Source organism: Acomys minous (assembly GCF_964271855.1).
Source record: "Acomys minous genome assembly, chromosome: 4".
In the NCBI taxonomy this organism is placed as follows: Eukaryota; Metazoa; Chordata; class Mammalia; order Rodentia; family Muridae; genus Acomys; species Acomys minous.
The window spans coordinates 2,996,530-3,284,887 of NC_140486.1; the positions used below are offsets into that span (position 1 = coordinate 2,996,530).

Here is a 288,358-nt window from a genome sequence, read left to right on the forward strand (position 1 = left end):
CTCGGTGAGTATTTTTTTCACAAACTTTTGCTTGTTGCAATTGTCAGTGGTTACTTATGAGGCTTCTTCCTGCCTCCAGGAGAGAGTATTTCATGATACAGGCCAAGCTCTGCATGTGTGTGTCTGTGTGTGTGTGTGTGTGTGTGTGTGTGTGTGTGTGTGTGTGTGTGTGCGCGCGCGCGCGCGCGCGCCCGCATGTGATCTATACATGCTAAGGGGTGCTAAGCGGTGGTTTTTTTTGGGGGGGGCTTTCTAGGTTTTGTATGATACCCTATCTATAAATAGGGATGATTTGACATTTCCTTTTCCTATTTATGTCCCTTATATTTTTTCTTCTGGCTTTACTCATCTTAAATTTAAAGACAGAATATCACATAAAATTGCAGAGTATAAATAACCTTGTCACAACAAAACTTTTCTTTACAGGCTATGTGATGAAGATGTAACCATCACAAGGTCATTGTGCAGCCATACTTATGGAAGCCAGCCCAGCAGCCATGGTGGAGTAGTTATAGCAGTGGCATAAGTAGGTGGCCAATGCACTTTCAGAAAAATGAGCATGGAAATTTCTGCTCAAATGAGAGGCAAACAGATCCCTGAAATAAGTGGGCCAACTGTCTTGGCGATTACCAACCTTACCATTGTGGTTCCTGCAACTCTCTTTTAACCAGCTGTATACCCGTCACTGACCAGAACTGGCTTATTGACCACACTCAGCTGGAAAAATGATGCTCTACTGAGTGTTCTGAAATTCTGAACACAATTTAGATTTTCACTGTAAAGAAGAAATGGGAGCTCCACCAATGTCAGTGGACTCTTGTAGCCTTTGAAATGATATTTTTCTTTATTGTTTTTTTACCTTGATAAGAACAGTAGTGCGCATAATTGAGTTTATCATCTCATTCTGAATATTAACAATCTCCTCAATGATCCAGCTAGCCGTTTCATAGAGTTCCCGTACACCGGACTTTCCTGGCCTATTGAATGCTATCCAAATAGACCTCAGGCTTTCAGCAAGGAGTATAAAATAACAGAGTGTTTATAGACACTGCTGCATTAATTAGAGCCCATCTGGCTTCAGCAAAGGGCTGCATGCCGGAAAAGGATGTGTTTCATCTGCCATGACAATAGCAACACCTGAGGCCCCATGCTAGTGGATTTGATAATGAGGATGGCAAGGTGGCTGAGCACAAATTTCCTCTAGGCTCCCCAAGCTTTGTGCATACTGTGTATCTGCAGAAATCATTAACGTCTGTAACACTGGAAGGAGATCTATTCTCAAGAAATCTGTATTTTTAATTAGTTAGTAATGAATAATGTGCACTCTTAGAATTAGAGTCACCTTTGCAGTTGTATCGGGACATATACTGACTTGTTTACATAGTTCAGTTGGCAGATTTCCTGAAGACTTTCTTTAAAAAGCGTTTATGTGACAGTTAAAAGAATGAAAATAGTATCTTGTGTGGTGTCGTGTGACCTCAGAACCTGCTGAGTCTAAGGCAAGTAGCTTCATGAGTTTCAGGTCAGTTGAGAATCAGTTCAAGAATCACAAAGCAATAGGAGAAGGAGGAAGCACAAGGAAGGAGCAAGGCAGCCAGAAGAAGGAAGAAGGAAGAGGAAGAAGGAAGAGGGGAAGAAAATAAGCAGAAGTTGGGAAGGCAGAGGAAGAGGAGCAGGAGAGTGAGACTGTGAGGAAGGGGAACGCCGTTTAATCCCTAGTTTTCAAACCACGAAGCCAGGAGTTTTGCATGCATGACTCTCAGATGATAGTAAAGTCAGATATTTCCTCTATTTGGTTAAGACCAAGACCACACCATTTAAAATGCCAATCTTCATGCTCTGCTGTCTTTTCTAATTAAGGAGCAAGCGGTTGTTCCTTCCTTCTAAGCAGTCCTGGTGAAGACTGTGGAGGTAAGGAGACCTCAGCTAGGACCTGAGGTCAAACACAGGATTGGGGTGTGGTCCTGCGTGTGGTCCTGGTGTTACCAGTTGCCCTGTCACTCACAGTGATTCCATATTTTATGTTTCAGTTTTCATGATTAGATAACCCTAGTGATTTATAAATTATGTATAAGTAATTATTTGCTTATATTAAAGGATATAAATGCACTATATTAAAATGAAGTAAATAGAAATACTATAAAAGGTAATTGTAGCAACCAATATGGTAACTTAGAAAATAATGAATTGATGACTGGAAAAGAGAGCTCTGGGGAAAGAGACAAAAAGCACATTGATGTGGTAAAAGTAAAAATAAAAAATTTGCAAAATAAAAAAATGAAAAATATGAATGTGCTTAAAATAAATAATGCAAAACATTGTTAAATGTAACCATTGCCTTTAAAATTAACTGTTAAATTCTAACAACAGAATATTATATCTTAATAGATAGGTGTAAGGGTTTATTAGACTCTGCCAAAAAGGACATTACTGAATTGAAGGAGAGATAAACCTTTTTTCCAAGTGTGGCATGGTGAAGGGTCTTGTGAGAGAACAGGTGAGGTTAATCCACTAGAAGACCAACCACCCTGTGTGGGAGCTTGATTGTTGTCAGCTGAAAAGATCCCCTGAACAGACTCTGGGAGGTGGGGCCTTTTGGTGACTTGGGATAGTTTCTGCTGTTCATTGCTCCACTTCCAGAGGCTCCTAGAGAGAACCACTCGAGGGAAGGCTTCGGGGCTCCGGCTCTTGCTGAGGTTCCGGGTTCTGGTTACCCCACGTTCCAGCAGAAGAAATCATGCTGATTACACCAGGAGAAGTTTTCCTTGGAACTGATATCCTTTTGGTTTTGTTATTGTGTTCTTTAAACCTCTTTTCCTACTGTCTTGGTTAGTTGGGTTATAAGTGATGTACGCTCGGTTAATAAGTTGTAATAAAATATATTGGTTAAGGAAATTGAGCCGACACTGAATCCTTATATAAAAGTAAGAAAGAAAACTCAGGATTGAAAAGGATGAGGGACCAGTTCAAAGGAACGTACAGATATAAGGGGAAGAAAGATGAGGCCACAGGAAAAGGTAACACCCACCATTACTATATAAACAAAATAAGTCAATCCACTTAAGAAAGATGTATTGTGAATACCCAGCAAGAGAGAAGCAAAAACAGCTAAGGCAGAACATCATTGCAACAGGCAAAATTAAAATGATCTGAAGATATGATAACTTAAATGTAAAGGTAGAAGAATTACATTAATCATTAGTTTTACTATGTTAAAATGACAAATGGATCAAGAGACAAATAAAAAAACAACACCTTTCAATAGCCACACGAATGATAAAATATCTTGAGGTAAATTTAAGCAAAAGAAAGACTTATATAATAAAAGCTTTAAAACATTGAAAAAAAATAAATGGAAGAAGTGTTCAGGAGATGGAAAATTTTCCCAAGCACATGGATCAGTAGAATTAATATAGTAAAAAATACCATCCTCCCTAAAGTAGTCCACAGGTTCAAAGTGATAACTTCAAAATTATAACATAATTCTCGACAGAACATAAGAGGACATTTTTAACTTCATATGAAAACAGAAAAAAACCTTGGAGGCTAAGCCTAAGAACCACAGTAGGTATCACCAATCCTGACCCCAAAGTGTGTTACTGTGCAAGGTAATCAAAACAGCATGTAATGGTACAAAAATACACACACTGCTCAATGGAACAGAACTGAAGAACCCAGTCAGTCCATATGTGCATCAGTATCTGATTTTTTAAAATGTAGAAACCAGCAGTACACACTAGGGTAAAAAGCATCTTCAACAAATGGTGCTGGTCAAATTGGATGGTTGCAGGTAGAAAAATCTGAATAGATCCATACTTCTTGCTCTGCAGAAATTACAACTCTAAATAGATCAAAGACCTCAACATAAGACCAATTACAATGAACCAAATAAAAGAGAAAGTGGGAAAGAGCCTTGAACTCATTGTCAAAGGAAACAATTTTCTGAACACAACACAATTATCAAAGGAACAAAGAGCAAAGTTAATAAATGGGCCCATGTGAAATTGAGAAGATTCTGCACAGTGAAGGACACAATAATTCAGACAAAGTGGCAGCCAACAGGTGGGAAAAGATTTTTAACCAACTACACATCAAATAAATAGAGGGATAATATCCAAACTATACAGAGAACTAAAAAAAAATGGGCATCAGGAAAAAATTTTAAAAATTGATGAAAGTGGTCCCATGAGAACTCCCAAACACTCCAGGCAAGACCAAAGGCCACTGTTGCTCTCCGGTCCTGACCGCCGGCTCTATTGCTGCAGACCACACCTGCACAGCTCATGGAATAAACAGAAGCTGAGCTGGTTCCTGTCTAGACCCTGCACCCCTGTGGTCTAGGAACTGGGAAGACTTGGCAGGGGAGAAACTGGAAACAGTCTGTTTTGTATGGGAAAAATTCTATTTTAATCACAGACAAAGAAAATGGGAGTATGATTAGAGACCACAGCGTATGGATCTGATCCTCTCTTCACTGACTCTAGGAAGTGAATCTCTAATTTGGCATCATTAGTACCTGGTTCACTCGCATGGAAACTATGGTAATACAGCCTTTAGAAGTACAGGCCGGTTAAATGCACACAATGTGTGACAAACAATATTTTTCAAAAATGAGTCTTACTTTAGGGTGAATTGTCACCTTCATCATGAATATATAGTCCCCTTCAGAACTTAGATATCTAGAGTTTCTCTTTTGGAAAATTCGGGGTTTTGAATTACTTACCTCTGGAGAAATTATGGGTCCACAGAAGGAAACTACAATGTAATATTTTTCCTAAAGGTATTTTCTGTGGTAACAGCAGTGCTTTGAAATAAGCTTCTGAAATGTATTCTTGAAGTCACTTGAAGCGTATTCCAGAAAGTGACAGACTCAGCTCTCCATTTACAGTTTATACAGAATTTCAAGAAAACACAGTAGCATCTGAAAAAATACACAGGCTTATTGGTTCAGTTTAGCTATGCAAGCCTCTATGAGGATGTAAATCTCTGTTGTTTTACTCATTAAGTCTTTCAATCACAAGTATATGAAAGATTGAAAAATCACACAATTAAACACACACACACACACACACACACACACACACACACACCCTTCTCCTCCCCCCCCCCCCCGAAAAAAAAACAAACAAACTGAACTGAACAAGGGAGGAAGAGCCAGCAAGCTAGCTCTTTGCAGACACTCTGCCTGGCTGCACCCTGTGGGGGACTAAGATGAATTCTGTGACACATGTTACCAGTGAGGGCCATGCAGGTGTCCATTGGCCATGCTGCTGCTGAGGACCACACTGATCTGAAAGGCCTGTGTTGCCACCTGAGGTCACAGTGATGTCCAGTCCTGTACTTCTGCCAAGGACCATATCTGGGTTCAAGGTCCTACTGCAGCCAGGGTCTGTGTTGAAGTCTGTGGTCTGAGTTACAACCAAAGGCTATGTGGTTGTCCATAGTTTGTGCTGCCATGTTGATGTCACTGGGCTACGTGGCTGTCATGGGGCCATACTTATCTGTGTGGCCTAGGCTGCCACCTTAGGCCACGATGATGTTCACTGTCTGGGAAACCCACAAGGCCTTGTCTAAGTCCGTGGACCACTGCACCAAGGCCCATGTTCATGGTTTGTGCTGTCACTGCAAGTCTTGTGGACAGTTGTTGTTAATCCCCTCATACATATTGCATCTGCCTCAGATTCTAATTACTGTTGAAGATGAACAGTGATTCTTGGTGTGGAATTTTTATGTACCCATCTTTATTTCCTCACTGTACATTAGCAGTTTTCCCAGTAGTGAGTCCTCTAACAGGTTTTTACTCAACAAAATCTGTTCATGGTGCATCCCGTACAGACTTGCAACAGTGGTATTCTAAGGATACAGAAAACATCTCCCACATGGACTTCAATTCTCCTCCCAGCAACATATCACAATCGTGACAATAAAACCACAGCTTCACCATCACTGTCCTGGACCACTGCATTAACCTTATGATTGACTTGGATGACATTTTTCTGACATATTGACTATGCTCAACTAAGCAGACACTAGCAAGAACATAGTGCTCTGCTTAAGCCCGGCAGTGGCTTCCCACTTCAGTCAGAAGAAAACTATCTTTTAAAGCAATATATATACACCCCACATGACTCCATCCCACTCACAGGTTACTGTCCCCCCCTCCCATAATCGTTCTCGTAGCCTGTTCCTAACATCTGGCTTCCTTAGAAATATATGAAGCCTGGTGCTTTTCTTAGGAAATTTCTTAGATCTTCATGTCTCACCATGTTAATTTACTGACAGTTTTGTTGAAACTTCACACCCATAGACATATTCTGACTCCTTCAATTCTCTAACATGCTTTTTTTTTTAATAAACCAAGACACAGTAACAGCATGACATATTTTTGTTATTTTTCTGTTGGTTTATTCTTTATTTGGTTTCTTTCAGACAGATTACATTAACTAAAAACATTTTTCTTATGATCAAAATGACTTTATCTAACTAGTTCAACCTATGCAGTAAATATTTATTGAATGGGTTGCTGTTTTTCTATTAACAATTTTGGAGATGAATTTACCATGCTGATATAAGCACCAAGAGAAACCAACGAGAGGAACTTGTAGAGTCTTCACTGAATGTCTTAGAATTCCAAGACATTTTCACTGTTGGAAAATTACTGATTAAGTAATAAGAGCCATACTCCTCCAATAGGTTTACTCAGATCATATATCTTACATAAGGCCAAAAATTAGCACTGATTGACAAACCATGGAAGATGCCCAGGAGGTGTGAGGGAGTGTGGGGCTTCTGGGTTGCCCTGGTTCCATCCGTCTTCCCTGTTACTTGAGGCAGGTGTGATAAATACAAAGTACCATTTACCCAAGAGGAAATATTTCAGCTATACTGACAATGTTAAATATTCTCACTTCTGTTGAGAGACTGACTGTGGCGTTCCATTTTGGCATAAACTGTAAATGCACTTAGCATAACTAACCTATATGGATCAAGTATATCATACTAAAAGTATTTATTATGATACTATGGGGAATTTTTATTAGTGTTTTTTTTTTTAATATCAGTCTTCATTTGGTTTCTCATCACACCTGTTTCTCTCACTTAGGGCAGTCAGATAAATTTTGGCTTCTCTCCAATTCTAACTGATGAATAGAAGTGCAAAGAGAAACAATTCAGTCACTGTGAAGTCTCATTTTCGATATCCACATGGTGCCCTGGTTTGATGACTTCCCCTTGGTGAGGATGCCTAGCCGGCACACAGAGGAAGGGGAAGCAGGCTGTCCAGATGAGACCTGATAGGCTGCGTCATATGGCAGGGGAGGAGGTCCCCTTCTGTCAGAGGTCTAGGGGAGGGGAATAGGGTGGAAGAGGGAGGGAGAGTGAGAACAGGCAGATACAAGAGAGGGGATAACAATAGGGATGTAATCTGAATAAATTATAATATTTAAAAAACATAGTTTTCCAATAAAATAAAAAAAGACAGTATTTGAAATTGAAAAAAAAAAGTTCAAGTCCAGACTTAGGATTTATGAAATCTGTGACACTGGGAGGGTTATTAAACTGTTTCAGGCTTCAGTTTATCACTTGTAAATAAAGCTTATGACTGAGAAAAAAACAAGATACCTGTAACCTACCTGTGCATAATGCAGACATAACATTTAATTTATTTACCAATGCAGGACTATTTGTTTATTGCCTATAATGTGAAAGCAATGGTTATTTGTTCCCTTTTTCTGCCTGCATAATTAGATAAATTTATTATGAGAATTTACTATGGGAATTATATACATGCTGAAGCTTATAAATATTTACCTTTTAGAAATGCTGAGAATATTTTGTGTAAAATACATTTGATGAAAGGAAGCTACGTTGTTTTGTTTTATTTTGTTTCTAATTAAGCTAAAAAAAAGTTAATCTTTCCTCATATATTCTCAGGCTGTGGGGAATCACAGTTTTAAAGAGACCACAAACAGAGTTAAAAATCACTCAATTCTATCAGCCTCATCCAGTTGCCTGTTTGCCTGAGATAAAAGTTCAGTGGTGATTGACTATACATATATTAAAATGCTTATCACTGGGTGATTAGACTTAAGGTTGGTTTCCGTGAAAAACTGAGGTTATGCATTTTTAAGCTTCTCAACCTCTGCAGTTGGTTAGTTAAAGTCAAAGATATTAATCCTCTCAGGAAATGCTTTACTTCTCACCAGTCAGGAGAGCCTCACTAGATGACCCTTGAAGGCAACTGCAGGCTCCTACTGGGCAACAATTTTAAAGTGAACTTTATTTGTAGAGAAGAGTAAAACTGAACCAGAATACTTCGGTACAGCACAGAACAGCATCATTTGAGTGAAGAGACAGCCCGCTGAATGAATTACCAGCCATACGTCTCACAGAGAGTTAGTATCTAGAATAACAAAGAACTCAAAACACTAAACACTGATAAAGGAAACAACTCAATTAGAAATTGGAGCAGAGGACTAGACAGAATTCACAGAAGAAAAATAGCCAAGGAGTATTTAAACTTTTTTCAACATCCTCAGCCATCATGGAAACATAAACTAGAACTTCAGTTTCACTTTACCTCACTCAAAATGGGTAAAAATAAAAATACAAATAAATATTGTACAAGTGCTGGCCTGGCCTTGGAAGAGCACCAAACTGATATAACCGTTATGGAAATCAGTATACAGGTCCCTCAAAGTGCTAGAAATAGATGTGCCATTTGATATTGCTACACCACTCTGGTGAAAATGTCTAAAAAGCTCTATATTTATTAGAGAGACAGCCTCTCATCCATCTTCAGTATTTCTCAATTCTTAATAGTCAGGGAATAGAAACACTCTAAATGTTCATTAGCTTTTGGTGGATAATAATGTGTGACATAGAGTATTCAGCTGTAAAAATTGCAAATCACAGGTAAATGGATATAGGTGGAAATAATCATTCTGAGTGAGCCACCCACGTCCCCAAAGACAAATGTCACATGTTTTCTCTCAAATATGAATGCTGTAAAGAAAGTTCTCTCTCTTTTCTTTCTTTCTTTTTTTATTTTATTTTTTATTTTTATTTTATTTTTTTGGTTTTTCAAGACAGGGTTTCTCTGTGTCTTGACTATCCTGGACTGGCTTTGTAGGCCAGGCTGGTCTCAAACTCACAGTGATCTACCTGCCTCTGCCTCCTGATTATCCAAAAGCAAATGGCTGTTTCTGAAACATACATTCAACATTATATACTGAGCAGGTTATGTTTTGGAATTTATATGCATAGATACATATACACATATGCATGTAACAACAATTAACTTATAAATAGCCAATGAAATTGAAAAATAACAGGGAGTATATGGAAGCAAGGAGGAAAAGGAAGGGAAATAATGTAAATTATGTTGTAATCTCAAAAAAAAAAAAAAGAAAGAAAGAAAAAGAAAAATGTGAAAGCTAGCTTTAAATCGTTAGCCATGTGTGTCTAAGTAGAAATGCCCATAGAAGGTGAGAAATTAGTAAGGGGAGCATGGGTGTTAGTTTCAAGGGAAGAAGAACAGAATGTAAGTGGTAGAACAGGAGAAAGGAGAATAATTGAACAAAGTTCAGTGGGATGGGCAGCGGGAGGGCTCTGTAGGAAAAAGAGCAAGAGGACAGCCAACTTAACACTAGAGACCTTAGAAAAAGCTGCATGGAGACTTGCTGTTATAAATGCTTCCTAAAATGTGTACATATACATATGAAAAGGGAGTTTAAATGGTGTTACTCTGCCATGGGGTCTCCAGGCATCAAGGGATACCAATTAAATATCCAGTGCCAGATACAAGTTACCTGCTTACAAGTCACTTGTCAGTGAGGGCCCAAAGAACACTGCCACCCCAGAACAAAGATTATCAGCTGTGACAATTGCGCTTGGCTCCTCTTCTGATCTTGACAGTAAAGTCTATGCATATAGTACCGGGGTGAAAAAATCAATAGTCACACCCAGCTGGGCACCTTGAAAGATGAGCTGGAAAGATAAGTACCCCAGTGTGATAATAGTAAGAGTGTTTTAAGTAAAAGCAACTACTTTTTGATTGTATTTAAGGTATGTTTCACAGGGTGAATTTTGTGCCTGGTGCTGTTACTGGGCCTAAACCTAATGGCTTGTTAAGTTGTAGGCCCTAGGGGGAGGGGGTATGGATTAGCATCCTTATTCTGTTAAATGGACATAGTAAACCAACCCCTAAGTTCTTACCTTCATACGTATAGATTAGTATGTCCTTAAAGCCCTCACCAGGGAAACTTGCTTTTGCAGTAGTTGGTCCATATAGAGACTCACAACTAGCCAACATACAAAGACTAAGAGACTATAGAGGCCTCAGCACTAAATGGAGCATTGGTATCACACTTTCTCCTATCAAAGCTAAGGACTCATCATGGAAGACAGAGTAGAACGATTGTAAGAGAAGAGGTGGTGGGTGTGTGCAGAAGAGCAGTATTTGCCGAACATTGCAGGGCCCTGTTTACATTTCACACTAAGTGTGATTGCCCGCACAAGACCCGCAAGACCAAGCCAATCAATATTCAGCATGGGTGGAGGAAGCGCTCTCATGTCTTACTCCTAGCTAATCAGTGCGGCAGTTGATGAGAGCTGCGCGAGGAAGATTCAGCTTCCTTAAAGCACGTGACCCCTGAGAGGCTATCCATACTGCAGTAGACAGTCCTACACTCATGTGTATACAGGTAGCACTAAGCAGACTAAATGGGTTGATAAATAGAACATGTAAAACTGGACAGGAAGTGACTGGTGTAGAAGAAATTGAAGGTGAAGGACAGGGGGTATATTAGTTCAAAACACTTGTGAATGTATGAAATTCTTAAGCAATTAAAAATCCACTGTGACTACGGTACATCTACACAATGGACCACTACTACTCAGCTATTAAAAAGGACATGAAATTTGCAAGCAAATGGATGAAGCTGGAAAGGTCATCCTGAGTGAAGTAACCTAGACCCAGAAGGACACACATGGTATATATTCATTTAAAACCAGATATTAGCCACATAACACAGGATAGCCACACTACAATACCCAGACCTAAAGAGGCTAAATAACAAGGAGGACCCTAGGGAGGATGCTTAATTATTATTCAGAAAGGCAGATAGAATAAACACTGGAAGCAGCTGAAGAGAGGGAACTGTACAGAAGCCTACCATAGAGGTCCTCTGAAAGCCTCCACCCAGCAGCGGGTGGAAACAGATGCTGAGGCTCACAGACATGCTTTGGGAGGACTGCATGGAGGATTATGGAAGAATGGGGGGATGGAAGGACCTGGAGGGGACAGGAGCTCCTCAGGAGGACCAACAAAGCCAACAAATCTAGGCCCAGAGGCCATGTGGAGATTAATTCACCAAACAAGGACAAGGCATGGAGAGAACATGGGCTTCCTGCTCAGATGTGGCCAATGGGAAGCTCAGCCTCCATGTGGTCCCCTAGTAAAGGGAGCAGGAGCTGTCTGTGCCGTGGACTCTGTTGGTCACTTCCTAGCAGGGTGTTTTCCCACAGATGAGGAGGATGCAGGCAGTCCTGACGAGACTTGGTAGGCTGGAGTCAGCTGGTGGGGGAGGAGGGCTCCGTCTCTCAGGGGACTAGGGGAGGGGCATGGGGGGAGAGAGGAAGGAAGGATGGGACTGGGAAGCAATGAAGGAGAGGGCTGCAATTGGAATGTATAATAAATACATCTTGAAAAATTGAATTTAAAAATCCACTGTGGCCCACACATGTGAGTTAATAAGATCTTAAGCAGACTGTAAATGATTGCAATGGAGATGACCCTCTTCCATAGAGGTGTCATTTCAGTAGAAATGATTTGTGCCTAAAAACTACACAACCATTAATTTACCTGTAGGAAGAAGTTGTGTATTGATTATAGACATATGTAAAGCATCAATAAAAACTAACATTTCATGGTACATGGTAATGTCCCATAAGTAATCCTGTCAAATACTTCATTCCTGTAGGCAGTTCATCTAGCCAAAGTTGTCATAAACTAAGCAACATTATCTCAAGAATTTCAAAATTCCATCAGGAAGAGAAAAGGAAATCAATTAAAATTCACTGTTGCTTCCATGTTCTTTAAGGTGTAAAGCACATCAAATGTGCCAAGAGACTAGTAGAACCAATTGTGTAGGTTGAATGGGAAAACCAAACAGGAGGTTTGATTGTCATGAGATAGTTGTCAGTTTCCTTCCATGTCTCCTACACTTGAGGGAACAAGCAGGGCGAGAATGGCTCTCTCAGAACCTATGAGCCTTGAAAGGGGCCTCACATACTGCTCCTAGGAGGGCACTCAACCTGAGACTCATGCTGAAGAGTAGCCAGGAGCAATATGCAGGGGCAGAGATGAAGTGAACATGGAACCAGGCAGCAAACAGTCTTTGATGTTCTCCAGTATCTCTCATATCCATTTCCTGACCTCTGACTGAAGATCCTAAAGTGAGCTTTCCATGGGTCAGCTGATCTAAGCTGGTCAGCTGGGAGGGGAAAATGCCTGGCAGAGTCCTAGCGATTCAACGCAGGGGACTTTGAAGGTGAGTTTTGTATGTGGCCACATAGAACAAACCTTTAAAAAGTGATTCATATAAACAAGAGACTGCACAATGAACGTGCGATCTGTTGTATATAAAACATATAACCTATTGGGATCACAGAAGAAAGACACTTGTTTTGGTCAGTAATGACTCATTCACAGAGCTACAAAAGTCTCCTATGGAACATATGTTTTCTACCACTGTAGAGAACAGACTGGAAGAATAAATCGATAAGGGTATCAGAGAATTTTGTTTTCTGATGCCTGTGATCGCATGTATTTTTACTTATTCACTCATGCCTTTGGCTGCTTTCATGAGCACTTCCTTTCACAGCTTTATCCTTTTCTGTGTCTCAAGGTGAAACTGAGAAGTTTGCAAGGACATTTTAAAAAACACACGTACTAAGAGCTGCAACTGAAGTTTGAACTATTGGAAAAATTACTGGCAGTGTAGCAACTTTAATATCATAAATATGCTTGTGAGGTTGAACTTACCTTCCTAACTATCTATTTGTCTGTAGATATCGAACCACTTTTCCATGGTTGAAGGTAAGATTTCCCCTTCACATCATTCTGTCCTGGTGCACAAGTTACAGCTAGGTCACTGGGGTTGCTGCTGAGCACTGGCATGCTTCTACTCACGCTCATTAGTGATAAAGCACACTTCGATGTGATGGTACCAAGAAAGATGCCCTGGGGGAATGACATCCAAAAGATAGCAGGCTCAGTGGCTTCTTCTGGAAGTCATGCCTTGTATCCAGAGAAGAGCATCTTTTCAGTGCTCTTCTTACAGATGTGTAGGCAACAGGTTAATTGTAAAAGGAAGCTTACACACAATTTAGGAAAATGGTTTATTTTTTTTACAATGCATCATAGAATATAAAAAAATATCTTTCAGCACATCATCATTTGGTCTTCACACTTTCATGTGAAAAGAATCATTTATAACACACATTTTACAGATAAGCAAACACAAAATTATGGGGTATTATGATATGGTTCAACTTCTCTTGATGGAGTACACTACTTAACACACTTTATATTTGCACGTTGGTGAACAACACTTCAGCCTTTAGTCAGCTTGGAATGAGAAATGAGCTCATCACTCTCACAAGGACTTACAAAAGTTATAAACCACTTCAGTTTCCTTGACTACACAAAAGCTAACAACATAGCTTGCAGTAGTTTTATTCACAGAATCACATTTCTTGTGACCAAGGAAAAGATTCCATGTGAATCACTCAGAATGGGTTTCATCATGTGATCCTCAGTTATGTTTTCTCATTAACCATAAGCATTAAAATAACATATTGTAGAAAATAAATAGGACACCAAAACATACTCCTACCTCCTGAACAGTCTGTTACCTTTAAGGTCTTATTCTCTATTGTACTAATTGACTTTCCTATGTGCCATTCTCTATTCCACTTAGTAAACATACTGTATTCAGAGAAGTATCCATTCATACTTTCCCAAAATATTCTCAGGGCAAATTTCGACGAAGGGCAAATTCTTGGGTAAGCACATAATGTGCTCAGAAACACAGCGTCAACTCCAACTACTCGCTGAACTACATTTTCTGTAACCCTTCATTACTTACCATTCAACTCAAGTATAAACGCCCCTCGAGGTGGTATAGGACTTAGTTGCCCTAAACACAAATGTCGCCATGCACTTTGGGCAACGGTCTTCTCCCTGCCTCCTTAGGAAGCCTACACTTCACAGGGCTCTTCTGGTGCCTCATACTTCAGCTTCTCCCTTACTCATTTTGCAATGTGATCTGTACTGTGTTTGCCCAACAGCCAATTAACTTTTGTATTCTATGGGTGATAGGGACCCAGGGAAATCTAATTGGTGTTTCAAGATGGACCACATGGTAAAAAACATGAGAGTAGAAATGTCTTCTTAGGCTCTAAGCATCATTCCTCCACCGATCTCCACCATTATCTCCATTCCCAAATGTACTGAAGAAGAGGTTTTGGCATACACATGGCACAGACCAAATAAATAAATAATAAATAAGTAAGTAAGTAAATAAATAATCTAGCAATGCTGATATAAAGTTTAACTCAAAGGAAAGTGAATAAAGAGTCCAAGTTTAATAACGTGGTATCAAGGAATAGTTTTATTTTAAATAACTTACACATCATACCTCCTGGTCAGCTGTAATTTTTGTCTGAGTATAAGTGACTATTAAGAGACACCCTCAAACAATTTTCAATGAATGACTGGAAAATAGCATGGCTCAGCAGTTGAAGAGAAAAAGATGGTGGGGACAAAGAATGTTCTGGATGCACGTTTACTACGATTACTAAAGAGATTGTATGATCACTCTGGTTCACATGAATAAGGGATCCTGTAAATTCTCCAAGCAAATGGCAGAAGCATGACGAAGGTTGCATTTGTTTATGTTTCTTAATGTGAGGAAACGAAGCTGTGTTGGAAAAAGTATTTCCCTCTCTAGGAAAACAACAGAGAGCACATAAGCTGGTGCCCCGAGGTAAGAAGTGAGTTCTGTGTTTGTCACTAGTTACTTAGTTTCTTGCCTTTGGAACTCTGTTGGATTTAGATTTTACAAAATGAATAGTTATAACTCTTAATTAAAAGTTGTGCAGATTTATTGAGCTGAATAAGTGCTGGATAGCACATCTTTTTTATTTTTGTCATGTAGTGTTCTTTCTTCAATATTTAAAGGTGATCTAGGGCATGTTAACTTAAAGAGATAGGAAGTTTTGATCAACTAATGTTCCATTTATTTTTTTTTATGTATCTAATTATTTCTTGTCTGATCTTTCTTACCATGCTGTGATAAATAAAAGTTGTTTATTGGAGGAATGTACGCACAACTCCTCTCCCTTATGCTCATTAGACACTGTTTATATCATATCCATTTAAGATATAGATGAAATTTAAATAATTCATTTACTTTATTTCCCTCCAGAGCAGAGAGCCACCGTCATCTAGATTAGATGGCATCATTTTTCTCATGACCAAACACTGTTGTGTTGTTTGTTGTTGCTTTCCAAAGGCGATGGGACTCAGAATGAAATTATTCACTTCATTTTAGTATCATGAGTTCAGGGAAATCCATTTTTAATTTAAAAACAAAAGAAGAAAGACCTGTAACATGTGAGGAAATCTTGACTTCCTGTTGGGATGTAGAGAAGTAGCTAATGCAAAGCCTAAGAGAATATTCACATGATGCCAAAGGCCAAACTTAAAACATTGGGACACAAAATCTTTAGTCCAGTTAATGCTCTGAGATATTTTTAGTAGGTCAAAAGTGAGGGAAAAGAATTCACATCTCTAGGACAGGGTTGATTCTCATTTCAGGACCTTGTGACCATGATCTCCAATTGTGTCTATAGCACATTTTAATTATCTGACTAAAATGAACTATGAAAAATCAAATATCATATCTATTTTGTGCAATCATGCATAAAAACCTGTGTGTGTATAAAAACAGGTGCAGAAAAATTCAGATTTCGAAGTGAGAACATCAGCGTTGTGCTAAGCAGCTGCACTGCCTTTGGACTGAAGTACAAATCTGACCTCAGGTTGCCATGAGTAGTTCATGAAAACGAGGGAGGCCACCAAGCTTCTAAAAGCTGAATCCAAACACATAGCCAAAGCCATCAGTGTCGCCAAACTTACATAGTGATGCATTTGAAGACACCTCGGTGAATCAATACAGCTTTTATGCTAGTTTGTGTTAATGAACTTTGTGAATAAAATATCATTAACTATTAAACTTGTCTTATAGGTTGAAACACTCCTTCCTTCTACTACAAGTGCCATCCCGTTTCTGAAGATTGCCCAGGGGTCGATAGTAAAGTCATAAATTCTGATGTAGTTACTTATTAGGTGTTGTTTATATTGACAAATCTCACTCTTGGCTGTTATGAAGGCAGCTGTATGGGGCTCCAAAAGATACGCAATTGCTTGGCTGGACTCTCACACTACAAGATTCAGGACTTGACTTAACATCTCTAATAGGGTGAGCCACAGGCATCCAGGACTCTGAACAGGAATGGTCATGTCTCCTGGCTTGACCAGTCAATACCTGTAGGTTAAATATTCACAACCCATCCTCTTGGGTTGAGGAGGTCCATCCTCTAAGAGAGATTTTCTTTCCACAGAGTAAATATATATCAAATATATGTGAATCATCCATCCTTATATTTATACTTAATTCAGTTTGGTGTTTAAAAAAAAAAAGCTGTCTGCTCAGTGTATTTGGGGTAGAAGTGCCTTTAAAGGGAGAATTGTCAGGTTAGTAGTGTTTTATAGATCTGGAAAGAACTGGAAAAATCATGAGAGGTGCATGGTGACTTATGCATCTAATTTGTCTTCTTGTCCTCATTGTTGTATAATGAAACACACTGTGACATTGAGATTATTCATTCAAGGATAATAATGTCCGGTGAGGATTCTTAAAGAGATGAAATAATACAAAATTGTGGAACTAATTTACATGATAATTCTGGAGTGTTGACTTTGAATTAATGGGCACAAAATTACATGTGGCAACAAATAATATGTCTAGCCAAACATAAAAAGGTGAATTTTATCATAAGTGATATGTATAAAATATCTATCATGCTAAAGAAATATAGTACTCATTATATCAGTACACTGCTTATCGGACAATTTGCCAAACCAATTCAAATAAATCATTCTTTTTAAATTTTTCCTTTTTATGCACATGTATCTTGGTGTGGTGTCCTTCTCTGTCTTCAGGGAGCTAGGATTACAGTTAGGCCACCTGGCACTTAAGTCTTTGTGCCAAAAGTACTCTAAAAGACAAGTTGATTATATTCCCAATATTCAAGAATTGTGGGGCTGGAGAGATGGCTCAGAGGTTAGGAGGTTGCTCTTCCAAATATCCTGAGTTCTATTCTCAGTCAGCAACCACACGCTCACAACCATCTATCGTGAGAGTTGACAGCCTCTTCTGGCCTGCTGGTGCATATGCAAGCAGAATACTGTATATGTATAAACAATACATATATCTTTTTTTTTTTAAAAAGGACAGTTGTCCTCTGAGAGACTCCATGCAACTTGAGATCAGGGCAGATGCTGAAACGCGCTGCTGGACTCTGGGAAGAGCTCTGAGAGTGGTATGGAAGAATGGGGAGGTGGGATGTCCCACAGAAAGACAATCAAGGCTGGCAGACACAGGCCCAGAGGGGCCTGCAGAAAACTCATGCACCAACCAAGGACAATGCATGCAGTGAACCTAGACCCCCTGTTCAGATCTAGCCAATGGACAGCTTATTCTTCAAGGTTGTAGCAGGAGCAGGGACTGCCTCTGACATGAACTCTGGTGCCCCGATATGATCACTTCACCTTGGTGGGGAGACCCAGGGGGCCCACAGAGGAAGGGGAAGCAGGCTATCCAGATGAGACCTCATAGTCTGCAATCATGTGGTTGGGGAAGAGGTCCCATTTTGTCAGAGGTCTAGGGGAGGGGAATAGGGCAGAAGATGGAGGGAGGGTTGGAACAGGGAGATACAAGCGAGGGAATAACAATTGGAATGTAATCTGAATAAATTATGATAAATTAAAATTTTAAAATAATTGTGAATTCTTTAGTTAATTTTCTATTACAATTCACTTTAATTCCATTTTTGTTGTTGTTGTTGTTGTTTTAATTTATATTTTAACACATACCAGGTTGGCCTCCTATTAAGGACATATGAAAAAAATATCCATTTAGATTGTAAAGGCTGCTTGCAAAATGTAGTAAAGCAGATTTCTTTGCTATTTGAAGGTCAGATTTATTATTTTATTCTTGAGAATCTGACTATCTGAAGACGGTAGGCAGATATATTGTAGTTCTGAAAATAAATTTTCTAAGTACACAAATTATTATTGGAAAAGTTTTCCATTCAGTCCTTACAGTATGCATATGTGTCAACAGAACTTCTGTGTGATATATGGGTTTAAATGTTTTTTTAATGAAACATCATAACCACTAAGCATTTAGGGGTGTGTGTGTGTGTGTGTGTGTGTGTGTGTGTGTGTGTGTGTAAGGCAGTAACTCTGAATCGGTCTATGATTGTGAAGACTATTTAAATGTAAGAGGAGAAAATAATGATAAGATGTTAGAAGTAAATATTTAGGGAAGTGAACCTCAATATTAAAAGACACTCTGTAACCCTGAATAAGGGAGTTTATAAGTCAATGTACTCACATCCCTCTGCTTTTTATCACATTAGAAGAAAACATTTCTCTTAACTCAAATTAGGAAATTATTATACACTTTATATATTTTTTATATAAAAGTTACAAGTAGCAAGCATATGACACAAAGAAATGGAGGAGTAACAGCAATATTTGGGAATGCATGCTTTTTACAATGTGTCTAATAAAGAGGGCATTTTCCAACCTAAATATCCAGTACGGACATGCAGGGTATTTTCTCAAACTGTCAATTCAGTCATATTGCTAAGTGCTTAATCAAACAAAATTCTGTTGTAGAGTTTAAATGGTAAAATACCTGATTTCAAAAAAGCCATTTATGAAACTCGGTATGTTCCCTTGAAAAAAAAAAAACACAAAGGAAATCAGGGGTCCGTAGAAACAATAAGGACAGAGACAAAGAGAGAAAGACAGAGTTGGGGCAAATATTTGTCTTATTGCAATCTAGATTTTACTCATTTTTTTTTTTTACTGAATTTCATTATAGTAAAACAACAGGTGTGTACAGCAGTCCATTAGGCTCCAGCTGATGTTTCCATGGCCCACTTTTCCATCGCCACTTGTTCAAATTCACACAGGGATCACTATTGCCAAGCAGTCTATATGACGAGAACAACGTAAATGTAACACAAGGTTTACCCAAAGTTGTGTCCCCCCCACCCACACACAGACCACACAGGTACAGTCATGTAACAAACACACAAACAACATAGAAACAAAGGGTTAAACTGACAGTAAAAGTAAAGCTGGGGAAGTCTTAATCAGGAACTAACTTCTTCTTCAAGTTTCCGTGAATCTTAGAATATATTTAAAACCTAAGGAGCACTTGGTGATCAGCAACCGAATCAGGGAATGGACGCGTCATTGCGCGGCAGCAGGGGTGTCTTGCCAGAGGAACAACACATGTCTGGAACTGGTACGTTTGGATAGAGGCAGTGGGATGAATTTAGAAATGTGTCCACTTTTCATATGTCACTACAGAATTTTCTTTTTCGCAGTCCCCATGTTTGTATAAATAGTTCTTCTCTGAAAATAAAGCACAGTTAAAACATCCTCTCCCAACGGAAATAAAAATGCAACGAACACCAACTTATTAAGGTCCTACAGAGCATGGATCGCGGTCTCCTAATTCAAGAACAGTTGGTAGGCTTGAGGAGTTTTGAGGAGATTAGCTGTGAAGCAAAGTTAATTAGAGATGAGTTAGACTAAAATAAATGTAGATTATCAAGTAATTTCATGACAAATAGATGCACATATAGACAACTGAAGGTTATGAGAATTTGAAAGCGTGAAACATTCAAATTTTATTTCATAATATTTGATCTACATGCCACACTTAATTTTAATGAGATAAGCTATTTGTCCATGCAAAACTAAGGCCACGCAAATTGTATGAATACTACCAAATGCTTATTGTTGCCTTTTAAAAGAATATAGTCAAATGATATCAGTAATTGACGGTCTAATATGTTTACTTCAGTTGCTTTAAGAGTGAATAATATTTTATTTTATTTTTCAAAAGCCTGAGTTTCTAATTCTAGTCTTTAGATGTAAGTTCACTGCTTTTGTTATCTTTGCTTACAATTGAAATATCAGCATATTCTATTATTAAACAAAGCATGTGTTATAAAGCTATGTATCCTAAGAACAATCACTCCACTACCATTGTGTCCACTACACTTATAAATATAAAATGCCACGAGACACGTAGATTAAGAGATAATGAATAAAAACCACATTTCTTGAAATTCTATAAGATAATTACAATGGAACAAAGCAAAATAAGATATGACAAAGAGAAGAAAGTACCAAGGGTGTTTGCTTACCTTGAATTTTCGTTTTAGACCCTAGTTGTGTTGTATTCAGATTCATGTTTGCTTAGAGACCCAATGAGGCAGAACCTGGAATGTTATGGCTATTTCATTCAACAAAGTAATATTTGCACAAAATATAAACACATATATTTACTTAAAAATCATTCCTAAATTTAATGAAGCAATGACAATGGTGCCATTTCATCAGCATGCAAAATATATTAAATCAACTTAGATATTATTGAAATCATGACTAAACTCTATAAATCTAGATAATTAGGTAAAGTATAGTAAGCATGCAGCACAGCATAATTCAACTAGATGTATGTTGGAATTTCCAAGTAATCCATTATTAATTTCAAATTTTCTGTCCAAATATTTTTACTCATTTTAGGAACATTGACATATTACAAATGGCATGTTATGTGTGTAAAAATGAGAAATAAATAGATATTTCTCCCAACTTCTATATTTAAATATAAATTTTTAGTGGTTTTAGCATTCAATATTATAAAATATAATTTTCAATATAAATATGTTATGTGGGAAAATATACATTTATTTTCTTACCAAAATAGATTCTATTGCAAAATATTTTGAATTAAAAATATTCAATAATATGATATATCTATGTTTGTATAAGGCAACCACTTCAGAAAACAATTTTATGTCCTAAAATATATAAGTACTGAAGAGAGTAACAACTGTGGACTATGTGGAGGCAAATTCGTTGCATAAATTTCTACTGTTAAAGACGTGCCCTATTTTCATAGAAATACTTTTTTTGTATATAAAGAAACAAAGAGAATGTCTTTGGTCTGTGTGCCCACGTGTCATCACACTCACGTGCATTTCATGCACATGTATGGGATGTAAAAAGAGCAGGCTAGCACTGGGAAGAGAAAGAACGGGATGGGGAGGTGGCACTCCGTGGCTTAAAGCTCTCATTCTTTCCCAGGGCAGGAATCGTGAAGACGAGACTATGGCACAATGCTGCGGGAGCATTTCCGTCTTCAGTATTAGCTGCCATCAAATATCTATGGATACTGACCGCTGGACGGACTTCTCGTGCCTGGAGAGCCTGTGGCTCGTGGTGGGCACCTCCTCGATCTCGTCGATGTCACAGGCGTCGGCGGCATCTTGTGAGTAGTTGTGTTTCATGACCAGGATGTTCCTTCTGTTCACGGGTGGAATGAGGGGCTTGACTGGCTGCGTGGTGGGTATCTCCGCCAGGAGGGAAGCGTCCCTTGTGCTGAGGTTACTGCGGCTGCCTTTTGCGCTGGACAGCTGGGATCCACAGTGGTGGTCATGGATGCATTTGGAGGACGATCTCCGCAGTTTGTGGTAATTTTCAAAGTCTTCTGCCACATCTGCAAAGTCGGCGGTTGCCCCGGTTCCTCTGAGTGAGCATAACTCATAGTGAGGAGGCTCAAACACCTCCTGGAAAACGGTCTGGTCAAAGTCTGACTTCCTTTGGACGTATTTTTTACGAGGCTGTTTGATCTGTACAATGACAGAAATGATAATAAGGATGATCACAATGCAGGAAGTCACGCCAATGACCGTCCCACTGGTGTTGGTCAGCTGATCCAGCAGGCCCGTTTTCCTCTTTTCTGCAGGTAGGAGAGAGTGAAAAACAACAGACAGACAAGAGGAGAAACAACCCACCGTGCGTTAATATCACCTTCAAAGTGCAAATGCAAAACTCTAAAACAAAACAGGCTGCACATACGGCTTTCACGGCCTTAAGTTACACAGTTCTTCAAAATAAAACTTTTATTTTTCACAGGGGCTCTATGCTCCGTCCTTAAACGTAACCATCTCATTGCTCATGTCCCTACTTTAAATACATAGACATGTACATGTGTGTATGTTTCTGCGTATGCATACACATGTTAAAATTTATATAAGACATAGAATGTGGCATTTTTGAATGATGTGGTAATTTCCTGAGCTGTAATTTTGTTTTCTTAGAAGAAGATGTCTAAAATTCTGAACCAGGAAAGGATATACCTGTCTCTTTCTCTCTCTACTTTTGCTTGACAGGGAAAACTGGAGTTATAGGAACCACTGCGTTCTGATACCAAGAATAATTCAATACAAAACCACAGCAGACATTTTTGAATGGTAGCAAGAGAATTTGCACATATTTCACCAAAGAAAAAATTATTACAAAAGCTGGTTTCTAAAATTCTGCTATAATGACAGTATGGATTTTTTTTTCTATTAGTGGATAGCAAGTGAGCAATATGGTAAAAGATCACAGAGACACAGGAAAATGTGCTCAAGAGAAAATATCTGCAAGTGCAGAAGCTTGAAATAACAAATTATAAATAGTTATTATTACTAAAGCATTAAAGGAATTAATCCATTTCATGAGATTACAATAAAGTAAAACAAACTATGTGAGAGTTTACTAGGAAAAGCGAGCATCTGTGGCGTGTGGGAAATGATGGCCTCCCGTTGTCAATCAGTATTTCAGAGAGGCTGCAGGCAAAACCACAAGTCTCCGTGTGGAGGAATAAATGATATGGGGAAAATAATGCAGAAAAGTGAACAGAGTGCCAGAAAAATGTATATGTCAAGTAATCAAACAAATGCACATAAGGAGAAAAGAGAAAAATTAGAATATTTTTAACTAAAGGTTGAAAACTCACCCATGTTAATTATAAAATGTATATCTGAGTTAGAAAAAATAAAGCCCAAGTGGAATAAATAAAAAAGACCTACCCAGACTTACACTACATAGCAAGGAGGACCCTAGGGAGGACGCTTACTTCTCATTCAGAAGGGCAAATAGAACAGACACCAGAGGAGGTTGAAGAGAAGGAACAGGCTGGAGCCCCACCGTAGAGGTGCTCTGAAAGACTCCGCTCAGCGGGGGATGGAAGCAGATTCCTAGAGAGACTGACAGACAAACTTGGAAGTGGCACACAGAGAGTCTTACAGAAGAGTTGCGAGGTAAAAAGACCTGGAGGGGACAGGCACTCCACAAGGAGACCGATGGAGCCAACAAATAAAGGCCTGTGAGACATGTTACAGAGACTGATGTGCCAACCAAGGACCATGCATGGTGAGGACCTAGACCCTCTGCTCAGATGTAGTCTATAGGCAGCTCAGTTTCCTTGCGGGCCCCACAATACGGGGAGAAGGGATGACTTCTGACATGGACTCTGGCTCCCACATGTTGATCATTTTCTCCTGGCAGGGAAGCCTTGCTAGGCCACAGAGGAAGAGGATACAGCTAGTCCAGGTGAGACTTGATAGGCTGAGGTCAGATGATAGGAGAGGAGGGCTCCCACTTTCTGAGGTCTAGGGGAGGGGAGCAGGGGAGTAGGGCAGATGAGGGAGGAAGCATGTGACCCAGAGGCAATGGCGGTGGGGGGTATGAGGGAGGATGGGGGTATGAGGGGGGATGGGGGTATGAGGGGGGATGGGGGTATGAGGGAGGATGGGGGTATGAGGGAGGATGGGGATATGAGGGAGGATGGGGGTATGAGGGGGGATGGGGGTATGAGGGGGGATGGGGGTATGAGGGGGGATGGGGGTATGAGGGGGGATGGGGGTATGAGGGAGGATGGGGGTATGAGGGAGGATGGGGGTATGAGGGAGGATGGGGGTATGAGGGAGGATGGGGGTAGGTGGTGGGTGGGATGGGGGTATGAGGGGGGATGGGGGTATGAGGGAGGATGGGGGTATGAGGGAGGATGGGGGTATGAGGGGGGATGGGGGTATGAGGGGGGATGGGGGTATGAGGGGGGATGGGGGTATGAGGGGGGATGGGGGTATGAGGGGGGATGGGGGTATGAGGGAGGATGGGGGTATGAGGGGGGATGGGGGTATGAGGGGGGATGGGGGTATGAGGGGGGATGGGGGTATGAGGGGGGATGGGGGTATGAGGGAGGATGGGGGTATGAGGGGGATGGGGGTATGAGGGGGGATGGGAGTATGAGGGGGGATGGGGGTATGAGGGGGGATGGGGGTATGAGGGGGGATGGGGGTATGAGGGGGGATGGGGGTATGAGGGGGGATGGGGGTATGAGGGGGGATGGGGGTATGAGGGGGGATGGGGGTATGAGGGAGGATGGGGGTATGAGGGAGGATGGGGGTATGAGGGGGGATGGGGGTATGAGGGGGGATGGGGGTATGAGGGGGGATGAAGGTATGAGGGGGGATGGGGGTATGAGGGGGGATGGGGGTATGAGGGGGGATGGGGGTATGAGGGAGGATGGGGGTATGAGGGGGGATGGGGGTATGAGGGGGATGGGGGTATGAGGGGGGATGGGGGTATGAGGGGGGATGGGAGTATGAGGGGGGATGGGGGTATGAGGGGGGATGGGGGTATGAGGGGGATGGGGGTATGAGGGGGGATGGGAGTATGTGGGGGGATGGGGGTATGAGGGGGGATGGGGGTATGAGGGGGGATGGGGGTATGAGGGAGGATGGGGGTATGAGGGGGGATGGGGGTATGAGGGGGGGATGGGGGTATGAGGGGGGGGGTGAGGGGATGGGGGTTGAGGGGGTGGGGGTGGGGGGGTGGGGGTGGGGGTGGGGGGATGGGGGATGGGGGTAGAGGGAGGATGGGGGTATGAGGAGGGATGGGGGTGGGGTATGGGGGGGATGGGGGTATGAGGGGGGATGGGGGGTATGAGGGGGGTGGGGGTATGAGGGGGATGGGGGTATGAGGAGGGGGGTATGAGGGGGGATGGGGGTGGAGGAGGGGGGTGGGAGGGTGGGTGGGGGGTGGGGGTATGAGGGGGATGGGGGTGTGGAGGGGGTGGGGGTGGGGGGGGTGGGGGTGGGGGGGGTAGGGGGGATGGGGGTATGGGGATGGGGGGTGGGAGGAGGGGGTGGGAAGGAGGGAGGATGGAGGGATGGGGGGATGGGGGGGGGGGATGGGGGGGTGGGGGGGTGGGGATGGGGATGGGGGGGGGGATGGGGGGGATGGGGGTAGGTGGGGGTGGGATGGGGGTATGAGGGGGGATGGGGGTATGAGGGGGGTGGGGGTATGAGGGGGGGGATGGGTATGAGGGGGGATGGGAGTATGAGGGGGGATGGGGGTTGAGGGAGATGGGGGATGGTGGTGGATGTAAAGTGAACAAATTAAAAATAAAATAGAGGAATATAAAAAAATACAGAGAAAAAAAAATAAAGAAGTCAGCCTGTGGGAAGTGATACTTCCAGGGAAAGGATCTGTACAGATTATCATGTGGCTCATAAAAGTAAGTTCTGCTATCAGAGGAAAATTAATTAAGATTTTGAAGATGGTTTAACTCTTTGAGAAAGAGGTGGTATGCTTTTATAATGAACTTTAAGCATGTTTTCTTGACTGCTGTTTTCATTTTGTCCCCTAGTCTTACACGCAACAGACTGAGGTTGATGGCTACTTGCTAACACTATGATGTGTGGATGAGTCAGAAAGCATCTAATTACTTATCTACTCCCAGTGGTTCTTTAGACAGATGTCGTGACTAACACTCATCAAAATAGTTTCCATTTGACAAATTTTCTAACTGACTCTGTGGGTTAATGGGCACTGGGTGGGTTTTTTCTCTGCTTCTCTTTGCAGGAAGTATGTTGATAGATCATCCTAAAATTTAAGTGGGAAAGGGTTCCTTGTTTATCTTTCTTTGTAGAGGGTTTAACATCCAGTCTCAATAGTGAATTTTTAAAAAAAAAATGTTAACTAAAATGTACCATAACCCAACCAATGATTCCTATCTAAATTACCAGCACTTTGGTTTTTAGCTGCCCCACAGGGCAAGGACACTGGGAACTGTTCCATAGGAGATGAAAAAAGTACTTTGTTAACAATAGGAGTGGCTTTAATTGAAAACAGAAATTATCTTTCCAAATATTTTATCTCTAGACCCTGTGCAAAATGTGAGTTGGAAAAATCTAGAAAAAAAGACAAGAAAAATGGAAGAAGGTAAAATGATGTTATAGAGAAGGGAGGCTCTCCATGGCTACCTACTGTTTTCCCCATGTGGCTCTGCACATCCTCATGAGGTACATTTAGCTAGAGTTCCTGAATGTAAAGAGGCCAGTGTCTGTATAAATGAGGAGATCTCCAGGCACACGGAGATATGACAAGGGAAACTGTTTGCAAACTTACTATGAGACAAATGCAGGGGTGCAGAGGTGGTTTAGCAGTCTGCTCTTCCAGGGGACCTGGGTTCAATTCCCAGCACCCACAGGGCAGCTCAAAACTGTCTGTAATCTCTGTTCCAGGGGATCTACCACCCTCATGCATATATACATGCAGGCAAAACACCAATGTACATAAATAATAAAAGTAAATTATTAAAAAGATATGCAGACAAATAAAGCCACATGCTCTGCTTCTCAAGACTGATGCAGATACAGTCTATTTCCACTCTACAGCTCTGAGTCCATTACCTTTACAGTGATTTTCATCCCAGGGATACACACAGTTCTGGAGCCCATTGCAGACAAGTGTGTTGTTAATACACATGTTACTGTGGCAGAAGAATGTGTTGCCTTCACAAGGAGCTAAAGGAAAAAACAGAGAGAGAGAGAGAAAGAGAGAGCATGACAAAGGAAGAAAGCCATATTCAGCGCCCTACCGCACATTACAGTCACTGAAAGTCTGAACATGACAGAAATCAGGATAAGCCATCAACAAGACATATCGCTTGCTTCTCAGAAAAGTTGCCACAATAATCATTACTCCTGGTGACTGGTATTCCACAGGTGCTCAGATTACTGGAAGGTGTTTACACCCACATCAGTACATGCAATTCAGCAAACTTTTGTAATAGTATGTGCTATGCTCTACACTGAAAGCCTATATACATAAACTTAGATCGACTGTACAAGAGCATTAATCAAAGGGGTTATATTTTAAAAATATGCCTGAAAAGTACTATTGAGAGAAAAACATATTAGCCAAAACACCATAACACTTTAGAATATGTAAAATAAAAGCTGTAGAAATCCAGAAACAATAATCTTCAACAACCGCAAAAAATAAAAAAAAATTATATTCTGCTTATCCTCTTACGAGAGAGAGAGAGAGAGAGAGAGAGAGAGAGAGAGAGAGAGAGAGAGAGAGAGATGAGAGGGAGGGAGGGAGGGAGGGAGGGAGGGAGGGAGGGAAGAAGGGGTGAGAGAGAGGGAGGGAGGGAAGGAGGGGTGAGAGAGAGGGAGGGAGGGAGGGAGGGAAGGAGGGGCGAGAGAGAAGGAGGGAGGGAGGGGTGAAAGAGAGGGAGGGAGGGAGGGAGAGAGAGAGAGAGAGAGAGAGAGAGAGAGTGAGAGAGAGAGAGAGAGAGAGAGAGAGAGAGAGCACAGCCAACTCCTGCTCTGGCCTTCTCAGTAAGTGGTGTTTACTTCTCACAGTTGACATCTGCTTGTATCATTATTAAAATACAACAAATAAAATGTTGTCTGGAAAAGCTATAAAAAGCAGAGAATCCATGGCAGTCATTTGAAAGTATCATGCTTAACACTTTGTTAGATTAGGGAATTGTTAAGATGTGTGTAAATCCGTTATAATATAAAATTTAATGATTTGATACATTGTTACAAAAATTTGTCTTTTAATATGGAACTAAATTTGAGTTTCTGTAGCCAACCATAGTGACTTTGCAGAACTGAAATGGTCTGCCACACAGATAATGAATGCTGACAAAATTTGTACACAAGATATAAAGGCATTTTCTGCAAACAGATTAGAGTGATTTTAAAATGTTTATGTGTAAAACAGTACTGATAAATTGCTCTGGATTGCAGTTATCTATGAGGTAAAGAATGCTTTTAAGATACTTGGCTGTTTTTGTCCTTCCACAATGCCTTACAGATATTATAATTGATATATTAGATAAATCAGTTTAAAAAGTTAAATTTATGAATCAGTGGATCATATTACCTTGGACATAGTAATAGTGTGCCACTAAGAATGTTGAGATTTATATTTCAAGTAGTAAAGATGTGATTTTTTTCCTACTGCTTCCTGATTGAAAGCTATTAATCAACATGTTGTTATCAATTATTATATGGGTTGCAGTTTTAGTGAGAACACAATAAATACAGAAATGTCAAAACATTTTAACCGACCGTTAAATCATTAAGCAGTGAGAATCACCATCACTTACCTACTTACCTTGAGTAATATTCTAGGTAATGAAAGCTCTGTATATATTTTTCTCTTATTTTCAGTGATATATATACATATATATAATAAATTATATATTATATATGTGTAATTATTTTATCTCAAACATACAAACAGAAAAAGTACAAAAACAGCCCACAAGTGTTGTCATGGCTATAAAGCAAATCTATAACATGTTAGTACACAACTAAATTTTGTAAGTATGGAAAAACGACATTGTTCTATAAGGATGCACCAGGCTAGGACTGAGTGTGTCAACAGGAGGAGCTTTGCTTTGGTCTGTAAGAGCTGATGATTTCTCTGGCCATGAGAAGGTTGACTATGAATTGTAGGGCACACTGAGCGTCGTTGGCATTAGAGCCTGGCAGGCCTTTCCCATGCTCCCAGCACACAGCTCTCAAACGTTTTGTTATGGAGCTGGCCACAGGTCAGTGACTCTGCTTTACTTTCTATAAAATGGGTTGAATAGTGATTCTACCATGACAATTATCTCTCTAAACCTTTAAATGCTGTAAAACTGATACTGTGTGTCCCATGGGGGCAAATGGTAAATACATGCCAGCTGTCTTACTAAATACTGCACTGAGATAATTATGAAAAACGAGCTAAGAGCTTTCAGAGCTAAGGGTGTAAGGCAAGTCTTTAAACACTGCAATGGAGAAACAGTAAGAGTAGGTTCAGGAGGCCAAGACGTCCTTGGCAACATGATAAGTAACATATCAGAAATCAATACAACAGAAACAATCTTGCAACAATGAGGAGACACACAAGGTAATGTAAAGTAGCTAAAATTATCCTTCACTTGTTAACTTGTAAAGTAAATATTTTTGTTTTTCTGTTTGCTTTTTTGTGTTGTGTTGTGGTTTTTTTTTTTTTTTTGAGATATCACTGATCACTGCCTTGCACTAAGTGAGAATGCATATTGGACTATCTTGAAAATGAGATTTCCAGTTATTTTTGTATCTTGAATATAGTGCCACATTTTAAAATACTATGCTCCAAATCTAGAAAAAACAACAGCAAAAATAGAGCTTATACATATTAAATATCAAGACAAATGTAAGTTTTTAGCATATATGTATGAATAAGAATACAGAGTTTAAAAGACCATAGCTTAAGTATACATATTTACTTCTGATATTCTGGTTTTACACTTTAACAAGACCAATTAAAATAACATGCATTTTTGTTATTAAATTGTAACTACAGATATTTGGCTACATCTTTAAAAGACAATATTAGCTAATTTAGAAAATATTTTATCTTGTTTTTAACCTCAGTATATATATTTGTAAACTATTGGGCTCTTATGGAATTGAGTATTGATCAAAGCGACAATGTTGCCATTTAATTGTGATAAAAAGCATTCAAAAATTCAGAAAAATAAAGAATATATCTGTACTGTGACTTATTTATAGGTACCTTCAATGCAGTCTAAATTTTATTCACTGAATATTCATCCAAATACTTCAAGATAAGTTATGTAGAAGCAGAAAATCGCACCCAGCCTTCTCACTTAAGAAACAGAAGAGCACTGTGAGCTACAGGGCAGAGGTGAGTAACTCAGGGCTCCCGAGATGCTCAGTGTCAAGTAGGAGCCAAATCCAGAGAAGGTTCATTGGCAAGAACCTACTCGCTTTTTTTACTTTAAATAATTGCAGTTATCATTTAAAGGGCAAAGAAGAGTTATGTCCTTAGTGTTAAAACTTCATTATATAGGCCACACAGTCTTAATGCCTAAGGAAATACAGATTAGTTGTAAATGTATCTATGCGGACACATTTTTTTCCAAATAATAAAATCATTACACCAAAACACTATGGAAAATGTACTGGAAATATGTAAGTAAAATGTGAATTATTTCTGGGTTATTTCTAAAGGTCATTTTTAGGATTTACTGAGATTATAGTCTGTTTATCTCCTTTGGAGAAAATTTCAATATTTTATATACATATATATGTACATATACTTTTGGAAGAAAACTATTTGGAAGAAAATTAATTTTTCATTAAAAATATAAAGTATTACAGCCGGGTGTAATGGCACATGCCTTTAATCCAAGCACTCAAGAGGCAGAGGCAAGTGGATCGCTGTGAGTTCGAGGCCAGCCTGATTTACAAAGCAAGTCCAGGACAGTCAAGGCTAACACAGAGAAAGCCTGTCTCAAAAAACCTAAATAAACAAATAAATAATAAAAATAAAATATTGATCATAAAAGTCAATTTCCATCTCTGTTTTTGTGCTACCAAAAAGGCAGTTCTCATAGGACCTCTATAGTTACAATTAAGAATAATTGATGAACATGAAATATATTTACTGACAAGTGCTTTGTGTGAATTCTCATGTGTGTACACTGCATCCACAAGGTGGCAGGCCTCTACCAGACTTCAAACTTAGGCAGGGCCATTAAGTGCCCTGCTGAGGCAGCAGGCAACACTCATCCACCTCAAGACTACTGACTCTTCAGAGATAAAGGAACAAGGGCCATAGCAACGCTGTTCTGCCTCCTTAGAAGAGAGAGGGTGACAGGATGATGCAGAGCCTAAGCAATAATACTGCTTACTTATTCTAAAATTCCTATCTTAAAATATCAGAGTTCTAATCAGACTGGTGTGTGTGCGTGCATGTGTGTTTATGTGGGAGTGTGCATGCATGTGTGTGTGTGTTTGTGTTTGTGTGTGCACATGCGTGTGTCTCCTATGTCCAAGAACACAGTTTCAGTTCCACACGTAGGAGGTTTTCGATTTATAGCTACTATTTTAATGGTGAATTCTGTAACTGCTCGATCATATTCTTAAGGTCTTTTCTTTCTTCAAAAACACAAAAATTCAGTAAATAGTAAATCAAATGTTAAATAAAACATTTCTTTCTGAGATGCTAATATTTCAACTACATGCATTTCAGAGGTAATAAATCTACCACTGTAGGTAAAGCCAGTCACCCAGCCATCGTGCCACAATGAGAAAAGGAAAGAAAGGAGCGCATGTCTGCAAACAAGGGCTTCAGACAGTACTCAGGATGTGACTGTGGCTGCAGTATTGTCATCTCCTCATGTTTACCTTCCTTCTTGTTTCCTTCAAATTGCTTTCTAAGTGATTCAACCTCTGCTAACTCCAGAGCTCACCCGGCATGGTGACACACACACACACTCACACACTCGCATGCACAGCACACTTCTGATTTGTCCAGTTCTGCTTTGCCGTGTCCTCTGTCTCTAAGTCCAGGGAAGTTCCTGCAGACCTGTGAGAGAAAAGAGGAGGAGGAGAAGGAGGGGTGTGTGGGGTTGAGTAGGAGGAAATGCCCTGAGAACTTTTGAATTTCCTCTTTATTTCTTGGGTCAAATGGCTATGAGCCTTGATTAGAGTGGTTTTTTAAAACTTCCCTTAGAGATTAGGGCTTATTAAGACTTCCTGATCTTCAAGGTGATTTGGAAGCTCTTTGACTGTTGTTTTGGATGAAAAATGGGAAAAGTTCCACACAGTTATAAACATGTATATGTGATATGTATCTACATTTGACAAACAGACTCACGGTGAGTTCGTAGTGCATGGGAAGGCTTGAATAATTGAACACTCAGTTGTTTCACTCAGTAACCATCAGGCTCAGTTTTGTTGAGAGCATCATCTCCTATCCTCTTCCAAGCCCTACACCAGGCCCGAGAAGACTCTATGCTTAGATGCTCAGGCCTTTTTCCTCTATGTCCTTTTTACCTAGACATACTGTTTACAAAGACCCCGTTAATTTGTACTGAGTCTGAGCCTAAGCCATAGACTCACAACTCACTCTGGGCTCTGGAAATTGAGAAGTAGCCTTGCTTTGAGCATTCAATTCCTACATAGCTTCTCTGCTTGGAATTCTAATTAGCATCCTAATTGAATATGGCTGTAGTCATGGAAATGGACTTTCACCCTTCTAAGGAGCACTAGCACCCTTTAAGCTTCTCTCTCTCCTCTCTCTTTCTCTCCCTCTCCTCTCCTCTCCTCTCCTCTCCTCTCCTCTCCTCTTCTCTCTCTCTCTCTCTCTCTCTCTCTCTCTCTCTCTCTCTCTCTCTCTCCTCTCTTCTCTCTCTTCCCTCTTCCTCCCTCTCTCTCTCCTCTCTTCTCTCTCTCCTCCCTTCTCTCTCTCCTCCCTCTCTCCCTCCCTTTCTCTCTCTCTCTCTCTCTCTCTCTCTCTCTCTCTCTCTCTCTCCTCTCTCCTCTCTCTCCTCCCTTCTCTCTCCTCCCTTCTCTCTCTCTCCTCTCTCTCTCTCTCTCTCTCTCTCTCTCTCTCTCTCTCTCTCTCTCCCATTTTACCATTGCCTAATTGATTGGTACTTACTTGTAGCATAGTGTTTGGGCTCATAATAACAATGATGCACCAGTTGAAGTACATATCACACTGTGACTGTACCCATGCTTTAATCCTGCCTGTGCCCTATCTATGTTCTTGATAATCCTCTTTAAAATTTGGGGAATTATTAGAACACATTTTATAAAATATATTTTAATAAATTTGAAAATGTAAAAGCAACAAATAAAATTTTAGACACAGATGATCCACCAAAAATAAATGAAGAAGATATAAACAAACTAGACAGATCATTAACAAGCCACTGAAAGAGCTAGGCAGGCACACACACACACACACACACACACACACACAGAGAGAGAGAGAGAGAGAGAGAGAGAGAGAGAGAGAGAGACCAATTTCTCTTGCTGAACAGGATGAGATTAAAAAAAAAAAACAAATCTCTAGAAATACTTGCAAACAGAATTGAACAACACATCAAAAATCAAACAGCATGAACAATACCGCTTCATTCCAGGACACAAGAATGGATTAATATATGCAATTCAATAAATGTAATTAGCACAAAACAGACTTAAAGAAATAAATAACACAATAATGTTAACTGATGTAGAAAAGGCCTTTGACACAGTCCAACATCCCTTCATGATAAAATCCCAGAATAAACTATGAGTAGAAGGACTGTATATCAACATAATAAGGTATGAATATGAAAAACCTAAAGAGTGGAAAAATAGCACTCTAACATGAGAATCCGGAAGGATACGCTCCACTTACATCTTTTTCATTACAGTGCTTGAGGTTTTAGCCAGAATAATCAAGCAAGAGAGAGACAAAATAATAATAATAATAATAATAATAATAATAATAATAATAATAATATAGGAAAAGAAAGCAGTCATTCCTATTTGCATATGGCTTGACCCTACATTCAATCCTATACTTAACATTGTAAACTACACCAGAAAACTCATAGAAATAATTTTTTTTAATTCAGAAAACTAACAAGATTAATCACCACCAAAAATCAGCAGCTTCTCAATTACACTATTGATGATCATGCTCAAAAAGCTAAGTCAACAACACACTCAAAACAGCCTCAGAAACAACACCCACCTCTGTGTTCCTGCCACTGATAAGAGACGCTCTGGTCCCTGAGCCTTTCAGCCTAAACTCTCTGAAGTGACTCGAGTCAGCCTTGTATCCATGGACTTCTGCAACTTGTGTTTGTGGGGTGTGTGTGTGTGTGTGTGTGTGTGTGTGTGTGTGTGTCTGTATGCCTATATGTCTGTGGATGTGTGGACATGGGTGTTCATGTCTGTGTATCTGTGTATCGTGTGTGTGTGTGTCTGTATGTCTATATGTCTGTGGATGTGTGGACATGGGTGTTAATGTCTGTGTATCTGTGTATCATGTGTGTGTGTGTGTGTGTGTGTGTGTGTGTGTGTGTGTGTGTGTCTGTATGCCTATATGTCTGTGGATGTGTGGACATGGGTGTTCATGTCTGTGTATCTGTGTATCGTGTGTGTGTGTGTGTGTCTGTATGTCTATATGTCTGTGGATGTGTGGACATGGGTGTTAATGTCTGTGTATCTGTGTATCGTGTGTATGTGTGTGTGTGTGTGTGTGTGTGTGTGTGTGTGTGTGTGTGCTTTCCCTGCCTCCATGCCTGCAAATGCAGAGGGCAGGAGAGGATGTTAGATGGATTCTTCTGTTCTCTCCATCTAACTTTGGGGACGCGGTCTCACACTGAACCTGAAGCTCATCATTTGTCCAGGCTATCTGGGCAGCCGAATCCCCAGGACCTGCCTGACAATGCTGGGATTACAGATGCTCATATCTACACCTGACTTACATTGCGTGCTGGGGAGTTGAACTCTAAGCTAGTCCTCAGGCACAACAGGTACCACTTTCTGTGTGCTTCACGTGTGATAATTTGCAGACCACACAGAGTAGAACTCGCTCCGGCAGGACAGTGGGGATGAGGTACCAAATCCTCGCTAAGGCGTGACAATGGTTCTGTTCTAGTGAGCTTCCCTCTTAGTAGTAATAATGGGGGTTAATAGTAGATCATCAAAAACAGCTATAAGCCATAGCAAAGTATGCACTTAGATCTCAGAATCAGATTTAAAATGTATCATTTAATACTGCTGGTGTCATGGTGTTATTGTAATTGTCGAGTAGGAATGGTAAAAATGATAAAATAAAGGTGTGGAGGAATGACTCAGTAATGAAGGACTCAGGCTGGGCAGAATGAGGACCAGAGCTAGGACCCCAGCATCTGCGAAACCAGCTGCACATCCCTGAAACTCCTGTAACACCAGCTATTAGGCACCTGGCCCATTCTTCTGGGCTCTGTACTACCTCAGGAATGTACACACCTACACATGCATGGTTGACTCATGCTTAATCAAACATAAACACATCAAGACATCAATATCGCTGCCACAATTTCCCCCTCAAATAGATTTTTTCTGCTATCATATTGTACACTAAAAATGACTCTTAGATTTTGTAGTTAGAATTAATGACATTTTACTGAAAAATGTTGACCAAACTAATTCCAGATAGATATTTGTGCATCTCTTCTTTTTATAATCTTTCTATTTGTCTTGAAAAAAATCAATGTTTCCAAAATTCTCCATTCCTGACATGATTTTTTTTTTTACAAAGCATGGTCATAGAAAAGAAATATATTTCTAAATTACTTTATGTAAAACCCCAAATTCTGCTTGTAAACATTAATTTAATCTCACAGAATTATTAGATTCCTCCCAAAACTTGTGATAAAACTGTCACATTTCACTGTTAAAGATTGTATTGACGAATGAAATAATAACTTCATGTATGCATTTTCTCCATAGGCAGAGAGAAGTTCTTTCCTCTCTTATGATGTGAAGCACATCACAAGACAGCTACTCCAGTTTTCACTCCAACGAGTCATTGTAGACTTTTATGCCATCATCATATCTGCTTTGACTCAGCTGCATGATGATTTATTCATTCTGTGCAATTAGACATCACAATTATAATGAGGAGGATGTTGGATCGCTCTGCACTGGAGTTATTATTAGGCCCTGCACATTTGGTACAGAGCTTGTTTTGTGACCGATTTATACGTGTCTGCAGCCACTGGTTAGTTTAAACACACTGTTCTTACAAAGGTACAATATTTGGCTTTGCTGCTGAACATTCCAGTTCCAACAGAAGAACCAACAGTAAACAAAGACTGTGCCAAACATTACCAGGCCACATTGCCTAGAGACTTTGACTGGACCTCCTCAAAGGCTGACAGTACAAGACAGCAATCTTCTTTCTCCATATGGAAGCAAACAATATGCATTTTAATTGAAAAATGTCAACTAAAATGGCTGCAAAACCAAAATCAGATCTGTCTATCATCTATCTATCTATCTATCTATCTATCTATCTATCTATCTATCTATCTATCTAATCTAATTACCAAAGAGTCTAAAAGCCCAGTGACTTTGCTGCTGTACCTCTCATCCACAGACTCCTGCTCTTCACTGGTCTACATTACTCTAAAATATGTTAAGGGAGATCGTCCATGAATACAAATTGAAGCTAAGTTGCTTTAAATTAAAGCAGTTGTTTTGGCCTCAAAATCTGAAGGAGCAGATTCATATGTATTATTATTCTATGGACTTAGTGTATACAGAACCTTTCTAGTGATTTGAGTTAAATGACTGAGTCAGTAATAAGAGCCCATTAAAAACAAATCTCAGATATTAAAGAGTTTTGTCTATTATTTTCTCTATGGTACAACTGAAGTCAAGAAAAGGTTGAAAAGAAACAAAGGAGTAAGGAAGTCGAAGGGACTATTGAGGGAAAGGTGGAGATTGCCAATTACGTAATCTTATATAATTTTCCTTGACTCCCTACATTTGGACAAAACACATTTAAGCCTTTCGCCTGCTCTACAGTATTGCTTTCATTTTCTGGAAAGGGGCCTGTGGACAAGGCTAGTCATTCCTTACAACAAAGCGGTAAATTTAGCCAGTTCATGTCAAGATACTATATTAAATATTCATTATTCTATTACAGCTCTTGTTTAACAGCAAACCTTTTGTAATTGGCTAGCTTGGGATGTTTTTTCTGAAACTGTCTCACATTAATTTTGATATTATAAACACATACCCATTTGCCAAAATAATATCCATTTGATGATGCTTTGCTGTTGTTTTGCAATAATGAAATCTACTAATTTAAATGTTTCTTTATACAGACAAGGAACTACATGTTTTTTATAATTTATAAATTTATTTATAATTTATAAAATTTGGGCCTGTGTTTAGATACATCCCAGTTAATTGACATTGAACACATGCAGCCTTCAAGCCATTTCAACTGTCAATTTCATACTTTCATCAAAGAACTCCTCAGTTATATAACTATCTGAACAGAAATAAGTCAATTGTAGTAATATATATATATATATATATATATATATACATATATATATATATATATATATATATCTCAACATCCCACCAAGCTACATCTTTATTCACCAATAATAATCATAGAAAAAGAGGCCATCAACTTGACAGAGATTGGAGGTGGGGTGAGAGGAGTTGGAGGGAAAAAAAGATAACAGGAAAACTGATTTTAATTAAAATAAAAAATATTATATTACATAAAAATAGTTTCTGCATTTGTCCATGTGATAATCACCAGACCTTGTGAATGTTATTTTGCAGGTCAAAAGGGAATTCACAAGTGTCATGAGATTAGAAATTACAAGAAAAGGGTGCGGTCCTAGATTATCTGGGTGGGGCGACCTTGAGAGGGCAAAGAGGCAGCAAGGCAGAGGGCGTGGCGTGGCAGCCTGCTGCTGGTTTTGAACAACATCTGAGAAGTACAGCAGACAGACTAGAAATGAGGAGGAGAAATACACCCACCAAGAGCCAGTCAGGAGCCAGGGACTGACCACAATGCACTGTAGTTTAGCACAGCCAAGCCTTCACTAAATTTCTGACATCAGAAATACAACACAATAAGTTTGTTAGTTTGAAGGGATGGAATTTTTGTCACAGCAGCAACAGGAAGCTCATACACAAGATAAAGTGGACAGCTTTCAGCTAGGTTAACCTGATCATCACGTGTCAGCATTTGCCGTCAAATGCGCCAAGACTAATTTATTTTTAATTTTTTTTCTGTCTATGAAAATATTAAAGTGAACTCAACAGTATAATCCCATGAGGAAACTGCCAATGTTTTATTGGAGGGGCTGTTTTAATTTGATTTCTTTGCTGCTGCGGTAAACACAGGACTGGAAGCAAGCTAGGGAGGAAAACATTTGTTTGGCTGTCCTGTCCCTATCAGGTTGACCGATGAGGAGTCAGACAGGAGCTTGAGGCAGGATCCTGGCCTCAGGAACTGAAGCGGAGGCCATGGAGGGCCCTGCACACTCACTGGCCTGCTCAACTGGCTTCCGCTTTACTCACAGCCTCCTGCTGGCCAACAGGTAGCACTAAGTTCTGTAGACTAGGGCTGCCCACATCAATCATTAGTTAAGAGACCCCCGGGGCTGGAGAGATGGCTCAGAGGTTAAGAGCACTGACTGTTCTTCCAGAGGTCCTGAGCTCAATTCCCAGCAACCACATGGTGGCTCACAACCTTCTATGATGTAACCTGATGCCCTCCTCTGGCCTGAGGTGTACATGTAGACCACTGTATAAATAATCAATAAATATTAAAAAGAAAAGATAAGAAAAGAAACCCCCCTCCCTGCCCCAGACTTGCCTGCAGGCCAGCTGATGGAGGAAATTAGGCAATTACTTTTCCTTTCCCCCAGGTGACTCCAGTTTCATGTCAACTTGACAAAAAAATAAATAAATAAATAACAATAGCAAAAACATTACCTTGCTCAAGGACATTGTGAAAATGAGGATTTACCCATTAAAAATTTTAACAAAATATCAGTCAATAGCTGAGAAGTACTGGGTGGAGAGATTCTGGTTCCGTGAATTTATAGTAACTACACCTGAGTCGTAGTATAGCCAAGGGTTATCTTTAAAGCAGTGGCATGTGCCATATTGATTAACGATTGTCTGATATCATAAACAGATGGTAATTATACATGTTTATTTTTATTTTTAATTGTGTGTGTATCTGTGTCTGTGTGTGCATCTGTGTCTGTGCATCTGTGTCTGTGTGTGCATGCATGCCCCTGTGAGTGCAGGTGCCCGTGGCCTGTGGCATTCATAAGGAGGTGCTGGACTTCTCAGGGCTTGGCGCTTCACACAGCTGTGATCCTCCTGGTGTGGGTGTCGGGAATGGAGGCACCTGAGTCCTCAGCCATAGCAACATGAGCTCTTAGCCACTGAGACATCTCTCCACTCCAGTCTTTGTTGCTTTAAACATATGATTTGCTAGTGTATATACTAGTTAACATTAAATGGTATTTTTAAATGTGAGGGTGCATGTTTTATCACGTGGTGTTGGATTTCCCCTCAGTCAGCTTGTTGTCTTAGCAGAAGCACAAAAATTTTCATCTCACTTTGCCATCTCCAAACTGTGTCCTTTATTTTCTAAATTAATCTGATGGTTGACAAGCAGATGTAACTGAATGTACACGCTTCTGTTGCTGCTACACGTAGGCTCATGTCCCACACAGAAGGCCACTAACACTATGGTTAACTGTTTATTCATCTTTCCCCCTTTTGAATACAGTCAACATTGTTTTATTACTGCCTTCTTCAATTACTGCTTCCTATAGGGTTAAAAACAAGAATTATCTTGCAAACTGTTCACTCATTCATCTTTCCCCTTGCATTTTAGCCATAACGTTTTATCAATATGAGTATTAAATATTATAATATATATACAGTGATTTTTTTATTATCCGCATTGTGTTTCGTATCTACTTTAGGAAGACTTGCCAAAATATGACATATATTCAGTAATTTTCTCAGCATATTTGCGTGGTGTTGATATTTAAATCCACACCATCTGGTATTTATATTACTATATGAAATACACAAGTAAATATTTCCTACATTAATAAAGTACTCTCAATCTACTTTAAACATGGCAACTTATATCTGTGAGGTGAAGATATCAACTTATGCTTTAGAATAATCATAGCTCATGACATTTCTTTTCCTACAACACAAAAGTGACTTGGTAAAACACAGATCCATCCAAGGTTGATCATTGTATCTGACCTTATCTTTCCAGAAAAAAGTTATTATTTATTAAATATCATAATGATATTATATACCAGTATAATTTATAACTACAATTTAAATATTTATCTTATATCTAGAGATAAATGTAGTTGACACCCCTCATCAAAGAGGCATCTTTTTGCAGCACGTGGAAACCACAGAAGCTGAAAATCCAGAGAATAACTGACCCCACTGATAAGTCTACAACACAACTCCTGTGCCTCAGGCCAGAGGACTAGAATGCCACTGTGACAGGAAGCTGTCCCCACTAGATATCAATAAAATAGGACCTGCAGAGTGACAAGACCAGTTAACAGATCACTAGAATCTCTAAACACCATCCAGTTATTTTCATTTCATCTCTCTGAGTTAGAAACCACACATAGGATCACCATACACACTGCAGTGATGACATCATCTGGACCTATGAACACAGAAGATCACCATACAAGCTGCACTGCAGAGATCAAGCCAACATCATCTGTACCTATGAACACAGAGGATCACCATACAAGCTGCGGTGATGACATCATCTGGACCTGTGAACACAGAGGATCACCATACAAGCTGCGGTGATGACATCATCTGGACCTGTGAACACAGAGGATCACCATACAAGCTGCGGTGATGACATCATCTGGACCTGTGAACACAGAGGATCACCATACAAGCTGCGGTGATGACATCATCTGGACCTGTGAACACAGAGGATCACCATACAAGCTGCGGTGATGACATCATCTGGACCTGTGAACACAGAGGATCACCATACAAGCTGTGGTGATGACATCATCTGGACCTGTGAACACAGAGGATCACCATACAAGCTGCGGCGATGACATCATCTGGACCTGTGAACACAGAGGATCACCATACAAGCTGCGGCGATGACATCATCTGGACCTGTGAACACAGAGGATCACCATACAAGCTGCGGTGATGACATCATCTGGACCTATGAACACAGAGGATCACCATACAAGCTGCGGTGATGACATCATCTGGACCTGTGAACACAGAGGATCACCATACAAGCTGCGGTGATGACATCAGCTGGACCTGTGAACACAGAGAATCACCATACAAGCTGCGGTGATGACATCATCTGGACCTATGAACACAGAGGATCACCATACAAGCTGCAGTGATGACATCATCTGGACCTGTGAACACAGAAGATCACCATACAAGCTGCGGTGATGACATCATCTGGACCTATGATCCTTAACTTTGTGCCAACAGTCCTCTTCTCCTATTTTTAGAATAGATGTAATTTGGGGTCTTAGAGTTTTCTGACTCAGTTTCTCATCTTGCTTCTTGTTGGTGGTCAGAAACTCTTTGATCTGCAGTGTCTGGTGCCCCAGGAAGCAGCCAGTCCAATTGGCTCCTCTAGTGCCAGCTGTGTTATCTGGACTAAGTTTCATTTTCATTAGTTAACCGCTTAGGTCAGGTCTCCCAAAGTGGTTTTCCCTCTTCGTTACCCATAATGGTTTGATTAAGATTACACATTCTGAGGGAAAATGATGCCATAGAACACAAATTTAGGACCAATCATATCAGAAGCTGTGTGTAGTTGCTGCTGTGTCATGGGTATATAGATTGTTTTCACAATATGAGAATTTTTACCTCACCTAAGAATGGCTATTCTCACTTCCCTTGAAATAAAAATGGTATTCTTTGTAAATTTTTTATCATAAAAAAATCTACTACTTTGATTTGTCTTTATAAGTTGACATGAAACTACATGTAGTATATTATTTGAGCAAACTATTGTAAAAATTATTGTAGGACGTTAAAGTGTTCAGTATTTTATAATGCCTTTTACTTGCTTATCTATCTATAATGCACATTTTCTTTGCATCGATCAAGACCTGGTAGTTCACTGTGCAAAAGCTGTGCATGAGAGCAGAACAGTAGACAGCTCCCGAGAAGCGGGAAGTACACCTGGCCTATGGGATGCACCCATCCCCAGTACTGAATTTATGCATGAATCTCCAGGGCAACAGTGGCTTTGAAAAGGCAGCAGGTGACTCACCTGGACAGGTGAGATTCACCAGGGTTCCCAGCTTTCCCATATAGACACGCAGTTACTGTTACATAAGTACTTCTGCCATAATTGGATGGGAATAAATGTACTCAAAGACAACTTGTACTAAATGTAACCTTTTTTATGGGACAGTTCTTCAGGACAGACTCAGTGACTATGGAAAATGATGTAAATATTCTAAGCTGTATTATCAGAAAAACTATGACATAAGTCAGTAAGATAAAACTCAATCTATCATTAATTTTATTTAAGAATGACTCAGCATTATTTCTCTGGTAGTATAGATGTACTTTTTCTTCCTGTCTAATCCCTGGACTTGGGGGCTGCTGAACAGTTTTCACTCTTGGAAGTTCTTCTCAACAAAGCCATCACTTGTCACACACAGAAGCACATGCCACAATTCTGGTGACATCTCTGGTGACAGTGAAAGGGATTGGAGAGGAAAATGTTTTCTCTGCCCCATGAAGCCAGCTGCAGAGGGTCACCTCCCAAACTGCAGTGTGCGGAAATCCTTTTCTATTTCTGGAGTCTTGGGTCTTCTGCTAACTAGTATTACTGCTCTGGCAGATATACTAGTTATCTGCAACACAGGCTTTGTGATACATTTCTAAAGGGCTCGTGCAAAGTAAACATCTGCCAGTGAAACAGTGAACCCATGAACTCTTGCTAAACTCATTTTTCCATTGACCACAACTAATTCAGATGTGAAAAGATAAAAGCTTAATTATTTGAAAATATATATTGGTATTTATTAGTTATAATGTTGGTATATTCTATAGAATGTGTTCACTTTAATTTTATTTATGTCTGACAATATAGTGATAGTGACATGCTGTGCTCTCAGATTTGCACATGTGAGTGTGCTGTGCAGCTGGAATTTATACCACATGATGGGGTCAAAGCATCAAATCAGGTTTGAAATTCATGTAGAATTCTGCTTACCACACCTAAGTGCTAACCTCTTTTCATCTTTGCTCTCTTTAGAAAAAGAGTTTTAACCAAGAATGCCGAAAAGTGACATTAAGATTCGGGTGTTCAGTTCTTGCCTCAGTTCAATTAACATGTTACCAAGACTGTGCACAGAAGAGTAATTTCTCTGAGCTTATAAAATGTGAAGATTTGGAATAGATGATTTCTAAATCCTGCTTTTAACTCGGTAAAGCATTTTACTTTCTTCACATAGGTGTATCTGAAGTCACTCTATCTTAGTCCATTTGGGAACCTTAAAAACAAAACACCATCTTCTGGGAGTTCTATGGGCAACACAAATGTAGATCTCACAGGTCTGGATCAGGGAAACATCAAGACATCAGAAAAGTTGTTGTCTGGGAGGGTCCAGTTGCTCAGATTCAACGTCTTCGTGGTCCAGCGATGTGGAGCACAGACAGACTGGGGATTCTGATTAAGAAGAGCCATATAAGTCATTTATGCCCCACAATGTCTAATATGACCCATAATAATCCCTTCACTCTATCATTCTGGTGATGGCAGTCTCAATGTATCTGCCTTTGAGGAGACAAAACCAATATTATATATTAAATATGTTGTCATTAAGTATACATTTGCTTAGACATAGAGTTACACTACGTGTTTTGTGATTTAAAAAAAACTAATCTGTATACCCATGGATGTTGTTTGAATATTATTTGTCTCTATGGTGCAGTAGTCAGAAGATGAGTATTTATGTATTCTGGCTGGTTGTAGGAATAGCATCTTTGGGAGGTGACTGTAATATAACCATCAGTATGGCGGCCCATCATTGACTCCTGGAGTCTCCGTATAAAACAAGAGTCACACAAATCATGTCACATACATATACATATGTGTCCACATGTGTGTGTGGACACTCACACCTGCAGGTACACATGCGATATTATTCAGCACTATGTGAGGCTTTGTGCTAGTGTTGGACACTGAGAGAAAATCATCCATCACCAGAACAGGCATAAACTCAGGACATTCCTTACTCTAAACCTTACATTTGCCTCTTTTATTTATGACACATCCAGCCCACACATATTGTGAAAACAGAATGATATGCTCTACACACACACACACACACACACACACACACACACAGAGTCATCACCAGTGCTCACAATGCAAGTCCAAGTGTGCTTCCAATACTAGTGTTGCATAAAGCCATGCTCAGGGAGGACATGAGGTTTCTTCAATGAGTCACCTTAATGCATATATATATATATATATATATGGACCCATCAAAATTATTCTAAATAACCCACCTATTTCAAACTAAATCCCACTTTGTATATTCTTATAGTTCCCACATCTTGTCTAGGAGAGCTTAGTTCCAACGAATAAAGCGGTGCACACCCCCAGCTCATAGCAGAAGCAGTTCCCTCATCAGTACACAAACCGAATTCCCAACAGCAATGGACAATGAAGGGAAGCAAAGCACCACGATAAAATATTTAGGGACATTTGATCTACACATGATGTTATAGTAACTAGGTTACTATAGCAACTGCATTACAAGCAAGGGTCATTAGTTTTTGCAGAGTTCTAGAATCCAGAAGCTCCATGACTGTAAGTGGACGCTTCCAGTTGCTTGGTAGGTAAAGCTCTCGTTTCCCCACTATGTCCTCCCGTGATGGTAGAAAGGGTAGAGCCACTTTCTGAGAACACTGCCTGTGGAGCCCAAGCCCATCCATGGCTGTATGAAGTCTAATCGTTTGCAGTGGCCCCACATCTTAAATGATTCACGTTGGCCAGAGGGTTCTTTTCAAACACGTGGAATTGGAAGATTTTATAGAAAGCACACAACTTCTCATTGACAAACTGAGCATATTTTGTGCAAGAACAGATAAAACCCAGCACAACATGAAGTAAAACCCAGACCGCACGCCAAGACTTTATAAAAACCTTGCTGCGAATGTGTGTTAACAATCTCAGGAACTGTTATTAAAACACTCATCATTCCAAGACTGTGGAAGACGGTGGGTTGGGTGGGATTTCCTTTGCATTCTGAAGGAGAGTTCTGTATCCTATGGGCTGTTAATTGATATAGATACTAACTAAATGACTTCAGTAGCTCATACAATCATAGGTACTGAAATACTTTATTTTCTCTTGACTATACTTGTGGGATATGTGCACAGAATGACACAATGTACCATGCATTCATAGAATCCATGTATAGAATCCATTTTAGAGGTAAAAGAGGCTTAGGATTCAGCTGCAATTCCTTGCTCTCTCACTCACAAGATTTCCAATGGATTATTTTTCATACATAAACACCAAAGGTTTAACTACGAAGTTCTCAGTTTGACCAGCACAGCATCTCATGTGCCTGATATCTTACCCCTCACCCTCTAACTAAACAGGTCAAGGCGTTTCCCTCATAAAACGCTGCACGTGAGTAAAATAAAACCTTGAGCCATAGTGGATGTTTTAAATTTAGCAATACGTGTTTTCATTTACCAGCATTAAATTTTACAGGGGCCATAGATAAAAATTGCAGATTTTTCATGATATTTAAGAGATCCCATAGTTGTTTGCTATTCTGTATTTTTTGACAGTTAAATTACGTAGGGGGAACTCAGTAGGTCATGATTCCAAATTGAAAAGAATATTTGAAAAAAAGAAAACACACCGGGGGCAGGTAAGAGGCTGAGCATCAGAAATGTCACACAAGCCTGGTGGTCTATCTGTGTTTGATTCCTGTGGGTCCTGTAAGGAAAGAACAAACTCCACACTGTTGTCCTCTGGTTGCCAATATGTGCTATGGAGACATTACCACAATTCATGCACACATGTCACACAAACTTTAACAGTAATAGAAAAATATAAAATTTTCACACACAGTGTCATGGTTAATTTTAGCCCGTCGATATGGATACTGCCCTGAAAGTTTCTTTCTACATTGAGAACACTTACTATTCCTTCCTCAGGGTTCGACAAGAGAACAGATCATGCCTGACTTGGTGCAAGAGCTCTGCAACGCATACAAACGTCAGAATACCGTGTACCACATGGCAAATGTGTAATGTGTTATCTAAATAAAATGTAGTAAATAAAACGTTTATGATAAAATAACCAAAATGACAGATCACATATTAACTATGTCTCACAACACACACAAATTGTAATTGGTACTTTTAAAATGCAGACTCTAGAAGCCCCTTATCAAAGGCACACCTCACTAAATGTAGCTGAACTATAAGGCATAAACCACCAAAAAGTCCGCTAAAATTTTCTTTGTATTTTAATCTAGGAAATACAAGGTTTTTCTCCTCAAATACCTTAAGGCAGTAAAGATCCAAGACCTCCAGCATTTTAAGGAGGCTCTGAGCTAGGCCTGGAATCCCACATGTGTAAGCAATCCACAGCCGGGCAGGACCTCTGCCTCACCGAAAGTCCATGGTTCTATTCAGAAAGAGCAAGTGGCACTCAAGAACTCTGGGGCCACAGAATACCCCCAGCTGGGTATAGAGAGAGGAATTTAAAGGCAGAAGCATTTGTGTGTTTTATAAAATAATATCTAAGATTTTTAACACCTGTGAACTTAGAAATCCTGGGCCTTGTGCTGTTTACAGTAGGAGCTGTCTTAGAAGGCTTAAATACCCTTTTGCGGGTTTTTTTTTTCTATTTAAACAAAAATACATATCTTTAAATATAAAGCTCTTGCCCTTTAAAGTTGAGTTCCTTGGGGTTTTATTTGCTTATTTTTGTGAGCCATGAAATGGCCAAGTTTCCTTAAGGATGTCCTAATACATCTGTTTAAACAGCTCATTACTTATTAAGCTGCAATTTCCATTGTGGGGGAAAAACTGTACTTTGCAGGAACTTTAAATATCATGTCACTTAGATGTCTTCTGAATTTTTCCCTAATTCTCTGTCTTCCCACACTCCTCTCTCTCCTTACTTTAGCTGTGGCTGTGCATTTGCAAGCTTGTTCAGATTACATCGGAATGCAAGAGATGCTTACTGAAGCCAACATATCGTACATTTTATGCAGTTGTAAAAAAAATGATATTTAAGCTCAAGCTTTATCAAAAACTGCAGCACCACCTCCATATACTTGGGAAGAGCTAAACTGAAGACGAGCAAAATCCATCATTTCCCAGTGGAGAGCATACACGTAATTAAGAAAGGCTACGATGCATATATAGAAGGACTCAGGCTGTAATATATGACTCTTCACTTGTCAGTGCATCAAAATGAGAGAAGAGGGGCCTCAGCTGTGTTAAGAACTTATTTGGGAACACCCTGCTGTGCCCAAGCTGCGTGAAGAAAACCCCCCCAATGGCTGAGGCGTTCTGCAGCTCAGGACACTTCTGAAGGACAGACAGTCAAGTAAGGGAACCTTACGTTCTTGAAAGGATGTGAAGAGCATCTGAAACCTGCTGTTCCGGCTGCCCTCGTCCGCCCACATGCGGATCACCCCCAGGCCCGTGCGCAGCATCACGTCATTAGCCACGGTGCTGCAGAACTTGGCCTTCAAGTCCTCCACCGAGCTGCTCCCATCATACACCGCTACGAAGTTCCTTTTGCATTCATTTGAGTTCTGCATCTCATAGTCCAAGAAACGTAAGTAAATCTGTAAAACAAAGACATAACAGACTGTTTATTTCAGAAATGTAGAGGAGAGCTAGGGCTTCCTTTTTTTTTTCTTCAGTCTCACAAGACAGCCTTGATTGCAATCAGCCGTATTATTCCCCTTGTGGACTGCAGGCAGACAAACTAGTGCAAAGCAAATTATCTTTAATATTTTTTTCAAGTCTTATTATGCTGTTTAAAAAAAAAAAAGAACTTAAATGCACCATTTCCTTCAGCTAAGTATTTTTTTTTTCTCAAACGGTCCTGGTGCCATCCCCGTGATCTATCTAAAATCAGCTTTTAGCTTTCAAAACTTACACAACACTGCTTGCCTTGGTTAGGGAAGTGGCTTTAAGTACTTCCTATTATCATTCTAGTGCCCTGGAAAGAACGTATGCAGAGGAATAATTTACATTGAGACTAAAGGAAAACAAAACTGACAGTGAAAGACCACTTCTGATGATGTCAATCGGTTCAGATCGCACTGACCAAAAGGTGGAGCCTATCAAAACATTCGTAAAGGCCAAGCTATCCGTTTTTAGGGTACTTAAAATCAGGCCACGTAGCGAAATCTACACAAACAAAAGTTAAATTAGCATTTTATGAATACAATGTGTAGCGACAGCAATTCACCTTTAAACACTCCCAAGAGCTTTGTGACCCCTGTGCCTACCTACTCAGATACGACAACTTAGCCTCCCAGAGTATAAGCTGCAGGTGAGACTTGGGGCTTCTGACGCCCTAAGGGACACGCTGCATCTAACACACATTATCTGACTCTCCCCCAGTGTGTGTTCAGAACCAAACCTAACCGATTCCAGGAGGAATCAGACCACGGAGAACTTGATTGTTCATTCATCCATCCATCCAGCAACATCTTCAGCCTGGCCTCTTAGTTGGCCACCGGCACAATTCTAGGCATTGGGCAAACAGTAGTAAGTGTAAGACCCCCTCCCCTGTGCACCCGCCATAGCAAGCATAGCAGCAGTAACGCTATCTTGCAAGGCAAGACTAGAATAATAGGTTCCCGGGATAAGATGAGGCCTGGGGCCCAGAGGAAAAAGATAAAAGCATGCCGAGATAACAGAAACAGTTTGTCCTTGTCAAACAAGATATTTATGGTCGGCCACCTGGACCAGAGAACGGGTAAACTCCCCTGTTCCTAGAGCCCATCTGATGACCGGGCCATAACCTCGCCTCATTTAAATTTACCAATCAGAGCCCTGTAACTATGCTTCTCGCTTCTGTACCCGCGCTTCCCGCTAAAATCCCTATAAAAGGCCCCCGAAAGACTCGCTTGGAGCGCCAGCCTCTCCAGAGACTGAGACGCCCGGGTACCCATCCCCCTAATAAAGCCTCTTGCGTGTTGCAACCGAAACCTTGGTCTCGCTGGTTCTTGGTGGGGGTCTCCACGTTAAGACCGCCGTGCTGGGGGTCTTACAGTAAGCAGCCGGAAGGAAGCTTTGGAAGCACGTGCTAATTGAATCGAGACCACACCAGCGTAGAGTGTGACACTAGAGGGGTTGTACAAAGTAGAAGCAGGTGAAACAAATCGATGAAGGTGCAGCAAAAACGGTATCTGAGTCTCAGCATCTGACTCTATCAGCTGCTGGGTAGAGGCTCTCGGAGGGCGGTTGTGCTAGGCTCCTGGCTGTAAACACGGCAGTATCCTTAACAGTGGCATGGGTTGGCTCTCGGGGTTGCCTGTGAAAGTGTGTGTGTGTGTGTGTGTGTGTGTGTGTGTGTGTGTGTGTGTGTGTTGGAGGGTGGATAAAAGGACCCAGAGGGTACAAGAACTCCACAAAAAGTCTAATAGAGTCAACTAACCTAGGCCTACAGGAGCTTACAGAGATGGAAGCACCAACCAAAGTGTAAACGTGGACTGGACCTAGGTCCCCTACACATATGTAACCAATGGGAAACTTGATTTCCTCTAGTAAGTTAGTCAGGTGCTGTCTATGACATAGACACTGCTGCCTGCTCCTGATCACGTCACCCTAACTGGGCTGCCTTACCTGGCCTCAGTGAGGATTAGCTCTGTCCTGTTGGTACTTGAGGTGCTGGGGTGAATTGTTAGAGGGACTCCCCTTTTCAGAGGAGAAGTGGGGGGAGGCTAGGGGGAAGAGGTCAGGAGGGAGGGACTGTGAGTAGAGGAGGGAGGAGGCTATGATCAGGATTTAAAATAAATATATATATATTAAAAATTAAAAATAAAATTCCTAAAAAACGATATCTGGATAAATCTGTCCTCCTTTGAAAATATCAATGGTTTATTTACATTTTATTTTATTTTATTTTACATACACATTTATATTATTACACATATATACAATAGATTACCTATAGCAAGAAGAACCATGACGCAATCTGGAATTACATAAATCTTAATGTTTTTGCTATTTGTATTTGACAGCTTTGAAGAAAACACCTTTCCTCTCTTGGTGCATCTAAAATTCTGAATGTAAGTTTTACAATGAAGTTTAGTTGTCTAGGGGTTAAGATGTTTTTAAGTCTGGATAGAGGTTTTAAGCTGATGAAGACAATATGTGATGGTGATTGATTTATATTTTAATTTTCAATATTGAATATCTATGGGATATTTTCTTAAAATTTGTTTTACTTCATCTACCATGAAAACAAGCTAAAGTTATATATATATTTTAGGTTTATATTCACCTTTGTATATTCTTTTGTTGTTGTTGTTATTTCAAAAATTATAATGTTTATGAGAAACTTTCCCCCCAGATTTAGAAATCTCTGTTCTAAGTTTAAAATTCCATCTAATAGAAATGTGTTAATTTACTTCAATGCTATTATAAAATAGGCATTGGTCCTTAAAGTTTCTTTCACAAATAGATTGTATGCAGTATCCCCTGAAACAGGATATTTTAATAATCTCCTAAACAGCCTGTGTGTCTGTCAGGTTCAGTTTCTGCAGTGTGGTTCATGTCCCAGCTCAGCCACACTTAGCATCTGTAAGTACAAACTCAGTGATCCCGGGCCTTCACCTGGAACGCTCACTAAAGGCCTCACAAAGTTCTTCCATCTTCCCTTACAGAACCATGTTCCCACTCCCCCAACACTCCAAGCTTTATGCTCCTGGAGTAGGCTTCGACTCGGTAGAATTGGACCCTACCATTTGTTGCAACTTCCTCCAGATGTGTCAAAGTTCAGTTCACTTGCTACATTCCCAGTTGGCTGACTCCCTAAGTACTGGCAGAATTTTCTCTTATAGACCCCATCTCAGTTAGAACTGAGCACATTTTAAGCTGTAGTTCTGTGGTGCTCTCTTGACTCACCTAACTATAACTCCCATTTTTGTTATTAACCTCATGTTCTCTATGTTCATCATACATGTGTTGGCTCTCTATAAATTGATATTGTGTTAAGGGCTATAAGTAATCATTCACAAATTCTACTGCCACCGGGAAAAGTTATTTAAAATAACTCTCAAAACAAATAATAGCCTAGCCCTAAAGCACCTAAAGTATATAAAATGATATGACAATATACTGTAGACCTGTGTGAGCTGCGGATGAGCTGTGATGGCACAACCAGGTCATTATGCCGTAATTTTTAGAAGGAGCAACAGCAGAGAGAAATACGAGGAAACGGATGAGACTGAGCAGCTATAAAGAACTGGAGTTTTACTCTGATTTTCATGCAACAAAGTAGATTGTTGAGGCTCCCACCCTTGGCCAAAGAAGCTTCTTGTTGCTGTGGGCCATTGAAAAGCCCAGGACACACTGCCGTACACAGTGCAAGCACTCAGTCCCTGCAAGCACTCAGTCACTGATAGGACATTGATCTATCCTGCTCCAGGCTCAGGAGGCACCGCAGAACAGGGGACAGAATGAGCATCGGTGTGAAGGACTGATGTGAAATGCTGTTCGCTGCACATGCCATGCACACTGTCTACAGGCACGCAGGGCAGCGGTGGTTGCCGATATACGCTCTATGCAGGATTGAGTCAGGTAAGAAAATTCAGTATGGATGTGGCAAGGTGGGACTCTCAAGACTCTGCCCCAGCCGAAGTGCTGTTGCTGGCCTCTGGGGAAGAAACAGTCATCTCTACATATTTAACAATTGAGCCCTGCTGCACCTCAGTGGGTGGCCCAATGCCCATTCACATATACACAACCCTGACTGGACTCAGAAGAAACAAACAAACTACAAGGAAGGCAGGAAGCTGGGAGCATGTGGTAGAGGTTTCTGGGGGGGGGGGGGGAAATTAGAGTAAGTAAGTGAGGGGAAGATGTGATCAAATTATATCTATACCTTTATGAAAATTTGAAACAATCAATAAAATTAGTAAAACTCCCATAAATATGAAAAAAACGTTAAAATTTCCAAATGTTTGCTCTATACTATACTGCACCTATTACATACTCACTTGAAATCCTTTTTAAAAGAACACATTTTCCAGGTGATCTTTACCAGAAAGCTGTAGCAAAAAATAAAATAAAATAAAATAAAAATAAAAGCATAACTTGGCTAAGGAAAACAATGAAATCAACGTGAGTACCTGAAATAGATTGACCAGATAGTTTGGTCTTACATTGAACCTTAGCTGTTAAGGGGTTAAGACGCTTTTAGGTCTAGATAGACCTTTTGAGTTGACAGAGATGAGATATGATAGATATTGATTCTCATGCAGAATTTTAGAATCACCAAGATAGGAAAGATGGTTTCTACAAGGTTGCCAGATAAAATTAGCCGAAACACCATGAATGTAACATTTATATATCTGATTGTTTCGTGGTTCTTCTTGATGTATGTAATTTTTTATTTATGTATAATAATATAAATGCATATGCCAAAAGGTAAAATAAAATCTTTAGAAGAAAAAAAAAAGAATCTTAAGCTACACTTTTTAGATTCTTTACACCATGTTACTTTGCTGTCTCCTGAATAATAGTCAGCAATCCGAAAATGCTATGCAAACTAAGCTGGAATCTGCAGATTTTTGTAAGATAACAAATAATGTTAGATACAGTTAAAAGGTCAAGATACACATATGTTCTAAATTATTCCACAATAACCCCAGCATAGCTGATTGTCTCTCAAAAAGACACGTGAACTCATGGAGAAATGCACAGTTTGACCAGCAAGGAAAACATTCAGCAGAGTAGGTGACACAGCACCGCCCACTTTTTGAAACACAACACAAAACGATGATGGATATCAGTTATCTTTACAAAGCTTAACAAAAAAATCTATATTCACGGGAGTAAATATACTGAATGAAAATATTAATCAAGTCAAGCAGAAAAATTTTTTTCATTTGACGCTTTCAAACCCAAATACTTCAGTGTTATAACACGCCTGAGCACCTTTATAGTTTTTTATACTGCAATTAGAAACAGGTTGAAATAGTGATTTATTATTATTAGAAAGGAATCTGTGTGGTGTATTGGCAATTGCTTGACCCCAAATTAGTTCTTTTTTTTTTTTTTTTTTTTTTTTTTTTTGCAGGTCCCTACACAATAACCTATTAGTGAAATAACTGCTTTAAAAAAAAAAAAGAGCTTGGGCTGGAGAGATGGCTCAGTGGTTAAGGGCTGGAGAGATGGCTCAGTGGTTAAGAGCACCACCTGCTCTTCCAAAGGTCCTGAGTTCAAGTCCCAGCAACCACATGGTGGTTCACAACCATCTGTAAAGTGACCCCTCTTCTGTCATACAGGTGTATATGTGGGCAGAATACTGTATATAATAATAATAAATAAATAAATAATTCAAAAATAAAAGGAAAAGATGTGGTGGTGCACACCTTAAAAAAAAAAAAAGATCTGGGATTTAGAAAAGCCAAGTCATTTTTTGAAGGATTTTAACATTGCACAGGTTTGGACTTTGGATCTGCCTGGCACCAACCTTACTGCCCATCTTTAGTGCAACCTATGCAGTCTTATGGTAATTTTAGAAAATTTTTCATATGTCATATATTCCAGAGGTAAAGTTATAACTTGAATAAACATAACTTTAACAAAATGAAAAATAACTGGAAACCATCGGAAAGTCAACTATTCGCATTTTCCTAAAGAGGCTCTGAAATATGTTGATGAGGAAATCAATGGAATTCAGATACTGAAGTGCATTTTGAAATAATTGAGTGTCTCAACAACACTTTAAAGCTAGGGCTACTTAACTTTAAAGGGTGCTATATTTAGGAAATCAGCTTTCACACTTGGCTCAAGCTTTGACCTTTGACCCTCTGCACTCTGCACGTGTCTGCATTATCCACACTGTCACTGACTGACAAGCATTTGATGAGCGATGGTGAACAGTGTCTGCCATCTCCTTTGCTTCTGCATCTCAAAGACTTTGACCCCACATACCTCTCCTTATGGAGAAAGTAAACAACTGCCTTCACTGGGTTTTGAATGAACACATAAGACACATTTATGATTATTTTGAACTTCAATTTTTGTACTTAATAAGTAAATAAGGTATTGGAGTGAGACATTTGCTTAGCAAGAATAAGAGATGTTAATACATAAGCTAAATTTCTTTCAGAAAAAAAATCTGATCACTGTATTTCTCATTAGCTACAGTATCTGCCATATAAAATCTCTCCTTGAAGATTTTAAGAAATAGCTTCCTGGTGTTGGAGGGCAACTGTGAACAGCCTCCCGCAAACGAAACTATACTATAGCTCATTGTCATTTTGTGTATTTTCCTGAAATTAAACTTAGCTATTTGTTTATTCAGGAGAAGTAGTAAATAATTAATTTAATTATATAAATAATGCATGAGGCTTTTTAACTCAGCAGACATCTAAAAGTTTTAAGTGTTTATCTTAAGTACAATATGGTAGACATTTTATATAACTATATTTCCTTAGAAAAGTAATCTGATATCTGAAAAAATGATTTAGTGGTTAAAAGCACTCACTAATCTTACTGAAGGCTCAAATTCAGTTCCCAGGACTCACCACTGGTGGCTCATAACCACATGTATCTCCACTTCTGAGCAGCATAATTCCCTCTTCTGGCTTCTGAGAGCACCTGGACTCATGTGAGGACACAGACACACACACACACAGACACACACACACGCACACACACACTCACAAATACATAATTAAAAATAAAATAAATATCCATAAAAATATCAAACCAAGAAACAATGACCATCCACTGTATCTATGCAATCAATTATGTAAAAAGAAAAAGAAAAACAAATCAAAACAAAACAAAAAAACTTTCACTTTATACAAGCTTGGGATTAGGCAAAACCATACCAACATCTTAGTATGAAGTGGTCCCATTTTAAAGGGTTTTTAAGAAAGTTATTATGACTGGAATCAATGTATAAGATTTGTGACACAAAGACTTGTTTCAGGTAGCAAATGAATAAGAAAGAACTTCTCTGCTCCGTCTGTGAAGGCAAAGCGAAAGCGATGAACAGAATAATATATAACTCTAGCGAAACAGTCAGATCCAAATCTCTTCTCAGTGAATCATTTTGATGCATTCTCCTTTTTAATCAATCACAAAGGGTGGGGAATGACAGAATGATTTATTGCCCAAGACACGGGAAGCCAGAACATATAAACCATTTCTGCTAGTGTCTGTTTTCAAATTGCGTTAATATGGAAGGCAGTGCCATGTTTATATGCAAAGCAAGTAAATTTAGCTGGGCCTTCTGAGTAATGCATTACAAAGAAATGTTAACACATGCACCTCAGAAGCTCCTCCCCCCATGCCATAGGATGTGAAAAAGTAAGTACTGGGGCAGCTATGTGAGTGTCAAAAGAAAGCTTTATTCACAACAAATAAAAGTCGAGTCATCTATGAACGGACCTATGTTATTCACGGACTCAAGGCCACTGGACATCTTGATATTTGAACCACAGTCTAATAGCATGTAGCCAGGGATGTGTGGTTGCTGCTTGTGACTGGAAAGGTTAGGATATTATCAGGGATAACATTACATGGATTTGTAAGGTTGGAAATTCTCCCTTGGAAATATAAATAATACTATGTTCTGAAGTGTTAAAATACTCACCCTCAAAATCAGATCTTGGTATGAAAATATTAAAGCAATTCTATGTGCAACATTTGCACAGCCTTCTATAATCTCACTCTCTAATATTTCATTTTAAAAGTTGTCCTATAACTCTCATTGGCTATGACTTACTACATTAAATTTTTTGTTTTCATTTTTCTCGTATTTTGAGATAATTAAGGCAGATTTGATTCCTAAAGCCATTGATAATTTTTCTTATTTTTTAACTCAAATCATTACCCAAAGTGTATTGGATTTACTTTCTATTGTTATATAAGAAATAACCTTAAAATTATTAGATATGTTTATTATTGCACAAATCCAGGTTAGAGAACTCTATATTTAGATTTAACTGTCTTTTCGTAGCCTGAACTTCCACAGTCTTGGACTTCCTTGGCACATGTTTGGTGAGTCTTTGATCCTATCTCCTATTTCCTTGGGTGAATTTGCTCATTTTCCTGAACGTAGTGGCTGTGAGATATGAGACTGGGCCAGGAGTTCTGAGACACTGTCTTTGCCCCAGCCCTACATCTAGTTAGCCAAATGTCTGAGCTACTTTCAGAACTCATATTCTGATTTGGGTTTTAACAGGACTTTCATATGATGTTGGCTTAAAAGCATTTTTTAATCATTATGCAAGACTCCTGCCAAATTCTATTCTCATTCCTCCCCTGAAATATCATTTGATCTCCATCACAGAACCCTTAGTATATTGAATTAAAAGCTCTTTATTTCTCATTTCATATAGACAAAATATAGTTCCTAAAGAATGTAGAGTAAGGAGCTTGCTCTTATTCTCTTTCTTTCTGTATATAGTTAAAATTGAATTTTACATGAGTTTCCTAAATTCTATTTGTAATAATTTCAATTGTCAAATATTTATAGATATATAATGTATTGTGCCTGTATTCATCTCTTCATTTATCTCTTCTCTGCTATCCCCTTCTTCATTTTACTGGCTTTTTCTCAAGTCGTCCATTTTTTTAAAGCACAGAGTTTAGTTACAGTTGCTTGCAGGAACAGGTTGTGGGCTGTTTCACCAGAGCGTGATCAGCGTAGGAACAGCTGCACCAGGAGAAAGACGCACACCCTCCTCACACCCTCCTCTGGCCTCCATTAACTGCCAGTAGCTCCTCAGGAAGCCTAGGGCCTCATGAGCTCATTCTCCAGGCAGAGCTGAATGAGCAGTGGTCCCATTTTGTGAAGGTGCTGCATTCCACGTCAAGTGGTTATCTACAAATACCCAAGGTTCGGCCCTCCTGGCATTCAGGTTGGATTCCTTACCACGGTTTGGTCTTCCACTATCCCCAACTGGTGATAAAATCTACAACTGGACACATTAGTACCTTTTCTGTCCTCTTTCTCTAGAATCTCCATGCACACAGTCTACTCACAGAAGTGTGTTTCTACACTCTCCATAAACTCAGAAAGGGCTCCACCATTCCAACTCTGCTTACAATTTGTAAGCCCCGTCATGAATGCATTTCCAAAGTTATTTCTTCTCTGGCTTTCCTTGGGAAGTCTGATTGATAATTTTCTAACTAAAGGGGTCATCTATATTAATAAACGGTATATTGGTACATTTCTATTTGTCAGATGCTAAGAAAAAGCACACAGGGTGTATGATTTTAATCCTAACAAGTAAAGTCTTTAGCACCTTCATTGTGAACTACAGTAGGGTCAGGAAATTCCATCCAAATATTGGCTGTGACCCATTTCAAGCCTGACTTATGCTTTGATAGCTTATTCTCATAAATCACTAGGAAAGCAACAAGAACAGGAAGCCCACATGGGCAGTGGATCTTGTTTCCTGGTTTTCTCCACAGCATTCAATCCCACTTCCTGTCTTCTCAACCTTTAATTGAACAGAAGAAGGCTGTCACAATAGAGCCATCTTGGATTCATCTCTGCAGGAAGCAGCCTTTTTGGGTCACAGGCTGCTGGAGTCTGTGACAGGCAGGTGCACTAGGCACTGTTGTTCTGGGGCTACAGAAACGTCAGCCTATTTGCCAGCTGGAAGAAGGGGGCGTGTGTTTACACTCCACTTTACCACTGAAGTGACAAGGTGCTGCTCAAGACAGCAAGGTGCTTTGCCTACAGTTCCTGTTTATAAAAGTTGCCTTAAAAAAAAAGATTTTCATTCATAAAGGTGGAAAAAAAAAACAAGAACTTTATTGAGAATCCACACATTGTATATAGGACAGATTTAGCTCTCTGATCATCCAGTGACTATTTCTGATTTCATATTACAAATACCATTTATTTCTTTAAAATTCCTTTTAGGATAGAGGTTAGAACCCAGGCCTTCCCACAGGATGGCAAGTGTTTTATGGCCAACCTGTGTTCACAGCCCTCTTCCCCTTCTCGTGTTGAGAGAGGGTCTCACTAACTTGTCCAGTCTAGGTGTGTAAACTCAATTTATATTTTCGAGTGTGGAAAGACCAAAGTACTTCTTGAATGGGCAACTCCCTCCAAAATTTTAAAAACTGGCATAATTTTTGCTCAGCCTGAATATCCTGGCACCAAATTCTTTGGTTTCTTTTCTGGCACTGGGATCTAAATTCCAGAAAGGCAGATTTGCTTCCGGGTCTCTTGTTCTTTGTCCACCCTGCTGAACTGTAGCTCATACTGGAAAGCTAGGTTAGACTGGTGGACAGAAGTCTCATTCCCAAACGAAGGGACGTCTAGCTCATGGTGCATTTAACGCTTGCCCCTGTGCTACCGGATGATGTGAAAACTAGACGTGGGTGTGGGTTTCACCTTGAGGACTGACCTTGGATCGCGGTGGGGCCCGAATGTACCACTTGCAATCCACGGCTTCGCTGGCAGATGCTTTGCCTTCCTTCATAATCTGAACGGACTCCACAATTCCTTCAGGGCCGCCCATCTCAAACTCACACACTAGACAGCAAGAGGCCAAACACACAGAGATGGACCTTGAGTAATAAACCCAGAGTATACTTAACTGCAGAAAACAATGACCTCTGCACATTACTAAATTTCTCTCTTACCAACCTGGCAATGGTTTCAAAACTCCAAGGTCCTTAAAGTCGGGATCTTAAAAATTGAGAAAAACAAACAAACAGTTAGTCCTTTTCCGCATACATGCCCTACAATGACATTGATTAATATTCCATCATATTATACAAGAAGTAGCCTATACACACACACACCACACACACACACACACACACACACACATTTAAGAGAATTTAAGTGATAAAATAAAAAGTACATAATAATATTAAGTCATAAATTTCAAAAATATGTCAATATAACCATATATTGCTACTGGCTTTTTCTCACTGCAAAAGGAGCTGTTTGAAACCTTCAGCACCATTGCCGTATGTTATACTCAGACTCATAATATGGTTTTGTACAGAATGTTCACAGATAAGTCATGGTCTGAGTCACTTTTACTGGTGTACTTTGTGTTCTAGCTCAAAGGATTCTGCAAAGTGTTGAAGCACATTCTTGCCTTGGGGAAAGGGGTTAGCAGCCTGGTGTTCACGTGTCCAAGTGAAAACTACCCTTCCCTTCTAGTTGAGAAGGCTGCCCTGCCGTCCTGCCATCTCTGGTCCATACCGTTCTGGCTTTAGAGTTGTCCCTCGATTCCTTACTTTGTAAACTTAACAGCGCCCCCCCCTCCCTTTTCCTATCTTGTTCTCTGTGAACCTAGTCTTACAAACCACCCCCCTTTTGCACGACTGCATGCTTGATGGGAATTTTCACTCATCGTAGGTTTTGTAAGTGTCCTTGTTAAAAGCCAGAGATGATGCCCTCAGTTTGATTTCCTGAGTTTTGTCCTACAGTAGGAGCACAGCCCCATGCTGTGAGCCTGTAGGGGGCATCTGAGAACGTTGTGCCCATGAATACACAATGCACTTGTACTTTTTCTTGGTACACTGCAGATCTTCTGAAATCATGTGCAGTGGACCACTTCATTGTTGAGAGGCCCTACATTCGAGCACACCAGTTCCGATGGCAAGCTGAATGAAACACAACCCATAGGAAGAACATTTCTCTGATTTGAAACAATATATGTCCACAGAGCCTGGCCAGTTTGAATCTAATTTTTTCTTACCCATTGTAAAGTTACCAATGGCTATGATATATGATCAGAGACATTGTGTGAGTAATTTAAAGTGAACTGTGGAACTTAGAATATTTTTTTCTATAGTAAAACTAGTACTGGATAAAAATCTTTCAGTTTGAAATGTTATGTGTGTGTGTGTGTGTGTGTGTGTGTGTGTGTGAAGAATGAACTTGAATTGCAATATGAAAAGTCATTGTTCATTATGGAAAGAATTAGGTGTACATACTAAGACCATGTGAGTTTATATGACATCTGTATCTGGAGTACCATATCCTGTGCCCTTGTGGGTGAGCATGGTAAACATTCCTGTGCAGGCTTGTGTTGGTGGCTTTCATTGTTTGCTTTCTTTCCATTAAATATTTATGTGAACTGGTCTGTTGACAGTGAGATATGTAGTATTAACCATGGCATTTCCCTAATGCATCAACTATTTTCACTCACTTTACTATAAAATACTACTAGAATTTATGTTGCTCACTGAATCAAGGGGAAAAAAAAAACGTTTTAACCAATAGACTGTTGTTTTTACAACTACTTGAAAGTAGTTCTTTTAATGCTATGGGACAAAACGATGCATGTGTATAATTTCCTCGAGAACTCCAGGAAATAGGGCATGTACATCATTTACATAAAACTGTTTACCGGTAGGATTTTTTTTCCTTTTGTCAGCATCAATAGACATCTCATTAGTCTTCCAATAAATATGTATTAAATGCCTGTGATGTGTAATAAAAGCCTACATTTTATGTAACATTACTCATGTTTTCACCATTAAGCAGTCCACTTGTATAGAGAGGAGTCAATCATGTTTTCTGGAAAAACCAAGCTTTGGAATAGGCTGAGGTTGTAGACAACTGTAAGCTAACACTCCAGAGTCCGAGGCTGGAGTCACTCCGAGGTCAAGGACACCTTGGTGTGTACAGCCTCTAGGGCTATACAGTGAGGCTTTGTTTCCAAAAGTTAATAAGCTAGCATAACAGTACTGTTTACATGGTGCAGCTCAGTTGAAGAACATTTGTTTGGTTTGGGTAAAGCCATGGGCTTAATTCTCATCAATACCATCAACAATTATTTACATCCCAAACTAGGACTTGCCACCTCACGTATGTACATTTTTCTTATTTGCTTTGCTCTCTTTACTATTTGGCCTCTTCTTAAAAATATCTCTTTATCAATGCACATGACCACCTTTGTAATGAGAAAAGTTTCAGCTGCTCATGGCTATAATTTTGAGGGGGAGGGAGTTAAGCTAATGTTCTATCTTCCAGTTTGAAGGGAAACATCAGTCATTTTTATAACCCACGCCACATCACGTTGATACGAATGCCAGTATTGGGAAATAAAAACTTATTTTGTCTTTGTATTAATAATGATCATAATTATGGCTTAAATACTCTGAAAAATATGCCATTGTGCTTCTGTTTGAAATACCATAATTATAAATTCTTCAGGTGTCTGCAACCAAACAATTAAAAGCATATTGGAAACAGCCTACAATGGATTTAAGTGCATAAAGTTTGATTGACTGTTCAAGGTTGTTTGGGGCAATGACACAAGTTATTGTGTAGATGCACAGTAATGTTGAACATAACAACCAGCCCTCTATTCTCTCAAATGTCTCTCAGTGTTCCCCACAAAGCAACCCTGATTTAATTTTAAACACGTAAATGAATTTGTGAGAGTTGCTCAGCTTCCCGCTGTCCTCTGGATCTGATCACAACAGCCCCTCATCTGTTCTTCCTCTGGACGCAGAGCCCACGGCTGGCCCTGCTCTCCCCCACACGCCTGCTTTTTCTGATAGTCTCAGAGAACTTTCCCAGACATCCAAGCCTAAAGGAGCATTACCATTTTCTTTCCTCCCTTGTTGTTCTCATTACAGTTTGCAGTCACTTTTCTCTGTGCTTATGTTTTTACTAACAACTTATTGCCCCCCCCCACGAGCCCATGACAACTTAGTCTCCATGACATAACATGTTTATGTAAGACCCAGAACATTGCACACGGTCAATAACATTAAGGAATTAAACACAATTCTATATAAAGAAATATGTAGCATTTTATTCATGATTCATTGTTCTGTATATATGTATGTTTGCAAAATTTTAATACTTTAACTTTTTCTATCCATGTATAGGCTCTGGTTCATAAATTTCCACTGTAAACACACCAGTGTAGATGCTCTGAAATAGATCATTTTGTTCTGACACTTGCTGGTTGGGCATGCAGCTGTGTCTTGTTCACTCAGCCTTTCACAAGTGCAGGTTGTCAGGCCAGACAGGACAGTGGTGGTGTATGATGTTAATCCGAGCACTTGGGAGGCAGAGGCAGGCAGATCGCTGTGAGTTTGAGGCCAGCCTGGTCTACAAAGCGAGTCCAGGATAGTCAAGGCTACACAGAGAGACCCTGTCTCAAAAAACCAACAAAACAAAACAAAACAAAACAAAACAAAACAAAACAAGTGCAGGTTGTCATGTAACAACTCTGGCCCAAAACTTGACAAGGAAGATGTAACTTAATGAGGTGGCTTATAATATCTTTCTAAGAAATTCTCCAGATTCTTTTCTTACCATGGTCAGTCCTGAATCATCACCTACTTAACATTTTTAACTCTGTCAGCTTCTTTTCCAATGTGCGTTTGTGCCGTACATATATGCAGACACAAACATCCAGAATCAATGAATGCAACAAAAGGATGCCTGACCTGTCACGAACATCGAATTCCATATGATGATGTAAATGTGCTTATAAAAACCAAATCATTTGTTGGTGTTTCCAGAGATACCCTAAGGTGGAGCACTGTTGGTTACAAACATACGCATGTTTGGGCACTCTCTCCCTTCACTCAGTGGTGCTAGAAGACACTTGCTGTTTTCGGTTTTGTCTTTGTCACAACTGTGGTATCACAACACACACTAGGCACCGCTGTGCTGTGCTGAACTGTGAGATTTGCTCTTGCATTCACATGAAGAACAGCGAGTGCTAAGAGTCCCTGCCCATACTTCAAGTCTGTCTTCCCATCCACATGTTTATCTACTACATAGTTTGAAACTTTTTACATATGCTTACATTTTTAAGTCCCAATATTAGAAGACTTAGTTGCATTCTTTGCCTTAAAACAAAAGAAAATGTTTCTATTACATCTCTCCTCCAGTGAAAACAGATATTACCTTGGAAAAATGAAAATAAAAGACTCACTGCCTCTTCTACATCTACACAATTTTCTCAAAGGGAAAAATAATGAAGAAATATCATTTTGAACAGTTTTCTTACTTGTGGAAGAGATGAAAACTACATGAAAAATGAAGTTGAAACAAAATTCATATCAGTTTTATAGATGCTACAAGTGTATTTCATGGGGATTTAGACAAATACTGTAGGATAATTTTATTATACAGTTTGATAACAGTACTAGTTTGAGCCAGATACTTAAGAATTCTGGAAAACAGTCCTAGATATTTACATATAGACACTATAACTTCTTCAAAAGCCAAATATTACTGAACAAATCACAAATGGGGAAGTCACTGAAGCATCTTATAGGGTAAGCAATTGTGCTCCTAGAGAAACACGCACACACACACACACACACACACACACACACACACACACACACACGGCTCAAAGACCGATGGAGCCTCAGAAACCGAGTTTGCTGAATGCATGCTGGATGGAGATCAGTGAGCGAAAGCAGGACACTGCCACCTCTACACATTTATAGTCACAGCAATCTCTGGACTAAAGCATTTAACTCAGACAATAAGGCAGAGCTCACATTACTGATGCAGTGTTATTCTTGTGTGTTCCAGAGTTGGACAGAAGTGGCTGTTCATATTCAATTTTACCAGAATTTGACCAGTATTAACTATGAATGAATCAGCAAAAATAGTCTTTTATTTGAATGCTTGGTTATAAGTGCAAGCTACATTACAATGCTGAAATTGTCATTTAATTTCAGAGCTTATATAGTGTACAGCTTGTACTAAAAAGGTCTATTTGTATCCACTTTGTAAAAGCAATGGTGTTTCAAACAATTGATGCTTAGGGAGGAACCAAGACTACAGCACAAGCCACAGCAGCTAGTGCCCGTTGTACAAACATTTTAGAGGTAAAAATTTACTTAATATTCCTGATGAATCACAGATACATGTCTGCATTGAATGCATGAACCCTAAAAGAAGTGTCTTAATAATCCCATCTGTGAAATACAAACTGTCAATAAGGCGTTTTTGCTTTAAATTGTCATGTCTGGGTGTTTTCTTTTGAAAACCATTTCCACAGTTGTTTATGCTATGAGCTGATGTGTGTTTTAAGTCATGGAACATCATTTCTGCTTGAAAGATAAATTGTAATTATTCAAATTTAGATACTTGCCAGACTTTTTCTTGAAAACGAACAAAATGAATCTGTTGACTTAGAGAAAACAACTGACAGTGTTGCCAATGATGAAATCTAAGTTTCTAGTAAGGAGACCACATTTGTCATTGTGTGCCTGACAGCTTCCCAATATTTGGAGACTTTTAAAGTAAGGTAATTACTGATATGAGAAAATATGATTTCTGATATTTCATAAGTAATTGTGTCAACATTTGTTAGATCTGCAGAGTAATAATAGTAACTTGTAGACTACCTATCAGACCTTGAATAGCTCTTAATGCACCTACAAGGGTCTGCATAGGTACATGGCCTATTTAAGAAGAAAATACATGAATGCAGTTAATGTATTAGAATATGAAATAGTCATTGATGTAGCCTCATCGTACTTATCATGATTAACCATTTTAAAACTGACACCAGATGAAGCTTCATGTGGCTTTAAACAATAACTACTATTATTTGAAAACACTTTTGAAATATTTTCCTTTTATCCACCACACATCTCTATGAAGTTGTATTTTCTCTAGGACTACTCTGAACAAAGCACACCATTATGTAGCTGTAAAAATCTAACATTATTTGAGAGTTGGAGGATTACATTTGTAAAAATATAAAAACAGTGACTTTTTCACTAATATGTCAATGGTCTCTTAATGTATGCTTTGCTTTTTATATTCATAATTGGCTTACTAGAGTAATATTTTCATAATTTATAAGTAGATTTTTAAAAATAGTCTCAATTTAATTGGATAATTTGTCAAACACTGAATGACCCAGCCATTGCTGCATACTCTGAGGTTTTGTAATTTATCAAAGAGGAATGGCCATCAGTCTCTAGAACTCTTGCCCTCGCCAAACCTATCACCGTAGCATGGTCATCTCTTACCAAAGAATCCAAGATTGCAACTGAATGCAGAAAAGCTGGAAATAGGCTCCTGATGCTATCTCAAGAAGTTTCTTGTTTTTAATAGCTGACTAGTATTCCATTGTGTAAATGTCCCTAATCAGCCAGAAGAAATCTTAAGAGAATAATGCCCTATTTCCTTTAAGGGGCATCAGGTAGGGTTTTTTTTTGGTTGCTTTCTTGGGCTTCCTAGAAACCTACAAGAAGAACATCATGACTGGTGGATGTGGGCCCAGGGGAGTTTGCTCAAACTACTGCACCAACAAAGGACAATACAAGAAGTAAATATTGAACCCCTACTCTGATCTAGTTAATAGACAGTACATTCTCCACAGTTATGTGGAGTGTGGGGATTGACTCTGACATGAACTCTGGTGCCCCATATTTGACCACCTCCCCTTGGTGGGGAGGCCTGATGGTACACAAAGAAAAAATAAGCAGGCTACCAAGATGAGACTTGATAGCCTGTGACCATATGGTTGGTGAGGAGGTCCCCCTCAGTCTTAGACCTAGGGGAGAGGAATAGGGTGAAAGAAGGACAGAGGGAGGAATGGAAGGATACAAGTGATGAGATAACAACTGAGTTGTAATCTGAATAAATTAATAAAATTAAAATTAAAAATTCTAGATACAGTGGTATAGAATTCAAAGGTAAGTTTATTCTTCACATACATTTTATATGTTTTTTCTAGTCTAATATGAGGTATTGTACACATAAAACTCAATTATAATACAAGGTTTACTTCAAATACTTTGAAAGTGTTATTGCAGGCTGTTTAGGATAAATAAGTCTTACAAGTTGATAATTAGCTGCTCAGATCATGGTCATGTCAATTGCTGGTCTACTTTTATCACAAGAATATACATCTTAGATTCAGCAGATAGATATGATTCTATAGAAAGATAAAGTATGATAGTTAGATAAGGTCTTCAAAAACCTTAGAGACATACAGAATATGGCATTTAAATTGTTTTTATTATTTTAAAAATTCACTGACAATGAGACAGGTTAGCTCCTAGCAAAACCCAGCTTACTTCAAAGAGGATGATGAGCATCAAAGAACCTCCTTATGGAGATGGCTTCAAATGTGACAAACAAGCCAATGGGAAAAATGTCCTCGATTCTACCACAGACAGAATTCTGCCTAACAATGGGCAAGCTTGGATGGAGGCAGAGTCGACGGCCAAATTCTGCCAAGACAAGGTAAGCAAGTCCTCAATAGTTGCTGCCTCACAAATATGTTTGTCAAATATATTGGGCCAGAAGTCTGAAGAAGATGCTCCAATATAATAGAGAGCTTTGGGTGACTATTTAGGTAGCAAACTGTCTCTGTCATCTCATTTGGGAAACTGCTAACCTGAACTCCTGGTATATTCAGATAATCAAGTTTATTCCTTCTTAAGTCTCAGATGGGGTTGAAGACCAGGTAGCTTAGTTTTACAATGAAGCTTAGTTGTTTAGGGGTTAAGATGTTTTTAGTTCTAGATTGATCTTTTAAGTTGATAATGATAAGATATGATAGATATTGATTTACATTCAGAATTTTAGACTCAGCAAGATAAGAAAGATATTTTCTTCAAGGTTGTCAAATAAAAATAGCAAAGACAATAAGAGTGTAACATTTATATAATTCCTGATTGTGTCATGGTTCTTCTTGCTATAAGTAGTTTATTGTATTTATGTGTAATAATATAAATGTATATGTAAAAATGTTTTAAGAAAAAGAAGTTTCTAGTGTCTGAGCAACCTACCGCAAATTGCTCTTCAAGTGAATGACTAGGAATGGGCATGTCACAGGCTTTTTCTCTAAGTTTTATTTGACAACTTCACAAAAAAATATGATTATAATGGACCGAAGCCTTAAGCAATTCAATGTTTTCTTTTGAATTTTGAAGAAAGCCCCGATATTTCTAGGAGTGGTTCCCTATCATAATAGGAGTCTTCTTGGTGTGACTTGTACAACTCACATGTGCCAGTCTACCACAGCACTCAACACTGTTGCCAGAAGACAGCAGTTCATGAGAAAACATGGCTAACTGACCAGGCTGCATGGAGTACTCAGTGGAGAGGATTCAACAGGGCATGGGTACAGAAGATAAGTCAATAGGGAGCAGGCATGAGAAGCCGCACGGAAGCCCACTTCCTCACAACTTACAAGTGGAGAGATGTGGAGCTCATGAGAAATAAGTGAAGAGAGGGGGTCCTGATGGCTAAAGGGTTAATGAGGGATGGGCCTGGGACTAAGGAACCTTCTGTGCCCCAGTGTGTGAGTTAGCCAGAAGCATGGGTCTAGGAGGAGACAGTCGTGGAATCCCACCAGTTAGTGGGCTAATTTAAAATAAAACTGTAAGAGCTTAAATTGAAATGCCGTGGGAGGGTGGAAAGTATCACTCACTCTCAGAAGCCTTGGGCTCTTGAAGGAAAACGGCACACTACACCATGATATGCCTCCCTGAAGTTATTGGCCAAGGAGGCCCCAGAGGTTTCCAAAGCGACATGGTCTTCTACCTCTGACTTGGTTGCCAACTACAACTCGCCGGGTCAGACACATTTCCTCGAGATACTTCACACTTTGTCTTCAGGACATAAAAATTTAATCTGAAGCTGACTAGGAACCGTCCTTCCTGTTGGCAGGGTTTCAGAGTGCTGCAAGATGCTTTGCAGGCTGCTGTGACCTCACGCTGAAACCTGCGTACTCCAATAGCAACCAGCCAGGTAAGATAAGTGCCCACTGCTGCAAAAGCTTCAGGAGTGTCATAGGTGACTACCTGCTTCCTGATTGGATCTGAGGCCCACTCCACAGGAGGGAATTTCATGCCAGACACCATGATCCCGGTCAAAAGCCCATGGCAGGGAAGTCAGAGAACAGTCTTAGAGGGAGTGAGTAAATCCTGGCTCCAGTTTCCGTCGTTGTTGACAGTTTGAATCCAGCCTTCTATCATCATTATTTTCCTCTTCCTAAAAACCAGTGAATGGACCCCTGAACCGAGTCTTTATTATTTCCAGAGTTACCCAACAAGCTCTGCTATTCACATCAGATTATAGAAAACAGGCTTTTCAAATGGCCTTCAACCTGTTACTTCTTTATCAAATGGATAAGAAATCAAATATGAGAACAACAAAAACATGAGAGTGTTAATTGCAATTTCCTATGAAATAGTTTGAATTAATATAGCATAGATATTTAAATGTAAAATATATTGGCCATAGGAAAACACAATATTTTGGCAGAAAATGTTGTTTATGATTCAAAGGAACATGCAGGACATAGAATTAATTTAATTTTAAACATTTCACAAATTTCTGGATCTACAATTTTCTGGATTTTAAATAAAGTAGAAATAGCATTATAGATTTTTGTGAGTTAGAGTTTCATTAATGTTTATAGGAATGATAAGGCTTTAATTTTTTTAAATGTATGTACCTAACTGAAACAAAGATTGTTTTATCATTTAAGCATTCCTAGCTAAGAGCTGTTCATTGCTGCTAGCTTCTGAGGGCTGAGGGAGGAGAGACGGGTTTCTCCATGTGTGTGGCCCTTGTTAAGCTGCCTATGCTCGAGCGGATGGCTGTATGCCATGGCCATATGGCAACACTAATTAGACTCTGCAGATTATTGAAAAAAATAATAAAGGAGATGACATAAAATCAGAGGGGGCAGTCTGCAAGGATAAAAGATAAAGAATAGATATGATCAAAATGTACTCTATATGTATGGAAGACTCAAAAATAAGTTTTTTAGCATATCAAAATATTATCTTAATTTAGTTGTGTTGTTAAAGAGCCAACAAATGCCTAATAATATCTACCAGACATTATTTTATTGACTTAATAAGTTAATCAATCCTTTGCACTCCAACAATGTAACCTGAGATACATAATAATATCACCTGCATCGTAGCTTAAAGAAGCAGACACAAAGAAATCAAGTAACTCACCTACCAACACACTCTAAGTAGTAAATCTTGGGATCAGAATTAAGCATCTAGTTTCACAATTACATAGTCTTATTTTCTAGTCAGATTCGTAAGGATATTTCATTATTTTGGATACTCACAAGAGAATAGTATTAATCTGGGGGAAACAATTGTGCCATAAATAATTAAAAGTTGGGGATAAGGAAAAAAATTAACAGAAGATCATAATGGAAAGAAACAGAAGGATAAAGACAAAAACATGGACAGTTGTTTATTTGAGGCAGCTATTATAGAACATCTCTGTCTTGTGTCTTTCATCCTTCCTTCCTTCTTTCTTACCTTCCTTCCTTCCTTCCATTCTCTCTGTCTTTTTCTCCCTTCTTCCGTGCCACTCCCCCTCTCTCACTCTTTGCTTCCATATCTATTTGTTTTTCTCTGTCTCTCCATCCCTGCCTCCCTTTCTGGCCTCCCTCAAGGGCATCCACAGAGATCTGGCTTTGGTAAGCTTTCCTCCTCAGGTCTGTCACAGCAGTCTCATGCATTGCCTGAACTAAACAAGACAAGAGACAGGTCGTTCTAGCCTGGAAATCACTGAGCCCGTTGTACAGAACTAGTTAAGTGGAACATATCTTGCTGGGACGGAGGCTATAAATAAAACACCTACACTGATCTTTGTCTATTGATTTCTGGGTACTCAATCCTCATCCTTGTACTTTTTAAAAAGATTTATTTATTATGTACACAGTGTGCATCAGATCACGTTATAGATGGTTGTGAGCCACCATGTGGTTGCTGAGAATTGAACTCAGGGCCTCTGGAAAAGCAGTCAGTGCTCTTAACTACTGAGCCATCTCTCCAGCCCCCTTGTACTTTTAGTGATATGAACAGAAAATCTTCTGTGAAGAGTATGAGGAAGTGAAAGCTGATGTGGTAACAGTGGTGTGAAATGAGCTATGTTCTATTGAAGGAGGACACAGCCTTCAATAGTGAGTCTGAGAGTTTAGAAGCCACAGAATATGCTTTTGGAGTTGGGTTCATAAAATAGCACAAGCTGTGAAAGGGGAGAGAATGTCCTGGTTCCTCACACGTAGTACCAAAAAGCTTAAGATGGTAGGGCTCTGTAGATCAGTGTGTATGTGACAAAATAGGATTACTCTTACACTGCATCCTACTTGTATCAATCTTAAATAAATGAGTCACATCAGTTAAAATATAGTTATTAAACTATTGTTTTCTCAATAGTATTTAGTACAGCCACAAAGGAGCTTTCCATATTAGAGCTCAATAAATACACTAATAGGAAAAAATAAAGATGTATAAGTTATGAAAATAGAGCTTGAAGACCTATTCTGATTGCAGTAAATTTGAAGTGCTTCAGTCTCTTCTAAATAGAGTTGGAACCACTTATTGGAACCACTGGGAGAGTCCTCTGTTAGCGCCTTTGGCAAAGGTACCAGAGCTACTATGCCAGGAACCGGACGTGCACAGGGGCAGGTGGAGCCATCACAGATCTGGAAGGGAAGAGCAAGTGGAGAATGCCAAAAGCTGCCACTGCCAACAGACTGGCATGGGACCTAGCAGGAGGAACCTCTTGACAAAACCATGAAGCAGCTCAAGGAATGCTTTGAAGAGCAACTGTTTCTGCCAATCCAAATGATAAGCTGAAGAGGTCGCATTTTATCTCTAACTCACTGTGTCCTGGCTTTTCAGTCTTTGATGCTGGAGGTTAAGTACTTGTGCTATCACTGAGCAACATCAATGGGTCTGTAAGGTTCCTAATTGAAAGTATTCTACCTTCTAATGTCTGAATTATTTCTCTATGAAAAGTTTATAATAAAAATATAATTGATGTGTTGTTAAGCCAAATACTTGCATTATTTGTTTAGTATACAAATGATGTTAGATCTTTCTAAATACACAAGTATTCACTCTTTAACATATGGCATCACAACGTAGGTATAAAATCTCTCTTAGAACTACAAGTGATGTCAGATACTTATTAAATACACAATTATTCACTCTTCTTTAGCATATGGCATCACATCCTAGGTATAAAATCTCTCTTAGAACTATTTGGTCCAAAATTTGTGACCACAATGTAATTAGTACCAACACCAAGCTAATCAAGACAGTTGAAAATCAATTGAAACAGTGTATCTGATGTCATATTTCAAGTTTAGGTGATTCTTCTTAGACATATACAATCATAAGGGAACTTGCCTGGCTTGCTTGTGCTCCAACATTAAATAATATTTTAGGTAGTGTGACAGTGATTTTCACTATCATCTCCTGAATTTTAGAATCATCTAGAAGAAACACTCCTGGGTGTATCTATGAGGATGTTTCATGGGGTGTTTAATGAGAAGGGAATGCCCACCCTAAATGTGCTGTCTTCTGTCCCATGCACTTGTTCAAACAAAAGGGAAAATAGAGGAAGCCAGGTGACTTCCATCACCCTGTTCTCTGTTTTCTGATCTACAAGGATGTGAGGAGTCACAGCTATATATTTCAAGTATATCTGCCATGCCTCCACCACCATGATGGCCTGTGCCCCCTCAAATGGTGTCATAAAACAAAGCCTTTATTAATCTGATTTTTTTGCAGCAAAAAGAAAAGTAAAACTGCAAATAATAATGGAAGTAAAAAATTATCCAAAACCTCCTGCTTTTTTCACTTACAGTCTATGATTTCATTCTCCCAGACACATTCATGCTTACTTATTACAAGGCTGCAGAAGGTGTGAGTGGGTGCAGGAAGTTGGGATATTTTTATGGGTGGACCACTGTAGAACAGGTGTGATACATCTTGTATTAACAAAGGACCTTCTGCTGGTAAAGTTTCAGTTTTAAAAAGTGTAGATTCCACCTGGGAGACTGGGTATATCCAACCTGAAGCTGCAAACAGAACTGCATCTCCAGAGCAGTCAACTTCTTCTCCACTCTGTCATCTCTTAAGGACTGAAAAAAAAGCAAGCACATTTCCCACCTATATCCAAATTCAACTGTAAAGGTGCACTGAAACTGAAGCCTTAGGATATTTAAATAGTTAGAACTTGGCAACAATGTCTTTTCATTGGCATCTATACTATGCAGTGATTTTTTTTCTTCTCAAATGTGTTTCATGTGTACTCAATTTGATTTATTATTTTTGTAGTGGAATGTGTCCTAATTGTAAACAATAAACAATACTTGAACTAAGGTCTACCTACCTATCTATCTATCTATCTATCTATCTATCTATCTATCTTAACTATTTAGTGTGTGTGTGTGTGTGTGTGTGTGTGTGTGTGTGTGTGCATACACACATTTATGTATGATGCTGCAATATGGACTTCTCCTTTCATCATGTGACCTAGGTCATGAACTCGGGTAACCAGGCTTGGTGCTGGATGCCTTCTGAAAAGGCTTTGATTGACTCATTAAACCCTGGATAGTAATTTAATGCACAACAACTTTTCAGATGTTTACCAAATCTGTGGACCTATACATTTCTGTGACTTAACACAAATAGTATAGGATATTTGATTGCATTGTGATCAAATATTGTGATCACAATCCCGGGACTGTGAACTGAAGAAACCTGTTTCCAATGGTGGTGTGGCCCAATCTTTGATCCTAGAGCTTTCTATTTACTGTAAACAAATACTTTAGTGTGGCTTAACCCTAGCACACACCTTTAAGGCAAGACCTTTCTATAAACAGAATTAAATATAGTTAACCCTATGTCAGGAGGAGGAGCAAGGAAACAGATAACAGAGAGTAAAAAGAAAGGAGGCACATTGAACTGGAGAGTATTTATGATGGCACGGAGACGGAGCTTTTCCTCTTGGGACATCAGCAAACAGGAAAATCAGCTGGGTTCTTTCTGTGCCTCTCTGAGCTAGCAGGTTCTCACCCCAGCATCTGGATCCAGAGTATTTATCGGTAAAATCAAAGAGTTGCAATTTTGTTTTCAGAACAACACACAAAAGCACCAAAGACAATCTGAATGTGAGGAGTAAAATAATTCAGGACTGGGCAGAGCTGCGGCCCAAAGCAAAGGTAAATAGCATTTCAGGCTTAGGTTCTGCTAATCTGTTACAAATGGTGATGGGACACCTTATACTTCACCCCCTTAGAAGTTCACTTATTTAATTTTTATCAGTCATTAGCTTCTCCTGAACAACTGAGTTGGAAACTCACCAGCAGACTGCCTTCGCTTGTTCTGTTTCAGTGGACACTAGTCTCATTTATAAAGTCTGAACACTCATTCACTCATTTCTTTTCTCTGTATTGTTATATTTTCCAAGAATAATATCACCACATTTAGAAACTCTTTTTTTCCCCCCCTCATACCAAAGGAAACTCCTTAGCCATGCCACATTCTGGAAGAGTCTAACTTTACATTTGTCAGCCCAAGCTCTTTGCTCTTTTTTCCATACTTTTTTAAAAATCACAATCCACCTTTAATTATCTCCCTAAATTAAACTGTTGGAAAACAGAAGGTGAAAAATAATGCAACATGAATTTAAAATTTTTATTAATAAAGACATGAATTTGAGTCCTGTTTTTTTTCTTTTTCTTTTTCTTTTTATTTTCTTTCTTTCTTTCTTTCTTTTTTTTTTTTTTTTTTTTTTTTTTTTTTTTTTTTTTTGGTTATGGGTGACCTTTCACTTGGATGTCTCATTGACTGCCACACTTTTGAAAAAAATGGATGATTCCCACTTCAACAGTGTGTGGGAACTAGGCAAGCAGACCTGGACATGCAGTTATTATTGATATAATTGCTTTTCCCAAGGTGGCTGCGTCCTTACAACTATAACCATATCTGCTATTCTAACATTGTTGTTGTGGAAATATAGTTAGTAGAAAAAGACCAAATGATTAGTACAGTCTTCAGGCAGTAAGTTTACTATAGACAAACACATGATGATTCTTACTGAGTACAAGATAGGAAATTTTTTTAAAAAAATGACAAATTCATATAAAGCCGGAAAGTCTGTAAGAAGATCTGATATCAGAGCCTTCTTTGCTTGATTGCACAGCTGTTCTCTGTCATAAGTAACCCGGGGCCATGTAACGAGGTGTCCAACGAGGGTGTCACCTTTCTAGTAAGCCCGCCCACCTCACCTAGTGACGTGACGGCAAGTGTGAAAGCACATGCTTGTGATTCCAGCACTCTGCTCACGAGGTCGAGGCAGAGCGATTATGAGATCGAGGGAGCAGCCTGGGATTTATAGAAAGAGCCCATCTTAAAAGACATAATAGCTACTGTTCAAAGAGGCAAATTGTGAATTATAAAACAGAGGCCACTCTACTATTTTAAACTAACCCATAAGAAAGATATTAAGAATAAGGAATTTAATTTAAAAAAAAAACTAAAAAGCCAGGCACAGGGGCACACGCCTTTAATCCTAGCACTCAAGATGAAGAGGCAGGCGGATCTCTGTCAGTTTGAGACCATGCTGGTCTACAAAGTGAGTCCAGGAATACCACACCTACACAGAGAAACCCTGCCTATAAAACACAAACAAACAAACAAACAAATCCTTAAAAAAAAAACCTACTAGATGATCGGAATTCTCAAATTTGAGTGCATGTGTAACTTCAAGTTTCAGTGGATGTGTTACAATCACAAAGTTCTCTTTTCAGTGGTGGTGGACTTAGGTGACGTATTGACATGCAATCCCTAGATGTAAAATCTAGCAACATTCCAATTAAATTATAATGTCCATAGAAATTGTATGAGCCACCAAAGGCTCACGAGCTGGAACCGTTGTCACCACAAGGTGGAGCTAGTGAGAAGTAACAATAAAATAACAGCCCTGGCTGCATTGTTAGGTTAAGTGGTCATCTCCTCATAGCTGGAGCTATTACAGACTCAGGCCCAGCTGAAGAACTGAGCCATTCTGGGCACTGTCTGAAGGCTTGCCTTGTCTCCAGAGCTCTTCTTGTTCACCCCTCAATTCTCATCTCTTTGTTTGTTTGTTTCTGTGCCCCTCTACTCTACACAGCGTCTTCCATGAGGTGGCCATCATTACTTCATCACAAGGCTTCCAAGCTGGTGCTCTGCCTTAACCACGTCATGGTTCAGAAGAAAGGCAATAAAGAGACCATGACTGAATACCCTGAAACTATGGGCCAAAAATAATCTTTTCTTTCCTTAAGTGGTTTTCTTACTTGTTCTGTCATAGAAAAGCTAATGTACTATCACTGTTTATTAATTAGCAATTTTATCTAAATATGCTCAAAGAACTTCAAAGAAATAGAAATGTTAAGTCACCTAGTATCATTTGTTTATTAATAACTTTTCTATCTGTGAGAAAGCACTAAGTGTCCAAGGCAACATATAAAAGAAAACATTTAGGTTAGATCTACGGTTTTACAGAGTTAGAATGCGTGATGAGAGAGCAATGGCATGATGGTAGAAATAGCTAAGAGCTGAGAGGCAGAGAGCACCCTGGGAATGGAAGGAGACTTTTGAAACCCCTAACCTGACCCCATTGGCATTCCTTCTAGCGAGGCCACACCGCCTAATCCTTCCTAAACAGCTCCACCAAGTGGGCACTAAGCACTCAAAGCTCTGAGCCTATGGGAGACATTCTCATTCAGACCACAACAACAGGTGTAACAGGAAGCTGTAAAGTCTAGAACAGTAGAAAAGATTTTTTTTTCCATCTCTCCTTACTTTGTACTATTCACCATGTACCTGTCGTATAGACATCTAGAAGCCTGAGATTTCTTTTCTTTCTTCTTTCCTTTCCTTTTTTTCTTCTTTCTTCTTTTCTTTTCTTTTATTTTTATTATTACTATTTTTTTGGTTATATTGAAACACTCTGAGGTCATTGTGAAGAATAAATCCTCAAGACAATGTTTCTGGGGTTGGCCTACTATTTCACCTTTTCCAGATCCAGCCTCTGAGACCTCAGAAAGTTACTTAATCCTACTTAAGCACTATTCATTCATCACAAAATGATTGACAACTATACTTCTGAGGTAGTATTTCTGGGGATTCAATATATGAATATTTATAGCAAAGACATTAGAAATAAAACTCAAATATATATATATATATATATATATATATATAATATTAAAAACAAGCAAGCAAACAAAAACAAAAATGTGTTTATCCAGGTAACAAATTAGCTATGTGTAATTTCTTAATTGGTATGAATACTCTTAGCTACTATATAACTAAACTCGTTAAGAAATTGCCTATAAATTTAATACATCCTTACAAATAAACTGACACTAGTCTACAGTACTTATCAAAACACAAAGAATAAAAATGTTAATTGAAGTCAATATCCCTAGTAACAGGAAAATGCTAATCAAAACTACTTTGAGATTTCATTTTGTACCAGTTAAAATGGTCAAGGCCAAGATCAATAAAACAAATGACAACTCATGCTAGTGAGAATGTTGGGTAAGGTGAAAATTCCTGTTACTGTACGACTTCAGAATTGTACATATACTATGGAAATCAGTGAGGCAGTTCCTCAAGAATCTGGAAATAGATCTATCTCAAAATCCAGCTGTACCACCCCTGGAATTAGACACAAAGAACTTTACATCTTATTACAAAGACATTTTCTTAAACATGTTCATAATGCCCTTATTCCTAATAGCCAGAAATTAGAAAGACCTTAGATGCCAATCAAGGGATGAATGGATAAAGAAAGTGTGGTAGATTTACCCAACAGAATATTACTCAGATGTTCAAAAACAATGGAACATAAATGGGTGTAGCCAGACATACACACACAGACATCAAGATTTTACGTATGGTCTGAGGTTAGGTATAGAGTAAGTAACTGTGGGTGATGGCTAAAGAAAAACAGAACAGACAGTTGTGGATGGTTTCGTGTTGGGATCTGGAAACTGAGGATCCAATTGGGAGGGGTGGGAAGAGGAGGTGAAGGGACAGGTAAAGCTAAGGCTAATTTAAGGAACTGTATAGAAGCATAACACAATAGAAGCTTCTTAGAATATATTTATAGGTGGAAGAAAACTAAACAAAAACCACCAAATGACAGGAGAGATAAAGCCCCAACAGGACATCCCCTGCCACCATATGACGTTTCCATTATGAGGAAGGGGCTACATCTCACTGAGTTGTTGGGCAAAGGAGCCCTCATGGAAACCTCCAAACAATAATACAGGTTAGTGTCACAGTTATTGGTTGCTCTTCACAAACTGATGGTAAGGCTGTATTGCTGAAGACAACACGATATTACTCGCTGATCATGGAAAAGTTGAGCTCGTGTGTACCTAGAGTCTTCACCCATACTGAATAGTGTTCATTTCATTAAAAGGTGCTCTGCACACTATGAAAAGGAAGATACCAACCCAGCTAAAAATTCTGTGCTCTACAAGGGTGACTTGCCTGTACATAACAATAAAATGACTTCTGAGAATATTCTGCTATACTCATAGATCAGTGTCTCACCCCACCATCATCAGAGAAGTGTCCTCCTGCAGTGTATAGGAACTGATTCAGAGAACCATAACTGGACAGTTTGCAGGCAGTGAGAGACTATAGGGAACCCAGTCCTATATGGGATATCTCCATCAATCCCTCCCCTTAGGGCCCAGGGAGCTCTGCAGAGGAAGAGATAGAAAGATTGTAAGAGCCAGTGGGGCTGTAAAGCAGCAAGACAACAGTGCCTTCCTGACACAACAGGACCGATGCACACATGAACTCAGAGACTGTGGGAACATGCACAGGACATGCACAGGTCTAAGCCAGACAAGGTCCCAGAGCTAAGAGGGGAAGCAGACACAACCCCCATCTCTAGCCCAGAAGCAACCTCCAACTGACAACCACTCAGGAAGGAAATAATTAGTTTTCTCCAATGGAGTCTATCTGGGTGTATGAGTCATGCTTAAGGGAAAGTCCCATGCCCAGCAGTAGATGGACAACACAAAAGGATCTCAATTGAATTTTGAAGATGCTTTGTCTCATGATCCTTTGTTTGTCTTTTGCCTATTATGGTTTCCAACTTAGTGGTGTTTGGCCTTTGTGTGTGTGTGTATACGTGTGCGTGTGCGTGTGCGTGTGCGTGTGCGTGTGCGTGCGTGTGTGTGTGTGTGTGTGTGTGTGTTTAAGTGTTTCATGTGTTTTTTTTGTTTTTGTTGCCTTTGTTTTACTCTGGTTTGTTTGAGTTTTTATTGTCCTGGTTTTTTGTATGTTTTTCTATAAAGAGAATGAAAGAAAGCATAGAGTAGGAAAGCAGAGGCTTTCGGGAAGAGGAAATCTAGACCAAGGAAAAGAAACCCATGATCAGAATATACAATATAAAAAATGAAAATATATCTAATATCCAATCAAAACAAAGAATTACAAAGCTTCATGGAGCTAAGAGTTTCACAGAGCTTAAAGGAGAATTTGTGCATTGTGATCTTCAAAGCCACATCTGCAACTTAGCTGCAAATGTAGAAATAATGTCTGTTACTTATGAAATAGAATTCATCCCAGCAATGTATTGAGAATCTCAAGAAACAGGTCTTACACATAATTTCTCCTTTCAAAATGCTCTCAAAATATAGAAATTGGTCCTACACATTCAAAGTAAAAATGCTATGAGTACATCTCCATAACTGTTAAAAATATAGTAATAGCTATATATGAAAATATATATTATATATATATATCATCTATCTATCATCTATCATACATCTATCAGTATACAATAGTGAAGCTCAGGCTTTTTTTTTTGTTAATGTATAATGAAATTAAATTCTAGTGCAAATTAAAATAACCAAAGTGAAATAATAAGATATCAAATTCTAAACTGAAAAATAAAACATAAAATCCACTATTTATAATGATAAACATAACAAATATTAACTTCATTAGAATTTAATAAGAATAATTTGGATTTGATGGCTAAATAAATATTTATCAATGCACATTTAATTCTTTTCATTTAAAACAGAAAAGCAAAGGCATATTTTTTTTAAATGTGTGCAGTATATACCTTCATGTTAAACTTCCCAGTAGTCTGTCTGAAGCAGTTCCTTCCCTCAAATTAACCAGGCTGTTTTATAGCTCGGATAAAGGGAACCCTGAACTTGTAGGTAGGCCAGAAGGTGAGCAGCATAACACAAGGGCATGTGGAAGATTCACGAGCCACTCACTTCCCATCCATTCTGGTGGATCTGTACCTCGGTTTGACTTAAATCAATGTTTTACACTCTAAGTCAGTCCCCTGTCTCCAACAAAGGCATAGAATTTGTACTCTACCACACCATGTATCACTAAGAAGGCTGTAGAACAAAGCATCTGTCTTTCTTTTACTTACTGACTCAAATCTAGGCCCCCGCTTGCTGTTTGGTTAGCATACTAAGTTAAAGGAACTTAAAAATATATACATTACAAAAATAGCAACACAAACAAATGTGAGGGGATATTTATAACAATGTACATAATAGAATAACTGAGTATGTAGGAAATAGGGATGGAAATATCAGTGAAGTTAATGATGAAATATAGTAAGTAAGGTATTTGTGTGAGTGAGGGTTCTACTTGGGGGATAAGAACAGTGAACAAAAGTGACTTGAGGAAGAAAGAGTTTATTTGGCATACCCCTTCTGTTCAGAACCCGCAATGGAGAAAGCCAGGACGGGAATGCTGAAGCAGGAGCTGGACCACAGGTGATGGAAGACTGTTACCTGCTTCTCTTATACCCACCCGCAGCACTAACTTCCCTGTGGCACAGCCCACAGCTCTCTGGATCCTCCCTGTCAAGCACTAAGAAAGAAAATGGCAACAAAAACATCCAGCGACCAATGCGAAGGGGGCATTTTTCTCAGTTGCTATTCCCTCTTTTCTGGTGACTCAACTTTATGATTAATTGACAAATACCAACTGGTACAGCTTTGAATTATAATTGTTAAAACATAAGGACAATATGAGTCTGGAAAAGTGGAAGATAGAAGTACTGCTGGTGGAAGGTCAACACAAGAAATATGTACATAATTTTTATTTTCACTAAAAACATAAAATAAAAATATACCAATCCTGATCAACAGATAAAGACACTTTACTAATTTACAGGCTACCATATCCATCTTCCCTAAAACATGGGGGCTGGGGTTTGTTAAATAAAACAAAACCAAGCATTGGATATGAACAATCACCTGATAAAATATGTTTTTCTACTAAGATCATCTCCCTAAACAACATATTAAGTTTAAATGAAAGATTCTTAAGTTTGGAGTATGTTCTCAAAAGTACAGATTCACATTCCACCAATTGAAAGTCTAGAAATTTCATTACAAAATGCTTTTCTTCAACATATTACCTAAATGTTCTTTCTTACTAAAATCTTGGTCTTTATTTTGCCAAAGCCACAGGGACATTCAATTAGGAAATGTGTATGTGTGTGCTTTCAAAAGTAGGAATATATATGTGTATATATATGTATATATATATATTAATAAATTTAGCTTTAAGACATTTAACTGATTATCTAATGTGCAAAAAAATATCTGACTTGAAGGTATTAGTCACGATAAGACAAAGGTGACCCTGAGCTTTCTCCCAGTCAGCGTGCTTTAGGAAAGGCAGGCGTCAGCCTGGTACGTAAAGCACACACTAAATCCACGTAGCTCTAATTCAATATAAGTGGGGAAAATGAACATTATCATATGTTTATAAAACAAAGAATTTCTCTACACGAGGCATCATTTGAGCTTATGTGTACATATACTCTATTATAAAAATAAACAAAATGTTTGAAAAAAATTGTAAATTGCCCTGGTCTTGTTGATTATCATGTGACTTTTTAATATATTTTTATAAGAACCATTTAATTCTATTTTGCGTATCAAATTAACAACTGAGATTTAAAAAAAGACCACCAAGAATTAGAAATAGGAAAATAAGTTTGCTATAAACTTGGAAGAAGCAACAACTGATATTTGCCCTCTGTTAAATGGACCAGGAACCGAGTGTGCTGGTCACCCATCCAAAACAATTCAGTTTCCGTAGCTGTGTCTAAGTAAAGACATGACAGGCATCTGATGGCCTGCATATTCTTCATAATTCTTGGTTTTATGGGACCACATTTCATGTGTCATAAGATGAAGTCTATGTTCTAAGTGAGGTTGAGAATCTGAAGAGAGAAACAATGTCCATGAATATGAAAATGTACAACACACAGTCTCAGATGTGATTATGCAAGGATCTCTTTGCCACTCTAATTTCACCTCTTACCTCTTGAAGAGAAGTGGGGAACTCATATGAACAAGAAGGAAAATAAAATATTACTGTTAAAAATGTTACTGGTAAAAAGTGAGAAAATTGTAGAAGAAGAAGAACTTTCAAAATCACATTTATCCTATTGTATATTTTCAGGAGAGAGAGAGAGAGAGAGAGAGAGAGAGAGAGAGAGAGAGAGAGAGAGAAGAGAAGAGAAGAGAAGAGAAGAGAAGAGAGAGGGAGATTAGAAAAATATATTTGTCCATGTTACAATTCCATGCGTCATAAATGAATAGAATGTCAGGCCAAAGCAAAACAACTACTTTCTATCAGTGTTACTCCATCCAAGGTCCCCAACAATCGCTAAAAATACGTTTTCAAAAAGGTGCTCTATCTTTTATGAACTGTTAAGCACAGAAGTATCAAAGTCAAGGGAGAGGCTGAAGAAACAGATCACAAAAACTGATGGTAAAGATGCCTAGGAATAGAAAGATCATACGTAGGTTATGAAACAACTATGAATATCTTAACACATTTAGAGACATTACAAGTACAATACCAGCAGGAAGGTTCTTCTATATTTGAGAAATCACAAAATTCAATATGGAAAAATCCTTAACGTAATTGAGCAACTCATTGCACAGATTTTGCAGCTGCTTACAATTCATGCTCTGGAAGAGGCCTTAAGAAATTCTTCAGAGCAGAGCATACTCTGAAGTGTATAGCGAGAGAATGAGGGGAAATGTAAGAGAAACCAAAAAACAGGGCAGCGGTAAAGAAAAATTTCTACAGAGTTGTCAAGGACGAATTATAAAAGTCTTAGTTAGTGAAGGTTGTCTAATGTTGAAAAAGGGGGGAGTCCGTAAGATCCAGAGAGGAAGAAGGTCTCTTTCCTCTCGGGCAGAATTAAGGAACACTCAGGTGTTAGATTGCGTTGCCTGGAAGAAAGTAAGTAACAGCCTGGGCTCCAACACCTCAGCCAAATCCTTTCAAGGATGAGAGCAAAACAAAGGCAGTTTCAGTCAGAGCTTGGATTGTTTTTCAAAATCTATTTTCGCTTAATAAATTTCTGAAAGGTGTAGCTGACCCGTAGGTGAGTGACACTTGGAATTGGGTGGCCACGTGGGAGGGAGGAGGAAGGACAATGTATGAGAAAGCACAGGTGCATCCAGCCTGGGTGACACACTGAGAGCTGGACGAAAGCAGCATGGCTGCCGGCATGATAACGTGAGGTGCGAAATTCCACAATGTACATGTGGCAATCACGGTGAGTATATGAGAAAAGGATGATTTGTTTTCAAAACTCAATAAGACGTAAGGGAGAAAGAGATACAAAGGCTGAGACAGTGTGATTCACCTAATTCAATTATACAAGTTTAAATGAAATAAATAGTCCATTGAGGAACAGACTGCATAGGGACACAGGTATAACACAATGCTTTTCTCAAGGGTCATCTACAAAAACGGAACTCACAGAAGCTCATAGTTTCCTCTAGTATAATCACACAAATCCACACCCAAGCCTATTGTAGCTGTTTTATATGGTGAAGGGTGTCTGTGTGTTATTGCCGGGATGAGTCAGAAGGAAGCCCTCAATGATCTTGAACATCTTACTAAGGGCTTTCAGAATGCCTAGTGATTTCTTTTAGATACTTATGAGAACCCACAGGGAGAAATAAAGCACAGAAGTTTTAGTCACATCCTGAAAAACTTCCCCAAATCAGGGCTCATGGGAAGGAGAACCACTTCTTGGCTCTGATCATCCAGGCGTGAAGGAGTTCCCAAATACCATTACAGCACTTCCTGCAGAATGCTCAGTGAGGAAAACTGTGGTGGGATCCAAGCAAGTCACCAAATTCTGAGGACTTTTCTGCTACCTTTTAGTTCCAAGAGTCAGACATTCAAATGATAAAGGCATACATTTGTTTTTCCATCAAAACCCAGAAATCATGTCTTATGCTAAATTTATGAACTGCTATGGAGTCATAGTAGATGTCTTTTGCTATAAGCATGAGCCTTTAGTTTCCATATATAGGCATTTAAACAAGGGTAAGTGGTCTTTACTGTGCTTTAAGAAAAACAGTGGCCTTCATGAAGATAAGCACATTTCTAAAGTCTTAACTTATTACAATAGACCTCATGTTTGAGTGATTAAATGATATTTACATGTTGGGAATGTCTTAGGTATACAGACCTGTGCTCTGCTTTTTATTAACCATGTGGTGGAATTCTATCTCCCTCCACCCTAGCCCACTCACACTCCTATCTCTTATCAAATGCCACTTCTTTCGCAAGTGTCTGAGCTGTTTGTCACGGTTCTGCAGCGCCTAGGATGGTAAGGCATCTCATTTCACACACCAATGTGGCTCGACCAGTGGGGTGCCCCATAACACATGCTCACCTGCATGGGTGAACCTCAGCCAATCAATGGCAGATGCAAGCAGAGAAACTTACTAAGAAGCGGATCCCTCTGTCCTGATGCATGAGCATGGACACCAGTCCTTTGTCTGTAGACCCAAATGGAAAACTACGTCTCCTTTTGTCTTAAACCCAGCCGTGTTTACACTAAAATAGACTGCTAGCCCTTGCAAGGTCACAGCTTTATGGTTCCATACCTTGAAATGTATCAGCTCTTATAACCTTGAGATGTAGTTGTGTGAGCCAGTTCTGATAAGTCTCCTTATAGATGGACAAATAGTTGGTCCCCCATTCAAGACACCAAAAAATATGAATGGTAAAGTGGCTTTTGTCGTCTATCCTGTTCATCACTTTGCACATCTGCTTGGAAGCAACTTCAGCTTTCTGAGCTGGGAGTGGCCTCCTCTAGAAGACACTGAGCTCCTTGTCCTATGCCTCTTTTTTTTTTTTTTTTTTTTTTACATTTTTTTCTCCTTTATTAATTTATTCTTGTTACATCTCAATGGTTATCCCATCCCTTGTATCCTCCCATTCTTCCCTCCCTCCCAATTTCCCCTTATTCCCCTCCCCTATGACTGTTCCTGAGGGGGATTACCTCCCCCTCTATATGATCATAGGGTATCAAGTCTCTTCTTGGTAAGTTGCTGTCCTTCCTCTGATTGCCACCAGGTCTCCCCGTCCAGGGGACATGGTCAAAGGTGAGGCACCAGAGTATGTGAGAAAGTCATATCCCACTCTCCACTCTACTGTGGAGAGTGTTCTGTCCATTGTCTAGATCTGGGTAGGGGCTTAAGGTTTACCGCCTGTATTGTCCTTGGCTGGTGCCTTAGTTTGAGCGGGACCCCTGGGCCCAAATCTGCCTATCATAATGTTCTACTTGTAGGCTTCTAGGACCCTCTGGGTCCTTCTACTTTGCCTTTCTCCCATGATTCTCTCATCTAGAGTCCCACTAGAATGTCCTCTCCTCTGTCTCAGTTTCCTGGTAAGTGAAGGCTTTCGTGGGACATGCCCCCTGGGCTAATATGCAGATATAAGTGAGTATATACCATTTGAGTCTATGCCTCTTGGAGATGAGTCATTGACATGTCCTTTTTTTTTTTTTTAATAAATAGATTAAATGAGGAGAATTCTCTACAAAAGTGATCACACAGTATTAGTAGCCCTAACTATTACCCTAAAACACACTAAAACTTAAAGTATTGTATTAGTCCCCAAAATCATACTTATTGCATAGGCTTCAACCATTCAGTTTTAAAGTCAAAGAGAAGGAGACTATAAATGATTGAGATAATTATTAAATGTCACAGAACAAACAATGCCAGATTTTGAATTGGTGAGGTGTTGTTGTACTCTTGAGCCTAAACTCTTAACTGCTATGCTGTTAAGGAGTCTTTCTAAATTTAGCATAACAGAAGAAAAAGAATAATGGAATCAAAACAAAGACACACCCCTATGGCATAGCGTTCATGCGGTTCCATGCTGACTGTCCTTCCTGTCACTTGGCAAAATTTCCCTGTAAAAGTAGCTGCATGGGTACTTAGGAGCAGAGAAGCTGCTGACATTGGCCTCCCCCAAAGACTGTGACAAGGAAGGAATATTCACAAGATTGCTTTGATACAAAAATTTCCCTGAACCAGGACAAGTCAGGAGTGTTTGAGAGAAAAGAAAGGCACAATAGCCTGGTACTATACCTGACTTATCTTAAAACTAAAGAGGTATTAATGTCTGACCCAAAGTGATAATGACTAAAGTTGCTTGGGGCTCCAGTAGGCCCTTAACTCAGAGGCTGCATGGGCATGAGAAGAAGTGGACAACGGGAAGCAGGCAGCAAATGAAAGGGCAGGTAGACATGGCCAGGAAGCCAAAATCCCACGAATTTGCCAAGTCAGGAAGCTGTGAAATGCTCAGTGCTTCTGGTCAGGCTGCGGGGAGAACACAGACAGGAATGCCGTTGCCCCAACACCACTCACAGGAGGGCAAGTGGTGGAGCATGAACCAGGAGAGCTATGCCAGGAGACTCCAACAGGTTGAGTAAACTCAATCTTAATTAAGTCTGACATTTACAAAAAAGACAAAACTAAAACTCTAAAGTGATGAAACTGTTTTTCTGTTGATGAGAAAACTCATGAGCTCAGAGCCACAAAGTTACTGCTACAAAAGAGAAAAATCCTTAACTCAAAGTCAAGGAAATTATCTTAGTTACAAAAGGGAGTGACATTTATCTATACCCAAGCTTTGTCCATCTTGTGCCTCTAAAATATCTACTAATTGTGCTATTTTTATTGAAATGGGAATAAAGTTGAAGTTTTATCTGTTGGTAGTAACTACTCTGTAAGCTTACTAATAAATTATTAAATCTGTACATTTATAATCACTTTCTTATAAGAAAAATGTCACAGAAGCAGTAGTACAAATGTGTTATCTACCCCTGAAAAGATTGAAAGATGGAGGGCTGCTGGTATGCTGTATACTGTACATGTAGAACACTGTGAGAACTTACTGAGTAAATTGTTCACAGTGCCTCAAAGGAGTAAGAAAAAACATGGTGGGTTCAACTTTTTTTTTCTGTAGTTTTGACTTGTCTTCAGGGGTTGTATCACTTTTGACAATAAAATATTCTGATAAAATTAAATTATATAAAACACTCTCACAGCAAAGAGCTAGTTTACCATGTGGGGAATTAAATAGGATAAGGGAAAGATAGTTTGAGAGTGACTCATTATGCGATGGACAGGCAGGCAGGGCAGAGAGAGCTCTGCAACCACTGTAATAAGGTGATAGTCTTGAGGCAGGAGATGTCAGTGCTGTTTTTATTTCTTCAGAAGAGTGGATGAGATGAGAACTCTACCCAAGCTTTATAAATATATGGCTCGCACTGAGCCCAGAACATTTCTATCTCTGTTCTAACTATCCCTAGGCCTCGGCCTGGAAGCTTCTAGCCTCCATACAATCTAGTCTTCTGTAAACCTGTTCAGAAGGCTTCAGCTTTCAAATATTGGCCTAGAATGTTTTCATTCCCTCAGATTTACTTCTGATTAAGTACATATTTTCTAGTTCTCTCTGAACTCAGGCTGGCTGGTTCAACTCAGCTGTTCAGGCTTAAAACTTGTCTCCAAGCTGACAAATTAGCTTCTCTCCACATCTCACTGAATTGTTCTGCTTGAAAAATAGTGCCTCTGAGCTCCACAAACTTGAACTGCGCTGGCTGCAGGAACTGAACAGAAATGCCCAAACTCAACTGAACTGAACTGCACCTAACTCATATCCCAAACTTACTTACTGTACTGTCTCCACAAACTCTCCTGTGCTCCAATACAGTACCCTCCTCCCCTCTACTTTCTCTGTATTGCTCTTAACTTTCTTCTCTTTTCTCCATTTTATTGTGAGAGTTGGGCTTGACCTATCTCTGACTCATTCTGGCAAATCTTTCTCTGATTCATCACTTTGTCCCTCAATTAGATGAAATTGTTTGGGGTTAAAGTGTAGTAAATTCCAGCCAGAGGGATTACACATGTATACTAAGGGCATGTCTGTATACAAGACAGATCACATAGATCTAGGTCTTTGAATGTGATCCCTTGCTGGATTAAACTATCTCTACAGGAGAGACAGACAAGCTGAGGACAACAGCAGGAAGAGCACCAGATGGAGATGAGGAAGGGTGAGGACCACTTGGCTAGATGGATGAGGGGCATCAGTGAGGCCAGGGTGACCTGGGTGGTGTCAGGGACCTAAGTTGAGAGAGCATCGTGGATCAGTATGATGAGGAGGGCAAAGGCAGATGCGTTCTGCCCACCACTAGTCTCTGCAAAAATCAGAAGCCAAAGGTGACTTGTGATTTTATATAACTTTTACAAATAGTCAGAAGATATTGTTTTGTGACATGAGAAAGGTAAGAAATTCAATTTTGAGGTCCTTCAGTACATTTTAGTGGAGAACAAGATATCTGTACCCACACATTTCTGCTTTCTGTCACAGTGCCTGAGCTGAATGGGTAGCTACCACAGTGTTGACATTATCCTAAGGGCAAAATGTTAGGCAGCTGGCCTTTTATACAAAAGAAGTGTGCCAATGTCCAACAAACAGCATCAAAGGCAATGGGTGTGCTTGCCTACAAATGCACGGTGTTGGAGGAGAAGGCACTTGAGCCTGTGTTGATTTTTATGGCTTTGTACTGCCTGATATGTGAAAAAAAAATCTTACCAGGATGTGGGTGTGACTATCATGTACCTTTTTATGCATGCATGCTAGCACTTTTGTCTTACGTAATAGCGTTTAGTTTACTCATCTGAACCTCTGAATAGATCAGCTGTGAGAGTTTAGAATAGATTTGTTTGTTTTAATATCTGAGAATGAAGCTCTCAGAGTTCTTCACATTTAGTGAGTTCTCATTAAAATGTTGTTTGGAGCTAACACACCCCAATCATTGGCTGGACTGTGGCTGCTGGCAAATTCATTTCTAATTATCTTCTAACAGCTTTCAATTATTAATAAGTTTCTTTTCTTCTGTAATTTTTTTGCAAGCCACAATCTTAGAATCACAGCCTCAAATTGAATTTACAATTTGCTGGCTGTATGTGCTTGGTGCATATAAGTTAGTGGCCCAGTGTGGACAATAAGGAAGTGTCTTCTTGGGGATACTTGTGAACTAATAAGGGTATATCACTCAAGAGCAGATCACAAGCAGCCATTTTGTTTGTGACGATTTGGAAATCAGCTAAACTACCATAAAGAAGATTTGGAATTAGACAGAAAAAATTTCCTCTGAACTTTAGAGAAACAGAATCAAGTTGTCAATTGCATTTTGGAAGCCCTAAAAAAAAATCCAGACATGGAAAGCGATCTACGATGAATGGACATTTAAAAAGGCTATCACAAATTAGGATGTGAGGTTGCATATGGACCAGCAAGATCCACACGTGAGAAAGATCAGAAAGCATCTCCAGGTGAACAGGTCAGAAGGGTTCCATGCCTGGGTAAAGTCATCTCAGAACCTCCTCTTATCATCCAGTGTTTTGGGTTCTTATTTGTCTTAAATAAGAGCATTTTCAGGAGAGCATTTTCAGGGCATCTGTTCCTTCCAGATGATTTGAGCAGAGTGGCACCAGCGTGACACCTTACTTTATATATTCACTGGCTTTGAAGCTCAAGGACAGTTTTTATCATAGCTTAGGAAACTATAAACAGATAGAACCTAGACTGGCATCATCATCATCAAAATATAACATAACTTTTACAATATTTAGCCTCTGATATCTAAAGCTTTTTCAGAGATGACGAGAAACAAGACAGTGCTCTAGAAGGCATACTACCTCCTTCATGGCAAGGAAATCAAAGAGCACACATACCTAGGCACAAGGCAAGAAAACGGGCAGATTCAGCAGATGAAGATAAAACCTTGAAGTAACGGAAATAAAGACTGTTTCCAGTGAAAGAAAATTAATTCAGAAATCACAATAGCGTAAACACAAACCAGCAGTAAACCTGTATCTACCAATGCTGCAGGGAACAGAGTCTATCAACCTAGAATTTTCAATCAGTGAAATGAACTTTCAAGGATGAAGGAGAGATGAAGACACTCAGAGATAAACAGCCATGGGTTCTATCTCCAAGAGACCTGATACAGAGGAAGATTTAAGCATGCAGTGTAAGAAGAGAGACAACGATGCAGAATAGACACAAGTGAGAGAGACAACATGGCGAAGTTAAATGAAACTCTGATTTGGTCTCCCATTACTCCACTCAGATTACAATTCAGTAACAAACATGAATTTCTCGCAGAAACTGAGAAGCACAATCACTGTAATTACAGAATGAATCAACAGAAATAATCCTAATAGCCTTAAAAGTTCGCTGCAGTTATGCAGTAGCTGCACATCCTTATCAAGGGGTAAACTTGGTCCTATTTTTATCCTGCCATTTCATCCTATCTGAATTACTTACCCTATCTGAAATATGTTAGGCTAAAGATAGGGGTAGGAACTCTGGGGGGAGCAGACAAGGCTTGGTAGGCAGCCTTTAAACTCAGGGTGGGGGGGGTCTTCAGGAGGTACTCCTGGTGAGGAGGACTGGGCAGCACAGGTGGATCACATTAGCACAGCTCTGACAGCTACACATCCACAGCAGAGTAGGAGCACTGTCCTACTCTAGTAAAAATTGAATCCGCTTAACCCCGGGGTTGACTCAGGTACTTTGAAATTCTTTCAAACGCATTTGCACTATATATAGAGGAGCAAAACAATGAAATTCATTATTTCATTATTTTGTGGAAATAAAACCTCATGAAAATATGAATTGGGGAAAATGATTGTGTGTGTTCCAGCTTGATTTCCAAGACTTTACACATAGTTGGTTGGTTATTTACTGATTTATTTATCTATCATCTATCATCTATCTATCATCTGTCATCTATCTATCTATCTATGTGTCATCAATCAATCACCTGCTTATTTATCATGTTGTGAATGTCCACAGCCCTGGAAAGGCAAAAGCAGAGTGAGACGGCCTTCATTCACATAGGCCAGTGGCCACAGCATTACATGGCCACTACATAGGCCACAGCACTACATAAGCTACAACATTCACATAGGACACAGCATTACGTAGGACATAGCATTACATAGGACACAGCATAGGACACAGTATAGAACACAGCACTACATCCTTGCAGTTTGGAAAGAAAAGTCTGTGCTGCTGCTGGGTGTAGCAGAGCTGCTGTACCATTGTGATTCAGCACCATACACAGAGCCCCATCCCAGTGGCTACCTGCCTGAAGGAGCTGATAAGACCTGTCACCTGTTTTCAGAAAGCCACTGTAGAATCACTCAGAACAATGAGGGAATCTAACAGACAAACGCAGAAGAAGAAAGAAGGAAGAAAACAGATATCATGAGGATTTCTCTATATTAGAAGAAGATGCCAGGGCTTTCTAGAAGCAGCTTCCGGTTTGAAGGAAGAAGGGGGTGATGGTAAGGTGAGTTTTGCCAGTAACTATGTCACACTGGTTCTTTTACTTTTAAATTTAACTTCTGAATGTGCGTGTATGTGTGTGCGCGTGTGCGTGTGTGTGTGTGTGTGTGTGTGTGTGTGTGTGTGTGTGTGATCTGTTGGAGGCTGCATGCCACAGCACATGTGTGAAGGCCAAGAGACTTATTTTTGGAGGCAGTTCTTTCCTTTACATAGCCTCTGAGGATGGAACTCAGGTCACTGGGATTAATAGCAGGATCCTTCACATGTCAAGTTATCTCATGGCTCCTTTTGGTTGGTTCTTAGTAGTCCAGTAAATGGAAGATGGGCTTTAAACATTCCCTTTCTTCTACCCTGAGCTCAACATCCTTCTTGATCCTTCCGTTACACAGATTCTTTCACAGAGGAGAATCTTCTAAGTGTCTTCTATAACTAAAGACTCTGCTTAGTTTTTTTATTCACTACTATTTTTCTTCAGTCTGAGGATCTGTTGCTCATGGCAGGGAAGTCACATTTTCTGGGGTTCTCAATTCCCCCTCACAATTGCGAAGCCTAACAGACAGACAGCTTCCACGTTGTACATCACATGCTAATTTGACTGAAATCTGTTTCTTCCCACTGAAAAACTTTAATCTCATTTCAGGATGCTGACCACCCATGTCAATGGTTTAATTTTGGCTCCTGGAACAGCAGCCTGTCTCTTCCATTGCCAGTACACCTACACAAACGTCCTGTCTTTCTTTCTTGATATTTCCTTGCTGAGCAATGACATCCACACCCATGTTTTCTACTACCACCTCCATGGCAATGACTAACACTTTAATTCCACAAACCAGATCTCTGATGACGTAAAGTCCTCAAGAACTAGAGATCCAACAATGAACTAAGATGATCTAGTTATTCACAGAATTACACTGGTCTACCTATTAACAATAGGTTATATTACATCTTAATTTCAAAGGTACCTGAAAGCAAAGATGCAACAACACAGTCATCACATCTCTCCCTGACAGGCCATCAGGCAGAATATGCTGTAAAGCTGCCAAAGCTGCATCTCCCTGACCATGTTTGGTGTGACTATTAGTAGAATACCCTTTTTTCTGTTTTCCATATCATCAATAACTTTACCTTGTCTCAGGTTTATTTTTCATCTAGGAATCAAATGGCTTCTCTAGGTCCAAAGCACAATCATTTTCATACATAAAATACTTTGCTGATTCCTATTACATGAAGCCTAAGCTCAGAATGAAGCACCCCAAAACAGTAATAGTCATGGTAGAGATTACCTCCAAACATACCGTTCACTATGCACACAAGGTAGTTTACTAATTATTTATTAATATTTTAAGATTATAATATAAATACATCATTGCCTTCTTTGATTTCATCCCTCGACATTCCTTAGTTGCCTGTAGTTTGTTTTTGATGTAGGGTTGAGGCCTCTTGAGTTTTTCTCTGTCCACTTTAGTATGCCCACTGGTGGTGTCTCTGCTAAGCTCATGTTTGGGCAGCCATATTGGTGAGGCTCCATGGATGTAGATTCTGGCATTACTAGGAGCCACAGTCTCACAGCTAACTCCAGGATCCTCTGGCTCTTACAAACGTTCCAGTCTCTCTGAAATGCTCCCTGAGACTTAGATGTGGGAATAGTTTTGCTGATGGATCCATCAGCACTGTGCTCTACAACTCTGCATTTTGGTTGGCTGTGGTTTTTAAGACCGGCTTAAGAAGACAAACATCATTCAGAGTACGGGAAACCTAGCCAGGGTCAGTGAATTCATGATATTTCAAAAGAACCCTGATCTACCACTTTAACAAACCAGCACAATACCTAAGTACATTCTAAATATTGGTCCTTATATCCACAGATAAGTGAAAACCTCACCCTTCATCAAGGAACTTTCTATTTGCTACAGATGGAGGCCATTACACACACACACACACACACACACACACACACACACACACACACACACACAATTAAAATGCAAGTTAGTATGTAATTGTCGACTTGAAACAGTCTAGAGTCACTTGCGGAGAAGTCCTCAATGGTGTATTATCTAGGTCAGGCTGGCCTAAACAGACATCTGTCAGGAATCACCTTGATTGTCAATTGGTCTAGGAAGACACAGACCATTGTGTGTAGCAGAGTTCCCTAAGCTGAGTGACCTGGAACAGTGTAATAGAGGAGAATGCTAGATGCCAACAAGCAGGAAGGAACCTGTGATTTTTCTCTCTCTGTTCTAGGCTGTGCATGTGACACCATAACTCCCTGCTTTGACTTTCCCACTATAATGGACCAATCCTGAAATAATAAGTGAAATAAAATTCCCTTTGCTTTTTTTGTCATGGTATTTTGTCACCTTACCACACATACACACACACAAAAAGAAAATAGAACATTGTGTTTTCTGTGCACAGTATTTATTTCAACTGTACCACAGTTTCTTTATTCTTTCTTTGATTGAGGGACATGTAGTTTGTTTCCAGATTCTGGCTATTATGAGTAAAGCTGCTATGAACATAGTTGAGCAAATGCCCTTGTTGTGTGCTACAGCATCTTTTGGGTATATGCCCAAGAGTGGTATGCCTAGGTTTTGAGATAGTACTATTCCTAACTTTCTGAGAAAGTGCCAGATTGATTTCCAAAGTGCTTGTACAAGTTTGCCTTTTACCAGCAATGGAGGAGTGTTCCCCTTTCCCCACGTCCTTGTGTGCTGTGACTTGTGTTTTGATCTTAGCCATTCTGGCTGGTGTAAGATGAAATCTCTTCGATTTGATTCATATTTCCCTGATGACTAAGAACAGTGAGCTTTTCTTTAAGTGTTTCTCAGTGATTTAATATTCCTCTGTTGAGAATTCTCTGTTTAACTCTCAACCCCATTTTTTAACTGGGTTATTTGGTTTGGTGGTCTTTAATTTCTTGAATTTTTTAAAATATATTTGGATATTAGCCCTTTGTCAGATATAGAGTTGATGAAGATCTTTTCTCAGTCTGTAAGCTGTCGCTTTGTTCTGCTCACAGTGTCCTTTGCCTTACAGAAGCCTTTCAGTTTCATGAGGTCCCATTTTTTAATTGTTGATCTTAGAGCCTGAGCTATTGGCGTTCTGTTCAGGAAGTTGTCTCCTGTGCCAGTGAATTCAATGCTCTTCCCCCATTTTTCTTCTAACAGATTTAGTGTGTCTGGTTTTATGTTGAGGTCTTTAATCCACTTGAACTTTAGTCTTTTGCAGGGTGATAAATATGGATCTATTTGCATTTTTCTACACCCAGTTAGACCAACATCATTTGTTGAAGATGCTTTCTTTCTTCTATTGTATGGATTTGCCTTCTTTGTCAGAAACCAAATGTCCATAGCTGTGTGAAATTTTTTTCTGGGTCTTTGATTTGATTCCTTGATCACCAGCCTATTTCTATGCCAGCTCCATGCCGTTTTAATTACTGTTGCTCTATAGCACAGGTTGAGATCAATGATGGAGATTCCTCTGGAATATCTTTTATGTACAAGATTGTTTTAGCTATTCTGGGCTTTTTTTTTTTCCATATGAAGTTGAGAATTGCTCTTTCAAGGTCTTTTTTAGTAGGTATTTTAATAGAGATTGCATTGATTCTATAGATGGCTTTTGGGAAGATGGCCATTTTTATTACATTGATTCTCCTGATCCACAAGCACGGTAGATCTTTTTATCTTCTGATATCTTCTTCAATTTCCTTCAGAGACTTGAAGTGTTTTTTTTTTTTTCATATGTCTTTCATTTGGTTGGTTAGAGTTACACCAAGATCCTTTATATTATTTGTGGCTATTGTGAAGGGTATAGTTTCCCTAATTTCTTTCTCAGCCTGTTTGTCATTTGTATATAGGAGGGCTACTAACTTTGTTGAGTTGATTTTGTATCCAGCCACTTTACTGAAGGTGTTTATCAGCACCTTCTGGAATTTGGGGGTCACTTATGTACACTATTATATCATCTGCGAACAGTGATACTTTGACTTCCTCCTTGACTGCCTTTTGTTGTTTCATTGCTGTAGCTATAACTTCAAGTACTATATTGAAGAGATATGGAGATAGTGGGCAGCCTTGCCTGGTCCCTGATTTTAATGGAATTTCCTTGAGTTCTCTCTCCGTTTAATTTTATGTTGGCTATCGGATTGCTGTATACAGCCTTTATTATGTTTAGGTAACTGTTGTTGTTACTCATGTGTATGTGTGTGCACATGTGTGCATATAAATCTCTAAGTACATAAGCAAAAGCTGCTCAGTCTATATAATGTTACTTATATTTTCAACTCTGAAAACATGCATACAAGGCACTGAGAGTTTGATAAAGGTAAAGTATTTGAACAAAATCTGGATTTGCATAGAGAAGAGACTTCCATAAGGAATAAAAAGCTAATATTCTTTCACATGGTTTTAGCTTCCTTTGTATCCCTAAAAATTACTGAGCAAATTTTGATAAATACATTCAAAGGATGGAACATAAAACATTGGATCAGACGCTTCTTTGAATAATTAATCAAAGCGGAGCATAGATGAGCTGCATGTACTCCCTGACTAAGTGTAATCCCGGTGCTGATTTTTCCGCGCCTACAGACACAGCCACTGAGACTTGATGCCACAGCAGGGTCTTCATGGCAACAAATGTTTGCCAAGTGAGTGTGACAGTATTGTTCCCATACCATGTATAGGTGATCTGAAGGTCTTTAATGCCAGACTCATCTCTATCCCTCTTTGACATTCCTGACCCCATAAGCAGTGGTACAATGTGTCATAGACCAAACTCCCTGAAATGAACTACCTTCCCATGAGCCTCTGCTATATTTTGTCATAGTAAACTCCCAAGAGCAGCAGTTACAGGGATCTAAGTATGAGCTGTTTGTTCTTGCTGTATTTCTACTCAGGTTTTAACTCTAACCAACTTTCACAAAGTACAGTGGAATCGACAAAAATAGATCACATACACATCAATTAGACTTAATCATGCTTCCAAAACAATTACAAACCTTACAGATTTTTCTACTTACGGTCCATGTGATGGTGAATTAAATAATTGTATTTCTAAAATTGATGATATTTTTAGTAAGCCATTTAAGTGCCTCTTTTTAAATCCTTACCATATATCTGATCATCATATAAAAATAGGCACATAAATTAATTGAACTTGAAGCTTCCAAAGAGCTCTCTGTACACAATAGATCTTAAAATCACCCCAGCATCGAGAAGTTCAAGGAGATATGTATCTAATCAGCTTTACAAAACTAAATCCACTGCTTCCCATTGCTTCACCTCACAAGCACAGACATTCCCAACACTGGGATCTTACTCCACCATCAAGTCTGCACCGGAATTATGGCTTGTCAAGGAGGTGCCCTCTGATTTCTAGATCATGTTTAGGTTGGCTTGCTGTGTGTCACCAGTGCTGCCATTAGGATGGTGACACACTATTTTAATCTCTTGTGTGTTTTACCTCTAAACTTTAAACTCCATCTTCTTCATCCCAGTTACCTCTGCTTCATGTAAAACAGAACTGGCTTTAGGGAATGAGCATATCCCACCGCTGATAGTCACCAATCCCTGAGCCTCAGCATATTTCTGACTTTCAGTATAGGCCTGATCCGACCCCAGGCGCAGCCATAGCTCTTTTCTCATTCTGACTGAATCTCCTAGTTCCTCAGCACTGGCATGGGGGCCAAGAAGATTCGACCTATAGACAGTATACAATCCAGGCTGTACACATAGTTTCTGAGATTTGAAAACCGAAGGGCTAATGGCTTGTTTGGGTGCCTCTAAAATTGGTCTTCTTTCAAAATAACTGCAAATTTAAGGATGCAAAAATGTCCCCTGTTAAAATAACTGCTTCAAGTTCCTCATGCAGAACAGTATTACATCTATCACCAACCAGCTCACGCACATTCCAGTCTAAAAATATTTGAACGGTGATAGTTTCCTCCTCTACTGCATTGTTCTGTTCAGTTGACAGGGACATGGTGAGCGTGACATCATGATGCTCAGATTTGTCAAAAGACATATAACTTAACGTGCATATCTATTATTTAAGGAAGAGTTTTTTTTATTACTTGTATTGTCAACTTAACAGAGGACTGAATATAAGTACTGTTGTTTAAAGAACTTTAAACTATTTTATATATGAAATCTTTTAAAACCATAATGAAATATGTGTGTACTTATAATATTGTTAAATATTTTACAGGCATCACAATGAAACAAGATTTATCATCCCTACGGTAACAAAATTATGACAGAAGCAAGTAATAAAATCATAATTTAACATTATAAAACCTCTCAGAGAGTAAAATTAACTATGAAGTGGATATGAAGACAGATGTTATGGACTAACAAAAAAATAAAGAATGTAAACTCTATTTGCACATTTAAATTCCATGATGCTGCTAAAAGTTAATCAAATATTCTGCATATTAATCACTGTACAATATATAAAATATAATTAAAGTAATGAATTTAATTAAATAAAATGTTATTTCTTAGATGTTGATATTAGATTAAATGAAAATGTTGTTTTTTTAATGTATTAATTTTTGGTCTTTCAACAACTTCCAGCCTTGTAACGGAATATAGAGACCATATTACCATCTAGGGGCTCTGGTCTGTGTTCAGGTAGAAATGTTCTTGCTGTGAAAGTACCAGGACCCAAGACTGGATGCCCAAAAGCACATACAAAATTGAACATAGCCATTTATGTCTGTAATACCCACAAGAGGGAGAACGGAAGGTAGGCACAGCCATGGGGCTCCTTGGTCAGCCAGTTTAGCAAAATTGATGAGCTCTGGATTTGTTGAGTGCCCATGTGGTACACACATACACACACTCACATGCACACACACACACACAATAAATAAACTGGACTAATGATCCTAAAATATGTTGAATATATAGTTACTCCCCTCAATACTCCCAGGAAAATATAGTGTAGTTTCTAGGCTAGCAGGCTCATAAAATTTGCATAGCAGTTACCAATAACATGGTAATAATAGATAATGAATAGATCATGGCATGGGAAGGGAATAAAAAATAAATATTTCACGAAAAGAGTGGTAGAGAAGGTGTCCTGGAAGAGACAAGTCTTCATGTGCATTTTATGGGAGGAGCTAGCATTTTCTGAGTAAAAGAATATGAAAACTTCCTGGATATACAAATCACGTGCCTGGGGCATAAATCCCTGTGCCTTCTGCACTCTGGGTTTGCCCAGCCTGCACTGGATCAAAATTATGGGCACTACCTCATCCAAATAGGAGAAGATGGAGAAGTAAGGTGTTCATGTCTCTGACAGACATATTCTCCTATGTAGAAACTCACGTGGAAACTCATCTCTCCCAGGACCTTTCTCTGCCACCTCCTTCAGGAAATATATCTTTCACTTATTCCTGGACCATGTTATGATCTGTCCATCAGCCATTACTGTTATGTTACAGATAAGTGCTTTCCAAATTCTATGAGCTGATTATCCAACTGGAGGAGCAGCTCTCAGGTAAGAATAAGAAATAACAAAACCCAGGTAGGAAACAAAATGGATCTCAAATTAGTGGTGAGGTAGAAACTTGGCACAAACTGAAGAATTACTAGAAACTATTTCAGAAGGCTTTGAGGTTTAACAAAAAAAATTAACAACGCATAGTTATTTGCCTAGAAAACTAGAAATTGGCAATAACATTACCCCAAATTAAAATAAAAAGAGAGAGGACAACATTTTCTAGCAAGAAAATGCTGATATTCGTATTTGTTAGGAACCAATGAATCAGGAAAGTAAAAATAACAGTGAGCTGAAAAACAAATGGGTGAAAGGAAGGTAACATTGAAGTAAATTCTTCCATATGTTGATGCTATGGCTAATGTTTGGAACTCAAATATGACTCACAGTTGCTTCCTTAGAAATCTCACAGTTCAGCAGGAGAAAGAGACATAAACAGATAATTACAGTGCGATGTGAGAGAGCAGCAAGAGAGGGGTGTGTCCCAGTGAGCGCTCAGAGCGGAGACAGGGTCAGGCTTACAAGAAATGAATGACTAAGGAAGCAGTGGATAGGAACGGCTCAGCTACTTTTAGGAAGAATTTCTCAAGCAAATGTCTGTTTGAATATCTTACCTACTGTCCACGTCTGTCTCCCTCAGTCTCTAAGTGAGCCACATCCTTTGGACTTTGAAATTGTGCACAATCCCTCTTCTATATTTGGTTCCCATCAACCTAGCAACTTCAGATCAGAGTCTCCATTTCAAGGTCACAAACTAATTTCATAAACAGTCCATTTCATATTTTCTGCATACTTAATATTCTATTCTCTTTTATATCACACACATATATACTGATACATTACCAATTATTTAAATGTGTTATTTAATATATGCAACTAAATACTTAGGACCTTTGATATTAATATCAACACCCCACATAGCACCACTACTTAGGCAGTCAGCTGTAAGATCCTTCCACAAACAAGAATAACAAGAATATATATGTGTGTGTGTAGTGTGTGTGTGTGTATGTGTGTGTAGTGTGTGTGTATGTGTGTGTGTAGTGTGTGTGTGTATAGTGTGTATGTGTATGTGTGTGTGTGTGTGGTGTGTGTAGTGTGTGTGTGTGTGTGTGTAGTGTGTGTGTGTGTGTGTGTGTGTGTGTGTGTGTGTGTGTGTGTAGTGTGTGTGTATGTGTGTGTGTAGTGTGTGTGTGTATAGTGTGTATGTGTATGTGTGTGTGTGTGTGGTGTGTGTAGTGTGTGTGTGTGTGTAGTGTGTGTGTGTGTATGTGTGTGTGTGTAGTGTGTGTGTATGTGTGTGTATGTGTGTGTGTATAGTGTGTATGTGTATGTGTGTGTGTGTGTAGTGTGTGTAATATACAACAAGCAGGAGAAATCTATGAAAAACCGAAGTTTTGGCAATTGTTTTCTTTTTCTATTTATTTATTTATTTATTCACTTTCCGTCCCTGTGGCACTCTCCCTCCTCTCCTCCCAGTCCCACCCTCCCTTCCCCCTCTACTCTCCCCTGCTCCTCAGACAAAGGAGAGCCTCCCTGCCAGCCCACCCCAGCTCAACAAGTTCATCCTCTTCCCCTGTGGCCAAGCAGGGAAGTCCTGTCAGGGGAAAGTGGTCAAAAAGCAGGCAACAGAGTCCATGTCAGAGGTAGTTCCCACGCCCCTTACCAGTGGACCCACTTCTATGTAGAGGACCTAGATGCAGTCCACGCAGGGTCCTTGGCTGGTGTTTCAGACTCCACAGGCCTCTCCGGGCCTTGGTTAGTTGGTTCTGTGGGTCTCCTTGCAGAGCTTTAGTCACCTCTAGGTCCTTTTATCTCCTCTCCACCAAATTTTCCACTACACTCCCTGTATGTGGCCTAATGTTTGGATAGGAATCTCAGCAGCTTTTTCAAACCCCTGCTGGGTGGAGCCTCTCAGAGGACAAGTCTGATAGGCTCCTGTCTGCAGGCACAGCAGAGCGTCACTAATAGTGTCAAGGGTTAGCTCCCCTTTATAAGGTGGGCCTTGGGTTGAGCCAGGCATTAGTTGGACATTCCCTCAGTTTCGGCTCTACCTTTACTATCTTCATCCCTGCATGTCTGGGTGAATTTTAGGTCGAATTATTTTGTGAGTGAGTTGGTGTTCTTTCCATTCCCCCAGGAGTCCTGTCTAGTTAAAAGGTGTCCTTTTCAGTCTCCATGGCCCCTGCCAATAGGAGTCTCAGCTACAGCTCTCCTGCTATCCTCCTAGGCCTATTCTGACTTTGCCTTCCAGATTGTAGCAGAGATGCCCCACCCACAGTCTCTCTTTCTCTCACAGGCCTTCTGTATCCCTCCCACCCCACTCTTCCCGAGGCTGATCTCCACCCTTACTTCTCTCTGTGGTCTCTCTCCGACCTTCGTCTCTCTCTTCAACCCCCACCTCTGTCTATTCTATTTCCCCTTCTGAGTGAGATTTAAGCATCCTCCCTTGGGTCCTTCTTGTTACTTATCTTCTTTGTGTCTGTGCATTGTAGTATGCGTATTCTGTACTAAATGGCTAAAATCCACTTATAAGTGACTGCTTACCATGTGTGCCAAAAACAGATGTTTTAATTCATAAATAAGAGAAATATGAGAAAGAATGTTGGAGGAAGATTATGTGTAGGGACAGATTTTGGTGTGCAAGGCTAGAGTGCTTTAATTTTGAGGATGTAAACAAGTAGAGTGTAATTTCATATAACTTCCATCTATCTCAGTTGGATAGATGAGGATATGTGTTATGACAGCAGATAAGCTAGCATATTGCAGTAGGTGAGATACTATAAGGCAAGAGTAAATTTCATGTTAGCAGGAATGGGTAAAAAGACACACACAGTTTAGAACTTAGTTCTTAGGACTTAGCAGCTGATGGTGGAGAGCAGAAAAAATGTAAGTCAATTAGGTTTTATATAATCTGAGCCTGAATGACTACCATGCAGATTCTAACCAACTGTGAACAGGTCATAGGAAATTATTTTCTCCTGTATATTTTTCAGTGTATAGTGTTCATTTGGAACATGGAATTCAAGTTTGAGTATCACAAACATATCTAGATCTATATAATGATCTTTGATTGGAGAACTTAATGTTTATGCAATGTTCAGGAAACAAGAAAATTCCAACATTTTAGTTCAGGAATAAACAGTCATGGTATTACCCAGCAAAGTAGAAATTGAATCGGCTTTGTTTTTCTGTCTTGCCAAGGCATTAGTGAAGTATTATCTAGCAGTTAAGAGTAAGTGTTTAGGATCAAACTTCATAGGATTTTAATTTTTCTATAATTTGCATACTGGGTAAATTTAGATTTTCAAGTTTCTCAAGACTTTCTAGGCCGCTAGTTTCATAATTCTGACTCAGTTTAAGATTTGAGTGTAGTTATACATGTGTCTAATTTAGTGGGGTCACAGAGGAATGATCTTCATTTTCAGCTACAGCCTTTGCTGATATAGTATTCCCTAGTCTTATCCTTGAATATGATTTTGGGAGGATCCCACACCTTTTCAGTCCTAGAAACTGCTGGTTATAACCTTCATGAGTCACTTTCAAATAGTCTAACTGTTTAAAATACAACTGCTGAAAATCTAACTTCGTTTATATTAGATATTGCTACGAGGGACCTGTGGAGAAGAAAGGGACAGGAGGCTGCCCTCTTCGCCCCGATCCCCTTCCCCACCCTTATATTCAGCAAGGACCTAGTTGGACAGGAGGTAGAAATACAAGTTAAGAAATCAGCAGAAGGGACCATCTTTGAGGGATAGGCCTTTAAGTTGCCTTTGGCTTATGATGGACACAGCGTCAGTAGGTAGATGTCTAGAGTGAGTCTCACAACATGGATATGGTTGGCAGCATTTTGTCTTTGGCTGACGATTTGGGACCCCATGTGATTTTTGTCTCCCACACAGCACACCAGAATACATATTCTTTTCAGATGGTTTCAGAAGTGACCTCTTTCCCCCCAGGACCTTAAACATCCCTTTTGTGTGTTTAACACTGGAACGTAAGATAATCCATGGCTACTTTCAGGTTTACACTGAAAACCCAGATTCCAGACGATCAAATTCTCCAGGGAGCAGCAGGCCAATGTGGCTGTGCCCAGATTAAAAGAACAGGTGCCTAAAACGCCCCCCAGATCATCCCGATGCCTCACACTTGTAGAGAAACGCTTGTAAGAGCCTACAGTTTCTAGACTACCTCTAAAGAAACCCTGACCAGTATGAAAACTTAACTCAAAGATATTCTGATTGTATCAAAATGCCCAATAAAGTCTCCTGGGCATTCTGAAGTGAAATGTGATATGCAAGCTGGACTACTTAATTTCCATATTAATACAACCAATGCTGGCTTTAGAATTTGGGATTTATTTGATCACCCATATTTCTTAAGTGAAAATCATTCTTGTTGTATATTTTGAGGCAACAGTAAAAATACTATCCCATAAAGTTTATAATAATGCTTAAACTTCCTATTCTTTTTTAATTAATGGGAATAAGAGAATAAAGACACTATTAATGGTACTCTGCTATGTTGCAGACGAGGGCATAGCCTAACTGTCCTCTGAGAGGCTCCACCCAGCCACAAATTGAAACAGATGCTGAGACTCACAGCCAAACATTGGACAGAGCTCAGGATTCCTGTGGAAGTGTGGGGGGAAGGATAGAAAGATCTGTAGGGCACAACAACTCCAAAAGAAAATTAACACAGATTCAAATAACCTAGGCCCACAGGTTTACAGAGAAGCACCAACCAAAGAGCAGGCATGGTCTAGACCTAGGCCAGCTACTCATATGTAACCTACAGGCAGCTTGGTCTTCATGTGGGTCCCCTAGCAAGTGGAGCAGGGCTTTATGTTTTGTTTTGTTTTCTTCTGACATGGACTCTGTGGTCTACTTTTGGATTGTTTCCCCCTAAGGGGGCTGCTTTGTCTGGCCTCCATGAAAGAGGATGTGCTCAGTCTTAATGTGACTTGATGTGCTCTGGCCAGTTGGTGGTGAAGGGAGTTTCTCTTTTTTGAGTAGAAGGGGAGAGAGAAAGCAGAAAATGGGTGGGAGGGTGGTACTAGGGGGAAAGGAGGAAGGGGGCTTATTCAGGATGTAAAATGAATAAATAAATAAACTTTATTTTAAAAAAAGAATAAAGAGTATGAATATTGTGGACCTATTGTTGCTGTGACTAAACCTTTAGAACCAATTGACCTTTTACAAATAAATTTGTGTTAGTGTGGAAAGACAGTGAACAGGGAACATAAGGAATATAGCCTCACTGTAGAGCTGTTCAGAACCCATTACAGCAAGACGATCTGAACACATGAAAGGAACCTGAATGTCTTCTCTTCCAATTTAAGTAAAAAATAAAACCCAGACTGAAATATGGACTTTAGAGTCAGCGAGAGTGGACTTGGATGTTAGCTTCTCGCCTGCACAATTCATTCACCTCTCACGTATAAAACCAGGACACAGCAAAAACAGTGTAATTTTGCTTTGGAAAAAAAAAGTGATCTGTGTTTTTAAAGTCAATTTCAATAGAATAGAAAATGATTCCGCAATTTTGGAACATCGGTGCTACAACAGTCTTAAATAACATGATCAAATCCTTTTATACACAGAAGTCTCCACATGGACATCTATTTGTGGTCACATGGCCAAATTGCTAGTTCAGTGTCCAGAGGAACGTGGTGTCATGTGAGTGTCCCAAACTTGAGAAAGCTTTCTGTTATTTCATTAGAACTTGTCAAATTCCTTTAAAATGACCAATTCAGATGTTTTTAGGTCTAGATAGAGGTTTTAAGTTGACAATGACAAGATGTGATGGAGAGTGATTTACACTCAGAATTTTAGATGCACCAAGATAGGAAAGATGTTTTCTTCAAGGCTGTCAAATACAAATAGCCAAAAACACTAAGAATGTAACATTTATATAATTCCTGATTGTTTCTTGGTTCTTCTTGCTATAGGTAGTTTATTGTATATCTGTGTAATAATATAAATGTACATGTAAAAATAAAAAATAAAAAATTTACAAACCATCAGCAACTTATAATCTATCATATCATATTTAAAAAAGAAATACACAAATTATCTATAAAATACACAGTATAAATAGAATGGTATCATCCAAATAAAAAATACTTTAAAAGAAACAGAGGCTAGGTTTGCTATTACTTCAAATGTTCAGGCATATTAAGAAATATAAGACTTTTTAAATACAGCCCCAGTCTTTTGTGTGGTTGTGCTGTTCTGATTTCTGGGTGAGAATTTCTATGGGACTCTGTGTTTATTGCTTCAAACTTGACATACAACCAGTACTCCATGCACATGCCATTTATTACAAATGTGTACACAGTGAGCTAAAGGCTTCGAAACTGACTTACACTATCAAAAGTTGCTTCTGTCTGTGCCATTTGCTCCATTGCTCAGCTGTATCCTCCATGCCTCATGGCTTTAGAACCAGCATGGGCTCCGGTCCTTCTGCGTTCCATCACGGCAAACCCAAACGGCCTCGGCAAGCTAAGAGTGAATATCTGTGTATCCTCCACGCCTCACAGCTTTAGAACCAGTGTGGGCTCCGGTCCTTCTGAGTTCCATCACGACAAACCCAAACGACCTCGGCTAGCTAAGAATGAATGTCTGAAGACTGAGACACAAGCTAAGGCGCTGTGATGAGTGCTGAGGAGGCCGGAAGGACAGTGTGATGTGCAAAGTGGAGAATAGATGCTAGCCACACCTCCCCTCCCCTGCTTCTGCCTGAGACTAGTGTGCCTTCCAATCGACGGGAAGGCCGACTTGCTCAGACCATCATTGCTGGCCCAGCAATGATTTCAAATATTGTCCATGGGCACCTGTTTGTCCAAGCTCTGGAAGTCATCCTAAATGTCTGAATGTGGACAGAAGCCAGAACAGAATCCCAGGAACACATCACCGTAAGCCTGCCAAGTACTGTTGCAGGGATTATTCTTTACCACTGGCAACTAGTGTTAACCACTAGTAAAGATATAATATTGTGGGTAATTTAGGTGCAAAGTCAGGTGAATCTCCTGGCGAATGAAGGAGAATTATTGGCAGTACACCTGACCATATGTTAGATGGAGTCTTAGTAGACACAAAGTGGAGCAGATAAAGGCTGTTTACCCAATGCTTAGTTCCGTTATCCTTCTTAGTGGAGTGCCCTCTGCTTATTTCAGTCACTGGCCTTGCATCAAGCAGTTTTCCAAGGATGTGGTCCTTTCCTTTCCCTCATCAGCACCTTGCCTCTGAGGATCAGTAGTGACTGAAACGTGAACAGTGTCTGGATTTAGGTAAGGCTCTTTCTGTACTCATTTTGGTAGATGCAATACAGGGCAAGGCTCTGTAGAATACTATTTAGGAAGCTTACTTTATGTGATTTGTAATGATAAATTTGCTTTTAATAGTTGAAGTAATTACTAAGCCCAAATCCTGATGATTAAAAAAAAAGCTTAGTTAAATAGGCATTATGGATGCACATATTTATATTTACATGTTTGCTGAAGTAGTTGGAATGGTTTCTACAGCCAGGCTATACACAGGCACGCAGTGAAAGACAGAGTGTAGGAAATACTTTGAAACAAGTTACAAATAATTTTTTTTTTATTTTGTTGGGCAGTAGCCCAGTGAGTAAAAGACTCATCTAGATTGTTCTCTTTAATCTCTGAAAAAAAAATGGTTTAAAGAGTCATATATGCGCTTGTGAAAAACTTAGAATAATAACAATATTTTGATCTAGTCAATAGAGAGAGAGCATTCTGAGTAGCTTGCACATATGTAAATGTGTCCCAGCAAGGTGATCTTTTAACTACTATGGAGGTTTAAAAATCCTATCTTCATGCTGTTTGGCCAAGACAAAGATGAGTGGTCTTTCTGCGGTGTACTGGGATCTTCAAAAAGCCAGCGCCAATAGGTAAAACAGCATATATGAATTAATGAGTATCTTTTTTACTCAGTATCATTGTTAGCATACTAATGCTGTGGGATAGCTTCTGGGCATTTAATGTTTATTGGAACAGGCTTTATTTCAGCTTATCTCAGAAAACATGTAGGATTTTCCCCTTCTTATACTTTACATTAATAAAATAGTTGTGAAGTAAGAAAAAAAAAAGCCAGCGCCAACTAACCTAAGGTTTCTTCTATGTTGGCATGCATAGGTAAGGAAATGCAGCTAAAAGAAAGCATACTTATTCCCTTCCAAAATCTAGTGAAAGGGTAAAGCTGATTAATACAACTTTTATTTGCAGAATTTATTAAATGACAGATGTGCAGGAAGGCTTGAGGGGAATATGTTACCACACATGCAGCTTTCAGGAGAGTTTACTATATTTTATCAAAATTAACCTTATAAAAGTATACAAGAATGTACAGTAGTACTTGTGGGCAAAAATATTCAAAATGAAGAAAGTCAAATAAATTATTAACACAGAACTTGAATTGCTGTTTACCATTTTCTACCAATTAGTAACACTGGTTAAATTAAGTTCCTATGAACTATATAAATTTAACATACCAGACTCAAGTAAAAAAAATATCATGAAAGGTTTGAAATTGATTCATGAAATTAAAATTCTAAATGTTTATATGAAAATATACAAAAAAGAAAATATCAATGAACTAATAAGGTATAGAAATCCTAAGTAATAATATTAATATTTATATGTGGTGGATTAATGTGTCCATGACTGTGGTGGGAGTACACACGCCTGTTTGGACATATTGACCACCAGAGGCTGAGATGACCTTTCCCAGTCCCCTCTCTCTGGTTTTCAATACAGGGCTTCCTCTGTGTAGCCTTGTCTGTCATGGACTCTTGTTAGACCAGGCTGGCCTCACACTCACAGACATCTGCCTCTGCCTTCCTGCGTCCTGAGATTACAGATGTGTGCCACCGCGCCTGGCTCAAGTTTATCTCGTAAAGCAGTCTCTCACTGAATCAAGAGCTCATCAGTTCAACAGGACTAACTAGCCAGCAACCCCAAACATCCTTCTTTCACCCTACACCAGCACTGGGGTTACAGTCATACACACCGTATGCTGGCATCTTCACGTGAGTACTGTGATTAAAAACTACAGCCTCATGTTTCTGTGGGGTGCATTTTAGCAATGAAATGATTTTCCCAGTGCCTATATTGAAGGCGAGTAAGACAGTGGCATCAAAGAAAGAATGACACTGAAATTAAGAATCAGAAATTACAGGCGATATTTTGGTTAAATAACTATAAGAGGAAGAAAGTTGTTGTTCCTGTTGTTGGAAACACACACACACACACACACACATACCCACATAAATCCATATGAGTACATGAACAACACATACACATATATGCTATATATGTATAATATGTATAATATACACACATTTATTTGTGTATATTATATGTATATATTCATATATACATATGAACACACACGTATATGTACATATGTATGTATATGCAATAGGTTCTAGATCCAAGGAAAACAAAGATCCCCAGAAAGATCATAAATGAGAGAAAAATCAGAGTCTGAGCTACTAACCATGAAACGGATTGTATTTGTGACTCAGGGACACAATGCCTAAACCATGTGTTTGCATCTATTCTTCACTAGCAGTGTGAACTTTTCTATATTACGTAAGCTTCTAAAGTCATTACGCTTTGAAATTCTAAACTTAGACATAAATAGTATAATATCTCATAGGTTAGGGGTAAAAATACCATATAATAATACTTGCAAAATATTTATTATAATGTCTGGAATATAATAAATATTCAATAATTCATTATTTTATTAAGATGAATTGCTTACAAGGAGACTTCTAGAAAGAAGGGTTTTCTGCTTAATTATGTCATATTTCATCTGAGTTGATTTTTGAATGATTTACATTTATCACATTATTCTGCAAGACAATTTTATTGAAAAATTTGACAAAGATGTATTATCTAGTGAGTAAAATCAAGTACATCGATTCAAAGAAGCTATTTTTGTGACTATATAAGATACATGTTTCAGAATATTTCCTAAAATGGTTATCCTTTTATTAGTTTGACATCTAGATTATGATGCACAAAGTGTCCTTATTTTGCACTATTATAGCTCGAAAAATGCAAATAGTTCTAGACCTAACAGAGTCAGCAAATGGGTAAAGTAATTAAGTATTGCCCAAACAACAGCTAAAAAGTCAGAGGAGAAGAAGAGTAGCTCAGGCTGGGCGCGGTGGCATACACCTTTAATCCCAGCACTCAGGGAGGCAGTGGCCTGTGGATCACTGTAAAATCAAGGCCAGGATCGTCTACAAAGCAAGTCCAGCACAGCCAAGGCTACACCCAAAAAACCTGTCTTGAACCACACTCCCCCCAAAAAGTAGCTCATCTAACCCTTCATTTTTTTCCTGAATGTTTTTTTTTTAATGACAAAGGAAAAAGCAATTAGAAATTAAGTTTCTAAATTTAAGGTTATATTTAAGATTTTCCCTCTGTGTATTTGTACGGTTTTTTTTTTTAATGTATTAATTTCACATCCAATTGCATCCTCCTCCTCCATCTCCTCTGGATCCCCCTCCCTTTTCCCTTCCCCCTCTCCTAGTGCTCAGAAAGGAAGTCCCTCTTCCCCTGCCATTTGGCCCCAGCCTATCAAGTCTCATCAGGACTGCCCTGCATCCTCTTCCTCTGTGGCCTGGCAAGGCTGCCACAGCAAGGGGAAGTGAGCAACAAGCGGGCAACAGAATCCACGTTAAGAGACAGCCTCTGATCCCACTCTAGGGGATCCACATGGAAACCGGCCTGCCTATGGACTATGTCTGAGCAGGAGGTCCAGTTCCTCTCCAGGCATGGTCCTTTGTTGGTGCATCAGTCTCTGCAGACCTTCCTGGGCCCAGATGTGTTGGCTTTGTTGGTCTCTTTGTGGCGCTCCCGTCCCTGCCCTCCCGTGTCGCCCCTGCCCGCCCACCCACCCCCCCTCCCGCCCCATCCTGGTCCTTCTATCCCCCAACTCTTCTACAAGACTACTACATTCCTCCCAATGTTTGGCTGTGAGTGTCAGCATCGGCTTGGATGCCCTGCTGGGTGGAATCTTTCAGAGGACCTCTATGGTCGGCTCCATCCTGTTCCCTCTCTTCAGCTGCTTTCAGTGTCTACTTGCCCTTCTGAATGAGAATTAAGGATCCTCCGTAAGCTCCTTCTTGCTACGTAGCTTCTTTAGGTCTGAATTGTAGAATGGCCATCCTATATTTTATGGCTAATATCCAGTTGTAAGTGAGAACGTACTATGCCTCTCTTTCTGGGTCTGGGTTACCTTACTTAGGATGGCTTTTTTTTTTCTGGTTTCATACGTTTGCCTGCCAATTTCATGATTCCCTTGTTTTTAATAGCTATGTAGCATTCCATTGTGTAAATGTACCACAGTTTCTTTATCTATTCTTCTGTTGAGGGACATCTAGGTTATTTCCAGATTTACTTGGCTATACCAAGTAAAACAAACTGTTATGAACATAGTTGAGCAAATGGCCTTATTGCATTTGTGAAATGTCTTTCGGGTTGAAAGTCTGAATGGATCAAAGCCCTCAATGTAACACCAGACACACTAAACCTATTAGAAGAGAAAATGTGGAAGAACCTTGAACTCATTGGCACAAGAGGCAACTTCTTGAACAGAACACCAGCCCCTCAGGTTCTAAGATCAACAGTTAGTGAATGGGACCTCTTGAAACTGAAAAGCTTCTGTAAGGCAAACGTCACTATCAGTACAATGATATGACAACGGAGCAATCTTGAATGGCCGAGAAGAAGTTAAAGACATGCTCAGAGTCCTTAGTCGTCACGGGAAGGCAAATCAAAATGACCAAGATTCCATCTTAACATCAGAATGACGAAGATAGAAAACTCAAATAACAGCACAGGTTGGTGAGGACGTTGAGAAAGGGAGCACTCCTTCATTGCTGGTGGGAGTGAAAACTTGTACAACTACTTTGGAAATCAATCTGGTGCTTTCTCAGAAAACTGAGAGTGGCGCTACCTCAAGACCCAAATATACCAACCCTTACTTTTAAAGCAAGAACAAACGTATTTCTTTAGATACTGCAAAAGGATTGTATGAATGGTTTTAAAGTTAAGAGATTATCTGCCTCTGTAGTAATCTGAAATTTTGGTTCCAGGACCCAGGTCAAGCATTTCACAGCTTCTGTAACTACCTACAAGGCAACCTGTAACCCATCCCCACCCACCCTGTACACATAAATTAAAATAAAACAATTCAAGGCACCTAGAGTCATCCATATATTAGAGATGCTAACATAGGAAAGAAAGGTGGCATTTCTGAAAGGAGACATGAGAAAGCTATACAGAAAGAAGAATTAAAAGACTAAACAATACATTTATCAATATCCTTGTCATTTTCACATTTTATAATTTGTATCTATCCCTTGCCTTTTGGAAATATTCTAAAGAAGCTCCTTGATCTATAACCACTATTGGGAATGAAGTCCTCTTTGTAAATTAAAATAAATCTCTCCTTAATTTAAAAATTGATGTGCACTGTAAAAATCTGCTTACACTCAAAGAAAAACTGATGTCAGTTTTAAATTAGATCTATAATGAAAGAAGCCAAGACTGAATTAAATGTAAAATTTCCAGATACACAATTCTGTCCTTTGGTTTGCTGACACGAGGGCCTTGCCTTGCGCTCAAGCCATGTTCTGTTTTATATCTAAGTATCATGATTAATCTGACTTTTATCCTTAGTTCTCCCTAAACTGTGTTCATCTTTCTTGGCCACAATTTCCATCCAGCTCTAAACTCCCCATGCGCTCGCACAGATAATTAACTGATTAATCTCCTTCAGCATATTCCAAAATAAGTATAACCCTTTCTAAGATTTGGTTCTCCAAGGTAAATTTTGACACAACTTAGTGAAACAGCCAATTCCACTTGACTCTTTCAATACTAGTACTGAATTTCTTACAGACTTTTTCTGATTCCAGATTTGCTCCTCAGTTGATCGGCACAGACACTATGCTAACATCACTGCCTACATTCTCTTACCTGCACTGTTTTGGATTATGTGTGCTTTAGTCTTGAGCTTTTGTGCTCTCTCTAACCAATGTATTCCTCATATCCTGGTTAATTCACACTCCTATAATAAAATATAGTCTCAAGTGTCACTATTCAATTAACGCATCAGTGTGCTTCCCACTTCTAAAGTTTCATGTGTGAATCTTTGGCCTGTCTCCCAGAGCTCTTAATCATAGGAATCAAATTATTAACTTCTTAGTCAGTCTTAATTTCTCCCATTTCAAAGTCACACTCTACAAATGGTTTTGACCGTCAAACTGACATTAGCCCAGCAGCGCCCTTCTCAACTGTGGAGCCTCACACATTCTATCCTCTTTGATTATTAGTCTCTGTCCATTCATTTACAAACTCAACGAGGGATGCACACACAATTCACAAAGTGCCAACTGTTGCTGATACCTGATGAGTGTGGACTGTAAATATGTGTCACAAAGTCAATTATATTTTGCAAACTAAGGATAGAATATTTTGTTGTAATTCTGTTCAGAGAGGCATGACTGGTTATGGGTGAACAAGGGTTACATGAGCACCCCTCATCCATATCAATGAGACAGGCATCTAGTTAATGCTCTCTACTTTCCCGAAGTACACATGACACTGTGCTCATGCCAAAGCATATACTGACCTGGGAACAGGCATCTATTTCTTTAAAAGCACGGTTTAGCTCAAGACAAAATTGTACATCTCAATAAATTACTTGTCTCAGCATGCAACAAAGAGGCAATTAGGTGTCAGTTACCACTTGCTCCTGTTTAAAGGGTCTACAAGACAATGAATTGGAAATTGACATATAATCTCACATGAACACATGTGATGCAATGTTATCTGTAATATTATAAGGTAGCAACACCCACAATTATACTTGCCAGGTGATGAGATCCAGAAATATAAAGTCACAGAACAAGAAAGTGAATGGAATGACTCTGAATCTGAACTCACAGAAGACAGGATGGTGGAAATCGTTTATATTTTATGTGCTATGACACATAAAACAATGATATAAATAAGCATATATACTGTGCAAATATATATAGTATAATAAATTACTGTAGAGGGAAAAATATTAAGGCCTATACAAATGGCTCCAGGAATATCCCATCACAATGCTAACACCCTCAGAAATGGAATGACCATTACCCAGTATATTTTTTAAACTTTTCTTCCAACATTAATTTTTATTAAATATTTTCTACATGTACATTTATATTATTACACATACACACACACCCATATATATATATATATATACATATACATACATATATATATTGAACTACCCACAGCAAGAAGAAACACGAAACAATCAGGATTTATATAAATGTTTCATTCATAGTATTTTGGATATTTGTATTGGGCAGCCTTGAAGAAATCATCTTTCCTGTCTGGGTGCATCTAAAATTCTGAATGTAAATCAATATCTCTCATATCTCATACCAAAGCCTCTTTCTAGCCATGTGTTATTAATGATCATAAGTAATTGGTAGCTTTTTGTGTGTGAAAGGAGCTAGAATATACCAATGTACATTATAATTTGGTGATAAAAGATTTCAATTATAGGCAATGTGAACGTATTAATAAACATTTTGCCTTAAAAGAAACCAGCACTTATAATATAAATACTTGGTGATCTCAAGCAGAATATGTAAGTTGTTGTGAGGGAAAGATAAAACTTTTTTTCAATTTGACCTACAAAGTGAAAATCCCAGCACAGTGAGCAGAAATGTCAGTGCTAGTACTTTGCAAAAGAAACTAACCGTCGGTCTGTTTATGGAATTTCTACATTTCTCTTGTATTGATGGATTGTTCATGGCTCAGATGAAAATAGATGTGTTTTTTATTACAAGTGTGGGAGCAAGCCAAAAGTATAAATTGGGGACTGGCAGAATGAAGAAATGTGATGCCTATTCAGAACTTAAAGAAATGTGAGAGGGAAACTCAAGGTTTGGAGTTATCAAGAGACGCCCCAGAGAGAACCCAATGGGAGAAGGCCAGGCATGGAAATTATACTGAGGGGATAAAACTGCTGTAAGCAGCAGACAATCACAGTCACTGTTTTTAAGTAATCTTATTATTAAGTTTTAGAATGAGAGGCAAATATTACTTGAAAGAAGTTGTGAAGGCAGAACAATGTGTTCCCAGGCAAATAAAACTTGCTACGATTTCCCCGAGTTATCTAGTCATTTACATCAGGACACTTCAGCAAAGCAGATGTGTTTTTCTGCTACCAGAACTCTTCTTTTGATGTTACTTGTCATCTCCATGGCAACTCTCATCTGTGTTTTCCTACTTTGTCAATATTGCCACTAGCCATTCTACTGGTTCTACTTTGTTCATCGTATCTGCCAGGGGGAAAAACACATTCCTTTGAGATGAAAGTTGGGCAGATTTCTTTACTTCCCCTCCATATCACCTAGTGAAACCCCTGGGGTTTTGTAGGGCAGTTTTCTGGAGACATGCTTCCAGGGAAGAGAACATCTGATCTGGATTATGATCAACTCAGAGTAGAACTGGCATATTTATGAGTAATATATGTTCCTGCCTGACACAGTCAACTATAACTTTTTTGCAGGCATATGTACTGCTAGTTGTGAACTGTCAAGCCATATTAAATCCCTCTGTTGCTCCTAGGCTAGGCTTGTTGAAAAGAGTTGTCTGAAAGTGGCTGGGAAGAGGAAAATGCCATAAGGACAAACTGAAACAGAATTTTAGGCAAGTCAGCAGAGCTGTGTAGTGGCAGGAAGCAAGCCAACTGAGCAGGCAGGAGCAGACAGCACAGGCTGCTGAAGCAAATTCATCAGCAGCTATGCCACAAAGAGGCAGAGGCTTAAAGGTGCCAGTTCCCACAAACAGCTATTATTTTCCACAAGCAAAAATACCACCATCCCATGCACATCTCTGGAAAATCTGCAAGATTTGTCTGTGGGTGTTGCAGTCATGTTGTGCATAAAGATGGAGTTCACATGAAATCAAATGATAAAAAAGACACAACTGTACATACATGCACATCTAGATATACATTATTAATTTATGTTTGGAAAACTACAGATAAAGAAGATATTATGAGAAGCACACTTTAACATTTAAAGTGCAGGTGCATGTCTCCTTGGTCTGCATCTCCGCAGGCAACACTTACCTTCTATTTATCTGCCATATTCAACACACACTTTAAACATTTAGGCCCCAGTAACCATGTTCTTTTCTTTTCCCTTTCTTTCTTTTTTTGTTTGTTTTTCAAGACAGGGTTTCTGTGTAACAACTCAGCTCTGACTGTCCTGGAACCAAGTTGACCTCGAACTCACAGAGATCTGCCTGCCTCTGCCTCCTGAGTGCTGGGATTAAAGGTGTGAGCCACCACCACCTGGCACATTCTCTATTTCTTAGGATGTCATCTGACAGAGACATTTTCCTCCCTCTTTCACACTGAAGGACTCTGTTAACTCCCTGTGACTTCACAGGATGCTCGGGAGACTCTCCCCATCTTAAAGTCAGGTGGGCAGCAACATGAAGTCCATGGAGACCTGTTTTATTGTCTGGTATTTAACACCACACTTTAGAGGTTCCAAAACAGAAGAAATAGACATCTTGGTGTATCATTCTCTCCCACACAGTCAGACCTGTGACCTGTCAAGACATATCTCTGTGGCAAAGGCAACATATGTTACATCCTCCATGGTGCCCAGAAATTCTCAGCCTATTAGAGCATCACTCAAATCCAGATTTGGTCCTCAGTGTCTGCGACACCTAAATCAGACCCTATGGTGGTTCTGAGTAGGATGTTCTTGGAGCCACAACATTACTCCATCTTTGAACATACACTATTCAGAGTTATGTTACTCATCCCAGTAACACAACAATGATTTTAGGTTGAGTCTGATTTTAGTTTGAATCTTGTTTGGAAATATTGAGTGGGGCATCTTTTTCCCAGATATTATGATCCTTATTTTGGCTTCTGCTATGACTGAAGTGATTTATAAACTGTATCCTGACTCACGTTGATCCCCATGCCTCTGCCTCCCAAGCACAGCACCATGTCCTATCTCTTTAATTAATTAATTAATTAAATTTTTATCATGAATATCTTTTAAAAATTGTTGTAGCCAGGTGGAAGTGGTGACACTTGTCTTTAACCCCAGCACTTGAAAGTCAGAGACAGGAGGATCTCTATGAGTTTAAGGCCAGCCTGATCTACAGAGTGAGTTCCAGGACTCCCAGAGCCACAGACAAGCCCTGTCTCAACAAACCAACCAACCAAATAAATAAATGAATAAATTGTGGTCCTTAATACTGTGATCCCACTTTGTGATGACATCTGAAAATTATTTTTTTGAAATGAGCGTGCGTCTCTTTTTTGAAATGAGTGTGTGTGTGTGTGTGTGTGTGTGTGTGTGTGTGTGTGTGCGCGTGCGTGCGTATGTACATGCATAGGGAATGTTGTAGGTAGTGAGGGAAGGAGCGCAAGTGCCTGTGAGTGTACATCCCTGCATTGGCAGATGTATAAATATGTGTGTGTGTAGGTCAGAGAACAATTTGGTGGTCTTTGTAAAGAGCTTGCCTTCTTGATTTTTGAAACAAGCTCTCATTGGCTTGGAGCTCACCAAGCCTAAGTTGAAAGTCCTCAGTGCCCCACCCCTCCACGTCTCCATTACTATGGCACTAGAAATACAAGTATATTCCATGCACCTAACTTTTTTATGTGAGTTCTGAGGATCAAATCTAGGCCTTTATTTACGCATATATACCCAAATGTTACTGCCTGGGGCTATGTCCCCAACCTATTAGAATTGTTCATTTCTGCTTCTATAAGGTACGCTTTTCAAATTGCATCAAAAAAAAAAAAAACCCTGAATTTTAATTGACAGTGAATTTCTTAAAACTGTAAGTGTGTAAAACTTTGATGTGTGTGTGAGTCTGGAAAATGACTGCATGTTTCTGAACACGTGCAGCACAGATTGCTGTCCTCTCGTGTCCAGATTCAAGTTCCTGATGTCCTGTGCGTTTTGACTTGTATATTTCTGCCAATAATTTCCTTATGTGTATATGTTCCACAGGGCACGATGTTTTCTCTCCCATGAGCTCTTCTTCCACTGATGCCTCAGTTGACAGTCACTGACACCAAGAGCCTTCTATTAGTCCACTTAGGCAACAGGAACATTTTCTGTAGCATATTTCTCAAAAACTCTTCCAGATTTTTACCATTGTTGGTTCCAATTCCACTTTAAAATACTTTTATAATAGCATTTCATATCCAGGAACTAAAATCACTATTTGTTTCACATCACTTTCAGAATAGATTTATGAAAACCTTAGTGGATTTAAGCAACACACTTTATTTTCCATTTTTGGATATTAGAAAACTGAAATATGTTGTCTGTGATCCTTTTGGGGGATCTAGAGAATAATCCATTTCTTGTCGCTTATTGTCTGTTTCTAGAAACTGCCCACATACATCACCTCACCTTATTCTTTCATGCTCTGTAAAGCTGTTTGGAGTCCTCATTACATCACCTCATCTGACACAAATTATTCTATGTCTTCATTAGAAAAGAAAGATATCTATGCCCACCCAGATAATCTTGGATCAACCCCCTATATTATATTTGACAGATACATGTCTTTAATGCCATATATTGCCTGTGATTCTAGGTCCCCTTTGACATGTAACAACACTTTCATTGCAGCAGTTCCTGCAAAAACATATTGGGGCAGGGGCACATATCCTGATTATTAGTCTACTACACAACACTGACCTGGTCAGAGACAATGAATTAACTGCATGGTTGCCATAGTTACATCTTTACTGTATTTAAACTGTAATAATGATCAACAGGGTAGACCAGAAAGATCCACTGAATAAGTAACTGGCAAACAGTGGGATGGAAATCAACTTAAGATGTGGACTCACTTTAAGTACAGAAACAGAAGATTTACTTTTATAGTTATAATTACATCAAGCACATAAGTAGGTGAATCTCAGCTATGACAATATTAATTTTTTCTTATAACTCCTTAAATGATTTCATATATAACTAAATTAAGAATAAGTCTGAAACTGTTTATAAAATGCTATGAAAGACAGTGATTCAAGTATGAAGATCTAAAAATATTTCCTTAGGAAAAACATATATGGAATTCACAAACTGAAATGTATATTCATTAAATATACAACAATAAACTAAATGTCAATCAAAGGATTGTGAGAAAGATTATATTAATAAGTCTTACAACTAAATAATATAAGAAGTGTTCATATAAGGAACAAATGCCTGTGTTCTGTATTTTGTTATTTTTAATTGATGCTGCTTATCTTAAAAATTTAAAATGGAGGCTAAATGTTGGTCACATGATGATGAGTTTGGGTGCAGAGGTGACCTCATGGCTAGTTGAGATGTAGTTTCCACTTAGCCTATCAGATCTCTTTTACATAAATTAATAAGTAGTTCCATTTCTGATTTTAAGCTTCTTCTTGGAGATTTGACAATATTTCTTTCACTGAGCTGAGCTACCTAAACAAATCCTACATAAAGGTGTGTTGTGTGTGACTGGACAAAACTGATATCACAACTGAGCATTAAAGACACGTATGATGGAGGCACAAAATTGAGTTACACCTGAATGAGGAAACTTCAGCTTTCCCCTTAAGTTTTAACATGTGAGGCACAGGTTTGAACAGAGGACTGTATACGCAGAGTCACGTCGTCAGTAACAGGTATAAGAGATGAACAAGAAAGCAATTATCTGCCTCATGATGAGTTGAGTGGAGAAGGCATAGACTTTAAGAGATGAAAAAGGGAAGGAAGAAACAATTGTAAACTGCTGTACATTTCTGACAACATGAGAAACGTAACTTCCTCAAGTGACAGATAGCAGTGAAATGTGAGATTGGTACCATAGTTTTCTATAATTAAATTTCTTATTACAAACAAACTAAAAGAAATTTCAATATGTGATGACATTAGTCTTAGCCTCTACCCTTTGTAGAAGGTGCAGCAGCACAGAGCTACATAAACTGATAAGCAAGGAAGGGTTCGATGTGTATGCACAGTGTAATGAAACAGGTAGCAAGTTCTCCCAAGCCCTCTGGCTTTTCCCTTTTTGTATGAAGAAATGAGTGAAAGTTTGGAACCACAAAGTCTTTCTAATCCAAAGAAGATACACAACTCTGTAGGGACCTCTGTGGTCCCACACAGGATGTACCATGTCCCAAACACTTATCCCAGCCTCAAAATACCAAATATCTGCAAACAACAGACCTGTACCTGGACTTTATCCTAGAGAGAAGCTGATATCTGTATTGTACAGGAAACTGCTCAGCAGCCTTCTCTTTCCTTTTATATTGCTTGTGGTGCTCTCGGCACAGATGGGAGCTAATCCTGGAACGTCTCTCCCACTCCCAGTTCTCTCCTGAACACCCACCTAGACCAAGCAGCAGTTTCGCCTCCCTGGCTCCCCACATCTCTGTCTGAGTCCTCTATAAGCTATTGAAGAGATGAAGAGATGAACCGGTTACTTGCCCGGATGGCTGAGATTCAGAAACTGAAATCACGGTGTTTCAGATGAACATCAAGGCTACCGGCACCACATTTAAATTGTTGTTAGTGTTTTGAGTTTTGCACTTGTTTCTTGAGAAGTGTGACTCAAAAGGAAATGTGATGTTACTCTTTAAAGTTTATTTTGCACAGCAATTCCTAAGATGAAATGAGTCCTAGTTTGAGTCAACATTGTAAAACAACATTAAAAGACAATACTATCTAAACTGATGCTGTCTTTAGTTTCTATGTCAAAAATAAAATTTTTGTTTGTTTTGTAAATATTAGACTTGTAAAGTTTCTATTATGAGATAAAATTTGATATAGTCTTCAGAGATTATTTTTCTTTCATATCAGAATAGATTCCAGAGCTGTAATTACCCAACCACAAAATGATGATGTCCAGCTGGGAAGAGACGTCTCAATTAACTTCTCTGGTTACAAGCCTCTTGAGGGGTTATTCAGTCCTAAGTGTTCAGCTCAATGTGTGTCTATATACGAACAGCATTAAACTTACACAGAGGATGTATTTATATCTACATATGTGTGTAGATATATCATGGGTCATGTGCATGCTTGTGTATAAAGATAATAACTGAAAAAACGGGTTATGAATTTGAAAGAGAGTGTGGCCAGGAATACTAGAGTAATTGGGGGAGGTGTAAAGACAATGTAAACACTATGCTCATTTACAAAATTCTCCAAGACTAATAAATTTAAACTCTCTTTAAGAATTTAGAACCTTTGAAAGTGGTTAAGTGTATAGGCTTTCAATCTTCTCATAAACAGGAGGATAAAGTTTCATCAAATAATTAAGGAACCATTAAAGGCCATGTCTAGTTAATAGTATACTTCATCTACTGTGCACAGAGGTATTTTGGAAATGCTTGTGCTAAACCTCTGCTCACAGTGTACTCTCTGCAAGGTCTTTGAAGTCAATCAGCATCGGTTTGAGAGAGGCCAGGAATCGGCCTATTGTTCCTAAAAGACTTTGAGCTCCTCAGATGAAAGGTGCTATTTAAGTACAATGAATTGTAACCATCCCTGGGTATTTAAAAACTCCACTCACTTCAATGGGCATGACTAACTCAACATCACCTCGCTGTTGCTGTGAGGTATAGTCCTTCAGCGTGGCTTCTGTAGTAGGATGTGGGTAACATCTCATGAGAATAGTGTAGAAAAAAATCATCAAAAATGCAAGACTCAGTATGTTTACCCTTCTTTATAGAAAGTAGTAGGAGAAAAAAAAATCCTTTTTCTGCATTGGGCAGTAAAGTAACAGACTAGGAGAAAAGATTGCCTCCACTGCAAATACAACCTCCAGGATGTTTTCCTACACTCAGATGGATTAGCAGTAAAATAAATCTAGAAACCAGTGTTGTTGTTTATTTGTTTATTTATGTTTTAACTTGAGGGAACCTTTTGTTTGATGGATTGCTTATATGTATATTATACTGATGTGTTTAACATTGACATAAAATCTAGTAAATATTGTACTGTGGCTTCAAATTAAGACTTTAGTTATATCATTATTTTAGAGACAACCATGTCTTTTCTTCTTAAAATTAGTGATAGTTCAAGTGTCAAGGGGCTAAAGAATTATTTTCTAGTCAAAATTTACAAAGGTAGAAAAAAACTGATGTATATCCACATTTTAATCAGTCATGTTCCTATTACCCTTGGAGATTTGTTTATCATCCATTTATTGAGAAAGCAGTAGGATGGATAACGAGCGTTAATAAAAATATAAATGATAAAAAAGCGTCTGTAGGTAATGCCCCTGATTTGGGAGGTCCAATGGTATAGCTATGTTCCTCCATTTAAGTTAGAATTCTAGTAGCAAAGGAAACCATGCCAAGAAGGCAGCTGGCTGTGGGGAAGTGTTATCCACTGCTCAGAAGGTTTAGGCTGAATTTCCAAAATGTGGAAAGGAGAAACAACATTCCTCGTTTGAAACTATTTTACTACATTAGTTTCTATTTTTATTTTTCTTTAATAGTTTGCTTATATAAATAATACCAAAAATCCAAAATCTGTTTTAGAAAGATCTTTAAGTTCTACTGATAATCCTAAATCAATTTTTAGTATAGGTCTATCTGGGCTCCAAGAATACCTCTTCACCAGTCATTCAATAACTGGGGTACCATTCTTATAATTTGATTTGTATTGCTACAGTTTTAGTCAAAGTCCTATAAATATTACTAGTTGTTTGAGTTTCTGTATTGTGTTGTTTAAGTATTTTTAACAAGACACCTTATTAAATGAGAAAGTACTATGGTTCTTTAACACTTTTTATGTTTAGCATGATTTCTTGTTGAGCTGGCTATGTGTGATCATATTTTACAGTACCATTTTAATGTCTTAACATTTATCCGCAGTGTTTTGTTTTTATTTCTTTTTTTGTTTCATTTTATTTCATTTTTGTTTTGTTTTGTTGAGACAGTCTTTCTCTGTGCAGCTCTGAAAGTAATGGAGCTTGGTACATAGACCAAGTAGGCACTCAGGTCCCAGATGTCATCTACTTGTTTCTTCCTCCTCAGTGCTGCAGTTAAATGTGAGTGCCACCGCATCCAGCCACAGCCACACAACCCAGAAACTGCCATGGCTGCTGTCTACTCAGCGCACAGGGTACATGGGAAATCTCCCTATATTCATCCTCTCTGAAGCATTCAGGGACTCTGGGCCCATTGCTCTTCTTCAATCTTCACGCTGTTCTTTACAGACCCTAGAATCTGAACTAGTTGATAACTTCCTCCTCTTCAACATATTTCTTATACAGTATAGACCCCTGTCCCAGGCGATTCACCCTTGTCCTCAAGACCTGAATGATGATGAAACAGGAACCAGAAATAACCATCAGTGAACTAAAAAGTAAAGAACCGTTAAAATGTGTAGGAAAAAGAGAGTGCCTTCCTCAAGACCGTGTCCCTGGTATTTCTGTTAGCGGTCTTCCTGTCCTCCCTGTCCAGGCATGCCTTCCCATTGACTGATTTGCAGATATTACTGAAATTCAGAAGCCCAGACACCAGGGCCAGCAGGAGCTGGAGATGAGAAGGCTGTTTGTTTCATTTTTTGAAGTGGTTAGAAAACAAAGTCAGACTCTCAGATCTTGGGAAATAGAAACAGTTTTGGAACTGACTAAAGGCACAAATTATCATGCTAGCAAGGAAAGATGGAAGCGTGAAGGCAAGAAGGAACGAGGAGATATGAGGATGAGCCAGTGAGCGCTTGAGGTCTAAGACGGACTTGGAAACCTTGATTCACACTGTAGTGAGAAAACACCTAGCACCCTAGCTCAGCTTCAAAACTAAGACTGTAATCTGGATTTGCAGGTCTTTTTGCATGTAGCAAACATTGTGCTCTCTGAGCCTACAAAGCCTGACTGGAAATGCATCCAGATGACAATGTATTTGGATTTTGGATATTAGATACTCTCTTATGTAATATATAAGGGAAGTCACCTGACCTTCCTGTGGTTATTTCTTCTTGGATATATTTTACCATCACAAATAACTGTAACTCCTCCCATTGTGATATTAGCCTAAATAAGGAATCTAACAAAAAGTGATCTGACATAAGGACTAGGTTTTTTTCCTCATAATTTTAACACATTCAAAGGCCACAAAAAGCAGAAACAGGATGCCTAGTTTTTGAAACTGTCTAGGATACTTGTTTCCCCAATAACGTCAAAATATCCTTACTTTTTAAGAACACATCAAAACTTAGCTGAGAGAATTGAGATCTTACAAACATTTGAAAAATTCAAATTCATAACTATATAGCCATTGATTTATCCTCAAATAATTCAGAGGTAATCAATATTATCTCTATTTATACAAAATAATGTAGCAAAAGAGAAAATATTGTGGATTATGTCTAAGGTTAATGGCATTAAAACAAACAAACAAACAAACAAAATAAGGCCTTACCTGGCCTTAAAGTTGGTGTCCCCTCGGCTGACCCAGATCCCAGCTGTGGAGCTGAGGCGTTGGCCCTTGCTCCACGTTCTGGTTCTACTTTGATGACAAGATGATTTATACAGTACTTTATATCATGAAATCAAATGGAGGAACTCTTCTCTCCTCAGTTTTCTCAGCTCACCAGGTAGAATTTAAACCATAGCCCCTAAGGGAGATGGGCTCTAGATTGAAATGCTATCTGAGCATTCACAAGGCTCTGCCCTCTGCCACTGCTTCCTCAGCCACAGCTCTTTACGACAGGATCTGTAGATGGCTGTGCCTCACTGGCTAGGCCATTGGAGATATATCCTGTGATGTCACAGAACCATCGTGGGTCCCCTCCTTATTGTCCTGCTGTCTCTCCTACGCCAACAATTCTCCTTTGTATTTACACGAATTTACCCAATAAAGACAGACACCTGCGCCAACTGCTAACGCATTCCAGCTTCCTGATAGTTTCCTCAGAAGGTTTCTTCTTACTGGGTTGTCCCTGGTGATAACATATTGTGTCCGACATGAAGGATGTAGCTCTGACTAGCCCACAGAAGCATCTGATATCGGCTTCCACAGTGACTGGTGAAAACTGGGATGATAGAGAGGTGCCATGGTTTATGTTAAACCACAAGACGCTGGCAGTGTGGAGCACCTTGCAGTGGTGGGAAAGGTTCCAGCTGACCTGACAATCTTTAGACGAGTATACTTTCTGCCCTAGACTTTATGTTCGCAGTCAACACACTCACAATGCAAACATACTTATAAAACCATTTTTCATGTAAGCATTTTTATAGGTTATATTCAAAATACCTTAAAATCACACATTTAAAAGATCCAGCACAAGTAATATGCTAAATAAAATAGAATAAATGTTCATATATTTTTGAATTATGTCAAATTAGTCTGATTTGGCACATGAAATAGCCATGGTTTTCTTTGTGCATCTAAGCTTTATAAAAAGTGATTAAGAACCACAATCTCACAGTGTTATCATGAAGTAGTGTAGTGCCTAAGGCTAAGCCACATGATATATTTAATACCCAAATTATTTAACAAAGACTATATGACATAATGCAAACTAATCCTATGTCAATTGTCTTCAAAATTGTGACGTTTCTGTTCAATAAAACCTTACTTATACGCTGTATCTATATATGCAATTATTTTCTTTTGTGGTACTGAGGACCGAGGCCAGAGCTCCGCACACGCTAGGCAAATACTCCACCATCAAGCTGTCCCACAGCCTCTACTTTCATTACAGGAAAATAGCTTCAAAGATTTGCCTATGTTTTGTGTTTCTTCTCCTCTATTATCATTGGAGCAAAAAAGCACACAGTGAAGCGCCTTTCGCCATGTTTAAGGTTTGTGTTGTGTGTACCTTGAATGATTTTCTCAGACTTGAAACAAAGCAGCTTTACTTCACCAAAAATCAATTCATGAGTAGAGGATGATTGCGGGCGGGGCTTAAGAATATGATATAACACTTTTGTATCAATGAAAGATGACTGTCAGCATCACAGAACCCTCTGAGTGGAAGACGAAAACTGACATAAGCTGGGTAAGTCTGTGATCAGTCTTAGTGCCAGATACACCACATGAGATGCTGGCTCCCGTAAGGCTCACATGTCATTTCCTCAAACCTCTAAAAATGTTCATTTCTAAAAAGAAGTTAGATTACTGTATAGAAGGATGTGCTTGCCTTATAAATAACAGTTTTCAGAACAAATGAATTTTTATTTTCAAGTTCTTAAAATTTATTTTAAGGAAAGCCCTTTTTAATATTACAATTGTCCTTTAAAGTTTTGTGAGACCCTACCTAAAATTAGTCTCCACATTACAGATTGTCTCTCAAATTACGCATATCAATATGATGGAAGTCAATTCAATTGTGTTCATGGTGACCACATAGAATTCTGATTCCTTCTTTGCCTACCCAAAGGTAACCAAGAATTAAGGATTTCTTTTTTTCAGAATTGGTAAAGCCTTCAGGAGGATGGTTATAAATTGGACTTTAAACGTATTTGAAAATATCACCAAAAAATATTAACATCTTACAGTAGATTTTAAACTCTGAAAATAGAAAAACAAAAAGGAAGAAGTGAGGAAAAAATGGAAAAGAGGCTTTTACTTACCAGGTGTGAAATTATACCGAGCTGAGAATCCCATAGACTCCAGCTCTCCATCAGCAAAGAATTTAATCCACAGGAATCTTCCACTGGATTTTATCACAGGTGGATTCTGTTGCCCACAGAACCGTCCAATTATTGGAGAAAAGCCAAAAGGTCCATCTCGAACTTCGATGTGATCAAATTTGCACTCCCAAGATGGTTCAATGGAGTACTTTTCATCAAAGTAGAGTTCAATGCACTGCCTTGGGGCAGCTGTAACAAACAGAAGAGAGCCTACGTGTAGAAAACTGTTTCTTAAATCCCGAGGAAGATTTGCTGACTTTGTATCAGATCCTGTTTGTATAGTGTTCAGCACAACCCTGCAGAAGAATTATGTGGAGATGCGCTGGGAGGACAGGCTTGGTACTACAGGGACACGTTCACTGAAGAACACCGCAAGGCTGGCCTTTAAAACTGATGACGTTGCACAAAACGCTACCGTGAGGCGAAATGACCGCCATGGCACAAAGCCCCCGTTAGCAATGCTCTTAATTCACGCTAGAAGATGTAGCGGTGTGGCTCTCGCTTTTCTTACGATCTGTAGTGTTCAGGTTTATAGCCAGAAGCCACCTGAGAATTATCCCCATGACGGTCACACAACCACTGAAGTAGTTGCAGCTAGGTTTTCTGATTAGCTCTAAGATATTAAGAATAATGGTCCCGGAAATAAAATGCAAACCTCATCATTCTCAACTTGAACCTCAGTGGCATTCTCATGTACTGAGCTGCAGACCAGCGCACTTGCCAGCTAGAGGCCTTGAGAACACCGGACTTCCACGCTCTCACCGTTCCTGAACCAGCAGGTGAAACACTTGGACCACATCTTGTTGCCTAAGGCAAGGTCCTCTCCAGCTGCTCTGCATTTGCTCCCTCCTCCCAGTGTCTGCACTCCCACAATTTAACCTCTCCTCATCAAAGGAGCATTTCCTTTAATTTCTATTGTTTACTTTTGTTCATTTCTGTTTTCTGTGCAGGTGATTGAAACCAGTGCCTGTCACATAATAAAAAAATGTTCTACCACTAAGATACATATCCAATTTTCTAAGACAATCTTGTTTAGCAAAATTCCTCTCTCAGACTGTTCATCAAAGCAAGTTCCTTGTTACCTAAGCACAGTATATGTCATCAATTATTTTTTTAAAATTAATTTGAGTAAGTTAAAAATAGTTTACTTTTATAAATATTTCTGCAGCTCTCTGAAATATAGAGGCATGTGATGGCCTGGTAACCTTATAAATCACCACACTAATACATATTTAATATTCCTTCACACCATTCCTTTTTACGACCAAAACAGTAATAACTGCAATTCCTGTTATACCCAGCTATAATGGCATAACATTAGTAGAAATATCAGTGCACATATATCCAGGCCAGAAACCACTGTTTGCTTGAAGCCTCCGTGAAGAGCTTCCTTTTTACCAGGGCTTCTGCATGGACTAACCCTTCCAAAAATTTGGTCACAGCAAATACTGCTTCCTATGTGGCCAGCAGCCATTCTGAATGCCTGGTGTCCACACTCTTCTGTTCCTTAAATGTGTATTGATCATCACAATCTCTGACCTAACCATTAAATTTGTGCAGGCATGGATGCCAATGATTTATCTAGAATTGAGATATTTTATAACTTAGAAATTGGAGACTTTTGTAATAAAATATAAACTCACTGCTCTTCAAGTCTAAAATTGAAAATCAATAGCAAAGAGGTCAGCATAAGTTTAAAGATTATTCTCCAAAATAGGTTTAATCTGTAAAAACACTGCCAACTCATTATCCACTGAGGGAAAACATTTATAACTCAGGCCACATTTTATCTGACATTAGTACACATGACAAAGGCCAACAGCCAGAGGAAGTATGAGAGAGTTGAAAGAATTTTTGTTAAATGTTTAAAACTTTCAAATTGAAAAACATCTTTTAAAACTATCTGAGAAATCATGTTTTTATACAGCATATGCCTCTACAAATATAAAGACAAGTTTTTTAAAGAAATGGGATCTGTTTATACACATACCACTAAGTGTCTTGTTGAGTTCATTATTACTTTATGCTATGAGCCTGGACATACATCTGCCCTTTGATAAGCATGAAGAGGATTTTAATAGAAAATAAACTACTGCAGCATATGAGAAATCTTAGGCTAAGGGAAAGGAGACCAAGAGCACTGTCTTGTGCTAATTTACTTAGCATCCAAAGTGTCATCACCTATCAACTATAACCACCTGTGTCCTCTACCAGGAAATAGCCATCAAGTGTGAAGAAAACATATTTATTTTTATCTTCATTCTTCTTCTGACTTGCACTCTATGCAACAAAGAGAAACATATGACTCAAGTCTTTTCTAGCAGCATATCCTCATGCACCTTCTGGAGAATTCTGTTATACATGGATAATTAACTTTCCTTTCACTCAGCATGCTGAAATTGCCTACACATAAAAATCTCCTGAGCTAAAATTTTAGGAAACACCAACTAACTTGCTGAAAAGTAAATGTGCTACCCAGAGTTGTTATCGTAGACATACAAATGTGTGATTACAGTGTGGACAAGCTGAATCTCTCAGGGTCCAGCTCTATAAACTTGCTTTTTCCCTGTCTTCAACTTGTTAGAGTAACATCCTCCTTCTTTCTGTTTTCCCTAGCCAGTGAAGTTGCTTTAGACTTCCATCCATCTCTCTGAGACTCTTGGGATGAAGGGTCAGTGCACACTCACTTGGTGCACACGTATTGGTCTCTCCTCATCTGAAGGAATGCTAATACCATCTGAAACCCATGAAAGCATCTTGTTTTCCACACCTGAGAATGTACATGGCTTTTGCTTTGCTTTGTTTGTTTGTTTACACTTTATCTTACCTTAAGCACTTGGGCCTCTTAGCATTGTTACTTGTTGCTGTTATAAAATACCTCACCAAAAGCAACCAGGATGAGAAAATGTTTATTTAACTCACAGTTCCAAGCTATATCCCTCACTGAGAGAGAACATGAAGGCAGCAGATACTCAGTCACATGATTGCCCAGGGAGCAGAGAGCAATAAAAGTAGGGACTGGCTCTTCCCTTTTACAGTCAAGAGCCAGTGCCCTTCACCTGCAGGACGAATTTTCTCACCTTGGTAAGATATACCCTCATAGGTATATCCACAAACTGCTCACCTACTCAAACCTCGGGCAATGAGACTACCTTCACAGGCATTCTACATTGTGTCAACAATCAAAAAGATAATAATGCTCTCCTTCCCTCCGATTTCTAATTTACCTATTTTCTACTGATTAAACAATTCCCTCTAGCTATAGGTATGTGTAATTGTCCTCATTGAAAATGTGTTTACTGTGACCCCTGGATCCTGCATCTTCAAGTATTGTCTTCCCTCAATCTTCCCGTGACTGGGAGGTGCCTCCCTCCCACTCTTGTTAACCACAGTACTCATCCTAAAGTCATAAGCAGACTCTTAGTGCTTCATATAATAAACACATATGCCTGTTTGCCTCGTTTTTCCTTGTAACAACTGTCACTTGGAAACCGACTGGTTATTAAATCTCATCTACATCGACTCCGTGACTTCCCTACGCGATTCCCCTGCTTGTCTGAGGCTCCCTCTGAGACATAATCTGGAGAGACGTCTCCCTATTCCTCCCATCCCAATAGGCTATGTTCCGGAAACACATCCCCAGCCTCTCTTTATTCACGTGATATCAGGGCATTGGGTGTTGTTAAAACCCAATGGGATGATTTTGAAATCAGATGATGCCTGAACCTCTATGCCCAAGGAAACAGGCCTTCTAGGCAAAGCCCCAGACATCTATATTGGTGGTGAGTTGAAATATTAATGTTCTAAATACCTTGTTCGGATTTTTTTATTCACATGAAACCCTCACAAGCAATCTCTGTATTTTTATTCTATAAAGATGAAGAATAAGCATAGAACTGAAAGTCCACGTACCTCTTCTCTCCAGGAGACACACTTATAAATGGCAAGATTGAGCACTGTAGTATCCTTCAAACTCTGATCTCTCAGCTCCCACCCAATCATTTGCATTCAAGCTCCTAAACACATCTCGCTTTCCCGGTTTGCTCTGTCACCCTTGCCAATAGATCCAGTCCCTTTTAGTGGGCGGTGTTTAGTGCCTCCTTGGTTGGTATCCTTTTCCTTCACTTATTTTCTCATTAGTTCTGTGAATTCTCAGTGGTACTACATTGTCTACAATTACTGTATGAATTTCAAAAGGTTTGGCCCCTAAAATACAGATCTTCTTTTTAAGACCATCTCTCTCTCCTACCTTTTCCTCTCTTTGCCTTGGTAGGAGTCCTAGGTCCCACTTCTCTGCCCATGGCGGTCTACAGAAAAGAGCACTACCACCGATGTGCCCGTAAAAAACAAAGGACAGCATCACAGTTCTGCCTTCATCCTCTCAGGTCAGCCATCCTGCATAAACTTTGAAGGCCCTGAGTTGCTCAGACTCCCCAGGCCATATGACAGTACCATAATTCTAGTGTTTTGAAAGCTGTGTTCACCGCCTGACTGCAAATTCATAAACAAGTGGCTACAGCATCATTTGACTTGAATGAGTGGAGTCCTCTTTCAAGAGTTCAAACACTCATAGCAAAAGAGGAATTTCTTCTCTTTTCCTCACTTTATTTTGCTTTCGCCCTAAATACAAAAATGAAATGAGACCATCACACTCAAGGCTGACAACACTTGGCACCAAAGCAATGCACAAGCTAGTGCAGCTGGCAGGCAGTACTTCACTTCCGAGTTAAACTTTTAGGTGCGATAACTCACTCTGATGTTCTTCTCTCATAATCTAGCAGTTTTAAATACTGCTCTTTCAAATACACATATTTTTAATCTCAACAAGACCTCTCTTTGTCTTTATTTCCTAATTAACAAAGTTAAAATACCTTCTTATGAGGAAATGTTTCAAAATTTAGTATGTTCTTCAAAAGTTCATGTTATATTAGTACATATAAGTAATAAATAGGTAACATAAACTTGGTGAAAATAACAGCTGACTTCAACCATGGGTCCCAATGTTTTCATTTTTTTAACAAGCCAAAACTGACTGATGTCTGTTTTAGTTCATTTGTTTTATCCTGTAAACAGCAAAGTTGATGTACTTTATGTTATCTTTGATTTAAAAAAACAAAACCGCACTTTAAGCAATGCAAGAGGAAGAGGAAGGTTCCTGGCATGTATGAAAATGAGAATAAAAAAAAAATCAGAGAAACAGAAACCAGAGATTTTTACAGCTACGCGATTGTGACTCCCGTGTGTGGGTACACACTCCATTTTTACGGTTTTCCCAACACCGTACCGTAGTCTGCAGGTGTGCATGGTGTGAATGATAGTAAGTTCTATCTTATTTGAAACTAACACTTAAAATTTAGCTTTATCACTGGGAGGCATGTTCACATATATTAAATGCTTTCTCTATACATAATCAAGAGGTAGCTCAAGGTTAAAAGAAATGGAAAATATTCAGAAGGGTGAATCTTTTTTTTTTTAAGTACATTTGTCCTTCAGGTTGGAAAACAGATGAAATCTTCATAAGTTAGAACCCATACTGACTTGAAAATGTGATTATGTCATTTGCAAGTACAGAAGAAGCCAAATGACATTCAAGTGAGTGTTTAGAAGACGTGATTATAGATCCACCTTAGATATTTACATGGTTATTGGTTGCTTGTTAACACTGAAGGAAACACTAACAAAGAGTAGTTATTATAGTTATTGTTAAACTAGTAAAATACCAGTTTCTGAAAATGTCATAAATCAGCATAGCCTGTCAACTACACAATGATTCTATTGTTTTAGAGTACTGCAAAAGAAGGTTTTTGTTTGTTTGTTTTGGACTTGTTTCATTTACCAGATTTATGTTTGCTCATAACCCATTTCTAATAATTTCAGTAATAAGCCTGATTCTAGATTCAAGGTTATTTGCTCATTGAGAGATAGCTGTGTTCGGTATCTCTGGAATCAGTTTTGTAATGTCTCCGAGCACATCACGCACTCGGGGCTCTCATGGTGCTGAAAGGAGCCCTGCTTCGGCTTGTCTCCCTGGCTCTGGCATTCCCTCCATGCTTACCTTCTATGATGTAGACACACTCTCTGTCAGGGGGGTACTTGCTGGGATAGTTGGGAGAGGTAAACACACCTCCCTCTGCGTGCTTTGTCCAAGTTCCACACTGCACTGACTTCTGTGTTTCCGAAGTGATTTGTTTCTCTGTAAAACACAACAAATGTTTAAAAGGAAATATCACCAGGTGTGGTGGCGCACACCTTTAGTCCCAGCACTTGGGAGGCAGAGGCAGGTGGATCTCTGTGAGCTTGAGGGCAGCCTTGTCTACAAAGCAAATCTAGGACAGCCAAGGCTACACAGAAAAACCCTGTCTCAAAACAAACAAACCAAAAAAAAAAAAAAATAGAAAAGAAAAGAAAAGAAAAAAAGAAAAAAAAAGAAAAGAAAGAAAGAAAGAGAAATATCACCCAGTATTTTATAACACAAAAAAGTAGAGAGAATACTCTCCTAATATCCATTAGTAAATTAATTTTGAAACGGTCTTTTAGTCAAAGCCAGTCAATTATATATACTATAAGATGTTCAGCTGTTCTGGAATACAATGGGGATGGTAAAATGGGAAATTCAAAATAATTAAACATCTGCATTAGAAATTTTCCAAAGAAACACACCTGTTCCTTTCTTGGTTGCTCCAGCAGAATACAGGATGATTACACTTGCTATAACTGAAACAGAAAAGAATATGGAAACTTAGAATCCACCTCAGAAAGGACCAAATCTTATAAAACTGAAAGACATCTTACAGATAACATGATACCAAAATAGAATAATGTTATCATCGCAAATCCTACAACCGTGACTCAGAACTTCGGGAAACTACTTCAAAATGTTCAAAGGAAAGCTTGGGACTCCCAACAGGAAAGCACTTCCTGTGGAAGCTGGACTGTTCACAAACTCCTCAAAGCTCTAGATAGTGCTGCAGAGGCTCTGCAAATGTTACACAGACTGCAGTGAGATTTCAAGATCTCTCCTCAGTAAAGGACCCTTTGTTAACAGCTTTGTGGGCGTCCTTGGAGGAAAAGAAGGGCCACATGTAGAAGAAACAGAAAATCAAAGGGCCAAATCTCCATGACCCGTGCTAACACATGGCCAATAAGCTTGGATTTTAGGACACACACAGTCACTCCAAGCCTATGACAGGTGGGGTGGGAAAGCAAGAGAACACAGGTCAAAGTGGATTGGTGGGAGTTCTGCTTGCTTGTGTTAGCTTAGTGTTTGGTTGGTTGGCTAAAAAAAAAAAATTTAAGTAAATCCCAACTAGTTCCGTGTGTGACAATCTCCAACTGTAAATCCACCATTTCTAACTTAAACTGTGGTTCTTAATTGACTATCATCCGGAAAGCACACAACAATTTTGAGAGAGGGGATTTCTAGAAGCATCCACAGAGTCAATTCAGGGTCGGAGACTCTGGTCTGTAACAACGAGAAATCTGCAATGCCACAGCAACCTACACTTCTGTTTCCTTCTTCCTACTTCTCTCAAAAATGTCTAGAAAACCTGAGACGGGAAAAGTGTTTTGTTTTTTTTTAATCTCTTCTTGGTAATAACTAACATCTCTTCTGTTTCATTTTAATTATTTATTTTGAACAATTATATAAAATATCTTGCTTTGCGTATTTCCACCTAAAGCTAATTTAGGGAAAGGATGTGGGGGAATAATTCAGTCATTTCATCACAGACGCTTAAGTATCAACGCGTAAAGATAATTAAAAAAAAAAAATCTGGATCTTGACATTAAGTTTCGACGACTTATAAATTGTGGTACTTTATACTTTGGCCAGGTCATCCACCTACTCTTAAGATTGGTCACCTGCGTGTGTGTGTGTGTGTGTGTGTGTGTGTGTGTGTGTGTGTGTGTGTGTAGATAGATCTTTCCTACTAACTTGCTCTCTTTCTACAACTCCCTCCCCCACCAGAGGCATCCAAAGGCTCAAGGCATACTGTCGTGCACACTTGGCCCTCTTACCCTGCTTTGATGAAATCATACAGTGTTGAACTCCTGGATTAAGTACATCCCTTAACTGAGAGCGGCACAGGTTCTGCCAACCACCGTCTTTAATGACTTCTGATCCCGTTTGCCTCCAGTCCTTCCTTCCAGTCTAACGCCCAAGCATTACCACACTCCGAGGCAGAATTACAGCAGAGGCTGGCATACACTCTTCCTAAAGGCCCTGGGTTCAGGTGTACACTAGCTTACCTGGGGAATGAAAGGCCGGCCCTTGGACCCCAGGACCCCACGAAGGAGGACTATTCTTTCTTGCTCTGCAAGGATAAATCCTGCTGCCTCCCTCTTTCCACCTGCGTTCTCTCTGGGGCCCAGCATCTCCTGCACGTGTCCGCTTTTTAACTACATGCTCCTCTGAACCACCCGGAGATCCTGGCTATGGAGAGATGGTTTTCCCTGACCAACTCTGAGGTCCAGCGCCACTCTGTGCGCCGCCCCCGCCGCCAGGCTGTATGATGCTGCAGTACTGAAAGTTTGCATCTGCCCCAGACTCCAACGGACTGCGGGGTCTGGCTGGAGTGGTTGGCAGGGCTTTTCCCGGAGCATGGGTCTGGGAGGCGAGGTGGCATCACCCCGAGATCAGATTGGCACGCTGGAGAGGTACTCACTGTGAAACAAACTGCGTCCATAGATCATGTCTGTGCGTTACACCAGAGGCTCCAATCTCCACTAATTCCATTTAGAAACGGGGAGACTTCGGTGGTGGGGAGAGGATGAAGTCCAGAGATGCTAAATATGCAAACCACGGGCAAAATACAGTAGGGGGAAGCGAGAGAGGAAAGAAAGCGATCGGAACTGTTCTGTCTTCCGCCCTTGGCTGCCTCTCGCCCTCCTTTGCTCTCTCACCGCCTCGAAGCCAGCATCTCCACCATGACGCTCGCATCACACCCGGGCGCCGACCGCCACCATGAGCACCGCCGGCAGCAGCGCCCTCCTCCTCTGCATCATCGCCGCCGCCGCAGCTGTCAGGAGGACGCGGCGGGCAGTAGGCGCGCGGGCGGCGGCAGGCGCAGGGCGAGCCCCGGGGCGCCCGAAGCCGGGACCCGACCTGGGCCGGGCAACAGTAAGGGCAGGGCGGGGGCCGGTCCGGATCGACGGCAACAACTGGGCGGGCGACGGCGAAGGCAGCGTCAGGGGCTTGCTCAGTCGCCAGTCTCATCCACCAGGAGCACCAGGTCCGAGCAGCGTTGCCGGGAGGATGTCCAGCCGCAGCCCTCCTCTCTCCAGCCTTTGAGGGTCTTCTGCTGAGGCATTGAAAGCAGGAGACAGGGGTCCGTCATGGGCTCGTCGGGCTGCGCGCCACCTCTGCGATCTTGCAGGAAAAGGAGCCCAAGGGTGGGCGTCTGGTGGGGGGGGGGCGGGGAAGGGCTCAAGGGTGGTGGAGGGGAACACGGGGGTGGTTAAAGAGGGAAGGGAAGGGAGGGAGGGAAAGATCAGGAATATGGCAGAGTTACCAAGTGAGCGCCTTAGTCATAGCTCTGGTTTGCCTGACCCTCCAAGAAGCCCGAAGCCTGGGTGAGACTGGGCAGCTGAGCACAGCCAGTGGCCCCTGGGCTGCTGCGGGGCGGAATGGGGCGGAGGCGACAGCAAGGACATCACAGCAGCTTGGTTCTTGGGGGATGGGGAGGGGGTGAGGACCAGGCTGGGCTCCTTCACTCAGCCAGCTCAGGTAGTAGGGGCTAGAGGAGCTTCTCGAATTACCTACTGCTTCTCAGAAGAGGGTGAAAGACGTGGAAGGGGGAGGGGCCACCAGGAGTAAATGCCTCTTTTGAGTTTGGCTTTTCACTTTTTAAAGGTTAGAAATGGCCCCTGTCTCCAGTTCCCTTTCTAGCCCCCTCTCTTCTGGGGGGGGGGAGGGAGGGTTAAGGCTTCACCTTTTAGCTGGCTGGCCTAAAAGCGGAGGCCCCGGGAGCTGGAAGAAAAAGGAAAGCAGTAAAAGTTTTATGATTAATCACTGGAGGAGATTCGCCCCAAGCCGCTCCTGCAAAGACACAGTCCCTTGAAATGTACTTTCTCGGAAATATACTAAAAACCACCATCAAAAAGCAAACACGGATCTCTCCAACCCAGTATACACACAAATGAGCGCGCTGCCTGTGAAGCTCATAGGAGAAAAGAGTTGCCGGCAAAACATCAGGAAGAAGCCCCAATTCGTAAGAGTATGAACAGATGAATGCGAAATCACAGTAAACAGGACGCAGCTCCGAGAGGTTGGGGGACTAGAATCCGCGGAAAGGGGAGAACCTCCTCCCCTCACAGTACAGTACCCCCTCCCACCCCTGCCCAAAAGCGCCCGTATTGGCTACTGGCTCCCAGGCTTCTGCTACTACAGTGGTGCAAGCTGCACCTCCGTAGTGCAGCTCCAGGGAGTGAGCGACCCTTCAGGCAGGCGCGCCTGCCCTAAGAATGCTCAGACTGCGCTCAGCTGGGGAATCGCCTTAGTGAGGAAAGGAATATAGGAAGAACCAGAGAGTCAGGCAGCTAATAGATGAAGATGCATGAGGGCTTCGCCTCGGAGAAGACAAACAAGAAGGCCTTGAAATAGACAGACCAGCTCTCCAGAACCCCGGCTACCGCTGCGCACCTGCTGCTGAGGCTGGAGACACCCACGTGGGTGTGTGGGTGCTTGCCGAGTGAGAGTGTATATAGTGATCATGTCCACACGCAGGTTCCCATAGTGAAGCTGGAGAGGGTGGGATGTGGCACGCTTGAGTGCAGAATATTGAGTGATTTTAGTCCCGAGGGAATCAACACCACCACCCGATACAAGCTTCTGGTTCCTTGGATATTCAGGTGGGGTAAAATGACTGAATGGCTCATTTAGACTAGGCGAGCAGATGTGTCCAAGCAGGCAAGAGCTAGAGACAGAATTAGAAAGCAAACAAACATGGGGGGGGGATAGAGAGAGGTGGGGGAGAATATGAATTAGAGAAAAGAATACAATTCCTTCAGCAGCAAACCAATTTCTCTTGAAGCCAGGCCTGTAAGAGGAGCTATGAGCTTGAAAAAGGGAAAGCTGTGCCGTGGATGCTGCTAGCTGGCGAATTTCTGGCAGACACCTACTTTGCACACCCATGCAGAATGTCTTTTGGAACTCATGTCACCGTTATGTGACTCTTGTGACAACACCGGGCTGGAAACGGGAGTAGGGAGAGCTGATTAGAGACTGGAAAATGAGGAAAAAGACCCCGCTCACCCCCCTACACACACACACACACACACACACACACACACACACACACACACCTGTGAAGAAGTAAAAGAAATGTTTCAACAGTGATAATTGAGACAAAGAGAGCCCTGTGAGATCATCTTCCTGGAAACTGGGTTACCTTTAGAGTAGAGAGTGGGCTCCTTAACAAATGGCCAGAGGCCTGAGATGACACCTGTGTATGGAATTCCTCTTAAGAGGAGGTGGCCATTATTAAATACAAAATGACAAACTTTTTCACACACACAAAAAGGATGGCAACATTTAAAATAATAGTTTTAAATAACTTTCAACTACAAATGGGATACAGGAAAAAAAGATTCGATTTCCCACTGAACTCCCAACTCCAAGGACCCTCTTGTTTACTGTTTGTCTACTTTGTTTGCCCAGTTGGCCAAGTGGCCACACAGGTGTTCCTAGTCAGCTGGTGCTTGTACCAGAAAGTGGGGGCACACCTCAGAGTACACAGGCAGAGGCCTATCACAGGAAATTCAGAGAGGAAATCCCAGGAAGAGAGGGAGAGGCAGAAGAAAAGAGGGAGAGTGGAGCCTAACCTGTGCAGATGCCTTTGTTCTAAGTCAGATCCTCATAGTGGCCAGCCTGGTTTTCACCATGTCAGGCACTGGTGGGCTGTGCTGAAGGCTGGCCATCTTAGCACTGGCTCTAGCTTAGGTGCTGATGGAGTGAGTATGCACTTCCTACCCCATCACCACCTAAATATAGGCCCAGGACCCAGCGGCTCTCCCCTGAGACCAGTCAAGACAGAGGCCCAGGCTATTAGTTTGCTCCACTGAACCTCCCAGGCTTCAAGGGCTTTCCTTTTCCTGAAGATCCCCTTCTTGTTCCCTTTGGACTCACGTGCACATGCTCCCAGGCTTCTCCCACAGACCACCTGCCTCATAAGCTGCCTCTCATTCCAAGAGTCCTTCACTGTCCACTTGTTGAGCAATGCTGCCTCCCTAATAAGAGCCCATAGGGTTTTTTGTTATGGTTGTTTTTGTTGTTGAAACAGAAAGTTTTAAAAGTTATGGGTAAAAGTTCAGCCTTTCTAAGAGAAGTGTATGAGTAAGTGTTGTCAACTTACATAGTGTGGTTATTTTGAAGGGAACGCCTGATAAACTGATATATTTTTTGAGTTCATTAAGCCACACTGCCATGATTCCAAATGATAAGAGATAAAACAGTGAATGGTGCAGGGGATAGCAAGGAATTAGAGCTTTTTGGGCACGAGTATGTGTCATCTGTTGCCTCCTGGCTATGCACCAGCATAGCAATAACCAGGTAAGAACTATTCCCAAACCCCAACCAAGTGCTGGGCATCTTCATATTGAAATGGAAGTATTTGTCTGTATGCATGCAATCTACTACCCCCACCCACAGAGACACGCACAGCCACTGTCTCTCTCTCTCACTAATCCCCTCTGCTTTAGTGGAACAACCTGAGGGTTGCCCTTTTGTTGTGAGGCTCCAAGAACTAAAATGGTGTCTGGACAAGTTATGCATGTGCCGGTTTATCTTACTCATTAACTCATCAGTGTTTAAACAGTAGTTATGTCAGTTCGTGTTCTCATCCCTGTGACTAAACGCCTGACAGGCCAGCATCAGGACACATGTGTGTGGCCGCACAGAGAAAGAATAAAATCCTCCAGGGGCAGCTGGTCACATTGCATCTCTCATCAGGAAGCAGACGGATGACTGTTAGAGCTCAGCCTGCTTTCCCCTTCCCCCTTTTACAAAGTTCGAAACAATGCCCCTTAGAATGAAGCTGCTCGCTCTCAGCGAAGGTCTCTTCCAGAAGAGACTCAGCCTGGTTCACTGCATGAAGAGGCTACAGCTCATCTTAGTGGAGGGTAGCAAACTGCAAGGGTAGCAAACAGACAGAGGTGAACGTTGATAGTCAGCTCATGTCACCTCCTCTTACTCAGTTCAAAAACCAACCAATGGCATGTTACCACTCACATTCCTGGAGTATGTTCTTCTCAGTGTAGTCTCTTTGGAAACCCCTAAGACACATACCGAGAGGTGTAATATCCAGTTAGGGCTCTAACACTGTGGCTCAGTCTTACTGTGAGGATCTGAGTGTGGATCCCCAGTACCCACCTAACAAAGGCAGACTTAGGAGAGTAACTAACCTTGTGGCTTCCTCAGCATGGCGGCTGGCAGACACGGGCTTGATGGGCAGCAAGTATAGTCTACCAGTGAGCTCCACATTCAGTGAACTATTCCATGGACTCTGCTTCATTCCTGCCTTCAGGTTCCTGCCACGGTTGAGTTCCTGTGCTGACTTTCTTCAGGGACAAACAACAATGTGCTGTCATAAGCCAAGTGAACCCTTTCCTCCACACCTCAGCAATAATAAGCCTAACTAAGACAAGCAACCCCCAAAACAAAACCATTGGGGTGGACAGGCAAGATTGCTCTTCCAGTAAAGATGCTTTCTACATAAGCCTAGAGACCCTAGCTCAATCCAAGGAACCTGCAAAGATGAAGGGAGAACATCACTTCACATAACTGTGCTCATTGCCTGCCACATGTGTGCAATGTCATGCATTCTGGAACACATGCACACCCCAAAAACTAAGTATGTGGGTAGCATCACTTCAGCACTGTAGTGTAAGACTGTAAACCAAACTACTCTGGAGGTCGGTTCAAAAGAATCACAAGTCTGAAGTAGGTCTAGACTATGTAGTGAGGTCAAGACGATGCTGAGCAACTTAGTGAGATGTTATGTCAAAAGCAAAAATAACAAGAATTATGCATGTAGTTCAATGATAGAATGCTTGCTAGGATACATGAGGCTCTGATGACAATATCCAGTGATGGAAACCAACAACCAAACACACACACACACAAAAACACACACACACATGCAAACAAACAAACAAAAAACTATGTAATCAGGGATAAGGGAAGGGGCGTGAAGGAAAAGTGGAGTTGGATTGTGTTAACCAAAATTAAATATATATAAAAACCTTATGAAACTCACTTGTTTGCAACTAAATTATATGTACATATTACTTAGGTAAATATACATATACAAAGATATGCATACACACACACACACACACACACACACACACACACACACACACTTGTAAAAGTGTTGTTCCCAGGAGTCAGGGATTATTAAAGGAAAGCCTCAGCTCCATGCATGAGTCATTGGCCTGTGAGTTGTCAGTCAGCGAGGCCCAAGAAGCTCCCAGAAGGTGTACATGCTATGTCTGCCATCGCTATTTGCCATCCGTCTGAGCTACTTGTCAAGACTTTTATGACCACATCACTCCTTTGACTTTAAGACATAAGAAATAAGGCTTGAAACAACTGGGAAACTCTTCCTGCTGGTTAGTTTTCATGGTTCTAGAAGGTACTGTGAGGTTGGAGAGGAGACATCAATTGGCTTGCTTAACACTAAATCCTTCTTGTTACAGCACTGACCTGACAAACAAGATGAGGCCCCTGGTACAAAATGGCAAGACTGTATGGAGTTCACCAATTGCTCCTTTGACTGGACATGAGTGAAGCCTTTTCCATCTGAGAGATTTAATACCTGCTGCTATAAAGACAGTCCAAACCCATCGAAGTTATAGGCCCTAGGGGAGAAGCCACTGGTGTTACTTTCCTAAATGGTCATGTCGGCAAACTGCCCTCTGAGTGCTGCTGTTTGTGTCTGTAGATCTGGGCTCCTCCTGCCACCTTTGTGTCTATTACAGTGGGCAGTGGTTAAGTGCAGAAGCGCACTACTGCTCACCATGCTGAGAACAAGCAACTGTGAGTCTTCCCTACAGGTGGGACATCTGTATCAACCTTCTCTCCCCATGACCAGGGAGAACTAAATCTCCATAAAAGGGGGACTGGACTAATATAAAAGCTGGAAGGTGTGTGTGCTGTGAAATGCAGCCGTCTGGACATGACACGGATAGTGTAAAGATGACTTTGGAGCAGCAGTGGTTACCTACAAGAGGCCGGCAAATGCTGAACCAGTTAAAAAATCCGGAATGAACAGGATGGGACTCCTGAAGCCTCACCCCTGCCAATGAACACTGCCACCAGCTGATGATTCCTGGCTTCATAGAAACTACTTTTTTCTTTGAGCATTTCTTTGAGAGTAGGTTTCTAATACCCATCCAATACAGTGGATGACCCCACACAAAGAGTATATGAGCAGCACTCACTGGACTCAGTAGACTAAATTTTTTTGTTTTATTTATTTATTTATTTATTTATTTATTTTATTAATTTATTCAGATTACAACTCAATTGTTATCCCATCACTTGTATCCTCCCTTTTACCTTGCCCTGCAGCTTTCACCCTATTCCCCTCCCCTAGGTCTAAGACCAAGGGAGACCTCCTCCCTCACTATATGGTCAGAGGCTATCAAGTCTCATCTAGGTAGCCTGCTTATTCTTTCTTTGAGTGCCATCAGGCCTCACCACCAAGGGGAGGTGGTCAAATATGGGGCAGCAGAGTTCATGTCAGAGTCAGTCGCCGCTCTCCACAAAACTGTGGAGAATGTCCTGTCCATTGGGTAGATCAGAGTAGGGGTTTGATGTTTACTGCATGTATTGTCCTTGGTTAGTGCAATAGTTTGAGCAGACACCCCCCTGCACCCCGATCCACCTGTCATGATGTTCTTCTTGTAGGTTTCTAGGACCCTCTGGGTCCTTCTATTTTCCCATCTCCTAAATTTCTTTTACCTAGCATCCCAGTAGGATTAATTTTTTAAAGATAAATAATTTTAAAAGGAGGATTTGAAGTTGGAAGGGAGATGAGATTATTTTTCTGGGTGAGTTAAAGCTGAGAAGTAAGGGGCAGACATGACCAACACCCATTGCCTGAACGTATGAAATTATGGTAGAATAAATAAAATATTAAAATGAATAAGAAACACAGAGTAAATAGAATCTTACCTTCTTGGAATCAATATAAATGAAAAGAATACCAATGAATCTAGGAATGTATTGCAACTCTGTCTGGGGCTTTCTTTGTGCCACTACATCTCAGGTAATCTCCACTGTCACCTCAGCAGAAAAACACACACTTCCAAGACTGGCTTAATAACAGATTTGAAAAACACTTAGAAGCAAAAGATATACGGGGTATGTGTTAAAATGAAGATAGGTCTACATATTCTGTCAAAATGTAATTATTGACTCAGAGCATTACTTAAAACTGATAAATAAAATATCTGATTATTATTTCATGGCTAAACACATAATTTATTCCTAGTTGAAACAATTAAACTAATTAGATTATACATTTACTGACCATGACCTCTTAGAACATATTGATTGATTGTTGTTATGTGGATAAGCAAAATGTTAAAAAGCCAAAACTTGCTTGTAGAAAAATAAGAATTGTAAGGTGAAATGAGCTCAAGAAACATATTTTGATTAGAAAAAAATTTATCTGGTGTTTTTATTGTTTTTATGACAGTGTTTGTTTCTCTTAGTTTCTCTCTTGACCCTGCTGGTTATCACACAACTAATCAACACTCTTTTTTTTTTTAAATACATTTTTATTAATTTATACATATTACATCTCAGTTGTTAGCCCATCCCATGTATCCTCCCACTCCTCCCTTCCTCCCACTTCCCCCCTACTCCCCTCCCCTCCCCTAAGTCTGTGTCTGAGGGGGACCTCCTCCCCCTGAATATGCTCATACGGTATCAAGTCTCTCCTTGGTGACCTCTTATCTTTCCTCTGAGTGCCACCAGGCATCTCCGTCCAAGGGACATGTTCAAATATGGGGCACCAGAGTTTGTGTGAAAGTTAGATCTCCTTCTCCACTCAACAGTGGAGAATGTCCATCGGCTAGTCCGGGTAGGGGTTCAAGGTTTTTACTGCCTATTTTTTCCTTGGCTGTTACCACAGTTTGCGGAGGGCCCCAGGGCCCAGACTCGCCTGTAGTTTTCCAGGACCCACTGGGTCCTTCCATTTCCTCTTTCTCCCAGGCTTCTCACACCTAAAGTTTCAATAGGATGTCCTCCCCTCTTACCCACTATTCTGGTAGGTACAGTTTTTCATGGGGACGTACACCTTGGACTAGTGTCTCGATATAAATGAGTATATACCATTTAGCTCTTTTTGCTTCTGTGTGAACTCACTCATTATGACAATTTCTAGTTCAATCCATTTGTCCACAAATTTTGGAAATTCCTTGTTTTTAATAGCTGAGTAGTATTCCATAGTGTAAATGTACCACAGTTTCTTTATCCATTCTTCTATAGAGGGACACGTAGGTTGTAATAACTCAACTGACACCTCATGCTGGCGAGGGTGTGGAGAAAGAGGAACACTCCTGCATTGCTGGTGGGAATGCAAACTAGTACAACCACTTTGGAAAGCTATCTGGTGCTTTCTCAGAAAAATGGGAATAGGGCTTCCTCAAGACCCAGCTATTCCACTCCTTGGAATATACCCAGAGGATGTACTACTACACAACAGGGACATATGCTCAACCATGTTCATAGCTGCCTTATTCATAATAGCCAGAACTTGGAAATAATCAACACTCTTTTATAACACAAGGCTTCACAACAAGTCTGAGCAGTTTAAGTCGGTTCTTTTTTTTTTAAGATTTATTTATTATTATGTATACAGTATGCATCAGATCACATTATAGGTGGTTGTGAGCCAACCCTCTATGTTACTTTGTCTTACTCCCAGAATGCATCCCAGAGGTACCTGTACTTTGTAGCTTTCCTTGGCTGCTCTGCAGGGGTCTGTCTAATCAAAAAGCTGTGAGCTCTTGCTTTAGGAACTGCACTTCCTCTCGGAACAGAACTAAGAAACTACTCTGTAGTCTTATTTTCTATATAAATTCGTGCTAGATTGCTGTAAATTCTGTCCCTTGTTTGGCACTAATAGTTGAAGGTTTTTGTTTTGTAATAAAACTGTGTTTGTTTCTCTTACCTCAGTTGCTAATGGGTATCAAACAATTAGTTAAGACTTTTATAATCATCACTCTTTTATAATGCAAGGCTTCACAAGACAATCTGAGCAGCTTAAGTCTGTTTTTAACCCTCTATGCTACTTTGTATTACTCCCAGAATGAATACATCACAGCAATACTTGAACTTTGTTGCTTTCCTCAGCTCCAGCTCCTTTCTCCTGATATTTTTTGGACCTCTGTCCATGGCTAAATCCCTTGGCTAAATCCCTTACTTCCTCTTCTAACTCCTCCTCCCCTGGCTGGCAGGAACTCCAGCCTTATTCTCTACCCTGCTCATCGATTGGCTGTAAGCTGCTTTACTGACACATCAGGGAGACAACTGAGGAGCAGAGTTTACACAACATTTAGACTGGGAGCCTACAGTTTGGGCTCATGAAACAAATGATGAAACTCTGATTTTTTCTTAAATAATAAAACCATTCATCTGTTTTGTTTTGTTTTTTTTTCCCCTGTGGCTATTTATTTCCTTTTCTACTATAAGTAGTTTTAGAATAAAGGTCCCAAAATGTGTATTAACATGTGCAAGATAAAAAGAAGGGATAGAAAACTTTAACCACATTACCAAATGATCCGACTGCTTATAGTAGCTGTTCTGCAGAGCACTAATGCATGCCACTACTTATGGTTATGATAGTCCTCAAGCTGCAAGGACCCTGACGGAATGTTTTCTAATTGATGTACACAGTTATTTTATTTACATGTTTCTCTGGGGCATAAAAATGTATCTCGTATTTATCACCATGTTACCTAGAATCCCCACATCCTCCTAGAATATTAAAATGATGTCTCTCTCTCAGGATGAGAAGAAAGTACAAGCCACAGGAACTCACAGCAGTCACTTTGCAAGAAGGATACTGAAATTCATTTTTACAAAGCCCATGGAGGGAGGGGGTGGGGCTTTTTCAAATAGATAGAGGTAAGAAAACACATTTGACATATATACATTGTACAGATTTAAATTTCTTTTTCATTTTTTCTTTTGATTTATTTGTTTGTTTGTTTTGCTTTGTTTTTCAAGACAGGGTCTCTCTCTGTATTAGCCTTGGCTATCCTGGACTCACTTTGTAGGCCAGACTGGCCTCGAACTCACAGCAATTTCTTACTCTATAAAGATAATTTAATGCTTTAAATTTTTGGAGTATGGAGGGTATGATATGTGATTTTGTGTCACAGGAATTGATTATTCACATCTAAACATCAGAAATGATTTTACATCTTAAGTAACGTCTGAGAGAACCCAGTTAAATAATGTTAATTTGTAAGTGGAAAGCATAGCAACCTTTGATCCAAAGGTTATATAAGCTTCTGCTTTTGAGTCATGCCTTTTATTAGTCTAATTCTGGATAAGTTCTGCTTCCTTTAAAAGTCCTTATGTGAGGGTGGAGGCAGGGGAGATAACTAATTCTGCAAGAACACCGAGTGTACCAGTGTGAGCAGTTTTGTTCAGAAGAGATGCAAAGCAATAAGTGTGGCCCCCATGTCCTTGTACACCCAACACTGAGAAGGGCAGAGTCATATGGATCTCTAGGTTTGGGTGGCAGCCAACTCAGTTCCATGTTCTGTGAAAGCCCATGCCAGAAAGACTAGGGCAGTGAGTGATAGGTCAATATACCTTGTCTGGTCTATGTACACACATGTTCATATGCTGTACACACAGAGAGAAAGAAACATCCAGATTAGCTCATGGTTGACTCTTTCCTACGTGTCAACAGCCTGGTTAATTTGAACAAGTGATTGACAAGGATCATCATTTAGGCTTAGCCATGTAGCAAGTATGTGCAGTATTCACCACTTCAGCTCTACTAACAACTTGCTGATTTTATTATTTTAATTTAATTTTTAGTACTGGAAATCCAAGTTAGGGAGTAATGAATGCTGGGAAAGTAGTGAGTCTATGGAATCGCACACTCATCCACATTTTATTTTTTCAAGCAGGGTCTGGTAAGCACTCCAAGATGTCTCTCAATTCATAATACTCCTGTTTCAACCTCTAGAGTTCAGGAATCAGAATCCTGCACATACACCCAACCTCCTTCACCATTTTCTTGATACGCAGGAGAATGGGTACTGGATACCCTACAATGTATCGGAGTTCATTCACCTGACACCATCCAGGTGTATTTTAATTACAAGCCTATTCTGCCACATCCTAATCCTTTTTTAAAAATATATTTTATTAATTTACTCATATTACATCTCAATTTTTATCCCATCCCTTGTATCCTCCCATTTCTTCCTCCCTCCCTAATCCTTTTTTTTTTAATGAGGAAGATTAAAAAAGAACAAATGCAAATTTTTCTATGTTACTTTTTTTTTTTAGCATAGTTGATAGAATCCCAGATCTTCTAATGGTTGAGGACAAAATGCAGGTTTCAGATGGTCTCTCATGAGTTTTTTTTTTAAACAAACCTTTTCTTCACTTTTTCACTTGCTTGCTACTTGCTGGAGTGTCACCTCAGACATGTTAGATTTATCAGTATCTATGAAGGTTAATACAATAATAGCATTAATTGTGAAAAGCAACACAGGTAGAAGAAATTCCTTGTTAAAATGGTGATCTTTTGTTATTGCACATCTTACTGGAAACACATGTGGGCGCACATCATGAAATGGGATCAGAGGAGCTTGCATATTTATGTCACATACACTCAGCATTCACACCATAACTACTTGAACTATTAGAAATACTAGCCCTTTAACACAATTATTACATTGTTAAAATGTGATGTAGAGAAGTAAGAAGATTGGCTTTAATAACATGTTTCTTAAATGTTAGGTTTGCTGAAGAGTGCATTAGTAATAATCACTTAAACTTTCTTAGCCTCTGCGTTCTCATCTGTAAGGCAACATCAATAATGCACAGAACTAAATGAAGTAGCAAATGTCTGACTGTTGTACAGAAAGAAATATTGGTATTGTCACTGGCACAATCATCAGATTTTAATGCATGGCATAGAAAAGTAAACACAAGTATACCTCGATAACCGGATGAAAGCCATACCTGTAGCTATGTAGCCACACTTGTTACTCAGTCACTGTCTGTCTTAGCTAAGGTTTCTATTGCTGTGAAGAGACACTCTGACAAAGGCAACTCCTATAAAGGACAACATTTAGTTGGGGCTGGCTTACACTCTAAAGGTGTAGTACAGTATCACTGAGGAAGCAAGCATGATGTCTTTAAGAGCCAGGCATGATGTTGGACAAGTAGATGATAATTTTGTATATGGAAAGGCGGGCAGTGGGAAGCGAATGTCATACTAGGCCTGGTTTGACCATCTGAGACCTCAAAGCCTGCCCCCGGGGACACAGTTTTTCTAATAAGGCCACAGCTCCTAATAACACCATTTCCTATGAGCCTTTGGAGACCATTTTCTTTCAAACCCCTACATTGTCCATTCAAGCCTTTATATTTGTGTAGATGTCTGTATCTATATCTATCTATTTCTGTATGATATATCCATGGACCTAGTTTTTGTGACAGGTAATAGATATGGACATAATTGCATTCTATACCAGAACATCTTGTTTTCCAAACACCATGTGTTGAAGAAGCTTTTTCCCCCCCCCAATCCTTTTGTGTATTTGACATCTTTGTCAGACATTAGATGGCTACAATTATGTGTACTCATGGTTGGGTCTTAGAATTTTATTCCAATGGGATTATGTATCTATTTTTGTGTCAGCACCACTTTCATATTTTTATGGCCCTGGGATATATCTTTACATCCTTAATTGTAATCCCACAAACATTATGCTTTTGGCTCAGGGTTGATTTAGCTGTCCAGTGTCTTCTGTATTTGTTTGGTTGTGTGTTTGTTTTGAACTTTAGGATTTTTCTAGTTCTGTGAAGAATGAGATAATTTGGTATCCTGTCATGTTGCTGGAAAATTTAATCATTTCTAGAAGTGTTCTGATAGGAATTTGGAGATCTCTAAAGTTTCTACCATATAATCTACAACTTAGGCTAGTTTGACTCTTTCCATTTCTTGCAACATTTGATTTCCGTCTCTGCCATTATTTTTCAAGTTGGTTTCTCAAGTACAATATTGAAAAGGAGTAGGGATAGTAGAAAACCCTATCTCATTCCTGATCTCAGGGATCACTTCTAAGATTTTCTTCATTTAGGATATTGTTGGCCATTTTTAAAATAAAGAACCTTAATTATTTTGAAATATGCTGTGTCTAGTACTAAGTATTCTGGGACTTTGATCCTGATGTTGGATTTTTTTTAACAGAACTTTGAACTCAGAAATACTTAATCCCACTACTGCTAAGTACAGCCAAGTTGGACCTTGTGTAAAGCTTGGCAGAAATAGCTTCATTATTTTAAAATTTTTTACTGTGTTAGAGTTAAACTCTTTCCTATTTATTTAGACAAAAGGGTTAAATTATGTTTGTTCAGACTGTGAGCACCGCAGTTGTATTATTTACTGTAAAACAAAACAAAACAAAACAAAGCAAAGCAAAACAAACAAACAATACCAAACCTGTTCCTATCTGTGGTGTCACTCAGCCCAAAAGTCAAGAGGCTGAACAAGCAATCAGTTGAGAGGGAGTGAACATATGAAAAAAAAAAAAAAACGTAGCAAGGAAGAGGGAGTCAGGAGGGGGCTAGAGATATGCACAGTAAGTAAAAGTGAAGGACATTGGGCTGGGCATTTTGAGACAGTGTGGAGAGGGAAAGCTTGTGTTTGGGTCATCAGCTTAGGAAGAAGGTCAGATAGGAACTTTCTCTGTCTGTCTGAACTGGCAGGCTTTCACCCCAGTGACTGTCTCCCAAGTCTTTATTGCTAAAATTGAATGCTTGTGGTTTTGTTAGAAACAGCATTTTTTTTTTTTTACTTCTTGTTTACTTAGTTACTTTGTGACTATTGATGTTCTTTATCTTCTCAAAGAACCAGCTCTTATATTCATTTATTTTTTGGAGTTTATTTGGTTTATTAATTTTGTCTGATTTTTATTAGGTTTTGCAGTCTACTGGGTTTGTACTTGGTTTGCTCTTGCTTTTTCCAAATTCTAAAATTGAAGCACTAAATCGTTTATTTGGGCTTATTCTGATTTTCCAATGTAGGCACTTATAACTATAAATTTCTCTTGTAGGACTGCTTTCAATGTGTCATGGATATTTTGTTTGAATTTTCATTTAATTCCAGGAAATTTCTATTTCCTGATTTCTTCTTTGACCCATTTATCATCCAGTAATGGGCTCTTTAATGTCCATTAGTCTGGGTACTTACTAGAGATTTGTTTGCTGTTGATTTCACTTTTTTTTTCCTTTGGAACACATGGAGTTATTTACGTCTCTCTCTGAATTTGTTAAGAATTGTTTATGTCTCAAGATATGATCTATTTCAGAATAATGTCCATGCACTGGTGATTAGAATGTCTGTTTTTGTTGTTTGGGTAGAATATTATGTCGATATCTAACTCAGTCCTTTTGATGTGTGAAGTAATTTAATTCTGATGTTTCCTTGTTTATTTTTTGTCCAGATGATTTGTGTATTAAAGAAAGCCAGCTATTGAAACCACCTAGTATTAGCCAGATGTGGTGGCGCACACCTATAACCCAGGTGCTTTGGGAAGCAGAGACAGGCAGATCTCTGTGAATTCAAGGCCAGCCTGGTCTACAACGTGAGTCCAAGACAGCCAGGGCTACATAGAGAAACCTTGTATCAAAAAAAACAAAAGACGGAGGAGGAGGAGGACAGGAAGGGAAGAAGAAGAAGAACAGGAGGAGGGGCAAGAGGAGAAAGAAAGAAGAAAGAAAGAAAGAAAGAAAGAAAGAAAGAAAGAAAGGGGACCAAATATTAAAAGTCTTAGTTTTAACCTGTGTCTTTAATACCAACAGTACACACTAATGAAACTGGGAAACCAGAATGTGGTGTCTTTTGCTTAGGATCATATAGTCACATTGGGTAACCCCTCCCTTGTCAAGAATAAAATATTTTTTAAAATCTCTTCTAGTTAGTTTTAGTTTGAAGTCTACTTTGTCCAATTAGAGTAGTAGTGCGTTCTTTCCTCTTGGTGCTGGTTGATTAGAGTCAATTTTCAGTCGTTTTCCTCTAAGGCTGAACCCATATTTAGAGCTAATATAGGTTTGTTGTAGAGGACAGATTAATAGCTTTGGTTCTTGCTATACTCAGCAAGCCTGTGACGTTTAATAGTAGAATTGAGGCCACTATCATTTGCAATTATTTATCAAAGTTATGTATTAATTGCTGCTTCTCTGTTGCTGATTTGGGGGAGGCTCATATTCCTGTTCTTACTCGTGCTTTGCCCTTGCTCCTTTCCCTTGTAGATCTGCTTATGAGTGATCACTGACAACCACATGACGCAGTCCATACTCAGCTACCTTGAAAAATTTCCTCTGCCAGTGATATTCGTTCAAAATTCTTCAATTTAGTTCCTGACAAGGGCAAGATAGCAGCCACATTCTTTGCCAAACTATTGTAAGGATGGTCCCTAGGCCTCTTAGCAATATTTTTTTCCTCTGAATCCTTTTGAACTGGGCTTACTTAGGTTACATGGTTCTCAGCACTGTCATTTTCCATGCTTATAGTATGTTGTAGCTCTGCCTAAAATATTCACCTGCTTTTCTTGTCTAAAGTACCAAAGTTTTTCACATTCCTCCAAACTCCATCATGGTGATGCTGCTGGTCACATCTAGTACCTACTCCTATCTTAGCTAGAGTTACGCTTCTGTGAGGAAACACTATGGCCAAAGCAGCTTTTAAAAGAAAGCATTTATCAGGGCCTTGCTTACAGTTTCAGAGGATTAGTCCATGGTCATCAGTGTGAGGCTTCTGATGGCAGGCAGGCAAGGCACTGGATCAGCCAATGAGAGACTGACTGATCTGCAAGATGTAAGCAGAGCATGGTGGGATGGGCGTAGGCACTGGCTTTTGAAACCTCAAAGGTCTCTCTCAGTGACACATTTTCTTCAAGTATGGAGGAATTTTATTTGAGCAACAAGGCTGCTCTGGCATGGGATCACATCCAAAGATCTAGGTCTATGTGATCCAGCCGGAATATAGACATGCTGTTAGTTCACCTCTTTAATCACAAACAAGAGGGTAAGGTTAGTTTATAGAAGGAAGCAGCCATGTTTGAAAGTAACATCTAACTGCGGGGCAGGCTAAGTGATAAGTCAGAGTAAGATTTGACAGTATGACTCACAGATGGGATGTGCCCAACTCTCACAAGAACAGACGGGAAAGAAAAGCTACTTAAGAGCTCTGCCAGGAGAGATGAGAGGAGGTTTTACTGAGAGTTTTTTTTTTTTAAATAGGAACAGTTTTACAGAGACAGGTTATAGAGAGAACAAGGCAAAAACAGGTGAAGATAGAGCAAGTCAGAGAACGAGAAAAAGCCAGAAGATTAAAACATATTGCCAGAATTACTTTGAGGCCAGGCAGAGAAATTTAGTCAGAATCCAAGAAAAGTGAGTTTTAATTAGTCATCTTGAAGAGGAGCTTAAGCCAGAACAGCTGAGTTGAGCCAGCTAATGAGAGTTCAGAAAGAGCAGGAAAGGCCTGTGAATGGCTCTCATCTCGCCCTCTTATCTGTAGAAAGTAAAAACAACATTTACAAACAAAACCACATTTTGTAATACTTCTCAAGCAGTTGTACTTGCTGGGGGTCAGACATTCAAACACAAAGGCCTATGTAGGACTTTCTCATTCAAACCACTGCAGAAGGATAAGTTGGTCTCACCTCACTAGATCCTGGTGTGAGATATGCGTGACTTGGCTGGACAGAGAATTTGGATGCGGCACATGAGTGAACTGTAGGTTGACAGTGGGTTGTCCTGATCAGAGCCTGGGAGTTGTGGTTGCCATAAGCTGAGGTGGCTACACTGTGCTGAAACACTTGCTGTAGATCCAAGGGGCCGATAAGAGAACATGGAGTGGAAAATTAGGACTCTTTCCAGTCCCACTATATCCTGGAGGTGTTTATTAAAGAACCTATAGCTTATTGATTAGGCTAGACAATCTGGCAATGAGCTTCAGGAATCTCTGCTTCCTTCTTTTACCAACAAAGCAAGGACGCTATTGGGTGTAAACCAACATGTCTGTGTTGTAAATGGGTTTTGGGGACCTGAGCTCTGACAGGAGTGCTTCTCAGGCTGACGTATCTGTCCAGACTCCAAAATCATTTTTTCTCGGTCTTCCTTATCCTCACACCCCCATCCTGAGGGGCCCCTTCCTCCCCCTTGGTTATTACTGCATAATCCTGTTACTCCATTCTGCTAAGTCCTCACTAAGAGTCCACTCTTAAAACAAACAAACAAGCAAACAGAAAACAAAAACAAAAAACCTCATGCTCTCCTTTCTGGTTTCATGACCTATACCAGGATTAAAATTTAATATCTTCATTCGAGAGGAAACATTGTATTTGTCTTTGTCCGTGTGGCTTATTTCAATTAACGTCAAGACTCTCACTTCATTTCACTTCAATATATTGGTCTTGGCTAAAATTTTCTGAAAAGAATTTTACTAGCACAAGGAATAACTTGAATAAGTAGCTAATGAAGGTGCATGGCAAACTTTGTGTGTGGCAGAGAAAATACCCACTGGAGTGACAAACAGGCTGCAGACAGGAGGATACGCTTACTAACAGTGCATTAAGAGTTTTGTGTCTAGAATGTATGAATAACTACAACAATTAAGCATCCACACCACACAGCACCCTTCCAACCTGTCAATGAACTGATTGACTGAGTAAGTGTGGAAATGAAAAGTTAAATCACCTTAAGGTTTCTTCTTACTCCAAAACACGAACAGCAAGTGCTAGTGAGGATATGGGGAAAGGGTGACATCACACACTGCTGTTGAGAGTGTAAACTGATGTAGCTGTTACAGAAATCAGTGCAGAGTTTGTTCAGAAAACCAAACAAGAAATAATTCAAATTCTCTTTTCAGCCCCAAAAATGTCACCTTAGAGTCCCTAAGACATTCAGTTTTAGCTCAGCCCCAACTCAATGTCTCCTTCTCTGTGAAGCATTTTCCTAGAGCTGTGCTCTGTTGTACACCATGTGCCACCAGCTGCAGGAAAGCTTCTGTATGGCCATGTGTCTTGGCTCTGTGTTCTAACCCTCTAGTGTTTTCCAGGTAGCATGGCTTCCCAACACACAGCAATCTAAGATTATTTATCTATTTTTTGTAATGGCTTCTGAAGCATAAGTGACTGAGAATAGAAGCTCTGAAGCAAATATACATTGAGAGCAGAGTTATTATAAGTCATATTCAGCCAATAACTCAGCCCATAGATTCACTTAGATTCAAGAGGATAAAAAATACTGTACACATAGAAGGTAACATCATAGAACATCAATTAAGACTTGGGCTGCTATGGTGGCCTTACAACATAACACGCCACCTCTGACTCACTGGTTCCCTGGGCTAGAAGCATGAGGGTGAGTGGGAAGCTAAGTGCTATGTGTGAGAACAGCAGGATGTGGTGACAGTGCAAAACTATAGACACAGTGCATGGTTATTCAGTCAAGGGGCAGCAGAGAGTGACTATACTGTAGCTCTATGAGCAAAGTCCACAAGCATTAAGTCAGCGGATGGCTGGGTGTGACAGTAATGCAGAGCCCTGTGGTAATCCACAGGAATCCGTCACCCTTCAGGAACACTACATCCAGTCCCTATGTGAGTGACATTTACAACAGAAGAAGAAAGCCCTGCAACAAAACAGTAATGTTCAGTGGGCTATGACACATGCAGTACAGGAAATGACTAAATGAGGAAAACACTGTTTCCCTCCTAAACTCAAGCAGAGAGCAAGTTGATGCTTGGGTTTTGGTTAGGTTGTTTTTCTTACATAAACATGGCTAGTTCCCAAGGGTGTTGGGAATCATTTCACACTTGCACAAACACCCTGACAGGACAACTGCATCTGATGCTGATGCACACATAGGAGTAAGTGTGCAACAGAACTAGAGGAGGTTATAAAAGTGGGACAAAAAGTGGGACAAAATCTTCTCAGTTGTATCTGAAATAGTCCTTTCATCCTTAAATGTCCTTTATGTTCCCTTATGACATGATCTTGGTGTTTTCTTCCTAGACATATGACTTACTTTGACCAATGAGACTTTAGCAAGAGTGATACAAGGAGAGACTCCACTTGTTGCTGGAGAAATCTGTTGTTGTCTGCTAAATGGGATGACTAATAAGGACATAGACTGGCCATGCCTACACTCCCTACACTGAGAAGTAAGCCTCCTAGCCAATGGCAGCCAGTGATATCAGTGATGTAATCTTAGACATCAGAAGACAGACAGACTATTGAAGAAGCTGCTTCAGGTACAGCTGGCTAGGGAACTAACCAGATGAGGTCAGTCCAATGGCTCTTACACCAGCTAGTAAACTGACTATTACACAAAACCATTAACTTTTGTAATGGTGTATTTCAGAGCAACAGTTACATGATACAAAGGGAAAATACACTGTAAGTGTTAAATATAACGATGAGCACTATTGAAATGGATATTTAAAAATCTATGGGTAGACTGGAATGAGTCTAATAGCATCATGGAAGATCACATTGATGGGTATGGAAGTAAATATGAAGGTTACACATGGACATAATAATAAAAGATGGGTAAGATAGTAACAAACAGAGAAGAAATGTTTCAAGGAAATAATAACATTATTTTAAAAGACATACCTCAACCCGAAATATATACAGAGGGTAAATATTTTAGGATAAAATACATGTCATAAATTAATATAGTAACATTTAGTAATAAAACAAAGAAAATTTAAAGACTATGATGCAAAGAAAAAGAAAATAACACAAAAGAGTAGTGGTCAGATCTGGAAACCAGCTCTCCACAAATAATACTGGGTACAAAGAGTCTGTCTGTGTAGATATGACATTAGAGTTCTAAAACTAACCCCTTGGAACCTAAAGTGTGTATTACGTAAACTCTCACTTAAAATGAAGAAATGGCTGTGTCTTAGTGTTTCTGTTGCTGTTATAAAATATGACCTTAAGCAGCTTGGGGAAGAGAGGGTTTATTTCACCTTAAACTCTCAGGTCACAGTTCGCCGTTGAGGGAAGTCAGAGCAGGAACTCAGCAGGACCCTGGAAGCAGGAACTGAAGCAGAGGCCATGGACGAGCACTGCTTACTGGCTTGCCCCCCCCCCCCCGCTTTCCTACACACCTCAGGACCACCTGCCCTTCTGTGGCACCACTACAACTGGCTGAGCTATCTCATACCAGTCACTATGAGAATGCACACAGGTCTGCCTCTAGGTCCGTGTAGTGGAAATTTTTTTCTCAATTGAGGTTCCTCTTCTCAAATGATTTCAACTTGTGTCAAGTGGACACAAAGCTATCCTTCACAGAAAGAAAGTTCCTTGCCAGTATACCCAATGTGGAGAATGCTCGTGTGTCACATCGCAGCCAGACAGATGACCTCAGGAATTCTTTCTAACACAGAACCAAGGGCAAACAAAAATCCAAGGAGAATACGTATTTCTATTGGTTGCACAAACATATCAGCATACATACACACATACCTGCACAATACATACATACATACATACATACATACATACATACATACATACATATATTCATAATCATAAACATAAACATACACTGATACATTATAACATATACGTGTCATTGCATGGGTTAAGAATGAAAAATAGAGAGAGCTATGCCTGTTTAAAGTTCTGTCTTATCTGGATAAAATTCTGTACACAGAGAATATTACTAGACACCGGAGACAGCATTATGATAGCTATATGAGTAAGTTATGCTGTCACCATAAGAATAAAGCTGTATGTAAAATGTGCACTCAGGAAAAGTGAATGTGGCCAATGCATTGGAAGGTTCCGGTAACAGCAGAGCAGTAACTGGAAAATACATGAAGCACCAAAAACATACAAAACAGGGCAAACTGGGCACACACACACACACACACACACACACACACACAGACACACACACAGAGAGAGAGAGAGAGAGAGAGAGAGAGAGAGAGAGAGAGAGGGAGAGAGAGAGAGAGAGAGGGAGAGAGAGAGAGAGAGATGCACACACACACACACACACACACACAGACACACACACACACAGAGAGAGAGAGAGAGAGAGAGAGAGAGAGAGAGAGGGAGAGAGAGAGAGAGAGATGCACACACACACACACACACACACACACACACACACACACACACGCACATGCACACAAACAAAACAAAGAAACAACCCATAAGACAACTAAGGAAAGCTAAGAACAGGAGAGGTAGCTGTCTTCAGGGACACCATAGTCCATAGTCAGACCTCAAAACATACAGGCAACATTATATAGGTTGAACAGGTTATATTTAGGGATACACATATATGGAGAGGCCATGCTTTAAAGCAGAATGGGGGGGGGTGGGAGGAGGGAAAGGGATAAATGTTGTAATTAAATTATAATGTCAAAAATGCATTGACGTAAAGAGTTGGGGTTTAGTCAGATGTTTCTATATTCTTGGCCTTTTATCCAAAACAGTAAAACTTAGATCGCACATAGACTTTTGTAAAGAAGCAAGTGCATATTAGAAAAAAAGATAACACTATTAGGACTGACAGAGGAACACAAGTATGATGTGAGGTTCAAAAGAGAAGTAGTTTGGTTTCTAATATGCTTAGGGAGGACGGGCCTCTGACTCCATTGACAGATTAGATGGTGTATTCAGTCTTCCTACTGTGTATGTCTGTCCCCTGATTTTAGTCACATGCATACTTATGCTCAGGAATAATATGATGCACAAAAGAGCCTCCCTAAAAGTTTGAGAACTTAGCTTATCGCACACTCTCATAACCAGATTGGCCAGACCTACTCGCCCATTCTTTCTGCCGCACTGGGGACACGTTTGAGTAGACACTGGTACATTTGGTTGTCCCCCACCAGGTGACACCTATCCCATCGTTTGGAGGGGAAGTGGACATTGATGCCCAACGTAGGCGGGGTTCTGAGGTCGGAGGCGTGTGTGCATGTGAATATATTTAAAACCACAAAGATGTGGCAATGATTATTGCACATACCTCATCTCACCAACATAAATCCAGGAGTGGTAAAATGATGAGCCAATGGGAAGTGATTATTATTGTTCAGTGTGTATGCGATATGGCACTCTACCTCAGTACGCTAGACCAGAGCGTAACGTTCAGGAGTCAGGTCTCTCCTTCTGCCTTTATAGGGTCGGTCTCTCTTGATATTTCTGCTGTCCTGTGTCCTGCAAGCATCTGTCCAGACAGTGTCTGGTGCTTCTCCTGCCGCTTATGTCGCATCTCCCCACAGGAGTGCCGGAGTTACAGATGCACATGGCCGGATCCAGCTCTTTCACATATCTTCCTTGGCGATCAAACTCAGATCACCAGCCTTGCATGTAAGGGCTTTTACCCTTACAATCATCTGACATGCCACCTTCAAGATCATTTTATGAATTTTTTTAATCAGTAGTCATCTGACAATTTATAGTTTTTTTTAAAAAAAATAAAGGTTATAATAACATGCATTTATGAAAGAAGAAAAGCTATAAAAACTAATTTCATGAAGCTAGGGTAATTTTAGCATTTTAGCATGAAAAATCCTGAATTCGGGTATCAAATTTTGCCCGGTTTTCCTCTTGGGCCTCATTCTGCTGGTGTAAAGTGGTATTATCAACTACCAGTAACTGCGAACCTTTTTTTCCCTGAAGCTTCTAGGTCCTCTTAAAACTAGTCTCACCACAGGGAGGAAGGCAAGCAACTTCTGTCAAAGACTGCAGAGAGCTGGCCTCCCTTAGCGTTTATGTAATGCAATTAGGCCATGCGTGCTGTAACCTGGCTTGCAGGCTTCTCAGCAGGATTTCCCACAGTAACAATAAGCTTGGTGAAACTTACATGACTTTTTGACTCCTGGGGTGAGTGTCTAGTTCATGACCCGTGTCTTCAGCAACAGCATCACAGGGACTTAGATTATTAGCACTGATGTTATAATGCGAGGTTTCTGTTTTCTTTATTTTCTGAAGAAAGGTAAGCAAAATAATCTGCAGCTACTGTGTCCCTGAGCAGCTGATGCCAGCGATCAAAACTGGATGCTGATTGCTCACTGCTCATAGGTTCCCAACGCTCTCTTTGTGGGAATGCTTGGGCCAGAGGAGACTCAACTGGCTATTACTTCATGGGTGACTTTACAAGCAGAACATTTGGATATAAAACAGAATTAAAAGCCTTGGTTCAAGCTATATCTCACATACTTGTGTATCAAAGTCAGACCCTGAAGAAAAAGAAGTCAGACTTTAAGACCTATGGTGAGGGCTCCATGGTGAATATACTTGTGGATGTAGAACACGGTTCCCTTACATCCTCAAAGGTGTCTATCTTGGTCTCAGAGGTATTTGATTCACCGTTTTCAGGCAAGGGCCATCAAGGGTAAAGTGACTTTGCCTTCTGTGGGACTTGATTCCACTTCTGTTCATTGTTTCTAAATGAACAATCAGGTTACAATCAGATCTGACTTTGAGGAGGAGAAGTCTTGTCTTTATTTCAGATAAACACAAGTTATTACCAGGGCCTGCAAGTAGTGCTTGAGTGTGAGATATACCCGCTACGTTAGTGTCTTGTAGGCTGTTATTTTCTTGAAGCTTCAAGAAGACATTGCAGTAGGTGACCAGCAGTTTCTCTTCGGCACTTATCTGGGGGGACTCTTTTCAAATCATTCAATTCTGAGTCTCGGGAAGGTCCCCGACATTGTCTCCTGGGTGTTCCTGTTTGCCTCCACAGTCCTGCCACACCATCCTCAGCGCTCAAGACTGCCTCCCTCACTCTGCTAATGTACCTATTAGTCTCTCGATCTCATCAGGATGTGTGTGGTTGAAATACCTAATCGTTCTTATATAATTAGTGAAGGGAGGTAAGGAACACATTTTAAGTTAAAAAACCTTCTATTCCCTTTAGTTTATAAATCCATTCCCAATTATTTGAGCAAATATTTTCATGGAATGCAAGTCTATGATACACTAATTTAACAATATATTCCCACCAATATTTCCTTTGGTCCATAAGATTGTTTTATTTCTAAAACTGAATGAGGCTTATCTAGTGATTTTTAAATTGCTACCAGCATTATTCTTCACGTGCCTCAAATGAAATCTGAAATTTTGACTAAATTCTTATTATTGAAAGGGTGCTTAACATAAAGTTGGATCCTAAAATTTTAGGAAGAGAGTCAATACCAAATGCATTACTTGAATAGATCTATGGCCAAGACAATTATTTTGTTCAGTACACATCTATGTGTTATATTTGCATTGTTTTTTGTATCTGTTTAATTGTTTTTGCAAATGGCAAGGTTCTCCTTCAAAGAACAGACGTCTTTTTATGTATATAGTTTCAGTAGTTTTGGAGGGATTTTGTGTGTTGTTCAGACTCATCTTCTCCCTCACCACCTTCTTCATCTGCTTTCCTCCCCTACCCACCTAACGTCTTTTCTTTTTAAACCCATCAAGACTCATTTGTGTTACTCACATCCTCTTAAACATGTGGTCTTCCACTAGAATGTGGCTCACTTACCAGAGACTGTGCTCTTAGGTAAAACCAACTCTCCCTCTAACCACAGCTAACAAATGCCAATGGCTTTTTGGCTACTTGTGGGACTTTGGGTCCAGCTTCTGTCTCCATACAGGAGCACGGTCTGCTTGTGCTTGCACACGTCTCGTGCAAGCTACCACAACTGCTGTGAGTTCAGCTTCCCTGCTCTATCAAACAGATTCTATTGCCTTACAGCCTCTTACATATTTCATGTTCCTTTGGCAAAATCTCTGAGCCATGAGAGGCATATGATATATATGTTGTGGTTAGGGCTGGGCATTCTGCAGTCTCTTATTCTCTGCATCTCGGGAATCTGTGCTGTTCTTCATTCACTACAAACTGAAGCTTTTCTGATGTGGGTTGAAAGATAAATTAATCTAACTGTATAATGATAAACTGTTAACAGTTGGGTTAATACAATGTCTATTTAGCAGAATAATAAGGGTGGATCTTCCCCAAGGGTCTCTGAGACCTGTAATCACAAGTTCTTAGCTTGACGACAGGTCCAGATGCAGGTTTCATATCGTGGTCCAGGACTTAAATATAATGAGAAAGTGGCTGGCTGTTCCCGTGATGCAGGTTTCATATCGTGGTCCAGGACTTAAATATAATGAGAAAGTGGCTGGCTGTTCCCGTGATGTTTGTGCCACCATCACAAGGATGGAGAATGTCTTGCCAGGCCAGTTATCACTGCAGCTCACAAGGATGACAGATGGTAAAGATTATTATTTTTTTCTCCTCTGCTACCTTGTATAGCGTTTTCCAGGTTTATGAAATCTGGCCTATAGTGATGTAGCTTCCAGGCCAGTACCAGCTTGACTTCCCCATATTCCATGACACAAGTTTATGATGTGTTAAACAAGAGAGTCTTATGGTCAAGTTCTGAAGGAGAGTCAACAGCACCAGAAATTGTACGTAATGTATGGCGTTTGAAAGGAATTCACATGCCAACAACTCCAAAAGAAGTAACTGATTTCTGGCAGAGGGTTTTTTGCTTAATATACTATGGTGTCTAGTATGAGCAATGTTTCTCCATTATACAGTGTAACTCCAATTTAAGTCTTTTTATGTATGTATACATGCACACATGTGTGTATTTATTTTAGGAAGATTTTAGCACTATAAGCTATTTTACATTTTTCTTCATAAATTTGAGTTTTTGATTTTTTTCAACATTCTTTATTGAATAAGCAGAGAATAGATTTGCAAGATAGTGAGAGAGACCGTCAGACCAATTCATAAAGAGATGGTATGCTGTACTAAAATAACACTTTATACACAACCACAGTGTGCTTTGCACAAGGCCAACTTAATTGAAACAATTTATCACAGCGCAGATTGCTTTGAAAACACACTAATGCAATACTTCCTAAAATTCTGATCCATTAAAATGAGGAAAAAGGAGGTTGGGGTGAGGTGATGTCTGAATGGTTGAGGGTCCTTGCTGATCTTGCAGAAGACCTGAATTTGGTTCCCAACATCTACAAACTGACTTACAATCATCAATAACTCCATTTCCAGGGGATTTGATAGCATCTTCCTATGGTTTCTGTGGGCACTAGACACATATACAGTGTACACATGTACATGTAGGCAAAACACTTATGCATATATAATTCAATAAATAAGTCTTAAAATTAGATAAAGATTTCAAGAAAGAAAAGAACTGACAGTGAGATGATGGTGAAGAAGAAGGTGATGATAGAGAGATAATAAATCAATGAAATTTAGATGATAGATGACATAATGGCAGGTAGACAGGGAGACAGGGAGACAGACAGACAGACAGACACACAGACAGATAAACTGATGATTAATAGTCATGGGTTGAAATAAAATTCTTTTTTAAAAATAGATTTATTAATGTATACAGTGTTTTGCCTACATATACACTGGCATGTCAGAAAATGGCACCAGATCCCATTATAGATGGTTGTGAGAGACCATGTGTTTGCTGGGAATTAAACTAAGGATATTTGGAAGAACAGCCAGTGCACTTAACCTCTAAGCCATCTCTCCAGCCTGCAAAATGCAATTCTTAGTGTTTTATTTGTCTAAAATTCACTTGTAAGTATGCACTTATCCATCCATTTGAAGCATTTTTCTTTATAATAAAACACAATATTGTAAAGATGGAATATATTGTTCTTGTTACCCATAGCAATAAGGGTTTTTTTGTTATGTATTATTAGTATATACCTTTGACTCATATATTTTTTTTATTTTAGGCACATGGCTTGGGATAAAAATTATACACATTTGGATCAGACCACTTGGAGAGAAAATCTACTCTTCTGGGGTACTGAATGTAAAATTAAAGCCTGCCACTGCATGAGGAACTATATGGAATGAAATGGTGCATGAAACATGATCTTTTAAAGCATTGTTAACAGCTAGTATGTGCATTTTGCCTGAAGAATAAAATAATGTCATTGATGTATTTTGGGTTCAAATTTATTTTGGTAGATAAGTTGAGATACATAGAAAATAGACATAAACAGCGGCAATCAACTCCTTCACCTCTTCATTTTTATTTAATCATAATTTGTTTAAATCTCACTGTGTAAGAATACCTAAATTCATAAATTTACCAGATTCTCCTAAAATTAATATCCTTACTATCATTGAGAATAAATTTCACTGCACAACAGTGTCAGCTAATATACATGCTGGCATATATATTGTAACTGAAGATAGAATTTGTACTGCTTGATTACTCTCTGGCATATGAATTTATTGGAAAGTTTCTCTAATAATTTCTTTCAAGGAGATTTAAGACTCTATCAGAGAAAGCTAGCATGAAATCAGGGTTGACTGCTCATTTTGTAGAAAACTTTATATGACGACAAAACTAAAATGCATACAAACACACATAAACACAGGGGGAGAGAGAGAGAGAGAGAGAGAGAGAGAGAGAGAGAGAGAGAGAGAGAGAGAGAGAGAGAGAGAGAGAAAGCTGTAATTATTAACAAAATAAAGCACAAACTATGTGATAACAACCAAATATAAAAGTACATTTTCTAACTTGAATCATGCTGAAATAAAACAAGTAGAGTGTGATATTTTCACTATAGGGAGCAGGAGAGACAGTTTGGGGCTTATGGATGTGTCACTTTTGAGGATGATGTCATCGTACTTTATTATAAGTTTCTTGATACCCTAGGGGCATATACATGTGGAGGAGGTCCCTCTCAGTCACAGTCATAGGGGAGGGGAGTAAGAGGAAAATGGGAGGGAGGGAGGAATGGGAGGATACAAGGGATGGGATAACAATTGAGATGTAATATGAATAAATTAATAAAATATATTTTAAAAAATATAGCAAATCCGCAAGTGATGGCTGCATACCATATCACTTCTTTCTCTAGACAGGACTGGGTACTTAGCACAAGGTGACCTTGACCATGCCAGTTTCATGCCTTAGCATCTGGGGTGCTAGGATGACAAGGACCTGCCACCAAGTTCTGCATTATTCCTTCTGTTAAAAATGTGTATAAGGAAATACTGCTTACTGTGAGAGTGCATTTCCTGACAAAATGTCATAATGAGTGCTGGTATATTTTTCAATGTTGTATAAAACTTTGTTTTCACCAAAATACACAATACTCTCTCTCTCTCTCTCTCTCTCTCTCTCTCTCTCTCTCTCTGTGTGTGTGTGTGTGTGTGTGTGTGTGTGTGCGTGTGTGTGTGTGCATTAACAATGAAAAATAGAGGACATAAGATTAGAGAGAGGAAAAGGGTAGGTGGGAAGGGCTGACAGACGGAAAGGAAAGAGGGAAATGATGTAATTTTATCTTAATTTAAATTTTTAATGTAAAAATAAATTACTATATTGATTTTATTCTAAATTGTAATAGCTTGTGAACATGCAGCTTTTTAATAAAATGTGAAAGTCAGGAGGAGCAAGATTTGATTGCTTTTCTTCATGCTGTTATCTACTGCTAGCTTGTATTTCTGACAGAAATGTGGCTAAGTAGGCAGCTATACAGGAGAAAGTGACTCCACCAGGAGAGATATTGTAGTTCTAAAGTCAGCTGCTGCTGAGGGTTCCAGGTTGAGGCTTAGCACTCTGTGTGCATTGTTCCTAGGAAGAAGGCTAGATTCTGGGGCTCTATCAATGTCATTTATTATGCAATATAGTCTTTACTCAGAAACATCTTGACTTTCTGTTCTGGAGACAGAATAACAAAAAACAAAGGAAATATATGAACTTAGTTTATATATATATCTTTTTTGCTACCTGGTTTTCATAATTAGTATGTAATTTCTATAATCATAAAGATGGGAAACAAACATGGTACTTAGGAAAACAAACTATACCTTCTTCCAAGGAACAATGCACACAGAGTAAGTGTGGAACTACCAGCAACAGTTGATTCTGGGACTACTGTGGATACATTGTTTCCTGATGGATACACTTTCTAATGTAGACCTGCATACTTACCCAAATTTCAGTTAGTTAGAGGTAGAAGTGTCTTTAGCAGTTCTAGGAACTGTTGCCTCCCATCAAAGGTTCCTGTTCTTCACAGAGCTCTTTTCCTCAATGGAAACCAGTGTTAACTGAGATCCTTAAAGTGTTGCTGGGCCCAGGTTTTCTGCTTCGCGACAAGCTCTTGTCTAGGTCAGTCTCTGGCAAGGAAAAGGGCAAAGTGTTTGGTTGAAGAATCAGACACTTTTCCTCTCAAAGTCGGGCTTCCTCTGCGATTTGAGCTGAAGTACACGAGGGTTGATTATCATGCGATGCTTCCAGCTCTTAGTTTGATGGATGGCAGTTTCTATTTCATTTTCCTACTCCTTCTCCTAACTTATATACTTGGAATACAGAATAAAAAAATTTTTAAACACCCTGGAAAGAAAGTTCAGGGCTTTTTGGAATAAATTATATGTGCTTACAAGATCTTAACCTGAAACGTGCATTTTGAAATGTAGGTACAAAGGCTATGTATGGAAGAGACGAACTATGCTGCCGTTGGTGGGTGTGTTGTTGATTTCCTGCCAGTCACTGTTGACCCGTCCTTAATCACTCATTTTGTTAGGAATCAGCTGATTTTATGCAGGAATTCATTTCTTTGCTTGGATTTCAGGTCACACAGTATTTACGTTGAAAGTTCCTATGGTTAATCCACTGGGGATTAGTTTTTAATTGGATTAGATTTCATGAGCTCTCGAGAAATAGTCTGCATCGTCTTTGAAAAGAAAAAATGAGAAGGAAGTTTACCTTTTTCTGAAATCTGTTTTCCTAATCCAAACTTGATGTCCCCTCTGCATTTCAACATAAAGTTATTCTGTATCTTTGGCTTTGAAGATGGATCCTACATACAGAGGTAGAAATAAGAAGCAAGGAGACTAGTAAACATATGGACTTGAACTCAGAAATTTGTACCCAAAGCCACCTCACGCCTGAAGTTCTTGTAGAAGTGAGCATTGTCCTGGGAGTTGGGTTGTGGTTGTATTTTATTTGAAAATATTGTCTTTAAATTGATTCGTTAATGACTGGGTATACAAGATGAGTTACCTATGTAAAATGAAATACCGTTATGGAGAGGTGGCTCCTTGAATAAAGCACTTGGTACTCAAGCATGAGAAACAGAGTTTATGTTTTCCAGACATATATGAACCTGGATGCTGTAGAGCTCATAAGGGTGAGATGAGAGACAGATAGCCAGAGTACACAGAGGTTAACTACAAGAACTGCTGCCTCTAACACATGGAAGTAGAGGACCAATCCAGAAGCTTGTTCTATGAACTCAACACATACAATGTGGCATGTATGCACCCACATTAACATCCATCATATACATATATACACACATGTTTTTAAAAATGGGATGTTTTCAGCTCTCGTGGGAATATCATCTAAATATTTATTCTTATGTCTACAGAACAGTAAATCCCTTACCCCTTGTCAAGGAAGCTTCCTTTTACTGTAGACAGACACTATCACAGGACTCTATAACTGATCAGACTACAGAGGACGGAATCCCTACACCTAAGGCTCAAGGAAAAAGAAGGTGGCAGAGACTGTAAGAACCAGTGCACCATCATATCTGCTGCAACAAGGTATGGTCTATACATGGTAGGGATTTACATGCACCACATCTTAATATGGTCATGTAGATAAGACCTGAACAATGACACCAGTTGACACTCTAAAGTAGATGGAGGAATCTCACAAGGTCCTAGACCTATGTGGAGATGGCTCACTCACTAAGCTGACTGCTGTACTTGCATAAAACTCTGAATTTATGTTAGAAAACATACTTTGGGCATGGTAGAATTTGCTTGTAATATCAGTGTTTGGATGGTAGAGGTAATCAGATACATGGTCTCACTAGATATTGACCCTTCCTTAATTAGTGAGTCCAATCATAACTGAGAAACAAACTTACAAAACAAACAACGAAAGACAGTGGGGAGTGGTTGAGGAAGAAACCCAAGGCTGATCTCTGACCCTCTGGCATCTGCATGCATACATAGACATGTGTTCATACATATATAAACAAAGTGTGTATATTCTGACATACCTATGTTAAAGGACATGTCTTGATTAGTCGCCAAGTCTCCTTCAGAATAATTGTCATGTATTAGCAAAGGAAACTGATAATCCACATACATGCGTTTGTATCTTTTTTCCAAGGTGGGCCCAGTACACTAAGTGATAAACAACAATTCCAACCTCTATTGCTTGCTGCACAGCCCTTGCTTAGGCATACTGTTTATCCACAATGTTGTCATTTGTTTAATTGAATAAACAAGTGACACTATTAATATATGCACAAGCTAATCATTAAATAAATCAACATTTTACTGAAAAGACAATGAAATAAAATAGAGATGCTATGTATTTAAATATTCAATTGTGATTATTATTACTAAGAAATAGTTTAATAATAAGAAGTGACTTGGAGGGTTGGCGTATGGCTCCAAGGATAAAAGCTCTTGACTTCTGTACTGACAATCTGAGTCTGACCCTAAGAACCACATAGTAGGAGATAACTCTGACCTCCACATGTACACTGTATTATATGCCTTCCCCATGCAAAGTAGATAAATAAATGAATAAAAAGAAGAAACATAAAGATATTCCCCATTTTAAATTATAATATCAACCCAGAGGCAAATCCACAGTTACGACATTTCCATATCAGCCTGAATAAAGCTATATTTCCTGAATAGAACAAGATTGTAATGAGGTTATTTTCAACATAAGTGAGCAAACTTATAGCTAAATTTGACATTCTTACATGGCAGCAGGGAGAGTAAGTTACTGATGGAATCACTGTGCTGTTAAAATTGTGCTTGAGGTCTTTGTAAGCTAATAGAATGTGCGTCTACAGTTCAAGTCTAGATATAGTCTCCAACATAGCACATGATAACTTCACGGGTACTATACTCATTCCCAGACTTAAAGGAAAAAGGTATGTGTGTGTGTGTGTGTGTGTGTGTGAGTGTGTGTGTGTGTGTGTGTAGGTATGTGAATAAATCTTCTGAAAATAAGCTGTGTCGGTAGAGTGACTGACTAATTACAATTTTAATACTGTGGAGGAATTACAATGTGGTAGGTTTAAAAACTAGTTAGCTACTTTAACTTGGACTAGTATAAGCCCCAAGGAGGAGCCATTGCTGGCCCATTTTGTGATTATTAATATTCTGTGATGTCAAATAAAAATATTTTGGAATCTATTAACATACCACTAGTATTCATCAACCCAGAAGTTCAGGTAGCATCCTAGGCCTGTACCTGCCCCTCTGATATGCCCATTAATACCAAAATTGCCTTGATTTATGACATAGTCTGTTCTGAAAAAATGTAAAAACTTCATAAAGTTGCTTCCACATGGAACATGGAATTTAGGATAACCTAAATCTGCGTAACCCAACCACGATCACTCAACATGGCTCCAGAATAAACTATCTCTCCTTGTCTTTAAGATGAGAACTGTGGCTCATGCTAGTGGATATCTGTGCATGTGTAGGTGAGAGGTAAACTTTCTGTATTTTTTCCAACCTCCACTATGTTTTCTGGTACCAGTCATTTTTATAATTCCGGAGCTGAGCTTGCAGACACTGATGTATCTGGCTTTACATTATTTTGAAGGATCAAAATTCAGATTCTGGCCTATCTCCCTAGCCCCACATTAAGGAACATTTTCACTATGGTGATATATTACAGAAGTAACCATAGGAAAATAGATTATGATTAGAAAGCAGGATGACCAAATGCAACATCTTCAGAAAACCATCTTTTATCTCTTCTCTCTTTTACAGCTCTATCTTTTACAGTTCTATCTTCTCTCTTTTACAGATCTATCTCAAGCTTTCCCAAATGGCAAAAAAACAGTGTTATGAATAGACTCATGCTGTGGGTGGTACACAGCAGAAACAGGCTAGGAGAGGGACCAGGTGTGTGGGAAGCAGAACAGGTGGAGGAGAATGAAGCAGAGCCCACCAATCACGGCGTAATCAGACCTGGGGTCTTCACATACACATGCTCATAAGCATCAGGTTGAACGTTGGAAACAGTCTTTATGCATACCTGCCCCACAGCAACGCATGAATCCGCTCTCACATTCTACGTTTATTTTGTGACGTAATACCTTCCTATTTTTACAAAGCTACTAGGTGTATTTTCTTAAAGATGTATTAAACTCAGAAGAAAGAAGAGAAACAGCTAGATTAATTTTTTTTACCTGCTATAGGTTTTTTCCTGCCTCTGGTGCCTAAGGACAGTTTCTATTATCTGTTGAGAAGATGAATGACAAGCCTGGGTACTTGTGCCATTTTGTAAGATGCAGAAGTCACATCTGAGCTTCATGAGTAAGGTAGCTCACAGTCCCATTTGCCTCTTCGAGGTTCAATGTTTGACTGTTCATCCAGGCTACTCAATCTTCATCTGCATCAGCTCAGACCCGTACTGAGACATAACCATCCAGGAGTGGAGTGCACAAAGGAAAATGGAAGTTTGGCTTACAAGCTATTTCTTCCTGTCTTTCATTTATAAAACAAAGTGAAAATAAAGATTGAACTCCAATTATATTCACCTTCATATATTATTAGATAGAGATACTGTAACACTAGAGATGATTGCCAGCTGGTTAATGAATGTAGAGACCTTCAATTTATCTTAAATGCATTTAATTTACTCACAAAAAATCTATTATTATGGATAAAATAAAATAATACTGAAATTCTAGTGAAAATAACTGACATCTTTCTTTTGCCTTTTTGACTCTGGTCAATATTTCTTATTTTTTATATTTGGCCTTCTTGGCAGGAGTATCGGTGTATTTAAAGCTACACTGACTTGTCATGCTCAGTTCCCAAGGTAGGTAAAGCTTGTGCTGCCTGCTTGCTTTTGTGAGGAGAAATACATTGCTACCAGTGTTTGACCAAACACTCCGAACTCTGCTTCTCATGTTGGTAGTGTGTAGACATGTCCTCTATAATACGTATGGTATCCTTAATTAATTAAACAACTGGTACTGTTTACAATAATGTGACAATGCACACCATGTCACTGGGAGGTCAAATGATGTCAATGTTGCTTTAACAAACAAGGAAATGTAGTATTTTAAAACTTTGACTGACATTTAACCTCTGTTGTTTTCTGGCACACTTCCTTCTCTTTGCACCATTCATCTGTAAATTGTTATAGCCCACTTCAAGTTGATAAGGCTTTTGTAGGGTTGATAGTACCTTTATAAAAAGAACACTCGGTTTAGTCTAGCTAATTCTTCTTGCTCCAGGCTTGACTGTATGACCAGTTCTGTCCAGGGAAAGAAAGTACTGTTAGTCAATAACCTATTATCATTAGACCAGCAAACCCAGATTAACAGTGGAAATCAGGAAAGTAAAAGGAATCATTGCAGAGTAGGGTGGAAAAAAATAATAGAAAGGAAAATCACAGAAAGAAAATTATCTGAAGCAGAAACTAGGAAAAAATGTGAGGTTTAATTAGGTATTGATGAGAGAGACAAATGCAGATGAAGAAGACTAACACAAAAGTGAGGATGCCGGAAGCAACATAAAGAGCCAAATTGTTATCTACCAAAAATACCTCCATGTCTTTGTTTGCATGTACATGTATAGTTTAAGAAAGTTTTTCCATCTGAGCTAACAATGCTTTCACCCAAGAGCTGTACACTATCTAGCAAAAACGTCCTCAAAGGCATAAGAAGCCCAAAGTTATTCAGGCTTGTCTAAGAGAGTGCCAAACATTATAGGGTATTGCTTTCGACTTTGGTTGCCTTCAAGAGGTAGAAAGTAATTCCCCACTGCTAATGGCACCACTCACTTCAGTCACAGGACCTTGTGGACTAACAATGGATCTGTGCTGAATGTTTCGTCCCTAAGGACCAGCTTCCCTGGTAGCAGAAGATGTCATGCAAGCCACAAAGGAGAGAAGCAACCAGTACCCTTCCCACCTCTCCTGCCCATGAATCACAATGAACAGTGTCACACAACAACCTGCATAAGGGTACAATAGTGGCACACATGCCTTGGGAATCACCAACAGCTCTCTAATTGGATCCACACAAGAAAAAGAAAATCATGCCTGGCACTGTAAAAGTAGCCAACCACCCAGGGCAGGTTATTAAACCAACATAATCCCTAGCTGCATTTTAAACATTTATGCTTCTACCCGCGGAGGAGTGTAGTTTTCATTCTTCATCAAAGAAGCTGAGTGGGTATCATATATCAAGAGGTGTGTGTGTGTATGTGTGTGTGTGTGTGTGTGCGCGTTTGTATATGTGCATATGTGTATGTATGTATGTGTGTGTTTGTGTGTATGTATGTATATGTGTACATGTATGTTTGTGTGTGTATGTATGTATATATGTATATGTGTGTTTGTGTGTGTATGTATGTATATGTGTATATGTGTGTTTTTGTGTGTATGTATGTGTATATGTGTATGTGTGTATGTATGTATATGGGGTGTGTTTGTGTGTGTATGTATGTGTATATGTGTATGTATGTGTGTATGTGTGCTTTGTGTGTATGTGTATATGTATGTGTATATATGTATATGTGTGTGCATGTGTGTGTGTGTGTGTAACAATAATTAAAGACCATGAATTTGACAGAGTGCATAAAGGAAGGGACATGGGAGGAGATGGACAGAAAAAGAGGAAGGTGGAAAACAATGTAATTTCATTATAATCTCAAAAGCTACTGGCAATCAAGAGCTTAAGCTACTGGCTATTGTTGTATGTCACAGTGAAAGAGTCACCTCCAATAAATAGAAGGCTAAATTGTATATAATCAGATTTATTATATGCACTTAAAAAACAGAAGTAAATTATCAGAAGATGAGATAATAATAATTAGGAGTAGAATTGTTTTTAAAGAATTTCAACTCCATCTTAAATTTTCATATTATAAACCTTTATGCCCTGTTGGGCCATGTGGTGATGATGATTATGAACATTTGGGTGACACAGAGGTGTGGGCGGACAGGGTGAAGCAGTGTCTCCTCTCCATGACAACGCCACTCTGCTCATGAACTCACAGCAGCTGTGATTGTGCAAGATCCAGCCAGTCAGCACCTCAGCATGAAATGGGCCAGGGCTCACACACACACACCTCCAGCCCTAGCTGAGGAATCAGCTGCCAGAGGAAACAGAGTCAGTTTTCTTCAACAGTGTGAGCACAGGTAGGTGGACCATGGTCTGGTGGATGAATCCACAATGGTAAGTGTGTGGGCAACAAAAACCGCACTTAGCCCATGGGTCCTGTGGTGGGTACGAGTGGTGAGACGGGTACATCTGGGGGGAATTGATAAGATGTAGGTTTAAATGTAATAAAAATATATTTGTGGATATATGTAACTCAGAGAATAAAAACTATTTTTAAAGTATTTTAAAATAACTTTAAGTCTGCTAGTGACAATAAGATATAAATTAAATTATGGCCTTTAGATAATTAATTGATATTTTACTTCTGAAAGTGTTAAGACATTCATTTTTATCTGATTATCTGAAGTTTGAGAAAAATGAATTTCAGTATGGTTTGACTTCTACTTACCTCAATATGTGCTTCAATTTGCAGCATAAATTTCTCAATAATTTTTAAATTTATATTTTATGAATATGGTGAACACAAGATAGTAGGAAATATGGATATGTTTATGGGTCATGTTTATAGTCAGCTTTGCTTAGCATGGTTGAAAATAATCTAAGCATAAATTCCTTGAATGGGAATAAACATCCACATTGTGAGACAATCTCTATAACATTTAATTTCTCTAGAAATGAAACCCTATGCTGTATTCAGGGGGGGTGGTGGCAAAGTAGATTCTGGACATGTACATATGAAAACGGTGCTGTGGCATCTCACAGTTACACACATGTGACTTTAGGATTTTTATACCCCTAATCATGCCTGCTATTCTGCACATGTTAATGCTGTAGCACAAAGAAACTTGAAAGGCCAGACTTAAACACCAGATGCTTGAGGAAGGGATACAATGGTTCCTGGGATGAGGTTGATGTTGTAGAGGGCAGTGAAGAACTCACATGGTTGCTGGCGATGGGCTAAGCACAGGGAAGATTCAACAAATCTCACTCAAAGAGTGAACTGGTGACAGGCATAGGAACAAATCTTGAACATTAAATCATGGTTCCATGGTTTTCATTTATTTTATTTCATTTTTGAGATTATAATATAATCACATCATTTCTCCCTTCTCTTTTCTACCCCCAAGTGGTTCTGTTCTTCCAGACAAGGATGATGGCAAGAGAAGGCACAGAACTAGGCAAGCTGCTACCCAGGGGCCACAGAGCTCTAAGGCTGGAGAGTGTGGGACAGGGAGGTCACAAACACAAGCTAGAACAGCAGCAGCAAAGAGGGCTGGCACACGGCATGCTACAGAAATAAGGTAGAGTCACCCAAGGACAGCACAATGTGAGTGTGTAGGACACTCGTGAACATGGGATATCAGAAGAAATCAGAGGAGCACTGTACAATGCAAGAAGCCAGAAAGAGGGAATCATGGTGCTGAAGGCAGACATAAAACATCACATTCCCTTACTCAATTTATGCCCCTGAGCTATTTTACTGAACTGGAATCCATGGACTGCAGGTGACTCTGTGTCTCCGGGAGGGACTCCCAATATCTTCACATCTAGTGCACTTGGGAACATCTCCTAAGAACTTTTCTCTGGGTTCCGTAGACACTGAGTGCATGATGGGTGCCTTGGCTTTCTGAGGCTGCTGGGAAAAATCATACTAGATGATTTAGAAGAAAAACCAGAGTGAAATGTATCATCTGGCAGCCTGGAGACTGCACCCTGAAACCAAGGTGTTGATAGAGCTACTACTTCCTTCCCAGTGACTGTGAGGGAGAGTTTGCCCCAGGCCTGTGTCCCTGGCAGCTGCTAACGTTCCACCACTGTTCTTAGAAGATGAGCCTTCTCTGCATGGTTTTCTACTGTGTGTCTGGGAGCAAACATCCACGTCTGGAGAACTGAAGGCGTACTGAGTTGCGTTCCATCCTACCTCAGTCCAGCTACCATTCAGCTATTACACATCTGAGACAAAAGGGTAAATCATCTGATATTGAGGTTAGGATTTCAACACTGTGCACTTTGTGGTCACTAAGATCTACTATCTCAGAGGGGTTGGGGAGGGAGGGAGGGAGGGAGGGAGGGAGGGAGGGAGGGAGGGAGGGAAGATGAGCCATCTGAGAAAGGAATGGTACTAGAGGTTATTCTGTGGGCTCCACACTCCACATGGGCCTGGACCTGGACACACACTTGCATCCAAACACTTTTTCAAGAGTATGACGCTATAAAAACACAAAGCTCTCTAGGGTAGTTCTGAGGTATGACTGTCTGCGGGCATTCAGGTGTAGCAGATAGGAGTCTAGGAATGCAATCACCACAGACAGGCTAAGTACGGCATTCCCTTCCTTGTATCAGATAAACACAGACTTAATTTGGAAAGAGGAAAGCTTGATTTCATTGGTATCCATTACTTTTCCTAATGTTCTGTTTATTTTGACCAAACCACATTCTCTTTGATTAAGATAAGCTACAAACAGATCCTTGCCATATTATATAATTCTAATTAAATGCAGTTAATTGAGAAACTGAAGGAAGTTTTTATTTGGCAGGTTTTATGACTAGAGCATTTTAATTAAGTAGAATTTCCAAGGGATATTGATAATAGTGTTTGGTTTTAAATTGAGACTGTAATGTAATCTCTTCACCCCATGAGAATGAAGGCGTACATAGGCTATATTTCTTTTTCATTAAAGAACCGTGTTGAATCTCTTTATACAACATTTCAGTGCAGCAGATGATGGGTGTGTTTAAATCATTAGCCTCTGAAGTCATCGAATGATTCCTGGCAGAAATAACTAGAAAATGCTCATAAGGGCTGGCACATTCTGATGCTCAACAAGACCTTTCATGCTACGAAAGCTTCTGTAAGATTCCAAATCTGCACCTGATTGATGAGAGCCACGAACTTCATCACAGAGACTCCCAGCTACTGGCTGTGGATGAAGATGTGTGCTGTTTTGCTTGCTGCTTACTTCTGTCTTGTCTCTAGTTGAAGAGTTCATTGAAACTGATATTCTGAGACCAACTGGCTGTTTTTCACAACGAGCACAAAACTCTGTAGTTTCAATTTAACGCATTCTCATAGCATCTCATAGTCTTTTATTTTGTTGTTGTTGTTGTTGTTCAAAGGACAGCTTGATCAAGGCCAAATACTTTCTCCTGCCGTCATTATGAGCGTGTCTTGGTTTTGTTTTCCCATTGCTGTGGTGCATAATCTAATAAATGCAACGCTGGCTCACAGGCCACGCCCATTACTGCAGGAAGGCCAAGATATGGACTAGCTGCTCGCGGCACAACCAGGAAGCAGATGACTATGAATACTCTGTGCTGTCCTGAAGCCCATCCTGGGAATTTAGATTTGCTTTTTTTTTAAAGTCCATGTTGTAAATACGTTTTGCTTTAATCCCAGGTGTACGATATGGGCCTGCTTCAGGTTGTCCATAGCAGCTGACTATTATTTGTCTCATGCTCTAGGAGGGGCATGGTTTTGTCAGCTGAAAATAGTTTATGTTTAGAATTCTGGGGACTTTTGAGAGGGTCTGGTTTGTTGCTTACTGGATTGCTGGTTTCTGGTTGAAGATATCCTGACAATGAAGATTGGATTTCTTCCAGGGAACTGGACATCCCTAATCAGCAGGAAGTAGTCTAAAGAGGTCTATGCCTCCTTTCCCCGCCATCTTCCTTTCTCTTTTACCTGGTGTTGGGGGGTTGGAAGGGAAACGGGTGCTGTAAGAAGGTAGGAAAAGAACTGAATAAACAGCCAAGAGATATGGCTACACGTGGCATGCAGATGTAGGGTTCAGCAAATCGGGAATCTGATGTCTAATACCATAGAAGAAATGAAAAGGAAAGACAGATGAATATTTTGCCTCAGGATATCAGCAAAAAGTTTATTGCAGCTGATACCACTAGGTTTTCTTTTGCTAACAGAAAGAATTTCTTCTTTTTCTTCTTCTCCTCCTCCTCCTCCTCTTCCTCCTCTTCCTCCTCCTCCTCTTCCTCCTCTTCCTCCTTCTTCCTGGATTTTCTTTATAGAATGGCTGAATAGTTTGAAAATTGGTGGGTGAAAGTGAAGAAATCAGAGAAACAACAACAACATATGACTGAAATGGGAAAGCCAAGGGGTCACTCTATTGTCTCATATTTTTAAGGGTTCTAAAATTGACTGCAACAGGAAAAGTTATGGGTGGAGGTGGAAGTCTTGGAAAGCAATTATCCCTGGAAGAGAGAGACCAAAAGGGCTCCGACCCAATTCCTGGTCAAGAGAGGAGCAACTTCCCACAGGATGAAAGAGGGAAGCAAACTGAGCTAGAGGCAGGCACAGTGAACTTGTGGTTTCAAGTCCCTGCAGCCCCTGGGCAGGCTGGGAAGCCATTTGTGGGGGCTCAAAGGAGGGAGAGGCCTTGAAGGACGACAGGGATAATGCAAAACAGCCTATTTTGAAATTGTTAATCTTGAGCCAACTTTGCCACCAGAAGAGGGGGTAGCCTGTGATTACAAAATCACTAACAGTTTTCTCAGTAATTGTACTGCACGTGGCTGTTAATGTTGTTGGTCATAGTTTATGATGAGATAACATGGCCTATTCTAGAAATGATAGATCTGAGGTGATTTAAAGAGGCTGTGGTATCCTAAAGAATGCATTCCCCCTTATTTGAAACAAATATTGAGTAACCTGGCTACCCAACATTGAGGTATTCCCCAAGATGGGAAGAGTCAAGTAACAGCCGTGCTAGACTCCAGTCAGCACTCGCAATGGTTAATCAGGTGGAGGGAGGGAGGAAGTCATGAATGTTGAACAATGAAGTAGAGCAAGGGGCTTGAATATTGTTAAAGATTAATTGCTTGGTGAAGGGTGGTATTCTGACCTAAGATAACAGAACCGATTTGATTATGCCATTATAGAACAATGTCACTTGGCAGCTTTAAGAGACTGCCACAAAGCTGAGGCGCCTGGGAAAAGGTCCACCTCATTAACTAAGGTTGTACAAGGCTCTGGGTAGGCCTTCACAGATTGCTTGCAAAGAAGGTTTCAGCTATAAGCAAAGTCAGATCAGAACCTGATGTGAGACAGGTGTTGATAGGGATCTTTTACAAAAATGAGATATTCAAATTAATATTTGTACCATTCCTGAGACAGCTTATGATGAATTAAGGGGGGAGATGCATGGTAGATGTTCCTGGGGAAGGAACTGATATGTGTCAACAAAACAATCACAGAATATGCCCATTATGAAAACACAGGTCATTACCAGGATTGAGTTTATACATTTATAAAAGGGGTTACTGCTGAAATACCAAGCGTCCTACCCTTCAAATGGTTGACTGACAAGCCTGTGTGGCTAGATTTATGGCCCTTATCTAAGGAAAATAACAAGCACTTAAATAGCCTGTACAAGAGCTGCTGGAAGCTAGGTACACAAGAGAGTCTAGCAGCCCTTGGGATTCTCTTGGCTATATTATAAAAAAGAAGTCAGGAAAATGGAAAATGGAAACTGATGTAAGAACAGTGAATAGTGTAGTTCAACCAATGGGTCCTTTGCAGGCTATAATTGTAGTAGATATAAACATGTTTTTGTTTTGATCCCAAGTGTGGGATAGAAAACAGACTTGTGAGAGAAGAGGTGATGTTTATCCACTAGAAGAGGAACCACCTCTTGTGGGGGCTTGGTCTTTGTTAGCTGATAAACATCCTAGTATAGACACTAGGAATATATATATATATATATATATATATATATATACACACACACACACACATACATATATATACATACATATATATGCCCAAAGCAGGAGGCTGGGCCCTGCGGTCTTGGCATCATTTCCTATTTTTTGGATGCCCATCGCTCCATTTCAAGACAACTCCAGAAAACACTTTGAGGTTCCATGTTCCTGCTGCTGCTCAGGGTTCTCACTATTGTGAGTACAGTCACTTTTGCTGAATAGCTGGTTTGCTGTTTGACAGGTCTGCTGGAGTCCTGCCAACTACTCTAGTGGAACTGGTCCCAGGAACTGGGTCTGAGAAGGTCTACTTCTTCTGTTCCCATTAACCTCTTTTCTCTCCCATCTAGGAAATGGGAGATTTGAAAAGAGTTCAAGTTACATAGAATTCCTTTACATTCTTTATTGCCTAAGTCATGACCTATGTGACTGATTTAAAGGCTACTTTTTCCACAATCTTCTTGCATGAGCAGAACAGGGAATGGCTTGCTTTCTCGGCCCCTACTTATAATAATAGTGGTCCAGTAAAATAATATTATTGGAAAGTTCTTCCATAGGGAATATTAAATAATTCATGTTGGACCCTGCTGTTATAATCATAGTCTGGCATTACAAGATAGCCTCTGAACTTGGTGGTACAATGGCAGACTCCCTTCCTTAGCTGGGTTCCCTTCTCTCTGCCTGATCTGGGGAACCCGCAGATTCTCTAAGGAGTCTCACATAGACGTCAGGGAAACCACAGGTCCAACCATTTCCTGATAAGAAACCCATTCATCATGATTCCTGGAAACACCCTCCATGCTGATGAGATGTCTTGGTGCCTTAGCTTTCAACTAGTGACCCTTTATTCTGAGGAAAGGAGGGCTCTCCTCCTCTCTGAGGAACTAACCACTGGATCCCTAGACTCGGCTGAAGTCTGTTGACCACTTCAAGCTGCCTACCACCACGGAGAAGCCATTAGATTTGCAGTCTGGGCGTGAAGCCAACTAAGTATGAGAGTTTGCCCACACCCTCTACCATTAGCATGGTGGATTAACCAAACGCCTGTAACACGGTGTTACCACCACAGACTTTGGAACTCTCGAGCTTCCACTATTTACAGGCTTGTCAGCATGGGTCACCGCAGCCGTCTTTCTCTGCCCATCTGCTAAGGCAGGCTGCTGGCTGTTCTCAAAGCTGCCATTCTGTCTGTCTGAACCAAACCAGGATCCCACCACTGCCTCTAGGTTTTGGAGCTCGGCAACTCTGCTACTAGTGGTTCTTCTCGAGGCAGCTGCTGACTTACCTGAGCCCAGCCAGGTACTCCTTGTCACCCGGCTCAGGTTTCAGAGCCCCGGGCTCCTTGATGCCAACTAGCCTGGTGCTAGCAGCCCAACTAAAGATCGGTAACCCTTATTATGGACTTTCTCTCACACCTCTGGCTGAACTAGAGAATTCCTGGTATGGATCTTGGTTCCGTGTTCCACTCTTCTTGCCCAGACAAGAGCATTGCTGGGAACAGTGGGACCCTGCACTTCAGCCATTTCTACCCAGGAGCTGCTTGTACTGACCTTCCCTTGAGCGAAGCATGCACTTCTGGCCAGGTGGTATCCAGGCTTCCCAGGAAAGACAGTATGACAAGTTCAACTTTATGCCAATATTTTGTACAAGAATTGCTAGAAATAATTTGTAGGCAGTTTTCTAATCCGCTATTTAGCATTGTGTTAATGATATTTTGTTGGCTGATTTTGATGAATATACTTTAAAGAAAATGTTTGGGGAAACACAAAGAATTCTGACATGCTGAGGTTACAGATTGCTCCTGAAAAAAATACAGAGAGGAGATTCTATTAGCTATTTGGATTATAAATAGGTCAACAATAACTTCAGCCACAAAAGGTACCAATATGAAGAAAGCACTTGAAAATTCTCAAAGACTTTCAAAAATTAATAGGAGAGGTTAATTGGCTACAGCCTACAGTTGGATTAACTATTCATGAGTTAAGTAATTTGTTTCAAACCTTACAAGGAGATTCAGATGAAACCAGTCCAAAATGGTTAATAGCTGAAGCCTAAAGAGAGTTAACTCTAGTAGAACGGAGACTTTGTGATACATAAACATGATTGTATTTTCATTATTTTGCTTCAATTCATTTTCCTAATGGCCTCATTATGCAAAAGGAATGTAGTATCATGGGATAAATTTTATTTGCAAATAAATAAAGTAAAAAATTAAAGAAAAGGTTTCTGATTTAATCATAGAAGGCAGAATAAGACTATGTTAATTGTTAGGAACAGGCCAGACTGAAATTGTAGCGCCTTTTACTAATGCTGAGATTATGTCACTGTGGGTGAGAAATAAAGACTGGCAAAGAGCTAATAGTAAATACTTGGGAGAAATTAATAACAAATTCCAAAAAGCAAATGTGTACAGTTTATTTTAAAAAGTAATTGGATTCATGCCTGTATTATGAAGAGACCACCAACTCCAGAGGCATTCTGGGCATTCTATCCTGATGCAAATAAGCTGAGAAAGGTAGGTTATAATTCAGATAAAATATCCAAGTTGATCACAAGCCCCTATATCTCAGTTCAAAAATCAGAATAGAATGAAATCATAATTGTGTTACTAGATTTTTCTGAATCTCTTAATATATTTCCTAACTATCATACGCAGACAGAGCTGTTTTGCATATAGAAACTGACGGGTTTTTTTTTCTGATAATTAAGGATTAACATTGTTATTTATGCAACTGCAACAGACAGTCACAAGTAGAGACTACACATTGTATATCACCCATATTCAGTGATATACCCAGGTTTGCTGGGTCCATTTATATGAAGAAATCAGGAAATCGATCAATTATTAATATTAAATGTGTTAAAAAGCCTCAACATTTTATGGAAAACAACATGATAACAGTAAAGGTCTAAGGACAAAATTTTCTATCATTTGGCAAAAAGCCATGGAAATTGTAAGAAAATGTCCTACTTGGTTTTTGTATAAACAAACTTCATTACAACCAGAAGTAGCAGTAGTAATACCAAAAAAAAGGAAATCCAAGAGTTTTGTGTGTTTCGTTTTGCAGAATTTGGAAAACTCTATTTTATACACCATACCACTGATATATATCAATGTTTCAATGGACAACTGCTGAAAAGGGTGAATTTGTAATTACACATTTATTGGAAGTAATGGCGATTCTGGGGATACTTGCACAAATTAAGACTGACAATATCCCTTCATTGCCTACTATAATATAAAGCATATTATGAATATACCACGCAGTCCTATAGGGCAAGCAGTTTTAGACAGATTTGACCATATTTTAAAGAAATGCTTAAAAATAACAAGAAAAAGTAAAGACCCCCTGGGGAGAGACTACATAATGCTTTATTAACTTTAAGTTTTCTGAATCCTAGTAAACAACGACCTACAGACACAGGTCTATAAAAAAACTGTGGAATTAAATCAAGCTACATACTATAAAGATGTGCTGACATCAAAATGGAAGTCTGCAATAGTTTTGTGTTGGGGATGTGATTTTGTTTACATTAGTACAGGGAATGAAAAGACATAGAGGCCATGAAAACATATAAAGATTAGAACTGAGCAGGAAAGGTCTGAAAACCTTGACCACTTATCTGAAAGGCATTTAGTTTATTTGAAACATCTTAATAAACACAGCACAATTTATGGCTTAATGCAGAAAGGGGAAAATGTAGTGAGAATTTTGGTTGCTTTAACCTCCCCCTTCCCCCCTGGTTATTTTGGAAATATTTTTGTTTTAATCCCAGGTATCGGATATGGAGCCATTTCAGATTCTTGGTAGTAGCTAACTATCATATGTCTAGTAATCTAGGAGGTGCATAATTTTGCCATCTGAAAATAGTTTATGTCTGGAATTCTGGGGACTCTTGAGAGGGAATAAAAAAACGCTAGACCCCAGAGAAAAACAGTGGCTGCTGTTCTCCCTGCTTCTGACCTTGTTGCTGCTGGTCTCTGCTGCTTCTTTTTCTTCTTGGTGATTGGTTTTGCTGTTTGCTGGATGGAGTTATCCTGATGATGAATACTAAACTTTTCCCAAGGAACTTGGCACCCCGAATCAGAAGAAAGTAATCTAATGAGATCCATGTCTACTCTTCCCTCTATTCTGCTTTCTCTCCTACCTAGTGTTGAGGTGTTTGAAGAGACTGGGATAGAGAAAAGTGCTAGGTGAAAAAACAACAAAAACCATAACAAAATATCAAAAAACAAATCCAGTTACAGAACCCTTTCTCCTCATACACAGAAAAGTCTCACCTCAGTCAAAGCAGAAAAGTGAATCCACCTCAGGAATGCCCAAGGATATGTCTTTCAGGTAGCTCTAGGTTGTCAAGTTAAAATAAAATCATAGTCCCAGCAGTGTCATGAGTAAATGCTTTCTGGAAGTGAGGTTAGTGAAATAATTGAGAAAATGAAATGAAAAGTGGAGTCTTGGGGGTGGGATTAGAAATCACAGAGAAGAATGAGGCATGAAAAGATGAAGTACTGGGAGAAAGCTTAACCCAAATGAAGGATGGACGAAAGAACAACGTGTAAATGTACGATCTAGATCACAGGGGTGACATGAAAGGAGAAAAGAAAAATATCAGTGATGATGGGGGGATTACAGATTAGGGAACATGGGTGACAGCCAATACTATGGATACACAAAAAAGCCTATGGAAAGTCACTATTTTGTTAGATAGGTAAAATTATATATAAACTTTATATATTATATAATTTATGATAAATACATGGGTTCAAAAAGAAGTATACAAGCGTTAATAATATGTTTCTAGAAGCCATAGGTTATTAAAATAAAATCTTATCACCTGGCCGTGGGTGTATCCCTACAGAACATGGGTCAGGGAGGCTAAATAAGAAACTCAAATAACATAGACTATTGTTCTCACGTCTTGTTCTTCACCATAACAAGATGGCAAGGTCCTACTGCTGAAGACATTATTCACTTTGGAAGCAGGGCGTGGAGAAACTAAACTTGAACTGACCAGGAAGCTCTCTCTTGGCTGGTCAGCTTTCACAGTGCCAGCAGTCTGCTGGAAGGATTACACATCAAAATTCTCACTCAGTGTTGGGCCCTCCACCCTGTAGCATGGACCTGCCAGTCAAGACTAATGATGGAGCTGGTGCGATGGTGACGTGATGGCAACGGAGACACGCAGCTGTTTCTGATAAGCAGCCTCCTCCTCAGAATGGATTTTATGGTTGCTATGGTATGTGGTAAACCCGGTCATATATTATGCTAGGAAAATCTTTAAGGGAGAATCTGCTGCTGTTTTGCTAAATGGCTATGCTGTCACACTGAATTCTACATATTTACATTTATTTATACCAGAAGTGTGTGCTGCTCTGGACTCTGTTTAGGGAAACTTTGTTTTGCAATGGGTGTTTATTTGTAGCTGGTTGAATTTCAAAAATATAAGTAACACTGAGTGCTCACGGGTCAACGGGTCATCTGTATCAGCCTGACACATTCCAAGGCTTGGAGGCTTTGCTGAAGTGGGTACAGAAAAGATAAGAGCTAAAGAGGAGAGAAGCTGGAGATGATGACTTCTGCACACGACGTGAATGTTGCACCCTTCAACCTACAACACCAGTGCTTACTTGCCTAAGACCTGAATGAGAAGAAGCCAGTAAATATTCTAGTATGGCTATGATTTCTGAGGCCTAGACCATGCCTGGTGGGGTGTTGGCCATTGATGACTAGAGGAATGTGGACACTGGTCGGCTGTCCATGACCCAGTGGATGGCCATACACCCAAGTGCATATGGGAAGAATGGATTTGAAGGCAGAATCATTAACACAAGGACAACAAACAACAAAAAACACAAAAAATAGAACAAACTACAAGCAACAACAAAAAAGACAACAAACAGCAAACAATTAAAAAAAAAAAGAGCACAAAGTAAAGAGGGAGACTAGATGGCAGGCCCTAAAGGAAGTTGGAGTGAGGAAGTGGCGGACAGGTATATTCAATGTATTGTACATTAAAAAATGAGTCAAAATTAGGTAACTGATTCCTTCATCAACAATGTATATCTTAGTCTTCAGTCATGGATTTACATAAACTGTCACTGACATGCCCATGTAATTGCAGAATGGCTAACTCCATTAAGCCCAAGGATAATTTTGTCTCCCTGTCTATTCATTTTGTTTGAGGTGAATACTTAAGATGTAAGAAATTTTTATTCATTTTCAATGTAAGAAAAAAATTTCTGTGAATTCTGCTTAATATAGTTTGAGAGTAAAAGTAAAAATCCTGTTTCTACAAGTGATATTAGGTGCAAGTTATTCTCTGTAATACTACTCTTTAGTATATTACAAGCTAAGTGGCAGGAGCAAGCTCTGTGTTGTAGCTATGGATCAGGGTCATCTCAAACACAATAGCAAATGTTGTTTGAATCTGAAGCAAGTTTGTCTTCAAAGGATACAGAGACCTCACAATTCCCCAAGCTTCTGACAGAAATGCTACTATGCAAATATTGATAATTAAATTCAATATACTCCTTAGGCTTTTACCAGTGTTCCTAAAGGCTCATGGGACAACAGTGTGTGGTTACGAAGGTTTTTGACCGAAACCAAAATGATCAAAATTTATGTAGTTTATATGAATATTTAAAATATATTGATGTAATTTTATATTTTTCTTGAGAAGTGGTTTAATTGTGAATATTTTTTGCTCATTTATTCATAATATGTCCAGTACTCCACAAGTTTGGCTTATAATTAAATTTATTATGCTTACATTTTTGTAGATGGATTACATTCAAAATGTAGGCTATCAATGTAACATGGATATGTAGTTATAATAGTTGACATACTCAAATATCAATAGCTATTATTGTTTTATGACACAAAGCTGTAAAAGATGAACTGACATTATTTTCTTCAGAAGGAACAGAAAGTTGCAGAATGTATACCCAAAGGAATCTAAATCAAGCTACCACAGTGGCACCTGGGCATACTTCTAACCTGCTGCAACTTTAGAAATAGCTAAGATACGGAATCAGCCCAGGTAGCCATCACTCGAGAACCAATAAAGAATGGTGGCTTATAGATACCACGGAGTGTGTACTTCAGCGATAAAAAAGAATCAGGTATATTCTGTATAATTTTTGTAAAATGAAGATTTTGTAAAAATCCCAAATATCAAGGAAACAAACTTATACTCAATCAAAAGTCACCTAAGTATTGGTAAGAGTATAATTTAGCATCATTAAATCATGATGTTTTGGTATGACCTCTGAACTTTGGATCCAGCCGCAAACAAAAGTTGGACTCCATTTGGAATAAATGTGTCCAGATGTCACCAAAACGAAGTGGTTGCAATTAGATAATTCTGGAATGCAACCTCCTCGAGTGACATTTTCCTTACAGGAGACCCCCAAGGAGAGGGTAAAGTCACAGAGGATGGAGACAGAGACTGGAGGGTCGACACAAGTTAAGAAACAAAGAGGATTGCCCTCATCCATGAGAATCTCGTGCAGTGAGTTACTGGTTACTTTTCTCATTACTGGTAGAAAATAACTGATATAAAGAACATAAAGAAAAAAGGTTTGTTTGGACTCTTGGTTATAGAAGGTTCCTTCCAAGGCTAGTTGACCCATGCTTTTTGCAGAACCTCTCGACTTTAGGAGTGTCCAAAGACAAGATTGTTTTTCACTTTGTGGAAGACAGAAGACAGAAAGCAACACAGTAACAGGGACCGGCTGATCCCTTTAAAGACACACACCCGGTGGCCTGCTTCCGCCAGCTATTTCCCATCAACCGTGCTGTGTTTGCCTTATGTAGGTTTACCTGTTTGTTTTAAACTATGTGACTATCAAAAAAAGAAGCTGCACTTCTTCAGGATCTGTTTTCTCCACAGAGAACCAGCTTGGTGGCCCACTCTCATGGTGCTTTTCTTATCTGGGCTGCCTCACACACCTGAGTCTCACTGTTCAGTTCTTTCTATGCTCCAGGATGTCACCTTCCAATAAAAGCATTTGAGTACAACCTCTGCGGAATTATCTATGGCTAGTGCATCTGATCTGAGGCCCACATCACACCCTGCATCCTCTTATACCTGTTGGACAGCTCCACAGACACTCCCATCCATCTTCCCCATATGGAAAAAAATGAAACCTTTAGCTTTCATTTGATCAAAGAAAAACCCTTGGTAGTAATTTTCAATTTTCCCCTCATGCTTTTCATCCAATAACTAAAAATATAATGTTCACTAGATTTCCTGCCCCTCCTCTCCTCTGCCCTCATTAATGGCGCAATGCTCACAAAGTAACTAGCTATGTCTTTGCAGAGTAAGATTTACTCTCCACAGATGACTCATTCACACTCTCTGCTTCAGATACCTTGCTGGTCCCTGGATTTTTGCTCTAGAGTACGGTAAACCCTAGTCACACCCCTGACGTATTCTCCTCCCATTTCTCGACTTCATTCGTTGGTTTAGAGAGTCCTCCATCTCATGTGGGCCCTCTGGCTTTCATCTGTATTCTATTCCAAGACATTCAAGTGTCTTCCTCTTTGCTTTCTCTAATTTTTATTTCAAATTTTATTTCATCATAAAACTTTCATTATCCACCTCAAACATAGGAACGGTTCTCACATGTTGACTCTTCTCTGTTTTTCAGATTAGTCATTTTCACTGTTCATTCCCTGAGACACACACACACACACACAGACACACAAACACACAAACACACACACACACACACACACACACACACACACACACACACACATCATTCAGACAGAAAAATAAGCTCTACAAAGACAGGCAATGTAATAATTAATGATGCACATTCTTTACTATGAATGTGTTACATGTGTCTCTTGATGTATAAAGATTAAATAAATTAGGTACTATTCAACACAAACTACTTCATAAAGGATTTACCACTTTCCAGACACTAGATCTATTGAGGAAAATGCCATTAGACCATAAGGAAGCTGACGTCTTGTTGTCTCAATAGCTCAGACTCTGCCCTAGGAACACACAGCATCAGTGGGGTGTCTTTCAGAGATCCACATCTCCTGCCTGCCTTCACTAAGTTGGATGGATCCTACTTTTCATGCATGCATGTTATTTCTGCTCCTATTGATACTGTATTGTAATAGCTTTGCTTTAGGTCTGTGCCCAGTAGACAGAGGCGGGAGGAGCAGCCCTGCTTTGAAGCTTTACTGCTGTGAGCTGGGCTTGTCAATCCCAGTTGGGATCAAACTCCATCTTCTTCCCTCATTCCAAAGCTCTTCCTCCTTCATTTAGGAATGTTATTTTTTCCTCATGGAAATTTGATTACCCCTAATAATTGAGGTTCATAAGCCTTCAGCTTATGTCTGATTTCTCTCTAGATCTGATTGTAAGTAGCTATCTGGTAGTTATCTGCTACCTCAGCAGTGGGGCTCACACAACGTGTGATGTCCTTTAGGTGCTTGGTACAAACTCACTGATCGTTTCAATTTCCAGCCCGTTCCCGCCAGACATTGAGTTGCATTCACACAGACTATAATGAAGCTGCAGTACACATGGAGGATGCACTCAGCAGCATATATAAAACTTGGCGTATTAATTTTGACAGATATTCACAGGTTTTATTTCATTAAATGCAAAGGTATCACACATATCATTTTGTGGTACAGATATTTGACCAGAGAAGAAGAAGCATTATTATGATTCATAGCCATTATTAGCTTTATTATCTCCTTGATTTGATATATCTGACAGAATTTCAGTTAGCTTTTTTTTTCTTCTATATAAATTAGATATAAAATATTCTACATAAAGTATGGAAAATCTATAAAAATTCTGTAGCAATAGTAATTTTTTAAATCAAATAATTTGGCTATTCAGAACATCCTTTTAGAGAAAAACAATAGAAATGTCTAGAATTAAATATAACAGGATTCGATCCAACCCCTGAATCATGTTATGTATTCTGCGAGTGTGTCATTTGATACAGTCATGTTTTCTACTTTTGAATCTCTGGTAGGGTCCCCATGCTCAGTGGGTGGCCCTAGAGGCATGTACTTATAAGCAGCAGTAACAGAATTCGGTGGATTAATAAACGAAAAAGAAGACAGTGTGAAGTTGGGAGGGTGACGTGGTGGAGTCCGGAAAGAGTAGGAAAAGGAGAGCTGAAAGTAAGCGTCCCTCAGTAGAAGAATGGAGAAAGAAACTGTGGTACATTTACACTGTGCAATACTACTCAGCTATTAAAACAAGGAAATTTGTGGACAAATGGATTGAGCTAGAAATGATCATAATGAGTGAGTTAACCCAGAAGCAGAAAGACTCAAATGGTATACTCACTTATATCTGCATATTAGCCCAAGGGGAATGTCCCACGAAAGCCTTCACTTACCAGGAAACTGGGACAGAGGGGAGGACATTCTAGTGGGACTCTAGATGAGAGAATCATGGGAGAATAGCAAAGTAGAAGGACCCAGAGGGTCCTAGAAGCCTACAAGTAGAACATTATGATAGGCAGATTTGGGCCCAGGGGTCCTGCTCAAACTAAGGCACCAGCCAAGGACAATACAGGCGGTAAACCTTAAACCCCTACCCAGATCTAGACAATGGGCAGAACATTTTCCACAGTTGAGTGGAGAGTGGGGTATGACTTTCACATGAACTCTGGTGCCCCATATTTGACCATGTCACTTGGATGGGGAGATCTGGTGGCACTCAGAGGAAGGACAGCAGGCTACTAAGAAGAGACGTGATACCCTATGAGCATATGCAGGGGGAGGAAATCCCCTTCAGGAACAGTCATAGGGGAGGGGAATAGGGGGAAAATGGGAGGGAGGGAAGAATGGGAGGATACAAGGGATGGGATAACCATTAAGATGTAATAAGACTAAATTAATAAAAAATAACAATAAAAATTTAAAAAGAAAGTAAGGGTCATCAAAATACAGTATGTACATAAGTAAAATTCTGAAAGAATAAGTAAAATAAGTATATTCTTTTAATATTAATATTAACTAATATAATAGATGCACTGTCATATACAAATTATCACAGGCTAACTTTTTTATTAAAATATTGATGGATATTGTAAGCTGTAAAGCATTGTAACTGCAATCTATTCACTTTACAGGTGTATTTGTGTATTGACTGTGTTTGAGTGAGCTGGACTTCAGTCATTACTGTGCAGAACAGAGTGTGTCTTCATCCTTTGTGTAGGCTGCAGAGTCACCACCCACTTTATAATTGAGATGCTTCTCCACTTTCCAAAGAGTGTCAGCTACTCCTCAAAACTGTAAGTATAATATTAACTTTATGAAATAAAAGGGTGAACTTTAGGGTGCAGAGAGAAACGACACATGGTCACTAACACAAAGGAGTTCCAAGCCTTCTCTGTCTCCGTGATCACGCCCCGACATTTTCAGTCACAAATTTATCTTCCATGACTCAAACTACTTAAAAATGAATGTTTAAAAATAGAGTGAATAGCATCTCACAGTACAATAAATAGAAGAGTCAGCTATTAGATGCTTTTAGGAATCATATTTAGTTACTTTACTCTGTAAATAGCAACATAAGAGCATGTTTTATGTTCCTCTCTACCTTGAAGGTCTTGCGCACATTCTCTGCTCATCATGAATACAATTGCATCTAATCCTCTGTTCATTTAAAATGCAGAAACAGGGAGAAATGTCATCCTATTTCTGTTGCTCGGCTCTCCCTCCTCGTGTGTTTGACCATTTCTAATTTGTCCAAATGGGAACTATTTGAGAGAGAGAGAGAAAAAAAAAGGCTTAAGGACACTCTCCCTTGTATTTCAGAGCAAGCTCTACAATAGGGACCTGAGGACACCTCATCTTTATTGTCACCTGATCTAGATCAGCTCATGATTTCATCTGCATGCACGCCTAATGTTTTAGGCAAGTATGCGCTGTCCATTGTGAACTTCTGCGCCATCCTTCGCCACTTCCACGTGTAAGGGACTCCATGGCTCTGACACACCTACATGCTCGGGACTCCGTGGCTCTGACACACCTACGTGCTCGGGACTCCGTGGCTCTGACACACCTACGTGCTCGGGACTCCGTGGCTCTGACACACCTACGTGCTTGTTCACATCATCACACCATCCCCGGGTGTGTGTTCAACAAGCCCAGATCATGATAGAATTCTTCCACTGCCCTCTGTCTGTGTGGTCACAGGCCATTCTTTGACATGGTATCATTTCAGACTTCAAAACGCTAATGAAAGATGAGACAAACTGCAGTCATTGGCTTAATTTCAGAATAATAAAGTAGGAGTGCCAAGAAAAGACTATGACTCGCAGGGCACACAAAACAACACAACACAACAGAAAACAACAGTAATGTGTGTTTAAGTTCCTTAGACCACACTTCGGTAGTGTAGTTCTATATCTTTAATGTCATGGTTTTTTCCCCTTTTCTGCAGCTCCTGAGTTTTATAGAACAGCAAAGAGGAGTGATAAAGTTCTTAATTTTTATTTACTATGTATTATGCACCTACCACCTTAATGACAGTAGCCAAAGCAAGCCTGTAGGTTAAACTGCACAGCACTGGACCACAGTGTTAGAGCTAGCTTTAACTGAACAATTAACATTGGGATTTGGGGAGTTATCTAGAATTCTCTTCTTATATAATTTCAGCAGCACTATCAATCTGACAGTTGATTTAAAATTTAAAATTGGAAATAATTGATCTAATTTTTTCTAATGTATCATCACTATGCAATGCCTACACACTTCAGTTTTTCCAATGCATTCCCCTGAAGCATTCTTCCTGCGGCTTTATCTTAGTCACAGTTCTCAGGAAAATAGAATGCTGAGTGCTGGTAAATGCTCTGGCTGTTGCCTCCTACCTGGATCTAAATAAGATTTGCATCATGAAAGTGTTTTAAGACCATACTTCACTGCAGTTATGGCTGTTTACCACATCATATAATGAAACCAAGAGAGTATATTTTCTTGTAATATAAAATTACAGTGCTGTCTTGATTTTTTCTGAAGTCAGTGCATGCATTCTGTGTGAAGAAGCAGCTTGCAAAGAGATGCCCTGTTTCAAGTGCAGCTTGTAATCTACTTAATAGTGATGCTGGCATGGAAACAGAAAGCAGCCAAAAATGGGGCAACTGCAGAATAAGCCAAATATCTTCAGTTTGGCGCTTTAAAAAAAAACAATAATTTTAAGGAATTAAGAGGTATCATATTTTCACTTATTTATGCAATCTCCAGTTACATTTTCACAGCTTATAGATCTGCAGTCAATAGTATAGGGCAATTGTATAAGTTACAGATGTTATTTAAGTAGTAAACACTACCTATATAACTGAACACTAAATGGGATATGGCAGAGATTTTGGCTGTGTATCATCCTCTTGGATCTTATGGATGCTTTTCAATTAGGTGTGTAGATAAAAGATTAATTTACATTTTGGTATTCTTTAAACATTCAGTTAATCCATTGTTGGACTTCAATTTGGGTTATATTCACTGATGCTTTATTTCTTATATAAATAGGTATTTAAATATATATCTAGCTTACTTTTGTGCTTTTAGATGATTACTGGATTACCACATAATTTCAAGGCACAAGAACAAGAATTTATGAATATGAAGTTATTTGATGAATAATCTGAATTTTATATTAGATGCTGAATAAGAAGAACTTATCATGACTGAATAAATAAGAATAAACATGTTTTGATACAATTTTTTTGTCTGTTCAGTATCCTTAATTTGTATCTTTATGTATTTACAAATTACAAATTCCTCAAAAATGTGTGAAAGAGAGGAAATTACTATATTGTCTTAAATAGTAACAAAATTGTGTGATAAATCATTTATAATTCTTTTTACATAAATTAGCCAAATTAATGTCTACGCTTATATCTTGAGATTCTTGTACTTTTCCTCTTTGCCTTCGACTTTTTGATATCTTTCAAAGATAATAATGTCAGTTTCTTAATATTTCTCTAGGCTGGTGTGTAACAAGACACAAATAATACATACTTGCTTTAGAAAACTGTCCACTGGCAAGTTAGCACTGTAAGTGGGTTGGCTGTGCACAGAGATAAAGCCTTCATTACCCAGCCTGCGGGTTCACCTGATTTACAAAGAAAGGCTCCCAAGTGATTCTTGTGCCCAGCTAACCATGGCATGGCAGCTTTGCTCACTCCCTAGAGGAGAATATGCTTCCCTAATAATGTAGTGTGTGTTTATCTCACCCTTTAAAACCCTCTGTAATATGTTACAATTCACATCGTGCTTCACACAGTTTTCCCAAATCAACTTATTTTCTCCTCTTCATTATGCTGCTGCTGCTGCTGATAGTAACCAAACTTTCTTCTGTATTTACCTAGTACTTTGTAGAATGAAAATCCCTGTATGCATGTTTTCTCATTGAATCCTTCCATACTCCTATTTAAGAGATAGGAATCCCTATGTTATTTTCATATTCCACTTCAATCTAGGGGGAATTATCACCGTCAGAAATACAAGTGATAATAAATGCCGGTGTAGATATATGGAAAGGGAGCCATATGTACTAATGGCGGGAAGGTAAACTAGTGCAACCACTCCGAGAATAAGTCTGGCTGTTTCGGGAAAACCTAGAAATAGATCGATCATATGACTAAACTTTGACACAAGTTGCTCTACTAACGAGAGAAACCAGAGCTACCTGGGAAGGGAAAACATAATGTAGAAAATTTCTCAATCAAATTCGATTATGAATATGTCTGTAATCATCTTCTTGATTACTGGTTTATGTGGAAGGGCCTAGCTCAGTGATTGGTTCTTACGTCATAGTGGGTGGTGCTGGCTTGTATAAGAGCACGCGCTGACCAATCCATGGCGAACAGCCCAGTAAGTGGTGTTCTCATCATGCCTTCTCTTGAGGGAGGACTGTAATCCGTAAACACGTTGACTTCAGTCAGTGTTTTATCACTGCAGCAGAGAAGCTAATGAAGGCTTGTGTGGTTCCGGAAGGTAGGATACTGTGATGAACTTAACCGTGCACCTTTTGTGCCCAGGACTGTTTTGTTTGAAGGGGGGGGGGGCTCTTGAAAATTAGTGCTTGAAAAACCCCCTCGAGAGCTTAGAGTTAACAGGCTTTTCTGCGGAAGCTTGGGATGGCTGAGAGGAAAGGGGACCATGGAGCTATCGCTTGTGAATTCTCAGAAGGGAATTTGAGAGTCCCTCAAAGAATAGACTGTTAGGGTCTGAAGGGACTCCAGGCAGCCTGAGCAGGGCAAACAACGTGGCTCTGGCAAGCCTTGCCCTTCTTGCTCATTCCTTCTGCCTCGCTGAAATGTTGTTAGATCACATTCCTAACACTAGCCACCAAGCTCTGTTCCCTTCTTTGGCTACTTCCTCCCCAAGGCTCAACTATCAAGGTTTAGCTATTAAAGTATTGAAGTCCAGAAATCAAAAGCCCCTTTTGTCTCACCTAATTGGCATACTCAATTAAAAAGAAAGCTTTTTAAAACACCTCATCTCAACATGGGGTTTCCCTTTTTACATTTGTTAAACTGTCATGTATTATAGGCCGCATCTGTTTCCTCTCTGCCCTTCCTCCAACAAATACCCTTTGCCTCCTCTCTCTGTTGTTCCCTGCCCCTTCTCCCGCTTCCTCTATCTGCTCTCTTATCCTGCCTCTGTCCCTCTGTGGCAAATACATCTTCATTGTGCTGAGAAGTTGATCTTGCGGTGTCTTGAGACAACTCCAAGTGTCCCTACAGGGTCATTAATGTGATATTTTGAGTTAAGAGTTGGTCATTTTTGGCCAGCTGTGGATGAAGAATCAGATTATGAAGGGATCAGAACTACAGGCTTGAAACCTTTGCTTTGCTGTGGCAATTGATGCCGGTTAGCTGGGGCTGTACTAGCAGTTCAGGGTTATCGGGGTGAAGTGTTCTGGGAAGGATCCAATCAGAATCAGTGCACAGAAGTTGTAGCACAGAGTAGCCAGGGCTGCATCTCAAAGCTTGTAGCCACATTGATTTCCAAAGTGGTACAAGTTGGCACTCCCACCTGCAATGGAGGAGTGTTCCCCCTTCTCCACGTCCTCAGCAACATGTGCTGCCACTTGAGTTTTTGATCTTAGCCATTCTGATAAGGTGTAAGATGGAATCTCAGAGTTGTTTTGATTTGCATTTCCTGGATGACTAGGGACATTGAGCATTTCTTCAGTATTTCTTGGCCATTCGATATTCCTCTGTTGAGAATTATCTGTTTAGTTCTGTACTCCATTTATTAATTGGATTATTTGGTTTGATAGTATTTAATTTCTTGGGTTCTTTATATATTTTGGATATTAGCCTTTGGTTAGATGTTTGGAAATCAATCTGGTGCTTTCTTAGAAAACTGGGTATAGTTCTACCTCAAGACCCAGCTATACCACTCCTGGGCATATACCTGAATGTTGCTCTACCATACCACAAGGACGTTTGCTCAACTATGTTCATAGCAGCTTTATTCATAGTAGCCAAAATCTGGAAACAACCTAGATGTCCCTCAACTGAAGAATGGATAAAGAAACTGTAGTACATTTACACAATTGGATACTGCTCAGGTGTTAAAAACAAGGAAATCTTGAAATTTACTGGCAATGGATGAAACTAGAAATGATCATCCTGAGTGAGTTAATACAGACCCAGAAAGAAATGCATGGTATATAGTCTCTTATAAGTGGATATTAGCCATATAATATAGGACAATCACACTACAATACACAGACCTAAAGAAGTTAAATAACAAGGAAGACTCTAGGGAGAATGCTTGGTTCTCATTCAGAAGGGCAAATAGAATAGACACCAGAAGCAGCTGAAGAGAAGGAACAGGATGGAGCCTACCACAGATGTCTTCTGAAAGGCTCCACCCAGCAGGGATCCAAGCAGATGCTGAGACTCAGCCAAACTTCGGGGTAGAGCACAGGGAGTCTTATGGAAGAGTTGAGGAATAGAAGGACCTGGAGGGGACAGGAGCTCCACAAGGAGACCAATGGAGCCAACAATTCCAGACAGAGGAGGGGGGTGCTGCAGAGACTGATGCACCAACCAAGGACCATACATTGTGAGGACCTAGACCCCTTGCTCAGATGTAGTAGCTAGGCAGCACAGTCTCCTTGTGGGTCACACAATAGGGGGAGTAGGGACTGCTTCTGACAGGGATTCTGGTTCCCACACATTGATCACATCTCTCTGGCAGGGTGGCCTTGCCAGGCCACAGAGGAAGAAGATACAGTCTATCCAGATGAGGCTTGACAGGCTGAGGTCAGATATGAGGAGAGGAGGGCTCCCCCTTTCTGAGGACTAGGGGAGGAAAAGAGGGGCTTTGAGGGAGGGAGGGTAGGACTGGGAGGCAATGAGGTAGGGGGCTACAATCAGGATGTAAAATGAACAAATTAAAAAATTTTTTAAAAGCTTGTAGCTAAACCTCACACTGTGTGAGCCTCCCACGTGGTCCTCATTTTGAAGGCATGAAGAGGCTGTAAAGAACAGTTAGTTGAGACTTGGCATCATGTGGCAGTAATGTAGTCCCTGCTTAGGTTCCCAGACGCCATTGATGAAGGCACAGCTTCAATTAGAGAGAAGGTTCCAGAACCAAAGACAGTTTGGAGAAGAGCCTAGACTTAGTGCCTTAGGGCACAGCCTCAGGGCAGTGGAGGCCATAGCAATGTGGTGAAAATTTTACAATTTTGGTTTAAAAAACATAAAGAAGGAAACAAAGAAAGAAAGGAAGGAAGGAAGGAAAAAGAAAGCAGAAGGGTTGTAGGAATATGTTTTCGATTTAATCTCAGATGTGGGGATAAGAAGCTGCTTCCCAGCAGCTGACTATGATTTGCCTGATGCTCTAGAAGGGGTCTGGGTTTGTCCAGCTGCAGACAGTTTCTGTGAGTGTGTGAGGTTTGGAATTCTGGGGAATATTTCAGAGGAGTATATACGTGCTAGGCTCCTGAGAGTTGAGGTGGCTGGTTCGGGCTGACTGGCAGGTGGATGCTGTTGGTTGTGGCTTTTCAACTAGTCATGCAAAGAAATGAGAAGAAGAAGAAATCACATATTCTGACAGCAATGACCAAACTTGCACCAAGGAACCTGATTCCCCTAATCGTCAGGAAGCAGTCTAAGAAAAACATTGCCCCCTTTCCCATCTATCCTTTTTTCTGTCCTTTACAGTGTTAGGGAACTAGTAAGGGTGGAAGAGAGAGTAAGAATCCAAAAAGCAGCAAACGTCAGCTACACAGCTTATTGGAGACAACCCAATTGTGAGATGACCAACAGGGACAACAGATAAGTAGAGCCACCTGCGCCTACAGGACAAGCTGAATGAATAGCAGGGTTCAGAGAAAGAGAATTGAGACTGCTCAGGCCCTTTGTATCCCAAAAGATTATAACTGAGTCCCAGACATCAGCTACTGGGCTATTTATACATTTCGAGTTTGGTTCTGTTTTGATCTGCGGTGAAAGTATACACACATATTTAACTTTGACGAGGTCACAGTTAACAGGCTTTAATTGTTAATGGGCATTTTGTCTCTGTTGTATGTATGGGCGCCCGTGTGCTCACCTGGTGCAGTGGAGGCAGAAAAAGTGACTCATCTAATCCCCTGCGTGAGCTGCAGTGTGGGTTCTGGAAATTAATCCTGCGTCCTCTGAAAACCAGCAAGTGCTTTGATGATTGAGCAGTTTCTCCCATCCCAATGTTATGAATTTAAAACCACTTTGGATAATAATTGAAAATCCTACCCTGCCCCTAGACGTGTAGCTGCTGTGTCACTTCCACATCAGTAGGCAGCAGGAATGAGAGAGGCTGTGTCTGACCTGCCAACATCTGAATGATTAGTAGCCTAACACTTCTTGAACTGGAGTGAGCCTGAGACAACCATCAGGCCAACACCAGGGACTCTGGACAGCAAGGTAGCCTGAGATGACCACCAGTCGAGCATGACAGGGCTCCACGGCCAGGGAGTGAGCCAGAGATGAGACAGACTCTGCCTGGGACTGCAGGCCTGAGATGACTACCAGTCAGGCACCATGCAGGACTGTGGGGGCTAGACCATTTCTGAAATGACCCGTGCCACGGTGCATGGGTGGGGCACATAGCACTGCTGAGAAGACCCCAGAGACTCAGAAACCTTGGGAGCCACTAAGAGGTGCTAGTAAGTGGTGGGAAAATGGAAAAGAAAGACAAACAGAAGGCTGTGGGCACAATGGAGAGAGGCAGAACTGGAAGAAATTCAGGGGTAGTGAGAAACAGTCTGATGTGAGTAGCCAGTGATGCCCCCTGGGACCATGGTGGGGTCCTGGCCTGTGATGCTACTGGAGGCCACATCTGGGTTCATGGCCCTGAAGCAGCAGGAGTCTGTTGCCACCAAGGGCCAGGCAGATGTCCCAGGTCTAGGCTGCTGCTCAGGACTTGCTGATGTCTGAGGGCTGTGCAGAATTGGCCCCACCCCTTGCCGAGGCATCTTAGGAGAGCTGGTCCTGGGGGTGTGAGTACAGGTGAGCTAATCCTGCCCGAGGCACCTGCAGTACTTCAGAAAGAAGGCTTGTACATCACCCAGATAGCACAGTAGAGGTGGCCCCGTCTGCAGAAGTTTCTGGCAAGCCAGCCCTGAGGGTATGAGTATGGGAAAGTTACCTTACCATTCTTCTATGCAGTGGCATGGGTAACTGAAAAATATCCCTAACCAGCCCTTTGCAACCCACAGCAGGCGGGAGATCTGGGCCCCTGATCATCAGAACGGGAGGGCTAGCCTATGTCCTTCACCACTGCAACACTTAGGACAGCATCCCTCTACAGCTGGCCCTGGATGCAGGCTTGTGGATGATAAGGGTCTGAGTTTGAGAGACTGAACCCTGTCTCTTGTCTGCCGTGTGGTGGCATCAGCGAGGGAGAGATCCCCTCCCCTCAGTTTTGCCCTCACCACCTGTGGTGGATGGGAGAACTAGCCCCATCAGGGTCGTGAGAGCAGGAGAGCTGTCCCTACCCTTCACCAGCCACAGCACTTGGGAAAGCAAGCCATGCACCTAACCTCGGCAGCAGAGTAGAGCTGACGCTGGTGGCAAGGGTGCAAGTGAGCTGGTCATGGGGGTGTGAACATGGCAGATCTGGCCCTGCAAAGTTTCTGCAGTGAGGTGACATGGGCAAGCAGGAGTTGCCTTCCCTACGCTTGGTCCTTGCCACCTACAACAGCCAGGAGAACTGTCCCTGTCCCTTATCTGCTGCAGCACTTGGGAGTGTGGGCCTTGCATCTTGTCTGGGCAGCAGGGTAGAGGTGGCCCTGCTTGTGGAGTTGCAAGTGAGCTGGCCCAGAGGACATGAGAGCAAGAGAGCTCAGATACCTCTCAGAATCACCCCCCCTCTCTCTTTCTCTCTTTCTCCACATATATAATAAATATGGAGAGAGAGCCTAAACTGAAGCATTGGTTTCATACATTGTCCCATGGGAATGCCTGTGGTCTATTTTCCTGATTAATGATTGGTGTGGTAGATCCCAGCTTACTGTTGATAGTGTCACTCCTAAGCAGATGGCCTAGGGTTATTTAAGAAATCAAGCTAACAATATATAGACTGATCAGATTATATTACAGGATATATAGATAGATATGTGTGTGTATCATTATATGCATGTGATAACAATTAATGAAAAAAAGAAGCCATGGATTTAAAGAAAGAAAGAAAGAAAGAAAGAAAGAAAGAAAGAAAGAAAGAAAGAAAGAAAGAAAGAAAGGGCATATGGGAGAGTTTAGATGTAGAAGAGGAAAGAAAGAAATGTAAATATAATCAGAAAAAAATCAAGCTAAGCGAGCCGTGTGTTCATTGGTGTAGTAGTGACATGACTGTGGAATAACCAAATGCTCTCTTGATTGAATTTGGCACCTGTTTCAAAGGAGGAAATTATGACCTAGTACTGTAAATATGCTTAAAAACCAGGGCTAGAGAACTTCTAGGTCTTAAGAGAGAACCTACTGAAGGTTTTATCGGGATGGACATATTATCAAGTTGCCTTCTAAATATTTATGTTGAGATCCATAGATTCATGCTGCTCTCAATCTTGGTCACTCTTTGGTCTGTACCTTGATCTGTATGTGACGTTTTATATCTGATCCAGTAAATGATAAAATACATTAACCAATGGTTGAGGACTGAGTGGGTACATCACATGGCCGTGAACAGAAAGCTACAATGTTACACAAGTTTTATTCTTCTAGTAGCATATGGCGTCTACTCTCCTTTAACCTATGGCTTAATATTCAAGTTTAAGGAATAAAGATCCTGAGAGTTGAAGATCCCTTCAGTATGGGCAGCAAGGAATTTGGAATTACCAAGTAGCTGCAATAATCAAGTAGCTGTGATTAGTAAGGACTGAAAACAGGCAGAGTGTGGACAATTGCTGTGAACAGGAAAAACATCCAAAGGCCATCATTATACACACATAAAATGGACATAGATTTGATGACAACACTATTTTTCTGGATTAGCAGCATAGACTGATGCATGGTGTCCAGAAATCTAGATTAAGCCAGAGAAAGTTAGTCTGACCAAGGGATGCCCCTGCCTTTGAGAAGAGCTTCAATGAAGGTAACGGTTGTAATGGTCACCGTGAACTAGTCTTTGACTTTGAGAATAACTACTTAGCTGGCTGAGAGGAAGTGTGCTGCCATCTAAAGACTGGGATTGACCCAAGAATAATGAAATGCAGGACTCTGGCAGAAAGTAGTGCACATGCCCAAGTGACAAACCTGAGGGGGGGGCAGGAAAGAGTGCAACAGCTCTTCTTGTCCTGTGAGGTAGTGAGAGGCAATCCTACACCGCCAAATGATCCTGTTGGCTATCACCACTGAGGAATAGCAAAAAACAAAAGACAAAAAAGAACCAGGGATGGAATTTCTCTTCCACCTAAGCACTTGTTGAAGACTTTCAGTGTTGTGCACTTTGATAAGAGCAGTCATTTGTCTCTGGGTTTTGTGTGTCCAGTGAGCAAGAAACTACAAGGAATTTTAAGTAATTTTATAGGCAATATAAATACCTTCCTTTAAGTTAAATTGGTTTTCTCTTCATTATCCATGGCTTTGCTGGAAGTTCAGGCAAGGATGATCTATACTTAAATACCAATGTTCCTTTTTTTTTTCTCTCGAATTCTTCTGCTTTCCTGCTCATTGCATGACTGGCTTGTTACAATTTAACTGGAGGTAGATAATAGTCTGCTTCATTGTAAGTCCTTAGTGTGATTTAGGATACTTTAAACCTTTATTTTATTTCCAGTTAGGTTGGCCATGACTTTTCCATTTCCAATATTTTCCTCTAAGAAAAGGAAAATGAAACAGCATTTTAGTCATTTGTTCTTTATCCATCACAGCTGGTACTTGCTGCTGCATTAAAGCACATTGCGGTAGCTGCTTTTAAAAAGGCTTGAGATTGCAGCCACTTACAAAATTGAGGTTTTATTATTTAACACGTGTCCAGAAACAATGACACCCAGGAAGTGGAGCTGTCTCCTTTGTAAAACACTCACAGCTCTCTGTGCTGATGGAGTCTTTCCTCTCCTCCATTGCTTGTCTGCAGTCAGCACACAGGGAAAGGGAAAAAGGAGGAACTGCTTGGGAAATATTTATGGGGCAGTCGTAGATATACACAAATCATTCAAGAGGCAAAGGGTTGGGAAATACAGTCCTTAGACTTCCTTGGAAGGCTCAGTAAATAATTAGGGGTAGGAGACATTTCTGTAAGACTCTATATTCTGATCTTCTGATTCTGCACACAAAAAAATACCCACCCCCAGGTGGGAAAGTCTCCCTCTAAATCTGTATCTCTGCTCATCTATTAATGAGCTACAGAATGATGCATGGTCTTCATCAGCCCTAGTACTACTAACTTATCCTAAAATCACACACACACACACACACACACACACACACACACACGAGAGAGAGAGAGAGAGAGAGAGAGAGAGAGAGAGAGAGAGAGAGAGAGAGAGAGAGAGAGAGAGACACCACCCTGCACACACATAGACATTCACATTGCATTGTATGCTTCACACAGTAAACCTGCCATTATCTTATATGCTAATTACACATCTCACCTGATAGGCTGGTGGAGGAGTGAGTTGTTAATAAACCCATACTTCACTGAAATTGGAAACTGCTCACACTGTGGTCCCCACAGAAACGCTAGCCTTGTTGGCCACAGGGGAACAAAATGAACTAATATGATCATAGAAATATTAAAATTATCAAGAAATAATAGTTGGCTAGCCTATCAGAAGTTTCGTTTATTTTTAAAGTATTTTCTGTGTTGTAGGGAAGAAAAATACCTAAGTATAAAATCACACTTCATACACTTTTAATATTATCATCTAGGGAACAAAGCCATTAGGATCCAGCCATATCCTAAGTTGCTTGTTGCGTTGATGTGATTAAACACCACGACCAAAAGCAGCTGGTGAGGAAAGGGTCGATTTCATCCTACGGGTACATCCTTCTTCAAGGGAAGGCAAAATTGGAACTCAAGGCAGAACCTTGAAGTGGAAGCCACGGAGGAAGCTGCCTACTGGCTTGCACTTTGCTCTGTTTCCTCTTTTACGCTGCTCCAGGATTCCTGACCTTCAGCCCTGCAGTCGGCTTCCCTCCCGCCTCAGCGGACAACCAGGAAAATATCTCTCAGGCGAACAACCAGCCAGTCTGGCAGAGTCGCGTCTTCAGGTGGAGTTTGCTCTTCTCAGCGGACTCCAGGTTTCTTTCTGTCAAGTTGACAGATGGCTGAAGCTAACTTTAACAGCTGGAAACATTTAGGTGAAATTCAAAAATTAAAAACAATAAGAGATCACACGCATCTGTAACCTCCTTTATAGGGACTTTTATTTCATTCTATAATTACTGTCTGTGTTGCCGTTGTGCAATGTTGTAAATATTTATTTAACACTCATTCACTCTTTGTAAGTTTCGTGTATTTATTTCTGGAATCCTAATTGTTACAGTAACATTATTACTGTGCAAACGTTAAGAATGAACCAACTTAAGCTTTATGGGGAAACTAAAGGCTGGGTGTTTCAGGAGAGTGTATTGCCAATCATTCTCTTTCTTAGAGGATAAGAAATTCAGGTCATAGGATTACACTGATAATACATCAGACTCTTGTGATGAATAGACTATCACCATAGCAAGTTAATTAAGCTTTAAAAGATAAATAGATATCAAAAACATGGGTTCTGAATATTAATTTTCAATCAGGAAACCATCATTATCATAAAAATCCAAGAGATGTCAAGTTTATAACAGATATGAAGACTGCAGCAATAAAAAGCTGGCTGTTCAATGTTGATGGAAATAAACATCGTTTCAGATGCTACAGATACAGAGGTTCCATGCATGCATGAACTTTTCCAGTCCCAGTGAAATGCCTCAAAGTTAGGGTTCTGAATGAATAACTACAGTTGTGCTGTTGGGTTTTAAATTTTAATACATTTTATATCATTCTGAAGTACTTGTACATTTATTGCTTTGGCATAGTAAAATTAGCTGTAATATTCTAAGGCATTTCGAACTGTTGAGAACAGTGTGTCTTTGAAATTTCCATTCCGAGCACAGCTTAGTTAAAACCTAGGGCTTCCCATAAAAACACAAAATTGGGAGACATAATACATACACAAAAAACCTGTAAGGTAAAATAAGCAAACAAACACTAACAGACACCCAGAGCTTCCTGCGTGCTAGGGACTCATGCTAGCACGGAGCTGTCTCCTCAGTGCTGCCGGCCACCTCCTCATTCACTTTCCTGCAGATGCTCACTACAATGTGACACTTGAGTCACTGCTAAGTCTGACTGCTGTATTACCATTTGTGGGTTCAGTATTTCCAGATCTGAGCTTTCCCACCAAAAGCTGCAAAACAAATGGTAAATGGGCACTTATTTATAAGCTTTCTTATTAGTACATATGGAATTGGGCTAAATTGTCTTGTATTCAATATGAAATAACAAGTCGCAGTTTACAAAAAAAAAAAAGGAGAAACTCAGCAGTATCACAATAATTCAGAATAGCCAAGTACCCTCTAAATGAGAGATTATAATTGAAGTTATAATAATAAAAAAAAGCTCTATGACCAAAACTTCTTTATAGAGAAGGACCGACGAGGTCATGGAAAGATAACACCGAGGCAGCATCATAAGTTTTCCATCTTTGCTTCTTGGTTCTGGCAACAAACTCATATTTTGATTGATCATAACAGTATTTTATGAAATCATTTCAATTAACATATAAGTGCCTTTGAATATAAGACAATGAAGATTTTAAAAAGACCAAAAAATGTATAAGCAAATTTCTCTAATACTTTTGCTTTTAAAGTTGTAAATTAAAAAAAAAAAAAACTGACCAAACCGAAATGTTTGCATGTGACAGGTATGAATCGGAGGAAGATTACATGCAATCCTCCCATGAAAAGGTGTGAGTGTGGTAGACGGATGGTCCCCAAATGTTCTGACCCACACCACCAAAGAAACCTTAACCTCACCGCATCTTTAGTTTGAAGTTTAAACATGTTTCTAAAAATTGCCAACGGAAAGTGTTTATGTATGTAGTTAAAATCATTGAGTGTTTCTCACAATCAAGGAAACGTGCGTGCTATGAGGTGGCAGAGGAGTGCTCAGGGTTCTGTGGGGGGACAACGTGGAGGACCGGTTAGTGGCACTCTGTCCCTGCCTCCCCTGCAGGCAGTCTGTCCAGCGGCCTGTGCTGAGCCATTGCGCCTGCTCTACAGGTGACAGACTAGGATGAACTGAGCTCTCTACCGTGTGGTCGTGGAATGCATTCGTTTCCTTCCCTCCTTCCCTTTGGCTTGTATTATGTCCGTGTTACTGTGATAGAATACCGTATAGCAACTTAAAGAGCTTAGTTTGAGTTCCAGAGAAATGGAGTTCATCAGTAGGGAAGGCTGAACAGCTGGAGACTGAGGCGGCCCTGCCATTAAGGATGCATATATTTCACCTACTTAGGGAAGGGGGTGTGGCGGACGGGCTCCCAATGATATACTTCCTTCTACAAACCAAACCTCCATCTCCCAAAGGTTCCAGAACCTTCCCAACAGTGCCACCAAATGGGGACCAAGTGTTCAAATGCCTGAGCATCAGGAGGGGAACGCTGTATCCTGACCACCTTATGATCAATTTCCTCAGTGATTAGCAGGTGTAGAACCTTCCCAGTGTAGGCATGCAGATGAAGATGAGCTGGTTGGCAGAAATCTAGCCAAGTCCATCTTTGTGGTCCTTAGTGTCATATTGCTCCTATAATTGGTTTGAATTATTTACCTCTGAATGTAGTATCATGTGAAAAATATAACAAAACTTCTGCTTTGTTAAAGCTATCATTTTTCATTTCATTTTCATTTCTGCTGCCGGAATTTAATTACTATGAGACTCATGATCAGAATATACTTCAATATGTTCAATAGCCTCGCAGTGATTGCATATCTATGGTAGTCACTTATGTTCCTGTAAAAACTGTAGGTTACAATATTGATTTAATATTTGGATGTAGAAGGGCAATAAATTTCAAACTATGAAGCTTATCTATAATGGCCTTCATTGCATAGTAAGAAATAAATATATTTTATGTAACTAATTTATAGTGAACAAATATATCAAGAAATGCAAAGCATATAAATTATATATACTCAAAAATCCATATCACAGCTATGTACATAGATACCTCTCATGAAAGTCTGTGTAACTCTTTGATAAAGTTATATATACTTATGTATGTAAATATACTGTGGGCTTAAGTTTCTTGGCAACAAAGTCGAACAGAGATATTTTATGATTCAGCTGTGGGAAAGAGAATTGCAATGAGCAATTTAGAATGAAAATGTTTTATCCTGACTTTAACTCTGAGGTGGTGGGATCAGCTGATGCTGTACTTCAGTCAGGCTGCGATCAGGGATGAGATGAGAGAAATTCTATACACGTGACTGGAGAGGGAGGAGACATTTCCTCCCCTGCATTGTCTTCCTGAGACCACACTACTGAAAGCCAATGAGGCTGCTGAAACATTCAAAACCTTCACTGATCTTTAATGGAACAATTTACACTGTATTGAAATTTGCCACTTAACAACTTGGTGTCACCAATTATTACCCTATTTCATTTGAGAAGCTATTAATATGACAAGCCATTGCATTCACCACAGGTCTCATAGTTAAATCTGAAATAGGATGTGGGTTCTCATCACTTTCTGATGACATCTTGGATTCAAAAATGTAGAAAGTCAAACTTAGTTCAGGTTGACAAAAAAGAAAGAAAAACAGGAATTTTTTTGGTATAAATACATGTACTCATACACATAAAATAAATAATTAAAAAGCCACTGCTGAGACACCAGTGGAATTAGAAAGGTGGGCTATAAGAGTATATATTCTAAAATTAAGTGTTCAACACTGAGAATTTTCAGTGGAAAGTTTATCACTAATATAAAAAATGAGAAAGTATTAGATACCTGCCAAATCACATCATGTACGAAGCCAACAACCTAGATTAAGAATGACGGTCGGGTGCAGACACAGCTGTGCTGCTTGGCTCGTGGACATGAGCCTATTAGCTTTCGCACTGCTTTGTTTCTCTGGGATCTGTCCAGTTACAGGATCAAGAATGCTTTTGTCTAGAAAATATTTATCTAATTTTGGTTTTGATGAATGGTTTTTATATATGGAAAAAATGTTCCTTTGATTTTTGTGCTATATTAACTAATAGTCCATCACCACATAATGAAGTCATAACATGGACAAGCTAAGCAGATAGAAACTAGCATTTGCTATGCATCTTTCCAGGGCTAACTAGTAGTAAGTGAACTGATCTAGGGATACACAATAAAAAGTATGTGTTTTGTGGCCTTGTTAAGGGTATAATGTATGTGTGTGTGTGTGTGTGTGTGTGTGTGTGTGTGTGCATGCACACACATGTGCACATGTATGCATGTGCCCGTGCTATATCTCTCAATGATAGTGAACATGAAAATGTCACTTTCCCAGTCTGTAGGCCATCGTTTTGTTCTGTTGACTGTATCTTCTACCTTACAGAAGCTTCTCAGCCTCACGAGGTTCCATTTATTAATTGTTGACCTTAAGGCCTGGGCTGTTGGGGTTCTGTTCAGGAAGATATCCCTTGTGCCAATGAGTTACAGGCTCTTTCCTACTTTTTCTCCTAATAGAATTAGTGTCTCTGGTTTTATGTTGAGGTCTTTCATCCATTTGGACTTGAGTTTTGTGTATGGTGATGAATATGGGTCTACTTGCATTTTTCTACGTGTAGACATCCAGTTAGACCAGCACCATTTGTTGAAGATGCTATCATTTTTTATTGAATAGATTTGTCTTCTTTGTCAAAAATCAAGTGTCCATAGGTGTGAGGATTTATTTCTGGGTCTTTGATTTGATTCTATTGATCCACCAGCCTATTGCTGTGCCAATACTATGCTGTTTTAATTACTGTTGCTCTATAGTACAGCTTGAGATCAGGTATGTAGATTCTTCCAGAGGATCTTTTATTGTAGAGGATTGTTTTGGCTTTTCTGTTTTTTTCTTTTTCATATGAAGTTGAGAATTTATCTTTCAATGCCTTTAAAAAATTGTGTGGGTACTTTGATAGGGATTGCATTGAATCTGTAAATTGTTTTTGGTAAGATAGCCATTTTCCCTATGTTAAGTCTCCCTATACCAACCCTGCATCTGACAAAGATCTAATGTCCAAAATATATAAAGAGCTCAAGAAATTAAACACCACCATACCAAATAACCCAATTAAGAAATAGGGCTCAGAATTAAACAGAGAATTCTCAACAGAGGAATATCGAATGGCTGAGAAACACTTAAAGAAATGCTCAATGTCATGAGTCATCAGAGAAATGCAAATCAAAATGACTCTGAGATTCCATCTTATACCCATCAGAATGGCTAAATCAAAAACTCAAGTGACAGCACATGCTGGCGAGGATGTGGAGAAAAGGGAACACTCCCCTATTGCTTGGTGGGAGTGCAAACTTGCACAATCACTTTGGAAATCTATCTGGTGCTTTCTGAGAAAAGCAGGAATAGGGATACCTCAAGATGCAGCTATTCCACTCCTTGGAATATACCTAGAAGATGCTCCAGCACACAACAAGGACATTTGCTCAACCATGTTTATAGCAGCCTTATTCATAATAGCCAGAACCTAGACACGACCTGAATGTCTCTCAGCCGAAGAATGGATAAAGAAACTGTGGTTCATTTACACCATGTAATACTACTCAGATATTAAAAACAAGGAAATCATGAAATTTGTGGGCAAATGGATCATAGTGAGTGAGTTAACCCAGACCCAGAAAGACACATATGACATATACTCAATTATAATTGGACACTAGCCCAAAAGAGATGTCCCATGAAAATCTTCACCTACCAGGAGATTGGAATAGATGTGAGGACCTCCTATTGGGACTCTAGGTAAGAGAAGTTTGGGAGAATGAGGAAATATAAGGATCCAGAGGGTCCTTAGAGCTCTGGATTTCCACTTAGAATTAATTACAAAGCTTCTTTAGTCCTTTGTTTGTATTCCCACTGTTTTCTTCTTACACACACACACACACACACACACACACACACACACACACACACACATTTCCAATGGTTTTTATGTCCTGGTTGTATTACTGAGTTTGAGAAAAGTAAAAGCTTTAAAAATTCCATGTGTTACAGGTGACTGCCATCGTTCAGTTCTCTAAGATGTTATGGCTGTTTTAATAATTCTTTGTTTAGATAATTGTGATATTTAGATAAAGCCATTTTAATTATTTAATGAGTGTTGGTTTGTTTCATACTTAAAGAAATATTTACATTTTAACCTTTGACAGAGTTTTTCCATTGTTTGGTGATTCAGCTTGGCTTAGCTGAGTCAGTGATTCCTTTGAAATGTTTATTCCTAAAGGCTGTAAACTTGTTAAATATCACTACTTTCACTAAATTGTTGATTATTACAATATTGTTGCATAATCTAGATTTCCTCCATAGATTTAAACAGCCATTTTCAATATTAACTATGAAACTTAATATTCAAATAAACACAACCCTGTAAAATCAACACTGGAATGCAATAATTTGCACTAATAACAGAGAACTCCAGCGAGATTTTGTGTTCCTGTGTAATAGTTTTCATTATGAAGTGACATTTCAGTGATTGTGGATTTTAGGATGGTGTTGGGAGAAATCAATAAAGAACCAACAAAGTCTTACCTCCCGACTCTGGAGAAAACGCAAATAACCTGCAATACGTTTTACATTTCCTCTTCACTAACAGTGGTCTAAATTTTTATTTCTTAAATATTATTCCACAGTGAGCTTACTGAATCTCGGTCTACCTGTTTGAAATAATATATCACAAGCTTTAATTTGAAAGGGCTTGAAATTGAAATTAAAAGGAAAGAACTTCAAAGAGAAATAAACTCTGATTGGCAGATGTGGCTCTGCTGATGGGTCTTGAATTTCCCCTCAAATAAGAGGCTCTTCTCTGGGGATGTTTCTGCAAGACCCTCACAAGCTTGGGTTCAAGAGAGGTACTCTAGCTTATTCAATGCATCAATGGGGTGTGATTGCGACTTCCCAAGACTGGAATGATGTAAAAATACATTCAAATTAGTCTTCTGCAGACAACTGAGGAGTCTCAAGTCAGGTGAAATGGAGAACAAATATTGTTAGTCAAGCTTGCTGCACCTGGCAATTAAAAACATTGTTCTGATTTAATTGAAGGCTTTGCCAGAAAGAGCGTAGAAGTTTCTGCAAGGAAATACAACTCAGGAATGAAGTGTTCACAGGGTGGCAGTGAACTCCGATGTCTCTAGGGTCACGTTGTGAAAGGCAGCTGATGCTCCTGCCGTGAGGTGATGCTTAAGGCTTGTTTCAAGCCAACTGAAGCAGATCCAAGAGTTTCTTCAACCAAAATGCTGTGTGATGTTGCCTGCTGGGAACTTTAGTCAGTAATACTGAGCACCTTACGCCACCTCCCCTGTTGAATGACAGCTTTGGGAACTAAGAAAAACACTCTAAGTTCAAGAGACTCTCCCTTCCCTGGCCATGCCAGCTTTCCCCCACACCCCCACCAAATGTCTCACTAGGGTCTTTAGCGAAGCATAATTTCAACCTGTGAACCAAAATTCCCAAGGTACCATGGTATCCCTTCTGCTCTACCCCCCACCTTAATCCTTTTGTAGAAAAGATACTAACAACATATCTTAATTAAAACACTTAACAAACCAAGTATGTTAGGGAAAGTCTGCATGCCCCATATGCATAGCCTGTGAAAGAATCAAAGGCCAATATTCCTGGAAATGTGAGTCTTATTTTGCTTATCCTTTTTATACATGGGATTTAGTCTCCTTTCTTGATTACCAGGACTGTGAAAGGCTTTGGTAACTGTGTCAGAAAATCCTTCTCGTGTACTTTGCTCCTGAGGGCCCGTGGCTTGTATGGCTCCCATGACTCTGCAGGTCTGGCTAGGATTTCCAAAGCCTGAGTCCTTGGCTATTAGACTCTGCTCTTCTGTTCCTTATTTCACATAACCTTGCTAACAGAGAAGTCATAAAGAAAATGCAGCTCTCATCCTCCCTCTCTGGCTTCTCCTGGAGAGTTTCTTTGACTGGTCTTTGCTGACTTTCTCATTTATCATTTCAAATTGAGATATTTCTCCCCCCTCCACCCTACCCAGGAAAGCAAACAACTGCTTTTTCCTGGATTTTATATGGGTTTGTATGCTTTCATCTTATATTTTATAATTCTGAACACTAAATAAAATGATGTCATAGAAACAAAAGCATATGGCTTCATTACAGGTTTGGAACTTCTAACTTGAAAAGGAAAATGAGTCATTGTGATGTCTTCTAATAGGAAGGCATCCTTGATACTTATTGTGGAAGAATTAACACATTTCCATTTACAGTTATTCAAAACAAAATAACTTATGCTGTTTAATATATAATTATATTAAAATGTGCTTTGACGATCAATAACATGCATGCATAGCTTAGTGTTCTTGTGTGACTCCCAACAGGGAACATGAGTTGTCCCTGATTTTTTTGCTTGCTCTTGGGACCTGTTTCCTCCTTCTGGCTTGCCTTATCCAGCCTTAATATGAAGATGCGTGCCTAGTCTTATTGTAACTTGTTATGCCACGTTTCACTGATATCCATGGGAGTCCAGCTCTTTTCTGAAGGAAAACAGAGAACGAGTGGGTCTAGGGGAGAAAGGAATTGGTGGTGGGGGACTGGTAGGAGAAACTGTGGTTGGGATATAATATGTGAGAAGAGAAAAAATAGCAAGGAGATTAATTCATGCATGTATTCAGTCACATTATTGAGTAGCTACTATATTTATGTAGTAATCACAAGCATCTAGAGACAACTGTGGACAAATACACAAAAACTTTTCTTTGTTAAGCTTACACATCTATATACAAAGATCAAAGTGTTCATATTTTTGCTAAGTGCTAGAATAAAGAATGAAAAAGAAAAAATAGAAACACAGGTAAACTATGATTAACTGTAGTGAAAAGGGGCGTATGTGTATCTGGTGTGTTTCCCTGCTCAGATGCCTGGATACTGGGATAGCGATGGTGAGGGATCTCCTTCCTGACAAGGAAGGCATCCCCACCCCAGAAATGCACTTCTCTGGCAATGTGCTATCTCTTCTAGCATTATCCTATAATTTCCTTTCAAGTAATAAGCATTGCAGATATTTACTAGCATAACTTAAATGGTAACTTATGGTATAAGCTACAAATGCCAATGCCATTCTCTACCCATTGTAGGCATTTTGAACTACGGTGAAGGAAAACCTCTTCCACTCTCAATAATATCACATTGCATTTTCTGATTTGCATTTCTAATTTCATTTGACTTTCTCCACGGCATTCCTTCCATGTTTAATATGCGGCTACTTTTTAACATGTTTTACTGACCACAGTACTTTTCTGAAATAATACATACAAACTAGGAAGTGTTCTAGTGAATCTAAATTATTGTTAAGGTTTTTTCCCCAGCTGACATAATAATTCTTGGTAATAACTAATGCAAACCATGACAATTTAGCATGATATTTAACATCCATGTTTCAGCTTCCTTATCTACAAGCAGGACTATGGTCAATTATTGTCATGGACTTTTATGACTATGCAAGTTAATAAGAAACATTTGTACATAGCAGGGATATATCATAAGTGTGCAATAAATTTGAGCTACTGTGACAGTTAATGCTATCATGAAATATTTGCTTGGAGCTCACCACTCCTCCCACATTTATCTCCTTCGCTTGAGTCATTTTCACTTTTAAAAATATTCCTAGCTTTTTTTTTTTTTAAAGCATTTAGTGAGTTGTATTCTTTGCACTCTCTCCACAGCACCGGTCTCAGTTTTGTGCCAGAGTGACTGAAACAGATCTCCTTCACAAGAGCTTTGTCTTCACAAATCATTCTCTCAACCTAAAGAAGAGACACCTTGTATGTGGGTCACTGTGGGTGATGCGTGATCCCTCAGAGAGCACTAGATCACAAGCTTGGCTGGTTTGCTCTTGGCATTTTCTTCCACCGGCCCATAACTCTTGATGTATTATATGATGTGCTTAGGAAGTGTGGTGGACCCAACGTCTTCAAATATATGATTCATTCTGTAAAATATGTTTCTTTTTTAAGTTCCCGGAGACCTAATCTCCTTTCTCAATAAAACGTAGGTTCTCCTTTAGTTTTGCTTTTTACTGTATGGCTGAAGGTAGAAGGCACCATGGAGACAGAGACCAGTGGCAACTGATGTGGGATGCTATAAAACTCACCATTCCAACGGAATCAGGCAGGATAAAAGTCAGAACCTTTCCAATGGCAGCCATCTCTCAGTAACAATGTACCATTAGCAAAGATTCCAGAAGACTCCCAGTGATTCAGTCACTGGAATGAGAGAAGAACTTATTCCAATTTTATGTCCTCATTAGCGTTCCAAAGCAGTCACAGAGAACTTTTCATCTTCTGTGAAGAAGAAATTATAACTTTTATGGGGAAATGGATAGAACTAGAGTTCTTTTTTTCTCATCATTTAATATTTTGAATTATATTTTAAATTTTTATATTTATTTATTTTTTATATTTTTATATTTATTTTTACATGTACATTTATACTATTCCACATATATGCAATAAACTACCTATCGCAAGAATAACCGTGATGCAATCAGGAATTATATAAATGTTACATTCTTAGTGTTTTGGCTAGTTGTATTTGACAGCCTTGAAGAAATGTTAGTGAAAATAGTCAGGTTCAGAAAGATAAGTATTGACTTTGTCTTTCATAAGTAGATTACAGATTTCAATTTATATAAATGCAAGTAGAAAGGGAATTTGTGAGAGGGACAAGAGAGGTGAACAAAAAAAGGAAGAATGGGCTATATTTAGATGAAAGGAGAGGAGGTTATCTGGGAAAGGGAAAATAATCAGCAAGAACACAAAATAAACTATGGGGCTAAATAAGAACACATAATGCTCTGTATGCATTTGAAAATGCCACAAAGAACCCCCCCTTTGTATAATAAATAAAGTAATAATAAAAAATAACAGTGCAATTCCTATTCTAATTAGAAAACCTATCTACCTCTTTTCTGCCATGTTAAACTAGAACCACTTTTTAGAAATTAAACATTTTTTTTTTACATATACATTTATATTATTACACATATATACACTAAACTACCTATAGCAAGAAGAACCATGACACAATCAGGAATTCTATAAATGTTACATTTTTAGTGTTTTGGCTGTTTGTACTTGACAGCCTTGAAGAAAACATCTTTCCTATCTTGGTGCATCTAAAATTCTAAGAAACTGTGCTACATTTACACTATGGAATACTACTCAGCTATTAAAAACAAGAAATTCCAGAAATTTGTGGACAAATGGATTGATCTAGAAATTATCATAATGAGTGAGTTCACCCAGAAGCAAAAAGAGACAAATGGTATATACTCACTTATATCAAAACACTAGTCCAAGGGATACGTACCATGAAAAACTTTATTTACCAAGAAAGTGGGTCAGAGGAGAGGACATCCTATTGAGACTTTAGGCGAGAGTAGCATGGAAGAATGGGGAAATAGAAGGATACAGAGGGTCCTGGAAACCTACAAGAAGAACTTTATGACAGGCAGATCTGGGTCCTGGGGTCCTCCTCAAACTAAGGCACCAGCCAAGGAGAATATAGGCAGTAAACTTCGAACCCCTACCAAAACCTAGCCGACGAACATGATATTCTCTACCATTGAGTGGAGAGTAAGATCTGACTCTCACATGAACTCTGGTGACCCTTTTCTGACCACGTCCCCTGGGTGGGGAGGCCTGGTGGCACTCAGAGGAGGGGTAGCAAGTTACCAAGAAGAGACTTGATATTCTAAGAGCATATATAGGGGGAGGAGGTCTCCCTCAATCACAGACATAGGGGAGGGGAGAAGGGGGGAAGTGGGAGGGAGGGAAGAATGGGAGGAAATAGGGGAAGGGCTAACAATCGAGATGTAATATGAATAAATTAATAAAAAATAAGTAACCAACGAAAAAAAATAAAATTCTGAATGTAGATCAATCTCTATCACATCTTGTCATTATCAACTTAAAACATCATCGAGACCTAAAAACATCTTAACCCCTAAACAACTAAGCTTCGTTGTAAAAACTACACTACCTGGTCTTCAACTCCACCGGAGACTTGAGAAGGAATTAACCTGATTACCTGAGTGTCCTGGGAGTGCATGAGCAGATGACAGAGACAGTTTGCCACCTGAATAAGAGAGTAGGGACTACTTCAGATATGCATGCTGGCCATTGAACTTAGATCACTTAAAAAAAATACAACTGCTTTGTATGATCAGTATGTTCAAATCATTAGTTTCAAAATGTACCTCAGTTTGGTGACAGCATGTAGCAGCTTACTCAGATCCTTTTAACAGTAATATCAGGGAGGAATTGGAGAAGACTGGCATTCAGTTCCTAGTATCACATCAGATGACTCATAAGCACCTGAACTCCAGCTTCAGGGGATTCAAGATCTACTTGTAGCTCCATGTGTACCCCTAAGTATTTAGTGTTTTAAACACACACACACACACACACACACACACACACACACACACACACACACACACATGACAGTGGGAGAGGGAGGGAGGGAGGGAGGGAGGGAGAGAGAGAGAGAGAGAGAGAGAGAGAGAGAGAGAGAGAGAGAGAGAGAGAGAGAGAGAGAGATTGATTTAAAAAATTTAACACATTTTTATTGAAAAATAAAATAATTCATATTACATCTCATTTTCTATCCCATCCCATGCATCCTCCCATTCCTCCCTCCCTCTCACTTTCACCCCAATCCCCCTTCCCTATGACTGTGACTGAGGGGGACCTCCTCCCCCTGAATATGGTGCTAGGGTATCAAGTCTCTTCTTGGTAATCTGCTATCCTTCCTCTGAGTGCCATTGGGCCTCCCCAACAAAGGGACATGGCCAAATATGGGGCACCAGAGATCCTGTGAAACTCAGTGCCCAGTCTCCACTTAACTGTGGAGAATGTTCTGTCCCTTGGCTAGATCTGGGTCGGGGTTTGATGATGACTGCAAGTTTTTTCCTTGGTTGGTGCCTTAGATCAAGCAGAACCCCTGGGCTCAGATCCACCCATCATAATATTCCTCTTGTAGGTTTCTAGGACCCTCTGGATCCACCTACTTCCCTATCCCCTATATTTTTCTCACCTAGAGTCTCAATAGGATGTCTTCATCTCTATCCCACTTTCTTGGTAGGTGAAGACTTTCATGGGACCTGCCCCTTGGGCTAGTGTCCAGTTATAAGTGAGTATACACCATTTGAGTCTCTCTGCTTCTGGGTTAGCTCCCTCATTATGATCACTTCTACTTAAATCTGTTTGTCCACAAATTTCAGGAATTCCTTGTTTTTAATAGCTGAGTAGTATTCCATAGTGTAAATGTACCACAGTTTCTTTATCCATTCTTCTACTGAGGGACACTTAGGCTGTTTCCATGTTCTGGCTATTACGAATAAGGCTGTTATGAACATGGTTGAACAAATGTTCTTGTTGTGTGCAGGAGCATCTTCCAGGTATATTCCAAGGAGTGGAATAGCTGGGTCTTGAGGAAGCCCTATTCCCAGTTTTCTGAGATAGCACCAGATAAATTTCCAAAGTGGTTGTACTAGTTTGCATTCCCACCAGCAATGAAGGAGTGTTTCTCTCTCCCCACATCCTCGCCAGCATGTGTTGTCACTTGAATGTTTGATTTTAGCCATTCTGATGGGTGTAAGATAGAATCTCAGAGTTGTTTTGATTTGCATTTCTCTGATGACTAGAGATGTTGAGCATTTCTTTAAGTGTGTCTCAAAATCCAAATTTTGTGAGCCTGACTGCTACAACATCCAGTGGAAATGAAATGATGCCTTGATTATGATGTTTTCTTACTGCTAGTCAGGGATCTCTAGGGTCAGAACTGATATGATAAAAATGTGTTATGAATGGGGAATTATCGAATTGACCTACGTAATATGGGCTGAGGTAGTCTACCAAAAGCCACTAGTGTGTTGGAAGAGCTGAGAACCCAGCAGTCCATGAGGCTGAATGCCTTTGCAATGCCAACCTGGTTCTGATAGATAGGAGAATTACAGGTAAGGGCACATAAAGTCTGACTGCTTGCAATAAACTTGTCCCACCTCAGTCTTGATGAGACCCCCCCCTGAAAAGATATACTTAAACAACAGCATTCATTGAAAAAAAAAAGATCACTTACTCAATATTTTGAGTTTATTGCTTTTTGTTGTTTATTATTGTGAGCATTTCTATACTGCTTCAAGTAAGAATTAAAATATTTTATGTTGGAAAAATTATTCTGTTAGTTTTTCAAAAACAAAACACTGGCTAATAATCTGTCATAATTGATTGTAAATCATCTTGAATTGTACATGAACATATAGTTAGCATTAAATTTCAACAGAGTTTAATATTCTCAGTGTTCTAAATTTAATTTTAACTTAGGTAAGTCCACCACAGGATATGTGAAATAAATGTACAATGGACTCCACAAATCACTTGAGTGATACTTTCAGAAACTAATGGTCATCACATGAATAAAGCCCGCTTATCCTGGCACTGAAAGTTACGTAGTAGTCTTCTGAGAAGCATGGGAAGAGGACATAATTATGTCTAATGGATAGCATTAATTGCTTATATTATGGTAAACTCTCACTAATTTTATAAATATGATAATAACCCTCTAATTTTCAAATAATTTTGTTCCAAGTCCTCAAAACACAAGAGCTTTCCATGCAGAAGTGTTAGAAGTAATAAAGCAAAAGTTCCTCATCCCAAAATAAGTTTAGTATATATAAATATCACATCTCTCATTTTCTATGTAGGCAACAAAAACATTATACTATGTATTTATAATGCACAAGTAAAGGGGGAGGCAATATATTTGTTGGAGCATCTAGGAGAAGGTAAAGTAGTTTTGACAGTGTATTAGTTTAGGCCTTCTATTGCCGCGATGAAAAACCATGAGCAAAAGCCAAATTGGGGAGGAAAGTATTTACGTACCTTACATTTCCATACCACAGTACATTATTCAAGGGAATCAGGATAGGAACCCGGAGGCAGGAGCTGATGCAGAGGCCATGGAGGGCTGCTGTTTATTGGCTTGTTACCCTGCTTGCTCAGCCTTTCTTATAGAATCCAGGACCACCAATCCAGAGGTGGCACCACCCACAATGGGCCAGGCTCTCCCATATCAGTAATTAAGAAAATGTCCTGTAGGCTTGCCTATAGGACAGTCTGATCTTATAGAGGCAGTTTTTCAATGGAGGCTCTCTCCACTGTGGTGACTCTAGCTTGTGTCAAGTTGATATAAAGCCAGCCAGCAGTTAGTAAGAGTTCTGTAATTATACAATGTTACTATTTCAGTTACTTTTAAATAACTAGTAGAAGCAATGGAAACAGTTAGGCCATACTGTTGTGGCTCACAGATTGAGAGACATCTCATCTCATCCTGGCAGGCAAGGTAGAGCCGCATCCATGGCTCCATCCAAAGCTTCAGGAGCCTATGCTGGACTTGCATGGTATGGGACACAAGTCAGTGACACTGGCCAAGCTCAGAAGTGAGTATATCCCCAAGTCAGCTGCTCCTTCCAGATAGAACACATGTAGCAGAGATCCCAGCACCTTCCAATGCCTCCTCACCAGCTGAGGACCAAGCATTTGAGGACATGAGCCTATGAGAGACATTTAAAGCATAACGGTTGCCCTCTTAGGCAGGGTTTTATTGCTGAGAAGAGACACCATGACCAAGGCAACTCTTATAAAGGAGAATGTTTAATTGGGAACGTTTAGTTACTTTCAGAGGTTTAGTTCATTGCCATCACTGTAGGGAGTGAGACAGTGTGTAGGCAGACATGGTACTGAAGAAAGAAGGAGCTGAGAGCTCTTCATCTTGATCAGCAGCCAGCAGAAGGGGGGTTGTGTGTCACGCTGGCACACCTTGAACCTCCACAACAGCATACTTCCTCTCACAAGGCCACACTTCCTCCCACAAGGCTACACCTCCTGATAGAGCCATTGCCTATGGCCAAGCTTTCTAACACATGAATCTATAAGGAGCAGGGGAACATGCCTATTCAAACCGCCATAGTTATCATCTATTGTTTGAAAACGTATAATATCAAAACAGCAATGATAAACAAATAAAAACATATGTTGTATTGGGAGCATTGCAGGATCCCTTCATTCTGAAAGGTTTATATAGGGTCTAGTGACTGTTATCAAGGCCAGTCTACGAAAAGCAATCATTGACTGGGCAAGCCACCAGCAAGATCAATGTTTCTCTCACGGGTGTTTCTCTCAGTGCCAACTTAAATGCTAATGATCCATCACTAGACAAAGAATGCTTTATTCATATTTTGAGAAGACATGAATAACAGAAAATGAAGTGCTATGATCAAAAATGGAAACTAACAAGCATCTGTTAAAACCTGCTTGTCAGCACAGTGCTCTGTGTGTGGGGCATCTCACTGTGTGCCAACAGGATCAGCATTTTCATCTTTACTTTCTCCGGTCCTCTCTATTACTATGGGTAAATAGGGTGTTTAACTCTACAAGTCTAAAGCAAACCTGCAGACGTTTAAAATACTATTGTCTATCTGTGTTGAATGAGCTGCAGACACAGCCATGGAGCCAGGAACAGGAGTGTGGGTGCAGATAATGCAGGCAAGGCACACAGGCAAATGCTTTCAGGGAGCAGAGGGAGACAGAGGAGGGTTGTGGGGTGAGCAGGGGTAATTGGAAGAAGAGTGTTGGGCGCTTACACTTGCCCTCGAAAGTAAGAGGTAGCAGCAACGTGCGTTAACTTCATGACCTACCGCTGGAAACCTTAGGCTCACGCTTGCTGCTTTGACAAATTTAAAGGAAATACTAAGCCGACTGAGTGATTCTGTTTCAAATCACTCAAACAATGTCTTACTATTAAAGAAACTGTGAAAAATAGCTTGGCATGGTGGCACAGGCCTTTAATCCCAACACTCAGGAGGCAGGAGCAGGCAGATCTCTATAAATTTGAGGCCAGACTGGTTTACAAAGCAAGTCCAGGACAATCAAGGCCACACAGAGAATTTCTGTCTCAAAAACAAAAACAAAAACAAAAACAAAAATTGTGAAAAATGGTATAGATACAAATACCTTAAATTTTCTCAAGATATCTTAATACTGACTATTTTCAAAACCGGAGAATGACAGAGATTCCCCACTGCCCACAGAAAAATATTCATCCCACTGACATAAATGTTATATATGAATTTCTACATAGACTACAAAATAGAATATGGAACAATAAAGAACCTTTCCTCTCCTGATTAGTTTTGTCAGCTTGGCACAAGACAGAGTTGCCCTGGAAGAGGCAGTTTTCCTTGAAGGCTGTCCCTTCTTGATTGCTGACTGCGGGGGAAGGCTGGCCCAAGGTGCATGACGCCAGTCCTCAGCAGGTTGTCCTGAGTGAGTTAATCCAGAGTTGTATAAAACCAAGATAGCAAGCCATCGGTAGCAAAGAAGTAAGCAGCACTCCTTCCTGGTCATGGCTTCAGCTCTCTCTCTCTCTCTGCATTTTCTGCCTTGGCTTCCCTTATGGAGGGCCTGTTGTGAGTGAGCTTACACTAACCCTTTCCAACACAAGCTGCTTTTGGTCCTGGTGTGTATCACAGCTACAGTAAACAAACTATGACACTTCCATTAAGCACAAATTGTTTATTTAGCTGGCACATAAAATTTGAAAACTTTCCCCCTTCTTATTATAATAATGTTAATAATAACAGATTATGATTATTTAAGATTTATCTCAGTGCTATTGTAAGATTTCATGGTAAAATTGAGTTACTGATATTTAAAATGTTTTTATTTCAGAGAAATTATCAAGTGTGGATTGCAGATGAATTATCATATTATATATAATATTTAGGATACACACACATGTATATATCCTAGACTTCAAGTCTTTTCTAGATTCATTTTCCTCTGCATTTCTATTTGACAAGGGGTCTCTCCTATGGGCTTTGTAGTGTGTTCTGTGTTTAGTGTTTATGTGAACTTTTATGGCTTTTGTCTTCTTTCATTCACTAAACATTTTAGTCTCTCTCTTATGACACAGTTGAGATGTATTAAGGCGTCCCTAAATATTCATTTTTATTTAGAGGATAATAACTTTCTGTTGAAACAACTACCAAGCTAATTTTATTTTTATGGATATCCTATGCTTATGTTGGCTCTTGGGTATTTAATATATTAATCACATAATTTTAAGTCATCAACAAATCGATGAAAGCATAGGCCACTATAGAGTGTGAGTGACCCCTTGACCTTTAGCAGCCACTATTAATTTAATTAAGAGACACAAACTTATATTGTAAAGTGCATCATGAGTCTATGAGTTAGGCATAAACGTGAGTCTTCAATATGAGAAAGAGAAAGTGGATATTAGTGAGGCCATTGTTTCATGAAGCCTGGGGCTAATGGTGGCTGAGGGATGAGGATCCAGAGCCTACACTCCAGGAATTGCTTACTAGCCTTGAATATGTAAATGGCATTGCAGAATATTTAGCCACACTGTGAACCCAGAGATTGTGTTATTTCCTGGAAAAACCTGAGTTTAGTTGTGGCTCAGCCTTAGTGTACACCTTTAGTCCATGACTTTCTGCTGAATATTATAAACAAGATTAAATAAAGTCAACCATAGGTCAAGGCAGAGCAAGCAACCAGTTGACAGGAAGTGAACATGGGATTATTTAAAAAAAATACATAGAGAGGACGAGGAAGTCAGAAGGTCAGATAGAGAGACGCACAGGAAATAGAAGGGAGGGACATGCAGTTTGAAGGAGGTTGGTTGAGATGGCATGGGAGAGGGGTATTTCTTCTGGGACATCCAATGGAGAAGGAAGGTCAACTTGGTGCTTTCTCTGTTCTCTGAGCCAGCAGGCATTCACTCCAGGATTTTTTTTTTTAATTTCGGAGTTGTATATTCAATAAATTCAATAAACAGATAAACAGTGATATACCAAATACAAACATTATGAAGATATTTTTAAAGTAAATATTTGTTTAGAATAAAATGCTGTTGCAAAAACAAGAATTGGATTCTAATAAAAAATTTAATAAAACAAGGCACAAATTTTAAGGCAAAATTCACTAAGAAGGTTTACAAAGTAGTCTTATCCCTGGCAGTTGCTTTCTAACAGGCATGTCCAGAACTGTGTTGAGGTTTGTTGCATTCTTAGTCCACCTTGTGTTTGTGAGAAACAAAAACAAATAACCAGTCTTAGTATTTCATAAAGTCGAGGGCTTCATATAAACAAAAGATGCTGAAAGGACGCTACTTTTACTTTCATCAAATTATTATGTATATTCTGGCTCCTTAGTCTTTATTAGCTAAATCGAACTATTGAGATTTTGTTAAAAAACAGCATAGTGGTCTCTTACTTCCTTTTCCAATTTCTGCGAGAATGTATTCTGAAAAATCAGCTTAAGGAAGAGTTTGCTCTGACTCACTTTTCCAGGTTCCTGCCCATCACTGTGGGGAATTCTGAAAGTCAGGAGCTTGGGACTGCTGGTCCCATCACATCTGCAGCTGAGAAGCCGAGAGCCAGAAAGACTCCACATTGTTCTTTCTCTCTATTTATCCAAGACTGAAGCTTGGAAATGATATCCCGCATTGCTTGGATCTCTCCACCTCAATTAACCCAACGAAGGTAACCCACAACACCATGTTCAGAGCCCACATTCCAGAATTCAGTGGGGCTTAGCCACCACAAGCAAGGCAAGAGTGGATACACAGTGAGCAGAAATAAGAACACGGTCAAGAAAGAGCACGGCAGAGAAGCTGTGCGCGGAGTGAGTGTTCTCCACACCCTGTATATAATGAATCTTTAGCCGACGGGGAACGTTTAACAGGCCGTTCACTATATTTGTGTGCATCCTAAAATGTGTAGAAGATTTCACAATGAATAGATGACATGTAAAGCCCCTAAGGGGGTTCAAGGAAACAGTGGGTGACAATGAAATGTCTCAGCTTATGAGGCTGCGGCATAAGCTTCAAGATGCTTATTAGATTTTTTTTTACATAAACTAAAAAGTATTCATTTGAATATTCCTAGGTTCTGATTAGTGAAGCAAATGTTCAAAATGTTCTTTGCATTGGAATTACCATATCTTTATTAGTGGTTGACATCTGAAATCTGAAAGGGAGGAATTAGTGGAAAATCTTTTTTTTTTTTTTTCTGTTTTGCTCCCAGTAGTCACTTACTGCATGGACTAAACTGATTTCCTGTTGTTACACTTGGTTAATTATATCCCCAAACATGGCACTCATTTCAAAACGTCCACTACCCTTTAGCTATCAAATCACAAAATTGCAACACTGGAACACAAGCTCATCTGTGCCTTACCATATAAAACGATAAAGTAAAAATAAGATAGTAAATAAATTTAAAGTGTTCATTGGAGCTTATTGAAATAAATATTCCATGTCTGGGATGTCTTCAGGCACTTCAATTAAAAGCAAAAATTGATGTGTTGGGTCAAGCAAAAGAAAAATTTATACAACAAATGCTCTACCAAAGGGAGATAAACAGTGACCCAGATATCTATGATACCAAACACAGTTATCGAACCACAAAACACAGATATCAAACCACAGGAGAAATAGATTTGTGTTTAAGACCACCATTAGCAGAAAACTAAATGCCAACAGGAGATGTTCACCTACACTATAAACACATTATAAAATAAAAATAATACGTGGGTTATTGAATGTCTATAATGAGACTTTGAGGTTGTACTGTAGAACAATAGTTAAAGATAAATTTTATTCTAAGGATTTAGAGAAGCAAGCTTAGAAAGTTTTGTGTAACTGGGAAGTTTTTCTTATATAAACTGACAGAATAGTTTAAATACATTTTAATTGAAATAAAATTACAGCAATTTCTTCCTCCTCTTTGCCCCCTCCAGCCCCTCCTAGATCTCCTCAAATGTCTTCCACTCTCTAATTGATAGCCTCCTTTATTTTGATTATTATTACATCATTATTATACACACATATATATTTATGCATGTATATATATGCACAAATATATAAATTTAATATGCTGATTGATCTAATTTTAATTATATCAAACATCCTATAAATGAATTTTAGAGGTCATAGAAAATTTGTGAAAATGCTATGCTGGAGACAAATAAGATCTTATTTAATTTTTAAATATTTATATAAAAATTCTTATATATTTTATTTGTTATAAGAAAATAATATAATGTAGTATCACATATAAGATAAAGTGCTATGTTTTCCAGTAAAACCATGTGTCGTGTTGATTCTGTAATGACTCCCATAGAATAAAGACAGGCATCAGTTTGATTGACGCCGAGAAATCGCGCTGCAGCCCTGGACAGCTCACAGCCACCTGCCTGCGCTGCGTCCTCTAAAAGCGGGACTGGCGATGTTAAGGCATAGCTCATTATGTGGGCCAGAGGAACCTAGTCATGAGGAACGACTTCACAACGATGCATACGGAATAAGATCGGAGGTTTCATCATAAGCAAGGGAAGGAAAAATCAATTTCCTCTCCTCCATCACCAGTGCTGTGGCCTCAGGTGATAGGGAGGTTGGGCAGGTGCCCAGCATCACAGCGCTCCTGCCGGGAAGAGGCAAGAAGCCGGCACAAGCCTTGGAGATCAGCTCCTGAAACTGTACTGTTTGCCTGGCACCGCCTCTATTTACCCATGGCCCAACAGCCAGAAGAAGCAGGCTCCGTGGCCTCCAGGCTCTGCGGGCTGTGCAGTCACGAAGTCACTGGCCAATGCTGATCTGAGTACTTCCCAGCCAGCTACTGCTAACTGCACTTTGATTTAAAATTGAATTTTTCTTTTAACTTTGTATATGCTGAGGCTATTAGATGTGAAAATTCTTCCGTTTCTTCAGATTTTAAACTGTGACAGAATATGCATTTTTCAAATATGTCCCTGTGATTATCTATATTTCGTTATTGTGTGTCTAAATCTCTCTCCATTGGCCTCTAATTTTATTAATTTGAGACAATAAATCACATTAACTTTCTTTTGGTTAATTTTGCTAAAGGTTTTGCCAATCTCTTCAAATAAATGAATATTTATTTGTCATTTTTGGTATTTATATTGTTTATTTCTGTTTTGTTAATTTCAGCCATGATAATTTTCTGTATGGGTGTGTGTGTGTGTGTGTGTGTGTGTGTGTGTGTGTGTTGGATGGCTTCAAGCTAGACTTACAGATGCTGGGCAGGAAGTCCTATCGTTGGCTGTGGGTCTGTTGGTAACTGATAGTTCCTGAGCGTCAGATTTAGTTGTTGTAGTTGTGTCTCCTGGTAGGTTAACGACACCCCAGTGGAAGAGCATGCTTCCAGGGGTGTAAGGACAGGACCCCTGGAGATGCAGGAAACAGTGCGGACGCAGGCTTAGGTGGTGAGGCAAGAAGTATGTCGTCTGGGAAGAGCTGCAGGAAAAGAGTGAAGAAATGGCCAAATACGGCGTAGGAACTTCTCAAAGAACCAATATTTCAAAAGAAGAAAATTTTGTTATAGCAAAAATATGGTGAAATTTTGGGATATAATGCCAAGTAAAAGAAGCCAGACACAGGCAGATAAACACGATGATTTCATTTATATGTCAGACTTTTAAAAATGCCTGAGACGTAGAAACAGGATGAAAATTGCCAGAGTTGCAGGGGTAGGGTGCTTCTGGACAATGGAGATAACATGTGAAGGGTAGACAGGAAAAATAAGTTATGAGATTTATTTTATAGCAAGGGCAGAACTGTTGGTATGGGCGTCCTGCCCCCAATGTGCCTCCATTCCATCTGAGATGGGTAACCTGTCTCGGTGAGAACTAGAGCTATACTTCCCCGGTGCTTCCCCTTTTCATTCCTTTTTAATGCTATTTTTCTTTTATTTAATTATTTACTCACTTTACAGCCCGATTCCTGCCTCCTCCCTCCTCTCTTCCCAGCCCCACCCTCAGGCCCACTCCAGATCCCTCCCACTCTTCTCAGCGAAGAGGAGGCTCCCATAGGTGCTAGCCCACCTGGCATCTCCAGCTGCTGCAGGACTAAACACATCCTCTCCCACTGAGGGCTGACAAAGCAGCCCAGCTGGGAGGCAGTGATCCAAAGGGAAGCCAGAGTCTATGGGAGTGACCCTAGCTGAGACTCTTAGCAGCAGGAAGTTAAAGAGCCTGAAGTCTCCGCCTCATGTAGCCAGGTGGGACTTCCAGGGGACAGAGAGGAACACCAACCTACCCATGAAACCTTCGACCTAAAATTTTTCTTGCCTACAAGAAATGTAGGGATAAAGATGAAGCAGAGATGAGGGAATGGCAGACCAATGGCTGGCCCAGCTTGAGCCCCACCCCATGGGAGAGAGCCAGCCCCTGACGCTATTAATGATGCTCTGCTTTGCTTGCAGACAGGAGCCTAATCCTAGCATAACTGTCCTCTGAGAGGCTTCATCCAGCAGCTGATGGAAACAGATGCAGAGACCCACAGCCGTACAATAGGCCAAGCTCAGGGAGTTTTGTGGAAGAGTGGAGAAAGGACTGAGAGAGCCTGAGGGGTCAAGGACACCACAAGAAGATCTACAGAGTAAGTTAACCTGAGGCCCATGGGAGCTCACAGAGACTGAACCATCAACCAAAGAGCATGCACAAGCTGAGCCTAGTCCTTCTTCACTCTTTTGACACCTATACAAATGAGTGTTGGCTTTTCAAAGGTATCCATTTTATGAAGCTACTAAATAGACATCTGAATGAAGTCTTAGTTCATTAAGCATGGTTTTGCTTTTCTGTCAAAATGCACAAACAAGTAATAAAATGGTGAAAACGTAATTCATTAAAAATATATTAGTTCTTTTTTACTCAGTCGAAATCCTACTCAACACTGACAAATTATAATTTAATACATTCTGAGTACAATTTTGATCAACGTGTTCAGGGAAATTATATTTTACCTACTAAGTTCTGATTCATGCAAAAGGAGTATTAGAAAGAGAAAACCTAATTATCATGTCCAGGCAAGTAAAATCATATAATGTATGTTAATTGGACAACACTTTACAGCTCATTATGTGGTACAAAATAGATAATATGTAACAAATATGAGGAAATGGGAATAATTTTCTAGGAAATGAAATAAATTAGAGTAATTTTATTCTTTATTATAATTGTTCAGCATCAAAATGGTAAGACCTCAAGATATTTGAATTACTGAGAAAATTTATGCTCATGGTGGCTTTAATTATAAATTATTTTTATTAGTTAAAAGGAAGGCTCATTTTTACTGTTATGCTTCCTGGAAGCTGTGAGCAACTGATTAAATGTTGTGAATGAATTGTCAAAGCAACTGTGAAAAAGAACAATCTTAAAATGTTGACCCCATAATAATTGTATGCAACAGGGAATCACGTATAATTTATCATATGATGGAAATGATACAAATTTGGCTGGTTAGGAAGGAGGATGTTGTTCTGGAGGCTCTGTGGAAGAGGAGGGAGTAAGATCAATACACATTCTGGAAGATTCCCAAGGATCTAATATTTAAAGAAAAACAAGAAGAAAATCCTCACAATTAAAAAAAAAAAAAAAAGAATGTGAGTGAAACTATAGGATGTAGTGTCAAGTGAAGGAATCCAGACACATGCGTTGTGAGGTTTTACTTAGATGTCAGATCGGAAAATGCCTAATAAACATGTTTACTATTCACAGAGTTTCACTTTCTCACAGCTGAGGCTGCGCACAAAACCCCTGCACCTGTGTAAGGTATCCACAGATAGATGCACACTTCCAGAAAGCCTTGTGATGTATGCTGCTTTCTAGCTTGCTCCTATTCTTTTTTCATGATTAGTGTTATTATTTTATGGATGAAGATATGTATTTAGTGAAACAACGTTTCAAAAAGAGTAGAAGGAGATACCTAGTCTTCACCCTGTTCTCTATCCAAAATGCTGTGATGCTGTGAACATTTTACACGAATAGGTACACACTCATCACAGTTAACAAATCAGGACCAATGCGGTACCACTATGGATGCCATGTATAATTCTCTGGTTTTCAAGTGCTTCTCATGTAGACGGTAACACACATAACATATAACCATAACATTCTCCAGGCTCCCCCAGACTCTGCAGCTCAGAATTTCTTTGACCTTGATGGGTATGAGGAATACTTCTATTATTTCAACAAACGTATTTCCTTTAAATTTTTCTGGTGGGTAAGCAAGGAGTCATGGGTTTCAGAGAGGAATTCCAGTGATAAAAGCTGTCACATCAAATCACGTCCCAGGTGCATGGTGTTAGCATGACTTTTTAGCTGGTGATCATTGCCTGATCTTGTAGCTAAGAGGGTGCTCCACAAGTTTACTTGCCTCATAATTATTGTTCCCTTTCACCACGCTGTACTTATGAACATCGACCCACAAAATGGGCACATGAGGGATGTGAGCTGTCTTGAGGACAAGGTAGCTGCGTGAAGCCTTGATGATTATCCTGTGTGGACCGTTTGTTTCATCACTTCCATCTATGTATCTAATACTTGTTTATCATTATTGAATCACGTGTCTTACGTTTAGAACTGATATGTATGAAGGTATTTTTGTTTTGCACATTATTCTAGCTATATGTTTCCAGTCTCTTTCTGCTGAGTCTTTCATTACCTGATGTACCTTCATCACAGAGTTCTGTGATATTTGCGTCTCCTTTTTCTGGTTACTCTTAGATACAGAGCAGACACAATCTTCAGTGTGACTTACTGAATCCCTAGATTCTAAAATGAGCAATTTCTTCATGGAATTTTCTTTGTGATGCAATGCCGTCAGAACAGAAGTTCTTTGCACTGACTCTTGCCTTACTTTGATTTGGATGCCATTAGGATTTCTCTTTGGGATGTGCATGACACCCTAAAGCCTGAGGCAAGGAACACGTGAAGATCTTGTTTTCCCTGATTCCTCCCATTCACAGGTTCAGTATCTCTATAACTGTTTTCGCTCTAAATTTAATCAAACTTAAGTTTCAGAAAGCCCAACATTTAGCCTCCCTTTTATTTTCTCTCTCATGGGAGTCACATGAACAGAGCTGTCCGTCCCCACATGTTTCAAGATAAGCCAGCCCCATTAAATATGGCAGAGAAGTGACCCTCCTCATTGCACGGTTTCCTGCAATGGAAACTTCACTCTTCCAACCTGCAGAAGTCTCCCTAAGGTGCAAGGCCATTAACCAACATTGCTTTCCATGAAGATCAGTGTTTTTCAAGGAGTAAACTGTAAGACTATTGTTTGCTTTAAGTTAACTTGCAGTCACCAAGAGAGTTCTCTTGCCTGAGTTTAGGTACTCTGGTTCAGGCTAACTGCAAATCTACCTTCTAGCTTGGCTATAGATGGACACATTGCTGCTCTCACATAATTAAGTCACAGATAATGGAAATATTATATAATGTGGATAACCTAGCAAACTATACTCACTGCAGAGATTGAAAATGGATCCCAGGTAGATATTCATGTTTTACTTTCTAGCATGTGGTATGAGTCATTCTGGGCTACATCAAGGCTTCATTGCATCTTCCAATACCTTCCACTAAGAATGAACATCGCTTGGCTGACACCTGGATTTTGAGACAGAATATCTGTTCTGCCAACTTGTTATATGACTTGGATGTTGCCACTTGTAGGTGGAGCTCAGGGTTGAAGACTTTTAGGCTCTAACGCACATTTACCTGCCTGCTCTGGATGGAATATCTGTGCCCCTCAAATCTGTGTCAAATTCTAATGTGATCTCAGGTGAAGAGACGTTTGGAGTTAGTGAGGGGATGCGTGTCTGACCCTCACCTGCAGGAGTTATGATCTTCTAGAAGAATCCTGAGAGCCCTGACCCCTTTTCCCTCCATAAGAGGGTGTAACACAAGAAGCTACTGTCTTTGAGCAAAAAAATACAAACTCTCTCAACAAATGGAATGTGCCAGCCTGTTGATCTAGCACTTGTCAGACTTGGAGAAATAAGTCTCTGGTGTTTATAAATCACCGTCTTCTGCCATATTGTTGTATCTCCCTGGATGGTCGTAGGCACCGCTGCTTGGATGACCCCTCACCTCCAGGCCTGTTCGCAGCATCTGATGGTAATGAGGAAGTCACGCAGCAACTCCAGAAAGCCCCGTTTTCTAAGTAAAGCTTCAGACTCTTAGGATTCTGAGACGAGTCTACGCTCTCTCCAGCAAAGCACCACATAGCATTCCCACACACCCTCCCCTAGCATGCTGTAGTCCCCTGAGGAAGACTAAGGTCCCTAAACCCCTGCACCATGGGGCACAAAGAGTCAGCATAAGCAGAGCTGTTCGTCATCATCAGATGGCTGTTGCTTATCCATCAGCATGACTTGAAGGGCTGGCAGATTCAGTAGTGATTTATTATTCAAAAGGTGCTGTAAATTTGGAATCAGGCTGGAGGAGACCTAAAGATGAAGGAAAGTTACACAAGGGCATGGTAACTTCCAGGTTGCTTTGTCTCAGTAGCATCAGTATTTGTCTTTCATGTTACATCTGTGACCTTGAAGGTCTTTACGACCATTTGACCGACCAAAGACACTTGTCCAACCTAGTTCAAAGATGCATTAATTCAAGGTGGCAGTGTTGCATTTAGGAATACCTTGACAGATCCTATGGAAATCCTTCCAGCAGGCAAAGCTTTATGCTATATGTATTGTCATCAACCCCTTATTTTCAAAGGACGGGCTTAATAGGGTTGTCTTTTTCTTTTCTTTCTTTGATCCTTTTTTGAGAACTTCCACAGATGTGCTGGATTTACATCATTTGTCCACTCCCACTCTCCCCACCAACTACTTCCTTGTGCTTCTGCCATTATCTCTCAAATTCTGAGCCTCTTCTTTACGTTGGTGTGTGTGTGGGCTGTGTGCTTGTGTGTGTGTTTGTGTGGTGTGTGTGTCTGTATGTGTACAATGTGTAGGTATGTGTGTGTGTGTGTTGGTATGGTGTTGTATGTGTGGTGAACATGTGTCTGTGTGTATGGCATATGTATGGGTCTGTGTGTATATGTGTGCACACATGTGCATTTAGTGTCGTTCATATATACGTGTTTAAGGCTGATGGCTCAGATTTGAATAACCTATTAGGGGACTTGTACCTGGAACATACTGAATTTTCCTCTCTTAGCAGCCATTAATTGCCTGAAGCCTTTCATCTGGGGATGGGGCCTTGTATGATTGCCATTAATTATTCAGTCATGTCAAATCATGTTATTGTGTAGATATTGTTTAGGTAACTATAATGTTGAGATATCACTGGGTGCAGGTTTCCTGTCACAGATAGGGACACTACCTCAGGTCCTCATAGTGTTTCTTCTACCTCTTCCAGAAGAAACACTCACTTTTAAACAGTGAGCAAGAGTCAGACTGGGTCATTAGATACCTGGAGTCAGCCAGCTTTGAAAGATTCGGGATATCCCAGGCTGACCTCACATTTGTGATCCTCCTTCTTCCACTGCCTTCAGCAGACCCTATAGACTTGGCACAACAACTGGCAAATGGCCTAGGCTATTGTCAGGGCTAGTAGCTGCTCTTCACAAACTGATGGTAAGGCCCTACTGCTGAAGACAACACCTACACAGCTCACTGAACACAGAGACGTCAAGCTGGTGCCTACCTAGGGACTTTACCCATAATGACTAGTGTTCATGGGACTGTAGTGTACTCTGCATGCTACCAAAGGAGAAAAGTAAACACAAGCCAGATAGAAACCTTTTGTTCTATACAGGTAGCCTGCTTCGTGGATACGCTGCTACCCTAGTGACGTAAATCCTGTGGGAGTGACCAAACAGTATCTAATGGGATTGAAGTCCTTGTCCCCACTCCATGAGATGGAATCCATTACTTGACGCTGTTTGGTGAGCAAAAGCCTGAGACTAGATAGCCCAGGGACCTAGGACAAGATTAAATACCACCATTCTGCTAAACTAACACAGCAATAAAATGATTCCTAATGACATTCTGCTGCACTCGTGGATGAATGCCTTATTCTGCCATCATCTGAGGAGCTTCCTGCAGCAGCAGGTGGGAACAAATACAGGGACCCAGAAACTACTAACAGGCCTCAGAACACTCAGCCCTAAATGAGACGTCTTTGCCAAATATATCCCATCAGGGATTCGGGAACCTTGTAGAAATGGAGGTAGAAAAAGTACAGGTCTAGAGGGCACATAGACTACCAGAAGGCCTTTGCAGCACAACTCATGGATTAACTGACACAGACCATGGTGGCATTCACTGGACCTGCACATGTCTAGGCCAGATGGGGACTTGAGTCCCAATTACTAACTCACAAATATCTCTAATTGATAACCACTAGCAAATGAAAAATTGATTTTCTCCAACAGTGTCTCACTGGGCAAACAAACCACTCTTCAGAAACAGATGGTCAACACGAACTATGGTGTTTTGGGGGCTTTTTGTCTCAGATCAGGATCCTTTATCAGTGTTTTTCCCCCTATTTTCCTTACAGGTGCTTTGCTTACGTATGATGATTTCCACTTTTGAGCTTTTATGGGATATCAGTGTGTGGGAAGCTGTGTGTCTCTGTGTCTATGAAGGAGAGATAAACATGTTTTTTGTTTAGATGTGGGGATGAGGAAAACACTTGTGAGAGAGCAGGTGATGTTTATCCCCTTAGAAGTCGAACCACCATGTGGGGGAGATTGGTTATTAACCAGCTGAAAAATATCCTTGAACAAATATTGAGAGGAGGTATAAATGTGAGCCAAAAACAGGAGGTGGGGCCTTTGGAGGCTTGGGATGGTTTTGGCTGTTCATTGCTCCACGTGGTCCTCTCCTAGAAAGAACCGCTGGAGGGAAGGCCTCGGTGCTCCAGGCTCCTGCTGAGGCTCCGGGTGCTGGTTGCCCCAGGATCCAGCAGAGGAAATCCTGCTGATTACACCAGGAGATTCATCCCTCAGAACTGATATCCTTATGGTTTCATTATTGTATTCTTTAATCTCCTTTTCCTATTGTTTAGGTTAGTCGGGTGATGAGTGAGGTACTCTCAGTTAATAAGTTTGTAATAAAATATATTTGTGAAGAAAATTTAGCCTATATGTCTGTATCTATTCCCTGTGTTTTTCCGTTGGCTCTTTCTCTTCTCTTTGTTTTGTCTTATACCTGTTTATTTTTGCTTTATCTTATTTTATTATTACTCTTTAGATGCCTGTTACTTTTTTAATGAGTATGGAGACTTAGAGGGAGGAGAAACAGGAAATGGGGTTGGGGAGGGAAAATCCTCATCAGAATATATTTACTGAAAAATATGTTTTCGATAATAAAAAAAAAGACTGGGGATATAAGATTTTCAGAATAAATACATGGAAAAAATTCCCCATACAAATGCCTACTGCAGAGGAAGCAGTAAGCAACCAAATGGACAAGCACCTCACTGGGTAGAAGAAAGTGGCTGTTGATATTTGTCTACCTATGTTCACAACCTGTCCTCAGATTGAAGGTCCATACTGAGCAATACAGAGAGGATTGGCTGGTGTTCCCGGAACCGGCACTAGTACTGGTCGTGTGGTGGTCTGTGTCAGACTCCTTGCTCTTAGCAGGGGGAGTGCTTGTCTTAACCTAAAACTAGTCATTGTCCACTCTACCTAAAATGGCTCATCCTCCTTGAAAACAGCTATCCCGTTGTCCCACTCAGAGTCATTTTAGAGAAAGGACTGACCTTGCTTTAGGAGGAAGATGGAGAGCTCAAAGCCATGTTACTGTTAGTGTACCCTCTGATCCACCAGCCATGGCAAGAACATGCATCTATTTAGGCAGCTCATCATTCTTGTCTCGGCTTTAGAATCTGTCTGAGCAGGATCCTGGCCCCCATAGAAGACACATATATACTCAAAGCTGAAGTAAGTCCTCCGTAAGACCCAATATCCCTGACATATGTCTGGTCATATGGATTTCTTTATAAAAGTAGGTTACTAGACAGAAGGAAAGGCAGCGAACTACTCTCCCAGAGTAACTGACTACATTTCCATAAGAAAAGACCTATGTTTCTTCATGCTGGGAGCATGGAGTTCCTCTGAAACTTTTCAAATCTATCAGGGTTTTTAATAGGAATATTAATTACTTTTTATGTTGCTATTACAAAATGCCGATAAAAGATACCTAAAGAACTAAGTTAGCATTGTTTATAATCTGAGAACTCAACTCATGACAAAGAAGCGCTGGTGTGAGGTCACTTAAGGGGTTGGTAACAACCTCAGAGTATCCTTATTGTGCCACTGCTGCATTACAGAATGAAACCAAAGCACGTCCCCGTGGAGTCACATGACTGAGACTGGGCTGGGATCTGAATTCTCTTCTTCTCTTCTCTCCTGTTCTTTTGTAGCTTGCTGTTTCTGGCCTACCTATGATCTCCAGGATATAAATCTGTGTCCCTGTGCCTGCCTGAATGGTGTCATGCCTGTCCCTGTCTCTGTGATGTGAATCTTTCCTTAAAAAGGGGTTTTCGCTCTGTATTTCTTAAACAGCACAGAATGTATCATGTGATGAAAGAATTAAGAACACTCTACAGAAATCTTTATCAGAGCATTCCAAGGGATGAAATAACTGACTTTGATGGAGGTAGCTGACCCAGGTAATAAACGAAAAAATGCTGTGAAACAACATCTGCACACTACTTTCAATATTTGTGGTGAACATTTATTTCATACAATCGTTTCTCCTTTTTTTTGTTTTCAGCAAAGGATTATTACAACACATAGACAAACACACATATATTGGTCTCTGAGTTGGGGCCATGCACATATTTTAGGATATGTACTAGTTTAGCCTGTAAAAGTTGAATACACTTTTACAAAACAAGTAAGGTTTTTTTTTTATTACATTGCTTTCTTGAAGGATGAATACACAGAATTTCAGTTGTGGTGTTAGGTGACATCGAGGAGTATAATTAACTTTGACTGTGAGATCCAGCAAAGCTCCAATCTTAGAATTTAAGAAATATTTTCACAATGATTTTTTTCCATACACTGATTCAGGACCTTGAGGCAACTGGTTACATTGCATCCACAATCATGAAGTAGATTTAGAGCAATGACAGTCCCTCTCTCTCTCTCTCTCTCTCTCTCTCTCTCTCTCTCTCTCTCTCTCTCTCTCTCTCTCTCCTTTTTATGCAGTCTTGGACTACAGAACCATATGGCATGATTCTGCCATGTCTCAGGGCCTTAGTTAATTCCATGTGAGAAACTCTTCCACAAACATGGTCAGGGTTTTGTCTCCTAGGTGATTTTAGATGCTGTCAAGTTCACAGTCGCATGGTACAGCATCTATGTCTGAACATTGCTATGTGCTATGTGTGCGCAATTGCTGTGACCTTGCACAACAATGCAACAGATGGGTTGCAATCTCCTGAGTGTCATCCCACTGTTGAAGAACTACAAATCTGGCAATGTGGTAGTTGAGCACAGTGAGCACACAGATGCCTGGAAGAAGGATGAAGTGTTAACACTAGGAAGTGGCCTTGAGAGTGACTGGGGAAACAGGAACATGGGATGTTACAGGTGACACAGGTACCTCTCAAGCGGCTCTACTCTCTTATACCTGTCCCCACTTAGGTGCCACTGGGGTCAACTTTACCTGAACACGTTGATGTCTGATTCTTTCGAGAGCTGGTCAGAAGCCCGCTTCCTTTATGCTACTTGACCTCTCTATCATGCAGCAAATGCACTAATTTGCCAAGATATGGACTGAAGGTTGTCTGATTGCTTGATATTTATTTACAATATTGCATTGGTTTAAGGAATACTCTAGATTAACATTCTATAGCATTATATAATTATATTAAATAAATTTAGAATGAATCAAATTCTCTGTGTTTCCTGAGTTTAGTGGAACTTTGTACTACCCATGCATCTGTGGTACGTGGCTCTTTTTAGACTGGGCAATTCTGGGTTCTCTGTATTCCAAAGTGAATTGATTTTAAAATAAATCATTTTTAAAATGAGCACTTGGCAAGTTATTTTCCATGATGAATTTTTCTAAATTAAAAAATTTTGCTACTCCTGGCATGTGATGCACATTCTGTTTTTGTAAGCCTGGATTTTTGTGCTGGCTCATCTTAGAAGACATGTTAGAAAATTGAGTACCTTTCCATATTGGTAAACCCTTGTCAAACAACCAAGACAGTGTGCGCATCACCAACAATGTCTGCTAGGCTCACAGGGTGAGCGGAGTGCCTGTGTGTTCCTGGAGAGAGGGTGTTGAGTCGCACACATATGGAAAGAGGCACAATGAGTTTTGAGTCCTGCAAGGGGCACAATATCAGGGTCACATCACACAGAGGCTTAGGATACAAATAACACAGCTGGGGCATAAGTAACATGGGAAGAACCATGAATACTTGAAGGAGGTTGCAATGCATAGCACACACCCATTCATTTAATTATAATAACACATATTACATGTCCTCTAATAAAACACTGCGTGTATCAAGCAAACTTTTATAGGTAACGTCAGCCAGTTTGGTACCTGTTTCAAGGATTCCAGGCTTCTGGTTTGCTTCTGGGGATGCTTAGTATGTTCTGAATTAAGGTTGAAATTGTGAAAGTTTAACCGTATATTTGATTCTACTCTTGACAACTTTGATTTGAAGTTTGAATGATATAAAGTAGTTACGAATGCTCCAATCAATGGTTGAGTATATATGCCTCAGATTATAGTTCAATGCCTATAAGATGCCTTATAGATAAATCCACCAGTTTTAAGCAGCTACTTTTATCATAAAATGTGGAATTGTTTTATATGCATGACAAATTTATAGTAGGATCATGGTGTATATGTGTCACAAAACATTCATGTTCTACACGTAAAATAAAGTAAATTACTAGTGAGCATGAACAGAATATCAGTAGAATATAAGTAGCTATTTACTGCAATATCGATGGAATTTAATTTAGGAGGGAGATCAAGACACCTGCTTTAAATAAATTTAAATGCCATTTTTAAATATTCATCAAGAAAGTTCTTGGTTTCACTTTCATTGCTGTGACAGAATATCCTGCCAACAGCAGCTTCTGAGAGACGGAGTTTTGTTTGGTCCACAGCTCCAGCTCACAGCTCACAGCAAGGAAGCCACAGAGCAGGAGCCTGAGTTCTCTGCCCACACCACATCACAACCAGGAAGAGAGGTCAGTGAGGAGCGCATGCTTACCTGCCTTTCTCCATCATGCACATCCTTCCTCCTCCTATCCAGGGAATGGTCACATGCGCAGTAAAGATGGGTTTTCCCACATGAATTAGTGGAATCCAAGAAAACCCTCACAGATTTGTGTAGCGGTCTCACTTCCCAGGTAACCAACTAACACTATTCATCAAAATGACCTCTAATAAGTCAGGTAAATTATACTTTATATATATATGTATATATATATACATATATATATATATACATATATATATATTCTGAAACTACTTTGAGCATAAGTATGACCTGTGAATTTCACAATTTTCATGCTAAAAGGAATTTTTCAGTTACACTATAACAAGTTCCATGATGATGTCTATTATTGAAGTGTGTGTGTGTGAGCGTGTGTGCGTGTGTGTGCGTGTGTGTGTGTGTGTGTGTGTGTGTGTGTGTGTGTGTGTGTTTGTCCCATGTCTTTCTCAACTCAAAATTCTGCCTGAATGTTCACATTTTTGATCATTAGCAAACCTGTACCTGATTTTAACTCTTTATGAGGCACATCCGTACTCTTTCTGAACACACACATCTGCAGCACTGCATTTGTCTCTGGAGCAAGTGGGACAGAATATCAGGAAGAAGAAACAACTTCCCAGAGGTAAGATCAGTGCATTTGATTGTCCACTTTTGGTGGAATCTAATGAAAATAGAAAAAGTGGTTTATGGTAGTGTGTAGTTTCTCTATGTGATTAGGGTCAATCGAGAATTTAGAAGTGAAAATAGTGCAAAGTGATCATAAAATCTGGGGAAGAAATGGTTGGCTAGACTGTTCAGAGTGAGTTCATAATAGGAAGATATGTGAGTTTTCTCTAAATTCTCAACAATGCTATGGAAGTAAAATTATAGATATACCCATTAAGACCATAGAAATGAAACATGTAAGCATTAGGAGGGCAGAATAAAACAAGTTTGCATCTTTAATGTGTCTATAAAGGGCTTTGTGTTAAACACTTGGGCCCTAGCTTGTGCTATCTGGAAATAATAAGCCTTTTAAATACTGGAGTGTCAGGTTGTTGGAGATCCTTCATCGTGTACTGTTGTATAACATGCCTCAGTGAGCCCAAATGAAAGCTTCTTCTATTTTAATTTCAATATTTGACATTTTGTTAAAGTAATCGCATGTAGTGGACACACACCCTGAGTGGGCACCAGTCACTCCCTCGCCCTTGTAGCTCAGGTCTCCTTCACTGGTTCCGCAGATGCAGCAGCCTGGGTTGCAGTGGGTTAACGTGTTCACGATCTCCTACTGCAGCACACCGGCCTACTACTGAGTGTCACATCTGCTGTGACCTGACACCAATTTTGAGTCTTGAGGTTCCGACTGATAGAAAGCAGCATATTTCACTGACTGCTAACAGGAGGATGAGCGTGCCACTCTCATTCACTATAGGTGGAGACAAATGTCTGCCTCCCTGGAGGATCCACATTTCCTGGCTATGATTTGGCCTTTAATGCCAACCAGTCTGTTGGCATTACGACTGGTCAGCTCTCATGGAGTCAGGCTCCTTACTGCCAGTCCCAACATTCTCACAGCACCAGATCCATTTTACAGTTAGAAAAACAGAAGGAAACTGCTTTCTAACTCTAGGTGAAGACCAGAGTAATGTCATGTGAGAGAATAAAAAGATCTAAGAAAATTCACAAGGAAAGTCAAAGCAGGTGGGGAGAGAGAGGACATGAGATGCAGAAACCACACAGCATGCAAATATTTAAAATATGTCAAAGCCAGCTTTCTATTCCATCTCACTGAATGGCTTTGCATAGCTTCGGTCAATTCCACAATATTTTTTTCTTTGATCACATATTTTAATGAGATAAAAACTTAAGTTATTTATCTGAAGCACTTGATAATGTCTGCTCAGCCTCCGTAGAGGTGTTATTCTAAGTAGACACCACATCATCCCACGGGTGTTGTTCTGCTGCAGTGTATTTATGCAGATACTCTGTTCTGGTGCTCCCTGAGGAAAACTGAACTTAACATAATATTTACAGAGCTAACAGTGTGCTCAGCAGAGAATCAGAAAGGAAACATTCGTTGCACTGCTAGACTGAAACTCGCAAACACACGGGATATATGGCTTCCCAGGGCCTCACATATTTTACAATCCTTTTGATACAATAAAACACTTGATACATTATTTAAGGAATATGCATACATTATGCATGGGAGAGATTCCACAGCTCCACCATATAGGTGCTAGAATTCGCAGCAGACCCGGACTTCCAAAATAGCTACATTCTGGATACCAGAAGAAGTTCGTTTATTTCAGCCTGCAGTAGAATGTCCTATGGCACTGTACATACGAGGCTTGCCAAAGCCAATATCCCCTGACAGTTTAACTACAGTTAATTCCTCACAGCAGACCAGTGTAACCATCACTGCAACTATTTTCTTCTTCTAGATGGGGAAATCCAAGCAAAGAAAGGCAAGTGTCTAGTCTGAGGTCCTAGAGGACGTAAAGGATGGGCCATACAGCTAAGCTCAGCAGTTTAGATTTGCCAACCCCAACACCTGAAGCTACAGTGAAGAAAACTCACGGGTACTATTTGAAATATTTATGTATGTGAAGAACGAAGGGTATTTTGGGTTGTGATATCTTTGAATCTTCAAGTTGCCGTTGACAAATGGTCATTTTCACGATGTTAGTTCAATGTGTCACCAAGGATGCTTTGTCCTTTTCATAGTCTTTTCTTTTATTTCTTCACTGACCCATCCGTGATTCAGTAATGAGTTGTTTAATCTCAATGAGTTTCTTTATTGCTAGAGATTCACTTGCCGTCAATTTTTTTTATTCTGTTGCCTTGTGGTCACACGTGATAGGGAGAATTGTTTCAACATTTTTGAATTTGTGAAGACCTATGTTCCAGGATTGCTCTACTTGACAGAACTGTGTGGTGCTGAATAACACGTGTGCTCTTCACTGTTGGGAGAGGATATTCAGTAGGCATCCAGAAAGTTCATTTCCTATGAGACCTTTATGTTTTGTTTTGTTTTTTTAGTGAAGAATCATACTTTACTATATGTATTAGATTTTTATATGCATTATTTTGTTTTATTTAACAATTTAAAATATTACATTGATTATGTCAAGACAAATTAAAAAGCATGACTAATTTTTAATATGTTGGTTTTCTTTTCTAGGTGCTTTATTTTCTATTTGTGAAATAGGACACCGTGCAGCTTTTGCAAGGAGTGGAATAGACACTACCCAGTCAGTACATTTAAAAATGCCTGATTTACGAAAGTTTACCATGTTCGAAAATGAAATTACCAGTGCTAATTTGGAGTATAATAAATGATGCTACATGATGCTTTGAACTTTTAAGATCTAGTTTCCTTTTTCTTCATCATTTCAGCCCTCCGTCTCAGACCTCATGCTGCTGATATGGACCTGGTGTTTGCAATGGGGACCTGAGACTCATCTGTGATGAAGCTCCTGGCTTCCCAGCTCCTGGGATCCTATGGTGGAACCGGGGAAACTGGTAAGTTTCACCATGGTTTGGGGGAGAAAAAGAGACCAAAGTGATTTTTTTTAAAGTAGACATCTTGAAGATCAGGATGTTGACCTGGAGAGATCACTCAGCACTTTTGAGTATTGGGTGTTCTTCAAGGTTCCTGGTTTGTTTGCCAGCTCCCACAAGGCAGCTCATAACCACGAGTCAGTTCATGGGATCCAATGCCCTCTTGTTATATGCAGACATATAGACAGACAAAGCACACAGATATGCAAAATGCGTAAGTATTGAAAGAAAACAACAAGAAGTTGAAGAATAAACCACTAATTGAGCAAATGCTTTACTTAATTTCTTCAAGTGTGTCTAATTATTTTGAAGCTATGGTATACCCTTTAAATACATAAATATTTTATTAGATTTAAAGACTTCAAGTATAGCAAAGTTAAGAGAGAAGGCAGATTGTTATGATTAGTTACTGTGCAAGGCTCCATGAAGACCGAGTAATATTTTTTTTTAATTTTTGGAGCATTTTATTAACTGCTCATTTTATTTCCACATTTGCATTACAAGCTTTGTTACTATGACATATCTCAGATTTCAAAAAATTAAGAAATATTTACCCACATATTATATAAATATTTAATTATGATGTTTATCTATATTTTTTGTCCAGATGATCTCTCTGTTAGGGAAAGTGGGTACTGAGATTACCTACTATTAGTGATTTACTTTACACTGTTTCTGCAAATCGAGGAGTACGTATTTATGTAATACTGTGCACCAGAGTTTGGTGCATAAATGCTTAGGATAGTAATGTCTTCTCGGTCAAATATTACTGGGATTAGAATGGTGTGATCCAGCTGGGCGTGGTGGCTTGGCCTATGATCCCAGCACTGAAGGAGGCGGAGGCAGGCAGATCGCTGTGAGTTCAAGGTCAGCCTGGTCTACAAAGTGAGGCCCTGTCTCAAACAAAACAACAACAAAAATACAAAACAATAACAACCAAAACAAGAAATAGAGTAATACTTTTTAATCTTTTCCAATTGTTTCAATTTGAAGAGTTGCTGTCAGATGTTAGAATAGCAGTGCCTGTTTGTTTCCTGGTCCTGTTTAATTGGAGTAAGTTTCTTCTCTGCCTATCTTTAAAGCTACAGTGTTTTTATGTAGACATAGATGGATTTTGTTTTGTGATCCACTCAGTCATCCTGTGTCTTTTGAATTTGGCATTGAGGACCTTAATACTTGCAATTATTATTAAAATGTGTGTATTGATTGTGGTAATTATGTTAAGTTTTGGTGCTATTTGTGTTTTGTTGGGCTTTGCATTTTAGAATTTATGGATTTTTTCCAGTGTCTGTCTGTGCTATACTCTTCTTCTCTTTAGCCATAAATGCTGCTTCCTGTGATTTTAATTTTGGTTTGTTGTATATAAATGTTTTCAGCTGTTTATAGTGTGGAAAGTTTTTTGTTTCGTTTTTAATCCTTCAACTATGGCAGAAAGTTTTTCTGGGCATGTTAGTATAGACCGGCAGTGATTGTCTTTGAGGAGTGGAAATGTGTCGTTTCCAGATCTTATGGCTGTTGAACTTTGCATTGAGAGCTAAGCAGTTATTCTTAAGAGATTTTTCCCTTATTCAAGACTTGTGTCAATTTCTTTGTACCCGTAGATAAGTGTAGGCCTCTTTCCTTATCAATGACACTTGATGAAGACAGAAAACCACATCCAATCAAAATGCAGAGTTGTGGAACCAAGCCCCAAAGGATACACTTGCAACACAACTCATTCACTTAAGTCTCAGGAGTCACTGTGGGAGAAACAAAAGAGAGGTTACAATAGCTAGAGTAAGAGCAAGTTTCCTGTGACATTGTTTCTTCAAGGGATGTCAGAAGCTATACCCATAAAGAATTGCCAACATGCTTGCGTACACCTAATCTGAAGGAGGACAGCAACAGTAGACATGACAACACTTAGGAATAAATACCAGGAGGTTTCAACACTTCTCAGAGAACTACAGGCAACTGAGGAATGCTGAGAGAGGGAGAAACACAGTGCTTGATTGTCCAGTCACCATTGGTCAGCCTTGAAGACACACATGCATAACATTACGTAAAATGAACGAGCTGTATTTATATATTTAGGAATATATGTGTATATACATATACTTACAGGTATGTAACACAAGTTAATTTTAAAAAGGACATGAATTTTAAAAAGAATAGGAGGGCTGTATAGGAGGGTTTGGAAGAGGGAAAGGTATAGAGGAAATGGCAAAAATTATATTTTAATCTCATAAAATTAAAGAATTTTAAAAACTCTGATACCCAAAACACTGAGATAATGAATTAAGATATGTTGATATGGCCTTGTAAATCTTAAAGGTCAACAATTACAGTGAATTTTATAAATATGCATTTAAATTATTTTATTAAATTTGCTTTTTATAATTTTTGTAATATATTCTGATTACTTCCCTCTTCCACCCTTTCTTGTCTCCTTTGCCTCTTTATCACCCACTCCTACATCAGACTCTTTCCCAGATTTATGACTCTGGCTTTGTTTTGATGTAACTTTTTTATTTTCAAGTATAGCTTTGATGTTGGAAAACATAGGTAATGACAGATGGCTTTAGAATTTGAATGCTTTGGTAATTTTATTGAGAACATAATTCAGCTTGACTAAGATGTGAGAAGCATAGTAGAGGGAAGATGGAATCAGAATAATAATAGAGAAACTTTATCCAATGTCCTGAAAAAACCCCCACAGATTTCTGATTATCAGACAAATATTGCATCTCATTTCCCCATAAAAATATTGATAGGTGTTTTATTATTTTGAAGGGGATTACTATTTTTCTTAATTCTGCCACATTAATATTGAAATTTCATTAACAAAGCATAATAACACCCTACATATTCCAGAAACTGAATGACTGTTATGGATATTAACCCTTGATCCATCAGTTACCGTAAGTTTAATATGGTATGTCCAGTTTTCCATGAGAAGATAAGTAAGAGCTTGGGCTACCTGCAGTAGCATTGGACACATCTGGCTTAGCAAACTCGGACCACGCTTCACACTCGGTCTCTCCCCAGAATCACAGTTTTGGATGGTCTCCAGGTGACTGCTGCAAGGTTGCAGCTGGTATTTACAATAGCAAGACATCTTTCCACCCTCCTCTGCCGTGTCCTCACAGGTTCCATTCTCAAAGGTTTTCCTTGTGGTTTCCTCAGAGTATATGAAGTTGTCCCTTGATCCCACAGAGGCAATTGGTTTTAAGACCTGTTGTCAACACCAGTATTTGTGGTTTCTCACATTCCTTATAAAATATTGTGACATGTTCATGTAACTCATAAATAATCCCCCTTATATGGATCAAGACTAAACTTAGAAAAATCAATACAATATCATATCTATGTGAATTTTTATGCTATACTATTTAGAAAAAGTAAGAGAAAAATCTGTACATGTTCACTAAGACCCATTATTTTCAGAATGTTTTTGATGGAATATTTTTAATCCAAGAAATCAATGTTAGAACAGAGGTCTGAGTGTACTTGTGTTGGACAATCTAATACAGTGGTAGTTGGGGTATATTAATATTGAAATTTCATTTAAAAAGCATAATAGCACCCTACGTATTCCAGAAACAGAATAGCAAAAACTAGTATAGATATTAACCGTTGGCCTGTTAGTTACCATAAGTTTAATATGGTATGTCCAGTTTTCCATGAGAAGATATGTAAAAACTGTAGCTACCTACAGTACAGAGCACTGGATACATATGGCTCAGCAGATTAGGACCAGGCTTCATGCTCCATCTCTCCTGACTTTCATCAGAATCACAGCTTTAGATGGTCTACTCGCGACTCCTGCAAGAAACCAATGTTAGAACAGAGGGCCGAGTGTACTTGTGTTGGACAATCTAATACAGTGATAGTTGGGGTGCTGTGTGGTGAGATGGACTGAGAGAATCCACACAAGGAAGTCAGTATGTCCAAGACACAGAATTCTGGAGGATGTGCTATGTAGGCAATAGCACTGCTGCACATAATTGCACTTCCTGTAAATCTACATATAGACCAAGTGATGAAAAATAGACCCTTATCTGGTCACTGACCAAGGAGGAGTCCTGGAACCAATCCCTCCCCCTACACACGCACCAGGTACTTCTGTTTGTTCTTGTGCTGTGTGTGTCTTGTGCTCTTGTGTTTCTTAAAAAAAGACTGCAGGGTTGAGGTTTCCCGGGCTCGTTTACTTTGGCATGTCTATTGTTGTCCTTGTTTAGGGGAAGGCGGTCATGGTGTTGTAACTTTATAGATGTTGCTTCAGAGAGATTGGAAGAAGTTGTCTTCCCCGGGGAAGACCACACCAGTTAGTTATCAATAACGAATGGTCAGCCCTGAAACACACAAGTACCATTATGCAGTCTCAGATACAGACTTGTGTGTGTATAAAATATATATGATATATATTATATTATAATTATATTATTATGATAATGAAAAAAGAAGCCATAGATTTCAGAGTCAGGAGAGGTTAATGGCAGGGCTTGGAGAGAGGAAAGGGAAGAGGGAAATAATGTAGTCGCAGTCAAAATTAAAAGCAATAATAACAAATTAGGTATAGACGTTTCGCTTGTATTTATGTTTGTGCACTATTTGAATGCCTAGTAGACACAGAGGCCAGAGAACATCTAGTGCTCTTAACCTCAGAGCCATCTTTGTTTCTCCCAATAAAGTGCTCTTAATTTCAGTTTCTATATTCACAGAAAAGAACTACTTATTCCTTTAATTACATCAGTTCCCTTTCAGGATAAAACATACTACACACGAATGCTGCGGAGATGATTCAGGGTTAATAGCAGTGGTTGCTCCTGCAGAGAAGCCAGGTTTACTTCCCAGCACCAGCTGCCTCACAACCCTCTGCAATTCCAGGTCCAGAAATACAGATGAACAAGGAGACAACACAACCATAAAATATAAAGTGAGTATATTATATATAAGTACTAAATATTAAACTAAAAGTACTACAACTTACTTTTAACATCCCTGATGTTAAAGGGAAGATCAGTACTTACACAAAAGACATTGGTAACTAGGGATTTTATATAGAAGTAATATGTTTTAACACATAATTCTTATAACAGGGGCCCATCAAATCAGATATGTCATCTGATTAATATTCACTCAGAATAAATACATTATATAAAATTTATTCAATGACGACAGTTACGCTGGTCCATTTTCCTACCACTTCAAAGCATGTGTACCATAGCAGGAGAGAGCTCAGCAGTTACCAGTGATTACTGAGCTGAGCTTGGTTCCCAGCACCCCATCAGGTTGCTTACAACAAACTGTCTGTACCTCTCACTCCATGATGACACTGGACTTTATGGCCATTGCCCTCCTGAGCATATATCTACATGACACGCACACGTGCGCACACACACATGACTTAAAAATAAAGCACTCATGAGTAGTGAGTTATTCTCTGACCCCTACCAATCTCACACCCTATGCTTACTCAAAGCTGTACTAAAATATTAATGAAAATATATTAAATCCACATGAGCACATATGTGTATGTTTGTGCCCTTAGTGCTTGGAAGCTGAGACATGAGGATTACAGGGGCTCATTGGCCAAGCAGTCTACCGGACTCAGCACGTTCAAAGGTCAGTGGAAGTCTCTGTGTCAGAAAACACATTGGAGAACAATAGAGGAGCACACCAGGCATTGACCTCAGTGTTGGTCACATCTTCACAAATATGTAGTGTACACACACACACACACACACACACACACACACACACACACACACGAGAGAGAGAGAGAGAGAGAGAGAGAGAGAGAGAGAGAGAGAGAGAGAGAGACAGAGAGAGAGAGAGACAGAGAGAGAGAGATCGGAATCACCAACTCAGCCCTTCAATTATCAAATCGTGGTTTACAGATCAACTCAGCTATCTGAGCTTCAAACCCTTTAAAATCTCAGTTGGAAAAGGAGAAAAGATTCACGGTGATGTGACATTTCCATGAGTAGTGCTTGTAAAGCTGATGGCTTCTTGTTGGCTGATTATCAAGTACACATGATGTGTAGCTATCTTTATTATTAATCTTACTTATTCTTTTCAATGAAGATGAGTATTGAAAAAGAAAATGGGCCCATATCTTGGAAAAGCATCTACAATATAATGAAATATCTTCCGGCAAAAAGGGAAAAAAAAAAAAAGAAACTAAGGAACATGCTGAAGAAAAATAGGCATTTCTGATGAAATTTTTTTGAAATTCTGCTGAAGTTATTATAAATGCACAATTGGGTCCTAAAATGCATAACATCTCTCTTTATTAAGTATATTTTCAAATAAAATTTTATGTGGTTTCTTAAAATATTCTTACTTAAATTATGCATGCCTCTGTCATTTTTCTATCTGTATTTTATTGGCTTTGGGGAAAATAATTATTTCAACCATGATTACTCATTACCAGAGCCAAATAATATTGCCTCATACAAATACTTTCCAACATTGATGAAGGATAATGTAACTCTACAGTCTCCCATTTCTTACTGGAATTAGCAGAAAAACTGAACAGATTAATAGTGGTACAATAATGAGAGAATACATGAAAGTAAATGCTCCAAGAGTCACACTACGTATGGGACTATTATCACTTCCTGTCATTTATTCATTGCGTTATCAATACCAGTCACAGCCATAATACCTCATGAATTGGAGGCAGGAACCATGGAGCTGCCATTGATAAAGTGTTTATGTGGAGGCTAACTTGATACTCCATACTTTGTGATGTTTGGTGATCCGCGCAGCTATATCCAGCATAGCCAGTTACTCACAAGCACATTTTTAAGTGAAGAACCCAAAAGGTAGAATGTTTACTCGGGATTCCAATATAAAGGGGCAGTATCAACTTTGGTCAGTGTCCTTCTTTTTCCTTCACTCCAGAAATCACAGCTAGTAGTTAACACACAACAGGCAGACTGTGACAAAGAAACATGGCACAAGGCAAGGATTCAACGGTTTCAACTAATGTCATCTGATACAAGTGATTGTGTCTATAACATACAAAAGTGCCAGTTGCACTGAGAAGTGTGCAAGGGAACAGCCCACTCCTGTTTGTGTGTGTGCGTGTGTGTGCGTGTGTGTGCGTGTGCGTGTGCGTGTGCGTGTGCGTGTGCGTGTGCGTGTGTGTGTGTGATTCAGCCCACACAATTGTACAGGCTGGAACGCCGTCTTCTGTAGGGCACACCTACAGAGCCAAGACTGAGGAAGAACTGATATTAAGCTTTAGTCACTATCTGATAAAATGCCCCTCTCTGTTTCCACCTACATAAAGAATACCCACCACAACACGGAAGGCAGCTAGTTTACTCAAGCGTACCTGTTTCTGCAGTGTCGTCTTACAGAACTATCTAGAGCAATCGTTCGTCAAGATATCTAGTCATCACAACAGAGGCATATCCGCTCACAACGCCGACCGTTACCATCTGTCCTGGAGTCTGAGCCCAGGCTCTTACATCTTATTTCCTATTTTGCTCATTCAAATTCTAGAGCGTTGGTTATCCAGATCTCCTCCACCTGCCATGCCTCCTCTGCTTGCTCTCCTGTTGCGCACAGCCCTCTCAGCCCAAGCGTCCACCTCAGTAATCCCTCTACGTTTATAAACCGTTATTCTAAGTTCGCGTTCTCCGTGAACTCGTCCTGAACCCATCTTTATGAGCTTCGGCACTTACCTGGCTGCTTCTCTTTGTACTGGTGTGTAACAAATCACCACATTTATGTGCAGAAAGCATCACCCACTTTATTTTCAGACAATTTGTAAGTCAGATGCTCAAGGGGCCTTGACAAAGCTCACAGCTTAGTATCACAATATATTTTCTTCTTTGAAGTAGCGAATGGAGTTAACTCTTCCATAGATTTTTCTGCAAATGGGTGGACGGTGTGGAAACTGGAAACAATGTGAAGGTCAGGGAGATTTTATTTTAGTGATCGACGTGAAGTTCTAGGTCCTTTTCTTATAAATAATCCCAAAAAGCTTGAGAGCAGAAAGAAACAGACCACAGAGCACAGTGCTGAGTCATCAGCTATTCATGAAAACTAGTTTACAGCAGAGAGGCGACAGGTGGGAGCAATACTCCTGTCCTTAACAGAGGTGAGACAGAGGGCGTGACCGACCGAGAACTCTGCTTGAAAGGAGGGGTGGGCAAAGAAGAGCTCAGGAGCCTCTCTTTAGATCCCTTCTTTTTTCTTTAGTGGAGACAGGTTAGTGGAAACTGAAGACAATGTGTTGACACACCATGATGAAGCAGGAAGCAGAGGTAAGGGTGGTGTGGGAGATCTTGAGGACGTGGCTGGGTCTAACTGAAGTGCTCTCTAAGGCTCTCAGCATTGTTTCTTCCCCAGATGTGGCTGTTGGGGCAGGTGATGACAATTGTGTTTAATAGTACTTAGGAAATTAAGTTCTCTCTCTCTCTCTCTCTCTCTCTCTCTCTCTCTCTCTCTCTCTCTCTCTTCTCTCTCTCTCTCTCTCTCTCAGATCAATTATGAGAAAGGACTGTTAAAAGATAATACTTTTGTGTGCATGTGCACACACGCATGTGTGACTGCACACGTGTGTGTTGTCTATGTCTGAAATTGGGATTTCAAGGTGCCCTTTGGATAAGACTTACTGTGCAGTGTATTGTTTTGTTTTTTGATTTTTAGGGTGTCTCTGTGTAACAGCCTTGGCTGTCCTGGACTCATTTTGTAGACCATGGTGGCCTTGAACTCACAGAAATTCCCCTGCATCTGACTCCTGAGTGCTGGGATTAAAGGTGTGTGCCACCACACCCGGCCCTACTGTGCAGTTTATTAACACCATAGATATACAAGCTTTCAGAAGAGTTAAGCCCTGTAGTTAATATGTGCATCACAATGTGCCACATGTAGCCCTGATTGCTTAGACTTCCGTGTAGCCGAATGCTCTGAAGAGAGGCTTAACAGCTGACAGTCAAACTCTCAGTAGATAGCCTTAAAGCTTCCTAAACCAAGGGATGTATACAGTGAGCTACAAGGCTGGAGAGGGGCAGATAGGGTTCTGAAGCCGGAGATCTAAGATTAAGGTTCCTGCAGACAGGACATCTTCTGAGGCTGCTTGCCTGCTGTGCATTGTAGAGACAACTCTTACCGCCCATTCAAACAGGAGCACTAAATCCTTCTGGGAACCCACCCCTGGGGCCTTGTAAAAACCTTAATTACTTCTCAATGGCTCCGCCTTCCAATACTAACTTCGAGTTAACAATTATTTCCACTCGGCTTTTCTATTGTTAATATTCTCTTTAATAAATAATGAAGAGTTAACAGTGCCCATGTGTTCGTTCATTTCTCTGAGCACTGGAGAGCACTCAGTGGATACAATTGAATTAAATCCCCAAAAAGGTGCCATCCCCAGAAGTCATGAATATAGTGACATCATTTTAGCTTAAAAAGTGTAATTAAAAATGGTCTAACTCAGTATGAAAACTAAGTTCACTACTTACGTAAATGTCATTTTATAACCTAGTCATTTTGGACAATATAACTGTTTCCTTCTTAATAGTGTTTTCTTTGGGGGCAAAACATATTACTTTTTATTTAAAGATAGCATTATAGAACACTTTCATTTTAAATAATCAATATTTGTTTCTTATTGTGGTCTTATACTTTTGGAAATATTATTATTATTATTATTATTATTATTATTATTATTATTATTATTGTTTCATTTTGGTTCCTTGGGACAGAATCTCACCATGTAGGTCTAATGGGCCTGGAACTATGTAGTCCAGGCTGGCCTTGAACTCACTGAGATCTGCCTGCCTCTACCTCCCAAGTACTGAGATTAAAGGTGTGCACCATCATGTGGTTTCTTTGATGGTTTATGTAAACTAATTAAAGATATGAATTAAAATTTAGTTCTTATTGGCATAGGTTAAAATTAAAATATTGAAATAATTCTTTGTATTAGAAAGCTTGCTGTCAAAAGCACTGAGTGAAAAATAAAAATTTTGTATTCATAATTTTAGAATTTATTCTAGTCTCAAAGAAACAAACAATAAATAATATAGTTAAATACTGACTTTTATATCATTTTGTTCTTTTGTATTCTTAGCCATCCATATGCTTCTCATATTATAAAGGCCTAAATCATTTCTCACTTGAATGAACTATCTTTCACTTTTGAAAATTCCGTAACTTACCTTCGAAATGGTTTTTGTTTTATTATAAATATTGTTACACCTAATTAACATACAAAGTATTATAATTCAATATGAAAATTTCAAACAATTATTGTTGTGTTGATTCCCTCATATTTTGTCAGAATTCTAGAAAGGAAGATCAATTTAAGTATTTTGGTATTCTTATTTTTGTCATGGTTTGGATATTTCTTGGAGTTTTTCTTCTTTAGAAACTGTCTTTGAGTGTTCTATAACAAGAAATTTTAGTACAAAGTAACTTTACTTTACTAACCCAGGAGTCTTCTTAGGCACAGATGTACATTCATATATATATATATATATATATATATTTCATAAAGTCAAATTTCTTACTTTGCGATTTACCTATTTTGAACCTAGTGTGAATGAATATTATGTGCTAAGATTAACATTTTTGTGAACTACCTTACTAGTTGGAAAAGTTACAAGGATGTAAAACAAAGATTTCAATGACCTGATTTTGAGATATCTGCTTGCAGCAACAGTTCCCACTTCTCTCCAACTGAACAGATGAGCAGTGTGCTCCTGATGGGCAGATGGGGTCTCCACCACTTAGATACTCTGAGATGATGTCACCCCCACATATCCTTTTTAGGTCATCTGGGTGGAAAAACAACTCCAAGGAGAGCTTCAGCGGCTCAGCCTGGAAGGATGATCCTAAGTAGCCCCACATCCTTTTGGGCAGAACTTTGAGAAGTTAAAGTGTGTCCATTTGTCATGTGCACAGATAGATAAAGAGCAGTTCACCTCACACAGGTAGCTCCCGCTGTGCACTTGCTCTGTGTTTCAAAAGCCCTGCACAACCTACCGCTCACTGTCACAGGTCGTAGGGAGAGGACAACTTTTAGTTCCTGCCTTTGCAACGCCTCCAGCCAGCAAGCCATCTTATCCTACAGTAAGCTCTTACCATTTCTGTCGGCACAGTCACGTGCAGAATCATTTTTGTCTACTCTGTTAGACCACAAACCCCATCTCCTTCATCTTGCACATGTTCGCCACTTCCTCTTTCCTCATTATCAGATCCCCAAGAATGTCATTTCTCACCCTTTGGTTTATTTAGACTGTGACATTTTAAGGAGAATGATACCATATGTGTGTGTTTTAATTGAAGGCTGAAGTTACAAGGAATATTTAAGACAATATACTAGAAAATGAACGTCTCTCAATGTAATTCCCTGCTAACAGCAGTTGGAATTTGGCATGAGGGCCTCTCTTCTTCTCCTTTGCGCTTTATTTCCTGCTGTTGAGAGACACTTAGCTTTAAAGAACAGAAGCTCAGTTTAATTCAGTGGCTAGCGCCTTCTATGAAGGAAGGCTCTGGCACTGTAGGTACACTGAGGAGAAAGCTTGAGATCTGCTTGTCTGTGGCCACTCTTGACATGGGGTGAATGTGAGGGTTACCTGACTTTCTATTTTATTTTGCAGCATCAGTGACAATTGGAACCAAATTGATTAAAATAATTTAGATCTTATTTGCACTACATATAAAAATACGTCTCCTCGTGTACTGCACTGTATTACACACACACACACACACACACACACACACACACACACACACACACACGCGCGCGTGTGTGCGCATGCACGTGCACACACTATGCTCTATCTGTACAGCTTGACTTTCCTCTTGTGTACTGAAAACCTTTAAGAGTCTCATGGTAAGAGGTTTGCCATTCATAGCAGCCATTGGTCTGCCCACATTCATGTTAACACAGCTTAGGTGATTGGCTTCTGCTCTCTAGGACACTGACGAGTGGTTGCCAATGATACTGACACTATAATGTCTTTTTTTTCCTGGCAATTTTTTACTTGTTTTTCTTTTTCTTCATTTATTAGTTCTTTGTTGACTTTGTGCAATGTACTTTGCTACTCACTCAATTTTGTATCCTCCCTCCCTCCCTCCCTCCCTCTCTTTCTGTCTCTTCTTTCTTTCATTTTTAATCCATGATTGTCACCGCCCATATATTCTTGGATGTGTTGCCTTCCACTGGAGTACAGTCAACCCACCACAGGCTGCACTCTCGGGAAACTGACTTTCTTCCTCCTAGAAGCTGTAAATTGTTAGTAGCTCCCTAATTGAGAGTAATACTTTGTGCCTACCTCACCTCACCATGTTGGTATTCTGTTTGGTTTGAGCCAGTGCAAGTCCTGTGTATGCTGCCTCAACTGCTGTCAATTCATATCTGCAACTGCTCTTTTGTCTCTAGAACGCAGTTTCCTTTTAGTCATCCATCTCCTGGCTCTAACTCTTACAGTCTTCCCTCCCCCTCAGCCCTCAGCGATCCCTGAGCCTTGGGAGAAGTGGGTGTGGTGGTGATGCCCTGTTTAATTGAGGCTGGCCTCTCCTCGGTCTCTTATACTCTGCATCCTGACAGGTTGTAGGTCGTTCTTTCTTAGACTCTGCATCCTGACAGGTTGTAGGTCGTTCTTAATTGTGATCAACTGCAAATAGAAGCTTCTATGGTGATGGTTAAGAAATTAAATTATTTCTGTATAGTTTGTAATATTGTACAGTTATCTGAAATGGTAGTTGAAACATTCTTTTTATGAATCCTGAAAGAATGCAGAGTTTTAGATACATGTTAAATGATTAAAATGAATTCTGTTATATAGGAAAAGTAGGACATCATATTTTAAAAGCTTGTAGTATATAGCTGCTTAATCTCTAAATGCTTTTAAGGGCAACATTTTTATATGATATATATTACTTATTATATATTATTTGGTGTATTTGGTACTTATTTATAAAGAAGCTATGTTGATTAAAAAATCACTAAAATAGCTAATAGGAAGAAATCTTTTTTAGAAAATCTATTTTCAAACTTGGCAGTGAGACTATGTAAATTTAGATACTAATTAGAATCTTTATAACTCAACCAAAACATTATGCCTACGAAAGTGCTAGTAATTGAAAATCTCATTCAAGCATTGTGTGGAAGCACTGAACCCCAGATGCAACTCCGTTCAGTCAGCAGTCCTGAAAACCTTCTGTGCCTGAAAGCACACGTTTATCTATAAAGCCAAATAATACAATTGAATTATTGACTGTAGCTATGAACGTGAAGACCTCTCCAGTGGGAGCCATCAGGGGGTATATATCTAACGCCTGTCATGGCCAGAGAGCAGACATTGACATGAACGGAAAGATTCAAAGTGGGCAGGAAGTGGAGGATCTTCTGAGTGAGGGCGGCTGCAGAGGCTGCTGCTGCTACCCGACTGAGGATGAGGAAACCGGAATTCAGATAACTAGAAACAAGGTACCAAGTGTTGGGCTTTGTGTGGGTTGAATGAGAATGGTCCCCACAGGCGCACATGTTGGCGTTGCTTTTCCCCAATTCACTGACTGAATATCGGAAGAAAGCGTACACACTCGCATATCATCTGTATAAAATATAACACATTACTGTTAGTGGTTCAGAAACATTATGTAGTCATGAGTCTTTTTCTTCTCAAATTTGTAATGAATTAATTTATCCTCTGTCTTTCATGCATTTCTCTAACAGTGTTCAAATTTGCCCTCTAGTCAATAGATATGTAAAACAACAAAATACATAGTGTCTGTCAAAATAGTTATTCTAAATATGACTTGCTTTTCATCTTTCTCATCAACAAATTGTCATATAGAAAGACTTCCTAGTTCCTCAATAAATTTCTCCTCTCTCTCTAAAGAACTGTTGTTGCTTTTCCTTGCATGGGAATCTCCTGAAGGTGGTATGTGGTTGGACACTGCTCTTGTACCCATACTTGATATTTTCACTTTCATAAAGTGTTCAATCCCCTTATATCTACAATTGACAGTTAACTTTACAGCCCTTTTACTTGTTGTTAGCTTTCCATTTGTTTGTAGCTTACTCATGCCCAATTTCTTCTATTGTTTTGGAAATTAAAAATTAAAAGGTATTTAAAATAGTGAAAGTCATAAACCATTAGATATACTGATGCCTCCCATTGGCTGAAGAAAAAAGTTTCTAATCAGTGTTTCTTAACCTGTGGGTTATGACCCCTTTGAGGGGGTAAATGACCCTTTCACACTAGTTACCTAGGGGCATCAGAAAACACAGACATTTGCATTCTGATTCTTAACAATAGCAAAAGTATAATTATGATGTCAGAACAAAAATAATTTTATGGTTGGAGGTCACTTTATAAGGAAGTGTATTAAAAGGTCACAGCTTCAGGACAATTGAGAACCACTGTTCTAGTCTATGTGTATAAAGTTTCAGTTACTAAGTCTGAGTGAATTTTAGATGTTTTTATAGAAATTTGTGAATGTAGGTAACAATATTCTATATGGGTATTAAGTTTTTATTGGAAAAATCTCATATTAAACATTCTTTTTTGTAGTTAATTTTTCTTTTTAAGTTTATTTTTACTTTTTACGTATACATTTATATTATTTACACATATATGCAATCAACTACATATAGCAAGAAGAACCATGAAACAATCAGGAATTATAACATTGATAATCAGTTGATCAAATCATGGTCATATAAATTACTAGTTGACTCTTATCACAAGAATACACATCTTAGGTGTAAGAGATAGATATGATTCCATAGAAAGATAAGGAAAAATAGATAGATAAGATCTTCAAAAACCTTAGAGTCATACAGATTATGGCATTTAAAGATGTTTTTATTCTTTTAAAGATTCATTGACAATGAGAAAAGTTAACTCCTGGCAACACCCAGCCTACCTCAAAGAAGATGATGAGCATCAATGAACCTTCTTATGGAGATGGCATCAAATGTGGCAAACAAGCTACAGGGAAAATGTCCTTATTTCTACCACAGACCAAATTCTGCCCAAAATTGGGCAAGCTTAAATGCAGGCAGAGTCAACGGCTAAACTCTGCCTAGACAGTGTAAGCAAGTCCTCAACAGTTCCTGCCTCACAAATATGTCTGCCCGATATATTGGGCCAGAAGGCTGCAGGTGATGCTCCAACATTATAGAGAGTTTTGGCTGACTGTTCAGACAGCAAACTGTCTCTGTCATCTTCTCATTTGGGAAGCTACTAACCTGCACTCCCTATATACTCAGGTAATTAATTTTATTCCTTCTCTAGTCTGATAGTGTTAAAGACCAGATAGTTTAGTTTTACAATTAAGCTTAGTTGTTTAGGGGTTCAAATATCCTTAGGTCTAGATAGATATTTTAAGTTGATAATGATGAGATATGATAGATATTTATTTACATTTAGAATTTTAGATGCACCAAGATAAAAGAGATGTTTTCTTCAAGGCTGCCAAATACAAATAGCCAAAACACTATGAATGTTACATGTTAAACATTCTTAGCACAATAAGAAAATAAAAAGGATAGCAGTGTCTGAGATAAAGAAATAAGTATTGATTATCACAAAATGAGGCAAAAACTGAATTATTAGAGTAGAGAGAAATGTTGCTAAATTATTTTTTGACTAATTATTGATGGTTTAAATTCAAATATATAATTAATTAATCGAGAAGTAAATTGTTAGACTCCCTTTTAAGCATGTAACAGCTATTCACTGCAGACTGTATTATTGACATTTCTTTTTTTTTATTAATATTTCTTCCCTTTTGTTTTGTGGAAGATTTTCTATAACTCATTAACCAATGGCACCTAAGTGCAGAGAGAGAGAGAGAGAGAGAATGGGACTAGTTTCCAAGAAGTAAGGTAATTGTTGGTATAGCCGAGCTACAAACCCTGTGAAACACAACAGTAACCTAACTTCTAGATATACTAGTATAACAGTGGAACAAATGTTATGGGAGTAACCAACAACTTATTAATCAAACTTAAAGTCCACCCCATGAGATAGAACTCATGCCTGGCACTACTAAAGTAGCCAAGGACCTGAGACTAGTTGGTCATGAGTCTAGGGGAAGACCCAGTGCTCTTCATCTCCTGCAGAAACGTAGCAAAAAAGTGACCTTACCAAGAGTCCTTTCACAATTGATAACCACTGGCAAAAGAAAAGTCATTTTTCTCCATCGGGGTAGCCCTGGATGTATCGACTCCACTCTAGGGAAACCCCATGCTAGGAATAGTTGGCCAACACAAAAGAAACTTCATGTCTTTTGTGAATGTTTGTTTTGGCATTATTCTGTCTTATTGTTCTTTTGATTCTTGTAGTTGTGTTTATATTTGAGAGAGAGAGAGAGAGAGAGAGAGAGAGAGAGAGAGAGAGAGAGAGAACAAAATTGTACCTGTATAAAGCTGTAAAAATTCACAGGTGCTATCTCCTTATTCCTCATCTTTGCTACACACTTCAGTGATTCATTTTCTGCATGCATAGGAACTACTTACAAATGATACGATAATGGATCAGAAAGAAAATGAAATTAAAGCTTAGACATATTCAGTGGTTCAGCCATGGCATTGCCAAATCAGCCTTTAATGACACTTGCCGTGCAGATAGTGGAATGCACACTTGTGTTGCCATGAAGTGAAAGTACAAACTCAGCACTAGTATGACTAAGACACTACTACAAAACATTTTCAAGTTTGAAATTAAAAATGTCAATGATTTACACATAATTAAAAGATGTTTAAATTAAAACTATAGTTATTGGGTTTTTTTAAGGCTCTGGTTTTTTTTTTTTTTTTTTACTGGGCAGTCTAATTTATTCGTTATACTATACCAGTTTTATAGGAAAATGTTAACTTCCTAAGTGAATATAGCATGCACGTTTTTGTCAGTTGTATCAATAATGTATTGGTATTTCATGTTAAATTGCAGCAATACTGTAAAGTCATGTGATACAGTCTGAGACATTTGTCATAGGCACCATCAGGCATGCCCATCACTACAAAGAAGCCATAAGCCTTGGATGCAGCTGTCTTCTTAACTCCTGGGCTAGCATGGGACCTAAGTGCTTCTGTTCTCTCCCTCTCACCATTGGATCACTGAGCAAACCGAACCTGGGACATGAATAATGGAGCAGGGATGAACTCTTGGCTGACTCCCTTGTCAGGCATCCTTTCCCACGCAGCACTGATGAGACACGGTGGAGATAAACCCAAAAGAACTTTCCTTGTGTGCAGAAGATGTTTTTATTGGCTCACTCAGGCCAAAGATAAGCACAGCATTGATTATACTTTTCAAAAAATTCATGAGGCCTTTTAAAAGTATGTGTCATGTGTCTTTGAAAACATGACAGTGAGCAGAAAAAAAACATTTTGAAAAACATGGCATTGTTATCATACACTTATTTTTCTCTTAGAAATTGTTTTCATCATCACTGTAGAATTGCAGTGTTGTTTACTAATTTCTTTTGAAGATTTTGTTTTCAGTTTTAAAAGAAGCATACACATAATTCCTATTCTCTAAATAAACTTAGTTGTCCTCTATTACTTCTAAGAGCATATCCTGTGTCAAAATAGCCTACCTATTTTATTTTATTTTTAATTTTATTACAACAATGGTTAACTTTATTCTTTATAAGAGTGTTGTTCTAACTCTCCAAAGTAATTTGTGGTAACCCAACAACAACAAAATGAAACAAAACAAATAAATGGGAGGAATAGAAACTTCCTCTAACAAATCTGAGCAGAATTTGTCCTGAAACAGGACCATGTATATTATACCCAGTGCTTTGTTATCTGAGGCTGCATAACACACATCCCACAGACTTAGTGAGTTCAAACAACGACGAAGAGTCTTATGTCCCTGATTTGCAGAGTGACCAGGATTTTCTTCTGATGTATATGCTGTTGACTCCAGCAGGGATATGACTAAAAGGTCAATTTTTTTTTTTCAGAAGGCCAGAAGGTGTCATTGCTTCCTGGTGGAGGTTTTGCTAGGGCCTTTCGGTGGAATTTCTTCGAAGCAGTCTCAGGTGCAGAACTCATAGAGGAAGAGAGAAACTTCCATCTCAAAAGAAAACTTCATCTTCAAAAAGTGAGAGTTCTGTGTTCGTGCATGGGAAACACAAATAATAAGAATAATTTCTGGACGGTGTTGGTCAGTCTGTGAAAACAACTTTCACCATGAGTGATTTGGAAAACTGTAGCTCAAAACTCCCAGGCATATGTTAAAAATCTAAATTATCTCACCAGTCTCCGCATAGATTGGATAAACTTCTGAAGGATTCTGATTCACAGAAGCCTCAGTCTGCCTGGTTCGTTCATACTGAACAAAATAATTCCTCCCCAAGTTTCATTAATTAAAACATAGCAAAAAATACAACTCTGTCTGCTACTATAGGAATATTCTGATGCAAAAAAAAAAAAAAAAAAGCAAGCACAGTGTGGTGTGCTGATTATCCCAGCTTCAGAATGCCTCGTGTGTGCTTCCCTAAAGCAGGACCTTATTTTTATGATTTATGAGAGTGAAATGTATTCTCATTAATTCCAAATATTAATTCATTTAAAAATATCCTATAATGATAACCAAGAAGTGTGCATTTCTTTAGTCAGTATAATGAACCCCATGCTAGAAGTAATTTAAGATATAATGTTCATTGACCACTCCAGTAAATATTAAAGCATGCAAAATTAGTATGACAATGAAGAAATTTGAAATTTTTATTTTATAGCAAATTATTTGGGATGTGCATTTTTTTGAAAAGAAGACTACCCCCTTCCCTGTGTGTGTGTATGTGTGTGTAAACTAAAATGTATCCATATAAATAAGGTAATTTTTTCCAGAAAATATCTGTGAAAAGTTATATATACACTGTATCCATTCTGATAAAGTTAGAGTATTAGAGTAAATAGTAAATAGCATTTCTTTTCCTGGACTTGGGTAATAAAATGTCTCGCTGATGAGCTACAGTGTCTGTTGTTCCTTGATCTCAGGACTGAAGAAATTGCTTAGCAGATAGAGTCCTTGTGTGAGTCTGATGATGTCACAAATGTATGACCATACATCATACAAACCCAAACACGCTTAACAAAGCAAACACATTCCATTTCTTTGTGAAAACTGGGCATTTCTTGCCAGAATTCCATTGCTCCCTGTTCTTTCCACCTTAAGAATGTTAGCAGACTCATCTGACCTTTGTCACAATCACAGTTGGAGAGAAACACAGAGACACTAGAACGTGAGTAAGTTTTGGCCTTCGAGATGAGTGCTAACTCATACATTGGGCTGAACTGAATGCAAAGATAACGCTATTTGTGTGATCTGAACAAGACCACAAACGGAGAGTGCAACAAATAACATTGTGTGATGATATTGAATAAATGAATAAAAGAATGAATGAGTGTAGTATTTTGGCTCTATAATTCATATATAGAGTTTCCTGTATAAATACATAAACACAGGTCTTCATAAAGCTGCCTATCTTATTAAAAGTCTATCCCCATACCAGCACAAATATGGAACACAGAGTACTTTTAAAAACTGAAAATCGTTTTTACTGTAGAACCATATCGTCTCCAATCAGAATGTGTGTGTAAAATTGTGTTTGTCTTTAATAAAAATTACCATTGAAATATTTAACAACAGATGTTAAACTTTACAGAATATGCTTTTGAGCACCATCTGAACAAACTTCATGCTTCAGCTTCCTGTTTGCTCAGAAAATGGGAGGTTTCCCTTGTTCTGGGCCTCAAGACCCTCTCCCATTTATTTAGTTTTTCAATTTCCTTGAGAATACATCTGCACACTTTCCCAGATGGATTGTAGAATAATCCAGTGTTATTTCATCTAAATGTGGTAAAACTGAGTTATGAGAATTCAAGGTTAAAAGCAGACACATCTATTATAACGCTCAACTCATGGTTAACACCTCAGGAAAGGCTTTAAGTTACATTCTGTTCACTTTTGAAATGTGACTGATGACTGCAACTGCTAATTTTCCTGAAGAAACCCATTAGCAGTCTCCATGAACGGTGTTAAATAAGTGACTGAGTGGGCAGTAACCAGTATACACCGCCCAGAAGAAACAGCCCTGAGCCCAAATATGCCATGACTAAGATCACATTGAAAGGCTCGTTTCAGTGACAAATTTGCAACCTCATCGTCATGAAAAAAGTGTAGCTTTTCCACTTAGTGTTTATGCCTTATGCTCGCCATCACCATCCTGGATCTGAAAGTCTTTCTGAAAATGAGACATCAATGTATGTTTCACATGGGTGGGTCCACAAGGCATGCTACACATGTGCTACATACATGCTGCATGTATGCAGAAACCAGCAAACACATTTAATCAATCAAGTGATGCAACTTGATCTCCAGGAACAGGCAGCTCTTTCTCACCTCATTGCTAGCATTATGTGTGACAAGATGACAGAATAAGATACTGCAGTTTCTTTTGCCCAGGCTAACTGAATAGGCTCATGTTTATAGGTGGCTTCACACACTTACAAAAAGTGTGTTGAGTAGGCATGCTAAATCTCTGTATCGTGGTCAAAGATACTGGGGACTTCATATATATGTATAATCTTTCTGCCTTAAATGATAATGAATAGAGGTATCAGATGAATGTATAGGTTTTAAATACAAATTTATTTGTAAATGACTATAGATACAATTAAAATAGCCATGGCACAGTTGAAAAAAAGCAAGTTCATTTATTTATAATATTCAACTTGGTATTCCATTCTCTGTGGAAATGGATGAATATTTTCTTCCACAGTGATTCTTCTAACGCCTGTGTAAAGTTAGGCAGAAGACTGAACACTTGCTTACACCCACATAAAGTAACAGAGGACCCCTTAACTGTGTCTATTGTACCCTCATTGTTACACAGCTTCCCCTCTGAAAACCATGGACAGAAACAGTTGCAGCCTCTATGCTGGCCTATAGTCATCTTCCAGAGACAGTGCACATAGAATGTCTCTGTCATCTCAGCTTCAGATCTCAGCTGGAATGCATTGCACTCTCAGTAAGCATCCTTATATTATAGCACATTGTGAATACATGACAGCCCAGATCTGTAGACAACACTGACTCTTAGGTTAGAATCTCTCTGTCTCTGTCTCTGTCTCTCTGTGTCTGTCTCTGTGTCTCTCTGTGTCTCTGTCTCTGTCTCTCTGTGTCTGTCTCTGTGTCTCTCTGTGTCTCTGTCTCTGTCTCTGTCTCTCTCTGTCTCTGTCTCTCTCTGTCTCTCTCTCTCTCTCTCTCTCTCTCTCTCTCTCTCTCTCTCTCTCTCTCTCTCTCTCTCCCCCTGCCTCTTCCTTCTTTCTCTCCCCTTATAATCACTTCAGTTGTCTATTTCACACCCACCCAGTTCTTTCATCAACAAACTCACAAGCAAGGAAGGGCTGGTGTTCTGAGGTCTTTGTTCTGAGTGCTCTATAGACACAAGATCTATTCCCTCCTTACTGGAGTCTGGGAAGTGTCAGTTCCAGGCACCAGAGCATCTTCCTGTTAAGACTCATGTTGGGTTCTGGGGCAACTCACAGAGGCTAACTCTGTCTCTGGAAATGGTTTTAGAAGGAATTTGTTCCACTCAAGAACTCTGCACACAAAGCCAGTTTCTAACACTACCACATGGCAGGTCATGGATGTTAGCATATTTTTGTGTGTGTGTGTGAAAAAGAAATGGTTGGGCTATGGAAGGAGGATAAATCAAAACTCCCTCCTAAAGCCTGTCCTGCAAAATCTGTGTTCAGTAGATGTGTGCCACAACCCAGCTAAGTCCTGAACAAAATCTTCCTGTCTTTTAGGCTGCTTCCTGACATTTTCACAGCTGAAGGAGGCTTTTAGCTATAGTTTATTAATAGAGAGAAGGAGAGTCTGACTTAAAGAGCACTTGAAGTTTCTCCCACACTCGGAAGAAGCCAACATTTAAATAAGAAGCTCAGGAGCCTGAGCTGAGAGTGCATCACCAATGTATGTAGCACACATACCTTCAGTCTGTATCTCACATCACGGGGCTTTCATGTACACCAGTCATATTTTTAATCAGTTCTCTTCTTTTTCAACTTGAACTCAGGATTTTAATTATCATTCCTTAGATAAAAATCATTTTCCTAATACTCATTTTCCATTGTTTATTTATTTATTTAATGACTTTACAGCCTGCTCCTAGTCTCCTCCTCTTCTCCTAGTCCCACACTCACTCCCCTCTTCCATCATTCCCTCATCTCCATCTTCTCAGAGAAGAGAAGGTGCCAACACACCATGGCACCTCAAGTCACACTAGGACTAAGTGCATCTGCTTGCACTGGGGCCTGACAAGGCATCCCAGCACAGGAAAGGAATCTACGGGCAGGCAACAGAGTCAGAGAGAGCCCCTACTCCCACTGGTAAGGGACCCATATGATGATCATGCTGCACATCTGCTACATATAAGTAAAGGGTCTAGGTCCAGTCCATGCATGTTCTTTGGTTGGTGTTTCAGTCTCTGTGAGCCTCATGGGCTCAGATTGGTTTACTCTGCAGGTGTTCTTGTGGTATCCTTGCCCCTTCTTGTTTTCTTCCTGTCATTCTTCCACAAAACTTGCTGAGCCTATTGTTTGACTATGGGTCTCTGCATCTGTTTCCATCCGCTGCTGGATGAAGCCTCTCAGATGATGATTATGCTAGGCTCCTGTCATAAGCATAGCAGAGTATCATTAATAGTGACAGTGGTTGGCTCTATCCATGAGGTTGGTAACTAGTTCGGCCAGGCATCAGTTGGACATTCCCTCAATCGCTGCTCATGTTTATCTCTACACTTCTTGTAGACAAGACAAATTTTGAGTCAAAGGTTTTATTGGTGGGTTAGTGTCCTCCTCCCTTCATTGCAAAATCCACCTGGCTGAGGGGGTGGCGAACTCAGGTTCCATGTTTCCCCTTCTACTTGGAGACTCATCTAGGATCTCCCCCATAGACTGCCTGGAGCCTCCCCTGCCCCACAGATGCCCCCTCCATTGTCTCTCAAGGTCCTCCCCACCACACCCACCCCTGCTATCCCACACCTTTTCCCACCCAGTTCCTTCTCTTCACTTACTTTACATGTCTATTTTATTTCCTCTTTTGCATGAGATTCAACCATCCTTACTTGGGCCCTTCTTGGCTTCTGTGGATTATAGCATCGCTATCCTATGCTTTATGACTAATATCCACTTATGAATGATTGCATACCATATATGCCTTTCAGGGTCTTGGTTATCTCAGTCAGGGTGAGCTTTTCTAGTTCCATCCATTTGCCTGCAAATTGCATGATGTCTTTTATTTTAATAGCTGTGTAGTTTCCCATTATGTAAATGCACCACATTTTCTTTATCCATTATTCAGTTGAGGGACATCTAGGTTGTTTCCAGTTTCTGTAAATTATGAATAAAACTGCTATGAACATAATTGAGCATGTGTCCTTGTGGCATGGTGGAGCATCTTTTGGGTATATGTCTTGGAATGGCATAGCTGGGTCTTGAAGTAGCACTATTCCCAATCTTCTGAGAAAGCTGCAGATTGATTTTTACAGTGTTTCTACAAGTTTTCACTCCTACCAGCAATGGAGGAGTATTCCCCTGGCTCTACATCCTCAACATCAAGTGCTGTCACTGGGACTCTAGGCAAGAGAAATATATAGGAGATGGGGAAATAGAAGGACCCAGAGGATTTTTGAAACCTACAAGAAGAACATCGTATTGGGTAGATCAGGCCCCAGGGGGCTCTGCTCAAACTATTGCACCAACCAATGACAATACAAGTAGTAAACATCAAACCCCTGCTCTGGTCTAGCCAATGGACAGGGCATTCTCCACAGTTATGTGCAGAGAAGGGACTAACTCTGACATGAACTCTAGTGCTCCCTATTTGACGACCTCCCCTTGGTGGGGAGCCCTGGTGGCACCCAAAGAAAGAATAAGCAGGCTACCATGATGATCCTTGATAGCCTATGACCATAAAGTAGGGGAGGAGGCCGCCCTCAGTTATAAACCTAGGGGAGGGGAATAGAGTGAAAGTGGGAGGGAGGAAGGGAGGAATAGAAGGATACAAGTGATAGGATAACAATTGAGTTGTAATCTGAATAAATTAATTAAATAAAAAAATAGATTTACATTCTTTACTTCTTTATGTGTACCATATATGTCATATGTTGTTAAATATTTTGGCATAAGCCTAATTTTTTAATTTGTTTAAATAAAATAATACTCAAAATACATTCAGCACACTTTGGGAATTCTAATTAGAAATAATTTTAACAATTTTCCCAAGGCATAGAATTGTTACTAATTATGTTTTTAATATTTTATTTTATAGATATTAATTTGAGACTAATTTAAAACATAAGACTATTCTTTACTGCCCACAGTTTCAATTCTAGGAAAAATAGATGGTATATGTTCACAGGAATAAATAGACATAAGAAATGAAAAACAATGGTACTGCAATTTTTCTAATGTATTAAAATAACCACTGACATAACATTTAGTCTTCTGTATAAATATGAGTAATTCATTCTAGAAATTTTTTTTTGTTTTTCATGATAGAATTTCTCTGTGTATCTGTGTAGCCTTGGGTGTCCTGGTCTCACTTTGTACACCTGGCTGACTTCCAACTCACAGAGATCTGCCTGCCTCTGCCTCCCAGAGTGCTGGGATTACAGGTATGCACCACCATTCTCAGCTCATGCTAAAGCTTGTGTGTGTGTGTGTGTGTGTGTGTGTGTGTGTGTGTGTTTCATAAGTCTTCAAGTGCAATGTTTAAAAATTAGAGCAAGCTATGGTGGTGGCCTACCTGGCAGTAGAAGTCACTGTGATCAATTAACAGGATGAGAACAATCAAAGACGTTTCTTTATCTACTGGACTGCTGAACTTTTGCCTGAGACCTTGGCACTTGTAACAGTGACTTAGAGACATGGCCACCTACTTACCATGACTACCTCAGTACATATGATCCATTGAAGGTTTTACTAGAATTGCCATGGTGTCAAAGAAAAGCTGTACATGAGAAGAAGCACTAGGCATTTAAGGCTCGTGAAAATAAACAGATGAGTCTAGGGAACAGAAGCCACTTTATGGTTAGATAATATGTTGATACATATATCTGGCTGATAGTAGTTGTCCAGGGAACACACAGCAAACTATAATCTGTAATATAGCTTTTCCTGGCAAAAATACCATGTTTGTGTGTTTTTATGTGAATACGGACTTGAGATCAGAGGCCGGTGCCTTCTCTTTTCACCTTTGTCTTTACCATCATAAGCATGATTGTGTGTATGTGTGTGTGTGTGCGTGTGTGTGTCTTGCTTGTAGGCCTGTATGCCTCCTTCTGTGCTGCCTGTTTGCTGGACTGTGTGTGTGTGTGTGTGTGAGCCTGTGGTTTGCAGTGTGTACCATCGTGTGCCATAATGCCTACAAGGTATCTGCCATCCCAGTATCTGCTCAGTGACAGCCTTTGCTGTTAATGAATATTGATATAGTCACATATATCTGCAGTTCCATGCATCAATTTTAGTTTCTTGGCCTCTCACAACTCTCCAACCTTGAACTCAGAGCCCAGATTTCAGCGATGAATCATGGGAAAATGGCATCACAACAACGGATTCCATTTAATATAAAGTCCTAATAGGAGTGCCCTGTGGCTGGAAATGGTCTCCATACTAAAGACTTGGTTCATAGGAACCACGCTGAAGGGTGTTCTCTAGGGGAGTAACGGAGCCTGGAGTTTAATTCTCCCTTACCTTGGTTTCCTAGCTTACATAGTAGACAGTTTATTCTCCAGCACGGAGTCTTGCCAGAAGCCCAACTACAACGTAACTACAACTACAGCCTGCAGAACCATCAGAAAAACAACACAGTTCTCTCTATAAATCAGTGGTCCCAATCAATTTTTTATAATAATGCACAACTGTTTAATAGAAATACTCTTCTGGCTTTTCTTACTATGCATAAATTTTTCAGAAAATGTTTACATAACAAAGGGATCATTAATATGCATATCTTAATGTTACTACTAGCATGGAGTTGGTGATAAAAATAGAGGAGTATGCAGCTGAGTTAACTGTAGAATTAATTGCTTCAACTTCACAACCAAGTACAGAGTTGTATCACTTCCTCCTATAGAGTTACTTTTGGAGTCTTTCGGAGTTTCAACAAAAACCAACAAATCATTTTGGAGTCCAAAATTTGAGATCTGATGCTTTTCTTGATTGAACTCTGCTTTATTGACTGAAGTGGTTCCACTAGCTGACCCTGGAGCTCGCTGACTAGGCTAGCCCACCTAGTTAGTTTGCCCTGATGATCCTCTGCCTCTATTTCATACCCAATTTTTATTATCATTCTGGGGTGCCAAATTCTTGATGTATGCTGATGATGCAAACACTTTATCTACTACACCATCTCCCAACACCAGTACTTACTATATAAATGATAACAAATGAACTCATGTATAATTTCAGCCATTAAAGTGCATGGTTCCATACAGAAAATATTTATACAACACTAATTATATTGCAGTTTACTTTGTGTCCCATGGACGTCTTGTATCGGGCCTTTTATGTTGACTCTTAGCTCCCCAGATGTTGGAGAGTTAAACTATTATTTGTTTGTTTGTTCTGTGTAGACAACTGCCAATATTAGTTGAAGGAGCCAATTTATATTATTTATGTAAATACACATATCTGTCTTAGATGTGTTGACTAAAGTTCTAAGAAAAACGCATTAATCATTCTACAAAGCTGATTTGTTGCAGCTAATTTATAAATAGGGCCTAATAAATATTATTAGGGTAAATACTATTATGGCAATATTTTCTAACCTGCAATTGACCAATAAAAACACAGACACCTGTTATATTTTAAAATAGCCTTGGTTCACTTGGGGCAGGGCAAATATTAGTTCCCTAAAACTACTTCCCATATCTCCTCGCCCAAGTCCCATGGCGTCTGCTTCTAATAATTTCTACCAAGCAACCTCCCATCTACAATTCCAAATATTTGCTAATGTTCTTCATCTGAGCCAAGTACTCCACCTTCTCTCATCATTTGCTTCTTACTACATCTAAACCTATGGTAGCCTCCTTCCGTTTCCTCTTCCCTCTTGTCTCCTTTCCAAGGTCCTTTTCTGGTCTCTCTGACTGCTTTGTTTCCTAAGATCCTCTCTGTCGCCAAAGCCTGAGAACCTTAGCCATGCCTATCCCATTTTCCCTACTCAGGTATATTGGCTTTTTATTGGTGAAACAGGAATAAGTTCTTAGGCAAGGTTACAAACATTTTGGGGTATGTGAGTTTGCTCATTTGGGCAGCAACCAGACCAACCCCAAGACTGGTTTAATAATTGTGGTGAGTTAGAATTAAGAAGTACATTCAGACTCAAATGTCTTGGAGGTATGTTAGCCCCTTAAATAGACATTTATAGCCCACCTCTGTACGGCCTAACATGTTAGGAGCATTAGGTGAATCCCTTAAATATTTTAAACTTGATAGTATTTATTGTTAGCCAGGTGTGGTGGTGTAAGCCTTTAATCCCACCACTTGGGGAGGCAGAGTCAGGTAGATTGCTTTGAGTCCAAGGACAGCCTGGTCTACAAAGCAAGTCCAGGATAGGCAAGGCTACATAGAGAAACCCTGACTTGAAAACCCAAGAAGTATTTACTATTATTATATTTGTATGTCTGTGTCATACTTATGTGTGTGGGCTTGTATACATGGAGTGTCATCTTAGGATGCATATATGGTGGTCATATAACAGTTTTGAAGAGGCAGTTCTGGTAGTAAAATTTAGGTCATCACTCTTGTGCGACAAGCTATTTACCTGCTAAGCCATCTCCACAGCCAGAGCAAATAATTTTAGAATGTACCAATAGAACCCTAGCTTTGACCAACCCAAACTTAATGGATGATATCATGTATCACCTATGGACTCAAAGATTTTCCTGATCTGCTATTACCCAGTCACCTGCTGTTCCCACTATTATACTTACAAAGTGCATTGATTTATATCTTTCTTTGTTCTTTTAATATAAAAACTTTATACAACCAGTGCTATGTTAGAGCACAGCATTTTGGGTAACCTAAGTCTGTGTTCCTATGCAGTGCCCGTTCTTGTTGGGCTGCAGGACAAGCTGTCTTTTATCCATTTTCCAAGCGAAAACTGTGGGTTTTGTTTTGTTTTGACAATTATAACATTTACAATAACAAACACAAATAACAGACTTCTCAGGAATATGTTATTTGAAGGAGTGGTGAGCTCTGAGCATAGGAGCATGGATATGTTGCTTAGAAAGCAGCTGGCAATCTCTTTCTCATGGTGGGAAGGGCCATATAGCCCTCCCTCATCAGTACGTGGCCGCAACTGTGTGCATTAGTTCACTAGTAGGAGAGAAAATATGTCATTTGTCCATGAGCTGACAGCGTGTGCTCTCACATCACAGTTAAATTGATTTAAGCAAATTTTGTTTCAGGTTCAGCCAAATCATATAACCATGTCTGCAAAGTCAGTAATAACTGCCACAGCCCAGACAGAAAAATGAAAAATGTAAAGCAGTGGTAACATCAAAGACGCTGGTCCCCAAGGAAGCTCAGTGCCAACTCCTGAACGTGCTGGGATAATTCCTTATTCATGTATAAAGAGGTTGCATTTTGTAAGTATCTTAATGGATCAATCTTCTGCCTCAAGAGAAGTTACTACAATCAGTTTCGATAATGAAATTATCGTGTTAGCTCATGAAGCTCGAATATTTCTTATCAGCAAATTGCAATAATTTATTTAAGAAAGCGATATATGAATGCTCGGGCTGGCCTCATGCGCCAAACAAGCCTCTTCCTCTTTCCTCTCCTATTCTTTCAAATACTGCTTCTCTGAATTCTAACAACTGATCTGTATGTTCACTTTGCTTCATAACATAACGTTCCCAAAATATGATTAAGTCGCCCTGTATGTAAGTGACAAATACCAACAAGTGCCAATGTTGAAGAGTGGGAAATGTTCTGTACTTTCCAACTCCCCTGGTGATTTGAAGGCCAATAATCTCCTACTGTCTCTTCCTGTTGCTGGGATACTCCATTCCAACAAATGCAACTCAGGGGCAAAGAGTTCACCTGACTCACAATCCACAGTACAGTCCTCTGCTCCAAGAGCCTCACAAGGGCAAGAGCCTGGAGCAGCTGGTCAAGTCACATCCCAGTCAGAAAAGAGCAACAAACTCATGAGCACTGCTCAGCTCCATGCTTCCTTCTGTGCCTTCCTGGAAATAATGCCACAAAGAGTGTGTCGGCTTCCATATTTTAATAGATAAATATGGATAATATTTTACAGATAAAAGCAGAGACCTGTCTTCCAGGTGAGTCTAGAATCTGTCAAGCTAACAATTAGCCTTCATAGCCATCAGAGCTAGTTTTTCAATCTCTAAAATAGTGTGAGGCAAAGCCTCAGAAGCAACATTTTACTAAGATGTTACAAAATCCAAGGGAGACAAGGAAAGTATGAGCAGGACAGGACGGGAGGAAAATGGAGATCCACATGTCACTACGCCACACCTATTTTCTCAAGATGCTAAAGCACACCTTATTGGATGCCTGGCACTCCTTGGTTACTATCAGGATCATCTTGAGAATGGAAATATCATTTAGGCACATGATTTTATCCTGTACAAAAATTGGGAGAATGAGCTTTGGGAACTACAGCTCATACTAATATCTAAACAAATAGTTAATCTACATAGTAGTTAAAGAGTTTACAGATAAAATCAGGCTATAGTGCTCATGAGTGCATTTAAGATTTTGTTTAAGTTAGCTTACAAAGCAAGTTAGTTCCATATGGCACTTTGCATATGTCATTGGTCTTTCCTGACTCTCCTTCATGTCCTTCCGTCCTCCTGTGCCATTCAGCTTCTATATTCGACGTTCTACTTTTGGTTAAATTGTCCTCCACACTTTTCCATTAAACTCATGTTATTGTTGTTGTTATTGTTGTTGTTGTTGTTGCTGTTTTCCCAGTCACATGGGTACCTCTCTAATTTTCTGGCCTTTCATTTTTTTTCTTTATCAGAGTACATGGAATAAACACTTATATGATAGTATCTGCATATGAGAGAAAACATATCCCAAGATAGTTTTCTTCTATAAGGCTAAATAAAGAGCCACTTTGTGTGTGTGTGTGTGTGTGTGTGTGTGTGTGTGTGTGTGTGTACCACATTTTATTTATCTGTTCATTCATTCACAGATATCTGTGTTGATTCCATTTTTTAATTAATTTATTCGGATTACATCTCAATTGTTATCCCCTCACTTGTATCCTCCTATTCCTCCACCCCTCCCTCCCTTCCTCTTTCAATTCCCCTCCCCTCAGTCTGTGACAGAAGGGGACCTCATTTCCCACCATATGGTCACAGCCTAGCAAGTGTCATCCTGGTAGCCTGCTTATCCTTTCTCTGAGTGTCACCAGGTACCTACTATACAATCAATTTTGGAAAAGGTTCCATGAGGTGCTGAGAAGAAGGTATAATCTTTTGTGTTTGGGTGAAAAGTTCTATAGATATCTGTTAGATCCATTTGAGTCATGATATTTGTTAGTGTCATTATTTCTTGGTTGAGTTTTTGTTTCTGTGACCTACCCCTTGGTAAAAGTGGGGTGTTGAAGTTTCCCGCTATTAATGGGTGAAGATTGATGTGTGGTTTAAGCCTTGTTAATAGTCCTTTTACAAATGTGGGTGCCCCTGCATTGGGAGCATAGATTTCAGAATTGTGATGTCATTTTAGTTGACTTTACCCATGATGAGTATTAAGTGCCCTTCCTCATGTCTTTTGATTAATGTTGTTTGAAAGTCTATTTTATTAGATATTAAAATGGCTACACCAGCTTGCTTCCTGTGTCCATTTGCTTGGAATACCTTTTTCCAGCCTTTTACCCTGAGGTAATGTCTATCCTTATGGCTGAGATGTGTTTCTTGAATGCAGAAGAATGTTGGGTCTTGTTTATGCATCCATTCAGTTAGTCCTGGTCTTTTTATTAGAGAATTGAGACCATTGATGTTGAGAAATATTAATGACTAGTGACTATTAAGTCCCTTGATTTTGATATTGGTTGCAGTAGACTGTTTGAATGATTATGTTTTGCAACAGTGAAGTTATCTATTTCTTCTGTTATTCTGATTGTAGTTTGTCACTTTAGGTTGAAGTTTTCCTTCTAGTTATTTCTGTAGGGCCAGATTTGTGGATAGGTACTATTTGAATTTGTTTTTGTCATGGACTATCTTGTTTTCTCAATCAATGGTTATTGAAAGTTTCACTGGGTACAGTAGTCTGGCCTGACATCTGTGGTCTCTTAGGGTTTGCAGGATCTCTGTCCAGGACCTTCTGGCTTTTGTGGTTGCTGCTGAGAAGACAGGTTTAATTCTGATAGGTTTGCCATTATATGTTACTTGGCCTTTTTCCTTTGTTGCTTTTAATATTTTTTCTTTGTTCTGTACACTTTGATTACATGTTTTGATTATTATGTGACGGGAGGATTTTCTTTTCTGGTCTATTCTATTTGGTGTCCTGTAGGCCTCTTGTATGTTTATATGCATCTCCTTCTTTAAATTGGGGAAATTTTTCTTCTATAATTTTGTTGAAAACATTTTCTGGGCCTTGGAGTCTGACGTCTTCTCTTTCCTCAATGCCTATTATGCGTAGGTTTTGTATTTTTGTGGTGTCCTTGATTTCTTGGATGTTTTGTGCCAGGAATTTTTCAGATTTACCATTTTCTTTGATGGTTGCTTCAAATCTGATTGTAACTTCTAGTCCTATGATTCGTTCCTTCATCTCTTGAATTCTGTTAGAGATGCTTAACTCCATATTTCTTGCTTTCTTCTCTAAATTCTCTCATTTCCTGTCTTTCTTCTGTCTGTGCTTTTATCCCAACTGGGTCAGCAGAGGTAGATGCTGGTGCTCTGCAGCCCCAAGATCAGTTCAAGGCGGTGTAGGTAGAGCCAGTTATCCTGTCTTTGGCTGGGCTTTGAATACCTGCCCTCCAGCCCTGAGGCTTTGAGTCCTAGGCTCAGATCACCCTAGAGTGCCTGAACTCTTGCTGGCTTGTAGCAGTTGTTTAGGCTTCTTCCTGATTCATCCAGGCAGTGGGGCCTATGTTCCACCAGCCAAGGAGAGAGCAGATACTGCCTTCTGGTTATTGTTGGTTGGCTAGGTTTCTGCCTTATCCCCTCAGGCCAGGTCAGCTTCTCTGGAGAGTATGGGGGACCCTGATGGGCTTGAAGACTGACTAGGCTGGGTCAGTTCCACCCAAATGTGCAGGAATAGTCTGCTGAAGCAGGTAGCTAGGTTTCTGCCTGGTCTATTTCAGACTGCACAGCTATGGCTGCTCAGCCCCGTCTGGTCACACTGGAACTCCTGCTGGATTAGGTCAGCAAGTTAGTTTTCTTCCGTATCCCCTTTGGCCAGCCCAGTCCCTCCCGATAGCATGGGAGGCCCTGCTGGGCTATGAAGACTGGCTAGGCCAGTTAAGTTCTGCCAAATGTGCAGGGACAGTCAACTGGGTTTCTGCCCTATCTGGTTCAGACTGTGCAGTTGTGGCTGGATAACATGTCCACAGCCACCCATGTGGAACCTGGGGCTACCTGTCAACTGGTGTGGGGTTAGGGTGGGGGAGTCTGAGGTCAGATCCACCCATTTTCCTGAGATTTCCCCAGGCCAGGAGTTCCGGTGCTCCCCTGCCAAGAATTCAGTCCCAGACAGAGCTCATAATATAGAGCAGGGCTGCTGTCCACAGGTGGGTTTGGGTCCAGACTGGGCACCTGTTCTCAGTGGGCTATTTGATGACCTGAGGTCAGACCCACCTGTGGTCTGCACTGTGTGGACCCTTCTCACCTATGTAGCTCCCAGTTGGGTCCCTACTCTCCATCCTGTAGATCAGATACAGTGTGTGTTCAGTGCTGCTGTCTTGGAAATCTGTCAATTCCATGTTCATATGTTCAGTATTATCCATGATAACCATATCTTTGTTATTATATAAATAAGTTTATTAAGCAAAAGTAAAAGGGTAAACAACAATGTGAGGAGTAGATGCAAAACATCATTAAATTGGGCTCTCACAAAACCATCAGAGATGATGAGGTTGGCCCACTTGAGAAAGCAAGCAAAAAGTAACATCACAAAACTGTGGCTTAAAACAACTGGCGAAAATTGACCAAATAAGACTTGTACAGTGCTCAGCTCTTAGACTGAGTAGTAAGACAAAATATAAAACTTAGCACGCACTCTGCTGAGATCCATCAGTGGGTAAAAGTGCTTGCTACTCTGTCTAAGGAGCTCAGGCCACTTCCTGGCACCTGTGGAGAGTGCCTCACAATCTCCTCCAACTCCAGCTCCAGGAGAACTGGTACTGTCTTCTGGTGTAGGAGTTACACAATCACACACACACACACAGACTCACACACACACACACACACACACACACACACACACACACACACACACAGACTCATACACATATATGCATAAAAATAAATTCCAATCCACCTATTCAGACAAAAATAAGAAAACATTCCATTCACAATACTCTCCCCCCACCCCCGTCCATGCCCAAATCTATGAACAAATCAAACCAGGGAGATTTTAAGGCCATTATCCAGAAGATTTTTAGACAGTGAATGAAATTATTGAAGAAGCCTCTGGAATCTGTAAACATTTCTGTTTCTGTATTGAAAGAACTGACATTATGAAATATACCTACAAATTCAAAGGCAACCTATAGATTCAAAAAAATGTGTACTAAAATACTAATGACTGCAACAGAACCAGACAAAACAACCATAAAACTGTGAAAGCTGGGAAAGGTATGGATAGCTAAAGTAAGTCAAAGCAGGAGGAAGACAGCAGCACTACCATATTATCTGACCTCTAATTATACTGCAGAGATATAGTGACACAATCACCATGGTGCCAGCACACACACACACACACACACACACACACACACACACACACACACACACACACACCTGAGAAGTAGGCAGAAAGAAGTAGAAAGCCCAGAGATCAGACTGTGTAATTGCAGACAGCTACTCTCTGGCAAAATTGTCAAACACTTATACACTGGGAGGAAACAGCTACTCAATAAATGCTGCTGGAGCTTTTGTTTTTGGTGTATGTGTGTGTGTGTGTGTGTGTGTGTGTGTGTGTGTGTGTGTGTGTGTGTGTGTGCATTTTCCTTGTTTTCTTTCCTCTTCTCTAAACAGTTATTTTGCTAAAGAATTTCCCTCTATTTGTTTATTGATTGATATTGATTGACTGATGTTGGAAATCGAACCCAGGGCCTAACACTTGCTGTCAACTGCTGTGCCCTTGAGCTATGTTTCCAGTCCTGCTCCTTCACTGTGAGTTAGAAGAGTGATGGGTAAATGCAGAGGCTCCTTTCTTAGAGTGGCAGGCGTTTTTATGCATGAACCAAACTGCATTGGCAAACTGCATTGTCCTACTGTTTAAATATTCTGTTTATTGCAATGAGATATTCATAGATTCTGAATCAACGCGGACAGCACTGATTCCTCATTCCACCCCTTAGGGCTGGTGTGATTGCAGGGCACTTATTGCTGGCAATAAGTGACAGGAATATCCTCCTTTTAACGCTGTGTGGGAACTGCAGAAGAGCATCTGAAGCAGTGAATGATATGACGTCATGGGTCTTAGCGTAACGTAAGTGGTGGGAGTTTCCTGTTACTACCTGCCCTTACAGTCTGACCTTTCATATGAGCCTCGGCACATCGAACAACATTACAGACGTGCAATCACTTCAGGTGACATTAAAGCCATCCTCAGAAGCATCCTTCATGGGCCTCATTAGGGCAAACCCACTTTGTGCCACTTTGCCAGAACATTGACTTCCATCTTCTCTCATTTTAAGGTCTTGTAGAGGACTCTGACATTATTTGCTATACCAATCTTTTTATTTTTTCTATGATATAAGAGCAATTCATAGTTAAATTGTATTTGATAGTTTTGAAAGCATTCACTACTTAGCCCAAAACCACAGTGACTTAAGAAGGACAAATGCATTCAATATTCATTCAAAAGAAAAATATATTATTGAGAAGCTATTAATCAGTCAAGTGTCCTGATTTTCAGGCATGGAAAGTATAGATGAGATTCTAGGAACACTATAAATTGCCTGGCTTGTTACCTTGATTTGTCCATCTCTCCATTCTAATCTATCTATGTCATTACTAAATAACTTCACACACAAAAAAAACCAAACCAACATGGCAGCTTAGAGGCCAGGAATCACCTCACGTGAACACAGCAGAGAATCCCAGGGTCCCAACAGAATTTTCTGTAACAACACCCCATGCATACTCACATGTTATGAGTTTGTTCTGTCATGCATTTTATCCATTTACATTACTGTCCTTCTTGGGAAACCTGTCTTTGGAATTTTGTAAGTACCTCATGCTACTTGCACATACATGCCTCTGTGCTCGCTCAGAGCACAGCCATATTATATACACAGCTCAGCTCTCCACAGTGCTGAGCTTCACATTGTTTTGCATTAAAAATGTCACCATTTGTCTTTGTTGTTCCACCCTGGCTATACTGCAAACCTAATAAAAGATGGGGTCATATAAATTACAATGTTTGTGCCTGCAATATATCTAGAATATGATGTCCATAGTTATAATAGGATATTTATAACGAAATAAAGACCTCATGGGTGAACATTTATCTTCCTAGAAATCAGGAATGTGGATTTAGCCCAACGAAAAGCTGTAGATGGAATTTTGAGTATTTGGGTAATTTGAGCCCTGTAGGATATCTATCTTAAAACACATCCGCTGCTGTTTCATGTCCTTTCTGATCATGACTGCTTTAGACACTTTGCCCTTCAGCTAGGCTAATCAAAACAAATCCACTTTCAGGGAGAGCTCTGCCTATCACCTTGGCAGCACCTCTGCCTCTGTCAGGGAGAGCTCTGCCTATCACCTTGGCAGCACCTCTGCCTCCGTCAGGCCAGAAGTGATATCACATTCCAGGACTCTGTGACTCATTCCTCGCCACTGTTCACTCCTGTCACAATATGTTTTCGAAGGTAAGTAATGAATCTTGCACTTTAAACCTTTCATAAATGATCACTTTATGGAGAGATGGAAAAGAAGTAGATTTACTTTTCTGTAAAATTCTTCACTCATGGTTATTTTGTTAGTCTCCATAAGTGATATGGAATGACAGTTTCAGTTAAGAACTGCTTTTAGTGAAATTTCAGTTTACATTTACAGAATTCTTTTACATCAATTTAAAGCATTTTGACATTCAGACAAAATTTAGCTTCCTACTATATACAATTCATTATAATGTCCCAAAAAGCCATATGTGCTCAAGAAATTTACATATGCTTTATTTCTGATAAATTCTATTTTCATTATCAAAAGTAATTGATGTAGATATATGTGTATATAACATATAGGTATATAATCATATAATTTATATGGTTACATGAAAGATGTGTATATGCTATGTTGCTTCAGGCTAAAATTAATATTATTAAAATTGTTCTTCATTTAGACGTGCATTACTAAAATCAAATTTCTATACATTTAAAATGCCTAGGATATATAAAGAATGAATAAATTATTTTTTCCAAAAAATTAAAGTTACAGGATCTATATCAGAAATACGTCACTTGACTATTTTTCTGATTAAACTGGTATAACCTTATTTTCTGGAGCACATGTGTAATCAACTTCTACAACCTTTTCCAAAGTTCTTAGAAAATCAAAATCAAATACTTTCATTCTTCCTCTGTCTTATTTTGACACAAATATAAAATGTGTAGCCTCACATACAGAAGAATGACCATGGAAGACGCTGTGGAGTGGCTCCTACAACTCTGAGGTGCTAAGGGTCAGTTCTTGTGGGGGAAGAGCAGATCGAAGCCCAGTGCTCCCTGCCTCAGGACGCATCAGGATTAATCTAGGACTCTGGCTGAGCAGCATCTGAAATTGAAACTGTTCTCAGGTCACCACGGTTAATGAGTCTTATATACAGGAAGTAATTTAAGCAGTGACTTAACTTTCACATCATGCAGAACTGTGCCTTGACCTACAAGAGTAATAAATAAGAGTTGTCTGGGCCTGTAATAGAAATTTGGATTACAATGTATGTCCTGTGAACTCACCAAGGGGGCTGGTAGATGAGTAATTATTCCTTCCCAGGGCAACAAGAAGAATGTACAAGCCAAAGAAACCTACTCAGAAATAAAGGAAGAATTCTTGAGTAAGCAACCCAGAAGTATCTAGTCTGTGCCTTTGACCCCAAAGCCACTAATTAAAATGTAAATGACCTTTTCTTTATAGAAATTTGTTCTCTTAAGATAAAAAAGAATGCAAAATCCAGTAGAGTGATAGAGAGACATCATCCACTTTGGAAGGTTCTTTAAGAGTGACAGTCACTCTCACTGACTTCCAAGGAAAGGAAAGGAAATATCAGGAGGTGGCGGTGAGCTTCATGGTCCAATTTTTAACTTGCTAGAGACCATCTTCTTGTTAATAGAAACCCTTAAGTATAACCTTTCAGCAACATTATCCCTGTATTTTAGTTCATACTTTCATTATTATATACTGTTCTCTTGACAGCTTCACAGCCACAATGATGGCATTTTCTGAAATTACGACTGTATGTGACATATTATAGGTTCTTAATATGTGTTATGATAAATGAGGTTACTGATGGCTATGGAGGGACAACCACAAGCCAAATGTGTTGGCGTAGATTGGTCATGTAGCTAGCCACCGCTCTGTGGCTGTGGCTTTCCTCAGCTGTCTGCATAGGCTCCAGGAGAGCAATGTCCTCATTCTGCTGTGCAGGAGATCATTGCCTATAGCTACGAAACCAAGATGAGCAAGCACTGAGAGTGAGCGCCTGTCTAAGGGAGTATCTACGGTTTCACAATGCCAGTGGTCAGCTTTACAGATTATTAATATTAATATATATGTATATATAATACAGTGCACACAAGGATTGATGGTACCACTCTCTAACCTCTAGTGCTATTTATTATATACACTTTTATGGGCTAAAGAAGCAACTTTGAGAAAGAGGACATTTCACGAGTTTTAAATAATCCCTCAGTGTTTAATCTAGTCAAATCCAAGGGTTTTGTAACAGCTGTGGAAACAGTTGTGATGTGCACAGAACGTGAGATTTGACTAGAAGGAAGTGATAAAAAAAAAAGTGAAAAGTAACAGAAGTTTAGGCTTACAAGGAACAGTTAAAGAAGTAGGTCATGGTGAATACATTGATTGAAACACTGTTTTTCTATAATTCTAAGGCTAAGAATATTACTAACAGAGTTTGGAGACAAATACTGAAAAATCTCACTATTGAATCACTGAAAATTTATTCCCAAGAAATAATATGTATGATGTATATTTTACTTATTTAAAAACTCTAGGTTGGAAATACTGCTTTATTTTTAATTATGTATGTATGTATATATGTATGTATGTATGTATGTATGTATGGGCTAACTTATTCTATGAAACAATTCTTTAGCATATATACAGAAGTGGGATTTCAGTTGCCAGGAATAAAATAATAGACTCCTAGGAGCCTCCCCTGACCCAGAGATGACCTTCTACAGATTTCAGTTCCCTCTCTTTTCCCCACCCAACCCCAGGTCTTTCCCAGACCTGATGCCCATTTTATCTTTTATAAATTTTTAATGTATCTTATATATTTTCCTGTTTTGTTAACATATCAGGGGGACAATTGAGGAGCACACTTTATACAACATTTAGACAGGAAATCAGAATTTAAACTACACAGTAACCCTAGGCCTACAAACATATTTAACTGAACTGTGCTCAGTGCACAGACCATACATATATTAATACAAAAATATATGATGCCTTTGAAAGTTCACATATTTTGCAGAGCAAGAGGACCAGACACCAAAATAACAAGACAAGTCACCCCAATGATCCAACCTGACAGGCAGCCTTAATAACTTTTTCTCAAAAATCTGAATCATGGTCAATTTCAAAATGGCTAGCTAGATTACCCAGCATCACAGACAGTTTCAGTAAGGATGTCAGTTAAGCTTTGAACTTTCTAAGCATTCAGAGACTGAACAGCAAAAGCTACAGCTGACTTTCATAAGACTGGATAATATCACAATTTTTGAGGGGATCCCCAAAAGAAAACGGTGTCTTAAATCAGTAGGAAGCAATTTAAGAAAACTATACCCCATTTACCAGAGGAGGTGGACGGTTTTGCTTGTTCTATGGGTGAGAAAAGTTTGTTATTGCTTTAAAGGGGCTGGTTATAGGAATGATAAATAAGAGTAGATTACTGAATATGCATTTATACCAAATAACATTAATAAACCAAAAACGTTACATTGGTATAAATCTTTGTATATTGATACAGATTTAAGATTATATTTGATGACAACATACTAAGGTATACTAGTGTAATTCTTAAGTTTTCAATGTTAAATATTAGTCCTTTGAAAGCTGCCCTTATGAACTGTTCAGGATAAGAGGAAACACATATTAGCAGTAAGATAATCAAACTTGGTCATGTTACATATTAGTTTAATTAACTTAAAGATATGTTTCCTAGATTAACAGATAACAAATAGCTAGAAACAAACAATTCAGAAAAGATAGATAGATAGATAGATACATAGATAGATAGATAGATAGATAGATAGATAGATAGATGATAGATAGATGGTCTTCAAAAACCTTAGAGATCGCCAGAATATGGTACTTAAATTTTTTATTAACTTAAGGCTATTTTGACAATGAGACAGGTCTGCTCCTGGTAGCACCCCCGTTCTACTTCAAAGAGCAAGAAAGCTTCATAGGCACCAAGATAGGCACTGGATGAAAAAATGTCCTGGTGCCAATTACAGAGAGAATATTGTCCCAGCTGTACAAATGATATGGGAAAGTCAACTGCCTTGCTGGCAAGGAAAAGGTAAGCAAGTCCTTTATAATTTCTGCTTCATAGAAATGTCTGTCAAATATTCAGAGCCAGAAGGCTGAAGATGATGCTCCAATATTATGGAGAAATTTTGGGAGACTGTCCACACCATCAAATATCTCTGTCATTTCTATTTTTGTAACCACTTGGCTGCATTTTCTACATATTAGTTAATAATTATTCTTTCTTCAGTCTCTGACTGGATTGAAGACTAGATAATTAAACTTAAATTGTTTAGGATGACAGAAATCGATAGATAATAGAATATGCCAAATATACAATGTAAAACTTACCCAATAATTTTCATAATTGTTGTTTCATATAGTTTGTTTTTATAAGAGAAAAAAATTTTATTAGACTAAAAGGGGGATGTGTAGGCATAAGGTTTTTGTGTAACTCAAATTCTGATTTTTGTATCCCCCATGTCTGGCTGCAATCCTTGTCCTGAGAATCTCTTTTCTCAGTGTTATGTAAACACGGCTGCTCACCAATTGTCTCCTGATGTGCCAATAAAGCAGCTTTCAGCCAGTCACTGAGCAGGGGAGAGAATAGGACTGGACTTCCTGCAAGACAGAGGAGGAGTAGTTAGAGGACAAATTAGCGGGTTCAGACACAGGCAGAGTTCCGAGAGACATCAAAGAGAGGAGCTAGAGTAGGAAATTCACAAATTGCAAGTATCTCTGGCATGTATGGTGGGAGGAGCCCAGGTTAGCTTAGATGGTTAAGAGTAGAGTAATAACTGCTCAGGATTGTGCTGTAAAGCTCGTGAAAATAATAAGATAGAGTGTTAATTATTGGGTGACAACTGGGCTAAGAGAGAAACAAACACAATATTATTAAAATAACTATAACATTTTGGCACCCTATATGGGGCTTGTTAACAGAAATTTTATAGGTGTAAAATAGTGACCATTGAGTCACTTTTGTGACTGCGAGATCCTACTAGATCCTTACAAACAGGGACAGACTCAACCAAGACCATGCTGTGAGTTTTTCTTTCTCTCCTGGCTTATAACATTAATTTTGACCTGAAATATCCCCAACACACACACACACACACACACACACATACACACACACACACACACACACACACACACACACTTGTTTTCTTCAGAAATTTATTGAAAGAAGCTATAATGAGCTTTAAGCATATTGGTCATATGGAGTGTTAAATGTGTATTTCTTTAATTCTGGAAACTGGTCCTACTATATGTGAGAGTAAGGAGAAAAGAATGGAGACAGCAACAGAGAATCAAGCCCTGCTCTGAGGATGTCTGCCCCTCCTGACTGTATGGAATGTTCCATGGGACTCTAGCTCACACTGTGCTCCTCTCCTGAACCCACTTGTCTCAAGCCAAATGGTATTTCCTGGTTCTTTCTCCTGACATTTTCTCATGGGACCTTACATACCATCATGGGTAGATAATGTCAGGCATTCTCTACAGAGACGGAACTATCTCTTTAGACACACCCTCACCTGACACTATTCAATTAAATGCTTGATCTTATAGAAATCTTTTTCAGTGACTTCTAACACTTATGCATGCTCCTTTCAAGCCTTTATTGCTCTATTGAAAAGAGAGGCTTTTCAAAGCATTCTATATTTCTTCTGCATTACCCATTTTTTTTTTATCCTCAGAAATGAACTCACTCACATTGCTTTAACGAGAACTGCCTCCAAGTTTTAGCAATTTTGCCTTTAAAAATTCTTTCATTAAACCCTTGAGAATATAATATAGCATATTCTCTTATAATATTTATGTTTCATCTTCCATATTGTGTCCTGAGCTGTGGGTGTAGGAGCAGCACTTTAAGGGGACTAATTGGCGACAGGGCACCCCACTCTCAGTTGTTCCTTGTACTGCTTTTTGACTGGTTGCAGTTTCCAGTGATAATCTCCATCTGTTGAGAAAAGAAGCTACTTGATGACGGGCGAGAGCCACGCATACCTGGGGATAATCATAAGCCTTTAAAACACAGTTGCACATTATACCTAGTTAGGAAAGTGACAGTGCCAGGCTCCCCCATAGCATCCATGGGCTCGACACTATGGATCACTGGCTAAGCTTACTGTGCCAGGCATGAACTGCCTCTTACTGAGGGGCCTCTGAGTCTAATTAGGTTGTTATTAGTTAATTCTCAAGAAGTGATTTCCACTATTTCACATATCTGGATATCTTGCTGTGCTGACCATGTTTATGGTTCATAGATGCTGTAGCTGTGTAGGGCTAATGACTGGGTTTTCTCTGTGGGTAAATTGGAAGGCTCCCTCCCATACCAGGAGAGCCAGTCCTTGGGTGATAGGCTCCTGGTTGAGACATAGACTTATACCTAAAAGTCCTGTTTCTGAAATATGTGGTGTCTTCAGCAATAAGTTGTTACTGTTACCTGGGATACAACCAAAGGCAACAGCAGTAGCCTATGTTGTTTGGAGGACCTCCTAGATTCCCTGCCTAGCAACTCAAGGCAACTTTCCCATGCCTGACACTGGGTTTTTTTTCTGCTATGGTTTGGGGCAGAGAAACATTGTCATCACAGTTATATACATATATACGTGAGGGTCCACAGACAGCAGGCAAGAGTATCCTCTCAAAAGTTCTTTCCCCACCTTCCACCTTTCTACTTTCCTGATGTCTATGTTTATTGTTTGACTCTGAACCCACTGTCAGGAAAGACACTTCTGCAGCAGCAAGTACTCTGACCCTTTGAAACCATGAGAAAAATCAAATGCATCCATTTATATGTTGCTTTGGACATGGTGTTTTATAACAGCAATAGAAAAATAACAATGACATATGGTTAACTTAATAATGACATATGGCTAATTAGATGTATTACCAAATTTTCTCAATATAAACAATTATAAATACATTACAAAAATGATAAAAGGAGAAAATTTAGCCTTTAATATTTAAAATTTATCTGTAAAATGTCAACTTCTGTTGCCTGAAAATAATATTTTTTGAAAGATATACGTTTTCTCTGCATGCACATGTCAGCCTAGTAATGAGGAGGCTAAGGCTCACATATTGAAGAAAGCCTGAGTTCCAGAGAGTTCCAGAATAGCTTCATAAACAGAATGTGGCACAGTACCAAAGGAACAGAAAAAACATACATTATACAAATATGATCATTAGTAAATTCGAATTGGAGTACTTCATAATTTTGCAGAGCCTAGGTTCCGACAGTCATTGAGTGGTGTCCACGCATTCAAATAACCCATCCGTTTCTGCTGTGTTTGCAATTTATTAGTACACAAATCCCAGCAATTTTCTTTAGTATCTGTGGTGGTTTGGGTGAGTATGTCCCTCATAGACCCATAGAGAGTGAAACTATTAGCAGACCTGCCCTTTTAGAAGTAGGCTTAGCTTTGTTGGAGAAAGTGTGTCACTCGGGGGCGGGGGGCTTTGAAGATTTAAATGCTCAATCTAAGCCCAGTGTCTTGCTTTCTGCCTGCTGATTATGAATCCAGATATAGAACTCTTGGCTCTTTCTCCATCACCCAAAAACCCATAACTACAGTTTATTCATGTGAAAACATTTTTTAAAAATCCTACTCTGTAGAGGATCTACAAGTCCTTCCTTCTCTAGAGCCCTAGAAATCATAGTAAGGTAAATATGAGTAACTGTCAAGCCAAAGGAGGTCAAGGAAACAGATGGCACAGTGTAATATGGTGGCCAGGAAAATAGAGAAGAATAAGTATAAATATGAAGTGTAGACTTCGAAGCAATAACAATGATGTGACTTCATGAACTATAACCAACATATTATGGTAATGGAGCATGTTGTTGACAGAAGAAGCTGTGTGAGGGGCCAGGGGAATTCTTTTTACTTCTGTCTCCTTTGTTCCAAAAGTATTAACCTATGCTAATTCTAAATAAAGACTGTATTTAAAAGGACATTTTAATTGACCCAACATAGTTACTCAAATGTATATAATGCTCCTCAGTATTTATGACGAAGCAGGGACATCAGTTATAATACTAATGAAACACTAGATGACACTTCACTTTCTCAGGAGAATTTCTTTCAGTAGAAAGGATTAATTTTCTTTAAGCACAAACACTATTTCTTACTTGACTCACATGCAACAGAAAGTAGCATGTACACATGACTGAGTGAGATGTGTTTGTCTGGTCTCCTCTTTTTCCAGGTGTGTAACTCTAGTTACACTCCTTTCTATAGTTACCACTAATTCTCAGGCAAGACACTTTGTGAAGTTCCCATAGCTATCCTCCCAATTTGATGTACTTTGAAGGAATAATATTGTCTTACTTTGTCAATTTCCTCCTCACTTTGATCTATTAAAATATGAACCTAGAAAAATTTAGCCAAAGACAAAAGTCATGATCAGAAGAAAAATTAGGTTTTTGAATACAGTGGTTGTCTCAGGATATTAATAAGTTCCCTTGTACAAATGTCATTTTGGCATTGTAATATGATTGTATCACTCAGCACAGAGATAAACAAAATGACACGTTGGATAGGTTAAGTTCCTTTGACATTTTTTTCTTATAATGCTTACTTTTAATTATGGCCATTTTATCTCATAAAAAGAAGTAAAACTAACAAGCTCTCAGGGTAGAGCAGCAAGCCTTCTCCACCAATATCTCCAATATTTCACGTTTCACGCCAATTTAAAATTTGTTTTCCAACAGCTCATATGAAATGGCCATTGTTTAATTATTTCCTAATAATTATTAATTTTCAGAATAAATAAGTGAAATTTTGCAGTTGATGATATGACATTTGTCTTACTGATTCATACCCTCTTCTTTCGCTCTTTATTTTTCTTTAGAGATTAATTGGTTGTATATAATGTTTTATAAATGGTATGTGGTAATAATAATAATGCTAACAATAACAAACTGGTTTTGGTGGTGTGAAGCTGGTCTCAAACAGGTTCTTCAAGAAGAACGAATGAAACAAGAAGATAAACTTTTGTCCTCATAAATATTTTTCTTAGTCTTTCTAGTTCATGAGGAACTTAATTGCATATAAAATCTGTTGCTCTTTATCTTATCAGGATTTCGTTTATTTATTTATTTTTCCTCCCCTTCCCTCGCTCCCTTTGCCTTTCTACATCTTGTCTTCTACTCGAGCTTTCCCTTAAACGACGCTGTGTCTCCATCACAGCACTCATGTGCAGACCCGATTTCCTGTTTGGCACGTCTGTTTGGAATCCTTTAGTAAAATGTAAAATTCTTAAACCAGGATTTCTGAATTTCACCAGAGGGCCCAATGTGTGGTTTCTGAGACCGCGTTTAGCTTACTGAACAATGGAAAAATCCGGAGAATATCCACCCAGTGTCGGCGTTGCCCTCAGGTTTCTCACGGACACACGACCTGAGAACTCTCCATTCCAGGATGAGATTCGTTTCGCCATTTTTAGTTTTCTTTTTTTCCTAGTCTTCTTAATATTTAGAATTGCACACCTGCCTGTCACTGGTGATCTAGTTGCTGGCTGTTTTGGGATTACGTGTTCATCAGGCCTTTCTTCTCTGTTATAACTGATAGATCGAGTTTGGATAGGGTAGAAGACGTGGAAAGGGGTGAATCATGGTGGGTGGAGTTGTTACTTAACGCTGAACTAGTGAGGATGTCTAAGACTTTATTCCCTTTCTCAAATGGGACTCTGAAGCTGCGAGAATTTAATTAAGTGTAAGTGACTGAGGACATCCTACTGATGCTTTCAGACTGAGAACAACTGAGATGTCAGGTAGGCTTCTTCTCAACTCTATAAACCTCCTGCACAGTGTGATGTGCCTGCCTGCTCAACCCTTAGATATTACTGAGACGGGACCCTTTTTCAAACACTTCTCCTAATTAGCCACTTTTGTCACATTGTAAAGTTGAACTTCCATGAATAAGGTAAGATATAGTCACCATCTGCGTTAAAATAAAATACCACGTGAACCCCTTGCCCCACAGTGCTTGCTGTGCTTCTCTCAGTCAGGACATATTCTTTATACAAAAAGAAATTACCTTGTATGTTCACCTTCACTTTTTCATGTGTTTCTTTGTGAAACATTGAAATTATTATTATTTTCTAACACATTCACATGTATTACTTTTGTTTTGTGCACACTGAGAAAAACCGGGACTATCTTTGTGACCTGGGGTTTAGATCTGTCCTTCAGTGCCTCATGGGATCAGCAGTGGGTATACAACTAAATGCTTACCTATACCTCAGAGGCAGTAAACAGATGATAATTCAGAGGTAAGTAGAGCCCATTTCCTTGGCTTAATGTTTGTAGATCCAATCTCATGTGAGCCCAGCCTAGGTAACTTCAGTGGTTGTGAGTTAGCAATTGCAGCACTTGTATTGAGTTTGGGTGGTGGTGTTCTCGAAGCTCCTCAGTCTATCTTCTGTGTTTACATACTTCTAACACACTTCTTCCATGGTGTTCTCTACATATTAGAGGTTTATTATTATCATTCAACATCCAGTGGGTGGCCTGGATTCTGTGTCCCGAGGCTGGTCCAGGTGCAGCTTACTTCCAGACAAGAATGGACAGACCTTGAGATCAAAGGTCTCAAGGTTCCGTTTCTCACTCAGAGGTGCCTTCAAGCCCTCACGGTAAGGCTCATGGCCTGGGAAATCGGCCAGATTCCTGGTGGAAAGTGAGTTTTCCACAGAGTTTTACTGTTTAGCTCTTTTAGAATGAGAGTGCTGGTATCAGAAGGCAGTGGAAACCCAGGAGCTCCACAAACTCATGTGATCCCCAAAGTGTTACAGACAATCGTGCCACAAGAGCATGGCAGAGGGAGCAGGCACGTGCCTGAAGCCAGATAGAAGGCAATGAAATTGTCAGAATCAGATGGCAACGGAAACTTGGCTGTTCTGAAGGTACGCAATGATACCTCTGTGTTACAGCTCTTTGCTTAGGCTGCTGTGCTAAGCACGGTAAGGGATGCCAGCCAACACCCAGAAGGCAAGTCTGATAAGAAGCAGGACCAGTGATGCTTCACCAAGGGTCAGCACGCAGCCAGTGGCTCAGTGGGTGTGTCCGATTCCCTGAGCTAGAGGTGCCAAGATACCCAGTCTACATGTAGTGGTGCAGCACCTCATTTACATGTAGTAGCATGGGGGAAACACAGTACTTAATTAGCCTGTGGGTGAGGGAATAACTTCTAGATACTATTAAAGGCCATTTGCTTGAGGCTAGGATTTCCTTAGCATAGGGTAAGGTTTGCTAAACAAGTTTCTGTATCAGGAAAGGGTCTGGTATGTGATTTTTTCCCTGAGGACTTTGGGACACACCTTACAAGATCTGAAATTACCAGATCATGTAAAGCAGAACATTTCTTGCTTTTCCAGAGGACCCAGAGTATGTTCCCAACACCCAGGTGTGGGCCACAACCATTCATAATTCTAGCTCCAAGAGTCCAAATGTCTTCTTCTGGCCTCTGTGCAAAGCAGACATGCTTGCAAATAAAACACATGCTCTCCCTCGTCTGTCTCTATCTCTCTTCTTTCTTTTACATACATACACAGACACATACACACACACACACACACACACACATACACAGAAACACACAGACACACAGACACACACACACACACACAAATACCTTATATTTCTTTATTAGAAAGAAAGCCCCTACTAGAGTCCATTAGTTGTATTAGACTCTGAAGTATAAACAAAGTGAGACTCAATTATATACAAAAGTAAGTTAAAGCTACACCAGATGCATGATGACATCATTCATATTTTCTTTTAAGGTGAGGCATCCTAATATGTTTCTAACTCAGTATCCCCATACTGAAGTAGTCTTTCCATGCATGCTTCCTAGTCTGAATGTATACAAGAAAATGGTGAACAATATTAGTTATATTAAGCATATGTACTCCAAAGTAAAGCTTTAAAACATGTTTAGAATTTTCCTCTCTGTCTTAGGGAAATCTTTCATAAGTAACAGCTCACTGGCTTATACCTGACAGGAAGATTTCTCTTGCTTCCCAAGGCCATACTAATGAATATAATTTCTTCTTTAGATTTAAAAAAGAGTCATAATATTTATGAAATTAAGGTATGTTTGGGAGATAGCTGCTAGGAAGAGTAGATAGACTGGAGGTTTCCCTCTCTTCCTTCTGTTTACACCTAATATATACACTGGAATAAACACAAACACTCAAATAGTGGGTGTGCATCTGCCTCTGTGTGTGACGTCAGGGTGAACTTTCTTAAATTTCTCAATGATCTACGCTGAAACAACTGTTTCCTTTCTAAGGGAAAGGAGTAGGGATGTTATAGCTAGCGACTGCTTTCCGTTGGGGTGTGTATGAAAGAGTCTCTGTTGAAGGGCTTCTGCATCTCATTACCAGACATTAGATTAAAGTAGTTCTTTTTGGTGGAATAAAAAGAGCCCTTTATTCTGTGACTATCTGAAGCTCCACACTGTTCATTAATAGGGCTGAACAGAGAGGCCTCACATCTTTCTCCAAAGCTAGCGTCCGATGAGTTTTAAGGAAATAGTTAGAGCCGTCTTCACTGCCCCAATCCCATCTCGTTTCTTTAACTTCTGCTTGTGGCCATGTGCAGATCCGTCTAAGGAAAGCAAGCACATCCATTCTGTGCTGCGATTTCACTCACCACCAGTTAACAGCCAGTCACGAGTAAGGCAATCTGGCAGGGTGAACTGAAGTAATTCCTTCTTTTTTCGAAGAACCAAATGCATTTAGGGGGCAGTACTTGGCAGAGTCCCATAAACAGAAAAATAAAAAAGGAAGAGATTGACATGTTGGTTTTGATCCTCTAATCTTGTCCAGCTGTGGTAAGAACAAGGCGTCAGAGAATCTGAGGCATCAGGCTAAAGTCACTGCACACAACAAGGGAATTCCTCCTCCCCTTTAGTCTCTACCCTGAGATGGTTTCTCAAAGTGTTGACAGCCTTGACAAAAGCAACTTAAAGGAGAAAGGGTTTACTCATAGTTCAAAATAGACAGGCAGGTGTGTCATGGCAGATGTGGTGCATTGTATCAGAAAGGCCCCTATAGGCTCATATATTTGAATGCTTAATCAGGGAAAAGAACCATTTGAGAAGTATTAGGAGGTATGGAGTAGCTGTGGCCTTTCTATGTGTCACTATGGGTAGGTTTTGAGGTTTTTCACCACCCCTCTATATTAAAATCAGGATATAGAACTCTAGGCTACTTTTTCCACACTGTGCTTGCCTGCCACCATCCTCTCTGCCATGATGATAATGGGTTGAGGCTCTGAAACTGTAAGCCAACCCCACAGTAAATCTTTTCTTTCATAAGAAAAAAAAAAGAGTTGAAACCAACGACACCTTTTCAGAACCATCAGAGGGTGGATAATCAAGTTCATTGTTGCACATGTAAACCAGTGTCTTCAGTCTTTTCCATTATGACTTCAAGAGAATCCACACCCAATGGAAATCAAAGCAGCTGAAGATAACTTTTTTTTTCCATATAATGAACACTGCGTCTGCAAAAAAAAAAAAAAACCACCCAGCTGGGACAAGTCTAAACCCATTAGAACATATGGAACACTGTCATGCTGACAGCAAAAGTAATCTGAAAGCTCAATTAAGAAATTCAGAGAAGGTAGAGGCATGGGTTCCTGGACAGGAAGGAAACCTGACCCAAAATGGCTTGTTTCTTATGTCCTGTGTCACTGTGTGCAGTCATCTTCTCAGATCACGCCTAAGGTCTACTGGTTTATAGATGTGTAAGGCAAAAGTCACATGCTCTAAGCAAAAGTTTGTGCCCCAGCCTGATTTCTCCCCTTATTTCCTGATGGACACCTTATTCCACCTTTCTAGGTCAGTTGTATTTATCTGTATAATAGACACCGTGACTGCACCTCACCTTACCACACTGTAGAGCTTAGAGCAGTTTTTCTCATAATAGAATCTTTCACATGTGAATATCTGATAAATTAGAAGTGTGATATTCCTCTTAAATTATGCAGAATATATATAAAACTATATTTGTACATATATACTATATACTAAAGTATACACTATGTACTTTAATACACTTATATATGGAAAAGGAAACAATGAAGTTAAACCACTCAGGGAGGCAATGCTCCCCACAAGAATCATAGACCAGCCAGAAATAATAAACCTCATTTTCAAGTGTTTGTCACTGTAAGTAAGTCCAAGTTTCTCCCCAAGCTACGCAGATTCTATTTATACCTTTGGTTGCTTCTCAGGGGTTGAAGGTAGGCCAACCCTATTGCTGAAGACACCACACACTTAGAACACAGGTCTCAGATGATTTGAGCTGGATCTGAGCTGAAAACCTCTTTCCTGTTGATGTTCTTACACTTTTCCAGAAAATCCTATGAAAGACATCAAGGAGAGGAAGCAAATAATTCACCCACCTGCAACATCTACTACAAAACACAAAAATTACCAGCACGGTGAGATACTCATAAAGTGATCATACGCACATGTTTACGGCAATGAGCAGATTTCAGTTTCATTCCAACTTTCTGAAAGCTCTCGGGGAAGGCTGTCTCCTGCAATTAAGATACCTGGTAAAGGAGGCACATGGTGCTGCCTTCGTGATGCTCCTTTCATCCACTCTGGCTCACCTTGACCTTAGCTGCTTTCGGTAGTGTGTGCTGATGGCAGGTGGGTTTCCCTCACTCTCTGACATTACTGAGACCTCTCCATCCCAAGCCTATTCACTTTTAGGTTCCTCTATATTGAATGTTTTGCTTTCCAGGCATTTTTATCTACAGCCCAATGATAAGCGTTGCTGATTAAATCCAGACATTTCTTATCTCCCTGATTAGCCAAATCCTCTATTAGATTTAACTTGATTACTATGTACAATTCCCATATCACACTTGAGTAAATTACAAGTTTTTGCTCTGATTAATTGATTAGAATCTAGTGTCCCTCATTCCATCTGCACTGAAGAATATGTGCATGCAAGGGCTGTTTCTGCATTGACTCAGGTTGCCAGCTTCCCTAACTGCTGTACTAAGAGGCAGATGGAAGGATGCGGTTGGTTACTTGTACATATTTTTCTTAGAGTT

The 288,358-nt window shown here is 39.6% G+C and overlaps 1 protein-coding gene across 2 annotated transcripts; it reads right to left on the reverse strand.

Annotated features, from left to right (window-relative positions):
* Nucleotides 1–13,387: 13,387 nt before the first annotated feature.
* NETO1 (neuropilin and tolloid like 1) lies at nt 13,388–133,957 on the reverse strand. 2 transcript variants are annotated; one of them, XM_084778027.1, is made up of 11 exons: nt 133,546–133,888; nt 131,543–131,596; nt 130,938–131,075; nt 124,823–125,071; nt 58,811–58,852; nt 58,569–58,696; nt 47,561–47,789; nt 26,968–27,081; nt 21,620–22,181; nt 20,581–20,655; nt 13,388–19,926 (listed from the first exon to the last, which is right to left on the reverse strand). In XM_084778027.1, the coding sequence occupies exons 1-10, from the start codon at nt 133,571–133,573 to the stop codon at nt 20,595–20,597; spliced, it is 1,605 nt and encodes a 534-aa protein (XP_084634153.1). In that variant the 5' UTR covers nt 133,574–133,888; the 3' UTR covers nt 13,388–19,926; nt 20,581–20,594. The 2 variants fall into 2 exon arrangements, with proteins under 2 accessions (XP_084634153.1, XP_084634154.1); XM_084778028.1 differs by lacking the exons at nt 13,388–19,926; nt 20,581–20,655; nt 21,620–22,181; nt 26,968–27,081; nt 47,561–47,789 and having other exon boundaries at nt 58,623–58,731; nt 133,546–133,957.
* Nucleotides 133,958–288,358: the final 154,401 nt, after the last annotated feature.

Bases quoted from the DNA above. Each gene is read 5' to 3' on its own strand.
- NETO1 (XM_084778027.1), bottom strand. From the start codon at position 133,573: ATGATCTATGGACGCAGTTTGTTTCACA. The intron at 131,076-131,542 runs GTGTGTTTCTTT...TGTGTTTTACAG, and splicing joins AGCAACCAAGAAAGGAACAG to AGAAACAAATCACTTCGGAA. The intron at 125,072-130,937 runs GTAAGCATGGAG...TGTTTGTTACAG, and splicing joins GTGTGTCTACATCATAGAAG to CTGCCCCAAGGCAGTGCATT.